Raw genomic sequence first — 224090 nt, forward strand, 5'->3', positions numbered from 1 at the left:
TAAACATTATCTTGGAGATTTTCTTTATTTATAATGTTTTAAATTAAAAATTACCATAAGAAAGGGACAATGAAAAGATAGGAGGTGTCCCTGAGTAAGCCGATTCCAGTGGAAATCAGACATTAACGTCACAAGGATACCATTCAACCTAGGAGGAGAGGTCAAGGCAGACTTTCCCGGGAAGGCGATGCTGATTTTGAAAATCTTCAGAGCAGGAGTTACCAAGCAAGGATCTTCCAGAAGGAACAAGGCATGTGAAGGTGGAGGCCTGCAAGCAAGTCCCTTTTATGGACACAAAAACAGTTCACACAGGTGGACAGTCAGGTAGCAGCAAGGGAGAGAAGAGGTGAGGTAGGCGACCCTAGTGGGAGGCTGGGGCGGAAACAGGTGCAGGGTTGAGGATGAGAGAGGTACAGAGTGGTCCAAAGGTCCCATCCTGCAAGCACGTCGCGGGGCGGGTGAGTGTGTGTCTGGTTCCTAGTTCCAGCGCCTGGGAGCCAGGGCTGGGGCCACCATCAGAAGGGGTGCAGGTTAGGCACGAGGATGGCCTGGGGCGATCAGCCACGCTGCGCCCTCCTGCGTGGTTTCGTTGATAGCTTGTGGGCAGCTAATCTTAAGCTCCTGGGGTGCGCAGAGCTGGGGGGACCCTGGCCCCACCCAGCACTGTGGTGGGAATCTGGGGGATTGTTGAATGACTGTTTTGCTGTTCTATTGCCGAAGGAGCCAGTGTTCTGTTCAAGGCACTGGGCTGTCTGGCGTGTCCCCGAGGCCCTGGGCCTGGTGCTATATACTCAGCCCGGGTCCGCGGTCGCCAGGTCAGTTCTGGGGCCCCGGGGTGGATCTCAGGGCGGGGCGCTGCCAGCGCACTGAGCTCCGCAGCCGAGGCCCAGGGGCGGGGGTGGCGAGATGCGGAAGTGCCGGACGGCTGGCGGACCGGCGGGAGGCGCAGCTCCGAGAGAGCGCAGCTTGGCCTCGCAGCCCGGCCCGAGCTCCCGGGCGCAGCCACGCGGGCGCTCCGCCGACAGGTAGGTCTCGGCCTCCGCGCGCTCCTCTGTGGGGGACTGTGCCCGGGTACTGCCAATCCTCCTCCCGGACCTAGACCCTGGCGTGCGCCCGCGGGGCACCTGCTGATGGCTGACAGGAGACTGGAGTTAGGGCGGGGTCCGTGTCCAGCTCCGCCAGGCATTTGAGCTTGAGGATGGGGAGCGACCGCGGAGTCTGGTTTGGGCCACCCAGAGGCGAGGCCCCATCCCTGCCTTCGGTGTGCTCTCGCCCCCTCTTCCCCAGCCACCCTCACTCTTTCAGGTAAGAAGAGGTTTAAAGCGTTCATCCTCCCGGGATCTCACGGCCAATGGCAGGAATTAGTGGGAAGATGGTGTCAGGCAGGATCTCCGCTTTGACGTAGGCACCGCACAGAATCCTACACGAAGGCCTTCCTAGCAGTGCCTAATTGGGTCGCAAAACTCCTCGGGCTAGTTTCTTTAGGTCCTGCCCCCGAACTTAAGAATGAAACAATAAAGAGTGAAAAAGTGGAGGAAAAGTGATTTTAGTGTGGCCTCGACGCGGAGGAGGAGACAGCAGCGAGCACCCGCGCAGCTTGCGGTGGGGTTGTCTCCAGGACCCCGAGGCGGGGGACGGAGTGGGGAACTTTCCTGGTCTCAGCTGCCACAATGGGCACAGCAGAGCGGAGCAGGGGGGCCGCCACAAGGGAGGAGCAAGACCGGAGGCAGACCCTGAGCCAGAGCCAAGGGGTGGCAACGCGGCTCCCCCAGGAGGCAGGGGCCTGAACCAGGGGCGAGCCGGCGGGAGGGGCCACGCGGGCTAGCCCAGAGCAGGGATCAGTGACCAGGACCAGAAAGGACGCGGGCGGGGCCGAAGGAGGAAACTGGCTGCCCTCAGGAGGGGCTGGGCCAGAGGCAGAGTTCGGCCCTCCCCTTGGCTTAAGGGCCTGGGCATTGGGGCGCAGGGGCTCCTGGCCAGAGTTAGGGAGCGTTGGAAAGCACCTCCCTAACCTAAAGGCCCTACTTTGGGGATTTCCCCCTGCACCCCTGGCCTTCCCCTACCTTGCACCTGGGAGGAAGGCCAGAGGCTTCTTGCTGCCACACCTGCTCAGAGCCTCAGCCTGTCTGGACCAGGAGGGAGCAGGGCACAGGGTGTGATCAACCCCCCGCAGGGGACAGATTTAGGGTCACCTGGTGCAGGAAACCCCTTGCCCTCTCCCTGAGCTGGTGTGGGGCATTCAGGGAGATGATGTGAACCAGAGGAACCTGGAGGTGCTCAGCCCCTGCTTCTAGGACTGCTGTGGGGCTTCCTCCCCTAGTAGCTCCCCAGGGCCACAGGGTTGTGGCTTCTCAGGGAACTGTCTCCTGGGTACTGTCTCCTCCCCCAACGCCAGCAGGGGGTCCAGGACTGTGCTTCTGGCTGCCTCCTTGCTGGACAGCTTGTGGCAACTTCCTTAAGTCCTCAGCAGCCCACATCTCTTTTGACTCTCAGGGGAAATTGTTGGAGGACTTGTTGGGTTTTCCCACTTTCCAGAGCTACATTACACCCCAATCCCTTAGACCTCCAAGAAGGCAGACCTGTTGAGACACTGAAATTCAGAACTCCTTGGCATTGGGATGGTCTGAATCAGATCTAAGCCATTTTCTGGGCAGAAGGAAACTTCTAGGGAGATGGATGCTTTTTTAAGGTAGGGCCCTAATGGAACTGGCTGTAGTCAAAACCCCTTGAGGCAGAGACCCTTTGGTGGCCTGGTGGACATCTGTTCAACAAGCCTGGCTGGGCTTGTTGTGGAAGCCTCTTCTCCATACCCCTCCCTAATAGATCGGGGCTTCAGTGAGTTGTGATTATACCACTGCACTCCAGCCTGGGCAACAGAGTGAGACTCTGTAAATAAATAAATAAATAAACAAACAAATAAATATATAAATATCAAAACAAATACTTGCTCTGTATTAAACAGCAGTCTTGGGCCAGATGGTGGGACTCTCCCACCTCCTCCTTGTCCCAGGCAGCAGAGGGTAGAGGGCCTTTCTGATCTCCCCTCTGTACCACCCCAGCCCAGCTGCAGCCCCACCATGTGTATGTAGGTCATCAGGAAAGCTCACCCTCAGCCCTTCATGGACAGAGCTTCCTCCTGTCTGGTACTGGTGACCAGCACCTCTCTATTCGAAGACAGGCCTCTCAGAGGGCTATAAACACAAACACAGGTGGGCGAGGCTACCCAATGCTGCCAACCACACTGAAAGCACGGTGACTGCCAGCTGGCTCAGGGCTTGGGATTGGTGATTGGCAGGAGATTCAGAATTTGGTCTTGGGGTACCCACTTATGAATTTTCTCTATCTCCTCTCCCTTACTCACTCCCAGTGAGTCAGGTTTCTGAGTTGTCCTGGTCTGCCACTTTCATTTCCCCTAGGGCTGGGTGGAGGCTAAGTTAGAAAGAGGAACTGAGCCCCCAGGCTTCCGAGGTTGAGGCCAGGGGCAAGGCTGAAGCTTTCCACCTCTCCTGTCCCAGCCTCTGGGCCAGGCAGGGCTGGCCTCACTCTTCCTGGGCCCAGACCACTGAGGTGGGCAAGGCTGAGAGTGGCCTGCAGAGGAAGACTCTAGCAATGCAGAGGTGGCTCTAGACAGTTGCAACCCAAACAGGTACTGGGCAGGGAATTTCAGGGGAAACTGAGGCTCCCTGCTGTAAGGCCCAAGCAAGCCTGGAAAGACAGAAACATTCAGCTCAACCCTTTGTACTTTACTTGCTGAGTGACAAATTTCCCCGTGAGGCCTGTGCACTGTGATGGCTTAGTCCTTTCCGTCGCTGACCCTGGACTCTTCAAGGGCCATAGGCTTGAGCAAGGGGAGGGAAGAGAGAGGGACTCTGGGGAGGTTTTAGTTCTGGGATGGCAAATGGGTTTGGCAGATGGAGGGGTAGAGGCAGGGACTCCAAGGCAGACTGACTCCAGTGAGGCAGCCCTTGTGTCCTGGAGGAGGTGTGGGTAGTGGTTAGACGCAGACTCTGTATTTCCTGCGGCTGTGTGCAGTATAGGCCCTGGCAGATATTAAGGCCCTTCAAGAGCTTCATGAATGTGCGTCCAGTGGGAGAAGAAAGGGTAGGACCAGAACCTAGGAAATGATGGCCCTAAAGGGGTAACATCTAAGTTTGGTGGGCTCTGTCCTTGCTGGATGTAGGTTGGGAAGATGTCGAGGCTGGCCGAAGCTTTCTCCCTGGAGGAAAGTGAGGAAGACAGGAAGCTCTGAGAACTCACGTAGAAACCCACCTCCTTTCACTTGCTCTGTTTTGTCTAAGGCCAGGTTTCCTGGATGCCTAAGATTGTTGTTAAAGGCATTTCTGGAGGATCTCTTAGTGGATGGATGTGAGAAAATCAGGACAGAGAAAACAAAATCCAGATGCGGACTCACTGGAGGCCGGCTATAGCCTGTCTCACGGAGCATACGGTACACCTGGTTGCCTGCCAGGCAAAAGAGCCAGGTTTTGTCCCCAGCTGTCAGGCAGGTACTGGCTGTGGGCTGCCACCCCAACACATATTGAGGGAGCCGCTGAGGGCAGTTCTCCGGTACTCAGTGCTGTTAGCCATGGAGAATGGATGCTCCTGCCTGGGAGGTGGGCAGTGGCCACTGTGGCATAACTCAGCGCTTTCCCTTCCTCTCAAATACAAGATTCAGTCACCCCAAGGCCCGCGTTGGAAAAGAGAATCAGCCTTGAACACCTGGACGGAATAGAGAGACTGTCCCTCAGGGTCTGAACTTGGCCCTCTGGGGCCACACAGCCACTGAGACTCTCTTGCTTTTTCCCTGCAGACCCCCTTGCCATGAACCAGCCCACTCCCGGGGCTCCTGCCCCGCCCCGCCGTGTGCGGCTTAAGCCCTGGCTGGTGGCCCAGGTGAACAGCGGCCAGTACCCAGGGCTTCAGTGGGTAAACGGGGAAAAGAAATTCTTCTACATCCCCTGGAGGCATGCCACCAGGCACGGTCCCAGCCAGGACGGGGACAACACCATCTTCAAGGTAAGCCCAGGGCAGGGAACTGGCTGGACCACCATGACACCCAATCCCCAGGACAGGAGAACACACACGCACACACATGCACCACTCCTGCACACACACACCCCACTCATGTACACACATACACCAGTCATACACACACACACCACACAGGTACACACACATACCAGTCATACACACACTCAGACACACACAACACTCAGAGACACACAAACCTCTCATACACACCACTCAGACACACATGTAACACATACACACCCCACTCACACACACATATCTCGAGGCTGGCCACTCTCCCAGCTATCTTGCTGCAGATGATACTAGGCCTGAACAAAGGGGATGCAGATGTAGCCACAGGATACCCCTTTCCTAACCTGTCCCCCAGAGCAAGGTGGACTGAGGGTCCTCTCTACACCTCCTCCTACAAACTGCTTGTTCTTGTCTCACCCCATCACATATGAGGACATGTTCAGTGTATACATATGGTAAGAAAGCCAACAATTCACCCATAATTTTTTTAATTTTAGTTTTTAAATTGACATAATAATTGTATATATTTATGGGGTACCTAATGATGTTTTGAGGTTTTGTTTTTGTTTTTATTTTATTTATTTCATTTATTTATTTATTTTTTGAGATAGAGTTTCACTATGTCTCCCTCGATGGAGTACTATGGCATCACAGCTCACAGCAACCTCAAACTCTTGGGCTTAAGTGATTCTCTTGCCTCAGCCTCCCAAGCAGCTGGGACTACAGGCACCCACCACAACACCTGGCTATTTTTTTGTTGTAGTTGTCATTGTTGTTTGGCAGGCCCAAGCTGGGTTTGAACCCTCTAGCCTCCGTGTATGTGGCTGGCACCCTAGCCACTGAGCTATGGGCACCGAGCCTTGTTTTTCTTTTTAGAGATGGGGTCTCACTATGTTGCCCAGGCTGGACTTGGCCCAAGCAGTCCTCCTGACTTGGCTTCCTCGGTAGCTAGGATTACAGGCAAGAATCACTGTGCCCTCACCTATAATCTTAATGCTAGGAAGTACCTACATAATAGGTTTTGCTTTATATTTTCAGTTTTCTATGTGTGTGTATGAAATGAAAAATTTGAATCAAGCCATATATTGTTTTATAACCTACATTTTTTCACCCAATGTCAGAATCAGCTTCACTTTGCTGACTGCGGAGCACTCCGCTACAGGGTTAGCACACATATGCTCACTCGGTCTAGGTTTTTGGACACTTCAGGTTGCTTTTAAAACCTGAAGTTAAAAACCACATTGCCACATAGACTCTCTTAACTCTTATCCTTTATTCTTCTTAAATTATTCCTTCGGGGTCATTTTCTAGAGTTAAAAATTGCTGGGTCAAAGACATGCTTAAAATTTTGGATGCATGTTTTCTTAGGCTTTGACCTTGATCTTTAGCTTTTCAAAGTTCTTTTCTTACTCCATCTCTTATTTTTGTAAAGGTAATTCAGTTATACAATTCAAAATCACAAAGGCATAAAATGGTTTACAGCAAAAACTCCCCCTTCCATCCCTGTGCCCAGCCTCCTCCCCAGAGACAGTAGGGTTACCATTTTCTTATTCAGCCTTTCAGAGAGATTTTTGTGCATATGCAAATATCCTGTCCCTTGCTTTCCATAACAATGGTAGATGTATATATGCTCTTCTGCACTCAAGACTGCTACATGTCAGTATTTATACAGAGAGTTTCCTTCATTTGGGGGGGATGTTGCTGAGCAGTGTTCCACTGTATGGGTTGGCCATTTAACCAGCCCCTCACTGAGGGACACTGCATTGGATATTTTGGGTCATTTTGCTTTTATAAATAGTGCTGCTGTGAATAACCTTGTATGTATAAAATTTTCTGTGGGTGCTCCTATAATTTGTAGGATACATTACTAGAAGTAGAATCACTGGGTTAAAGTAGAGACATTGGTAACCCTGACCTCACCAAGTTGCCATCCAAAATAATACCAACGGGGCTCAGAGCCCGAAGCACAGTGGTTAGGGCGCTGACCACATACACTGAGGCAGGGGGGTTCGAACCCAGCCCAGGCCTGCTAAACAACAATGACAAATACAACAACAATAACAAAATAGCCAGGCATTGTGGCTGGAGCCTGTAGCTACTTGGGAGGCTGAGGCAAGAGAATCACTTAAGCCCAAGAGTTTGAGGTTGCTGTGAGCTGTGATGCCACCAGCACTCTATCGAGGGCGACATAGTGAGACTCTGTCTCAAAAAAAAAAAAAAATAGTAATAATAATAATACCAGTAGCTGGAGCAGATGGCGCTGTCTGATGTGCCGGCACTTCTCTGAGCGTTACGCGTGCATTAATGCCTTGCATCTCCCCTGCCACACCTGTGAAGTGGGCAGTGTGAGGAGGAGACCCAGGTGAAGTGACATGGCCAGGCACACGGCTGGTGGGGGGCACATTCCAGATTCAAACCCAGAGTCACACTAACATGCTTCCGTAGAGATAGCACCAGTTTACCTTCCCAAGAACGGGGAACATGGATGCATCTCAAAGCACCTACACGTCTAGGAACTTGTTGGCACCCTGATTGCTGGGGCAGGACCACGCCGCAGACAAGGCCCTTGGCTCAACTCAACCCAACCTATGGCTGAAGTTCTCCTCATGCAGCAGGGGCTCCTGGAGGACAGGAGGTGGCAGGGGCTGGGGTAAGAGAGAGGTTTCCTGGGGCGAGCTGACCTCTCTTCCTGCCCCAGGCCTGGGCCACGGAGACGGGGAAGTACACCGAAGGGGTGGACGAGGCCGACCCAGCCAAATGGAAAGCCAACCTGCGCTGTGCCCTTAACAAGAGCCGTGACTTCTGCCTCATCTATGATGGCCCCCGGGACATGCCGCCCCAGCCCTACAAGATCTACGAGGTCTGCTCCAATGGCTCTGCTCCTACAGGTATCAGGCCTGGCCCCATGTGCGCCACCCAGAAGGCCGTGAGAGGTCCTAGCCCCCAGCCTTGACCTCTCAGCACAGGCAGGCTTAGGTCCCCTCCACAGCCTGGGCCATTGGTGGGTCCCAAACATCTTGGCATGGGAGCCAGGGCCTTCCTCCTCACCACCGTCTCCTGGTGGCCGTGCCCTTCACCTTGTCCTGGGTTTGGGCAGTTTTGGAGAGAGCAGAAGCTGCAGCAGGAGTCTGGTAGGCTTGCTTCGCCTCTGCCCTTGACTCCTTTCCTGTCCTGCTCTTCTTTCCTTTGTTGTGCAGAGTCCCAGCCTGTTGGAGCAGCAGGAGAAGAGGAGGAGGAGGAAGAGGAAGAGGTGAATGTGGGGCAGGGAAGTGGGGAGGAGGTGTTCTTCCAGCAGCCATCTGCACCATGCTGGCTCTGGGCAGGGGCTCTCTGCAGCCATTCTGCTGGAGGGTTCTGCTGCCCACTCCCCTGGGGCCCACAGCTGCCCTCCACCCAGCTCTCAGATTCTGAGGGGTTAGGAACAGAGTCCCCACCTATACCTCCCTGGGACTGTTTTGTTACCCAGCATTCTCACTTGCAGCCTGACTGACCCTCACAGGAGTGCTGCCTGCAGAGGGCAAATGAGGAAATCGAAGCTCTGAGAGCTTTTATCACCTGCCCGAGATGGCAGAGCTGGGACAGAGGCAGGGTCTGGCCTTGGCTAAGCCAAAGGCTGGGAAAATTGTCTTGTGGTTCTTGTACGTTATTTCTCCAGCATCATATCAAATTAATCACCAGGCAAGGTGGCTTATGCCTGTAATCTCAGCACTTTGGGAGGCTGAGGTAGAAAGATCACTTGAGGCCAGATCAAGACCAGTCTGGGGAACACAATAAGCTTCCATCGCTAAACAAATTTAAAATAAATTACCCAGGCTTCATGGCATATACCTGTAGCCCTATCTACGGTGAGGAGGGTGGGGTTGAGGCAGGAGGATCACTCAAACCCAGAAATTTGAGGCTGCAGTGAGCTATGATGATACCACCACAGACCAGCCTTAGCAGGAGTGAGACCCCGTCTCTACTAAAAATAAAAAGAATGAGGCAGGCATTCTGGTGGGCACCTGTAGTCCCAGTTACTCAGGAGGCTGAGGAAAGAGGATCACTTGAGCCCAATAGTTTGAGGTTGTTGTGAGCTGTGACGCCATAGCAAAATTTAATAACCTGTCATCAGTTCTCCCTCTCTGATCTCTTCCCCTCTTCTCTGCCTGTGTCTTCTCTTCAGCTCCAGAGGATGTTACCAGGTCTAACCATCACAGGTGGGGCTGGACGTAATGTGGTTGGGTCTGCTATATGAGAAGCTTCAGGTACCATAGGTACCTGGAAATGGGATACAGGGAGGCTGGGGGGAGGCCCAGGGCTGGGAGTTGGTGGGCCTGGGAGGCAGTTCCTAGGAGGCAGCATCAACAGCTGTGCACCCCTCCACCCTCTGCAGAAGCAGTGCCACCTGGCCGCCCCATGGTCCCCTTTTCTTTACCCAAAGAAGATGTCAAGTGGCCACCCACCCTGCAGCCACATGTGGTGCTGGGACCCCGTGCTCCAGACCCCAATCTCCTGGCCCCACCCCCTGGTGCTCCCTCTAGCTTCGGGGAGATTGTCTCTGAGGTCCTGCCAAGCCTGGAGCCTGGGCCCCTAGGTGCCAGCCTGCCCCCTGCAGGACAGCTCCTGCCCGACCTGCTGATCAGCCCCCACATGCTGCCGCGTAAGGACCCAAAGGCTGGGCAGGGATTTAGGGGAGGATCTGCAAGAAGGGTGGAAGACATTAGGCCCCCTCAGCAGAGGGTTGGGGCCGGGACAGCTGCTGGGGCTGGGGGCCTGGCTGCTTGCTGGGCTGCAGGATGAGGCTTGTACACCTGCTGCCCCACAGTGACGGACCTGGAGATCAAGTTCCAGTACCGGGGACGGCCACCCCAGGCTCTCACCATCAGCAACCCAAATGGCTGCCGACTCTTCTACAGCCAGCTGGAGGCCACTCAGGAGCAGGTGGAACTTTTTGGCCCTGTGAGCCTGGAGCAAGTGCGCTTCCCCAGTCCTGAGGACATCCCCAGCGACAAGCAGCGCTTCTACACAAACCAGCTGCTGGATGTCCTGGACCGCGGTCTCATCCTCCAGCTGCAGGGCCAGGACCTGTATGCCATCCGCCTGTGCCAGTGCAAGGTGTTCTGGAGCGGGCCCTGCGCCTCAGCCAATGGCTCGTGCCCCAACCCCATCCAGCGGGAGGTCAAGACCAAGCTCTTCAGCCTGGAGCATTTTCTCAATGGTGAGGGCCCCACACTGTGATTGGGGCCTCTTCTCGCCCAGGGGCACAGTTCTAGTCTCTGATTAGGGATCTTGATCTTGGTGCAGAGCTCATCTTGTTCCAGAAGGGTCAGACCAATACCCCACCACCCTTTGAGATCTTCTTCTGCTTTGGGGAGGAGTGGCCTGACCCCAAACCTCGAGAGAAGAAGCTCATTACTGTACAGGTACCCCTCTCACCCCCTACCCCCACTCCACCTTGGCTTGACTATGGGGAATCCCAGGGCCCTTGTCCCAGGGCAGAGGCTCAGGGCTAGAGAATGCAGTCTACACTTGGTGGGTACCCCATGCGCAACTGCAGACAGCAGCCTGCCATGGGTCTCACTGCCTGGTCTCTCCTTTGCCTCCCAGGTGGTGCCTGTAGCAGCTCGGTTGCTGCTGGAGATGTTCTCAGGGGAGCTCTCTTGGTCAGCTGATAGTATCCGGCTACAGATCTCAAACCCAGACCTCAAAGATCGCATGGTGGAGCAATTCAAGGAGCTCCATCATATCTGGCATACCCAGCAGCGGTTGCAGCCTATGGCCCAGGCCCCTCCTGTGGCAGGCCTTGGGGCTGGCCAAGGGCCCTGGCCTATGCACCCCGTCAGCATGCAATAACATGTCTGCAGGTGGTGACTGGCCCAGGTTTCCTGGGTGGACATGGCTGCAGGATGCTACCTCCGGATTTCCTTGGGCTGAGGAGAGGAAGGAGAAGCCCAAGACCCACGTTCTCCCTCAAATCAAAGCTTGGAGGGCTCTGCCTACTAGGGCCTGCCTCTCCTTGTCTGGTGTGCCCAGCTCTGGAGAAAGCAGCCCCAGGGAACATGGAACCCCGGGGCCTAGTTGTACAGGAGAAATTACCCCAGGGTGGCCCACTCTTGTGGTTGCCTCATTTGGCAAAAAGAGCCAAGGAGTGTTGTGGGATAGGTCTTCCCAGCAGGGCCTCTCAGGGCATGACCTTGGTCTGAGCCTGGCTTCCTCATCTTCCTCCTTCCTGATATGATAGATATGAACATGTAGGTATCACATCAGATACTTAAGGCTGGCAGCTGCCCCACATCTTGAGAGTCCAAGAACCTGGGATAGAAAGAATTTTATGTATTTTTTGATTAATAAATGATTTTAAAAAACAGATTTATAGCTGTTTCTTTACCTTTTTCAGTACCAGTTGTTTCCATGCTGTTCTTCCAGACCTTATTTCAGATGCCAGGTGGCCCCCCAACTTGGGCCACTGACATGGGGAAGGCCTGTCTCCAGGCTGATGAGTCAGTTGGGCCTTTATAAACCTCACCTGGCCAGCTTTGCTTTCCAGGAGGAAGCCAGCAGAATGTTAAATGTGTACGGTCTAGAAACCTGTCAAAATCAATTTTCCCAGCTGGGCGTAGTGGTTCACACCTGTAATCCTAGCACTCTGGGAAGCCAAGGTGGGTGCATCACTTGAGTTCAGGAGATCGAGACCAGCCTGAGTAAGAGACCCTGTCTCTACTAAAACTAGAAAAACTAGCTTGACGTTGTGGTGGGCACCTGTAGTGCCTGCTACTCAGGAGGCATAGGCAAGAGAATCACTTGAGCCCAAGAGTTTGAGGTTGCTGTGAGCTATGATGCCATAGCACTCAACCACAGGGCAACTGAGTGAGACTGTCTCAAAAAAAAAAAAAAATACAATCAATTTCCCATAAACAATAAGAAAAGGAAGGCTAGAGTGGTGCTTGTGACTCAAAGGAGTAGGGTACCGGAGGTGGGGGGTTCAAACCCAGCTCCAACCAAAAACAGCAAAGAAAAAAAAAAAAAAGGAAAGGCTAGTATTGCAGTTAGGTTTGGGACTATTACAATATACAACTCACGTATATTCAATGTGATCTTAACTATATCAGGACAATGCCTCTTTTGAATCTGGTTCATAGATGTAATTTTCTGGCTTGAACAATTTATCTTTTTATTATGGATGATTTGAAACATTTGTGAGAATAGGGAGACTGCTATGAAATATGTAGCAACTTCAGTGATTATCAATTTGTAGTCAATCTTTCTCATCAAAACTCTATCTATACCCCTCCCTGAGATTACTGTAACCCAAATCCTGGACAGAACATTTTGTGTATATATTCATCATGTATCTCTAAAGGACAAGGACAATCGAAAAAATAAAGCCAAAAGTCATTATTATACCTAATGTGAAGTAATTAATTTTCTATCAAATATTCAGTGATTAAAAATTTAAGACAATTGGTAAAATTTTTTTCCCTTGCAATTTAACTGAAAAACAAAAAAGGGCAGTTTCCAAATGCCTCTCTGTTGTATTAACATATTTTCTCTCCTGTATGTTACTTAAATCTAGATTCTGGATTCTAGAGGCATGAATGGAAGTTTTGATTACCTATTAATGAGTATTTGAGTTGTGTTTATCATTAGTGATTATGTGAATAAATAGGCTGTATGTACTTTTTTATTTAGAGACAGGTCTGTCTTCCAGGCTGGAGTGAAGTGGTCCAATCATAAAGTCACTGAAATCTTGAATTCCTTGGACTTGGGCCTACTTTTGTCTTTTCATATTTTTGCCAGTGTATCTTTGAGATAGATCCCTAGAAATGAGACTTTGGGGCCAAGTTTGGGTAAATATGTAATTCTGTTAGATATTGGACACTTGCTGTGGTTTGACCGCCTCCAAAACTCATGTTGAAATTTGATCCCCAATGTGGGAGGTAGGGCCTAATGAGAAGTGTTTTATCATAGAGATAGATCCCTCATAAATAAATTAGTGCCCTCCCTTAAGGGTACATTCTCACTGTTAGTTCCCTAGAGAGCTGGCTATTAAAAAGCCTGGCGCCTCCCTCCTCTGTTTCCTCTCTCACGATGTGATCTCAGCACATTCCAGCTCCCCTTCTGCCTTCTGCAGTGAGTAGAATCAGCTGACTCCCTCATCAGATGCCAGTTGCTTAATCAACTTTCCGGCCAACACAATTTTGAGCCAAATAAACCTCTTTTCTTTACAAATTATCCAGCTTCAGGTAACAATTTATAGCAATGATGAACAGACTAACACAACCCACAGAAATGTACGAGAGTGTCTGCTCCCACAGCCTTGCCAACAGAGTATACGGCCACTGTTTGGATTTTTGCTGACTTGGCAGGTGAGAAATAGTATCTTAGTTACCATTTCTCATTATGAGCAAAGCTGAGTATCTTTTCATATGTTAAGTGACTTGTGTGGATTTAAAATAATAATAATTTTAGAATAGTTCTGTTCCAGGATTCCCTCTAAGATGTCACATTCCATTCATTCGTCCTGTCTCCTTAGCCTCTCTGCTCTATAATAGTTACACTGAACTTTTCTTGTTTTTGATGATCTTGATGGTTTTCAGTACTGGTCCAGAGTTTTTTAGAATGTCTCTCAACTTGGGTTTATCTGAAGTATTTCTCATGGCTTTTATATGGAAGACCAAGCTGGAAGAGTCATTCTCAGCATGTAACAAGGGTATATACTGTGGACATGATTCATCACTGTCAATGGTGACCTTGACTTTGGTGAGCTTGATTACTTGGCTGAGGTAGTGTTGGATAGGCTCTTCCACCCCACTTTTCCATATCATACATATGTACAGTTCCAGAATTAACCTGTATCCCTTTAAGAAACTTTACCTACTACAGTGGATACTTCCAGCTCCTTTCGTCTTCAGTTGACAATCATTTACAAAGGTTAGTACCTTTTCTCCCCAAAAGGCAACTCTATTTCCTCTCAACACTAAAATTAATTGTCAACACTTTAAGATTAGAGATATCACATATCTGATTTCTAGCTTCTCTCAAAAAATTGGCATGTATGAAAACATTGTCACACACCTAATGGCAATAATCAGCTGAAACTTTAGATGGATATTTTCCCAGTTCAATATGGTCTTCTTCCAGCCTGCTACCCTCCTTTCAGGGCTCGAACCCTTGTCGCTACAACTCTGCAACCTCTGATGAATGGTGTGCAGAAAACTGAGAGGAGGTGAATTATGTAAGCTTGTGAGCCTTGTGTACTATGCCACCACTAGTGGACTGACTTCCCCAGTACTGCTGATGGTTCGGTCGCAGCCAAAAATACTCCCTGGGTTTCTCTTCATTGATTTCTTTACAATGAAACAAAATGGAAACCTGGCTGTCACTCCTTAAATCTCTGTACTGTAGCAGGCAGTTGTGGATGAACACTATTCAAAACAGACAAATTCCAGAGGAACAGGCAGGGCAAGTGTGTGCAGCAATTCACTGCTCCCTAGCCATGATAGGTTCCACAGAGTAGCCTTTGCTTGCTCTAGTGACCTGTGCTGAAGGCTAAGATCATGGCCACGGGTTGAACGCATCCCTCCAGGACCCAGCACAGTTTTCTTTCTGTCCCTTCTTCCAAGCTTCTTCTCCCCCCTTATTTATTTATTTTGGCCGGGGCTGGGTTTGAACCCGCCACCTCCGGTATATGGGACCAGCGCCCTACTCCTTGAGCCACAGGCGCCACCGAACCCCCCTAAGTTTATTTGCATCCAAATAAACATCTTCTTTTGACTCCTTCCTTTTATTCAGCTTTTCTTTAACTTAAAGAACCCATCCCTTCTTTTCCCATTTTTGCTGAAGGAGCATTCTTGGAAGGCAACTTTCCCATTTACTGGTATCTATCCTCCCTCCCACCTCCCAAACCAGGCACATCTTGTTGCATAATCTCAGATTTTTAAGAGCTCTAGATTTTGGCTTTCATCTTATAAAATAATTCACTTAACCCAGGGCCACACAATGTGAATGTTTAAATTCATGAAGTCTTGATGCTATTCAAAAGCATAAGCTCCTTTATGTCTTATGTGTACAATTAGGTCATTAAATATGAACTGTTCGATCTCCTTAAGCACTAAGTTTGACAATTGATATCTCTGATATTTCTTTTGACACTTTTATTGTTAAGGTACATCTTCATTCTTACACACACACATTTTGGCTTGTGATTACCTTTCAAAAAATTTTAGAGCAATTTTTGTGAAACCATGAATAAGCCAAAAATTTGTGTTGTTTTTGAATATGAGTTCTTTCTGTCATGGAGCTAATGTAGCACAGATTGCTAATACTATCAACACAGTTGTTTGGGAAGGATGTGGCTAATGAACTCAGTACATTGATAGTTTGAGGAATTCCCTTTTGGTGATTAATCCTGAAAATGAGCCACGTGGGCAACCTGAAACCAAAGTGGATACTGATGGAAGGAATTGGAATATGGAAGGTTTGACATTACCATTCCAACAATATTGGACCATTTGAAACAAATCAGTAAGTTAAAAAAGCTGGATAGATGGGTTCCACATAAACTAAATGAGCATCAGAAGAGAAATTGAAAGCTCGCTTTTCTTTGCTGCCACTACATAAAGGCAAACCATTTCTACACCATATTGTATTGCTACATGTGTATGAAAAATGGATACTTGTTAACAATTGTAAGCATTCAGCACAACCATTGGATAAAGATGAAGGGCCAAAATATAGCTTAAAACCATTCATTCCTCAAAAAACCCTATATGGTGTCTGTTTAGTGGTCCAGCGCTGGTATTATCCACTATAGCTTCATGAAACTTGGTAAGTCGATTATAGGGGATGAAATGATGAGGATGCTTGTGATTAAGTACTAAGAGTGGTCAATAAAAACAGGCTAATCCTCTTGAAAGACAACGCTGTTGCACAAACAATGCTGCTCAAACTAAAGAAGCTGGACCTGGACACTCTGTCATCCACCATTTTCTTTTCTCTTTTTTTTTTTTTTTGAGACAGAGCCTCAAGCTGTCGCCCTGGGTAGAGTGCCATAGTATCACAGCTCACAGCAACCTCCCAACTCCTGGGCTCAAGCGATTCTCTTGCCTCTGCCTCCCAAGTAGCTGGGACTCCAGGTGCCCGCCACAACACCCGGCTATTTTTTGGTTGCAGCCATCATTGTTGTTTGGCAGGCCCAAGCTGGATTTGAACCCTCCAGCTCAGGTGTATGTGGCTGGCGCTTTAGCTGTTTGAGTCACAGGCGCCGAGCCTCATCCACCATTTTCACCAGACCTTGCATCAACTCATACTGCTTCTTCCAGGCTGTGTACCATTTCTTGCAAAGAAAAATACTCACTTCTCAACAAGCTATGGAAAATACCTTTTACAATTTTGTTGCGCTCATTCTCCACGCTTCTTCACTGCTGGCATACACAAGTTCCTGTTAAGATGGCAAAACTATGTTGCTGGTTTAGGCACATACATTGATTGATTGTATTGTTTGAGATAAACTTTTGATTTGAAATTGGACATTTCAGATTTAATAATACATTCTGTTACGTATGATCTTTATGATAATTCTGTCAAACAGGCATATAAAAATTGCAAATTGATTTTTTTTTTTTTTGGGACAGTGTCTTTGTCACCCCAGGCAGAGTGCCATGGTGTCATAGCTCACAGCAACCTCAAACCCTTGGGCTCAAGTGATCCTCTTGCATCGGCTTCCTGAGTAGCTGGGACTATACCACATTGCCTGGCTAGTTTTTAAAGACAGGGACTCCATCTTGCTAAGGCTGGTCTCAAACTCCTGAGCTCAAGCAATCCACCCACCTAGGCCTCCCAGAGTGCTAGGATTATAGGTGTGAGCCACTGTGCCCAGCTCTTAATTCTTTTTAGTATAGTCTTGTTGGCCCCAATGGGTGATTTGTACTCCACGTGACTCCAAGCTCTTAGCTAATCCAATCAGCAAACAGACAATTCTATGGAGAAACGACTTAGATAAGTTCAGGTGCAGTTAATTCACCTGTACACATGAACTGAAGTCACTCATTATACTCCTACTAGACAATGCCATGCAGTATCTACATTAGGGGACTTGATCCCAAACAGTTCCTTTTTCAATTAAAATTTGGGTGGGTATCCTTGCTTGCCAAAAGCCAACATAAGACCAAAGTAACCATTTCAAATGATCCACAGGGTTTACAGTAAGCAGTGAGGCTCTGACACCATTAATGACATAGGATGTAGTTTTCAAAGCTGTAGCTCAAAACCATATTGACATTAACTAAGATAATGCATTCCAGAAGCTTCTTTTCAGTGGCAAGGGAGAGTCTTATTAAGCCTTCTATGCATTTTTTTCAGTCCCAGACACAATTTCCTATAAAAAAAAATCCTAATTCCTTAAATAGAGCAAAATTAACTGATTATTGCAAGAGCTTGTGGCTGGACATAGTGATGAAACTGTTTAACCAGAACATGTGAGAGAAGGAAGGGTAATGTGCTGACCCCTGGAATCTGATAATCTCATTCTAAACACTCAAGTTCTTTTTTCTTCTTCTATAATGCCTCTGTAGAGAGTAAAACTGAGTCCTACTGATGTTCCTCTGTAAGGCTTATTTCTCACCAATTCCAAATATCGTTTGATAGCATGAAGATTCAAGCTCAGTAGTGAAAATATTAACATGCCATGGCAAAGAAAAGGCAGTTGTTTTCAACAACACAGCCAGATGTAACACATTAGGACGCAGCTCTGCAGTTAAGGTTACAAGCTCAAAGCCCAATTACCATGACATACTGTATGACCCTGTTTACATAAAACTTAAGAAAATTTCAAACTTATCTGCAGTGACAGAAAGCAGGCCAGTGGTTACATGGGGAAGGGAGAGGGGTTACACAAGGGCTGGAGAAAACTTTCAGTAGTAAAGAGTTGGTTCACAGGGGGCGGCGCCTGTGGCTCAGTCCGTAGGGCGCCGGCCCCATATGCCGAGGGTGGCGGGTTCAAGCCCGGCCCCGGCCAAACTGCAACCAAAAAATAGCCGGGCGTTGTGGCGGGCGCCTGTAGTCCCAGCTACTCGGGAGGCTGAGGCAAGAGAATCGCTTAAGCCCAGGAGTTGGAGGTAGCTGTGAGCTGTGTGAGGCCACGGCACTCTACCGAGGGCCATAAAGTGAGACTCTGTCTCTACAAAAAAAAAAAAAAAGAGTTGGTTCACAGGCGTTGCCTGTGGCTCAGTGAGTAGGGTGCTGGCCCCATATACTGAGGGTGGTAGGTTTGCCCAGCACTGGTCAAACTGCAATAAAAAAATAGCCAGGCGTTGTGGCAGGTGCTTGTGGTCCCAGCTGCTCGGGAGGCTGAGGCAAGAGAATTGCCTAAGCCCAGGAGTTGGAGGTTGCTGTGAGCTATGATGCCACAGCACTCTACCGAGGGGGATAAAGTGAGACTCTTGTCTCAAAAAAAAATTGGTTCACTGTCTTGACTGTGGTAATGGTTTTGCAGTGTAGCATATGTGAAAGTTTATCAAACTGTACACCTTACATATGTGTAGTTTATTGTATGGCAATTACACTTCAATAAAGTATTTATTTTGGGGGGCAGGGTCTTGCTCTGCCACCCCAGCTAGCGTGCATTGGTACCATAATAGCTTACTGCAGAGGCGTTCAACTCCTGGGCTGAAGTGAACTTCCTGTTTCAGCCTCCATGGCAGCTGGGACACAGGTGTGTGGTATCATGCTAATTACCAGGCTAATTTTTCTATTTTTGTAGAGACAAGGTCTTGCTATGTCACTCAGGCTGAAAGCTAACAAAAAAAAAAAAAAAGACAAATAACTCTGTAGATTAGGGAACAGTCTGTCTACTTGGGTGGCCATGGTGGAAAAAATCATACCACACCTCTGGTTTAACATGAAGGAATGACCCACTATCTTTCCCACTGAAGCTACATGAAAGGGTAACACACAGCGTGAGTTTTAGGATGAACTGGAAGAATAAGAGATGAATGAGCCAGTTCCCTGAAATATGAAGGATCTGTGGCATTAGGGCACGCCTTTTAAGCTCTGTATCAGAAGTCTATTAGGTAACAATTAAGGGTGCTTACTTAGCTAGTCTAGCTGTACCATTTCAGAGCTATGAGGCAGTAAATGAAAGAAAAAAGAAACACTGATTAAATTTTAAAAAATTTATTGTTTTTTCTTTTTTGTTCTTGTTGCTGTTGATTTGTTCTTGAGATGGCTACAACACCAGACAGAACAGTGCCCTCATATCTAATGGCTGTGCAGGGCTACATCCTTCAAAACATTAAGCTTTGTTGGGCTTCCCTCTTTAGCCTCACCCCTCATGAAGTCAAATAATTTCCATACTTTTTAGTAAAATACAGTTAGCCCTGTAAACATTATTTTCTCCATACCCCCCATGTCTGTGGGTAAATAATTCACTAAGGGGGAAAAAAAACTTAGAAAAACTAAAACAAATTATACATTTATATCCTAACCCACCCATCCCATTTTGGCTCTTCTCTCCAAGGCTGACAACAACCCAATGTGCATCGGAAGTAGATTTAGAGACTGAACAAGGTCAGGGGCAGATAAACACAGATTTGACCTTCCTGGGTTCTGAGTATCACCAACTCGACCATGATAGAAAGCAGAATAGGCTCCGTGCCTACTCCTCCTCTGAGTAACTCTAAATAAAGGAAGAAACAGCTGGCGGGGGTGGAAGAAATTTCTACTCACTTGCATTAAAGAGAATGGGGAGAGGGAAAGAAGGGGGAGGAAAGAGAGGACAGAACAACAAACCCTTAGAAGATGATCTTGAACCTTTTCTTCCAATTGTAGCTATTTAATTCATTTGAATTTCCACATTTTCCCTAAGTAAACATTTTATTGTTTCACAGAAAGTTTGTACTTCTTTTCTGCGTGTGCGCACATGCGCAGTACTGTGTGCACGTGTTCTTTGCTATCACACGAATGTTTCAGTTCTGCTTTCGGTTTAGTTTTTTTTTCTTTTTTATTTTCTTAAAATTATTTTTCCTTTTAGAAACAAGTTCACCAGGAAACCACCTTCCCTCCCACTACGCCGGACAGGCCACAGCCATCTTTTAAAAACCACGCTGATTTTCCCTCACACCCCAAAACAGGAACTCCTCAGGATGGCCTCGGAAGGCTGGAGTCTCTCCCTGTCTGGAGGGACACCCTGCTGGCGGTGAAGGCCCCTCTGCCACAACGGAGGTTTCTGATTGTGGGACACAGTCTGGTTTTTGTTTCCTTCCTGTCTTCTAATTAAAAAAGACATTCCTGACAAAAGAGATAAGATAGTCAATAATTGTGCTCCAGAAGACAGTGAGCATTTTATAAAATCAGTCAAGGGAAATGTTTCTATACTTCCTTGGGCACTTTATTCTGGACTCTGCCGTAAGAATTCAGTTAAAAAAAAAAAAGTTGGATTTTTTTTTTTTTACTTGTAGGTTCAAGGGAGCTACTACTTCAATGAGATTCCATCTGCAGTGAGTTTCCAACACTGAGTGTACTGTGGAGATAGTAAGCCAGCAGTTCCAACCCTTTCCTTCCAAAACAACTAGAAAAGGTCCTCTTCAGTCTGTTAAATATTTGGGCTTCTTGTAAGATTTTAACTCATAAGAAGGCTTTGCCTACTAACAAAAGTTTCAAAACCACTGACATCACTCATACAGACTACCCAGAGAGTATTACATAATAAAGGTACTAAGTAGAGTGGGTCAAATGAGGACTCTGGTGCCAGAACATCTACACTTGAATTGTGGCTCCAATTACTGGCTATGACTTCACGTAAATTTAGACATCTTTGAACCTCTATTTCCTCATTTGAAAAATGGGAATAAGAGCAACTGACCCAGATTAACTGTATATGAGGGTAGTTTCATTGCCATATACATCTGACGCATAGTAAACATTAGCTATGAACATCTGCATCAGTCCACAAACAACCCTATGCGGTGCATAAACATTAGCTATCACAGACACTACGCATAAAGCTAATGACCCAATCATTAGAAATAATTTAGCTGCCTTTCTTCTCTCAGTCAAGAAACTGGCACCCAAATTCCACTACCCAGTCCTTTCTTTCCAGCTAAACTTCCTGCTTTGCTTCAGAATTGGGAGCAGGCAGGACGTAGAGAAAGCTGATCAGGAGCAGGCCAAAGATGCTACTCCTTTCCTATACTGGTTGAACTCCCCTAATCTGCATATCTAAAATCAGAAATTTTTTGAGTGCCAACATGACACTCAAAGGAAATGCTCATTGGAGGATTTTGAATTTTCAGAGTAGGGATGATCAGCTCATATGTATTCTGCAAATATTCCAAAATCTGAAATCCAGAACACTTCTGGTTCCAAGCATTTTAGATAAGGGATTTTTTAAACCTATACTTCCTGCCCTGGTCAAAACGTGGCATTTCAGCATTCAAATCACATAATATAAGCTCTCTGCTCATTATATCTGCAAGTTCAGTTTTAAGACACTGCTGCCACGTGCCACAGTCAACTTTAGGTAAGCACTGTTTTCACAAAATAGCCAGGTTAAAAATTTTATTACCAGGTACACTGACCATCATAGAAGTGTACTTCAAGGGAAGGAACCGTAGTTCTGGGAAGGAACTTTTTTGATACATTCTGCAACAGTTACTTTTTTTTTTTTTTGTAGAGACAAGAGTTTCACTTTATTGCCCTCGGTAGAGTGCCATGGCCTCACACAGCTCACAGCAACCTCCAACTCCTGGGCTTAGGCGATTCTCCTGCCTCAGCCTCCCGAGTAGCTGGGACTACAGGCGCCCGCCACAACGCCCGGCTATTTTTTGATTGCAGTTTAGCCGGGGCCGGGTTTGAACCCGCCACCCTCGGTATATGGGGCCGGCGCCCTACTCACTGAGCCACAGGCGCCGCCTACTTTCTTTTTTTTTTTTTGTAGAGACAGAGTCTCACTTTACTACCCTCGGTAGAGTGCCGTGGAGTCACACGGCTCACAGCAACCTCCAACTCCTGGGCTTAGGCGATTCTCTTGCCTCAGCCTCCCGAGCAGCTGGGACTATAGGCGCCCGCCACAACGCCCGGCTAAACAGTTACTTTCTTATGGAAGTGAAAATGACATCCCAAAGCCAATAATTATCCTGGCTACGCTGCACTCCCAGCCCTAAATCAGTGCCCTGTATAACATAACTACTGAGCACAGTTACACTTTTAGTCCTTTCGGGACTCTAGCTACAGGACTAGTCCCATGATGAGCACCATAATTTTCCCTTCCCCAAGCACAATGACAGCTTAAGGAAAAGCAAGGAGATAAATGCCACTCACCTGGATGACAGGCACAGTGTAGGAGTGTGAGCTATCGAAACAATCTGGTGAGTTACACTTTTAGTCCTTTCGGGACTCTAGCTACAGGACTAGTCCCATGATGAGCACCATAATTTTCCCTTCCCCAAGCACAATGACAGCTTAAGGAAAAGCAAGGAGATAAATGCCACTCACCTGGATGACAGGCACAGTGCAGGAGTGTGAGCTATCGAAACAATCTGGTGAAGTCTCGCAAGGCCCAGCAAACTTGCTTACATTCCTCAGCACTAGAAAAGAAAAGGCAGATTGGTCCTTGATTGAGGAGAAAGATATGCCAAAACAAATAAACAAACAAATAAAAAACCCTGCAACAGACCAAGAATTGTCCCAACTGTGCTAGAAGCTCTCTCCACTGTCTTCTGACCCTGCTTCAGATGTTTCGTAACTCAGGGTAAAAATTAACTATTACATCTGAGAACAATGATAAACTTAGTGGCCCTACAAGAGTGGACTCAGGAGACAAACTGCCTGGGTTTGAATCTTGGCTCCACTATGTCCTTGGGCAAGTTATCAGTCTTTGCCTCAGTTTTCTCATTTATTATGTGGTTACTACAAAAGTTTTCAGACATTGTTTATGATCCATTATTTCACTTCCAAGAAACACAGTCAATCAACAGCATCCTTTCTGATTCACTCGTTCAAATTTCAACTTGCTCGGCTTATCCGTGTTGCTGGGGGGCTTCACTCCTTGCTGTCTGCACAGATTTTATGTTTCTTGATTTTTGTATATCTCAAAACTTTTGTAATGACCCACATATCTACTTCATAACGTTGTTGTGAGGATTAGATTTGTCCATATATGGAAAGTGTCTATGATAACAAAGCAGTATACAAAACAGTATTCAATAAATTTGGGCTACTACCATAATGCTTAGTAGAAGCCCCTGATACAAATACAAAAATACAAAAAAAAGCCAGAATCCTTAAAGAAAAAAAGCAACCTAAGGCTCTAATGATTTTTAATTTTATAAGCTGAGCTAACTTCGGTAACCTGGTTTCCTCATTCTCTTCCAAAGGCAAGTTTTGTTTACAAGGCCCAGTCCAGCAACTAAATCTCTATCAGTCACTGATTTTCTAGTTGAACAGGCTACTCAGGATTTCCTTCTGTCGGAGGAGGGAGAAAGGAAAGGGTTAAGGCATGTAGACAGAGAGGGGGAGGAAGGAGAACCTCATCCTCAAACACTGAGATGCCCCAGGTGGTATGAGTAACACAACATTCATCTGACCTTGTTTTTTCAAAAGGCTCCCACTTTGTCCAAAACTGTCACCAAGAAACCAGATGATGCCAGCTTCATTCTTTTGTATCTGTCTTCATAATAGTTTTGCTAAATAAGCATGAGACTAAGCTAAAGCAGTGGAAAAGGAAGCACTTAATATGCTCATCCTTATGTAACCCTCTCCATGGGTCAGAAAACTTGGGGACCAGTGCATCTGGCCTAGGATCAATGTAGAAAAAAACATGCTTTTCATCTAAGACAAGAGTCTCACTATGTCACTCTTGGTAGAATGCTGTGACGTCGCAGCTCACAGCAACCTCTAACTCTTGGGCTCAAGCAATTCTCTTGTTTCAGCCTCTCGAGTAGCTGGGACAATAGGTGCCCACCACAACGCCTGGCTATTTTTTGGTTGCAGTTGTTGTTGTTTAGTAGGCCCGCGCAGGGCTTAAACCTGCCAGCCTTGGTGTATGTGGCTGGTGCTCTACTCACTTGAGTTATGGGCTCCAAGCCTTGCTTTTCATCTTGTAATGGTTAAATACCAGGGGAAGGAAATACTATGATCCAACAAAAACAGACCCGAGCTAGCCCCATTAGGTGCTTACATCCTGATTTCCCCACCAACTATTAATGTCTCTAAGAACTCTGATTTATAGACCCCATGACCTCATTAAACAGAACATTTCAGAAACTTTCTTCTAGTCTCTCTCCATCCTAAAAAATGTAATGAAAATGAAGAAAGTCCTCTGGTTTTATTAGTGTTAACTTAGGAAAGTGTTAGAGACTCAAAGATTCTTTTGTTATCTTAATGTTGTCCAAGTTGTAAATTTTTTTACCTTTCTTCAACTACATACCCTGGTTTCATTTTGAAAAGAAATGATAATTGAAGAAAACATATTGAAACCAAAAGGCAAGCAGAGAAGAACTGTAGCAAAACAAGATGAAATGAGGAATGGGCCACAGTACCAAGAATCAGCTCAGCTTCTGCTTCCAACCCTATTAGCAACTGCTCTGGTGTCAGGACCTTCAGCCAAATGTTTAGCTGAAGTGTCCCTAGTGAGTAAGACCAAAGAAATTGATCACAAAGTTCCCAATGCTAGAAGTCATATGCCGCATGACGTCTGGCCAACAATGGACTGCATATATGCCAGTGATCCCCTAAGATTATAATGGAGCTGAAAAATTTCTGTGGCTTAGTGACGCTATAACCATTGTAACACTATAGTGTGACGTATTATTCACGTGTTTGTGGTGCTGATGGTGTAAACAAACCTATAATGCAGAGTTTTATATGTTTATTATTCTATACTTTTCATCATTATTTTAGCGTGTATTCCTATATTCACACACACAAAAAAAGTAACAGTAAAACATGCTCAGATCCTTCAAGAGGTATTCCAGAAGAAGTCCTTGTTATCACAAGAAACGACAGCTCCATGCATGTTAATGCCCCTGAAGACCTTCCGGTGGGACAAGATGTGGAGGTGGAACAGTGGTACTGATGACCTGACCCTGTGTAGGCTTAAAGGCTATGCTATTGTGTGTGTTTGTATCTTTTAAAAAGTGTAAAAACTTAAAAAAAGAGGAGAGAATTTAAGAATAGAGAAAAGCTTACAGAACAAGGATATAAAGACAAAAATTTTTTTTTTTTTTTTTTGTGGTTTTTGGCCGGGGCTGGGTTTGAACCCGCCACCTCCGGCATATGGGACTGGCACCCTACTCACTGAGCCACAGGCGCCGCCCAAGACAAAATTTTTTATAAATGGTACAATTTGTGTTTTAAGCTAGATGCTAATGTAGAAGAATCCTTAAGTTAAAAAAATTTTGTTATATATATTTAGCATAGCCTATTGTACAGTGTTTATAAAGTACACAGTGGTATACAGTAATGTCCTAGGACTTCACATTCACTCACCACTCCCTCACGGACTCATCCACAGCAACTTCCAGTCCTGCAAGCTCCATTCTGTGTGTCTTTTACAGTGTACCATATTTTATCTTTTATACCAGTTTTACTGTACATTTTCTATATTTACATACACACTTACCATTGTGTTATAACTGCCTACAGTATTAGTTCAGTAACCTGCTATACAGGTTTGTAGTCCAAGAGCAACAGGTAACACCATATAGCCTAGGCCTGCAGCAGGCTATCTAGGTTTGCATAAATACATTCTGTGATGTTCACACAACAAAAACACCCAAGGTCGCATTTCTCCGAACATATCTCTGTTATAAAGTGATCCATTATTTTATATTCTACCTCAGTCCTTCTGATATTCAGTATTTCCTATTTCTTTTCTTTTTTTTTATTAAATCATAGCCATGTACATTAATGCAATCATGGGGTACAATGTGCTGGTTTTATATACAATTTGAAATATTTTCATGAAACAAGTTAACATAGCCTTCACGGCATTTTCTTAGTTATTAAGACATTTATGTTCTACATTTAATAAATTTCACATGTACCCTTGTAAGATGCACCATAGGTGTGGTCCCACCAATTTCCCTCCCTCCACACATTCTAGTATTTCCTATTTCATTTATTTATTTATTCAACTGCCATTATTTTTCTAAGTTCTATTTTTGGGTTTCTAGTCTCACAATTCAACCCTTCTACCTTAATTCTGAATTTTATGGTCACTATTTCTTTTCTTTCTTTTTTTTTTTTTTTTTGAGACACTCTCACTTTCACCCTCAGTAGAGTGCTGTGGCATCGTAGCTCACAGCAACCTCCAACTCTTGGGTTTAAGCGATTCTCTTGCCTCAGCCTCCCAAGTAACTGGGACTACAGGTGCCCGCCACAGTGCCCAGCTATTTTTTGTTGTTGTTGTTGTTGTTGTTGCAGTTGTCATTGTTGTTTAACTGGCCCGGGCTGGGTTTGAACCCGCCAGCCTTGGTGTATAATCAAACTCTTTTTTTTTTTTTTTTTTGGCCGGGGCTGGGCTTGAACCCGCCACCTCCGGCATATGGGACCGGCGCCCTACCCGTTGAGCCACAGGCGCCGCCCTATAATCAAACTCTTAACTGATGACTTGACCAGGGAAACAATCCCACACTGGCCTCAAATTCCATTGCCAGTGGAATTCCCATGTCCAGTATCTTTTAGTTCTGAAGGTCCTCATGCAAATGACAAGTAGTCAGAGAATAAACATCAAGAAAAGAAAACAAAAATAAGAAAGATTAAACACCCAGATAGAGAAATGAGAAACAATGGCAGAGTTTCTTGTAGTCCTAATTTATCTTAGTTAATGACAGGCTCATTTGGTGTTTGGAAAGCAAGAGTGGTATTTTAGAATGAAAAGTCCCAGCTTTCTTCAAGCTGACCAACTGAAAAAGCCAGTCAACTAATTACCAGTACCATTTAAAAGCAGGCTTGGACTTGCTGAAATGAAACTGAACCAGTTCACCCTCCTTGCTGGAATGGGACACAAAGCAGCAGGTTGAGGCAGGAGTTACAGGACCTTAAAACCATAAGGGAGACTGAGTCATCATGCATAGGACAGAAGATTCAAGGGCAATAGGTGTATTAGAGAAAGAGAAGTACTAAGAGGAGATGAGCAATATCAAACCTTTTCTCTAATATCATCTCTTCCTTCTGTTCATTCCCCACCATTATGTCACAGCCTGCTTCTAGGTGCAGCAGCAAAACTTGTTTAGCAATGAAACATCAAGCGGATCAGGTTGGTAATGTGCCTTATTTTTCCATATCACAAGGCAAAGATCACAAATATTTTTGTTTAAGCATCACATACATCCCTTTTCCTTGCGTCGCGATTTTCCTTAAATTTCAGACTTACTCTATCATAATACCTGTCATATATTAGTTCTGTCCACAGAATGCAGGCTTGGTGGAGACTTATTCCAGAATGTGTGGGTGGTTGCCTTACAGTCGGCAGCAGATGTGCCCCAGCTAGTTTTACAAGTACAGAATGGCATTCTAGCAGTTTCTTTTCCAAGAAGAAAGCAGTTAGCATTCACCGATTACCTACTATGTGCAATATCTACTTTAGATTTACATTTGGTCTATTATAATAACTCTACAAGACTGGTAATACTAACCCCATTTTAAAGATGAATAAACTAAAGCTTAAAGTAACAAGGGTATGTGGCAAGATTCAAACCAACATACTTTAAACCTAGTTGGTTTCTTTTTTTTTTTTTTTTTTGAGTCAGACTCTCACTGTGGCACCCAGGCAAGAGCAGGGGCATCATCATAGCTCATTGCAGCATCAAATTCCTGGGCCCAAGCAATCCTCCTGCCTCAGCCTCCCAAGCAGCTATGACTATAGGCATGTGCCATCATGCCTAGCTAATTTTTCTATTTTTTGTAGAGACGGGGTGTTGCTCTTGCTCCAGCTGGTCTTGAATTCCTGACCTCAAGTGATCCTCTTGCGCTAGGATTACAAGTGTGATTCACTGTGCCTGGGCTAAACCCAGTCTTACTTGCCCTAAGGAAATTAGAGCTCATATGATCCTGACCATATAATGATAGAATAAAACAGAAGCAGAGAGAAGCAACTGTTATTCTTCTTCCCCCTGAGATAGCTTGTAAGTAGAATACTATTTCTACTAGGAAGGTTTGTATAAAAAGAAAGCAGATAATTTTGCAAGGTCATCCCAGTCATATATGCCTATTCAAGGGGGGGAATTCCCATTTCTGGCAAAATGTGTCACAAAGGTGGGTCACATGCTATTTTTCAGTCATGCATGTCACTTGATCTATGGCTAAAAGTGAGTGGCTTCTGAGGCATGAAGTTAAGCCATTGAGTAAGCTACAAAATAATAGTACTTAATGGTTTGGGATCTTAACATTAAGAAAATGGTTGGAGACATTCAGGGGACAAGAAAACAAATCATTTTGAAAAGTGACTTTAAGAAATCAATACTGGGCTCGGTGCCTGTAGCTCAAGTGGCTAAGGTGCCAGCCACATACACCAGAGCTGGTGGGTTTGAATCCTGCGAGCCTGCCAAACACCAGTGACAACTACAACCAAAAAATAGGCATTGTGGTGGGCGCCTTAAGTCTCAGCTACTTGGAAGGCTGAGGCAAGAGAATTGCTTAAGTCCAGGAGTTGGAGGTTGCTGTGAGCTGTGATGCTACAGCACTCTACCCAGGGAGAAAGCTTGAGGTTCTGTCTCAAAAAAAAAAAAAAAAAAGAAAAGAAAAGAAATCAATACTGAATCACAAAAATGAAAAAATATCCAATGTACTCCATACTAATATGAAATCAATATATAAACAATTATACCCTCATAAGAACAATACAGTCTAGTTTGGGGAATGGATGGAGGAGGAGGACTGGCAGAAGACAGGAGGGCATGAGGCAGGATCTCACCTAATGTGCATATTGTAAGGGTATATAACACACTCCTGGGTAAAGGGCTCTTCTACAAATGGAACTTTACCCTGGAAGTGAGAACAATGTAACCAAAAAGTTTGTACCTTCATATTAATTTGAAATAAAATATAAGTTAAAAAAAATTTAAAAAATCAATACTAGGCCAGGCATGGTGGCTCACACCTATAATGCTAGCACTCTGGGAGGCCGACGTGGGTGGACTGCCTGAGCTCACAGGTTCGAGAGCAGCCTGATCCAGAGCAAGACCTCGTCTCTAAAAATAGCCGGGCATTGTGACGGGTGCCTATAGTCTCAGCTACTTGGGAGGCTGAAGCAAGAAAATTGCTTAAGCCCAAGTTTGAGGCTGCTGTGGGCTATGATGCCATGGCACTCTACTAAGGGTAACAAAGTGAGACTGTTATTAAAAAGAAAAAAATCAATACTGAGAAAAGATAATGTCTAAAATTTATATTATCTTCTTTCCCTTCTAAAAACTAGGTCTTGTTTTACCTATAAAAATGTAATATACACTCATGAAGTAAACGCAAATAGTACAAAAGTTAGGAAATGAAAAAAGTCTCTCTCCTCTCCTGATCCAACTTGTATTCCTTTCCAGAAATTTACTATGCATAAAGTAGCTTGCTTTATGCATTAGAAAATGCATAATAATACAGCTTTTCAAAGTACAAGTTGTTGCATTTATAATAGCATAAAAATATGCAAGAAAAAAATCAAGGTAAGAGACAAATACTGAAAACTATAAAATGTTACTAAAACAAATTAAAGATATCAATAAATGGTAAGATATCATATCTATGTTCAAGGATTAGAAGACTTAATATTTCAGTACTACCCAAAGCAATCTACAGACTCAATATAATCCTACTGACCCTTCTTATAGAAGAGAACAATCTATCCTAAAATTCTTATGGAATCACAAGGGGGGGATGGCGCCTGTGGCTCAAAGGAGTAGGGCACCGGCCCCATATGCCGGAGGTGGTGGGTTCAAACCCAGCCCTGGCCAAAAACTGCAAAAAAAAAAAAAAAAGGCAAAAGCTATCTTGCAAAAGAAAACTAGGTGCTCAAAAGATTGGATTCCTGATTCCAAAACCACAATAATCAAAACAGTGTAGTACTGGCATAAAGGCTGACATATAAGTGAATATGACAGAACAGAGAGTTCAGAAATAAACCCTCATGCATATCATCAAATTATTCTTTCTTTCTTTTTTTTTTTGTAAAGACAGAGTCTCACTTTATCGCCCTGGGTAGAATGTCGTGGTGTCACACAGCTCACAGCAACCTCTAACTCCTGGGCTTAGGCGATTCTGTAGCTGGGACTACAGGCGCCCGCTTCAACACCTGGCTATTTTTTGGTTACAGTTTGGCCAGGGCTGGGTTTGAACCCACCACCCTCGGTATATGGGGCCAGTGCCCTACCCACTGAGCAACAGGCACCACCCAATCAAATTATTCTTGACAAAGAGTACAAAAAATATTCAATGGGGACAGTCTTTTTAACAAATGGTATGGGAAGACTGATATCCACATCCAAAAGAAAGAAGTTGGATCCTTACCTAACACCATATATATTAAACCAAAATGGATCCAAGATCTAGCATAAGACCTATAACTATAGCACTCTTAGAAGAAAACCCAGGGACAAAAAACTGTTATGACATTAAATTTGGCAATGATTTCCTGAATATGACCCCAAAAGCACAGGCAACCAAACTAAAAACAGATAAACTAGGCTACATCAAAATTTAAAACTTCTATCCATCAAAGTACACAACCAATATGATAAAAAGGCAACCTACAGAGTAGGAGAAGAAGTTTGCAAATCATGTATCTGATGAGGAGTTAACATCCCAAACATATAAGGAATTCTTACAATTCAAAACCAAAGGACATTCAATTAAAAAATGAGCAAAGGATTTGAACAGACATTTCTCCAAAGAAGATACATAAATGGCTGATAAGCAAATGAAAAGATGCTTAGCATCACTAATCATTAGGAAAACGCACACCAAAACCACAATGAGATACTGCCTCACACTGGGCATGAGGTGCTAAGATGGCCACTATCAAAGAACCAGAAAATAATAAGTGTTGGTGAGGATGTAGAAAAACTGGAACCTATGCACAGTGGCGGTGGTACCTATAAAATAGTGAGGCTGCTAATGAAATCAGTATGGTGGTTCAAGAAAAAATTTAAAGTACAATCAGCTTATAGATTTAGCAGCTTCACTTCTAGGTAATCTAAAAGAATTAAAAGCAGAGTCCTGAAAATAACATTTATATACCTGTGCTAGCAGCATTATTCGTAATAGCCAAATGGTGGAAGCAACACAAATGACTATGAATGAATAAATAAAATGTGGTATATACATACAATGGAATATTATTTGGCCTCACAAAGGAAGAACATATGCTACATATGTTACAACATGGATGAACTCTGAGGACATTACGTAAGCTCAGAGAAATAAAAAGGTCACAAAAAGACACAAATACTATGTGATTTCACATATATGAAAGGATCTGGAAAAGTCAAATGCAAAGGAGCCCAAAGTAAGATCCTGGCTGCCAGACTATGGGGAGGGGAGAAGGGGGAATTAATTGTCACTTAATGCATATAGTTTCAGTTTTACAAGATAAAAAGGTCTTGAGATTGGTTGACAATGATATGAATATATTTAACACTGATGAACTGTATACTTAAAAATGATTAAGGAGGTACATTTTATGTTATTTGTATTTTATCACAATTAAAAAATTGAAAAATCATTTTAAAAGCTAGAGTCAGTGGTCAGGTGCAGCTGTTTATGGCTATAATCCTAGCACTTTGGGAGGTTGAAACCAGTCTGGCCAAGAAAGCAAGAAGCCTTCTCTACAAAATTTAAAAATCAGCTGGGTGCAGTGACGTGTGCCTGTAGTCCTAGCTACTCCAAGGCAGAAAAATTGCCTGAGCCCAGGAAGTTGAGGTTGCAGTGAGTTACGTCACATCACTGCACTTCAGCCAGGCAACAAAGCAAGACTCTGTCCCTAAAAATAAATAAAATAAAAGCTCAAGTTGTGTTATGTAATACTATTATTTTTCCCTTTACAATATATCTTGTGTATTTTTCTGTATTATCACATGTATTTCTTCCTTATTCTTTTTTGGTGACTATTTACTGGTATAGACATACCATTAATTAGTTAAGTATGGTCCACTAACGAGCAATTAGAATACTGTCAGTTTTTTTCACTATTTACCAACCTCACTGTAACACTCATTCTTTGACATACATTTATTTCCACAATTGTATGAGTATAAGCCATTGCCTAAAATTTAATTAAGACCCCAAGGACTCTAGAAATTTTTAAAAGGACTATCAGGCTGAGGGAACACAGAGCTACAAAATCCAATTTAAGTTGCTGTCATTAATATTATATAAAGGACCACAAAAGTCTCACAACCTTTGATTCAGTAATTACATTTTAAGAAAAAAAATTCAAAAAGAAAAGGCTCTACTTTTGATATCAGCTGTAATACTGAAACATTGAAAAAAATTGAAATGTGTACTAACGAAGGCATCATAAAGAAATCTAGTAATACCTTTATGACTATAAAATGGTAATTTAGAAAACTATGTAACTATATTAGAAATGTTTATATACTCATAGTAAAAAAACATTCATATACATTTTACTAACCTGTAATCCAAAGATTGTGAGTACATGGTGCATAGGCCTAATGTATGCCAAAGAGATGTTTTGTTTGAACTGCATGATTTCTTTGAAATTAGAATTTAAATATCTTTAGATATGGAGAAAATCCTCAAATTCACTGTAGTCTACATCACCCTGCAGCATTTTACAACCAATGCTTTGCCTTTTCAGGTACCTGTACTCTCAACCCTAAATATGGATAAGAACGAAGGGCTCAGAAAGATAAAGACCAATCTCCTAAAGGGGGAGGAAACAGTGCCTCCATTTACCCTTTACCATCTTATACCAGGCAGTACACACGTACAATGGAAGTGATGTGCATACATTTAACATGGTGATGTTTTTCCCTCAGATTATCTTTTGATGTCAATTTGTGCAATTCAAGGCTAAACAGACTCTCAAACTATGAATTTCCAAAGGCACATAAAAACAGTTACGTTTTTCCCACATGCCCCAGCTGCTAGTTCTACATATATTCCTTTCAAGAACTGCCAGAATCACTTACCTAGTGACCTGTTTGTGGAAATCTGTAAGTTGTTTGTGTGTCACTGTGACGGCTCCCACGGTTGTCTCCTTTGGCAAACCTTTCAAGGAATTTTCTAACCATCGACAAAAAGTCTATATAGGAGAGAAGAGATGAGAGTTTTAAAAGGAGGCAGGGCTTACTCACCAGGGACCCTACAAATACTACCCCCCCCAATAGGTTTTTTTTTTTTTTTTTGTAGAGACAGAGTCTCACTTTAAGGCCCTCGGTAGAGTGCCGTGGCCTCACACAGCTCACAGCAACCTCCAACTCCTGGGCTTAAGTGATTCTCTTGCCTCAGCCTCCCGAGTAGCTGGGACTACAGGCGCCCGCCACAACGCCCGGCTATTTTTTTTTTTGTTGCAGTTTGGCCGGGGCTGGGTTTGAACCCGCCACCCTCGGCATATGGGGCCGGCGCCCTATTCACTGAGCCACAGGCACTGCCCCCCAATAGGTTTTCATTTTTAGCATTTGCTCCCCTAGACTTGGAAGTAAAGGAATCAATAAAAGTACTATCTTTAGCCCTTAAAACCCTCTGGGTTGATGCAGTCTGCAAATGTATGCCTGGACTTCCTTTTCAAGGGGCAGTAAGCATCATCTCAGACAAAAGCCTTCGACACCTTTAAAGTAAAATCTCTTCTAGATGAAGTTATTGTTCTGTTTCTGTCATAAACTTACATAATATTATAAAAATTCAGACAGATGCCACAAAAACTCTTGAACATAAAGATCAAAAGCAATCCAAAGTAAAGATCCAGTTACCAAGCAGAGCAGGAACAACAATATACCAAGCAATCCTGTCAGAAAGTATACGTAGGCTTGGCATCTATAGCTCAAACGGCTAAGGCACTAGCCACAAACACCAGAGCTGGTGGGTTTGAATCCAGCAGGGGCCTGCCAAACAACAACAACTACAACCAAAAAATAGCCGGGCATTGTGGTGGGCACCTGTAGTCCCAGCTACTTGAGAAGCTGAAGCAAGAGAATTGCCTCAGGAGTTGGAGGTTGCTGTGAGCTGTGATGCCACGACACTCTACCCAGAGCGGCAGCTTGAGGCTCTGTCTCAATTAAAAAAAAAAAAGTATACATAAAATATAAACCTAGAGGGCGGCACCTGTGGCTCAAAGGAGCAAGGCGCCAGCCCCATATGCCAGAGGTGGTGGGTTCAAACGCAGCCCCGGCCAAAAACCGCACCAAAAAAAAAAAAAAAAGAACCTAGAACCTTAAGGATTTTAAGGCCATCTCTCTCAGCAGAAGGCATATCCATTCAGTTCCTTTGTGATATCTGCCTGCTACTTTGGGTCAGAAAATCTCACTCTTACTGCTATTTTAAATAATGTGTTTGGTCAGGTACAATGGCTCACACCTGTAGTTCTAATACTTTGGGAGGCTAAGGTAGGAGAATCGCTTGAGACCAGGAGTTTGTGTGACCAGCCTGAGCAACATAATGAAGACCCTGTCTCTATAAAAAAATATAAAAATTAGCTCAGTGTTTTGGGATGCACCTGAGGGCTCAGCTACTTGGGATGCTGGGCAGGAGGATCACTTGAGCCCAGGAGTTTGAGGTTATAGTGAGCTATGATCTTGCCAATGTACTCTAGACAGGTCAACAGAGCAAATAAAATTAAAAAATAATGTGTTTTTATCTAAGTATAGTATCTTTATACTTTCCATAGTCTCTTTATACTTTTCATATGCATAGAAACCGTCCCCATCCTCTTTACTTTTTCTCTAAACTAAAAATCAAAAAACAAGGAACACCCTCATATTCTTATTTTCAGTTTAATCATTCTCCTTTGAGTCAGCTCTAATTTTTTTCATCCCTTTTTTATGTTAGTTGTATACTTTGGCTATAGGTCTGGGCTATAAAATTACTTTTTTATAGCTTTTTAAAAAATATTATATATTTTTTCCATTATGTTCATTTATGATTGTAACAGGCCAGAGCAAAGGTAAATGTTACAATATAAAAGGTTAAGTACTGCACAATTCTCTAAATGTTGCTCTCAGGGGAGACAACACTCAGAAAAAAAACAAAAGGGACAAAAGATTCAGGAAAGAACCCTTAAATCAGAGGTTCTCAACCTGTGGGTCGCGACCCCTTTGGGGGTTGAACGACCCTTTCACAGGGGTCGCCTAGGACCATCCTGCATATCAGATATTTACATTACAATTCATAGCAGTAGCAAAATTACAGTTATGAAGTAGCAATGAAAATAATTTTATGGTTGGGGGGTCACAACATGAGGAACTGTATTAAAGGGTCACAGCATTAGGAAGGTTGAGAACCACTGCCTTAAATGATAAAGTTTTGAAATCCAAAAACTGCTCATGAGTTAACAGTATCCTCTCAAAACATAAACAAAAACCAAAATAAAAAGCAAATCTAATTAGCTAGCACATAATGGTCTTTATCAACTTCTCATGAAGGAACCTCAAAAATCTTGTTGAAAATAGTAAATAAATTTGCCACAGATGGGTATCTACCAAAGAAGGTAACACAAGGGTTTCAGTAGTTTATTCAAGTCAAGAAAGCAAGCTGATATGCTATCTTTCATTAAAGAATTTGAATTGAACTTTAAAAATGATTTGATTAAGAAAGTACTCAAGAATGTGAACTTTCTTTGGACTTGTGTCTTTAGTTACAATATCAATCAGTTTACAGTGCATAGACAACCCAAATTTACTTAAGTGTTTCCTATACAAACACTCAGTTCTAAGTTGATGTTTATAACAATCATTTTAAATTACTTAACAGTTGAGTGGGTATCTGGAGAGTGAACTCTTTAAGAGCACATGGTACCTGGTTTCTATTCCTGTTGAAACTTAACTGTTCCCATTTTTTCCTTCTTCTGCTAGCACTTAACTATATGTTTAGAAATCTAGAATGTTCTTATATAGTTAGATTTAAATAGTTGAGTCTTCTGTTATCTAGGAACCAAGTGTATTTACAAAAACTTTTAAGCAGAGTATGGAGATTTTATTTCTCAAGTTAATAACTTCTGGAATTAAATTTGTTGAGCCCTAGGGGCTTAAAGAATATTTTCTTTAGGAAAACACAAAAATGCTACTTCATTAGATTAAAATGAAATGTATATCAAACAGCTGTCAATGGAAATTACAGGTGCTATCCATTACAAATTATTTATCTATTATATATTCTGCGGTTCTGGAAGACAGCTCACTTTAACCACAACTAATTGTGCCATTTCCTGAACTGCTTCTATATTAAAAATTTTGAACCCTGTTTAAAACAGTTTACAGGCTATGTCAGTATTATTCATTCTGCTCAACTTTCACTCAGTATATACAATCAACAGATTCATCCAGTATAGAAATTACTTGGACATTACTGGATTGACTAAAAAAAAAAAATACATGCTCAGGTGATAAGCAAATAATGCAAAGGTAAAATACATTATGGGTTAGACACTTACATGCCTCCAATTGCTCTGGCTAGATTTATCACCAAGGAACAATACATGCTATATAATCTGCAATTCTATATAACTGATATACAGGCATCTCTCATGAGTGAACAAATTTTGTATTGTCCAGCCACACAGCTCTGTTCAATGTTTACTGCTTATTTCTGGTAATATATAAACATTATGACAGTGACACACAATCATGCTTTCAGGTACTCGGTAATGGAAGGCTATGTGAGGCCACAGATGGGGTCTCTATTCTGCAGGATGAGAGTAAAACTCATTACTATGCTCAGAAATGTTTGATGACACAGGATAAGAACAACACACCCAAATACATGATAGTTAATGTAACTAATAGAGACATCATTTGTCAGATTGCTTATGCCCATATGGAAGGCAGTATGATAGTCTGCACAGCTTATGCACATGAACTACCAAAATATGGTGTGCAGGTTGGCCTGACAAACTATGCTGCAGCATATTGTACTGGTCTGCTGCTGGCCTACAGGCTTCTCAACGGGTTTGGCCTGGACAAGATCTATGAAGGCCAAGTGGAGGTGACTGGTGATGAATACAATGTGGAAAGCATAGATGGCCAGCCTGGTGCTTTTGCATGCTGTTTGGATGGAGGCCTTGCCAGAACTACCACTGGCAATAAAGTTTTTAGGGCCCTGAAGGGAACTGTGAATGGGGGCTTGACTATCCCTCACAGTACCAAAAGATTCCCTGTTTATGATTCTGAAAGCAAGGAATTTAATGCTGAAGTACATTGGAAGCATAGCATAGGACAGAATGCTGCAGATTATATGTATTATCTAATGGAAAAAGATGAAGATGCTTACAAGAAACAGTTCTGTCAATACATAAAGAACAAGGTTATTCCAGACACAATGGAGGAGATATAAAGAAAGCTCATGCTGCTATACGAGATAATCTAGTCTATGAGAAGAAGCCCAAGGAAGATGTTTAAAAGAACAGATGGAACCATCCCAAGATGTCCCTTGCCCAGAAAAAAGATCAGGTAGCTCAAAAGAAGGCAACCTTTCTCAGAGCTCAGGAGTGGGCTGCTGAAAGCTACACCAAACAGCAATTTTATACAAGGTTTTCAGATAAAGACAATAAACTTATTCATTTTTTGCAAAAGCAAAAAAAAGAAGAAAACCTCATTAATGAATTATTAGCCTTCAATGGATTCCTTCATCTATCAACTAAACTTATCAATATCCCTAAATCTGATTACATGGACATACAATAAGGCTGGTTTCAAAGTTAGGGTGAGCCTTAAGGAACCAAAGTCTAATAGGTTTAGGAACTATGAGATAGATTCCTTATGGAAACAATCTTACCGGCCTGTCAACCTGCATGATCTCCCAAAGCACTTCAGCCACATCTGGTAGGGTATAGGGGGGGAGACAAAAGCAGCATGTGTGGAGCAGTTGGCTTACAAGTTGTTGTCCAAGCTGGTTCATCACTTGTCCTATAAGTTCTTTCCGTAATTCAAAGTCTTCTTCATGCTGTAAGAAAGCATGAGCATCAGAAAAGTTCTAGTTTCAACTTTCCAAAGATCAAGAACTTTTTCTCAATCTCATGAGTTTGAAACCAGCCTGAGCCAGAGCGAGACCCCATCTCTAAAAAACAGCCAGGCATTGTGCCGGGTGCCTCCTTTAATCCATCAAATTCTCCTTGTGAAGGAAGAAAGTGTGTGTAAATACATGTGCATGTGTGTACACATATACAATGGCTGGATTTATAAAGTGGACAAAATGTTTTGTCATCAAGAACAAAATGTAGTTTAGTAACCAGCCAGGAATGGTGGCTCAAAACACCTATAATCCTAGCACCATGAAAGGTCAAGGCAGGTGGATTGCTTGAGCTCAGGAATTTGAGACCAGCCTGAGCAAGAGCAAGACTCTCCATCTCTAAAAATAGCCAGGCATTGTGGTGGGCATCTGTAATCCCAGCTGCTCAGGAGGCTGAGGCAAAAGGATTGCTTGAGCCCAAGAGCTTGAAGTTGCTCTGAGCTAAGATACTACAGCACTCTACACATGGCAACAAAGTGAGACACTGTCTCAAAAAAAGGAGTTTAGTAACAAGGCAAGGGGCATGGGCATCAGATGACATCAATTTTAATGCATAGATTTTTCATGATTAGAAAGCAGGAAAGAAATAATGATTAAGCTTGGCAATCAATCTTTTTTTCCTTTGAAAAACAACTTTTGTTGGGTGGCACCTGGGGCTCAAAGGGGTAGGGCGCCAGCCCCATATGCCGGAGGGGGCGAGTTCAAAGCCAGCCATGGCCAAAAAAACTGCAAAAAAAAAAAAAAAAAAGAAAGAAAGAAAAATAACTTGTGTCTTCATTTGTTTGTAAAAAAAAAAAAACCAACTGCAATAAATAAAGATGTCTATCTGATATCTTTTTTACCAAAAAATCTTGATTATTTTCTTCCTTCTCTTTATAGTCTTTATACTATGTCTAATATCTTGAGAAAAGTATTTTCTTAAACTGCCTTTCGCTTCATAGTTACATTATTCTTTTTCTTACCTTTTAATATCAGACTTCTTAAATAGTTAGCCTAAACAGAATTGCAGAAGTGAATATATACTTCACTGCTCTCCCTTACCTTCAATTCTACTCTGTATCTAACCAAACCTACCTTTGAAAATCTCATAAACCCCTTTATTACTCCTATCAAAAAGGTCTCTTAATTATCTATTAACACTTAGTGCTATCCTGATTTCCTCTGATCTTGGTTTATATGCAAATTAGACTACCTCCTCTAATTCATCCAAATTCTGCTTCCATCTTATCTGTCCATTGAAGTCTCTCATTTCTAGAAAGTTATTCCAACCCACTTCTGTTCAGAGCTTTCTATCCTCAATCATGACTTTTATCACTCATGTAATAATCAAATACTGGCCTCTTGTTATAATTTAATTCCTTATACTTGTTTATCTCTTTATTTTTTTTTCTTTGGCCGGGGCCAGGTTTGAACCCACCACCTCCAGATATGGGGCTGGCACCCTACTCCTTTGAGCCACAGGCACTGCTCTTGTTTATCTCTTTAATCAGACACCAAATGGTTTCAGAGTAGTGAGAACATCAGATTGCTTCGAACATCCTACAGCACTCAGTGCAGGTATCTCAGATCTAATAGTTGATATTCTGGCTAGTGAATGATCCACTATGGTATATGTCTACTAATACAAATCAAATAAAGAAATACTGGGATACTGGTTTTCCCCTAAGGCTGTGGTTCCCAACTCCCGGGCTGTAGACTGGTACCAGTCTGTGGCATGTTAGGTATCAGGTAGCATAGCAGGAAAAGAGCAGCAGGGCAAGCGAAGCTTCATTTGTATTTATAGCCACTCTCCATTACTTGTATCACTGCTTGAGCACCACCTCCTGTCAGCTCAGTGGTGGCATTAGATTCTTATAGGAGTGAAAACACATGCAAGGGATCTAGGTCACGTGCTACTCGTGAGAATCTAAATGCTTGATGATCTGAAGTGGCACTGAGATGGTGATGCTACTCCTGGCACTGTCTAGTTGCAGGAAAACAAACTCAGGGCTCCCACTGATTCTGCATAATGTTGAGCTGTATGGTTATTTCAGTATATATTACAATGTAATAATAATACAAACAAAGCATACAATAAATGTAGTGCACTTGATCATCCCAAAACCAATCTCCCCTACTCTACCCTACCCCTAGGTTTGTGGGAAAACTGGCTTCCATAAAACTGGTCGTTAGTGCCAAAAAGACTGGGGACTGCTACTATGAGAAATGAGGAAGAGACAGAAGATAATAAGCTGTGAAGTAGAAGAGAAACAATGTTAACACTTACATCATTGGCTACCCCAGTATGGATGAGGTCTCGTAGGAACCTCATGACACTACAATTGGCATCGCGGTGATCCAAGGTAGTAGAAGCAATGGCCCACTGTAAGATAGGGATGACTACTTGGCTCCTCAGCAAGGTGACAGGGCTACGCTGAATGAACCTGGTGTGGAAAGAAGATCAGGTATAAATGACAGGATTAGATTGCAAAAGCAGCCAGGATAAAAGACAGTAAAAGGACCAGTCGTTGCTAAGAATTAGGGGGAAGGAAGAGATAAACAGATAGAGCACAGAGGATTTTTAGGGCATTCAGAGTATTCTACATTATACTACCTATAATGGTGGGTACATGTCATTCATTATACATTTGTCAAAACCCACAGAACACAACATCAAAAGTGAATCCTAACATAAACTTTGGGTGATAACGATGTGTTAATACAGGTTGATTGATTGCTACAAATGGATCACTCTTAGTGAGGATACTGATAATAGGGAAGGCTATGTGTTTGGATGGATAGGAGGAATATGGGAACTGTCTATACTTTTCATTCACTTTTATGGTGAACCTAAAGCTGCTCTTTAAAACAATTAAAAAAAATGTTTAAAAAAATGCCAGGGCAAGGAAGGGACCATATCTCAGATTAGCATATAAAAAGTCATGTCCACAAACTCAATTTCCAACTGTATTTTCCAACTATAAATCAAGGCAGGTAGTTTCAAGGAAAATCTGTCAAAAGAGTTTAAAAATAAAAGTCTCCTAGGTTAGGCTCAGCACCTATAGCTCAGCAGGTAGAGCGCCAGCCACATACACTGGAGCTAGCGGTTTAGAACCTGTCTCGGGCCTGCCAAACAACAATGATAACTACAACCAAAAAAAAAAAAAAAAAAGGTAGCCAGGCGTGTGGCGAGCACCTGTAGTCCCAGGTACTTGGGAGGCTGAGGCAAGAGAATCGCTTAAGTCTGAGAGTTGGAAGTTGCAGTGAGCTGTGACGCCACAGTACTCTTGGAGAGTGACATAGTGAGACTGTCTCCAAAAAAAAAAAAAAGGCTCCTAGGTTAAAAGGCCAAATCTTAGAAACTCTTGAACAGCATTTCCCAAACCATAATATATTTACAGAATGCCAGTTTCCCAGGATATCAATAGGAATTCACAAAGAAAGATTGTGTATTCAAGTAAGTTTGGGAAATTTTGTATTTTACAAGATGTTCTGCTTCTCTGTTTTTTTGTTTTAAACTACTACACAGTTTCTCAGATCTTTTAATGTACTGGGAGAATCTCTTAAGAAAAAGATAAAGTAGGGGGCAAGACACGATTGCAAGAGGGACTTTGCCTAACAAATGCAATCCATGCAATCTTGTTTATTGTACCCTCAATGAATCCCCAACAATAATAAAAAAAACAAGATAAAGTATTTTCCAAACTTATTTCATCATTTGTGCAAAGAGCGTCCCTAGAAATTAGTTTTCCAAGGAATATACCCTGGGAAAAGAGGCTGACAGTCCATCCAACAACCCTCTCTTATCCACTCCAGAGAAAAGTTTTTCTAACTTGTCTAACTAACAAAAAAACGTTCAATATTCCATCCTGAGAAGAAATAATCAAGTTAATATTATTTCACATTTGTAAATAATATAATAGTTGGTTCCAAGCAGAAGTTTAGCAACCACACTGTTAGGGCTACCAGTAAAAGGAAATTAAGCAGTTAAGTGGGATGACAAGCTAGGGATAAAGTTAAGAAGTGCAGTACCAGAAAACTTCTAGGGTACCTTAAAACCCTAAGAATTCTTTATTCTGAGATATGGTTATATTTAAAGGATGTTAAGCTTCTCAAGGAAAAAGTGAAGGTGAAGCATGAAATCACAGCAGCATAAAAAGTTAAAACTGAGCTGGGTGCAGTGGCTCATGCCTACAGGCTCAACTGAAGCCAGGAGTTCAAGACCAGCCTGGGTAATATTGTGAGACCCCATCTACAAAAAATGAAAAAAAAATAAATTAGCAGGCACAGTGGCACACACTTGTAGTCCCAGCTACTTGAAAAGCTTAAATGGGAACAGTGCTTCCAAGAGTTCCAGGTTGCAGTGAACTATGATTGAGTCACTGTGCTACTACACTCCAGTGTGGGCAGAGTAAAAAAAAAAAAAGTTAAAACTATAGAGGATTGTATAGAGTATCTAGTCAAGTGTTTTTACCAAGCACGCTTACTGTGAACTTAGCTACTTTACCTCTTGCTCCCAGCCCAACACCTTCACCTTGAGTTATGAATCACTAATCTACCTACCCCAGTGACCTTATTTTAGGAGAAGAAAAGAGCCAAGTGTCAGATGGCAATGATGGAATAAGCAATTAAATGAAGGGGAGGGGGCTTGGTCTTCAGATAGATTTACCTGGTGGCTAGCCTGAACAGGTCATCTACAGTGTCAGGGTGATTCTGGAGACCATTCTGCTGTTCTAGGAGTTGAAAGGTGGGGATGCACAGTGCCTAAAAAAAAAAAAAAAAAAAAACAGAGGTTTTAAAAACAAAAGTGATTTTAAAAGAAATGTTTATGTAGAAATGCCACTGCATTCAGACTTGCCAATTATCACAATAAATACAAAGGAAACAAGGAAGGGAAGCATAGGTGGGAAAAGAAAATGACAGTGATGAGAATCAGATCAGGAAAAGGACTGAAATCATTCCCACATAAACAACTGTCATACATGCAGTCCACACTTCAGAAAGGGTTAAGGGTATTGATTTTTAGTTCATAAACTAGATAGATGTTATATCAAAGTTTAGAAATTGTTGAAAACAAAGATTCCATTTATGTACTAGATATGGTCTCACCCACTAAGGGAATTTTCATTATAAATATAAAATCTCAATTTTTTTTTTTAAAGAGACAAAGTCTCACTTTATCACCCTTGATAGAGTGCCGTGGCTTCACAGCTAACAGCAACCTCCAACTCCTGGGCTTAGGCGATTTCAGGGGTCCTCAAACTTTTTAAATAGGGGGCCAGTACAATTTCAGGGGTCTTCAAACTTAAACAGGGGGCCAGTTCACTGTCCCTCAGACTGTTGGAGGGCCGGACTATAGTTTAAAAAAAGAACTATGAACAAATTCCTATGCACACTGCACATATCTTATTTTGAAGCAAAAAAACAAAACAGGAACAAATACAATCACACCGCCTCATGTGGCCCGCTGGCCATAGTTTGAGGACCCCTGTGCATCTTGCCTCAACCTCCCGAGTAGCTGGGACTACAGGCACCCACCATAATGCCTGGCTATTTTTTGTTGCAGTTTGGTCGGGGCCGAGTTTGAACCCGCCACCCTCAGTATATGGGGCTGGCACCCTTACCCACTGAGCCACAGGCGCCACCCTAAAATCTAAATTTTAAATGGAATAACATCCGGGGAAAAGGAAAAGCATACTTTTATAATCTATTCCCTCCCTGTGATTAGGACGGAGATAAAAAGAGGTTTATTGAGAGCTTTTTCCAGTATCTGCTACCAACCCTTAAACCCTCTTTGCTGCTAAGTAAACTTGTTCATTGGCAATTCTGGGCAAGAAGTTTAAATAAAATACAATTATGCTTGAGCTTAAGAGATTCAATTTGCTCACCTACCCCACAAAAGCACGAGGCTTTTGGTGAGCATAAACCAGGCTGTAATATCTGTAATGATCATTATGCTAAAGTGGTTAGTGTCAGTCTCTCCCCACCTGCCCCCACCCCCTTTCTCTCAAACAGGCCTGTCCATAGAACAGCTAGGAAGTTTTTACTTCCCTGTTATTAGGAAATTATCATGCTGGGGGAAAACATAAAGAAACAACAGAATAAAGATATGGTGAAGAACACACTGCCAGGCCTATAAACCCTCCTCAGGCCTGATGCATCCATTCTCTCCAACCTGGAGCATGTCCAGTAGTCCCTGCCGACAGCCTTCTTCCATGCCATACTCATCCACAAGGATACTGCCAAGGTACAGGAAACAGGAATGCTGATGTACGTGGTACACGTTCACCATCTGCCAAGAAAAAAAAACAAAAAATTAGTCTACATCTTCACCCTTTAATAAGTATCTACTTATAATTGCTCCATGAAGCAATTCAGAGATAGTCTCTTCTCTTTAAAGCAACATAGTAAAGCTTGTTTGCAACATTTCCAGGAACACAGTATTCAATTTCTCAATAATTTTCAAGTTTTCTATTTAGAGTTCTGACACTGACTATCTGTCTTCCCAAGATAATGCAGTGTGACAGCTAATACTTCAAGTTGGAAGCTACTAGAGAACGTGCGTAAAATACATACATAAATTAAACCCTAGCATGGTATACTTCATTTCCAACACCTACAGGTTGCTCACATTTGTATTATATTATAGGTATGTCTTTTTTTTTTTTTTTTTGAGACAGAGTCTCATTATGTTGCCCTCTGTAGAATGCCATGGCATCACAGCTCACAGCAACCTCAAACTCTTAGACTTAAGCGATTCTCTTGCCAAGCAGCTGGGACTACAGGCGCCTACCACAACGCCTGGCTATTTTTGGATTGTAGTTGTCACTGTTAGTTTGGCAGGCCCAGGCTGGGTTCGAACCTGCCAGCTCTGGTGTATGTGGCTGGCACCCTAGCTGCTGAGCTACAGGTGCAAGCCAGGTATGTCATTTTTAAAATAAGATGTATAGACACACTTGAAATAAAATCATCAAATGCCCTGAGAAGACAGTAAACACATTGTTTAAATTTATGTTTCCCTTAAACCTATGTATCTTTTAAGTAAAAAAAAAAAAGAGGCGTTTCCAATCAAGACATCTAGATCTCAACAGAATAAAATTTTTAATATATGGCTCAGCACCTGTAGTTCAAGCGGCTAAGGCGCCAGCCACATACACAGGAGCTGGAGGGTTTGAATCCAGCCCGGGCCTGCCAAACAACAATGACAACTACTACCAAAAAATAGCCAGGCATTGTGGTGGGCGACTGTAGTCCCAGCTACTAGGGAGGCTAAGGCAAGAGAATCGCTTAAGCCCACGAATTTGAGGTTGCTGTGAATTGTGACACCACAGCACTCTACCCAGGGCAACAGCTTTGAGGCTCTGTCTTAAAAATAAAACCCCCCAACAACTTTTAATATAATACGCATATTTAAATTAAATTATTTATCTGGGATTTTTACTCCACTATCCTCTAAAAATTAAGTGGTAACTATACAATCATTTATTTAAAATGCCATCAATCACAGCACACATGTATTGGTCTTATTACATGAATTCACCTCATGCCATAGAATGAGCATGAGATGGTAGATATGAATCTGTGCTATGTTGCATACTCAAAGGAATAAGTTAAGTCAGGGCTTGACAGCCCAGAATGAAGAATTCAAGGAGGCACTCAGTCAGAGGATCGAGACCTCCTTAAAATCTGTGCCATAGGTGACCCGCCCAGGTAGAAATGGGTCATTTCAGATAGACTATGGTTCTAGTCTGGAGCCCTACAGTAGTTTTCCCCACAATATGGGTGCAAAATTTCAGAAGGTACTTTCTCAGAATCACAGATATAAGATTGGCAGCTTCCCTTAATTCTGTGCCCTAGTTCTTTTTCTTACTCTATTGCCCAGGCTACAGTATAGTAGCACCATCACAGCTCACTGCAGCCTCCAACTTCTGTGCTCGAGTGATCCTCCTACATGAGTCTCTTCAGTAGCTGCAGGCATGCACCACCATAGCTGGCTAATTTTTCTTATTTTTTTTTTTTTTTGTAGAGACAGAGTCTCACTTTATGGCCCTCGGTAGAGTGCCGTGGCCTCACACAGCTCACAGCAACCTCCAATTCCTGGGCTTAAGCGATTCTCTTGCCTCAGCCTCCCGAGTAGCTGGGACTACAGGTGCCCGCCACAACGCCCGGCTATTTTTTGGTTGCAGTTTGGCCAGGGCCGGGTTTGAACCGCCACCCTCGGTATATGGGGCCGGCGCCTTACCGACTGAGCCACAGGCGCCGCCCTTTTGTAGAGATGGTGGTCTCACTATGTTACCCAGGATGGTGTTGTACTCCCAGAAGGAATCTTTCCACCATGGCCTCCCAAAGTGCTAGAATTACAGGCGTGAGCCACTGGGCCTGGCCTATGCCCTTGATTTACCCTAGTCTTGGCTCCTGCTGTAAGGTTAAATATCAACACAAATAACTGAATGACCTAAGCACAATCTTCTCATATAGAGTAATTCTATATGTTAATATGATCTTAACTTCATCAGTGGTCACACCATACATCAATCTTAATGATTTAAAGAATCAAATTTATTTTTGACAAGAGACTTATGTGAACCACCTGAGGTTAAGATGAACGAAAATCTCTTCAGGCCAGGAAATAACAAAGCTCTTGGCACATTTTCCTCCAAAGAAATCAATATAAAACATGTACATTGTACAATGTACCCATACATTCTATAGCAATAGTTCTGAAGAAGATGAAAGTCATTCTCTTCACATAATTTCACACAGGAATGTGTTGCTACTTAGACTACCACTATAGAGAAGAGATCATAAACTATTTTCTTTATAGACAACGTAACCTCCACAGGTACTGCTCTTTCAAAGATTTTTTAGTTTTTTATTTAATAAAAACAAAAGCAATGAGTTTCATCAAAGATTTCGTCCTAAAGGGTCCCATTATTTCACATTTTTCTTTCTCTTGAAGAACTTACCTGTGTGACTAGTGGCTGCAGCAGGGCTGCAGATCCTTTGCCTACACAGCGAACAGCAAAGCGCAGACATCTGCAACACCGTTCTACAATCCGATTGTCAGCCCGGTGCTTATTTAGAGTCTCAGATAAAACTGGCCATATCTAAATCAAAAGTAAAAGAGCACAAGAAAGAAAATAATCAGCAATCAATGGCTGAAAATACACTCCTGGTTGGTAACATTTAATCTGATTTTAAATAACTAATTCTGGATTTAAGTAATTCAGATGAAACATTCTTTATAGGAACACACATCATCTGATTCTGGCTGGTATGCACAGGTTCAATACCCCACCCACCAAAAAACAATACTACTTATTAAGAAAAACACACCGACTCTTTAAAACAGGAAGAAAAGCACATCTAACTTTGCTAAAAGACAGAGAGAGATACACATTTTCCTAAACTTCAGACTTCCTGAGAGACAGTGAAAAGAATGAGTATGAGTTATAGAGGAAGATATGTTTAAAGGTAGTTCCAAGAAGGCCAAAACCCTTGAACAAAAAGGATTAGAGTTTAGGAAATGGCATCAGTTGGTAACATTGAACACTTTAGAATATGTGGTATTTATGCAGTAACTCCCCTGAAGTCTGAAAGCACTTCTCAAACCATGACTCTTTACCTTAACATCCTCACATTACCATCAGTGAAAACAAGTAGAGGGGAAATATGTATTGATAAGAAGTGACATCACTAGCTTTGTCAACAATATTGTGCTAAGGGGGGCGGAGACGAGATGGCTGACTGAAGCCAGCGTTCCACAGAGGCTCCCATCCAGAAGGAGAGTTAAAGGACAGAAATTTAGCAAGTAACCAGGTGGATATGAGCTGCACCAAGAGAGAAGGTTGAAGAATGCACATCAACCCCACTGAGGCGAGCTGCGACCCCAAGGATACAAACGAAAAGTACAAAATCCATCACCAAGCGGATGGGAGTCCCCTCCCCCATGAGAACGGCTCGGAGTGTCCCACAAACAAACGAGCAAAGTTCAAAGGTCCTCCCACTACACTCCACAGGAGAGACCCTCTAAAAACTGGACCTACCTCCCCTACTAGGGTGCCACGGCGTTCTCCTGCCAGGCATAAAACTGTATATATTCTCTACCTGCAACTCTGAGCTCCCAGCACTCCCCTCCACTCTCACTCTGAGGTCTGGAGGCCTATCCCCCAGGAGTCCAGATTCTTGGGTGATTTCTCGAGGGGTGTGGACAGAGCCTAAATTGCAGCTGGTCAGTGCTGACTCTGGACCACAGGAGTGGTCGGCTGAGAGGGAACCACACCGGAGATGCAGTGCCTCGAGGCGCAGAGCAGCAGCCGTCTTTCAGCAACAATAAGGCTCACTCCCGGATATTCTGAAGCCACATCCCCTGTCTCCCTGGGCAACCAGAGGAGGCCAGGCATCTACTCAGGTGGCAACTACCACGGAACAGATCTAGGACAGAAACACAGGCCCTCTGAGACTTCAACCCAGAGTAACTGTTTCACTAGGGTCAAACAGAGACCAATTGAAAACAAGACAGAACCACTCAGCCCCAACACACCTAACAGATCCCCAGTTTCTCAGGCCATAGCACTGTACGGGTCCTCAAAGCGCCAGGGGAAAAATCAAATGGTGTAAAACAATCATGGGGCGGAATCAGCGGGAAAACTCTGGTAACATGAATAACCAGAATAGATCAACCCCCCAAAGGAAAGATATGACAGGTGTAACTGAAGATCCCATTCATAAACAGCTGGCCGAGATGTCAGAAATCAAATTCAGAATTTGGACTGCAAACAAGATTAATGGAGGAAAATTTGGAATTAGAAATTCAAGCAGCAATTCAAAAGTTGGAATTAGAAATTCGAGGAGAAATTCAAAAGTCGTCTCAAGAATTTAACGAATTTAAAGACAAAACCACCAAAGATTTTGATGCACTGAAGCAAGAATTTGCAGCCCTCAAAGATCTGAAAAATACAGTAGAATCCCTCAGTAACAGAATGGAGCAAGTAGAAGAAAGGATTTCTGGCATTGAAGACAAAGCCTTTCAACACTCCCAAACTCTCAAAGAGGAAGAGAAATGGGGAGCAAAAACAGATCATTCTCTCAGAAAGCTCTGGGATAATTCAAAGAAGGCTAATATCCGCCTCATTGGAATCCCTGAAAGTGATGAAGTGGCCTTGCTAGGCACAGAGGCCATTCTCCATGAAATTATGAAAGAGAATTTTCCAGACATGCCAAGAGATTCTGAAATTCAGACAGCAGACAGTTTCAGAACCCCAGCACGACTCAATCTGAATAAGACATCCCCCAGACATATCATAATTAACTTCACTGAAGTTAATATGAAGGAGAAAATTCTGAAAGCAGCCAGACGTAAGAAATCCATTACCTACAAAGGGAAGAATATTACAATGACTGCAGATCTCTCTACTGAAACTTTTCAAGCTAGAAGAGGGTGGTCATCGACTTTTAATCTCCTAAAGTAAAATAACTTTCAACCCTGGATCCTGTATCCAGCTAAACTGAGTTTCATTTACGATGGAGAAATTAAATACTTTAATGACATTCAGATGTTGAAGAAATTTGCCATAACCAAACCAGCTCTTCAGGATATTCTCAGACCTATCCTCCATAATGACCAGCCCAATCCTCTACCATAAAAGTAAACTCACTCAGATACTTTTGATCAAACTCCAACTTCCACAGTGGTGAAAGGATGAAAAATGTCCACTGGACTTTCGAAAAACTCTATACCCCAAATTTTACCAGACTTATCAATATGCTCCATTAATGTGAATGGCTTAAACTGTCCTCTAAAGAGGCACAGGTTAGCTGACTGGATACAAAACTCAGGCCAGATATTTGCTGCATACAAGAGTCACATCTTACCTTGAAAGACAAATATAGACTCAGGGTGAAAGGATGGTCATCCATATTTCAGGCAAATGGTAACCAGAAAAAAGCAGGTGTTGCCATTTTATTTGTAGATACAATAGACTTTAAACCAACAAAAGTAACAAAGGATAAGAATGGTCACTTCATATTTGTTAAGGGTATTACTCAATATGATGAGATTTCAATTATTAATATCTATGCACCCAACCAGAATGCACCTCAATTTATAAGAGAAACTCTAACTGACATGAGCAACTTGATTTCCTCCAGGTCCATAATAGTTGGAGATTTCAACACTCCTTTGGCAGTGTTGGATTGATCCTCCAATAAGAAGCTGAGCAAAGAAATTTTAGATTTAAATCTAACCATCCAACATTTGGATTTAGCAGACATTTACAGAACATTTCATCCCAACAAAACTGAATACACATACTTCTCATCAGCCCACAGAACATACTCCAAAATCAATCACAAGTCTAACCTCAGCAAATTTAAAGGAATAGAAATTATTCCTTGCATCATCTCGGACCACCATGGAATAAAAGTTGAGCTCAGTAGCAACAGGAATCTGCATACTCATACAAAAACATGGAAGTTAAATAACCTTATGCTGAATGATAGCTGGGTCAGAGATGAGATTAAGAAGGAAACTGCCAAATTTTTGGAACAAAACGACAATGAAGACAAGAATGAAGACACGCATTATCAGAACATCTGGGATACCGCAAAGGCAGTCCTAAGAGGGAAATTTATAGTACTGCAAGCCTTCCTCAAGAGAACGGAAAGAGAGGAAGTTAACAACTTAATGGGACATCTCAAGCAACTGGAAAAGGAAGAACATTCCAACCCCAAACACACTAGAAGAAAAGAAATAACCAAAATTAGAGCAGAATTAAATGAAATTGAAAACAAAAGAATTATACAACAGATCAATAAATCAAAAAGTTGGTTTTCTGAAAAGGTCAATTAGATAGATAAACCTTTGGCTAACCTAATCAGGAAAAAAAAAGAGTAAAATCTCTAATCTCATCAATCAGAAATGACGAAATAACAACAGACTCCTCAGAAATTCAAAAAACCCTTAATGAATATTACAAGAAACTTTATTCTCAGAAATGTGAAAATCTGAAGGAAACTGACCAATACTTGGAAGCACGTCACCTTCCAAGACTTAGCCAGAATCAAGTGGAAATGTTGAACAGGCTCATATCAAGTTCGGAAATAGCATCAACCATACAAAACCTCCCTAAAAAGAAAAGCCTGGGACCAGATGGTTTCACATCAGAATTCTACCAAACCTTTAAAGTGGAATTAGTACCTATATTACTCAGCCTGTTCCAAAAGGTAGAAAAAGAAGGAAGACTACCCAACACGTTCTATGAAGCAAACATCACCCTGATCCCCAAACCAGCAAAGACCCAACAAGAAAAGAAAATTATAGACTCTCAACTGATGCAAGAAAAAGCTTCTGATAATATCCAGCATCCCTTCATGATCAGAACACTCAAGAAAACTGGTATAGAAGGGACATTTCTTAAACCAATAGAGGCCATCTACAGCAAACCCATAGCCAATATCGTCTTGAATGGAGTTAAATTGAAATCATTTCCACTCAGATCAGGAACCAGACAAGGCTCCCCATTGTCTCCACTGCTCTTTAACATTGTAATGGAAGTTTTAGCCACTGCAACTAGGGAAGAAAAGGTGATCAAGGGTATCCATATAGGGTCAGAAGAGATCAAACTTTCGCTCTTCACAGATTTTATGATTATATATCTGGAAAACACCAGGGATTCTACTACAAAACTTTTAGAAGTGATCAAGGAATACAGCAGTGTCTCAGGTTACAAAATCAACATTCATAAATTGGTAGCTTTTATATATACCAATAATAGGCTGAAAAAACAGTTAAGGACTCTATTCCATTCACAGTAGTGCCAAAGAAGATGAAATATTTGGGAGTTTATCTAACAAAGGACGTGAAAGATCTCTATAAAGAGAACTATGAAACTCTAAGAAAAGAAATAGCTGAAAATGTTAACAAATGGAAAAACATACCATGCTCGTGGCTGGGAAGATCAACATTGTTAAAATGTCCATACTACCCAAACCAATATACAATTTTAATGCAATCCCTATTAAAGCTCCACTGTCATACTTCAAAGATCTTGAAAAAATACGTTTTATATGGAATCAGAAAAAACCTTGAATAGCCAAGACATTACTCAGAAATAAAAACAAAGCAGGAGGAATCACGCTACCAGACCTCAGACTATACTACAAATCAACAGTGATCAAAACAGCATGATACTGGCACAAAAACAGAGAAGTAGATGTCTGGAACAGAATAGAGAACCAAGAGATGAACCCAGCTACTTACCGTTATTTGATCTTTGACAAGCCAATTAAAAACATTCAGTGGGGAAAAGATTCCCTATTTAACAAATGGTGCTGGGTGAACTGGCTGGCAACCTGTAGAAGACTGAAACTGGACCCACACCTTTCACCATTAACTAAGATAGACTCGCACTGGATTAAACATTTAAACTTAAGACATGAAACCATAAAAATACTAGAAGAGAGTGCAGGGAAAACCCTTGAAGAAATTGGTCTCAGCGAGTATTTTTTTTCTTTTTTTTATTGTTAAATCATAGCTGTGTACATTAGTGCAATCGCCTGTACCCATTCTAAGATGCACCATAGATGTGGCCCCACCCATTACCCTCCCTCCACCAAAACCTCCCCCCTCCCTTCCCCTTCCTTGGCCCTTTCCCCATAGTCTTGTGCTATAATTGGGTTATAGTCTTCATGTGAAAGCTATAATTTAGCTTCATTGTAGGGCTGAGTACATTGGATACTTTTTCTTCCATTCCTGAGATATTTTGCTAAGAAGAATATGTTCCAGCTCCATCCACGTAAACATGAAAGAGGTAAAGTCTCCATCTTTCTTTAAGGCTCCATAGTATTCCATGGTATACATGTACCACAATTTGCTAGTCCATTTGTGGGTCAATGGACACTTGGGCTTCTTCCATGACTTAGCTATTATGAATTGGGCTGCAATAAACATTCTGGTACAGATGTCTTTGTTATATTGTGACTTTTGGTCTTCTGGGTATAAACCCAGTAAAGGAATTATAGGATCGAATGGCAGATCTATTTTTAGGTCTCTAAGTGTTCTCCAAACATCCTTCCAGAAGGAATGTATTAGTGGGCATTCCCACCAGCAGTGTAGAAGTGTGCCCTTTCCTCCACATCCACGCCAACATCTCTGGTTTGGGGATTTTGTTATGTGGGCTACTCTTACGGGGGTCAGGTGATATCTCAGAGTAGTTTTGATTTGCATTTCTCTGATGATTAAGGATGATGAGCTTTTTTTCATGTGTTTGTAGATCTTGCATCGGTCTTCTTTAGAGAAGTTTCTCTTCAAGTCCCTTGCCCACCCTGAGATGGGGTCACATGTTCTTTTCTCGTTAATACGTTTGAGTTCTCTGTGGATTCTGGTTATTAGACCTTTATCGGAGGTATAAACTGCAAATATTTTCTCCCATTCTGAGGGCTGTCTGCTTGCTTTACTCACTATATTCTTGGCTGTGCAGAAGCTTTTTAGTTTGATCAGGTCCCAGTAGTGTATTTTTGATACTGCTTCAATTGCCTGGGGAGACCTCCTCATAAAATATTCACCGGGGCCGAATCCTTCAAGAGTTTTCCCTGCACTTTCTTCAAGTATTTTTATAGTTTCATGTCTTAAGTTTAAATCTTTTATCCAGTGAGAGTCTATCTTAGTTTATGGTGAAAGGTGTGGGTCCAGTTTCAATCTTCTACAGGTTGCCAGCCAGTTTACTCAGCACCATTTGTTAAATTAGGGAATCTTTTCCCCACTGAATGTTTTTAATTGGCTTGTCAAAGATCAAATAAGGGTAAGTAGCTGGATCCATCTCTTGGTTCTCTTTTCTGTTCCAGACATCTACTTCTCTGTTTTTGTGCCAGTACCATGCTGTTTTGATCACTATGGATTTATAGTACAGTCTCAGGTCTGATAGCGTGATTCCTCCTGCTTTGTTTTTATTGCTCAGTAATGTTTTGGCTATTCGAGGTTTTTTCAGATTCCATATAAAACGAAGTATTATTTTTTCAAGATCTTTAAAGTATGACAATGGAGCTTTAATAGGAATTGCATTAAAATTATATATTGCTTTGGGCAGTATGGACATTTTAACAATGTTGATTCTTCCCAGCCATGAGCATGGTATGTTTTTCCATCTGTTAACATCTTCGGCTATTTCTTTTCTTAGAGTTTCATAGTTCTCCTTGTAGAGATCTTTCACGTCCTTTGTTAGGTATACTCCCAAATATTTCATCTGCTTTGGCATTACTGTGAAAGGAATAGTGTCCTTGACTGTTTGTTCGGCTTGCTTATTGTTGGTATATATAAAGGCTACAGATTTATGGGTGTTGATTTTGTAGCCTGAGACATTGCTATATTCCTTGATCACTTCTAAAAGTTTTGTAGTAGAATCCCTATTGTTTTCCAGATATACAATCATATCATCTGCAAAGAGTGAAAGTTTGATCTCTTCTGACCCTATGTGGATACCCTGGATCGTCTTTTCTTCCCTAATTGCACTGGCTAAAACTTCCATTACAATGTTAAAGAGCAATGGAGACAATGGGCAACCTTGCCTGGTTCCTGATCTAAGTGGAAATGATTTCAATTTAACTCCATTCAATACGATATTGGCTGTGGGTTTGCTGTAGATGGCCTCTATTAGTTTAAGAAATGTCCCTTCTATACCAATTTTCTTAAGTGCTCTGATCATGAAGGGATGCTGGATATTATCAAAAGCTTTTTCTGCATCGATTAAAAGAATCATATGGTCTTTATTTTTAAGTTTATGTGTTGAATTACATTTATAGATTTACACATATTGAACCAGCCTAGAGGCCCTGGGATACACCCGACTTGGTCATGGTGTACAATTTTTTTGATGTGTTGTTGGATTCTGTTTGTTAGGATCTTATTGAGTATTTTACCATCTATATTCACTAGTGATATTGGTCTATAATTTTCTTTTCTTGTTGAGTCTTTCCCTGGTTTGGGGATCCTGGTTGAGTATTTTATGAGGAGAACACCCCCCCCCCACCCGGGGCAATTGAAGCAGTATCAAAAATACACTACCAGGACCTGATCAAACTAAAACGCTTCTGCACAGCCAAGCACACAGTAAGTAAAGCAAGCAAACAGCCATCAGAATGGGAGAAGATATTTGCAGGTTATGTTTCCGACAAAAGTTTAATAACCAGAATTCAGAGAACTCAAAACGTGTAAGCAAGAAAAGAACAAGTGATCCCATCACAGGCTGGGCAAGGGACTTGAAGAGAAACTTCTCTGAAGAAGACAGGCACATGGCCTACAGACATGTGAAAAAATGCTCATCATCTTTAATCATCAGAGAAATGCAAATCAAACTACTTTGAGATACCATCTAACTCCAGTAAGATTAACCCATATCACAATATCCCAAGACCAGAGATGTTGGCATGGATGTGGAGAAAAGGGAACACTTCTACACTGCATTAATACATTCCTTTTGGAAAGATGTTTAGAGAACATTTAGAGATCTAAAAATAGATCTGCCATTCAATCCTATAATTCCTCTACTAGGAATATACCCAGAAGACCAAAAATCACATCATAACAAAGATATTTGTACCAGAATGTTTATTGCAGCCCAATTCATAGTTGCTAAGTCATGGAAGAAGCCCAAGTGCCCATCGATCCATGAATGGATTAATAAATTGTGGTATATGTACACCATGGAATATTATGCAGCCTTAAAGAAAGATGGAGACTTTACCTCTTTCATGTTTACATGGATGGAGCTGGAACATATTGTTCTTAGTAAAGTATCTCAAGAATGGAAGAAAAAGTATCCAATGTACTCAGCCCTACTATGAAACTGATTTATGGCTTTCACATGAAACTATAAGCCAGCTATAACCTTAGAACAGGGGGAAGGGGGAAAGGGAGAGGAGGGAGGGGGGAGGTGGGAGAAGGGAGGGTGATTGGTGGGATTACGCCTGCGGTGCATCTTACAAGGGTATATGTGAAACTTAGTAAATGTAGAATGTAAATGTCTTAAAATAACTAAGAAAATGCCAGGAAGGCTATGTTAACCAGTGTGATGAAAATGTGTCAAACAGTCTATAAAACCAGTGTTATGGTGCCCCCACGATCGCATTAATGTACACAGCTATGATTTAATAAAAGAAAAAAATACAATATTGTGCTAATATTGATCAGGCCTCCTAGGAACTCTAGGAATCACACAGTTAATCTTTTTCTGCTTCTTCGGGCCTTTCCGTCTATTTCCCCATGGCTTATTTCGTTATCAAATATAAAATAATAAATATTCGGATAGTTCTGTCCCTCATTCCACTGAAATTGAAACCATATCAACAAAATGAATCTCCCCATGAAACTGGAAGACAGTACCTTCTTCATTGAGTTACCCAAAGACTTGTAAGGAAAAAAGAAGAAAGCCTTGATTCCACAGGCATCCATTAGCACTTACTTCCTGTATGACTTTTTGGCACGGATGAGTCTGTCCATTTTCCACAATGGGATTGGTGTGTCTGGAAAAAGACAACAGCCAGAAATAGTAAAAGAAGAACAATTTCACTGTGCACCCAGAATCCTGATCCCTACTTGCTTATTTAGTATCATTCCCATCACATAAAGAAAACCAGATGGTAAAGCCATTTACTTACATCAATACCTTTTTTGTCTACTCCATTCAAATAAACACAACCACATATTTTAAATCATCCTACCATTTTTTTGCCACATCTAAGTCACTTCTATTCGAACATGCAAATTCAATCTAACTCTGGGTATATGACCTGAAGGGTACTCCCAAGTCTCTTCCATTATTTCCCCTTATAAACCTGAATGTGTAGTTCCTTCCAAATTAGAGAAACCAAGTATTGCACCACTCCCAGCATTAAAAGAGAAAAAACTGTAGGAATAGTACTCCACCAAAGATGTTTCTGACAGTTCTTGTCCAAACCAAATAAAACAATACGGACCCAACCACAATGGGTCAAAACCACTCCTCAGTCTAGTTCTAGAGCCCAATAATTGGGAAAAAAGCAAGGGGGAGCAGGGAACCTCGCATCATTAACTATCAACCTCTTTAAAAGAAAGCCACTCTTTAATTTTAAAAAGCTCAATAGCAACTTCATAAAAATCTAACTTTAATTCAGGCATTTATATCTACTGCAGATTTTCTTTCATTTATTGTGAAATAAAGGTTATCTTTAATGGGTTCTTAGAATGGCATGTAACAAGACTCTCCCAATCATGTGAGGAAAGCATTGCACCAACTCAGAGAATAGATCCCTGTTGACAGTAATTAAATCAGTGCAAACAATGCCTTTAACTTATCCCAGATAAGGCTTCTACAATATTATTAATAGTTCTAGCTATAACAGTATGTATAGCTACTTATTTATATACTTTAATAGTATTATTAATACCAGAATTAATTAATAACCAGAATTCAGAGAACTCAAAACATGTAAGCAAGAAAAGAAAAAGTGATCCCATCGCAGGCTGGGCAAGGGACTTGAAGAGAAACTTCTCTGAAGAAGACAGGCGCACGGCCTACAGACATGTGAAAAAATGCTCATCATCTTTAATCATCAGAGAAATGCAAATCAAACTACTTTGAGATATCATCTAACTCCAGTAAGATTAACCCATATCACAAAATCCTAAGACCAGAGATGTTTATAAGGTTTATAGTTAAAGCTATATCCAAAGGTCTGACAAATTATAAATTAAATAATTCAGTAAGACTCACCCTTTGAACACTGTCATTCAAATGCCTTTTTAAACATTAGGCTTGGCTGAGCGCCTGTAGTTCAGTGGTTAGGGCACCAGCCACATGCACAGGGGCTGGTGGGTTCAAACCCAGCTGGGGCCAGCTAAACAACGACAGCAACAACAACAAAAATAGCCGGGCATAGCTCCGCGCCTGTGGCTCAAGTGGCTAAGACGCCAGCCACATACACTTGAGCTAATAGGTTCAAATCCAGCCCGGGCTCACCAAACAACAATGATGGCTGCAACCAAAAAATAGCCGGACATTGTGGCAGGTGCCTGTAGTCCCAGCTACTTGGGAGGAAGAAGCAGGAGAATCGCTTGAGCCCAGGAGTTGGAGGTTGCTGTGAGCTGTGATGTCACAGCACCCTCCCCAGGGCGACAGCTTGAGGCTCTGTCTCATAAAAAAAAAAAAAAAAAAAAAAAGGCCAGGTATCTTAGTGGACACCTGCAGTCCCAGCTACTAGGAAGGCTGAGGAAAGAGAATTGCTTGAGCCCAAGAGTTTGAGGTTGCTGTGAACTGTGACACCACAGCATTCTACTGAAGGCAACGTAGTGAGACTCCATCTCAAAACAAACCAACAAAAACATTAGGCTCCCCTCCACTTCAAAGGATTAATTTCACCTGATCACTGACTACACTTTATTTCTTTGTAGCCATAGATTAAATAGCAATAGTTCTGAAAGTGTGGTCACTGGAATAGTAAACAGACTCATCAGCACCATCTGGTAACTTTAATAGAAATGCAAATTTGGGGATCCTATCTAAGATCCAATGAATCAGACACTTGTAGGATGAGACTTATTGATCTGTGTTTTGATAAGCCCAGGTGATACTGGGGCATTTTAAAGTTTGAGAATCACAGAACTAGATAATCAATTTTTTTTTTTTTTAAGAGACAAGAGTCTCACTTTGTCGCCCTCGGTAGAGTACCATGGCGTCACAGTTCACAGCAACCTCCAGCTCTTGGGCTTAGGTGATTCTCTTGCCTCAACCTCCAAAGTAGCTGGACTACAGGTACCTGCCACAACTCCCAGCTATTTTTTTGTTGTTGCAGTTTGGCCAGGGTTGGGTTCGAACCCACCACCCTCAGCATATGGGGCCGGTGCCCTACTCACTGACCCACAGGCACCACCATATTTCATTTTTAAAGGGTTGTTTTTTTTTTAAATTTTGACTTTTTAGAAACAGAGTCTTGCTCTGCTGACTAGGCTGGGGTGCACTGGTGTAATCATAGCTCACTATAGCCTCAAACACCTGGGTTCAAAGAATCCTCTTGCCTTAGCTTCCCAAGTAGCTAGGACTACAGGTGTGTGCCATCACACTCAACTAATTTTTATTTTAAATCTTTTTTTGAGGGGTCAGGCACAGTGTCTCACACCTGTAATTCTAGCACTCTGGGAGGCCAACGCAGGAGGATCCCTTGAGCTCAGGAGTTTGTGACCAGCATGAGCAAGAGTGAGATCCAGTCTCTACTAAAAATAGAAAAATTATCCAGGCATTGTGGCAGATACCTATAATCCCAAGCTACTCAGGAGGCTGAGGCAGGAGGATCACTTAAGCTTAGGAATTTGAGGTTGCTGTGATCAAGGCTGATGCCATGGCACTCTAGCCTGGGCAAGAGAGTGAGATTATCTTTAAAAAAAAAAAAAATTCTTTTAGTGGGTAGAGACAGGGTCTCACTATGTTGCCCAGGCTGGTCTTGGCCTCAAACAATCCTTCTGCCTTAGGCTCTCAAAGTGCTAGGATTATAAGCATGCGCCTCCAATTCCAGCCTTCAACGGCCTTTTAACAGATCTACCAAGTATAAATTCTTAGAATCTGCCTTTGCCCCAAAACTTTAGGTAGCAGGCTTAGTTAGCCTCTGGATACGAGGGGATTTATAGAAAGAACTTGGAAGTATGAGGGGGAAAAAAAAATTGCTTACTTAAACATATAATGGCTTCGTTTAAACTTTTAACCCAAGAAAGGCATCAAAAGTCTTCTTTCTTACCTAAATATCACTGCAAGGCGATCTAAGAACACAGTGGGATCTGAGGATATGCCATTACTAGGTTCCTGAGACAACAGCTGAAGAGACAAAGACATTAACATTCAGTCATCCCATGTATAAACCTACAGTAAACACTGCAACATACACCCTTATACACCAACCTTTGTCTCAATCTCTGCTTATTTCTTTATAATGGACTCCCTAAAAGTTACTCAAATGGTACAACTTTAATTTATATTGTCAAATTATTTTCCTCCATCTTATTCCATATGCTGGTCAAGACTGCATACTACATTTGACTATCTGACCACTGTGAGAAACAGTTATCATTTGATTTTTTTCCAACAACTTTCATTATAATTAAATTATATAAAATAGATTGCATATATACTTAATATTTAAAAGATAATATAATCAACTTTATATTTGACTTTGTATTATGAAGCTTTAGTGTTACACTTTTATATATTTTAAACAAGTTGCCTTTCATTTCCTAAAATTTCTTAGACATTCCAATGTATCATTAGAGATGAACTTTAGAATCATTATGTCAAATTCTAAAAATTCTACCAGTATGTCTATTTCACTATTAACACAATTAGAAAAGAGATGACATCTTTATAATTCTTCAGGGACAAATGGTTAGGTTATGATTTTGATCAATAACTGGTTATTAGTAATACAGTGAGTATCTATTGATTTTGAAGTACTTAATCCTTGTATATAGCTACTTTGACTCACATTAATTTGAATAAATTCTCAGTTCATTCTCTCAGCTTTTTTAGGGGGAAAAAAGATCATCTGTAAATAAACAATTCTAATACTTGTTTCGTACTTTGCTTAATTGGACTCACCTTTTTCAATGCCATAACCTGAACAGAACATAATTCACTAAGACATTCAGTAATCTTATCCAAAGGTAATCGGGCTAGGACAAGTGCTGTTCCTGAAAAACAAAGGAAGATACAAATGAAGAACATAAAAGCTAAACTGAAGTAACTCAATTAATTGGTCTACATCATACAGAATAACAGAACAGGATAACTGGTTCCATTCTTTGAAAAAGATCAGCACTATTTTAAAAATTATAACATTGTTATTTATGGTTGTTTTTTCTTTATTTGGCTTAGATTCTGTAAGACCTTCACACTGATATTTACAACTAAAGATAACATTAACTTATTTTTCTTTTCTTTTTTTGAGACAGAGTCTCATTATGTCACCCTCGGTAGAGTGCAGTGGCGCCACAGCTCACAGCAACCTCAAACTCTTGGGCTTAAGGATTCTCTTGCCTCAGCCTCCCAAGTAGCAGGGACTCACAGGTGCCCGCCACAATGCCCAGCTATTTTGTTGTTGTTGTTGTTGCAGTTGTCATTGTTGTTTAGCTGACCTGGGCTAGGTTCGAACCCATCAGCCTCAGTGTATGTGGCCAGTACCCTACCCACTGAGCTATGGGGGCCACCGACATATTTTTCCCCAGCAGCCTATTGGTTTAAAGATGTTTAAATATGTGTGCCCCCTCCAATTCATTAAAGACTTTTAAAATCTCTTCATAAAGTCAATAGCAAAACTATTTTTTTTTTTTTTTTTTTGGTGAGACAGAGCCTCAAGCTGTCGCCCTGGGTAGAGTGCCGTGACATCACAGCTCACAGCAACCTCCAATTCCTGGGCTCAAGTGATTCTCCTACCTCTGCCTCCCAAGTAGCTGGGACTACAGGTGCCCACCACAAAGCCCAGCTATTTTTGGTTGTAGCCGTCATCGTTGTTTGGCGGGCCTGGGCTGGATTTGAACCCACCAGCTCAGGTGTATGTGGCTGGCGCCTTAGCCACTTGAGCCACATGTGCTGAGCCTTTTTTTTTTTTTTTTTTTTTGCAGTTTTTGGCCAGGGCCAGGTTTGAACCCACTACCTATGGTATGTTATATGGGGCCAGCACCCTACTCCTTGAGCCACAGGTGCCGCCTGAGCAAAGTTCTTTTTAAATGTAAACCATAGTACAATGTTTCTCTAAACACCCAGAGATTCTGATTTAGCAAGTCAAAGAGAGTCTTTATCTGTGATAACCACCACAAGCAATTCTTATAAGAGAAATACTGACACAATCCATTCAGAAGAATGGGGCAATGGAATGAAATTAAGAATTTCACTCTCATTCTACCACAACACACTCTGTGAGCTTATGTGAGATCTGGGAATCCACTTCTTCATCTGTGAAACATGTAATCTGAACAGCAAAGTAAGAGTTAAGTTTGCCCTTTTTTGTTTCCTTAAAAAAAAAAAAAAAAAAATTACAGGCTGGGGGCTAGGGCGCCAGCCACCAGAACTGGCAGTTTTGAATCCAGCCCAAGCCTGCCAAATGACAATGACAACTACAACCAAAAAATAACCAGGTGTTGTGGCGGGCGCCTGTAGTCCCAGCTGCTTGGGAGGCTAAAGCAAGAGAATCGCTTAAGCACAAGAGTTTGAGGTTGCCGCGAGCTGTAATGGCACAGCACTCTACCCAGGGCGACATAATGAGACTGTCTCAAAAAAAAAAAAAGACAACAGAAATAGTTCATATGTAAGGCCATCCACTTTTGCTCAGGCTAAATGTTTAACAGAGAGACAGGCTTAGAAGAAGCTGTACAAGTCATTTTACCCACTCCTTTATCTGACATATCCCAATCCTTTCTAATTTACTAGCTATAAGGATTTCATTACCTCATGGAACACCCCTATCTGTTTTCAGAAGTTTAGTTAGAAAGTGTAATCTTTCTAGGAAGCAATATGTGCTTCCCTATAAATGGCTGACAATTGATAACATGATCCCTTTTTTATAAGATAATCTTTTAAATATTTAAAAGTAGCCATCATATTTAAAGTCTTATTCCTAGCGTTAGTATCTCTTATTCTTCTGTTAAGTCTGAGCCTCATCAGCACTCTGGCTGTGTACATCTGGGCAGCCAATCACTCCGGAAAGCTGATCAGTAATGGTTAAAGACTACTAAGAGACCAGGATCCCTGACTTCTATACCCTAATCCATGCACTCTACCTTTCAACATCCACTTACCTCTTTGGTATAACAAAGCTTATTTGGTCTCCCTTTTTAGTCTTTCAACTTAAAAAGCAATTATGTTCAGTACAGATGTGTTGTCTCCACCCAAGTCTAAGTATGTGCTATATACTACAAGTACTATGAATTAATTATATAGCCTTCAAATATTCTAAGAAAAGAATACATGTACACATGGTCAACACTCTCCTATAGTGGAAAAGCCAGAACTTGAAAAACTAGAATATGACTATTGTAAGATAACTGCAATGAGTGGCTCTGAGGAGACTGTTACTAGTTAACGCAGTAAATACCTTTTAGCAAGCCCACAGCAGCTTCTGGAGACAACATGAAGGAATCAAGGGAACGGGCAATCTCCAGGAGTCCATTAAAGTGCTGAGCCATGTGATCTCGGCAGACAGAGCAAATGTTATGAATGGCTTTGGCTGCAGCAGAAGCCAGGGGCTTTTCACATAGGCCTTTCATCAAATAGCCCAACACAGGGTCTGAGGAGAAAAGTCAAGTGATTATATACCTGAAATGTAACAACAATTTCTAGATTGTTAGAACAGAAGTCTGCATACCTTCGAAGGCAAAAGAACTCTTTAAAAAAAATGAAATGTGTTCAGAACCACAATATATAAAACATAAAAATGGAGCTGATCTCACTGACACAGTGTCAGGAGGCCCAAAGTTCAATTTTACCTTCCATTTTTTCTCTCGTGGCAGTCAACTATTCCTTGTAACCCTAGGGATTTGCAAAGTACAGTCTGAAAACCACCCAAGTATATGGCAGTAGAGGACATGGCAGTGTAAAAAAGAATACAAAGCTTAGAGTTAGAATTATACCCAGAGACGCGTTACTTGGTAAAAGAGCCTACATGTATCAGGACATGATAGTTGTCTGAAGCTTTTATACGTGTTTCTTTCTAGTTTCAAAAATCCTTAAAAACACATGCATCTTTAGTTCTAGATCAATTAATTCACTATGCTTTAATTTTACCAAACATAAGAGTTCCAAGAAAGTTGGGGATATTTCTGTTTTTAAGAGAGATGATCTTACCATATTCATTGCCCAGGCTGAAATTTAACACCTGTGGTCAGGCAATCCTCCTATACCTCATCTCCTGAGTAGCTGGGTACTTATAAGTACCAGCCCCTGTGCCAGGCATTAGAAAGTTGATTATAAAGATGAATTGCTATAGAGCAAATTCTACTCTTCTTCTTTACCTTGAGAGTGTTTTTCTATGGAAAAACTATAAGAAAAGCTATGCACTGTTAAAGAGGATTCTGAGTACTTTAGAGTAACCCTGTAGCAAACTATGGAAAAAAAATGGAAGCAAACGAATGTCCTAAAGCCCATTTAAAACTGCTATCTCCATCTCTAAAGACCAAAACAATGCATAATCTGACCTCTTATCACCAAAAGCAAACACCTCAAACCTGTTCAGCCTAGGAAATCAGAAGACTTGGAATCTAGAACCTAGTCTAAGCCACCTCTAACACTGTAGGCTTTTGTGATTTTCAAATTGATCATTTGTTGTTTTGATGTCTAAAGTATGAACACAGCAATTTGTCTACTGGTAAAGACACAAATCTAAGTTAGATACTGTAAGATGGTACTGAATTAAGTCTTAATAAGCATTTGTAGCTCAATCTAGCTTTGCTGGTTACTAGAGATGAACTGAAGATATTAAAACAAATAGGCCAGGTGGAGTGGCTCACAACTGTAGTCCTAGCACTCTGTAAGTCCAAGGAGGGAGGACTGCTTGAACTCAGGCGTTTGAGACTAACCTAAGCAATTAGGGCAGTGCCTGTGGCTCAAGGAGTAGGGCGCCAACCCCATATACCAGAGGTGGCAGGTTCAAACACAGCCCTGGTCAAAAACTGAAAAAAAAAAAAAAAAAAAAAAAAAATACAAAAATCGGACGGCATCTTGGCACATGCCTGTAGTCCTAGCTACTCCAGAGGATGGGACATAAGGACTGTTTGAGCCCAGGAATTTGAGATGGCAGTGAGCTGGGATAATGCCACTGCCCTCTACCCAGAGCAACACAGACTCTGTCTCAGAACAAACAAACAAACAACAACAACAAAAAAAAAAGAAAGAAAAGGAAGAGAAGAAAAAGAAAAGCATTTGCAAATAACTTTAAAATGGTAGGCTGAACTTGAAAAGTGGATCAGTTGTGATGTGACTGTGGCTATCATATGTGCTATACACAGAAACAAGAAAAAAGAAAATAATCACTCTTTTAGCAAGTGAAAGGCCATTAAAAACATCATATATAAAATAAAATTAAATTAAAAGATGATAAAAGTATACCAAGGAAACATATCAAACAATGATAAAATAGTATTCTCAAATTTGGGCATTTTTAAAATTCTCGGAATGTGTTCTTAAATATCAGGGGCTTGATATACATTTCCCTGGATAAATTTAGTCTCTCTTAGGACTTTATTTTCTTATTTGCAAAATGAAGGGGTTAGAATAAATGATTTCTAACTTTTAGGAAAGTTGTTATTTACACATCATTATTTTTTCAAGTCAATAAGGACAGCTAGAAGATAACTCAACACTCTTCATCTTAGCTGTCAGTTTCAAATGATAATTCTTAGTTTTTAAATAGAGCATGTATTTAACACTGAAAAACTTTCTCCTTTTCTTTAGCCTATTTGAAGCTTTTAGGTTAGAATTAAATGAAAGTCTGATTACCTCAAGCATATGCCAAAGACTAAATAAGAAGGAAATGTTCATGTTTACACAGAGTACTGGAAGCAAACTGTTTCTCTCTCTAGAGAGCTAATCTTCCAAAGGTCCTACCCCCAGATCAGACTATAAATGTTGTATCAACTAGGTAATTTATAATAAATTTTTTATTCCCAATGACTATAAACTTTCTACTTGGTAAAAAATAGAAAGCAAGAAAACAAATGCAAAACTAAGAGATGAGAAAAATCAGAAGTTAGCAGCAAAGGAGAAGAGTTCACACCTACCAAGGAACTGAGGATTTCGATCAACCACTTCGCTCATCTCTCCAACTAACTCAATGCTGGTATATCGCACAGCTGTATGTACAGTCTCTGGGAGACGGACAATTCCTTCTAGGACCTCCACAAGTGTTGGATTGTTCTCCCTGAGTAGAGAAGGCAAGTACTCACAGTTACTGACTTCAGAGGTTCTATTCCAGCCAAATAACAGGCTGTGGTGACACAAAGCATGCTAACGGGCTTCCTTCTAAATAACCATTCAGATAAAAATGCTTTAGGTTAAGTGTATAAGGTTTTCAGATCCTCAAAAAAGGGGAAAAGACAGAAATAAAAGATGTCATTGTTTTAGAAGCATATTGCTCCTTTATCTTCAGAATGCTCGTAAAGTGTCTAAAGATACATCATACTATCAGATAAAGGCTCATTAAATTGGAGGCAGACATTTACTGTAGATGAATGTCTTCTTTTAAAGGATCTGTTTTATTTATTCCTACATCTGCAGTACCTAGAACAGTGCCTGGCACATAGTGGGCACTCAATTAATATTGCTGAATGGCTAAATAAATGAGTAACTCTTATAGACTACTTTCTATTAGTTGTTATTCTCCAAAAGACTGTATAGCTGGATATTGGAAATTTTAATAACAAAGTATGGGCAGCCAGTTCACTAACTGAAAAAACAAGAAACAAGCTGCAGGAGTAAGTTAAGGTTGCTCCAATTTAGAACATAAAAGAAAATTAAAGTTAACCAAACACTTCCCTCCCATCACCTTCCATGAATTTCCTTTTCCCCCTCCTACCCCTCAGGTATACTGGATAAAGTTCTTTTCAGCAGAATGGAGGATGCCCCCCAAATGGCAGAATTTAATCTAGAAAGGAAAGTTGTTTAAAATATAAATAATATACTGGATTAGAGCAATAGCACCCCCTGTCGACAAACTAGGTCTATTAAGTCCTTTATACGAACTAAAAAATATATAGTTGGCTTGAAATGCAGACAAACAAAAAATATATAAAATGTCTTATTTATGCTTTATGCTTCCTAGAGATACTAAGCCAATTATTAAAGACATCTACCATCATTTTTCGAACCAAAAGATATCAGAATATTAATGATTTTAGTAATTTTTAAACTGTCATGGATGATTCCAAAAGACACTAATGAGTTTAAGAGGAAATAGTATAGCATGTAATTAAGAACCAGAACTTCTTAACAGAGAAAAATAAACCTACTCTATTTCCTTGAATATATACTGGATTAGAAACAATGTCAGATTCCCTTGATTAGGACCTAAAAGGCAGCTAAGAAAGAAGCACTGTATTTTTTATAAATATCTGTCTTAACCATCTCTCCACTCAAGGCCCTGAATAGAGAGCTCATTGCAGATATCAAATCACAATTCAAGGTAATGTGGCAGATATTAACATCAATTTATAAACTCATGACAGAAGGTAAATTCTGTCTTTACGTATTCATGTCTTAAGTAAAACTTCTATGCTACACAATTAGAAGTCAAATAATTTAAAATTTTTCAATGGCAATAAAGAGAATGATTGCTTTTTAGATTTGTTACTCTTTTAGGTGAAACAGTGCCTACAGATTGCCTCTCTGAAAACCACAAATGATTTTCTAAGACAGAAACGATGAAAACAGTGTAATCAAATATTCATGAGGATAACTTACCCAAGGTCACAAAAGCCGGAGACTCAAATTAGTGCCTATTCCATTGTTTTTAATAAATACCAACAATTTAAAACAGGCTAACAAATTCCTGATCATATCAACTTTTACAAAGGAGCCTCAGATAAAAAAATAAGCACTCTATTCCAAACATCAAGATTAAAATTTTAACTCTAGGAAATATGATTAGCATCAACAATTGAGGCTATGGTGGATTAGACTCTAGAAGTCAGAAGACTGGACAGCACTAGAGAAGTAAGAAGTACTAAGAGGTTCCAAGCATATACCACATAAGAGAAAAACAATGTCATTTTCCTGCCTTTTGATATTTAGAGTTCCCAGCAAAAGACTTATTAGACACTCACGGGTCAACACTCTTTGCTATAGCAGCCATGATAAAGAGAACGGCTTCTGTCACCTCCCAGGGTGGGTTGCCTTCTTTCAGAGTAGAATATAACTAGAGAAGAAGAGGTGGATTATGGATCCATTAAAAGAAAATAGAATCAAATAAACCTAAAAATCCTGTTAGTTAAAATAAATCCAGCCCCTTCTAATTACCTTTTATAGACAGGCAAGAATATGATTTTCATTTTCACTAAATAGAACTACTATTTTAATATGTGCATATTTGAAATAAACCCATTAAGACGCCCAACAGTTTTTCAAGATTATCCCCTGCCCCCAGAAAATTAGTACTATGGGAAAAATAAAGCATAGTCTAAGAGTGTCTTTTCCTAGTCCAGATAATAACTGATAAATACACAAACATACTTAAAGATACAATGTAAATCCTCTTTTCACATATATGCTATATATTTCTATTGTTTTTAACTATTTGTCTGCATCAACACTGGTAATAGAAATTCATAAAAAAAAAAAAAGGTAGTTATTTTGAAACACCTATCACAATACCATCTCCAAGCAGAATTTTTTTTAAAAAAAGAGGAGTCTAGCATAAATGTTCTGTTTCAGAATTTTCCACATTATATCTATCTATGGTATGTGACTGTGTATTAGTCTAAATAAGATTTCTGGGGTCAAACAACAGACACTGCTAGTGAAGGCAAAATCATACAACTCTTTTGTTACATGATTTCACAGAGCCTTTAATATACTATTTAAACCATTTCCCAATTTTAATTAATGATAGAATTTTTTCTTTTGCCAAATAAAACACCTCATGGGGCTGGTGTTCCATAGACTACATCTTTGACAACATCGATAATTTACATAAATTTGTAAACTTAAGTTTGGAGAAGATAAAGGGACTTGCTCAACACCATGATCCCAGAAAGAGAAGAATTGAAATTACAGCACGGGTGATCTGCTTATGATCCAGAGAGCTCAATGAAATTACTTTCTAAGAATCCCTAACCCTTCACAGATGGATCAATAAACATGTTTTGCTTATACAATGAAAATATTATAATTTTATTAATATTTTCTAGATCAGATTATGCCCAGATACACACAAAATGGCTGATTTACCCCCCAAAAAAGTTTAGGTTAGCTCAGTATTGCTGTGATAAAGCATTCAAACTAGTATTTCAGAGCTCATTAGAGTACATACAATCCAGCAATATGAAAACCACCTAAAATTATGCTGATATTAAGTGATATATAATGATGAGGATTACAGCCTTATGAGGTACAATGTTATTGTCAGAAAGACCACAGGATTATGAATCTTCTCCTCTACTATAGTCACCTCTGAGATTAAAGTACACAGGAATCTAACCATAAGTGTGGGCAAAGGAAATGCCAAATAACTAACAGAATTGTCAGGAGCTGGTATGTAACTATTCAGACAGAAAAACTTGCCTATTTTTCCTGGCTAGGTCTGAATTCCCTGTTAGTATCCTGGAGGCTTTAATGCTTATCTGTGATCTCCCATTCCAGCTGCAGATGTGGAATAGCCCTCATTAGCAAGAGTAATAGAGTGAATCATAATTGAATCATCCAGACTACAATTCACTCGCAAGATGCTAAACACAACTACTATATGCCAGGCAGTGTGCTAGACACCTGCATACCTATTATCCCATTTAATCCATTTAAACACAGCTACTATATGCCAGGCACTGTGCTAGACACCTGCATATCTATTATCCCATTGAAGTAATAAGATGGAACATTTTCAGAAGACACAGAAGTTAAGTAAATACAGTTAAAGTGATCAGTACAAGTGGCAAGAATCTCCCAAAAGGCTTACCTGAGCAAAACATTCCATAGACCCAATCAAGAAAATCAAGTCCTTCACCAAGTCTGATACTCTCATCCGAAACTCCCCAAAGTCATCAGTCTCCTCGGGAACCCCCTCCTAAAATTTCAAGTCAGATAATATTTGTTTCAAACTCACTGAGGTTTTCAATGAGCTCTATAAAATTCAGAATAAAAAAGAAAAAACATTAAGCAGTCAAATCTTAATGAGTAAACGTTAATCTAAATCACCAGGGTATTTTACCAGAGATAGTCTCCCAAACCATGAGGTATGTCAAGTCAATATAATCCATCCTCTACCTTTTATCAGAAACTTTCTTGGAGGGTGTGTGTGTGTAAGATGTATTTCTAAGCTACATCTTATTTTGTTGTTGAAAAAAATGCAGCATGGTAGTGTGAGAAGTGACCTAGAAGAAATAGTTTAAATTATAAGCCTATCTAGATAAGGTTAGCTCTTTAGTACTGAATAAGCCTGTGAAGGTTTATGGTTGAAGATATACCAAAATCAACCACTATCACAATAACTTCACACAGAAAATAGAATTTTTATTTTTAACTTAAAGAAAAAACACACAGGCCAGGCGCAGTGGCTCACGTCTATAATCCGAGCACTCTGGGAGGCTGGAGCAGGTAGACTGCCTGAGCTCAGGAGTTCGAGATCAGCCTCAGCAAGAGTGAGACCCGGTCTCTAAAAAAAAATAGCCCAGGGGATTGTGACAGGCTCCTGTAATCCCAGCTACTTGGAAGGCAGAGGCAAGAGAATCGCTGAAGCCCAAGAGTTTGAGGTTGCTGTGAGCTATGATGCCGTGGCACTCTACCCAGGGCAACAAAGTGAGACTCTGTCTCAAAAAAAAAAAAAAGAAACTCCAACAAACTCCATTTAGGTAAAATAAACTTAGTAAAATATGAATGGCAGAATTTAAGTGATAAGGATACAGATATTCACTATAAAATTGTTTCACTGTTACTGTATGTACAACATCTTTCTTTTAGACATCATTCACATTCCATACTTTCCTATTCTAGCACACTTCTGTAAATAAACAAAGGGTTACCAACTGTGAGATGTTAGAGGCATGTCTAAGAATTCTGGACCCAAATACCTGGAAAAAGCCTTTAATATTATTGAAAACTGCTGATCTAGTTCAACCTTCTTACTTTAAGATGAAGAATTAAAGGTTGAGTAATGAGGAGGAAATGATGGCTACCTCAGACAAAATAATGGATAAAGTTATAAGGAAATACCTGCAAGGGAAATGGTGCCATAGAACTAGCAAAGGGAAGGAGATCAAGCATAAAGCCATTTAAACCAGAGCAGCTCTCCTCTTATTTATTACAAATCAGTTCTGAATGGCACTTGGCAGAGATAAAAAGAAAAAAAAAAAATATTAGAATACAAATCAGACTTCCAAGTAAGATGTAGTTGATAGGATTCCTCAGTTAAAAAAAAAAAAGTCCGAAAACCAGAGACTGTATCATTATTAAGGTGCTGTGGAGACACAAAATACCATGACTCAAATACCACATTAACATTAAGAGACTAGCATTCTGTAAGCAACTGAACTTACTCCAGGTCCTAGATATAAAGAGTTAGGATTAAAACAACCAAACAGCAAAAAGAATCAAACAAATTTGGCAAAATTTGAAGAAACTAAGCAAAGCATGGGGGATGAAGGGTTCTCCAATGGACTGTTTTATAATATTTTTAGTATGTTTTCTTCTAAGCAGACTTCCATATTTTCTTTTAAACTTAAAATTAGTATAAAAAATATAAATAAAAATGTGTAAGTATGGGGGGGAGTCATGTAATTTTCAAAATCCTCACACAAATATTTCACTTTTGTATTATCTAACCACATACTTTATACTATTAAGAAATAGTATAAAATTTTACCTTCTAGTTTCTTTCACTTAGCATATCATTACTTTAACAGTCATTACTTTTAATTGCTCCATAATGGTCCATCAAGCTGCTATATCATAATTTATATAACTCTTCTTATACTGCTGTACATGAGTTTATCAATTTTTACTTTTACAGATAATGCTTTGCACACAAAATAGTTGTTCTTCTGCAGAATTATTTACCACAAATTCCTAGGAAAAGAATTACTGGTTTAGCTGGAATCAATTTTTTCCTACATAAGGCCTAATACTCTTCATTATACTGGGACTGCTTCTCCATTGGAAGCTACAGAGTGACAAAACCTGCAGACTCCATTAGCTTTATTCTTTTATCTTTTCAGTTCCTTTTCAAATTAGCACTGACAAAAGGAGGAAAGTCAGATTTGAAGAAACAGAGAAGGGCACTCACATGGTCTGGTTCCAGCTGGCAGTGCCGAGCCAAGGCATGAAGTAGCCTCTGAATGTAAGCTTTGAAGATGCCATGAATAACCTCATCATTAGTTTTGTATAAATGCTCCCCTAGTCGGTACCAAAAGTTAAAGGAAATTTCTACTACCTATTAGATTAAAAGAGAAAAAACAATTTATTTGAATGAGAAAGGAATGGAAGAAACAATTTGATCACTAGAGAGGATATACTCTTTTCTTTCTTTTTTTTTTTTTTTTTAAAGAGATCAGGGCTTGCTGTCATCCAAGCTGGAATGCAGCGGCATGATCATAGCTCACTGTAGCCTCAAACTCCTGGACTCAAACAATCATCCTGCCTCTGCCTCCCAAGTAGGTGAGATTACAGGCACAAGTCATTGTGTCCAGAAAAAAATATGCTTTTAAATAATATTATCAGAGGCTCATAATCATAGCACTTTGGGAGGCCAAGGTGGGATGATCACTTAAGCCTAGAAGTTCAAGGACACAGTGAGCTATGACCATGTCACTGCAATCCAGCCTAGGTGACAAAGTGAGATCTTGTCTCAGAAAAATTAATTAATTAAATAAAAAGTATGAGTGGAACCAGAAGAAGTCATCTTTTCTATAGTAGATTTATTATTACCCCTCCAAATTATCTTCCCACATTAGGCCCAAAATCCTCTTTAGTCCCTTGTTAGGCCTGATACAACTTCTCCAAATGTTATACTAGATTCTTAATTTAGAGAAAAAGATACAGAAATGGATGTCTCTTTTAATGTATTTTTAATTCTGAAATCATTTCATTAGATGTTTGAAATTAGAACATTTCTTACCCGGCTAACCATCTGTAATTCCCTGAACATAACTGAATCAGCCCCATATCACTTTTTTATTCATCTGCTTTCTTGAGTGGGAGAGAAAGGGAGAAAAAGCCTGGGATTTTACTCACAGCCTACCTTCCAGATGGCACTGTTTCAAGGAATGATAATTACTGTGTGGCATTATACTTCCCCCCAAAATGGTTTCAGTTTTACCCAAGTCAAGATATCCTCACAGGATAATGTAAAACAAATCAACACTATCTTGTATGTGATAACAGAAAAAGAATCACAGGACTACTAAGCCAACAGGTAGGCATAGTAAGAGAGTCTTTGCCATCCTTTTCCCACCAGGATCCAAAATGGAGCTACTGAAAACAATACCCAACTTGGGAGTACTTCTTTCTTACTTCTAATACTATAAAGAGGTAAAATTTACCAAATAAGTGATATACTTAAAAATTTAGCAAACTTAAAAAGAGGCAGGGTATCTTAAAAATTTTTGAATAATGGAGACCCTTAAGTCTTTTTGATCCCGTTTCTCATTGTCAAAGCTCATTTGAAGAAAAATGTGAGGTGTAAAGACTTGTGGAGGTACAGTTAGGAGTTGGTGTTTTTTAGCTGTAAAGTGAACAAGTGAAACTAGAAAAGGGGCTCAGTAGAAAGAACTGGGCTTTGTTTCTAATGGGTTCCTTGAGATGCCTACAATAGTTAGCCCAGCTAACTAATAAGGATTCAAAGCAGAAACTCAAATATGATTTTTAAAAATTCTAGTACAAAAAAAATTCTAGTACAAAAAACCCCCACTTCACTTAAATTAAAAACAAGACTATAATTTCTTAAGAATAAAAAGACAGGCATGAAGCAGTGGAATATAGATAACAACATGCAACATACAACTTGGAGAATGATGGTCTTAGAATAATATAAACACTACCTCATATTGAGGATGCCCTGCACAGATAAGAAGCAGTTCCAGAGTTCGCAGGTCCCCAAGCCCTTGGCCTGGAGTACAAACAATTTTTTCAAGAAAAGTTTCACATAGTTCAGTAAAAATACGGCAGTAATTCAGAACTCTGCAGAAGAAGAGGAATGAGAGCACTATGTCAGAAATTTGGATTTTATATGTACCAATTCACAGTCACAGTGAATCAAATAAAAGATCTTTCAACCTAAGGAACATCTAGTCATTACTACTAGGCTGTTATCACAATCTCTATGCAGACACCTTTACTTAACACCATATATTTCTACACATATAAACAAATGACTTGTCAGTTCAAATTCTCAATTACTAAAATATGTGAATAAAAATTCCCATCAAATCACACTTGGTATTTTGAAGTTTGTCCCTAATTCCTAAAGCCTTACCCTTTGTAAGTGCAAAAACTTACGATTTTCCACGATTGGTAAATCTACAACCTCTCCTTCTACATCCAATTTGCCACTCTACGATCAAATGAGAATAACAGAGCATCTTTAGGATGCACTGTTTTTATATTTACAGAGTCACTGAAAATCACAAATGATAAATGAATAATAAAAAGTGACTTTAAAAAACACATGCTGTAGGCAAACCCAGGGATCCAGGCTTAGATAATTACTCACTTGTCTAAATCTTCACGTGCCACAGCCATATGATAGGCAGTCTCCAATGTGAGGACTCCCTGAAATAGTTGCATGGCTAATGGCAAATTAGTCTCCACATTCTCAATGGCATAGAGAGCTGAGCACACACAGTCTGAAGCAGCTTCATGTAGGTTAGAAGAGGTCTTATCCTGTTGCTGGGAGGTAACAGGAATAGGGAAGCAAGAAGTATGATCACTAAGGTGTGTAAGCCAAGCACAGTTGGCCTTCCACATCCATGGGCTGAATAAACCATGGGTAGAAAATATTTAAAAAAAATCAAAAATAATACAATAAAAATACAAATTTTACACTGTATTGTGTACTATATGTAATCTAAAGATGACTTAAAGTATACAGAAAGATGTGTGTAGTTTTATGCAAATATTATACCATTTTATATAAAGGAATTCAATATCCTCAGATTTGGGTATTCAATAGGAAGGGGTACAGTCCTGAAACCAATTCCCCCAGTTTGAGGGACTATAACAATAATAGCCTTGTTCTGAACATGTACTTTAAACATATTGCAGCCTGGGCCTGGCTGCCTAAGAGTCAACATCCATCAATCTTCCCAATCCTATTTCTCACTATTTCCCTATATGCCAAGCAAATCAGCTTTTCTGTACATCAACCACATCGTATGATTTCTAATCTCCATGTTTTTGTTTACAAAGCCCTTCCAAGGCATGTGTTCCCTGCCTTATTTTAAGTCTATGAAAATCTTTTCCATCCTTTTTCTGATATTCCATCACTACCTAAAATGAAAGGGCTCAAGAAGTACCAAAGACACATACCTAAACACATCACTGTGAAATATCAGAATACAAAAAGGCTAAACAAAGGTTCTCAAAGCTTCTGGGGTAAAGAAAAGGAGGTAACAGAAAGGAACAAAAATCAGAGTTCTCAAATTTCTCATTAATAATGATAACATGCTAGTAAAGGAGAGCAAGGCCTCTGAAATTCTAAAAGAAAATAATATTGAATCTAGAACTCTACACCTAGCCAAACCACCAATCAAGACTAAAAGCAAAATAAAAACATTTCTTAGGCACATAAGAATTCCAAGTTTGTTTTCCATGTATGTATCTTTTCTGAGGAGTTTCGAAAAAACTTAATCCAACTCACAAAGCACAGTAAAGGATAAGTCCTAAAATGACAGCTGGCAAATTAGATTAAAAGAACAATTCATGCAAATTAGAGTAGATCAGAAGGTTCAAGGAAAGAAGACTCCAGGGCTTCCATTTAAGACAGTACAGTGGAGGGCAGCGCCTTTGGCTCAGTGAGTAGGGTGCCAGACCCACATACTGAGGGTGGCGGGTTCAAACCTGGCCCCGGCCAAACTGCAACAAAAAATAGCCAGGCATTGTGGCGGGCACCTGTGGTCCCAGCTAGTTGGGAGGCTGAGGCAAGAGAATCACCTAAGCCCAAGAGCAGGAGGCTGCTGTGAGCTGTGACACCACAGTACTCTATCAAGGGCGACAAAGTGAGACTCTGTCTCTTAAAAAAAAAAAGAAAGAAAGAAAATAAGAAAAAGAGTACAGTAGAAAGGTAGAGTAAGTTTACTGAGGGAAAATTAACCTACTTTTTTTGGAAACAGACTCTCATTATGTCAACCTTGATAGAATGCTGTGGTATTACAGCTCGCAGAAACCTCAAACTCTTGGGCTTAAGTGATTCTCTTGCCTTAGCCTCCCAAGTAGCTGGGACTACAGGCACTAGCCACAATGCCCATCTTTTTTTTTTTTTTGCAGTTGTCGTTTTTTTTGGCTGGCCTGGGCTGGGTTTGAACCCAACAGCCTCGTTGCATGCGGTCAGCACCATAACCACTGTGCTATAAGCGCCGAGCCTAGCCTATCTTCAATAATAAAATACAAGAACATTTAGAAACTCCAGTGGGTGAAAAAGTTACATAAGCAGGTTTGGGAGAACACACAGACACAAACTATTCATTAGATTATTCTTAGATTGAATGATAGGCTTAAAAACGTCATTATATTATAATGTTATGAAAATTAGGTAAATGTTCAAATTTCTTATTCTGTCTACATCACATTTTTTATTTTTTTAAAAAAACAGCTATGGGGGAAAAGTTGCACAAGAAAGACATGATCCAAACATAAAGCAAAACGTGGCATGATTTTGAACCAATAAATGAATGTAAAAATGAGAAAATATTTGACCCTCACTCTAAATAAATACTCTTCTTACAAGAGGGGTTGTGATACTGCATCAGTAAAGAAGAATATAATCCTGGCATACTACTTAGCTTCTTCTTTATTCCAATTCCAATTCCTAGAAGTCACCACTGTTAAGTGTGAAGTGTATACTGAACTACCTGCCATTCCTATGTAATCATATGATAAACTTTTGAAAACAAAAGTGGGACTTACAATGACTATTCTTCACATAATTTGGTGAGATAAGAATCAAAAGCACATTATTAAGGCAGGCATCAAGAGACATGGAAGCAAAGATAATGACATAATTATCCACATCTTAATTTTCCTAAGGCTTAGTTAGCTTCTAATATAAGAATGACAGTAGGAATACACTAACAATAAAATGTCAATTGTCTCCTTGAGGAAAGTGCTTTCCTTTTCTTTAATTCACAGTTAACATCAACCTAGCATCATCATATATCCAGTATACAAAGAGCTTCCATACTAATACATCTTCATTAAAGGAAATCTTCTAGGAGAAAGAGACAAAGACCTCTTCCATATTTTTGCTTCGGACAATGCCATGTTTCTTGTTCTAAAATGTAGTCTTATTCTAAGCACTCACTGACCCAAAGTTATTAAGAATTACCAACCATTCAGAATAAAAAAAAAATTATCAACCATTACTACTTTCAAAGCTTAGAGAAGAAATGCACAGATAGGGCGGCGCCTGTGGCTCAGTCGGTAGGGCGCCGGCACCATATGCCGAGGGTGACGGGTTCAAACCCGGCCCCGGCCAAACTGCGACCAAAAAATAGCCGGGCGTTGTGGCGGGCGCCTATAGTCCCAGCTACTCGGGAGGCTGAGGCAAGAGAATCGCTTAAGCCCAGGAGTTGGAGGTTGCTGTGAGCTGTGTGAGGCCATGGCACTCTACCGAGGGCCATAAAGTGAGACTCTGTCTCTACAAAAAAAAAAAAAAAAAAAGAAATGCACAGATATATAAAGAAACATTACCACTTATTCTACTAATCTCAAAACCCCCAAATCCATTCTGTACATACACTGCTGTTTAACTATCTCAACTACAAAGATAATATTCTAATCTATAATTGTCTCCAGATGCAATAAAAATAATTTTTAATTCCACCTATTCTGTATTTTCTAAATTTATGATTAACATTTAATTAGATCACGGTAATGTCTAAGATTCAATGACTATTACTAAGAACACCTCATTTTATATATATAATTTGCCCTCACTGAAATAAGGAAAAAGATGTCAATGGTTATTATTTGGATTTTAATATGTAAATCATTTACTGCCATGTAAGACTGCTTTCCTCTTAAATATTATAGAACTGTATTCCATTATGAGTATTAAAACTAACGCCTTTAATTTTTACCTGGTAGCAAGGAAGGGACACCGCTGTTTTCTTACTATACGTTTTCCAGCCACTGTGCAATAAACTGAAAACACTGTTATGTCCCAGCAGGTCATAAAAAAGTTACAAAAAGTAAGTATGTCAGAAACACTCTGATAAATAAAGTCATTACTTACCAAAACCTCAAAAAGGAGTGCTAATAACTTATTATTAGCCATGAAGTTACTGTCCAAAACTCCCAAGTTAAACCAACTTCCCAAACAGCGAAAGACCTTCATAAACATTTTCTCATCTGTTCCTGCTTTTTCTGCACAGGTCATCTGAACAGAAGAAAAAAGTAAAATAGTGTAAATTTTTATACATAAATCATTATTACAATCATCTTACAAGTAATGAGAAGGAAGACCTTAATAACAGCTATTTTTTTTTTTTAAGAACCATTTTTTAAAAACCAACCTTTTCTTATAAGGACATAACAAAAGAGACAAAGGAAGTACTAGTAGCATATGAATGGCCCTGGCTCCTATTTTTCTCATCTTTTCCTGCCATTACGTTTTAGGCAGACCAAGAAAAGCATATAACTAAAAATAAGCGGACCTGTCATCAACACATTTACTGAGCATTTACTACATGCCAGGCACTATTTTAAGAGCTTTACATGAATTATGTGTATCAATTCATTAAATCCCCACAGTATAAACAGATACTATTAAACAGATGAGAAAATTGAGGCAGATGGGTCAAATAACTTGACCCAATGTGACACAGCTAGTAAATACCATTGCAAGGACTAAGAAGCCTGGCTTCAAAGTCTATGATCTTAACCACTACACCATAGCTACCTCTTAAGGGCTTGTTTATACAAATATCCTATTATCAAGAACTTCTTATATTTCAAAAATCTCTAAAGGGAAGTAGCAATAATCTTATGAATGTTATAAATAATCATTATTACAGTGTAACTATCTATACACTAATACATTGAAGTGCTCAGGAAATATTCAGAGCATAGGGGAAATCACCTGTCACATATTAACCAATTACAGGGTTGATGTAAAAAGTAACTGTGGTGAGGTTTTTACATTGTTGAAAATTTCCATTTGATACTGGAAAACATTCTTAAATAAATGTGGTTATGTTATACATTATTTTATTGTGCATTTCTTGCCTTTTTTTTGCTAATGACATATTACTTACTGTTTATATTTATCTTGGACTATAGAAATGATGTTAGACAAAAATCAAATTCCAACAATTTTCTTATTCAAGTTCAAAACAGGTCATAAAGCAGCGAAGACAACTTGCAACATCAACACATTCGGCCCAGGAACTGCTAAGAAACATACAGTGCAATAGAGGTTTGGCAGCGCCTGTAGCTCAGTGAGTAGGGCGCCGGCCCCATATGCTGAGGGTGGCGGGTTCAAGCCCAGCCCCGGCCAAACTGCAACATAAAAAAAAAAATACCCGGGTGTTGTGGCGGGCACCTGTAGTCCCAGCTGCTCGGGAGGCTGAGGCAAGAGAATCCCGTAAGCCCAAGAGTTGGAGGTTGCTGTGAGCCGTGTGACGCCACGGCACTCTACCCGAGGGCGGTACAGTGAGACTCTGTCTCTACAAAAAAAAAAAAAAAAAGAAGTGGGCGCGGTGGCTCATGCCTATAACTGTAGCTTTCTGGGAGGTCAAGGCAGGTGGATTGCCTGAGCTCACAGGTTTAAGACAGCCTGAGTAACAGCAAGACCCCATCTCTAAAAATAGCTGGGTACTGTGGTGGGCACCTGTAGTCCCAGCTACTTGAGAGGCTGAGGCAAGAGGATCACTTAAACCGAGGAGTTTGAGGTTGCTGTGAGCTATGATACCACAGCACTCTACCAAGAGTGACAAAGTGAGACTCTGTCTCCAAAAAAAAAAAAAATTTTGCAGAGGAGATGGAAATCTTCAAGATGAGGAACACAGAAAGTTGACAACAACCGAGAGCAATCATGGAAGCTGATCCTCTGACAACTAGATGACATGTTGACAAAGACCAATGTCTACGATTCTAGGGTCTTTGTTCAGCATTTCAAGCAAATTGGAAAGGTAAAAAAGCTCGACAAGTGGGTGCCTCATGAGCTGACTGAAAATCAGAGCAATTGTCCTTTTCAACTGCCACCTTCTTTTATTCTACACAACAACTGACCATTTCCTGAACAGACTGTGACATGTACAAAATGTATATTTCATAGGACACCAGCAACAACCAGCTCAGTGGTTAGAATGACAGGAATCTGCAAAGCCCTTTCCAAAGTCAAATTTGTGCCAAAAAAAGGTCAGAGTCACTGTTTGGTGGTCTGCTGTCCATCTGATTCACAAGTGCTCTCTGAACCCAGCGAAGGCTATCACATCTGAGAAGCATGCTCAGAAAATTGATGACAGGCACCAAAAACTACAACTCCTGCAGCCGGCACTGGTCAACAGAAAGGGTCCAATAAGTCGTCCCCATGACAATGCCCACATGTTGCACCACCAAATGCTTCAAAAATTCACGAATTGGGCTACAAAGTTTTGCCTCATCTGCCATATTCACTTGACCTCTCCCTAACTGACTACCATTTCTTCAAGCATCTTGAAAACTTTTTGCAGGGAAAATGCTTCCGCAATCAGCAGGATGCAGAAAATGCTTTCCAGGGGCTGGTCAAATCTAGAAGCATGGATTTTTATCCTACAGGAAGAAACAAATTTATTTCTCACTGGCAACAATGTGTGATTGTGTGGTTTCTCTTTTGATTAGTAAAGATGTGTTTAAGTCTAGTTATAATGATTTAAAATTAATGGTCTGAAACTGCAATTACTTTTGCACCAACCTAATATTTTACTAGTTGTAAGCATGTTAGTTTATAGTCAAATGTTCTACCACTGAGCTAAACCTCCATGCTAATACTAACTGAATACTAATTTGTAAGTAATAATAATCAGAACCTGACTACTCATATTTTTTATTACTGCTTTTTTGGTGGGGGCGAGGGGGTAGGGTCTTGCTCTATCACCTGGACTAAAGCACAGCGGTGCAATCATACCTCACAGCAACCTCCAACTCCTGGGCTCAGCTCAGCCTCCCAAATGGCTGGGACTACAGGCACATGCCACCACGCCCAGCTAATTTTTAAAAATTTTTTATAGAGGCTGGTCCAATGACAGTGAGTTATCTCACTTGACTGTTCAGTCAGTTACAAATTGAACTTGTTCTACTCTTCTCCCCCTACTCTTTAAAAACATGTTTTGTTTTTTTTTGTTGTTGAAATGAAATCTCACTATAATGTCTAGGGTAGTCTTGAACTCCTGGGCTTAAGTGATCCTCCCACCGAGGCTTCCAAAGTGCTGGGATCACAGTGAGCCACCACACCCAGCTTCACAACTTATTTTAAAAACCTACATTAACATAGATTCACTTCAACTCATTTCCACTTATTTTGTATGCTCTGCATTATAATGGTAGTAGGGAAAAAGTGGAGTTACACAGCTAACCTGCAGGGAAATTATCCACATAACCACAGGTATACCCATGAGTATATCTGGATATGAATGTCACTGTCTAAAACCACAACTGCTAGTAAATGGTAAACACTCAATTATTTATAGAAGGAAGGATGGCAGAGAAGAAGAGTTCCTGCTTTAGAAGGGAAGACGTGCGCTGGATTCTTCTGAGTGGTTACAAAAAGAAAATGACAACCTCAGGTATATTAACTTTCAGCTTAAGTCATAGTCTGAGAACCAGACAGCTTCCAGGACAGCTCTAAAAGCAACTCTTATTTTTTTGTAGCTATAGAGCTGGTGTTGCTGAAACTCATACAAAAAACTTAGCAAACTTGTGTGGTTTATTGAATTACAAACAAGTTAAATTCACAGTCTCAGGAATGGAATTATGAATCTTGGAGTGGTGGTATTCTGATTGGACCCAAATGAAAATGATAATCTTAAACTCACAAGTCACTCTGAACTTCCCTTTTCAGTGGAAGTAGCCTGCCCTCCAGTACCTGAAGAGATTAGCCTTTCTCAGTTTGAAGTCCTGTGATAACTTCACCTGAGAGTGCCCTAAAAGTAGATACCCATTCTCTTCAAGACTGACTACAACCACACCCTGTTGTCACTAGACTCATAAGCAGGGTCAATCCTCAGCATGTTTTAGGTCTACAAGTACCACAGAAGGAAATAAGTTGTACGTCAAAAGAATGAATGCATGTGAAGAAACCAAGGGAAGGGGTATAGAAATAGATTTTCAGGTATTAGACAAAAAGAAGACAGAATATATAACACTTGATTGAGCCAAATTAATTGATACAAGCATACTTCTAGAGATTTTGGACTTAATGTGTGGTAAAGTACCTCTGGTGAGACATCTGAACAGTTTTATTGGACTTCCTAAAAAGCAGATTTTCAGCAAATTTGAGATTTCCAGCAACATTCAGCACTATAGTGAATTCTCTGTAATCCAGTAAGCCATGGCTATGCCCTCGCCAATAGGATCTGCATCTCAGCCTTGGCAAGAAGGTGAACTCTTCCTTCCTTAGAAGATCTATCTCAACCCTAGGGTGTTAATGATTGCTCCTTCTACTTATTTTATTTCTGTATTCTTTTTTTTTCCTCTGAAACAGAGTTTTGTACTGTTGCCTGGCTAGAATGCATTGGTGTCATTGTTATAACTCTTCTGTCTTCTTTAGAATTCTCTTCATTTCTCCTTAGACAATCCCGCATTACTATAACCACCTGTTATAGTTAATAATTCTTTACACTCTCATTCAAAATACTGTGTGGTTTCTTTCTCCTGATCTAACTCAGACTGATACTATTAATAAAAGGAACTATGATTCCATGTCTGAGGTAAGGATGTTATGAGTCATCTTTTTATAATGGGAAGCAAAGTAATGTTCCAGTGACCAAAGTTATGACATTTTGACCATCAAAAGAATGATTTTAGTGGGGTTTCTAAACAAATGAAAATCCACAAGTTCACAATACCTCAAAAAGAGAAAGCCTGAAAAAAAAAAATAATAACATTTAGGCAACTTTAAAAAAATTCCTTATTTTGAAAATAGGAAATTAAAATATAATTAAGATTTGTCCTAGCTGTTCCTGGTAGGAACTCAGAAGAATACCAATTAAAATGAGTTAATAATGGCTAACTAAAAGGAATAACAAAATTAGTAAAATATCCTTTTGAAAACCATAATTAAATTTTTAAAGTAAGAATTATCTACTGGAGTTTCAAACAATTAGATAAAAGGTTGACAGAGAATTGAACATTTGTAAAATGACAAGCTACCATTGCACAAATTACATTGTATTACAAGGAGGAAAATAAACTTCATAAATGGAAGGATCAAACTGTCATCATCCTAATTCAGTGATCAATCCCAGCATGACTAGTGGAAGAGAAACCAAAGAGTGTATGCCTGATAAGATGCAGCATCAAGTACCAATGACGTAGTCTAGTCAAACATGTTTAGCTTTGGGAATCCAATCCATCAAGCCTCTCACTTTTTCTCAACCAAGGTTCTAGGAAAGAATTAAGCCCACATATAACGGTCTGAGTGACTATTTTCTCAGTTATCCTAAGGACAGCATAGAGCCATTATTAATGGTATGCAGCTAATTTTACAATGGATTATATAAGATGTTAATGCTTAATTCTCGAGGAGCTCCTACTAAGAAGGGCTGCTTTATATGTTTCAATTAGAGAGCAACTAAATGAAACAAAGAGGCGGCAATCAGAAAAGATAACATAAACAACTGGTACAATTTCCTCAACAAGTCATGCCATTCTGAAAAAAAGGAAGAGGAGGAATTGTGATTTTTTAAACCTTATATATTCCAGTCACAGTGGCTCCTGTCTGTAATCTCAGTCGTTTAGGAGACTGAGGCAGGAAATCACTTGAGGCTGAGGCACAAGATCACTTAACGCCAGGAGTTTGATATCAGCCTAGGCAACAGGGTGAGACTCTTATCTCTACAAAAAATTAAAAAAAAAAAAAATAGCCAAGCATGGTTGCACAGGCTTGTGACACTCAGGAGGCTGGGCAGAAGGATCACTTGAGCCCAGGAATTTGAAGCTGCAGTGAGCTAGGATCACACTATTGTACAGAGAGAGAACCTGTTTCAAAACAAAACCCCCCAAACTGATACAGGTATGGTTCTAGAATGGATATTAATTTGGAAAAATTCTGTAAAGGGTATTTTAGGGCCAACTGAGAAAATGGAATATGATCTGGGTATTTATTATATAAAAATACACTGAAATGGAAAAATGATGTGGACAACTGAAAATGCAAGGTACAAAAGAACAGGCAGAGCATGATCTCATCTGAGCTAAAATAATGTCCATAGAGACAATGTCCATTGAGACATTTGAGAAATACGTATTCATTTGAGAAATATGTGATAAAGGATTAAAAATATGATCTCCAGATGGTATATATATAATGTGCTTGTCTATCTTTTCTAATTTCCTACAACGCTTTATTTAAAATAGGACTGGGTGCAGTGGCTAATGCCTATAATCCCAATACTTTAGGAGGCCAAAGCTGGAAGACTGCTTGAGGCCAGGAGTTCAAAAACCAGTCTAAGCAAAAGTGAGATTCCCGCCTCTACAGAAAATAGAAATAATTAGCCAGGCATTGTGGCAATGCAGTTGTAGTCTGAGCTACTTGGGAGGCTAAGGCAGGAAAATTGCTAAAGCCCCAGAAGTTTGAGGTTGCAGTGAGCTGTGATATCACCACTGCACTGTAGTCTGGGCAACAGAATGAGTCCCTATCTCAAAAAAAAAAAAAAAAAAATCAGCCAGTTGTGGTGACTCACACCTATATCCCTAGCCCTTTGGGGGGCCACAGCAGGAGGATCTCTTGAGAGCAGGAGTTCAAGACTAGCTTGAGCATAAGCCAGACTCCATCTCAACAAAAAATAAAAAAATTATACACTGGTGTGGTGGTGTGCACCAAATATGTGTAGTCCCAGCTACTCAGGAGGCTGAGGCAGGAGGATCCCCTGAACCCAGGAGTATGAGGTTGCAGTGAGCTACCACAATGCCACTATACTCTATGCCAGGTAACAGTGAGACCGAGGGGAGGGGAAAGGAGGGGAGTGGAGAGGGGAAGGAAGGAAAGAGAGAAAAAGGAAAAAGGCTAAGGGAAAGGTTAAACATACATTTAACTTAAAAGGATAAATTTCCAATGAATTTCTAATACCAAACTGAACATAATTTTTAAAATAAATTGTTTTTTTCAAAGAAAAATATGTACAATATTATAGAAGTACTGAAACAAAACTCTGAAAAATAACGTGTTACAGGTTGAAAAATCTCTAATCCATATCTAAAATGCAGCTTGGTGCCTGTAGCTCAGAGGCTAGGGCACCAACCACATATACCCAGGCTGGCGGGTTCAAACCCAGCCCTGGCCTGTCAAACAACAATGACAACTATGACCAAAAAAAAAAAAAAAAAAATTTTGCTGGGCTTTGTGGCAGATGCCTGTGGTCCCAGCTACTTGGGAGGCTGAGGCAAGAAAACTGCTTAAGCCTAAAAGTTTGAGGTTGCTGTGAGCTGTGATGCCATGCACTCTACAAAGGGTGACGTAGTGAGACTTTGTCTCAAAAAAACCCACAAATATCTAAAATGCTCCAAAATCCTAAACTTTTGAGGACCAACGTGATGCTCATTAGAGCATTTCAGATTAGGAATGCTGAACTATTAAGCATAATGCAAATATTAAAAAAAAAAAATCTATAATCCTAAACAATTCTGGTCCTAAGCATTTCAGATAAGGGATACCCAGCCTGTATAACCACATTATACAAATGAACAGGACTATAAAGAAAATTAAGCTGGAGTGGAAGTGCCCTTCCTTCCTTTCTGCTGTAGGTCCTGATGGTTGCCGTTGAAATGGACACGTTCATGAAACCCAGGAAAGTGGTGCTGGTGCTGGTCCTGGCTTGATACTGGGTGGGATGCAAAGCCATCATCATGAAGAACATAAATGATGGCACCTCAGACTGTCCCTACTCCCATGCTCTGGTAGGTGAGACTGATGATTATCACTGGGAAGTGACAGTTGCTGTGGGCAAAAATAAGACAGCCAAGCAATCAAAGATCAAGTTTTTTATGAGTATTTCTAACTACAATCACCTCATGTCTACAAGGTTGTCAACAAGGATGTCTTCAGAGATGCTACAAGGCCTATTGGGAGGCCAAGGTCAAGTCTCAAGAGGGGTACAAGATGAGCAAGAATGAGTGGTTCTTCCAGAAGCTGAAGTTTTAGGTGTTTTTTGTTTCAGTCATTAATAATATTCAAAAGAAAAAAAATCAAACTGGACTATAAAGACCTAAAAATGAGATATGGGCTAGATAATTTAATATGATAGTTCAGGAGTCAATAAGCATTTTCTATAAAGGGTCAGGTAAATATTCTAGCCTTTGAAGGCCATATGGTCTCTGGGAAAAATACTCAATTCTGCTGAGTAGTCCAAAACAATGGACATAGACAATATAAAACCAAATGTGTGTAGCTGTGCTCCAATCAAACTTCATTTGCAAAAACAGGCAGCCAGCCCGCAGACCATAAATTTACCCACCCCTGGCCTAGAGTATTAAAAATTCCAACTAAATGAAAAGGATTTAATTCCACCTAAATCTGCAAATGAGGTTAAATTAACTAATCTATAATTATGAAATCACTCAAAAGTCAAGTAAAGTCTTCCGCTGCCTCACTATCAAAATTTCAATTCATCTTTAAAAGAGAATCCTTTCCTCTCTCACCATATACAACAATCAAATAAAAATGGATTAAAGACTTAAATATAAGACATGAAACCATTAAATTTCTAAAAGAAAATATTGGGGAAATGCTTCAGGACATTGATTTGGGCAAAGATTTCTTGAGTAAGACCTCCAAAACACAGGCAACCAAAGTAAAAATTGATAAATAGGATATATCATACTAAAAAGCTTCTCCACAGCAAGGAAAACAATTAACAAAGTGAAGAGACAAGCTACAGAATGGGAGAAAATATTTGCAACTACCTATCTGACCAGATTAGTAACCAGAATATATAAGGAACCTGAACAACTTGGTAGCAAAATATCCAAAAAATCCAATTTAAAAATGAGCAAAAGATCTGAAAATGTACATATTTGTCAAAGGATGATATACAAATGACCAACAGGTTCTTGAAAAAAATGCTCAACATTATCAATTACCAGAGAAATCAAAACAACAAGATATTGCCTTATACCAGTTAAAAAGGCTATTGCCAAAAAAACAGAAAATAACAAATGTTAGCAAGGATGTAGATAAAGGGGAACATTTGTACACTGTTGGTGGATATGCAAATTAGTACAGCCACTATAGAAAACAGTGTGGAGGTTCCTTGAAAAACTAAAGTTAGAATTACCATATAATCCAGCAATCCCACTACTGGGTATATATCCAAAAGAAAGAAAATCAGTATATGAAAGAAACAACTGTACTTCCATGTTTATTGCAGCACTATTTACAACAGCGGAGACATAGAATCAATCCATGTCCGTCAAAAGATGAATAGATAAAGAAAAGATAGCATACACACACAACAGAATATTATCCAGTCATAAAAAAAAGAATAAAATCCTGTCATTTGTAGCAACATGAACAGAACTAGAGGACATTATGCTAAATGAAGTAAGCCAGACACAGAAAGACAAATATCATATGTTCTCACTCATATAGAACAAAATATTGATCTCATGGATATAATGAATAGAATGGTGGTTACTGGAGGCTGGGAAGAGTAGAAGGGAGAAGGGGATAAGGTGGGGTTGGTTAACAAGTACAAAAATACAGTTGTGGCTCAGTGCCTGTAGATCAGTGGCTAGGGTGCCAGCCACATACACTGGGGCTGGCGGTTCCAACTCGGCCCGGGCCTGCCAAAACAACGACAAAAATAGCCAGGCATCGTGGCGGGTGCCTGTAGTCCCAGCTACTTGGGAGGCTCAGGCAAGAAAATCAGTTAAGCCCAACAGTAGGAGGTTGCAGTGAGCTGTGACGCCACAGCACTCTACCAAGGGCAACATAGTCAGACTCTATCACCAAAAAAAAAAAGAAATACAGTTGTATAGAAAGAGTAAGTTCCAGTGTTCAACAGCACAACAGAGTGACTATAATTAACAATAATTTATCATATACTTCAAAATAACTAGAAGATTTAGAATGTTCCCAACTCAAAGAAATGATTAAGTGTTTGAGGTGACAGACATCCAAATACCCTGATTTGATCATTACACACTGTATACTTGTATAAAAATATCACATATACCCTATTAATTACCACATTAATAACCAGAATATATAAGAATCCAAACAACTTGGTAGCAAATGCATGGTTATTATATATCAATTAAAAAGGATCCTTTCCTTAGTTAAGTAAGTTTATATGTATTTTCCTCAGCATACGCCTTCACTAAGAGCTGACAGTTTGTGGGATAAAGTAGGAGGGCACAGGATATAAAACCAGAAGGTTCAAAACCTGAGTTCAAATTCTGAATTAATAGTCATGTAACTCTAAAGCCTGTTTCTCATTCATAAAACAGGGATAACATCGTGTTTTTAGGGTTACACAGAAGTTTGTAAAGTATAGGTTCTGAAAGTATTTTGTAATTGTAAAGTGTTACATAAATCATCATAGCTGAATTTTGCAAAGAAAGCATTTCATAATAATTCAACTGGATTAAAAAATAACCACCATGGCTTTCTGCCGCTGGGCAGCAACTTAGTATTTCAAACTAACTCACCAATAGAGACACTACTGTACTAGAGTAGAAGGCCAAATCTTCTATAATTTCGGTGCGCCGATTTGCTCCAATTCGTAAGGAACGACTATGTACTTCTTCAGGTAACACTGTAAGGATTTCCAGCAAAAAAGGCAGAGAAGTTACATCATTGCTATATCTACAAAAGAAAAAGGAAGAGATATAAGTTATTTAGAAACAAAAAATATACAAGTACATGCATCAGAATAACCTATGACAACAAAAGAGGCATTCTCACTATTGTTAAGGGGGAGAAAAGAGACATTATCTTTAATACATAGAGATAGTCTTTTGGAAAAGGATCTGGAAAGATCACCCAATCAAAATTTCAAACTGCATAATCTTTGACCAAGCTGTTTGATTTCCAGCAATTTCTCTTTCCAAAAAAACTTATACATACAGGCAAAGATAAACACACGTGTACTGTAGTGTTTTTTTACATATATGTAAAGCTGAAAGAATGCTGTATTTTTAGAACAACAAAAACAATGGGAAAACATAAATGTTCTCCATAATTAAATAGGATAAAAAAGGTTATAGTCATACAATGGAACATATGAGGGCTGTCTGGAAAGCATCCATCTGCGCACTATGAAAAAAGGAGATATAATACACATCTGGACACTTTTGACACCCCTCCTACATAGCTATTATAATGAAAGTGTTGTCTGTATGTCATCACATGAAAAAAATGGTCACAATGTAGTAAGTTAAAAAAGCATATGAAACATATTAAATATAAGTGAACAAATATATAGGTATACTAAAATACATAGACATTAAAATATATACGCACAATATGAAGATAAACACATATTGTATTATCTTTAGTAGGATAATAAAATACACTTTCATACATAGCACACTCTCATAAAATGCATAAAGGAAAAGTCTGTATTACCATATAGCCAATTGTTAATAGTGGTTACTTACAAAATACAGGGATAAGGAGAATGGTGTTCATACTGTACTCTGAAAGCTTCATACTGTTAGAATTTTTTCAAGGATCATGTACTAACTTTTCAATCAAAATTTGCTTAAAAAACTAAGCTCCATATAAAGGCTTTAATGGCAGACTATACTTGAAAGTATAAAAAGATACTCACTTTTGTTAAAAATAATTTCCCAATGAAATGCCAAAATGCAAGTAAATATCAACATTATCTTCCCAAGGACCATGAGGAAATGCTTTATTTAAAATAGTGGGCTACATGTATCTCAAAAGAATATTGTCTCTCTGATAGATACAAAACAAACCGGTCAATAAGAACATATATTCATAACAACGTTCAATTAAATATAATCTTAACGACTATAATAACATTTTTACGAAATCACTATTACACCAGTTAGTGGGCATGATCCACAAGGCAATAAAACACTTTGCTGTAGTAAATTCAAATGTGTGTACATGTGTATAAATTACAAGGGTACATCCCACATGATATATTTCTGTAGTATTAAAATTTTATTTTATTTTTTTTTTATTTATTTATTTTTTTAAAAACACTCATCTTTATTTTTGCAGTTTTTGGTCGGGGCTGGGTTTGAACCCACCACCTCCGGCATATGGTGCTGGTGCCCTACCCCTTTGAGCCACAGGCGCCGCCCTTGTAGTATTTAAATTTTAGATGAGTTTTAATTTGACAAGAGTTAATAACATAATTCTGTATTAAGAGTTCAGGGAAACTGTCCAGCTACTGCTAACAAATTTCTGTGTAAGTTGATGATAATATCAAATGCTAGTATACAGTCAATACAAATTACTTACTTTTCGACCAATGTTTGTACACATCCCTTCCAGGAAGGCATCTGTAGGGCAAGGTCTGCTATTGCTAAAGCCAGCTGAATAAGAAGAGAGATTAAATGAATGAATAGAACTGATGAACAGAAATAGGGTTACCATCAACATTAATCAGAAAGCAAAGAAACTAAATTTCTTTCAAACGATATGACAACTGAGATTGACCCCTTCCCCCATTTTTCCTAATGCCTACATATACATACATACATACACACACGTACACACACACACATATATATCTTGTGTAAGCTCTCCTGGATTAGCTACAAATTGCTGGGATTTAAAAGTTAACCTTTAAAACTCAAAACAAAACCAAAAATGTAAAAAGTCTACAGAATTTCTGCAAAATATATCAATACTTACATTTAATCGGCAATATCATAGAACTTCATGGACAGATAAATTATACTTTGGCAAAAGGCCAAAGCTACTGACAAAATAAGACCTTTGACTCAGTCCTCAAGTAATGGATTGCCATTTCCCTTCTCTTTCCATTTCTCATGTTGAAGCCTTACACAAATCCTTCTCTTCAAGGGCACTTCTATGCCAGGCAGAGAACACATGTGAGTATGAATTCACCCAAGCTTCCAATTTTCCTTTCTAACTCACATATTTCCCTAAGAGGGAAAGGCCAGATGCTCTGGTTCACTGAGTTTCATTTACAATGAGACCTTTACTAGCCAATAAGGCCAGAAAAACACCATATAGTACAGTTTGGGTTGTACATACAGTTTTTTTGTTTTTTGTTTGAGACAGAGTCTTGCTCTATTGCCCAGGCTGGAGTAGAGTGGTCCACTCAATGCTCACTGTAATCTCAAACTAAAGCATTCCTCCTGCCTCATCCTCCCAAGTAACTAGACTATGGTATATGCCACCATGCACAGCTAATTCTTTTATTTTTATTTTTTTAGAGAGAGTCTTTCTACATTGCCCAGGTTGGTCTCAAACTCCTGGCCTCAAGCAATCCTCTTGCCTCAGTGCTGGGATTATAGAAATAAGCACCACACCAAGCCCATAATATATTTTATCTTGTAATTTTAACAGCAGAGGGCATATGCATACCTGTGAAAACATACACTCAGCTTTGCCAATTCTGGTATTTAAGTTTTATTTAAACAAACTGAACTCTAAGATTAATACAAAAGATTAAAACTGTCATTTTCTATTCATTTGTAAGAATATAACAATGCATCTCTAATAAAGTTGTTAACATTACCTCACATGGTCTAGCAAAGTCAATTAAAATAAACTTTGTAAATACAAATGGCCCTACAAATTTCCCTAACAAGAAGCACAGGATTTACCTGCGTTACAATGACAGGTGACAAGTCTTTCAAGTTCTGGATATGGGTTAGCAATGAGTCCCGTAAAGAGGCATGAGAGTCTGTGGGGAGCTCATAAAATGAGGTCTGAATCTTCATTTTCATGGTTTGTGCAGCAAAATAGCATGATTCCACATCCTGTCGGATCTGTAACAACTGGTCGGAAATTTCCCACGCATGAACCTGAAAGCAGATTAGACAAAGATGTCTTAAAGAAAACTGCTTCTCTAAATAATTTTAATGCCATACAATCTCAAAACTTGTATAAACACATAAACATTATTTAGACCAAAGAATAATGGAAGAAAAATATGACAAGCTAAATTACCCATTAATTCAGCCAATAGTTCAAACTACATTGTTGGAGGCCTTACTCAACAAAAGTATTTCCTAAGATCTCTCTGACTCATTCTAGAAAAAAAATAAGAGCTATCAATTGAATAAATAGATATAATCCTGCTGATTAGAATCAATTGTGTGGGGGGTAGAGTATGAAGGAAAAATGTCCCCAAAGTTTCTTTGAAACTAAAATGTTACTGTGTAACTTCCAACCATAACCTACAGCTTGAGGATTTCTTCCCTTTTCCCACTTAAATAAACTTTGTTTACTCTGAGAATTAAGCCCAAAAGCTCTCATATCTATAAATAGGAGAATGTACTGGTCTCAGTGGGTCTACATTTAGATCTTTAGTTCCTAATAAAACAATAGAAAAACTATCTTGGCCCAACGTCATATTTTACATACTTCAATTATTTTCTGATGTATTTATATTTGGCAAAGTGCTACACATTCTACTAAAAGCTTTTTATTTTTATGTTATTTATTTATTTATTTATTTTTGAGACAGTCTCACTTTGCTGCCCTCAATAGAGCACTGTCACATCATAGCTCACAGCAACCTCAAACTCTTAGGGTCAGGTAATTCTCTTGCCTCAGCTTCCCAAGTAGCTGGGACTACAGGCACCAGCTACCAGGCCCGGCTAATTCTAGCAATGGGGTCTCAGGCTGATCCTGAGCTCAAACAATCCACCCACTTCAGCCTCCAAAGTGCTAGGATTACAGGCGCAAGCCACTGCACCTAGCCTAGTAAAATCTTTTTAATGGAAGAAAACCTATAGGTAACTATAGAAATAACACAAGAACAAAAGTATAAAATTTTGTCTCTAATAGCTAATTACCTTTATAAAAGGAAGTCCCATTTTATATTTTTTCATAAAGTCCTATTTTAAAGATAAATAAAATTGTGTCTACACAGTAGATAACTAATTAATGACTCAAATTCTAATCCAATTCTACACTAAACTGCCTCTTCATGGTAGAAGGGTTAAATGAACTAACAATAAAATTTTCAATATTAATTCAGGTATAGAGTCAACTGTGAAGAGCAGAGATCAATTTTTTATGAACATAGAACACTTTATAAGTAATACATAATTATCCTAAAGATAGGCCAGGTACAGTGGCTCATCATGCCTCAGTACTTTGGGAGGCCAAGGCAGAAAGATCACTTAAGGTGTGGCATTCAAGACCAGCTGATCAACAAGCAGAGATCTTGTCTCTACAAAAAAATTTTTTCTAATTATCCAGGTGTGGTAGCATGTGCCTACAATCCCAGAGACTCAGGAGGAGCATATGAACCTAAGCAATTGGAAGTTATAGTGAACTGTGATGGCATCACTGCTCTCCAAGCCTGGGCAACTGAGCAACCCTGTCACTTAAAAAAAAAAAAAAAAAAGTCTTTCCAAATAAAGATAAGCATCAAGACAAGACACAGAAACTGTGAGAATCTAAATAGCCTGTACAAGGTCCTAAAGTAAATGGAAAGTAGAGACTCTGAATTTCATAATCATAGATTTAGTCATAAAATTTAGTTTTCAGTCAAAGAAGTTGGTGAAAAGTAAGCGTAAAGCATTATCTTCCTTCCAGATATAGTACCTTTTATTAATTTTGTTGTGCTTTTTAACACCAAGCATGGTGTCTCCCACAATACTCAATAAATGTTTATTGATAGCCAAGCATGGTGGCTCAGGTCTAAGCACTTTGGGAGGCAGAAGCAAGAGGATTATTTGAGGTCAGCAGTTCAAAACCAGCCTAGGCAACATAATGAGACCCTCATCTCTACAAAATATAGGAAAATTACCTGGGCATGGTGGATGGTAGTATACGAATATAGTCCCAGTTACTCAGGAGGCTGAGGCAGGAGGATTCCTTGATTGCAAGGTACTATTAACACCAATTTTCCTCCCTCAAGTAAAAAATCTTCTAGTCACAAAGTTTCTAATCATTCATTGTCTAATAAATAACCCAAGCACATCTACAAGTTGATATGCCACCAGAACATCTTTATTTTGTACAAATTGATTTGGAATCTCCACAAATACTCTCATAAAAACAAAGCATTAGACAGCAAAACCAAAACACTAATGGGAATTTACTACATAACTAGGTGTTACCTAGCTAACTCTAAGGGATGGAGACAAACCAATGACATCTATTAAGACCTATGGGGTTTCAGCTTCAGTACACACAAAAACAAAGGTAAACAATAGGGTGTCTAATAGATCTAAGAACAGAGGATCACCAAAAGAGCCAATAGGTATTTCACCGGAAAGTACAGGCAGTAAATTTAAGGACTGAAGATGAAAATGAAAGAGGTGTTGTCCAATCCAATAGCAGGTAAGTAAAAGAGTTCGGACAGCTATGGAACAGGTCAGCCTCCACAAAACCTTAAAACTGAAGACTGAGAAGAAACTGCTGTGAACAGAATCAAAATTATACAGGACCCCTATAATAGAGACAAAGGAATAAAAGCAGAGGGGTACAAAACTAGGAAATCTCAAAAATCAAACCATCACATTTGCAAATACTGTCTGAAAACAACAGAAAAAAAGCTCTATTAAAAAGTTGGAGGCTTGGCGCTTATAGCTCCAGCTGAAGGGTTCAAATCCAGCCCGGGCCTGCCAAACAACAACAACTACAACCAAAAAAAAACAGCGGGGCGTTGTGGCGGGTGCCTATAGTCCCAGCTACTTGAGAGGCTGGGGCAAAAGAATAACTTACGCCCAAGAGTTTCCGGGTACTGTGAGCTGTGATGCCATGGCACTCTACCTAGGGTGACACAGTGAGACTGTGTCTCAAAAAAAAAAGTTGGAAATGTTACTCTTTTTTTTTTTTTTTTTTTTTTTGTTTTTTTGGCCGGGGCTGGGTTTGGAACCTGCCACCTCCGGCATATGGGACCATACTCTTAACCAAGCCATCTTCTAAAAAGTTCAGAAGAACTAATTTTGCAAAAATAAGCAATTGAGGGCAGCACCTGTGGCTCAAGGAGTGGGGCGCCGGCCCCTTATACTGGAGGTGGTGGGTTCAAACCCGGCCCTGGCCAAAAACTGCAAAAAATAAATAAATAAGTAATTGAAGTCAAAAGTCATACATAGCTCTAAGGATAAAAAGAAAATGAGCAGAATAACACACCTACAAAAAATGACCACCAGAAAAACATGTTTTAAAAACTAAAACATGAGCTCAAACAAGATGCCAGATACAGAAGAGCAGAACTAAAATTTTCAGAAATTAGGTAAAAGAATTCAGGAAAAATTAGAAATTAAAGGAAAAAAATCACATCAGTAATGAAGACTAGGAGGTATTTTACATGTCACTAAACTTTGCAACCCACGAACAATAGATCTAAGCACTGAACAACAACTGCTGATTACATCACCAAAAAAGGGGGAGAATGGGTGGTTTAAAGTTAGCTGCAAATGCAGTGCTAACCCTACACTAAAGTATAAAATCTACTCCATTCTCCCTGAACATGGTTTGGCCTTAGTAACTTGCTTAAATGATAGAGCACGGCAGAAGTGACATTCTGGGATTTCCAAGATTAAGTCTAAAGAAGCTTTGGAGCTTCTGTCTTGGTATCCTGAACAACACTCAGAGGAAAGCCAACTGCCATGTAAGAACTCAAGACTACTCTACTGGAGAGAGTATGGGAAGGCCTAGAGACTACAAAGAAAGCTAAAGGGCCCGGCTGAGTCTAGCCTTCCATCCATTCTTACCAGAATGGTAGGCATGTAACTGGAGATATCTGAAAATTCCCAGATGACTCTAACTACCAAATTGGATGTCACCAAGCCCTGCTGAATTCCTGACCTACAAAGTTGTAAGATACCATAAAACAGCTTTTATTGTAAGTCAATAAGTTCTGGGATAATCTGTTTCACAGTAGTAAACAACAAAAACAGAGAGACAACCAGATATTATACACCTTACTGATGACAGAACAAGATATCATAATGACAAGGGGATCAACTCTGTGTTTCATCAAACCTCCAGATCCAGCTACCAATATGCAGGAAATAGAGAGGAAAGGAGAACTGCATCAGAACAAAATAATCAGAAATATCCCCTGTGGAAAATTCTACAAGTCAAATGGCCCAGATTCCTCAACAGATAAATAAACTACAGAGAATGAGAACCTGCGAATTAAAAGACACTCAAAAAATACTTTATTTATTTATTTAGGGTAGCTGGTACTACAGGCACCCATCACAACACCCAGCTATTTTTTTTTTTTTTTAAAGAGATGAGGTTTCACTCTTGCTCAGGTTGCTCTTGAACTTGTGAGCTCAAGTAATCCACCTACCTCAGCCTTCCAGAGTGGTAGGATTATAGGCATGAGCTATGACCACGCTAGGCCTAAAAATATTTTATAAGAAACAAAAAAGTAAAATAACTACAAATTGTGGGACTGCCCAGGCCAGGTGCGGTGGTTCACACCTCTAATTCCAGCACTCTGGGAGGCCAAGGTAAGAGATCACTTGAGCTCAGGAGTTTGAGACTAGCCTGAACAAAGCAAGACCTATCTCTACTAAAACTAGAAAAAAATCAGCCAGGCGTTGTGAGGCCCACCTATAGTTGCAGCTAGTTGGGAAGATGAAAAGCAAGAGGATCAATTGAGCCCAAGAGTTGGAAGTTTCTGTGAGCTAGGCTGATGCCATGGCACTTTAGCCTGTGGCAACAGAATGAGACTCTGTCTCCAAACAGAAAATAACAATTTTAAAAATTAAAATGTCCTTTGGAATTGCCCTTAAAAAATGAGAATGTGTATTTCTAATATGTAAAGATCTCCAAGATATACAATTTTCATCATTAAAAAATGATACAGACCTTATAAGACTCTATATAAAAATTTTTTTGAAAGGTAGCTAATCTTTTTAACACACAAGAATTACGGATTCCTGGGGATGTCTTAGGCGATGCAGGACACTGTTGGTGTGTGGACTACCCCTGGAGTAACAAGATCTCCTTCCTGGAATTTCCAGTCTATCAGAGAAGACAAGAACATAGATGGCAGTGACACAGTGATTGCCTGCGGTCCTGAGAGTCCGAAGGACAATATCGCTGTATCCCAAGTAGAAAGGAAGGCCCGCCCTGACCAGGAACTGCGGGAGCCACGCAACCCCTTGTCCTCCCTCCTGTACCCTCCCGGCCTCTACACCGGCCCACATGTCTGGCCAGGGACTCTGGTAGCTGCGTGCCCTCCGGAGCCCTCCGTGCCTCTGCGCATAGCCCTTTTTCTGGCCAGGGACTGCTGGAGCCGTGGGCCCTCTGTGCCCAAGTCACTGGGCACCAGGCACTCACAGATCAGTGTGCACCACCCCAAGCCCTGTTGCTGGATCTAGGTGTGTCACACTCCGGGAGTTGCTCCCACAACCAGAACTCCCTGGCTGGGGCAGCCCCAGAGGAGCTACACAGGCTCACTCCTACAAAGATTCAGCAACAATAGAGTGATCCCGCTGGGGTCTAATCTAGGAGAGACACCTCCCCAACTCTGAGGATGGCCAGAGGCAACGGTGAAAAACAATTATGAGGCGAAATCAACAGAAAAATTCTGGCAATATGAATAATCAGAGTAGATCAACTCCCCCAAGGATCAATTGGGCAGACACAGCACAAGATCCCATGCACAAACAAATAGCTGAGACGTCAGAAATCGAATTCAGAATCTGGATAGCAAATAAGATCGAATTAGAATTCCAAGCAGTAACCCAAAAGATAGCTCAAGAATTCAATGAATTCAAAGACCAAATGACCAAAGATTTTGACACATTGAGACAAGAAGTTGCATCCCTCAAAGATCTGAGAAACACAGTAGAAGCCCTCAGTAACAGAATGGAGCAAGCAGAAGAAAGGATTTCTGACATTAAAGACAAAGCTTTCGAATGCTCCCAAACTCTCAAAGAGGAAGAAAAATGGAGGGCAAAAACAGATCACTCTCTCAGAGAGCTCCAGGATAATTCGAAGAAAACCAATATTCGTCTTATGGGGATCCCCAAAAGCGACGAAGTGGCTTCACAAGGCACAGAGTCTCTTCTCCATGAGATTATGAAGGAGAACTTTCCAGACATGCCAAGAGATTCTGAAACTCAGATAGCAGACAGTTTCAGAACTCCAGCATGACTCAACCCAAATGAGACATCCCCCAGACACATCATAATCAATTTCACTAAAGTTAATATGAAGGAGAAAATTCTGAAAGCAGCCAGACGAAAGAAAACCATTACCTACAAGGGAAAGAATGTCAGAATAACTGCAGATCTCTCTGCTGAAACCTTTCAAGCTAGAAGAGGATGGTCATCGACTTTTAATCTCCTAAAACAAAATAACTTTCAACCCAGGATCCTGTACCCGGCTAAACTGAGTTTCATTTATGACGGAGAAATTACATACTTCAATGACATTTACATGTTGAATAAATTTGCCATAACTAAACCAGCTCTCCAGGATATTCTCAGACCTATCATCCATAAAGACCAGCATAATCCTCCACCACAAAAGTAAACCCACCCAGAAAATTTTGATCAAATTCCAACTTCCAAAGTTGCAAAAGGATTAAAAATGTCCACCGGACTCTCAAAAGGCTTATCAATATTCTCAATTAATGTGAATGGTTTAAATTGTCCTCTAAAAAGGCACGGGTTGGCGGACTGGATACAAAAACTCAAGCCAGATATCTGCTGCATATAAGAATCTCATCTCACATTAAAAGACAAATATAGACTCAAGGTGAAAGGATGGTCATCTATACTCCAGGCAAATAGAAAGCAGAAAAAAGCAGGTGTTCAATCCTATTCACAAATGCAATAGGCTTTAAACCAACCAAAATAAGGAAGGATAAGAATGGACACTTCATATTTGTTAAAGGTAATACTCAATATGATGAGATTTCAATTACTAACATTTATGCACCCAACCAGAATACACCTCAATTTATAAAAGAAACTCTAACACAGACATGAGCAACTTGATTTCCTCCAGTTCCATAATAGTTGGAGATTTTAACGCCCCTTTAGCAGTGCTGGATAGATCCTCCAAAAAGAAGCTAAGCAAAGAATTTTTTGATTTAAACTTAACCATTCAACATCTGGACTTAACAGACATCTACAGAACATTTCATCCCAAAAAAACTGAATACATATTCTTCTCATCAGTCCACGGAACATACTCCAAAATCGACCACATCCTAGGCCACAAATCTAACCTCAGCAAATTTTAAAATGTAGAAATTATTCCTTGCATCTTCTCAGACCATCATGAAATAAAAGTGGAACTCAATAACAACAGGAATCTGCATACCCATACAAAACATGGAAGCTTAACAACCTTATGCTAAAGGATAGATGGGTTATAGACAAGATTAAGAAGGAAATCACCAAATTCTTAGAACAAAACAACAATTAAGACACGAATAATCAGAACCTCTGGGATACTGCAAAGGCAGTCCTAAGAGGGAAATTTATAGCACTGCAAGCCTTCCTCAAGAAAACGGAAACAGAGGACTTAATGGGACATCTCAAGCAATTGGAGAAAGAAGAACACTCCAACCCCAAACCCAGCAGAAGAAAAGAAATAACCAAAATCAAAGCAGAATTAAATGAAATTGAAAACAAAAGAATTATACAACAGATCAATAAATCCAAAAGATCAATAAAGGTAAACCTTTGGCCAACCTAACCAGGAGAAAAAGAGTAAAATCCCTAATTTCATCAATCAGAATTGGTAAGGATGAAATAACAACAGACCCCGCAGATATTCAAAAAATCCTTAACGAATATTACAAGAAACTCTACTCTCAGAAATATGAAAATCTGAAAGAAATAGACCAATACCTGGAAGTACACCACCTACCAAGACTGAGCCAGAATGAAGTGGAAATGTTGAACAGGCCTATATCAAATTCTGAAATAGCATCAACTATACATAATCTCCCTAAAAAGGAAAGCCCAGGACCAGATGGCTTTACATCAGAATTCTACCACACCTTTAAAGAAGAACTAGTACCTATATTACTAAACCTCTTCCAAAATATAGAAAAAGGAATATTACCCAACACATTCTACGAAGCAAACATCACCTTGATCCCCAAACCAGGGAAAGACCCAACACAAAAAGAAAATTATAGACCAATATCACTAATGAATATTGATGCAAAAATACTCAATAAGATCCTAACAAACAGAATCCAACAATACATCAAAAAATTGTACACCATGACCAAGTCGGATTTATCCCAGGACCTCAAGGCTGGTTCAATATACGTAAATCTATAAATGCAATGCAGCACATAAACAAACTAAAAAATAAAGACTGTATGATTCTCTCAATTGACGCAGAAAAAGCTTTTGATAATATCCAGCATCCCTTCATGATCAGAACACCTCAAAAAATTGGTATAGAAGGGACATTTCTTAAACTAATAGAGGCCATCTACAGTAAACCCACAGTCAATATAGAATAGAGTTAAATTGAAATCATTTCCACTTAGATCAGGAACCAGGCAAGGTTGCCCATTGTCTCCATTGCTCTTTAACATTGTAATGGAAGTTTTAGCCATTGCAATTAGGGAAGAAAAGGTGATCAAGGGTATCCACATAGGGTCAAAAGAGAAACTTTCACTCTTCGCAGATGATATGATCGTATATCTGGAAAACACTAGGGATTGTACTAAAAAACTTTTAGAAGTGATCGAGGAATACGGCAAAGTCTCAGGCTACAAAATCAACACCCATAAATCTGTAGCCTTTATATATACCAACAACAACCAAGCCGAAAAAACAATCAAGGATTCTATTCCTTTCACAGTAGTGCCAAAGAAGATAGGCATATACCTAACAAAGGATATGAAAGATCTCTACAAAGAGAACTATGAAACTTTAAGAAAAGAAGTAGCTGAAGATGTTAACAAATGGAAAAACATACCATGCTCATGGCTGAGAAGAATCGACGTTGTTAAAATGTCCATACTACCCAAAGCAATATATAATTTTAATGCAATTCCTATTAAAGCTCTATGGTCATATTTTAAAGATCTTGAAAAAAATACTTTGTTTTATATGGAATCAGAAAAAACCTCGAATAGCCAAGACATTACTCAGAAATAAAAACAAAGCAGGAGCAATCACGCTACCAGACCTCAGACTATACTATAAATCGACAGTGATCAAAACAGCATGGTACTGGCACAAAAACAGAGAGGTAGATGTATGGAACAGAATAGAGAATCAAGAGATGAATCCAGCTACTTACCGTTATTTGATCTTTGACAAGCCAATTAAAAATATTCAGTGGGGAAAAGAATCCCTATTTAACAAATGGTGCTGGGTGAACTGGCTGGTGATCTGTAAAAGACTGAAACTGGACCCACACCTTTCACCATTAACTAAGATAGACTCTCACTTGATAAAAGATTTAAACTTAAGACATGAAACTATAAAAACACTTGAAGAAAGTGCAGGGAAAACTCTTGAAGGAATCAGCCTGGGTGAATATTTTATGAGGACGCCCCAAGCAATTGAAGCAGCACCAAAAACACATTACTGGGACCTGATCAAACTAAAAAGCTTCTGCACAGCCAAGAACATAGTAAGTAAAGCAAGCAGACAGTCCTCAGAGCGGAAGAAAATATTTCCAGGTTATACCTCCGATAAGGGTCTAATAACCAGAATCCACAGAGAACTCAAATGTATTAACAAGAAAAGAACATGTGATCCCATCTCAGGGTAGGAAAGGGACTTGAAGAGAAACTTCTCTAAAGAAGACCGACGCACAATCTACAAACACATGAAAAAAAGCTCTTCATCCTTAATCATCAGAGAAATGCAAATCAAAACTACTTTGAGATATCACCTGACCCCAGTAAGAGTAGCCCACATAACAAAATCCCAAAACCAGAGATGTTGGCGTGGATGCGGAGAAAAGGGCACACTTCTACACTGCTGGTGGGCATGCACACCAATACATTCCTTCTGGAAGGATGTTTGGAGAACACTTAGAGACCTAAAAATAGACCTGCCATTCGATCCTATAATTCCTTTACTGGGTTTATACCCAGAAGACCAAAAATCACAATATAACAAAGACATCTGTACCAGAATGTTTATTGCAACCCAATTCATAATTGCTATGTCATGGAAGAAGCCCAAGTGTCCATCGACCCACGAATGGACTAGCAAATTGTGGTACATGTATACCATGGAATATTATGCAGCCTTAAAGAAAGATGGAGACTTTACCTCTTTCATGTTTACATGGATGGAGCTGGAACAGAATTCTTCTTAGCAAAGTATCTCAGGAATGGAAGAAAAAGTATCCAATGTACCCAGCCCTACTATGAAGCTAATTTATAGCTTTCACATGAAGGCTATAACCCAACTATAGCACAAGAATATGGGGAAAGGGCCAAGGAACGAGAAGGGAGGAGGGAGGGTAATGGGTGGGGCCACACCTATGGTGCATCTTAGAATGGGTACAGGTGAAACTTACTAAAGGCAGAATACAAATGTCTACATACAATAACTAAGAAAATGCCACGAAGGCTACGTTGAACAGTTTGATGAGAATATTTCAGATTGTATATGAAACCAGCACATTGTACCCCTTGACTGCACTAATGTATTTAAAAAAAAATAATAATTACAACCTAGGCTCAAGGCGCCCATGGCACAGTAGTCACAGTGGTCAGTGCCAGCCACATACACCAAGGCTGGCAGGTTGGAACCTGGCCCGAGTCAGCTAAACAACAATGACAACTGCAACAAAAAACGGCTGGGCGTTGTGGCAGGTGCCTGTAGTCCCAGCTACTTGGGAGGCTGAGGCAAAAGAATTGCTTAAGCCCAAGAGTTTGGGGTTGCTGTGAGTTGTGATACCACAGCACTCTACCAGGTCAACAAAGTGAGACTCTGTCTCTCAAAGAAAAAAAAAAAAAATTAGAACCTATAGCTCTATCTTGCTCATAGTGTTTATAAGTTATTTCAACTTTGGTTATAACAGAACATCATGCATTATATTAGTTCTCTAGCCAAAACTATCAGAAAAACACCCCAAAGAGAACCTTTTGATGACACTAAGTCTATCAAGACAAACAAACAGACAAGCCAAGATCCCAGAGAGAAGGGAATGGAAGCACAGAGAGCCCAGTTCACTATTTGGCTTCAAAGTACGCCTCACAGCATTTGCCAATTTGAAAGTGAAGACAGGAGGCTGAGAAACTGATACACTTTGGGCATCTCAAAAGATTGGGAAAAAAATCAAAACTTGAAATCCAGAGCCCACCAACAAAGAAGAGTAAATACTCCAAACTTTCTATTGGAACCCAATAAAGAAAACAGTAAATACCCAACTAAATTTTAGTCCTTAAAAAGACTAAAATTTGGCCAGGCCAAATCCTAGCACTCTGGGAGGCCAACGCAAGTGGATGCCCTGAGCTCACAGGTTCGAGTCCAGCCTGAGCCAGTGAGAGACCTCATCTCTAAAAATAGCTGAGCATTGTGGTGTGTGCCTATAGTCCCAGCTACTAGGGAGGCTGAGACAAGTTGCTGTGAGCTGTGACACCAATGGCACTCTACTAAGGGCATCCAAGGGAGACTCTCTCAAAAAAAAAAAAAAAAAATCCTTCTCAAACGCTCTCCAAACATTGTGGAGGACGGAACACTTCCTAATTCATTCTATGAAATCAGCATTACCCTGAACCAAGGCCAAAGATACTATAAGAAAACTTATCTGTCAATTTGAAAATATCAAATTCAATTTAGAAAAAAGAAATCAACAGGGCCAGGCATGGTGATTCATGCCTATAATTCTAGCTCTCTAGTAAGGCCAAGGCAAGTGGATTGCCTGAGCTCACAGGTTTGAGACCAGCCTTAGTGAGCCAAAGCAAGATCCTATCTCTAAAAATAGTACAGCGTTGTGGCAGGCACCTGTAGTCCCAGCTACCTGGGAAGCTGAGGCAAGGGAATGGCTTGAGCCCAAGAAGGTTGAGGTGGCTACAAGCTGTGACTCCAAGGCACTCTACTGAGGACAAAGTGAAAAAAAAAAAAAGAGAGAGAGAGAGAGAGAAAGAGAGAAATACAGGCCAATAATATCCCTTATGAGTGAATATTGATGGAAAAGCCCTCAAAAAAATACTAGCAAAGCAAATTCAATCCATTATTAAAGGAATTATAAACCAAGACTACATGGAATTTATTGCTGGAATAATGCAAGGGTGGTTCAACATAAGAATATCACTATAATACACATGGGAAAAAACACTGTGAGCTATGATGGCACATGATTCTACTGAGGGCAACAAAGTAAAACTGTTTCAAAAAAAACAAAAATAAAAAAACGCTCTTAAGATCAGGAATAGGACTAAGATGTCTACTTTTGTTAATACTATTTAACATGGTATTAGAAGTTCCAGCCAGAGTAATTAGGCAAGAAAAATAAAAGGCATCCCAAATGACAAAGAAGCAGCAAAATGATCTTTTCACAAAGTATGATCTTACACGTAGAAAACCCAAAAATCTGACCAAAAAACTCTTAGACCTAATAAACAAATTCAGCAAAGTTTCAGGATACAAAAGCAAAACATAAAAATAAGTTGTTACTGAACACTATTAATGAATCATCTCAAAAGTAAGAAAATGATTTCATGGAATCTATCGCTGGAAAAGAAGCCATACTCTATAAAATAATTTAAAGAGGTTTATTCTGAGGCTCAGCGCCATAGCACAGTGGTTACGGCACCAGCCACATGCACCAAAGCTGGTGGATTCAAACCCAGCCCAGGCCATCTAAACAATGACAACTGCAACAACAAAATAGCCAGGTGTTGTGGCAGGCGTCTGTAGTCCCAGCTACTTGGAAGGCTGAGGCAAGAGAATCTCTTAAGCCCAAGAATTTGACGTTGCTGTGAGCTGTGATGTCACAGCACTCTAACATGGGTGACACAGTGAGACTCTGGCTCAAAAAAAGAAAGAGGTTCATTCTGAGCTAAATATGAGGACCATGACCCTGAGCCACACCCAAGAAGCCCTGAGCAAGTGCTCATTGTGGGGGGGTTGCAGTTGATTTTATACATTTCAGGGAGACAGGAATAACAGGTAAAGTCATAAATCAATACATGGAGGGCATACATTGATTTGGCCAAAAAGGTGAGACATTTCAAAGCAAAGGCCCACAAGTTAGAGATGGGTTTAAGGATTCTTTAGCTGACAATTGGCTTAAAGAGTTAGGCTCTAATAAACCAGGAGTCCATGAAAAGGAATTTTGAGTTAAGATAAAAATCTGTTAATCAGAGACAAACTGCAGGACACATGCCCAGACTCAAGTAGTTTGTTGTGTATGCTGAGGGGACCTGAAGGTATGTCTTACATAACATTAGGCCTCTAAATGAGTCACAGAAGACATATCTAAACAGGCAAGGGGACATGATGAGGCATGTCTGATCTCTTTTCTCAAAGCTAGCAATTCAATTTTAGGGGATCCCTTTGACCAAGGGAGAAAGTCAGCCACTGGTGGAAGGGAGCCTTAAGATTTTTAGTTCACAAATGAAAAAGAATAAAGTACTCAAGAATAAACTTAACCAAGGAGGCAAAAGACTTGTATACTGAAAATTACAAAACATAACTGAAAGAAATTAAAGACATCAATAAAGAGAAAACATGTCAATTCCCATGTTTATGGATTGAAAGACAATATTAAAATTTCAATACTACCCAAAGCAATCTACAGATCAAATATGATCCTTATCAAAATCCCAATGATACTTTCTGTAAAAAAAAAAAAAGGGAAATCAACCCTAAAATTCATGTGGAATCTCAAGAAACCCCAAATCACCAAAACAATCTTAAAAAGGAACAAAATTGGAAGTCTTACACTTCTGATTTCAACACTTACTACAAAGCCACAATAATCAAAAACAGTTCAGTACTAGCATAAAGACAGACATATGGACCAATATAACAGAAAGTCCAAAAATAAACCCACATGTCTATTGTTCAAATACCTTCAACAAAGGTACCAAAACTATATACACAAACTATACACAATGGGGAAAGGATAGCTACTTCAATAAATGGTGCTGGATAAAATGAACAAACACACGAAAAGGAACAAAGTTCTGTATCTTAAAACATACAAAACAATTAACACAAAAATGGATTAAAGATCCAAATGTGAGACCTGAAACCATACAACTCTTAGAAGAAAACCTAAGGAAAAAGCTTTCATAACATTAGACTTGTTTTTTTTTTTTTTTGGAGACAGAGTCTCATTTTGTCACCCTTGGTAGAGTGCCGTGACGTCGCAGCTCACAGAAACCTCAAACTCTTAGGCTCAAGTAATCCTCTTGCCTCAGCCTCCCAAGTAGCTGGGACTACAGGTGCCTGCCATAACACCCAGCTATTCTTAGAGATGAAGTCTCCCTCTTGCTCAGGCTGGTCTCGAACTCACGAATTCAGGCAATCCACCCACCTCGGCCTCCCAGAGTGCTAGGATTATAGGCGTGAGCCACCACACCCGGCCGACTGATTTCTTTTTTCTTTTTCCCCTGAGTTTGTTGGGGTTATCTTATGTTAATTTGTTTCATTAGATTGTAGCGGATTTTATTTTTTTCTTTAAAAAATTTAGGCATTTTGGGTGGCGCCTGTGGCTCAGTGAGTAGGGCGCTGGCCCCATATACCGAGGGTATATGGCCAGCCCTGGCCAAGCTGCAACAAAAAAAATAGCCAGGCGTTGTGGCAGTCACCTGTAGTCCCAGCTACTCAGGAAGCTAAGGCAAGAGAATCACCTAAGCCCAAGAGCTAGAGGTTGCTGTGAGCTGTGATGCCACAGCACTCTACTAAGGGTGACAAAGTGAGACTGTCTCTAAAAAAAAAATAAAAATAAAAATAAATAAAAAATGTAGGCATTTTCACTTGTCACTCAACTGATTTCTTAAATGACATTCCTTGAATAGACATTTCTCCAAAGCTAACAAGAATATGAAAAGATGTGCAACGGAAAATAAAAATCAAAACTACAATAAGATACCACCTTACAACAAAGCAAAAAAGAAACACAACCCAGAAAATATTAAGTGTTAGCAAGGATGTGGAAAAGTTGAACTTTTCCCACTGCTGGTGGGAAGACAAGTGGTACAGCCACTATGGAAAATGGTATGGCAGTTCCTCAAAAAACTAAAATTAGAACTATCATATAATCCAGAAATCCCACTTCTGGGTATATATCTGTTTTTTCAATATGGATGCTTGCATATCCCTATTAAAATGCAGAATGAAAAATAACTAAGAGATGGAAGGGACCAAAATGTCCATCTACAGATAAATGGATAAACAAACACAGTATATACACACAACAGAATATTATTCAGCCTTCAAAAGGAAAGAAATTCTGATGTACATTACAAAGTGGATTAACCTTGAGGACGTTATATTGAGTGAAATAAGCTGATCACTAGAAGTTAAAAACTGCAAAATTTTAACTTACATGAAGTATCTAAAGTAGTCAAACTCAGAGACAGAAAGTAGAATGGGAGTTACCCAGGGGCTGTGTAAGGGAGAAATGGGCTGTTTAATAAATGGGTTTAATGGGTTCAGAGTTCCAGTTTGGAAAATATTCTGCAGATGGACAGTGCTGATGGTTGCACAACAATGAGAATATCCTCAATACCAATGAACTACAAACTTAAAATACTTTTAAACTAAACAAACACTAACTTTTAGGATGTAGCATATTTTACAGTATTAAAATTTCAATACTACCCAAAGCAATCTATAGATCAAATGTGATCCTCATCAAAAAAAATAAAAAAACAAAAACTGAAACACATCTTAGAATTTGTGTGGGGCGGCGCCTGTGGCTCAGTGAGCAGGGCACCGGCCCCATATACTGAGGGTGGCGGGTTCAAACGCAGCCCCGGCCAAACTACAACAAAAAAATAGCCGGGCGTTGTGGCGGGCGCCTGTAGTCCCAGCTACTCGGGAGGCTGAGGCAGGAGAATTGCCTAAGCCCAGGAGTTGGAGGTTGCTGTGAGCTGTGTGACGCCACGGCACTCTACCGAGGGCAATAAAGTGAAACTCTGTCTCCACAAAAAAAAAAAAAAAAAAAAAAAGGATTTGATCTCTTCTTGAAATAAAGGGATCTGTCCCTATCACGAAGACTTGCCAGGTGCAAAAGAAAATCATCCCTGGAAGAAAACATCATTTATAATTTCTTCAACTCTCACAAACAACACATCTAACATCTATTTTAAAAAAAAGCAAAACTAAACAACTAGAAAAACACCAACTAGGAAAACTATAACTAGGAAAAAGCAAATAATAGTAAATAACTATCTAGATACTATAATTAACAAAGATTTAAAATAACTGACATCTTGATGGAGTTAACCACATTCTTCTTAGTAAAATGCCACAAGAATGAAAAAACAAGTATTCAATGTACTCAATAATAATATGAAGGCAGCAGATGAACTAATGCATGCCTACACAAGAGAAAAACTCAATTCAATTCAAGCTGGGAGGCTAAGGAGATTGGTGTGCATCCACCTAAACGGCACAATGTAAGGGAACGTGGCACACCTCCTGGGCTCAGGACACAACTGCAACAGGGCTTTTACCTAAGAAATGCAAACATCGTAACCTAATCGTTTGCATTCTCATTTTAATCTAAAATTTAAAAAAAAAAAATCTTAACCAAAGTGATAAAATTTACTACTTATGGGACTTCTGATGTGGTTCACTAAAAACAACAAATTATCATCCCTGTAGTATTCTTGCAGAAAATGTTTAACCTGAATGCCATGTGAGAAAAAAAAGAAAAACAGAAAAATCCAAAAAGTGGGGCCTATTAAAAACTAAGACAAAACAGCCCCAGATTTATGTGACTGGGGAAGAGGGGTGTCACTATGTTACCTAAGCTGGCCTCAAACTCCTAGTCTCAAATCATCCCCCTGCTGCAACCTCCTGAGTAGCTAGGGCTATAGGCATGCACCACCCCACCAGCTTGGATTTGTATTTTAATGTCACTCTCATAAAAAGGAAAAAGGCCAAGCACAGTGGCTCATGCCTATAATCCTAGCACTTTGGGAAGATGAAGCAGGAGGATAGCTTGAGATCAGGATCAGCTTGACCAACACAGCAAGACTCCCTCTCTACAAAAAAATAGAAAAAAATTAGCCAAAGGTGGTGGTGCAGACCTGTAGTCCCAGCAACTCAGAAGGCTAAAGCAGGAGGATTGCTTGAGCCAAGAGTCTGATGCTGCAGTGAGTTACGATGACACAACTGCACTCTAGCCTGAGCAAGTGAGAGACTATCAAGAAAAAAGTCAAATTTGAAAAAAAAACACAGTTGGGAAAAAAATTGAACAGCTGATCAACACAGTCAAAGAATTAGAAGACAAATTGGAGAATTTCCATTACAAAATGAAATCTGTAAAAAGAATCAAAAAGAAATTCTAGCACTAAAAAAATACAGTTACTGACTGGGCGGCGCCTATGGCTAAGTGGGTAGGGCACTGGTCCCATATGCTGAGGGTAGCGGGTTTGAACCAGGCCCCAGCCAAACTGCAACAAAAAAATAGCCAGGCGTTATGGCAGGCGCCTGTAGTCCCAGCCTTGGGAGGCTGAAGCAAGAGAATCTCCTAAGCTCAGGAGTTGGAGGTTGCTGTGAGCTGTGAGCACTCTATCGAGGGTGATAAATGAGACTCTGTCTCTACAAAAAAAAATACAGACAGCTCGGCCCCTATGCCTCAAGCAGCTAAGGCTGGTTCGAATCCAGCCCGGCCCGCCAAACAACAATGATGGTTGCAACCAAAAAATAGCCGGGCGTTGTGGCGGGAGCCTAGAGTTCCAGCTACTTGGGAGGTGGAGGCAGGAGAATTGCTTGAGCCCAGGAGTTGGAGGTTGCTGTAAGCTGTGATGCCACAGCAACATCATGGCTTGAGGATCTGTCTCAAAAAAAAAAAAAAAAAAAAAAAATACAGTTACTGTAACTGAAAGAAAAAGAAAAACTAAGAACTAAGTAGAAGAGCCAAATAGCGTATCACACAACTGATTACTACACTGGATAGATAATAGGTCAATAAAAACCAGGAAGATTAAAGCACAAGAATCAAATAATATGAAGGACATAATGAAAAGGGTAGATATACAACTGGAACACCAGAAGGAAAAGAGAAAATGAGTCACTAAAGATAATGGCTGTGGGCTTGGCGCCTGTAGCTCGGTGGTTAGGGTGCTGGCCACATATACTGGGACTGGTGAGTTGGAACCTGCCCCGGGCCTGCTAAACAACAAGAACAACAACAACAATAGCAAAAAAAAAAAAAAACAATAGCCGGGCATTGTGGCAGGCACCTGTAGTCCCAGCTACTTGGGAGGCTGAGGCAAGAGAATGGCTTAAGCCCAAGAGCTTGAGGTTGCTGTGAGCTGTGATACCACAGCACCTACTGAGGGTTACACAGTGAGACTTTGTCTCCAAAAAAAAAGATAATGGCTGGGAAATTTCAGAACTGACAAAAGATACCGAAGCACAAATTTAAGAAGCACTGCAAAACTCTTAGGGACAGAAAATTAGAGACCTAAGGCACACTCCACTGCTTAAAAACCAAAGACAGAGGCAGCGCCTGTGGCTCAAAGGAGTAGGGCGCTGGCCCCATATGCCAGAGCTGGTAGGTTCATACCCGGCCCCAGGCAAAAACTGCAAAAAAAAAAAAAAAAACAAAGACAGAGGAAGATCATAAAAGCCAGATGAAAAAGGATGGGCTGGGGTGCCACCTGTCCTGTATCACTATTACATTGAAAGGACAATTAGACTGATAACTGACTTCTTAACAGTCACAAGGGGAATTAAAAATCTTGTCTTGGGTGGCGCCTGAGGCTCAGTAGGCAGGGTGTCGGCCACATACACCAAGGGTGGTGGGTTCAAACCTGGCCTCAGCAGGCTAAAATAACGACAACTGCAACAACAACAAAAAAAATAGTTGGGCATTGTGGTGGGTGCCTGTAATCCCAGCTACCTGGGAGGCTGAGGCAAGACTTGCTTAAGCCCAAAGGTTTGAAGTTGCTGTGAGCTATGATTCCACAGCACTCTACTGAGGGTGACAAAGTGAGACTCTACCTCAATAAAAAAAAAAAAAATCTTATCTTGAAAGTATTGAAAGAAAATAATTTATAATGGCTATTTCACATTCCTTGAAGATACCCTTCCAAAATTAAACAAAAACAGACATTTTAACCACCCCCCTCCAAAAAGAGAAGTTCATCACCAATAGACTCACAAAGAAAATAATAAGGGGTGCACAAAAAGGAAAATATTAAAGGATGTTTTTCAGGAAAATGATCCTGGATGGAAGCACTGAAATCGAGAACAAAGAGCAATGAAAAAGCTAAGAACGCAGGTAAATCCCTAAGTATTCATTGGGTAAATCCAGTATCATATAAAGCAGTAACATTTGGTGTGATTTAAAATTATGAAGAATAAAAATCCACCTAAGATGTAGAAAGATGGAAACAACATTACTTTCTACAAGTTACAATAAACAAAAGCAAATGAACTACAAGATAACTCTTCCTAACTGCATCAGAAAGCTGAGGTCCCAGGACAACCTTGTAGACTGAAATCTAAGGATGGATTTTTCCAAAGTGACAAGAGGCAAATCCTGGCTCATCTATGGAAGAATACAGGAACAAATGGCACCAGATCATCAGCTAATAAAAATTCAGCTAAAATTTTTAACAAATTAGTAAAAGCTACATGTGGGCTAGCATGAGTATACAGAACCACTGGTGTTCACAGACACGAAAGAACACCCCTCAGCTGCAGGATCTCCACAGAACTCCACTGGATACCCAAGAGAGGAGGCTGGGGATACAGCAGACTACCTCCTTTGGTGGTTCAGCGCTGGGGGAGAGGAATGCAAAAAGCTCCCACAGAACCCTTTTCCCTCATGTACTAAAAGCTTTAGTCTATAGAGGAGAGCCAATAAACCGTGTCACCCCCTCAAGGCCCAGGTTAAGACCCACAAAGACTACACTAGGAGTAAAAGAAAAAACCTCTATCCTTACGGAATAGGCCTAAACAGTCTTAAGCTTATAACACCACCAATAACACTGGAGGTCTCCTACCACTGAGAGATGGGCAAAAGAAATGTAGTTTGCACAATACCTGCCAGATGCACGGCAGAGCACACAATGTCACAGGATAGGCGAAGATCACTGAGAAAGCCCTACCAACGAGAACAGGGGACAACAGAAATCCTGAAGACTAGGGTCAATCAGGGCAACAGAGAATTTTCCTGCTCACCACTTGCTCCGAACAAGCAAATGAACAAATACTAAATACATCATACTCAAACTCTAGAAAGCCAGAGAAAAGAAGAAAATATTGAAGGCAAGCAGCAAAAAACGACACAAAGGTAAAAAGTTACTTGTTAGAAATGAGGATCCCGAAAGACATGGATATACCTAAATATAACCCCAAAAAAGAAGAAAAAAGAAAGTTAAACAAGAATCATATACCTAATGTAAATTATAAAACGAGTATGACATCCCAATTCAAAAATGAACGCGAGGACTTAAATAGACTTTTCTCTAAAGATAACAGAATGACTTTCTCTAAAGATAACAAAATAAGCATATGAAAAGATACTCAAAACACAATTAGCCATCAGGAAATGCAAATCAGAACTACAAAGAGGCCAGGGCTGGTGGCTCATACGTGTAGTCCCAACACTTTGGGAGGCCAAGGTAGGACCAGAGTTCAAGATCCATTTAGGGCAACATAAGTTAGCCACCCACACCAAAAAACGTTTTCTTAAATTAGCTGGATGTGGAGGCCCGTGTCTGTACCCCTAGCTACTCAGAAGGCTGAAGTGGGAGGATCACTTGAGCCCAGGAGTTCCAGGCTACCATAACCTATCACAGGGCTATTGCACTTCAGCCTGGGTTAAAGAAAACACCACATGACATCATACTCACCAGGATGGCTATAACTGAAAAGACATACAAGTGCTGGTGACGATGCAGAAAAACAGGAATGCTAATACATTACAGATAGAAGTGTAAAATGGTGCATGGTACAAACCTGGAAAACAGGATGCCATTCCTTGAAAGATTAAAAATAGAATTATGCTATAACCTCAAAATTTCAAACACTTGTACATGAAGCCAAAAAGTGAAAACATCCCCAGTGTCCACTGAGAAATGTATGGAAAAGATGAGGCATACATATAGAAATATTCTTCAGTCAAAAAAAAAAAAAAAAAGAAATATTCTTCAGTCACAGAAATGAATGCAGTGATGATATACACCGCAGCATGGATAAACCCTGAACACATACTACCCTGTTTCCCCGAAAATAAGACAGTGTCTTATTTTAAGGTGTGCTCCCAAAGATGCGCTAGGTCTTATTTTCAGGGGACGTCTTATCTTTCCTGTAAGTAGGTCTTATTTTTGGAGGATGTCTTATTTTCGGGGGAACGGGGTATATGGAAGAACTCAGTCACCAAGTACCGCAAACTGTTTGATTCCATTTATACAAAATGTCCAGAACAGGTAATGAGTGGCTGCCTAGGGATGAGACTCTGGGTGGAGGGAGGAAACAGGCCAAAGAGTAAGGTTTCTTTTTGGCCTGATAAAAATGTTCTAACCTTGATTTTGGTAATGGATGCACAAATCTATAAATATGCTAAAACCGCCATTGAAGTATATACTTTAAATGAGTAAATTGTAGTTGTGTGAATAATATTTCACAAAAACTCTTTTTTAAAAAACAGGCAAAACTAATCCATGGTGAAATAAGTCAGAATACTGGTTGTGTGGGAAGAGGGGATAATTTACTGGAAGAGGCATTTCAGTTTTCAGTAATCTATAGGAGTAATAAAATGTTCTATGTGCTTTGATGTTATTATTGATTACTTAAACGTAGAAAGCGAAAAGCCACTAGCTGTACACTTAAGATGGTATACTTTACCATACAGTATGTAAGAAAATTACTTTCAATAAAAAAGTTTAGAGTAGGCTGGGTGAGGTGGCTCACGCCTATAATCCTATCATTTTAGGAGGCCAAGGCAGGTGAATTGCTTGAGCTCAAGAGTGCGAGACCAGCCTGAGTAAGAGCAAGACCCCCATCTCTACTAAAAATAGAAAAAAACTAACTGGACATTGTGGTGGGTACCTGTAGTCCCAGCTACTAGGGAGGCTGAGGCAAGAGACCGCTTGAGACCAAGAATATGAGGCTGCTATGAGCTATGATGCCACAGCACTCTACCAAGGGTGATACAGTGAGACTGTCTCAAAAAAAAAAAAAGTTTAGAATCATTACTATGGGAACTGCTACCATTACAAAAAAATAAATAAGAAAAATATGTTTAAAAAAAAATGTCTGGGACCGGGTGAAGGCCATGTAATCTTAGCATTCTGGGAAGCTTAGGCAGGTAGATCCCTGGAACTCAGGACGGCCTGAGCAAGAACAAGAACTCATTTCTACTAAAAACAGAAAACTAGCCAGGCGTTGTGGCAGGCATCTGTAGTCCCAGCTACTCAGGAGGCTAAGGCAAGAGAATCTCTTGAGCCCAAGAGTATGAGGTTGCTGTGAGCTACGATCCCCTGGCACCCTACCCAGGGCAACAGAGTGAGATTCTGCCTCCACATACATACATACACACATACATGTCTATTAGCAGAAAATTGGTAAGACTACAGATCACAACTTCTACATTGCTGAACAGTTCTCATGGCGATATGTACATACTACAAAAGTCCTAAGATTCTTTTCCACAGGTTAATTTAAAATGCTGACATGGAATATACCAATAACTATATAACTTATGCAAGAAAAAAGCTGGCAAACACAGAATCACAATTATTCTTATTTTACAGTACAAAACAATTTTAGTCTGAATTGTTCTGTAATGAAATAAACTTAACCAACATAGAAAAGATGTCTCCAGCAAGGATAAAATAAATCCTTACTACCACAGTACCCTTGACTCTTTATGGGTCAACTGTAGAACTTTATACTTTAACTGAGCCTTTGTTCATCTTTTCCAACAAAGGGTAAGCTTCTCTTGTTCAAAAGTAAAACACAACCTTAATTATCTCTGCATCTCCCCAAATCCATAGATAAATACTTTGGCTGTAACAGGTACATATTATACTGTTAAGTATGAAGCAAATGACAAGATACCATCCTCTCATGAGTTGAATACATCTCTTTGTTCACCCAAACATGAAGCCCATTCTTTTTCGAGACAGTCTCACTATGTCACTGTCAGTAGAATGCCATGGTGTCACAGCTCATAGCAACTTCAAACTCTTGGACTTAAGCGATTCTCTTGCCTCAGTCTCCCAAGTAGCTGGGACTACAAGCGCCCGCCACAACACACAGCTTAGTTTTTGGTTGTAGCTGTCACTGTTGTTTGGCAAGCCCAGGCTGGATTCAAAACTGCTAGCTCTGGTGCATATGGCTGGCGCCCTAGCTGCTGAGATACAGGCGCCAAGCCATGAAGCTTATTCCTTTACTAAACAGCTAAGATACTTACTGGTTTGGAGACCCCTATCAGGACAAAATCAAAATGTTTAGAAAGGTCAACAAAAAACTAACAAATCAGTTCTTTAAGTTACACACAATGGTTCTGAGAAGATGAGACATTTTTCTTTGAGTTCTCACATTTGCAGAACTTCACTGGCCTTGCCAGGATGGAACCTTTGTTTATGCAGGGGTCCTCAAACTTTTTAAACAGGGGGTCAGTTCACTGTCCCTCAGACCTTTGGAGGGCCAGACTATAGTTTAAAAAAAAAAAAAAAAACTATGAACAAATTCCTATGCACACTGCACATATCTTATTTTGAAGTAAAAAAACAAAACAGGAACAAATACAATCACACCGTCTCATGTGGCCTGCAGGCCGCAGTTTGAGGACCCCTGGTTTAAAGAATGTATTTTTTTACATATTTTAGTGATAAAAAGAAGATCAACATTTTGTAAAATCTGAAGATTTAAAAACTTCCGAAAATTTTCAGTGACAGGAACCCCAAAATTTAAACAAAAAAAAAAAAGGAGTCTCTTCTGGAATGTACTTACTTTAAAATGTTATCAGTATTTCTGAAATAGGAAAAAAGAAGAATGATGATATTTGGATCTAAATAAATATAAAATTTGCATCTTCTAATGCTCTTTATTATCTAGTTCTTAGTGTGTGTGTGTGGTTTTTTAAACAAAAATATAGATAGCAGCTATATGTATTTCCCAAGATAGTTCTATGGGGAATTGGTCTTAGAAAAATTCCTGAATTATTCTTGTGCAAATGTACCGAGTAGAAGCAAAAAGAAAGGAGTTATCTTCTAATTTCAAGTAATTTTATTTATCTTGATAGTGCCTTACCTACAAGTCAAATGGGCCTCTCCTTTGAGATACTGTGTTTCTGTTTTGGAATAAGAAATAAATATTAAAGTTACCTTTAAAAAAAAAAAAAAAACCTGAGCAAACTTGAGAAGTAAAGCTACTAAGTTGCCAATGAAAAAAATCACCTGAGGAGATACTTGCCACTACTAAAATGTTAAGGATCATAATTTATCACTTTATATTTTTAATTGTAGGAGGGTTTAAGAATTTGACATCCAAAAAGTAGCAAATAATCTTGCTCTGGTCACTAAGTCAGAAAATAACAACCAAATCCTGATACTACAGTACATTGCTTACTGTTCTTCCCATCCATTAAGGGACAGAAAGAAGGAAGAGAATCAAGGAAAAGAGACTCTTTACAAGGAGAGAATAAAGCACTTACACTTCATAGGACTTCCTAGCCAGAGATGCCAGGTGCTACCCACTGAAATCCAGGCTTGAACTAAGCTTCACATTTCTGAAAGGACCATCTCAATCGAAGCCTGGGGCTCAGAGTCAGCAGGAGGAAGCTGCAGCTCCCACTAGCAGCACATTTCAAAGAGGCTGCAACAAGAGAACATTTTCCATTTAAGAATCTAATTTCAATCTTCCATTTCACAAAGCAGTAGCAGAACAGGCTTTTATATCAGTCTTTTCAAAAGATATTTCCATAACTATGTGAAGAATATGAGGCAGACTATGGCCCAGCAATCCTTTCACTAACATGCTTTAAAGTCCTTCATTATAGTTCACAGCAGAGCCTGAAAGTACTTTCCCCCTTTCTTCTTTAATGGTGCACTGTTGCTCCAAGACTCACTTCTACAGCAACATTTCTAAAATTGCCAAATCACTGAGCAGGGCCTCAACAATACAAGCACACACTCAGATAGGAGCCTGAGGCTTCATTAGCTGCCAAGAATTAGAAGCAGATTAGGGCTGCTAGCTAATCCTACACAAAAACTCCTTGAAATAAGCAGAATTACTTAAAATACTTCACTAAGTATCAAAAAGGTCTGGCAAATAGAAAATGAGTTTCTGGAAATACAGATAATTCCATGAGACTTGAAAAGTAACATAAAAGTGTCAGGTTGCACATTTGTTTCAAGCATTTCAATCAGTGACTAAACTATACCTGTATTTGTTAAATGAAGACTCTGGAAAAGATTTATAGTATACCAGGTGGAGTTATTCAGGAAGGGAAGACTAAATAAGAACGCAGAGTAAAAAGAACTCTAAAAAGAAAACTATAAACCAGCCAAAACAACATTTTAGACACATGGCCTGAGATAGTACAGAGCTAGAAAAACTAGGACTTCCCAAATCAAGAAAAATCATTTTCAACAAACAAGAACAAACTAATTTTTTAAGTCATCAATTATCTTAAATTCTCATTCTAATCCTTTATAAGAATTTTAAAAATATATGACAAATTGCTAGACTTGCCATAACCAATTACTTTCTGATGGTTTTCTTGCATAGTGGGAAGAGAAGACAGTTTGAGAGGGTATTATTTAAGAAAAATATAAGCTGAAGGGCACAGATAATCATCACTATCTAAAAATATTTTTCAATATAGCTTCTTCCGCAAGATGGCCTGAAATACAGAAACCATGATGGAAGGAAACTTAGCCAGTATCTTCATCACAGCAGTAATGAATAAAGGACTCCCACTCTTCAAAACAAGTTGTAAAAGAAAAATAATCATAAAGTCCCTAGCAAACTCTCAGAACCACAAAAAAAAACCCTTGTATGCATAAAAAACTTTTCTAGAAACAAAAAAGCTCATTTATAGAAATAAGTTCAGCCAACTTAAATTTTCACAACCATCTCTATAATAGGTAATCAAAAGGAAAAAAATCATTTCCATATGAAAAGGAAGATATGCTTAGCTAAATACAATTATTTAAAACATAAGTCCATCAGACTCCAAGAGAAATAACTCAAAAACTTTCCAAATCAATTTCAGGAGACCATAGTGCCCACGTGCACTGTTCTACCTTAATGTCAAAGGAATGAACCAATAAGGCCACATAACAGCACTGCACACAGTAGTCTCCCCAGTTACTGCTGAAATCTCAGGGCTTCTACCAAGTGTTTTCAAAGAATCCTATTTCATAAAGACCTCTGTAGTTGAATTCTGGCTCAACTTTGTAGCTGTCAGTCATACATGCCAAAAGGTAAAATATTTGTTTCCTAATACTTTCATTTTAGAAACTCTACTAGAAAAGGAAAATTAAGCCAATACTTTTAAGAGGTTCTACATGCCAAACACTACAAAATTATCCCCGTTAGCAATACTGTGAACTTCCAAGAAAAAGAAATAAGGTTCTCTCTAGGGCTTCATCTGTAGAGCCTTAAAACACTCTGGTAATTACAGTTATCATGGTACAAGGCAAAATACAGAACAGGTAGTCTGAGTTATCTCAACTTCATATAAATATAATTTGTTTTTATGTTCTACAGAACTAAAAATTCCATAAAATGTGGAGAAAGTATGGTGGTTCCTCAAAAAAATAAATAAATAAGTAAACAAACATAAAATTACTATCTGATCCAGCAATTACACTTCTGGGGAAATTACATATACAAAAAAATTGAAAGCAGGAACTTCCACAGATAATCATATAGCAATGTCCACAGCAGCAATATTCATAAAGGTGGAAGCATGCTTCCACTGATGGATAAAGAAACATGTAGTAAATACACACAATGGAATATTATTCAGCTTTATAAAGGAAGGAAATTCTGCTACATGCTACAACATGACTAAACCCTGAGGATATTATGCTAAGAGAAAAGTCTGCCAGAACAGGCTAAATGAGGTATGTAGAATAGACAAAATCATAGACACAGAAAGTAGAATGGTGCTTGCTAGGGTGTGTTTAACAGGTATAGTTTCAGTTTGACAAAATGACAAAGTTCTCAAAATGGATGGTGGTGATGGCGCCACAAAAATGTAAATGTACTTACTCCCACTGAACTGCATACTTTAAAAATGATTAAAATGGGGCAGCTCCTGTGGATCAGCACCGGCCCCATATGCCGAGGGTGGCGGGTTCAAACCCAGCCCCGGCCAAACTGCAACAAAAAAATAGCCAGGCATTGTGGCGGGTGCCTGTAGTCCCAGCTACTCTGGAGGCTGAGGGAAGAGAATCGCCTAAGCCCAAGAGTGGCAGGTTGCTATGATGCCATGGTACTCTACCAAGGGTGATAAAGTGAGACTGTCAAAAAAAATGATTAAAATGGTAAACTTTATATCCTGAATATTTTGCCACAATAAAAAAATTCCACAGTTCAGCGCCTGTGGCTCAAGCAGCTAAGGCGCCAGCCACATACACCTGAGTTGGCCGGTTCGAATCCAGCCCAGGCCCGCCAAACAACAATGATAATGACAGCTACAACCAAAAAATACCTGGGCATTGTGGCGGGTACCTGTAGTCCCAGCTACTTGGGAGGCAGAGGCAGGAGAATTGCTTGAGCCCAGGAGTTGGAGGTTGCTGTGAGCTGTGATGCTACAGCACTCACCCAGGGTGACAGCTTGAGGCTCTGTCTCAAAAAAAAAAAAAAAAAAAAAATTCCACAAAACCTACTTTCCGTTTCCCCCATAAGCATCAGTGTAATCACCATGACAAAATGCTGAAGAAATATCTGAAAAGCTTTGGAAAAACTGTTATAATTAGAAAACATAGCAGTGCCTGGCTTATTATACCCTCAATGAATCCCCAACAATAAAAATAAAGAAAGAAAGAAAGAAAACATAGCAGTGCCCTGATAATTTTATATCCTGAATCAAACTATCAACTCTGGTCCAAGGCCTGACAAGAAATAAATTAATCCAAATATGGAGAAATGCCACCAGATAATAGACTACTATGCCAACAGAAATACCATCACAAATTCACACACACTAACTCAAATACTCCAAAAACATGAAATGCTCCGAATTTATACTGCCCAATACTTGGAATGTGGACAGTAGAAATAAGAAACCAATTTTAACTTTTATTTAATTTTAATTAAAGTAGTCACATACAGCTAGTAATTATCATATTGGATGATTGGTCAACTCTTTGGGAGAAAGGCCTTTGGTTTTTTATTATTTACTTACATATTCCCAGTTTCCATCAGTGCAAGGCATACTATAAGCCAATCCACAGAAATTATGTACAAACATTTCTATTTTCTAGGCTTTCCTTCAAAAGCCTTATTTTTTTTATATAACAAAGAAATTTTATTCAAGAACAAAGAGAAAGCTTAGAGCACTTCCAGAGAGAGTTGGAAGTGGGTCCCTCTCGTGAATGAGAAGAGGTGAGAGAGACCTTGTGAGGGTGATAAAGTGAGAAGAATCTGTCTCAATGAAAAGAAAATAAATACAATTTGCAGATGAAGACAAATTCTGAGTTATCCAATATTTGAGGTACCTTTAGAGGTACCTACATGCAGATAGTCTATCAATAAACATTTTCAAAAGCCTGTGGGTAGCAGCTTGATTTTTCTTTTTTTTTTTCTTTTGAGACAGTCTCCTTTCTTGCCCCTGGTAGAGTGCTGCTGGCATCATAGCTCAAAGCAACCTCAAACTCTTGGACTCAAGTGATCCTCTTGCCTCAGCCTCCCTAGTAACTGGGACTACAAGCACCTGCCACAACCCCCGGCTATATTTTTAGAGATGGTGTCTCAAGCTGATCCGCAACTCATTAGCTCAAAGGATCTACCCACTTCAATCACTCAGAGTGCTGGGATTACAGACATGAGCCACCATGCCTGGCCCTTTGATTTTTTTTTCTTAATAATCATAGTTTACTCCTTCAACCATGGGTATTAAACTATATAAGGAAATGTGACAAGTATTTAGTGGGGGTGCAAAACAAATTTTCAAAAAGGTTTAAAAAAAATTGGCAAATGCAATAAAATAAAGGGACCTGGGCATTCAGTGGGAAAGAAATGACTTTTAGCTGAAAAACATCAGTTCAGACTTTAAAGTAGAATTTAGGTTGTGCTTTGAAAAGGTGGGTTAGTTTCTTCAGGTTTGGAAAGACAGGGTTGGGAAAGAGTAAAAAAGCACAGAAGAAAGAAATCAAATAACAAAGGTGTGCAAAGGTAATGTCCCTTGCCCCTAACGCATTTACTTACTGTAAGAAATATTACAGCAGAAGGTTGTATTACTATCTGAAGGTTGATGGAAAGGACTGAGTAAAGGAGTCCGGGCACCAAGACCTCCACCTCTAATCCGAGCAGTCTGGGAAGAAGAGGTAGGAAGATTAACTTGAGGAATTCAAGACTACTCTGGGCAACATACCAAGACCCTACTTCTACAAAAAATTAGTCAGGTATGGTGTGTATACCTATAATCCCAGCTACTGGGGAAGGTTGGGATGGGAGGATCCCTTGGGGCCGGGAATTCCAGGATGTAGTGAGTTATGATGGTGCCACCCCTCTCCAGTCTGGATGAAACCAAGACCCCATCTCTACCAAAACAAAACAAAACAAAAAACAACCATACAGGCGGCACCTCTGGCTCAAAGGAGTAGGGCACTGGCCCCATGTGCCAGAGGTGATGGGTTCAAATCCAGCCCCAGCCATAACCTGGAAAAAAAAAAAAAAAACATACAAGTAGTCTGAAAATGCAGATCAGACATGGGCTGAACCAAACATCAAAACATCAAGATCCCAGAAATTTCAGAAGAGATGCTGAGCTAGATCTCACAGGAAGAAAAGCAGCTGGATATACCCATGCTGAAGTTTTGCCATATCAGAGGGAAAGAGTGACAGTACATTCAATAGAGTAGAATTATGGCTCTTGGAACCCAAATTTGATAAGGACAGAGATAAAGACAGGAAGACCTGATAAAGAAAAAGTACCCTATAATCAACAGACTGGGGTTTCAGTGAAATTCAAGAACTAATGCACATACTTCTGCTTAAGATGACTGAACTGCATGCAGCACTTGGGAGGCTGAGGCGGGTGAACTGCCTGAGCTCACGAGTTTAAGACCAGCCTGAGCCAGAGAGAGACTCCTCTAAAAAAAATAGCCGGGTGTTGTGGCAGGCACCTGTACTCTCAGCTACTCAGGAGGCTGAGGCAAGAGGATCACTTGAACCCAAGAGTTTGAGGTTGATGTGAACTAAGACAACACGGCACTCTACCAAGGGTGAACAAGTGAGACTCTGCTTCAAAAAAAAGAAAAAAGATTGAACTGATCGAGCACATCTATTTGCTTTTAGGTCCCTTCCAAAAATCCGCTAATATTTAGATTAGTAAAGAGATTTATAAATAAATAAGCAAAAACTCACAAGGAAAGAATGGAAACAGATGAGAGATAACAACAAAACTGAAGTCGGAGAGCTACTGGATAAATGTAGCAGATGTGGGATGGCTCTAATGTGTCTGGAGGTGGGAAGAGAAGATGAGACAAGAATAGGGAAGACAGGGGGCAAACTGCTTCACGTTGCAAAAGCCCAGGAAAGCTGGAAATTAAAAGCACCAGGTACATCTGAAAGACGAGGCATAGGTGGAACAAATAAATAAAGGGGTGGGTTCAAAATCTGTACAAGCAACAGTTAGACTCCCAAAATGTTCTCCCTGACTCCAAGCAGCCAGGCTACTACTCTCCCATTAGAACCAAAGACTTGAGGTTTATCGTGGAAAGAATGAAGTAGAGGGACTGTAAACTCTTGGACAACAGACTCAGCTAAAGACAGAAGTATCATACTAAAAACAGATTAATTTAAAGTGTACTTAACAGTGAGATCTATCCCCTGGCCTCATGCCATCTGGCTTCAGAACTCCTAACCCTCAGGCAGAAGACTAGAAGACTCCTCTCAAGATAAAAGCAGCAGTCCTTGGAAAAAAAAGAACAACACAAAGACAAAGAAAGAAGGGGGTGAAAGTTCCCTTCTCAATTATATCCATCAAATGAGTGATCCAAGAATAGATCATGGAATCTAGGAATCAGTGGATCCAACTCAACAACCACCAAGTGAAGAGAATTCCCCAAGGTAGTGTCAAAACAGGGATCCCAAGACAATAATTATGCAACAGACTTAGAGACTCGGATCACAATGGAGCAGGGGGATGGAAAACTCTCAAGATTGATGTTTCCTTCAGCCAAAAAAGAAAACAGATTACCAGTTTGAACAAAGACCGGTATATTTATATTACTGACAGAGATTTTCTGATGAATCAGCGTAGATTTATAGAAAACAAAGCAAATGTAAGAAATTTTAAAAAAGAAAAGAAAAAGGTATTGATAACCACCAGGAAAAAAAAGTTGCACAAAACTTCTGTTTTAAAAATAAAATTCTAAAGATTGGGCAGGGGAGCTTCTGCCTATAATCCTGTCATTCTCGGAGGCCAAGGCAGGTAGGTTGCCTGAGCGTACAGTTTGAGACCAGCAAGAGGGAGACCCCTGTCTCTAAACAGCTGGGCATTGTGGCAGGCACCTGTAGTCGCAGTTACTCAGGAGGCTGAGGTAAAAGAATCGCTTGAGCCCAAGAGTTAGAGGTTGCTGTGAGCTATGACACCATTTTACTCTACAGAGGAAGACAAAGTAAAACTCTGTCTCAAAATAAATAAATAAATGAATAAATAAAGTAAAATATTGTAGTGCTGGGCACAATGGCTTCCACCTGTAATCCTAGCACTCTGGTAGGCTGAGGCTGCCTGAGCTCACAAATTGGAGACCAGCCTGAGCAAAGAGTACAATCCTGTCTCAAAAAACATAGCTGGGCATGTGGTGAGCACCTGTAGTCCCAGCTACTTGGGAGGCTGAGGCAGAAAAATCACTTTAGCCCAAGAGTTTGAGATTGCTATAAGCTATGATGCCACGGCACTCTACCAAGGGTAACAAAGGGAGACTCCTGTCATAAAATAATGAAGTGAAATAAAATTCTAGGGCTGGGCCCAGTTAACTCTCACACCTGTAATCCTTTGGGAGGCAAAGACAGAGGAGGATTGCTTGAGAGCAGCCTGAGCAATATATTAAGACCCTTACTCTACAGAAAATAGAATTAGCTGGGAATAGTGGCTGACCCTGTAGTCAAGAAGTTGAGGCAGGTGGATTACTTGAATCCAGGAGTTTGAGGTTGCAGTGAGCCATGACACTTTACTGCACTTTAGCCCAGGCAACAAAGTAAGACTCTTGTCTCAAAAAATAAATAAAAATAAAATTTTAAAATTGTGCTAAAAATTAAAATTATTTAAAATTTAAAAAAATAACTACATGAGGTTGAGATTCTTGAGTTGGCAAACTGGTTTTGTGGGTTGTGATCAGAGCAAAATGTCTGAATTAGTGATTTGGGGGAATTGGTGACATTTTAGTACTGAAAAGACTCCGGATATGACTGTGTAAGCAGATAGGTAAAGAAAATGAAAGAATCGGCTAGGCATATTGGCTCTCTCCTATAATCCTAGCACTCTGGGAGACCAATGCAGGTGTATTGCTTGAGCTCAGGAGTTTGAGACCAGCCTGAGCAAGAGCGAGACCCCATCTCTACTAAAAAACATAGAAAAACTAGCCAGGCATGATGGCCCACACCTATAGTCCCAACTACTTAGGAAGCTGAGGCAAGAGGAACTCTTGAGCCCAAGAGATTGAGGTTGCTGTGAGCTATGATGATGCTACAGCACTCTACCCAGGGCAACAGAGTGAGACTGTCTCAAAATAAAAAAAAGAAAAAGAAAGAAAATGAATGAATCAAGAGGCCACAGCATTGGCTAAATTGTCAACCCACATGCTGAAGATGCCTAAAAGTGATGTGTGTGTGCTAGCTATTTTTCAGTTCCACTTTTCCACCCTTCTGTACCATGTTTCCTACTCTAATAGACTGACCTGTGTAGACTTTACCATCAGGTTATGGTGTACCTTCCTGGTTGGGTTTGCAGGAGATTAGGAAAATAAAGTTAGGATATTCATCTCTCCAGCTCCACCCAGGTAAGGGCACCTTAAGCTAACTGAGTGCCTTCATCAGATAGTCACCACTCCTCTCAAAGGAGCCAATTCTGTAATTCTCTTCCCAGTTCAATCAACTACTCCCTCACTCATCACTTCTGGCCTAGGAAGTAAACAGACTTACTACAGCTTCTGGTAGCATTAAACTGCATCTTACACAAATACCTTTATAAAGTCTCCTCTAATTATCCTGTGAAGTGTGCCATATGTTCCTGTTAGAACCCTGTAATAGTAGTGATGACTAAATAAGGTTGCAGCAGAGTACAGTGGAAGGAAAGAAAAGTGACCAACACTTTAAAAATTGCTAACATAGGCTCGGCGCCCGTAGCACAGTGGTTACAGCACCAGCCATATACACCAGAGCTAGCGGGTTCAGACCCGTCCCACGCCAGCTAAACAATGACAACTGCTACAAAATATAGCCGGGCGCTGTGGCAGGTGCCTGTAGTCCCAGCTACTTGGGAGGCTGAGGCAAGAGAATCGCTTAAGTCCAAGATTTTGAGGTTGCTGTGAGCTGTGACGTCACGGCACTCTACCCAGGGTGACATAGTTGAGACTCCAAAAAAAAAAAAAATTGCTAATGTATTTTAAGCTCTATGATCCCTAATTTTCTAAGCTCTTTGTAGATTCAATCACTGAATCATCAGGGCTAGCACCTGGTAGGCAAATATTGGTTTAAAATACACACAACAGGCTCTCACCTGTATCCTAGCATTCTGGGAGGCTGAGACAGGCAGATCACTTCAGCACACAAGTTCGAGACCAGCCTGAGCAAGAGAGACACCTTGTCTCTAAAAATAGCCAGCATTGTAGCAGGCACCTACAGTCCCAGGTCCTTGGGAGGGTGAGGCAAGAGAATCACTTGCGCCTAAGAGTTTGAGGTTGCTGTGAGCTATGATGCCACAGCACTCTACTGAGGGCCACAAAGTAAGACTGTCTTAAAAAAATAAATAAATAAAAATAACATAAAATACACACAACAATAAGCAGGTTTAGTTAGGAAGAGGGGACTTCTGTGCATAGAGGTAGCATGCATTTCTTCTATTTATACCTTGAAAATTTTAAAGATCAGGAAATTGCATCTCCCCTGGATCACAGAAATTAAACACTAAATGAGATCATATGTGAATGATTTTCTTGTGTAACTTAAAGCGAGTCTTGCTCTTTTATCTTCCAAGGAGATAAACCAGGACTTGGATCCCAGTTTTTTCAATGTGCAATTTTCAAAGTCAAGGTTGCAAATTTTTAAAAATATATACTTGCAACCTAGGGGCAGATTTATAGGACAGCGCACCTTTAAAAATCAGTCATGAGTTAAAATAAATTGATAAAAAGGAAAGGCACCAAAAAAAAAAATATATGCCTTTGAGTAAAAATGCAAAAATAAAGGTAAAGGTGAGTATTTTGTCACTCTGCATAAACCTCTTTTGTTTTCAAAGTATTTCACAATTTGTAAAGTAAATCTTACATTTAGGAGGAAAGTCAGCAAGATCACCAACTACACACATTCACACATAGATAAAGCACAGCAAAAGTAAGTGTGGAAGTTAGGGGATGAATCATAAAACGTGAATCAAAGAATATGAAAATACAATAAATGTTAATAAGTGCAATTAAACACCTCATTGGATGTTCACAGTTACGTGGAATTTAGCAAGGTGGATATAATATCCATCTTGTATCCAAGGGATAGGATCTAAAATTCAGTGAAATGATAGACAATACGAAGCAAAATGAGAATTACAAGGAGTTTCTAAAAGCAAAATTGTTTTCTTCATAGTGTTGCAGTGCAAAACAAGGAGAATTCACATGTACGCGAATCTAGAAACCTGAGAAGTTTCGAGAAGAAAGGACTCGAACTGGAGAGAAAATAGGCAAGAACAGTGAGACATGAGTAAGGCTACGACTAGGAAGAAATTACCAGATGCAACACTTGGACACGGAGGGGAAAGACGGATAAAGCATCCTTAAGTGGAAGGTGGATAAACACAGGGTGGGTTTAGCAGAAAGACGACAAAACGTAAAAGCACGGCCTAAGAGGCAACAGCAAGGGCAGAACTTAAAGAAGATTGGATTAATGCCTCAACCGAGGAGTACAGGACCTACAAATCAGATCGTGGTGTGGGGAAAGGGCCAGTGCACGACCCATCAGCTGCAACTAGCGTCCAAAAAGCGGCACAGCTGAAGCTTCGCAGCCCCACCCCACGGCAGCAGCTCCTCCCCAAGAAGGACCTCACGAGGCCAACCGCCGGGCTCAGGCTCTCCCCTCGAGCATAGGTCCCACCCGCCCCGGCCCCGCGGCGCAGACCCGCCGCTCTGGGCCCCTCACCGAACGCTGCAGTTCTCCGAGCCAAAACGAGGCGCGCTCCTTTCCGCTGGGATCTGGGTCGTGGTAAAGCGCCTGCACTGCCTGGTACACTAGCTGCAATGTCGGCTTTGCGCCTTCCATGGTGGTGGCGGCAGTGGCAGCAGCGAGCCTCTAATTCTTCTCCCGAGGTTTCCTGGGTTGCTCCCCCTTAGCGCTTCCTCACTGTCTCGGCCACGACCGCTCCCCGACTGGCGCCATCTCCTCCTCTTTGGCCGTTACTAGGGTAGAGGGGTTCCCGGTGGAAGTTGCCCCCTCGGAAACACCAGCAAAGTCGTATTCAGGTTCCTGGCCTTACAGCTGTTTCTCCTAGACTTCAGACTTCTGAGACTCCAGTGCTCGCCTCTTCACTCAGTGATTTGCCCTCAGAACCTTATCCTCGCACGACACAAACCACGCTGTGTACCTAAGCCGCGTTTACCCGGACCGGAAGCGGCGGCACCAATACCTTTGCCACATTTCCGCCTGGTGCACTACAAACGGCCTCCTTCCCGACCCGCCTCCCCTTGTCTCCCCGCCCCCTCCCGGAAGTGACTCCATCGGGCCGGGAGCCAGAAAGAAGCTGTACCACACCGTTCTCTCGGTTTTTCGCTTACAGCTGAAGCTTTGCGACTGACACGTGCTCCATACCAGAGATGCTTTCCTCGCCTTGGAAATGTATCCAGGTCATTCTTCCCCTTCCGACTTCCTCATCCCTCTTCGAAGAATCCTTTCTGTTCCCAGTGGTCAGGGCGCATCTATTCAACTATCGATAGCGACCACTGTAATGAAGATCCAAAAATGTCTTAAGACACTGTTCCTATGCTGTCTCTGCTGGAGGAGACAGTCATGTAGCCAAGGAACTATTTTACAGACCTGAGATGTGTACCACATTGAAATAAACCGAAAATGCCTAGAATTTGTTCAGCTCCCCTTTCAATAAAGTTCTGTGCCCAAAAAGGGTCCTTGGATCTACTGTTCTAAACTCCAGTGCACTTTGCACACATCTTTAGGGTTATTCTTAACATTGAATTGTATTTTTGTGCATGCCTTTTTTTCTAAATCAAAAATCCGTGGTCTCACAATTCACAAAATAGAAATCTTCCAGTCTGCGCTTGGAGAAATTTAGGACAGTTTAGTAGACCCAGGTACTCAGGAGTCTGAGACAAGAGGATTGCTTGAGCCCAAGAGTTTGAGGTTGCTGTGAGCTATGATGCTACGGAACTCTACACAGGGTGACTAAGAAAAGAAAAATTAGATTCTATCATGAGGATGAGACTCTAGCTATATTAAAACAAAACACCAGATGTATTAGAATTTTAAAGTAAGAGAATAATTTTTCCCTCATTGCTTTACTCCATTGTATGATACATACTGAAAATATTTGTGTTTAGTTTTCTGAAGCAGACTTCAAGAGTCTACAGATGTTAAAATTTGTGGGTACATATGTACAAATGCTACAGAATATTCATTACCACTTCATGAAATGGCTGAAAAAAGAGATAATAAAGCTATTGATCTTGTGTTCTTTACCAATGTTATTTGGACTTACCAAAAAGTTCTATAAAGATTTCCTATTATTAGGCCAGGTGCAGTAGCTCATGCCTGTAATCTTAGCACTCTGGGAGGCCGAGGCAGGTGGGATTGCCTGAGTTCACAGGTTCTACACCAGGTTTGCTTCTGAGCCAGAGTGAGACCCCATCTAAAAATAGCTGGCATTGTGGCAGGCACCTGTAGTCCCAGCTACTCTGGAGACTGAGGCATGAGGATCACTTGACCCCAAGAATTTGAAGTTGCTATGAGCTGTGACTCAAAGCACTCTACAAAAGATGACAACATCAGACTCAAAAAGAAAAAAGGCTGCTTGGTGGCTCACACCTGTAATTCTAGTATTCTGGTGGCCAAGGTGGGTGGATTGCTTGAACTCAGGAGTTCGAGACCAGCCTGAGCAAAAGCAAGATTTCATCTCTAAAAATAGCCAGGTGGGCTGGGGCCTATAGCTCAAGTGGCTACGGTGCCAGCCACATACAATGGAGCTGGCGTGTTCGAACCTGGCCGGGGCCTGCCAAACAACAATGACAACTACAACAAAAAAATAGCTGGGCGTTGCGGTGGGCGCCTATAGTCCTGGCTACTTGGGAGACTGAGGCAAGAGAATTGCTTAAGCCCAAGAGTTTGAGGTTGCTGTGAGCTATGATGCTATGGCACTCTAACAAAGTGAGACTCTGCCTTTAAAAAAAAAAAGAAGAAGATTTAGTGTGTGGACTGGGTTTGGAGACAATGCAATAAATAATATGAACTGTCTTATCAATAATTTTTTCCATTGATTATGTAATGGTATGAGTATAGTGGGTAAAATTTTTAATTTTAACTTTTATATTCTAAAAGCAGCTGCTAGAAAATCTGAAATTATATATGTGGCTCACATTGTATTTCTATTGGGTGGTACTGAAGTAACTAAAATATCTTTCATTCTTTTAGAGCCCTGCTCTTAAATATGAATAAATGGGATGGCGCCTGTGGCTCAATCAGTAAGGCGCCAGCCCCATATACTGAGGGTGGCGGGTTCAAACCCGGCCTGGGCTGAACTGCAACCAAAAAAATAGCCGGGCATTGTGGCGGGCGCCTGTAGTCCCAGCTGCTCGGGAGGCTGAGGCAAGAGAATCGCTTAAGCCCAGGAGTTGGAGGTTGCTGTGAGCTGTGTGAGGCCACGGCACTCTACCCGAGGGCGGTACAGTGAGACTCTGTCTCTACAAAAAATTTAAAAAATATATATATGAATAAATGATCAAAGATCACTAGAAGTTTCAGAAAAGCCTCTATCGTGAAAGAGAGGAAAAAACAGGTAAAAATGACTCAAAGGAAACAGGTAATGCATAGAGCAGAATAACACTGAAAGACACTATAATATAGCATCTTCAGAGAAAAAAAAATTCACTCATGAAACAAGAAAAGGAACAATCAGAGAATCTGAAAATGTACCCGGAAGGAAATAAAACATTCAAACCATGTAATGTTTAAATACTACATGGGCAGTGGATCATGCCTGTAATCCCAGCACTTTGGGAGGCTAAAGCAGGAAGATAACTTGAGGCCAAGAGTTCAAGATCAGCCTGGGCAATATAGTGAGATTTTATCTCTACAAAATAGAAAAATTAGCCAAGCACACACCTGTAGTCCCAGCTACTTGGGAGGCTGAAGCAGGAGGGTTGCTGGAGTCTAGAAGTTTGAGGTGGCTTTAAACTGTGATGACACTGCTGCACTCAGCCCATTCAACAGAGAAAAAAAAAGGCATGGAAAGAACTACCAAGGAATCTACTTCTCTCCCTAGACAGCAATTATATTAGCAGAAAGTTTCTAAAGTGATTGTTTTGAGATACATGGATTTATTTGAATACTTGTAGCTTCCAGGGAAAATCTTGACTGGTAAATTGCAATGTATGTTGGTGGAGTTCAGCCTTCAGCAAAGTAGCTACTACTTATCCCCCATCCACCATCTCCATGGCAAGCAGCTGTAGGCATAGAACCCACACTTCTAGTTCAGCATGCTGGAGCCAGAGTGGACAATAAAGACAATGTCTTCCAAATATCAGGGTTCTGAGTTCAGATTGCAGGTATCTATTTCTGATCATGGGGCGTGAGTAACACAGACAAGCTCACGTTCTCCAGACTTCCAGGGGTAAATACGCAGTTTAAAGAAGGAAAAAATGGGTAATATAATTTGCCAATGTTACCCAGTTCTTAAATGAAAATTTGGGTTGGAATAAAGATCAATTTCACTCCAAAACCTGTTAAATCATATAATCCTTCTCATCCTGTGTATTAGCTTGCTTCCAAATTGTCATTGTCAAGGAGTTTTCAACTGGCAACATCATGATGAAAACAGTTGCTTCATAGCATTGAAATAATGTTAGAGAAAACAAAACTAATGTTTTAATTACCTAATTCATTCATTCATTTGAGAAAGATTTAGTAAGACCACTCTTGACTTTGCCCTCATGAATTTTACAATCTAATTGCAAAGAAAGAGCAGCAATTCAGTACAGTGTAAACGGTTATGTGAATATCTGCTAGCAAAAGAATAATGTTGGACTCCCTACCTTCCACCATGTTTTGAAAAAAATGAAGCATAGAACCTAAATTTAAGAGCTAAAACTATAAAACTCTTGGAAGAAAACAGGAGTATATCTTCCTAACAGTAGATTGGGAAATGGTTTCTTAGGTATGGCACCAAAAGCACAATCAACGAAAGGATAAGTAAATAAATTGGCCTTCAGCAAAATTAAAAATTTTTGCCAGGGGCAGTGGGTCATGCCTGTAATCCTAGCACTGTAGGAGACCAAGGCGGTGGATTGCCTGAGCTCATAGTTTCAAGACTAGCCTGAGCCTCAGTGCCTGTAGCTCAAGCAGCTAAGGCGCCAGACACATATACCAGAGCTGGCAGGCTCAAATCCAGCCCAGGCCTGCCAAACAACAATGACAACTACCGAAAAATACCCGGGCATTGTGGCAGGCACCTGTAGTCCCAGCTACTTGGGAGGCTGAGGCAAGAGAATCCCTTAAGCCCATTAGTTGGAGGTTGCTGTGAGCTGTGATGCCACAGCACTCTACCCAGGGCAACAGCTTAAGGCTCTGTCTCAAAAAAAAAAAAAAAAGGCCAGGCTGAGCCAGAGCGAGACCCCATCTCTAAAAATATCAGGGCATTGTGCCAGGTGCCTGTAGTCCCAGCTACTAGGGAGGCTGAGGCAAGAGAATTGCTTGAGCCCAAGAGTTTGAGGTTGCTATGAGCTGTAACACCCATGGCACTCTACCGAGGGCAAAAAAAATAAAAACTGTTGTATGTCATAGGACATTATCAAGAAAGTGAAATGACAGTTCACCAAACAGAAAAACAACTTTGCAAACCATATATCTGATAAGCAATTAGTAGCCAGAATATATAAAGAACTTTTACAGTTCAACAATGAGAAAACAAAGAACTTTGTTTTTTAAATGGGCAACGGATTTGAGAAGATATTTATCCAATGAGGATATACAAATGCACATGAAAAGATGCTCAATGTCATTAGTCATCAGGGGAGGGCAAATCAAAACTATAATGAGATTCAGCTTCATACCCACTAGGATACCTGAAATAAAAAAGACAGGTGATAAGTGCTGGTGAGACTGTGGAGAAATCACAACTCTCAAACACTGCTGATGGGATTATATAATGGTGCAGCCATCTTGAAACATAGTTTGGCAGTTTCTCAGAAAAGCTAAACATGAGCTGAGCATGGTGGCTCATGCCTATAATCCTAGTACTCTGGGAGGATGAAGTGGAAAGATTGCTTGAGGTCAGGAGTTGAAGACCAGCCTGAGTGAGAGCAAGACCCTGTCTCTAAAAAAATAGGTGGTATGCACCTAAAGTCCCAGCTACTCAGGAGGCTGAGGCAGGAGGACTGCTTGAGTTCAGGAGTTCAAGATTACAGTGAAGTATAGTCACATCATTGCACTCCAGTCTGGGCAACAGAGTGAGACCTTGTCACTGGAAAAAGAATAAAAACGTTAATCCTAAGGATAGCACTATGAATCAGTCTCAAAAATCATCAAACATGAAGAAGCTGTGAACCTCTGCAGCCTGTTGGGCAAAAGTACAAGTGGCCTGGAGACTGCCTGAAGTGAGGCTAACATCTGAAGAAAGGATTTCTTTTAAACCTGTGGAGTCTGAAACTAACTCTCGGTAAATAGTGTCAAAATTGAACTGCAGTTCACCCAGTTGGGGTGGAAACAATAGGTGATATAACTGGCACAAAAATAGAGACACAGATCTATGGGATAGGATAGAGAATCTAGAGATGAACCCAGCCACATACTGTCACTTACTCTTTGTTAAGCCTAACAAAAACGTGCAGTGGCAACAAGAATCCTTATTTAACAAATGGAGCTGAGAGAACTGGTTATCCACATGCAGAAGACTGAAACTGGACCTACACTGCTAACCATTGACAAAAATTGATTCTCACTGGATAAAAGATTTTGAACTTAAGGCACGAAACAATCAAAATTCTAGAAGAAAGTATGGGAAAAACACTTGAAGATATTGGCCTGGGAAAAAAAATACTTTAGGAGGAAGATCCCCTATCAATTGCAGCAACACCAAAAATAAATAACTGGGACTTGATCAAGCTAAAAAGCTTTTGCACAGCTAAGAGTACCACAGACCAAACAGAATGGGAGAAGATTTTTACATGTTACGAATAGCATGTTACGAAGATTTTTGCATGTTATGAAAGGCCTGATAGCTAGAATCTACAGAGAACTCAAATCAAACAATAAGAAAAGTGCAAACAACCCTCTCTATAAGTGTACAAGAGATTTGAACAGAAACTTCTCTGAGGATGACAGACAATGGCCCAGAAACACATGAAAAAATGCTCATCATCTTTCATTATCAGAGAAATGCAAATCAAAACTACTCTAAGATATTACCTAACCCCAGCAAGATTAGCCTACATCACAGTGTCCCAAAACACCAGATGCTGGCGTGGCTGTGGAGAGAAGGGAACACTTCTACACTGCTGGTGGAATTGCAAACTAATACAGCCCTTTTACTTTGGAGACAAGTATAGAGAATCCTCAAAGATCTAAAAGTAGACTTCCATTTGACCCTGTAGTCCCATTGCTAGATATCTACCCAGAAGAACAAAGATCATTTTACCACAAAGATATTTGCACTAGAATGTTTATTGTGGCTCAATTCATAATTGTGCAAGTCGTGGAAACAACCTAAGTGTCCATCAACCCATAAATGGATCAACAAACTGTGGTATATGTATACCATGGAATATTATTCAGCCATTAAAAAAGATGGAGACTTTACATATTTCTTTCTTTTTTTTTCTTGAGACAGTCTCACTATGTTACCCTCGGTAGAGTGCCAACAGTTCACAGCAATCCTCCAGCTCTTGGGCTTAAGTGATTCTCTTGCCTCAGCCTCCCAAGTAGCTGGGACTACAGGTGCCCACCACAACACCGGCTATTTTTTGGTTGTAGTTGTCATTGTTGTTTGGCAGGCCTGGGCTGGATTCGAACCTGCCAGCTCCAGTGTATATGGCTGGTGCCCATAGAAGACTTTACATCTTTTACATTGACCTGGATGTAGTTGAAATACATTCTTCTTAGTAAGGTATTGCAAGAATGGAAAAATAAATATCCAAAGTACTCCATACTAATACGAAATTAATATGTAAACAATTACATGTTCCTAAGAACAATAAAACACTATTATGGTCCAGTTCAGGGGTGGAGGGAAGCGGGAGGGGGAAGGACGTTTGGCAGAAGGAGGGAGGGCAGGAGGTGGGATCTCACCTATGTGCACGCTGTGAGGATGAATAACACGCCCCCTGGAGAGGGGCTCTTCTACAAATGGAACTTTACCCTGGAAGTGAGAACAATGTAACCTAAATATTGTATCCTCATATTAATTTGACTAAAGTTTTAAAAAAAGAAAAAATAGGTGATATGTTTATAATGTCTGTAGTTTAGTTGAATAAATATAATCCAAAAAAATCAAATAAATAAAACAAGTATAGCAAAATATTAAAAGTTGTTTTATAGGCTGGCTCGGCGCCTGTGGCTCAAGTGGCTAAGGCGCCAGCCACATACACCTGAGCTGGCGGGTTCGAATCCAGCCTGGGACCACCAAACAACAATGACAGCTGCAACCAAAAATAATAGCCAGGCATTGTGGTGGGCGCCTGTAGTCCCAGCTACTTGAGAGGCGGAGGCAGGAGAATGGCTTGAGCCCAGGAGTTGGAGGTTGCTGTGAGCTGTGATGCCACAGCACTCTACCCAGGGGGACAGCTTGAGGCTCTGTCTCAAAAAAAAAAAAAGTTGTTTTGTAGGGAATAAGTAAATTTACTATGCCATTCTACTTTTCTGTATGTTTGAAATTTTCCAGGTTAAAAAAAAAACTAAGGTGGAAACAAAATCATGTCAATTTTTATTTATTGATATGATAAGATGTCTGAAAAATATTATTAGACAAAGAAACAGGTTGTGAATCACCCTGTAAAACTAATCATTGAGGCTCGGCGCCTGTGGCTCAAGCGGCTAAGGCCCCAGCCACGTACACCTGAGCTGGTGGGTTCGAATCCAGCCCGGGACCGCCAAACAACAATGACAGCTGCAACCAAAAAATAGCCAGGTGCTGTGGTGGGTGCCTGTAGTCCCAGCTACTTGGGAGGTGGAGGCAGGAGACTAGCTTGAGCCCAGGAGTTGGAGGTTGCTGTGAACTGTGATGCCACAGCACTCAGCCTAAGGCGACAGTTTGAGGCTCTGTCTCAAAAACAAAAAAAACTAGTCATTGATATGAAAATATATATTTGTATGTAGACAAAGAGATATCTGCAATAATACTAAACAAAATGGTAAAGATGGCTATCTCTGCTGATGGGATTTTGAGTAGTTTATACCTTCTTTTCTGTGTTTTTCTTTACAGCACTTATCACCACTTGACACATTCCATATTTTCGTAGTTTTGCTCCCTCTAGTGAAGTGTAAGCTCTCTGCAGACAGAGAGCTTGTGTTGGTCATTACCTCATCACCACTGCTTTGAACGGTGCCTGAAACAAAAATAGAGATTTGTTGAATGCATTAATAAGGTTTATGATTTGAATTTTTCATTATAATGATTAATTTACATTTGATAAAGCATATGTTATCAAAATCAAGACACCTGGGTTGTGGGTTTTTTCCCCCCCAAACAATGACACTATAAATTTGAAGTTTAACTGTCAGGACCCAGTGTTAACTAAATCTTGGTGGCTGTTTGCCAAGAAAAAGCTGCACAGCAGCAACCTCTCTGGCCCAACTTCTCCTGACTAACCCTCAGGGCACATCTAGACCAAATTTTTCCAGCTGCGTAACCTGAGACAGCCCATAAACCCAACACTGCACAAATTTCTTTCCTCAGTTAAACCCAATTTGAGCCTGCGTGCTGAGGACAGCATCTGCCTTTGTCTGGCTCTCCAGCTCAGAGCTGCCCTGAGTCATAGCCAGCTTTTCACCAGATTTCACTTGCAAAGCAAATTCAAACTGGTGGGAGGGGCTGGAAGTGGAGGACAGTGAACAGAAACCATGAGTTTCTGTGGAATAATGACAGCAAAACTTAATGGTCTACAGGCAAAAAGAGCCTTGTTCAAAGATTTTCTGAGGAATAGTTGTGAAGCACTGGGGTGGGAAAACACTGACCAGGTTTGAATTTTTCTGAACATTAAAAAAGTGAGATTCATTTTAGAAAAAGAAATATGGGCCCACTTGCCCTCCGCTCTGTCCTGCAGCCACCCACTGCCCTCTTGCCTCCCACCATGGCTCTGCTGTACGCCGGCCGCGTTCTCTCCGGGATCACCAACGCCTTCCACCCAGTCATAGCCGCCGCAGCCTCTGCCAGAGCCAGCTCCTGGTGGGCCCATGTGGAGATGGGACCCCTGGATCCCATCCGGGGAGTCACTGAAGCCTTTAAGAGAGACACCAATAGCAAAAAGATGAATCTGGGAGTTGGTGCCTACTGGGATGATAATGGAAAGCCTTACGTGCTCCCTAGTGTCCGTAAGGCAGAGGCCCAGATTGCTGCAAAAAATCTGGATAAAGAATACCTGCCCATTGGGGGACTGGCTGAATTTTGCAAGGCATCTGCAGAACTAGCCCTGGGTGAGAATAGCGAAGTATTGAAAAGTGGCCAGTTCGTCACAGTGCAGACCATTTCTGGAACCGGGGCTTTACGGATCAGAGCCAGTTTTCTGCAAAGATTTTTTAAGTTCAGCCGAGATGTTTTTCTGCCTAAACCATCCTGGGGAAATCACACACCTATCTTCAGAGATGCTGGCATGCAGCTCCAAGGTTATCGATACTATGACCCCAAGACTTGCGGCTTTGACTTTACAGGTGCTATGGAGGACATTTCGAAAATACCAGAGCAAAGTGTTCTTCTCTTGCATGCCTGTGCCCATAATCCCACAGGAGTGGACCCTCGTCCAGAGCAGTGGAAGGAAATTGCAACAGTGGTGAAGAAAAAGAATCTCTTTGCATTCTTTGACATGGCTTACCAAGGCTTTGCCAGTGGTGATGGAAACAAGGATGCCTGGGCTGTGCGCCACTTCATTGAACAGGGCATTAATGTTTGTCTCTGCCAATCTTACACCAAAAACATGGGCTTATATGGTGAGCGTGTGGGAGCTTTCACTGTAATCTGCAAAGACGCAGAGAAAGCCAAAAGGGTGGAGTCACAGTTGAAGATCTTGATCCATCCCTTGTACTCCAATCCTCCTCTCAATGGAGCCCGCATTGCTTCTACCATTTTGACTACCCCGGATTTGCGAAAACAATGGTTGCAAGAAGTAAAAGGCATGGCCGACCGCATCATTGGCATGCAAACTCAACTGGTCTCTAACCTCAAGAAGGAGGGCTCCTCCCACAACTGGCAACACATCACTGACCAGATTGGCATGTTTTGTTTCACAGGGCTAAAGCCTGAACAGGTGGAGAGGCTGACCAAGGAATTTTCCATCTACATGACAAAGGATGGCCGCATCTCTGTGGCCAGGGTCACCTCCAGCAACGTTGGCTACCTTGCCCATGCCATTCACCAGGTCACTAAGTAATTTCCCTGGTGTGAAGGAACAGAGACAACCTTTCCGTCTTCAACCTCTGCTGTTGTGAGCTTCACATGGAGTGAGAGGGAGGGTGGATGGTGGTGTGTGTATCATTTCTGTCAACCACAGCGCATAATACTCAGCAACTGAATGTGTTTCTCAGAAAAGAACATGTAGCAACATAGGGCAGAGGCATTCGTGGCTGGCATCTGGAACTTTGTGGCTCTAAACCAAACTCTCCCTCACCCTTTTATCTCCAACTTTGCTGAAAGAGTTTACATGTGCAAGAAAGTCAAAGCACCAAAAAAACCTGTCAATCATGCCGTTGCAATATTTCAGAAGCTTTAACTGAAGCGTCTTGTTTCAAGGGTTCCTCGTGAGAAATAACACATATTAGCAACTTTGAGAGAAGACCTAGTTTTGTCATTAACGGTTAACCTCATGTTTGTCTTCTCATGATGGAGCAACCTTATCAACAGACCATATTGCAGAAATTGTGTTTTACCCATGAGTCTGCTGCCAATGCAGCAAGGAAAATAAAAGATACTTTTTCTTTCCTTAAAAAAAAAAAAAGAAATATGGTACAGAGAACACAGAGGAAGGAGAAGAGAAAAACCATAGGCCTGCAAAAATACCACCCAACTACCATTGTGCACTTGCGTTATGACTCTCAAAGTCTCCCCGCCCGAGTTGAGCTTTCCTGTCTCGAAGCCAGATGTATAAGAGGGGGAAAGTAGCTTTCCCCCCAAAATATTAATTTTTGTAACTCATAGTTAATTCAGTTCACCAACACCTGTAGCTGTTGTACTTCAGGGTAGTAAGCGACGCATCACTACTAATGTATTCTGGGCCAAACTGTAGTGCAAGGGGGCTGATAAATGAAAGCTCTTCTCCAATTGCAAAAAGTTCCACTGGCTATGGGGAAGGAATGGAAGTTGGGGAAATAACACTCACAGATTGGTAGAAAGAGGGCTGGCCTTGGCTGGGTATGGTGGCTCACGCCTATAATCCTAGCACTCTGAGAAACTGAGGCAGGTAGATCCCTTGAGCTCAGAGTTCAAGACCACCAAGAGCAGGACTCCGTCTCTACTAAAAATAGAAAAATTAACTAGGTGTTGTGGCAGGTGCCTATGGTCCCAGCTGCTCAGAAAGCTGAGGCAAGATGATCACTGAAGCCCAAGAGTTTGGGGTTTCTATGAGCTATGACGATGCCATGGCACTCTACCAGGGTGACATATTAAGAGTCTGTCTAAGAAAAAAAAAAAAAAAGGAGGGGGAGGGCTGTCCTAAAATCAGACCCCCTAGTGCCTGTCCCAAGACTATTTCTTTCTAGCCTGGTGATTCTAGCCAAGTAACTACCTTCCTGAGCTAGACTCCCCTGCAAAAAGGGGTCGTAACACCTACCCATCCTACAAGCAAGAGGAACCAGATAACATGAGAGCGCCTTGGAACTGGTTCAGTAGAAAGTAATTAAACACAATTTTAGACATATGTGGAGTCAAACAGTCACTTCTGGTCCTACTGAGATATCTAGAAATAATTCACAGATTTGGAAAAAAACCAACAACCTTTTGAAATACTGGAGGTACAGTATGTATCTAATGAGGTGCCAAGGCAGGAAACAAACCAAAGGCTTGGGTATCCCATCAGCCAAACATTTGAGACCAATGTCACACTTATCACACTGCCTTGTCTCCCTGCTTCCCAGAGTCAAAGTGCTTGCCAGCCAGCTCTTTCTCCCTGAAGAATTTAGATCTTTCAATCCACACATGACTCACCCCTTCCCTGCCACTCTGCTCCATGGACGCTGAGGACATACCACTGAGTATGTACCTGCTCTGATTCCACACTGCTGGGTCTAGGCCCCAGAGCCTCTTTCTCTGAATAAACCCAAAGCCCTCACTGTTGTACTCCAGCCTTCTAGATCTCTCTACAGCCTCTCACATTCCAATTTCCCTCTTCCCCCAATGCCCAAATACTTCACCTTCTAGGATTTCAACTTCTGTGATTCTGTGACTCTGTGTTTGTCACTCTGATTCTTAAATATGTCTGTTGACCCAGTTACACATTAAAATCATTTTGATAAGGAGGACTTTTAAAAAAAATACCAATGCCAGGGTGGCACCTGTGTCTCAAAGGAGTAGGGTGCTGGCCCCATATGCCAGAGGTGGCAGATTCAAACCCTGCCCAGGTCAAAAACTGCAAAAAAACAAAGAAACAAACAAACAAAAAAAAACAGGTATGGTAGCAACAAAAAAATACATCAGATGTGTTCATGTGTCTCCAGTTGAAAATCCCATCAACTCTTTTTCCTTTCTGCACCCCCCAAGAGTGAGAGTACATACTCCTCCATGGCCTTCGGTTCTTAAGTGACCAATTGTCATTTGCTCATGACTGAGGGGTTTTCCAGGACTTGGGACTTTCAGGGCCAAACCCTGGAAAGTCCCAGGAAAACTGAGATGGTTACTCAACCTAGATTTTCTTCTATTGCCTCCCCTAAGAGACATATATTGTTTTTTCTGCCTCCCTCACTCCTTTCCTGGGAACAGGCCCTTCCCAGCTCAACTTTCCTCCATTCAGGGTTATACTGGGAATGGCTTTGAGGGGAGTGCTGACACAACCTGGATCACCTGAATTCCTTCCCTGAAATTTGCCATTGGAAGTGGGTATTAGTCTCAATTTGGCTAGTGTTCCAAAAGAGATTTCAATTTGGGAATTTTTGGTGGCCATTTTCTACCATGCAGACTTTTTGTGGGGGTATGGGGGAGAATGGGCCATACAGACAGCCTGTCTGGAACAACAGTGAAAACTCACACCCACGAAGAACAGAGAGGAGATGAAAACATGCCCACTTTCCTGCAGGGATCTAAGCCAACAATTCTCAAACTTGAGCATATGTCACTAGCACCTAGAGGACTGGAGCTGGGACTCACAGATTGCTGAGTCCCAGCCATGGACTTTCTATCCTATTCATTAAGCCTTTGCCTTCATGACTTAATCACCTCCAAAAGTCCTTCCTAATAAGATCACATTGGTGATGAGGGTTTAGCATATGAATTTTGGGGAGACCCAAATGGTATGAAAGTAACACAGTCAGATAGCCTGAGAAGATGCTCAAAAAGGGGTATCGTCTGAGGTGCCTACAGGCTACCACCACTCAATAGTGCAAGGAAGCAGTTTCCCTCCCTCAGATGTGTTAGACTGGCCACTGATTTTACCTCTAATCCAAATTCATATTAAAATATTTCCCTTTCAGGCTCGGCGTCCATAGCACAGTGGTTACGGTGCCAGCCACATAACACCGAGGGTGGCAGGTTGGAACCTGGCCCGGGCCAGCTAACAATGACAACTAAAACCAAAAAATAGCTGGGCGTTGTGGTGGGCACCTGTTGTCCCACCTACTTGGGAGGCTGAGGCAAGAGAATCACTTAAGCCCAAGGGTTTGAGGTTGCTGTGAGCTGTGACACCATGGCACTCTACCAAGGATGACATAGTGAGACTCTGTCTCAAAAAAAAAAAAAGTCTCACTCTGTGACCCTGGGTAGAGTTTCATGGCATCATCTTAGCTCACAGCAATCTCAGTGGGTTCAAATGATCCTTTTGCCTCAGCCTCCCGAGTAGCTGGGACTACAGATGCATACCACCATGTCCAGCTAGATTTTTTTTTTTCTATTTTTAGCAGAGATGGGGTATTGTTCTTGCTCAGACTGGTCTTGAACTCCTGAGCTCAAGGGATCCTCCTGTCTTCCAGAGTGCTAGGATTACAGGCATGAGCCACAATGCCCAGACTAAAATACAGCTAATGTTAACACTATTTTCAACATATTCTAGAAACCAGTTGAGAGCAGATGGAGGTATCACCTATGGGAAATTGTTTGAAGCTACCAAGACTCATTTGGGGCAACCACCGCTTTCCAGGATCAGACTCTCTTTTCAGTGTGAAGGACCAAAGGCCTGCCCTTGGCAATACCCAACAAGAACCAAACTGTGAGGACAGACTCATCTCAGAAAAAGGGCATGGAGACTGAGGGGACACCAGACTGCCAATTCACTCATTGACAAAGAGAATTTGGATGTTACGGGGTCAGCTATTACTCTTCTACGAGTCTTTCTCTGTGGCACATTCTCTCTTAGGCAGGTCACCATGAAAATGAGGTTGGCTGCCAAGCAGTGATGGAAAGCACTGGGGAGTTAAATGAAACCCCCTGGTAACAAGCTAAGCTAAGAGAAAGGTGATCTTACTAGAAGAAATACTCCTGGTCCCACATCTACATTAGCAGTAAGTTCCTCAGGTTTAAAGGCTCCCATTTCCTGCCTCCTGGACAATATCTGGATGGGCATTGCCTATGTTCCTCTCTCAAAAGTAGTCTTTTCCAAGAATTCCATGCTAACCAATACCCCTTCTGACAAATAGATCTTTTTCTTTAGATCTTTTAATGTAATCAGCCAATTCCTAAGGCTCCCTTTTTTGTTATGCACCAATTATGTCTTGATCTTATTGTTACTTTTCTATGACTATGTGGTTGAGATTGTTCATTACTCCCTGATGTAATGCCCTCCTTCTCACATGGCAGCAGAATTGCTAGCAGATGCATGACTTAGAATGAAGATCACATTTCCCAGCCTCCATTTCCCAGCTGTTAGTTGTGGTGATCCAGACCACAACGAACATGGGGTTCTACCCATGGGGATGTAAAGTTTCTGCAGCAGCTTCCAGAAGCCTTCTTTATTTATTTATTATTATTTTTTTTTTTTTGTAGAGACAGAGTCTCACTTTATTGCCCTCGGTAGAGTGTCATGGTATCACACAGCTCACAGCAACCTCTAACTCCTGGGCTTAGGCAATTCTCTTGCCTCAGCCTCCCGAGTAGCTGGGACTATAGGTGCCCACCACAACACCTGGCTATTTTTTTGTTGCAGTTTGGCCGGGGCCAGGTTTGAATTCTCACCACCCTCGGTATATGGGGCCAGTGTTCTACCCAATGAGCCACAGGCGCCGTCCCAGAAGCCTTCTTTAACAGATAGCTGACACATGGTCCCCTTTCCCATCTTCATCCTTTCCTCAGTCTTACTCCTTGGAAAGGAAATGTGAAGGGTACCATCCCAGCAATTCAGAAGGCTGAGGCAGGAGGATTGCTTGAGCCAGGAGTTTGAGGTTGCAGTGAGCTATGATGACACTATTGCACTCTAGCCTAGGTAATACAGCAAGCCCCGTCTCAAAAAAAAAAACCATTAAACATAGAGGTACCAGTTGATCCAATAATTTCATTCCTAGGTCTATGCACAAAAGAAATGAAAGTGTGTACCCACAGAAAAGCTAGTTAATGAATGTTCATAGCAGCATTATTTATAATAGCCAATATGTGGGAAGAACACCAAAGTTCATCAATTGAGGAATGAATAAACCAAGTTTAGCTTATCCATACAGTAGAATATTGTTCATCCATTAAAAGGAATGAAAGGCCAGGCACAGTGGCTCACACCTGTAATCCTAGCACTTTGGAAGGCTGAGGCAGAAGGATCTCTTGAGGCCCGGAGTTGGAGACCATCCGGGGCAATTAGTGAGACCCTGTCCCTACCAGCTGGGTGTGGTGATGGGGTACTCAGAAGGCCGAGGCTGAAGGATCACCAGATCACTTAAGACTAGGAGTAGAGTGAATTCCGATGATGCCACTGCACTCTAGCCAGGGCAGTAGAACAAGACTCGGTCTCAAACAAACAAACCAAAAAAAAAAAAAAAAAAAACCCAGAAAAAAAGAACAAAGTACTGTAGATGAACCTTCAAAACATTTGGCTAAGTGAAAGAAGCCAGACACAAAAATCCCCTACATTTTATATGATTCCTGAATAAAATGTTCATAATGCTCAAACAGAGAGAAAGTAGATTAGTGGTTGGTCGTCTAGGGCTGAGGTGGGGGTACCTGGGGGTAATGGAGAGACTGCCAAAGGATACAGAGTTTCTTTAAGGGGTTATGAAAATAATCCCAACTTAACTGTGGTGATGGTTGCACAACTCTGTGGATATACTGTTATAAAAACCACTGAATGTACATGTAAATTGCTAAATTTTAAGTATGTGAGCATCCCCATGAAGCTGCTAGCAAAAAACTGTTCTTGTTACTGAGTAGTATTCCATCATACTCCAGCTTGTTAACCATTCACCTAGGTTTTTTTTAGTTTGTTTTGTTTTTAAGAGACAAACCTTTTTTTTTTTTTAATTGAGACAGAGTCTCACTATGTCACTCTCGGTAGAGTGCTGTGTCATTGCAGCTCACAGCAACCTCAAACTCCTGGGTTCAAGCAATTCTCTTGCCTCAGCCTCTCTAGTAGCTGGGACTACAGGTGCCTACCACAATGCGTGGCTATTTTTTTGTTTTAGCAGGACTGGGCTGGGCTCGAACCCACCGGCCCTGGTGCATGTGGCCGGCACCCTACCCACTGAGCTACGGGTGCTACCCTTAAGAGACAAACCCTTTCTCTGTTGGCCAGGTTAGAATGCAGTGCCACAACCATAGCTCACTGTAACCTTACATCTCAGTCTCTGCAGTAACTAAGACGATGGGCACATCGATAGCCACCACACGTGGCTAATCTTTTCATATTTTGTAGAGACAAGGTTTTACTATGTTGCTTAAGCTGGTCTCAAACTCCTGACCTCAAGCGATGCCCCACCTCAGCCTCCCAAAGTGCTGGGATTACAGAGGTGAGCCACTGCTCCGGGCTTCCATTCATGAACATTGGATTGTTCATAGATTTTGGCTAGTAAAAATAAACTTGCTGTCAATTATACCTCAATAAAGCTGAAGAAATAATAATGCGGCTATAAATGTGTGTGTTCAAGTCTCTGTTTAGACATACACTTTCTTTTCCCTTGGGTAAATGCAGAGATAGAATGGCTAGATCATACAGTAGGTGAGTTTTACTTTGTAAGAAACTATGAAACTTTTCCAAATCGTTTTTATCATTTTGCAATCATTTTACCAATAGTGGGAATTGATTTTTGAAAAAGATCCAAAGGCAATTAAAAAAGATAGCTCCTAAGGAATAGTTTTAATGAGTAGGACCAGAACAATTGGATAGCCATATGCAAAGGGAAAAAAAACAACTTCATTCCTTACCTTACACCACATATAAAAATCGTCAAAATCATTGGGCATAGTAGCTCACACCTGTCATCTAGCACCCTGGGAGGCCAAGGCAGGCAGATCGTTTGAGCTCAGGAGTTTGACACCAGCCTGAACAAGAGTGAGACCCCATCTCTAAAAATAACTGGGTGTTGTGGCAGGCGCCTGTAATCCCAGCTCCTCGGGAGGCTGAGGCAAGAGGATCTCTTCAGCCCTAGAGTTTGAGGTTGCTGAGAGCTAAAACACTACGGCACTCTACCAAGGGTGGCAAAGTAAGACTCAGTCTCAAAAAAAAGGAAAAAAAATCAAGATCCATCGTAAGCCTAAGTGTAAAATCTAAAACTAGAAAACTTATGGAAGGAAACATAGGAGAAAAACTTTACGACTTTGGATTAAACAAGTTTCTTAGATATGACATCAAAAGTGCAATTGAGAGAAAAATATAATAAACTGGACTTCATTAAAATTCAAACTTTTATTCTTGAAAAGACACTGAGAAGAACAAAAAGACAAACCACAGATTGTGTGTGTATGAGCATCTGAACTGTCTATTCAGTTCCACTGATCCGTTATCTTGATATTAATAGCATGTTATCAAAATGACTATTGTTTTAAAGTCAGGTAGGGTTAGCCCTTCAACTTTGTTATTCTCTTTCAAAGTTGTTTTGGCTAATCTAGGTCTTTTGTACTTTCATGTGAATTTTTAGACAGCTTGTCAATATCTATAATCTTTCTTGCTATAAAGCAGAGACAGAAATATAGTTCATTAATAATAATTTTAAAAAATCTCAGACTTGGCGCTCATAGCACAGTGGTTACGGTGCCAGTCACATACACCGAAGTTGGTGGATTCAAACCTGGCCTGGGCCAGCTAAAACAACAATGACAACTGCAACAAAAAATAGCTGGGTGTTGTGGCAGGTGCCTGTAGTCCCAGCTACTTTGAAGGCTGAGGCAAGAGAATCACTTAAGCTCAAGAGTCGGAGGTTGCTGTGAGCTGTGATGCAACAGCACTCTACCAAGTGTGACAAAGTAAGACTTTGACTCAAAGAAAAAAAAAAATATCTCAGAACTCTGAGGTCAGTCTGCCTAGGCTCAAGTCCCAGCCTTACTTCCTCATAACTGTTTGACTTGGGCAAGTTACCTCACTTCTCTGCAACTCTATTTCTCACTTATAAAGCTGAGATAATAACATTACCAATCTCATGGGGTTGTGATGGTGCTTAAGTGAAGTAATGCATATAACACCAAGAGACCGAACGTGCAGACAGACAACGGCCAGATCATATATGACAATACAACTTTGAGCTACAACCTTTGCAACAACCAGTCCAGGAAGCCAAACCACAAACTGTGCAGCAATCTGCAGTCTTGGTCAGGACTTGACTGAAAGCTAACTTCCCTAATTTTTGCCTCCACTTCTAACTCAGGACCAAGCAAAGAAAGCCAAATGGGTTTCCCAAACCAATCACATAGGATACTCTATTTCTAATCAGCCCACCTCCAACTTTCTTATGCCAACAACTTCCAGTCAGGGTGTACCTGAAGGCTTCCACTTTTTCATTAGAGCTTTCCACGTCCCTGCCTGTCTTTGAATCTCTGCCAAATACAAAAAATGGTGGCCCAAATCCACGGCTAAAGCAAGCACTAATAAACAGCTTCTGTTTCTTCTCATTTGGGTGGTCTTTGTTTATTTCCACAATTCTTAATATTGTTTTCTCAGAGCTTGATGATTGCACAATAAATTTTATATAGAGCAGTAGTATTGTCCCATCAAATGAAATTTTACATAGAATTCCAACATAAAAAACAGATAAAGGTGGTGTTTCAATCTTTGTTTGTTTGAGAGTCTCACTTTGTTGCCCTGGGTAGAGCGCTATGGTGTCATCATAGCTTACAGCAACCTGAAACTCTTGGGCTCAAGAGATCCTCACAGCTCATCCTCCCAAGTAGCTAGGACTACAAGCATCCATCACAATGCCCAACTAATTTTTCTATTTTTGTAGAGGCGGGGTCTCACTCTTGCTCAAGCTGATCTCAAACTCATGTGCTTAAACAATCCCCCCACCTCGTCCTCCCAGAGTGCTAGGATTACAGGCATAAGCCACTGCACCGGGCCAGTAGTTCATTTTATTTAAGTCAGTCAGTACTGAAGGTGAAGATGATAATCGTAGACACAATATTTTTTAAAATCCTGATTCACATCATAAGAAATTACATATGCTAACAGTTTCTTTCTTCCTTTTAAAAAGTCACCTTGTAATCAAATATTTACAGAACCTCCAAAGCACCTCTTCAAAACTCTAGGACTCTCAGAAACATGGAGTAAAAATGTACTGGTGTGAGGTCAGGGTTCAGAGTCTTGCTTTAAATCCTAGAGATGCTGCTGCCAGTCAAGGTAACCTTGAGCAAGACACCTGATCTCTGAGTTTTGTTTCTTCCTCTGCAAATACAGGAGGCTGAACTAAACAAGAACTCAAAAATGTAGTGTTGTCAGTAACCACATGTGTCTAGTGGAGGGAGAGTGTGCCTGTTTAAAAACACAGATTTCTGGGTCACTCAGTGGTAAGTCTGTGGCAGGCCCTGGAATCTGCATTTTTTGACAAGCACAGCTGATTCTAATGTTGGTGACACGTGGGCATAATTGGAGAAGCACAGGCGCAAATGGTCTTTTAGGTCCCTCTGGGTCTGGGGTGTGTCATTCAGGTAGGGTTGATGGAGGCGCAGCAGGATTACAGGGAGAGGACAAGTGGAGGAGAAAATCGCTCAGCAGAGGGTGAGTACCGATGGGGAGTCTTTTAAGAAGCCTGTTATGTCATTATTCCCCTTTGGAAAGCCCTCATGACCCTGGTCCAAAAAAACTTAGATTCCTGGTGCTGGTGTCCAAGCCTTTCGAAAAGGAAATGCACATTTTATTCCCCATGAGCCCACAGAAAAAAGCACCTCCAAATTTCCTAACCTTGTGACCTAGACTTCAATATTCCAGAAATGAAAGGCAACACTTTCATGCCTCCGTGCCTTCCTGCGCCACAGTTTCTCCATGGCTGGGCTAGGAGTAGGAGGGGACAAATGACCAGTTTGAGGGTCAGGCCCTCAAAGCTAGGTTAAACCCAGGGCACCCTTCAGGCACTCTGACTTCTTTCAAAGCTGCAGCTATGGTCCCGCTCAGTGTGGCCACATCGCCCTCTTGAGGCGGAGAGGAGGACTAGACTGGGCTAGAGGAACAAAACTCAAGGCCGAGGCAGAGAGCGAAGATCCGAAGTCTTCTGAGATCCAAGGCGCAAGAGAGGAGAAAAAAGATGTCAGCAGCCCACACTCTTCTTGCATCTTTTTTTATTACCTTTTTTCTCACGTGGTCCATTCTGACTCCTTTTTCACATCACCTCTTTTCCAAAATGAGAAGGATAAAAGTGGAAAAATAAAATAAAAACTGAAAAAAATTCTCAAATGACTTTCTAGCATTGTGCATGGGTACGCCTGACCATACCCTTATTTTAGGTTCCTGGACCAGTTACCTTGGAAGAGATCATGTCCTTGGTCCCCGTAGAGACCCATTAGCTTTGCTCTGCTCTGGCATCAAATAGAGCTCTCACCTATATAATCCTGCACTTGGAGAGGTGGGAGCAGGAGGATCCATTGAGCTCAAGAGTTGGGAGACCAGTCTGAGCAAGAGCAAGACCCCATCTCTACTAAAAGTAGAAAAATTAGCAGTGCATTATGGCAGATGGCTGTAGTTCCAGCTACTTGGGAGGCTGAGGCAGGAGGATCGCTTGAGCCCAGGAGTTTGAAGTTGCTTTGAGCTAGTCTGACACTAAGGCATTCTAGCCTGGGCAATAGAGACTCTAAACAAACAAACAAACAAGTAGAGCCTTAAACTCACTGGGGCTTTATCACAAGAAGAGAGAGCAAAGCAGCATGAACCTGCCAAACAATTATTTTTTGTTTCATCTGGTTTTTTTTTTTTTGAGACAGGGTCTCACTATGTTGCCCTCAATAGAGTGCTGTTTCATCACAGCTCACTGAAACCTCAAACTCTTGGGCTTAAGTGATTCTCTTGCCTCAGCGTCCCATGTGGCTGGGACTACAGGCGCCCAGAACAACGCTTGGCTATTTTTTGTTATAGTTGTCATTGTTGTTTGGCAGACCCGAGGTGGTTTGAACCCGCCAGCCTCAGGGTATGTGGCCGGCACCCTAGCTACAGGCACTAAGCAAAAAAATCACTGCTTTAGACAAAGCTTCATTTCTTTAACCAATTACAAATCAAAGAGTCTTTAAGCACACTTTATTTATTTATTTAGTTTGTAGAGACAGAGTCTCACTTTATGGCCCTCAGTAGAGTGCCATGGCATCACACAGCTCACAGCAACCTCCAACTCCTGGGCCTAAGCGATTCTCTTGTCTCAGCCTCCCGAATAGCTGGGACTATAGGCGCCCGCCACAATGCCCAGCTATTTTTGTTTGTTTGTTTCAGCCGGGGCCGGGCTTGAACCCGCCACCCTCTGCATATGGGGCCGGTGCCTTACTGACTGAGCCACAGGCACCACCCCACTTTATTTTTTTTTAAGACAAGGTCTTACTATGTTGTCCTCAGTAGAGTGCAATGGCGTCACAGCTCACAGCACCCTCAAATTTTTGGGCTTAAGCGATTCTCTTGCCTCAGCCTCCCAAGTAGCTGTGCCCGCCACAACGCCGGCTATTTTTCTGTTGCAGTTGTCACTGTTGCTTAGCTGGCCTGGGCTGGGTTCGAACCTGCCAGCCTCAGTGTATGTGGCTGACACTGTAAACACTTGTGCTATAGGCACAGAGCCTGTTTCGTCTTTTTAAAAATTAATATTATAAGTAAAATTTTAAATGTTCAAATCATAAATGTACCATTCAGGTAATTTTTACAAAGTGAGTGTACCTACTTTTACAAAGTAACCAGCATCCAGATCAAGAAACAGTACATGACTAGCATTCCCCAATACCGCCTTCCTGTCTTCTCTCAGACACAACTCACTCCCAAGATAAGTGCTGTTCTTAACATCATAGATTAATGAGATTAATGATTAATTCTGTCTGCTGTTTTTTTTTAAAGAGACAGGGTCTTGGGCGGCGCCTGTGGCTCAGTGAGTAGGGTGCCAGCCCCATGTGCCGAGGGTGGCGGGTTCAAACCCAGCCCCAGCCAAATTGCAACAAAAAAATAGCCGGGCGTTGTGGCGGGCGCCTGTAGTCCCAGCTGCTCGGGAGGCTGAGGCAAGAGAATCGCGTAAGCCCAAGAGTTAGAGGTTGCTGTGAGCTGTGTGATGCCACGGCACTCTACCTGAGGGCAGTATGTGAGACTCTGTCTCTACAAAAAAAAAAAAAAAGAGACAGGGTCTTGTTCTGTCACCCAGGCCGGAGTGCAGGGGAATGATCATAGGTCACTGCAGCCTTGAACTCCTGCCCTCAAGTGATCCTCCCATCTTAGCCTCCCTAAGTACTGGGATTACTGGTATAGTGAGCCACCATGCCTTGACTAATTTTGTTTGCTTTTGAATTTCTTTTTTTCTTTCTTTTTTTGAGAAAGAGTCTCACTTTGTTGCCCTTGATAGAGTGCTGTGGCATCATAGCTCACAGCAACCTCAAACTCTTGAGCTTAAGAGATCCTCTTGCCTCAGCCTCCCTAGTACCTGGGGCAACAGGTGCCCAGCACAATGCCTGGCTATTTTTTTTTAAATAGATAAGGGGTGTCATTCTTGCTCAGGCTGGTCTTAAACTCCACCCTCCTAAGCCTCCCAGAGCTCTGGGATTACGGGCATGAGCCACCCTGCCTGGCCTGCTTTTGAATTTCATATAGAAGGAATCAGCCAGTATATATTCATGTATATGACTTTTGCTGAACATTGTGAAATTAATCTGTTGTTTGTCAATGGAAAAGAGTTCAAACTCTGGGCTAGACGCCTGTTGCTCAATGGTTAGAGCGCCTGGTCCTGTGCACCAGGGTTGGCAGGTTTGAACCCAGCCAGGGCCTGGTAAACAAACAAACAAAAAAAAAAAAAGGTTCAAACTCTGAAAAATAATTTAAAGAGGCTTATTATAAGCCAAGTAGTGACCGTGGCCTACAGCCACACCCAAGAAGCCTGAAGTAAATGGTTTCTGTGTGGTTGGGTTATAATTTGGCTTCATACATTTCAGGGAGACAGGGATTACACATAAAGTCATAAATCGACACATTGGTTTAACTAAAAAAGGTGGAACATCTTAAGGGGAGGATGGATTATAAATTATAGGTGGGATTCTTTGATTTGTAATTGGTTGGAGAAATGAAGCTTTGTCTAAAGCAGTGTTTTTCAACATTCTTTATCTGACAGTACACTTAAATTATGTTGAGCCAAAAAAACAGTAAAAAATAAAGAATATAGGCTCAAAGGACTAGGGTGCCAGCCCCATATACCGGAGGTGGCAGGTTCAAACCTGGCCCTGGCCAAAAAAAGAAAAAAAAAAACTGAAAAACAAAAAAGAATATATTTACTATATTTTTGAATTTTTGAAAATAATGTAATTAATAAACTAAAAATTTTTGCAGCACACCTAAGATCGTCTCAAGGCACACCAGTGTGCTGTAGTGCACAGGTTGAAAATCACTGGTCTAGGATGGCACCTGTGGCTCAGTGGAGTAGGGCACTGGCCCCATATGCCAGAGGTAGAGGGTTCAAACCCAGCCCCAGCCAAAACCTGCAGAAAAAAAAAAAAAAAAGAAAAAATCACTGGTCTAAAAACTTGTTATGCGGGCTGCGCCTGTGGCTCAGTGAGTAGGGTGCCGGCCCCATATACCGAGGGTGATGGGTTCAAACCCAGCCCTGGCCAAACTGCAACAAAAAAAACAACCGGGTGTTGTGGCAGGTGCCTGTAGTCCCAGCTGCTCGGGAGGCTGAGGCAAGAGAATCACATAAGCCCAAGAGCTGGAAGTTGCTGTGAGCCATGTGATGCCACAGCACTCTACCAAAGGCAGTAAAGTGAGACTCTGTCTCTACAAAAAAAAAAAAAAAAAACTTGTTATGCTTTAATATAAGGAAATCTCCTAATGAGAGACAACTCACCCAACTTAGACTTACCAGATCTAGTGGGTAAACTGCAGGTGTGGCTTAAGCTTTGCCTGGCATATCCTCAGGCCTGTTAATGACTTACAAACTGTATCTCCAGGAAGAGAAATGGGCTTGAGGAGGCATATCTGACCTCCCTTCTGATGCCCAGAAACTCGGGTTTAGGGTATTCCTGGGGTCCCCTCAGCTAGAAGGGGCTCCATTCAGTTGGCTGTGGGGGAGGGAGCAAGCTTAAGATTTTATTTTACTCACAGTTGCATATGCCTTTTCTACAATTGTAGAAATACACCACAATTTATCCATTTTATTGTTGTGGTCCCAGTTTCGAGCTATTATAAGAGTGCTTATTTGAACATTCTTGTATTTAGCTGTTGGGAAAATTGTGGGGGAAAATATATACACATTTCTGTTGGCTTTATAACTAGGAGTGAAATTGCTGGGTCGTAGAACTGCTTTAATTGATTCTGCAAACTTTCCAAAGTGTTGCACTAATTTACATTCTCATCAGCGATGTGAGAGAGTTTTCATTGTTTCGTGTTCCTGACAACAATCAATATGGTATTTTTTATTCGCATCATTATAGTATATGAGTAATAGTATTACTTAGTAGTTTTAATTTGCATTTCCCTAATGACTAAAGCACCTTTTCATGAGCTTATCAGCCATTTTGCTTAGATATCTTTTTTTGTCAACTGCCTTTTCAAGGCTTTTAGGCAAACAATTTAAAACCTAAATTTACCCACTATGAATGATAAGAATTCAATTTAATCCCCAAATAAGCAAGTTCTATTCATGGGCTACATGAAAGTCTTTAAATCTGTACAGTATTTGGCTAATGCAACATGTACTCTGAAAAGTAAAAGGCAGAGGTTATGCTTGTTTTACAGAGGGGGAGGCAGTCTTAGGAAGGTTGTGAGATGCTCAAAATTAGTGGCAGAACCACGATTCTCATTCAAGGTTTTGCAACTTCCTGACCAGATGCTTATTATTCTACCTTGGTGGTTTTCAACTTCATTTAATCCCATCTCCTTTATAACAATATTTTGTATTAATTTCCTTTACTACAATAAAATTAAATTTGTAATTTTATAGAAAAAATTTTATTTAAAAAGAGAATCAATCCAGGAATGGTGGCATGCACCCCTATAGCCTGGGAGGCTCAGGTGGGAGGATCACTTGAGCCCAGGATTTCAAGTTGTACCTGTGAATAGTCACTGCACTCCAGCCTGGGCAACACAGAGAAATCTCATTTCTATAAAAAAAAAAGATAATCAATATATTGCCTCTATGGCATAATAATGAAATCAAAGGATAATAATTTAGAAGAAGTAATTACTATAATTACAAATTAATAGTGAATAACAATATAAGTATAAATAAAATAATAATAAGTGATGAACACAACTATACTGGAACATATAATGGACTATTAGATACTTAGTCCTTAAAACAGACGTACTGTAAATTCAAACAGCCACAGACCACGTCCTTGTACTGATAACTCTAATCTCACATGGGATTGTCCCTGACATGATTTTCTATTTTATTTATTTTTATTTTTTATTTTTATTTTATTTATTTATTTATTTTAGAGACAGAGTCTCACTCTGTCGCCCTTGGTAGAGTGCTGTGGCATCACAGCTCACAGCAACCTCCAGCTCTTGGGCTTAGGCGATTCTCTTTCCCCAGCCTCCTGAGTAGCTGGGACTATAGATGCCTGCCACAATGCCCGGCTATTTTTTTGTTGTTGCATCTTGGCCGGGGCTGGGTTCGAACCCGCCACCCTCAGTATATGGGGTTGGTGCCCTACTCACTGAGCCATAGGGGCTGCACCAGCTAACATGATTTTCTAATTGATGAGCAACTCTGGGTAAAATTGTGAACAAAACGAAGTACAATCATCTTTTAACTTACACAGTAGATGTATTCTAGAGAAATTAACTGTGTTTTTAAAATATGTAAAGAATGTTCTGTGCTTATGCACAGAAAGAGTTAGGTTTTAGGCCCAGATAATTATGGTCATTTTTCACCTCCATGAATATCTGAAATATGGAATGAGACCCAGAAGCTGGGCTTTGGACTGGGGAAGCTGTTGTTTGGCACTCAGCCATTCATCCTCTATGAGACACTAAGCAAGCCACTTAACATCTCTGTGCCTTAGTGACCCCAGCTATGAAGCTGGCCTCTGTATGCTGTAGCAGCAGCAGCTACTGTGTCTCACTGCACCTGTGGCAGCTGTATGGTATAAGCCTCTGTCGCTCACATAGTCCATACCCCTGTTTCTGTACACATTTGATCTTCCCATCTCCAGTTGATAAATATGTTCAGCAGTAGATAACATGGACGATGTTAGTATGAGCTATCAGAAATGTCAAAATGCACATCTGTTGCCTCAGTAGAAAGTACTCCCAAGCTGGGCATGATGGCTCACACCTGTAATCCTAGCACTTTGGGAGGCTTAAGTGGGTGGATTGTTTGAGCCGTCAAATTCAAAATCAGCCTGAGTGAGAGCAAGACTCCATCTCTAAAAACTAGATAGGCATTGTGACAGGTGCCTATAGTCCTAGCTACTTGGGAGGCTGAGGCAAGAGAATGGCTTGAGCCTAAGAGTTTGAGGTTGCTGTGAGCTATGATGCCACATCACTCTATCCAGGTGACAGAGGGGACTCTGTAAAAAAAAAAAAAGAAAGAAAGAAAGAAAGGGAGGGAGGGAGGGAAGGAGGAAGGAAGCAAGAGGGAGGAAGCAAGGAAGGAAGGAAGGGAGGGAAGGAAGGAAGGGACTCCTTAAGGCCTAAGCTTAAATTATACCATTTGACAATTTCCCAAGTCTGAATGCCAGTAGCTCATCATGACCAAAATCTTGGTAAATATAGTACCTTCCCACTGGGACCCAAACTTGCAACCCTTGCTAGCACATGCCTTTTTAAAATTTGTGATAATTAGCTGCTTGAAAAATAGAAAGCAAATTAGCAAGTAATGTCACAGTGGATTCAAAAGTATGACTAGAGTTTTAACTTAAAGGCACAAGGGGTACAAAAATATGAGCATTTCATTGTTAAAGTATAGTTTTTTTAAAGTTATAAAAAACATGAAATTATGCAAATATAAAATTAATGCACGTCAAAGATTTTATTCAATTCATTAATTAATGAAAAAAAATCCATGCTGTTAAAACAAATTCAAATGAGAATTTGACTTAGAGAGATTTATGGTCCTCTAAAATACTTAGAGGAAGTATTTTAAAGTTCCATAAACAGAAATCATTTGCATTACTATGAACAAGAAGTGTTTGTATTGCTCTCAGTAACAATTTAACTTTTCACCTACAGGTTATAAAACAATTTGTTATTAATTTTCTATTGTTGCTATAAAATATTATCACAAACTCAGTATCTTAAAACAATACAAATTTATTATCTTACAATTAGAGGTTAGAAGTCCTAAATGGGTTTACTCAGCTAAAATCAAGGCAGGGTTGTGTTCCTTCCAGAAGCTTTAAGGGAAAATCCATTGCCTTGCTTTTTTCACTTTCTAGAGGGCACCCACATTCCTTGGTTCATGGTCCCATTCTTCCACTTCCAAAGCCAGTAAAGGTTGATTGAGTTCTTGTCACCCAACAGCATCTCAGGTGCTCTGCCTCCATCATCACATCTCCTCTGACTCTGACTCTCCCACCCCCCTCTGTTACTTGCAAGGACCTCCACGATTACATTGGGCCCACCTGGATGATCCAGCATAATCTCCCCATCTCAAGATCAATCCGCAGTGCAACTCCTATAGAGCCAGATAATTCCTGCAGAATCTGCGAGACTACACCCTGCAAGCTGCTGAAAGAACATCCTATAACCTCTCTTGCCCGTTTCCCTATCTTGGATAATTTTTCCTGACAGTGCCAAGGCTCATAGCAAGGGTGATTTTGCATAACACAAGATCAAGTAGCCGTGGGCCCCTGGTCTCCTGAACAGCCATCTAGCTGAGCAGGGAGGCAGCTGCCCCTTTAATCAGGACCTGGTCACTTTGTCCCTCTCCAGCCAACTTGGCTTGTTTCCTTTGGCCTCTGCAAGCATTTGTGTTTTTCACCACTGGTTACTGATTGATCAAATTCTCTTTCCTCCATCCTGAAGGGATGGGAACAGAAGAGAAACGTTTAGCCCACAAACTGGGAAACGGTCAGAAAGAGACAAAGAGGGAAAAGAGGCACACCAATAGGACACAGACAAAGCCAAACTTTAACCACTTTACAGTTTTGTGTAGATCTGGCATTGTTCCAGGGCTGGGACAGGAAGAAGAGGCAATAGGGAGCAAAGTGGAGACGACTCTCAGCACTGCCCTTTTTCTCAAGCCCATTTGGCTCTTGTAGAATAAGGGGGAGCCAGGAGCTCCCAATTGCAAGTACAAGATGGCTTCATGCTATTAATTAAACAGCCACAGTGAAACAGGATGTTGCTGGCCACTCTTGATCATGCCGATGATTTTCAAACTACTCCTGCCCAAAGCCCCATTTTACACTGAATGTTCTCACTGGTTAGTCGGTTACTCATCTTATTTCTCCTGAGAAAATCCTCCTAAACAAATGATAATTAATGGCCTTTTTGTCTCTTTGTCTACTTGCCCTGACAATGTCTTGTTCACTGTCTATGGTGAACACATCTTGCTCTGTAAGCCTATATCTTATTCTTACTCTATAAATCTACCTTTCTCTTTCTCAATAAACTTTGTTCTGTGCATGTCTTAAAAACAAACAAACAAACAAAAAAATGGTAATTAACCAAGACATAATAAGAAGATGCCTAGTAGAAGCCAGAAAGTCACTTCAGTCCAAAGGCAAAGTAATGCATTCTTTCCCTGAGCAAACCCTGAGCCTCTGCTGGCTGCCAGGCACCAGTGCAGCTATGCGGGAAACACAGATAAGTCCACAATCCTGCCTTCCAGGAGCTCCTAGTCCAGGAGGTGGAAAAGTAAGGGTGAAGTTGCATGTCCAATAGCAGAGAGAGGGAAAAGAGAATTCCAGAGTGAAGGGACAGAAATAGAAAAGACAGCAAGTTGGGGAACACAGAGGATGTGTCTTGGCTGGGAACATCAGGTAGAAGGAAGTGGTGAGAGCTGAGCACGCATGGGAGGTAAGACTACGAAAAAGGAGGTGACCAGATTAACATATATGTGCCTTCAGTTTGGGGTTAATTGAGTCCTTCCCTGGCTTAGTATTGAGTACTTCCTATGTACACAATACTGAGTCAAGCACTGCTCCCACAAGTACAACTGAATAAGAAAGGACCCTACCCTCAGTAAGCCACAGCCTACCAGGGTAAAGAGTTATGCAAACAAATAGAGCAAGGTAAGTGCAAAAAAAGACACATGCTTAAATGCCAAGCATGAGACCCACAAAATCTACACACAGGAACAAGGAGAGAAAGGCAGGCTCCTTGGGAGGTTTTGCAGAGGCGCCATATAATTAGTAACATACTTTCCTGGCATGTTAGAAGTAGAAGACAAGAGGAGTTAGGGAATGACAATTTATAGTCTACTGCAAGGGTCTGTGAGTATAGATACTCTGTGGGCACAGAATTGGGGAGGGCTGATTCAAAGCCTACACAAATGCATTTCTTCCCTTCTGCTCCACGCACTTCCCTTCTGCTCCATTACATGCCTTGGACCGGTTTCTCCCTGCCCTGTGGCTCTGCGGTTTAGCCCAGGATCTGGTTTCTCTTCGATTTTGACCTTGGACTCACTGTCTGGCTGCAGCTCTTTAAATTGCTGATTCTGTGAAAGTTCTGAGGGTCACTCAACTGCCTCTACCAGTTACTCAGTAACAAACTCACAAACTCTGAGGTTCCCAGTGAGGGGAGAAGGAAGAGCATTTATGGGCGCTCTGTGTTCGCTCCACTTGACTAACTTGGCATTGTAAAGAGAGTTTCGTCTTCTACAGGTGCATTCTGGCTTTTACAGTGGAAGGAGCCAATGATTCTGAGCCTGTAAGGACCATTCCCATCCTCCCTCAGTGCTGGCCAAGTAACGGTGTCTTCTTTCTCCTCCTCACACTGCACCAAAGACTGCAGTTTCGTGATATCCTGCTTTGGCTGCATGCTTTTCTTTTTCTTTCTTTTCTTTTCTTTTTTTTTTTTTTTTTTTGAGACAGAGTCTTGCTCGGTGGCCCAAACTAGAGTGCAGTGGCATCGTCATAGCTCACTGCAACCTCAAACTCTTGGGCTGAAGCGTTCCTTCTGCCTCCCGATTAGAGGGAACGACAGGCATATGCCATCATGCCCAGATAATTTTTCTATTTTTTTTTTTTTTGTAGAGATGGGGTATTGCTCTTGCTCAGGCTAGTCTCTAACTCCTGAGCTCAAGCGAGCCTCCTGTCTTAGCCTCCCAGAGTGCTAGGATTATAGGTATGAGCTACTGGACCCAGCCTGCCTGCATATTTTTTTGGCTCTCCAAACCCCATATTCTGGGAAGGATAAGAAAAATCATAAAACAATTTGTTTTCTTGCCCTACTGGGAAACTTCAAAATGGTTTGTGACCCTCAAATAACCAGAAAGACCCTGCAGAGAATCCATTCTCCTCAATTTATTTTTTAAATTTATTGTTGGGGATTCATTGAGGGTACAAGAAACCAGGTTACTCTGAATACACTGATTGCATTTGTTAGGTAAAGACCCTCTTACAATTGTGTCTTGCCCCCAAAAGGTGTGGCACACACCAAGACCCTACCCTCTCACTCCTTCCCTCTCTCTGCTCTTCCTTTCCCCACCCCTCCCTCCTTCTTTCTCTCTCTGCTCTCCCCTTCCCCCACCCCCACCATGTCATTAATTGTCATTAATTGTCCTCATATCAAAATTGAGTACATAGGATTCATTCTTCTCCATTCTTGTGATGCTTTACTAAGAATAATGTGTTCCACTTCCATCTCTCCTCAATTTCTTATCAGACCATTTGGAATAAGAAGGACCCTGGCATGCATTGGCCACTTGCCATTTCAGCTAAGGAAGGGGTTAGTGAGCCCCTCTTTCATGGCATTCTGCTTCCTGGCTTTAAATTTGACTTGTGTGCAGATTTCCAGGAAGAACTGAGCATAATGATGCCGTAAACCAGCTCAGGTATCCAAGGAAATGACCTTACAAAAATGGTAGCCCCATAGTGTAGCAAAAAAAGTAGATTAGCTACCTGTGAACTAGTCTGGCCAAGTCCTGAACCTGCCTGGGGCGTGTCCATAGCATGGAGGCCCACTCGCCATGTGTGTATGATTGTAGAGATAAGGTGATGGTTATGCTGTAGGATGGGGCTTGCTGCAGGCCTCGCCTAAAAAGCTGCCAAGTCTGATCCTGTTTGTACTCTCCTCTTTTTCTTCATGCCTATTTTTCTGCAAGAATGTATCCACAGCCAAGCCATAACAATTTCTAGAGCATTGAGTCACCTTACCAACCCAGGTCAGTCCAGTAGGCCCAGACACCAAAACACACCCAGACTTCTGGTTTGGGTGAGTGTCAGTATCAGACACACTCTAGTGGTGCTGAAAGGTGGACAGGGACTTGTTCCACATGAGACCCAGGACAGCTGGCCATGGAACTTGTGAAGCCATTGATGTTTTTATTATCGACTTGTTACAATAATATTCAGACTTCCTGGTTTCAAGGTCCCAAGGTAGTGCTTTGGAACCTCAGGTGGCAGCACCCTCCTCAGCCACCTGCCACTCATCAGCACCATTTATAGGCCTCAAAGCCCATGCATGACCACCGGCACCCTCCCAGTCACACCTCGCTTTCTGACCCCAGCCTCTGTGTGGGTACAGTCCAGGCCATGGGCCAGGCACATGTGTTTTGGGGATAAATAACTCCTTGTGAGTGGCTGTCTTCCGTCAAGTTCATGCCTTCTACTGCTTGTATTTACACGCAATTACTGGGTAAAGTACTGAGTAGGCTTTTTATTCATAATATTGATGTTTATTTTCATTATGCTATATCAGACGTCCTCAAACTGCAGCCCGCGGGCCACATGAAGCGGTGTGAATTGAATTTGTTCCCGTTTTGTTTTTTACTTCAAAATAAGATATGTGCAGTGTGCATAGGAATTTGTTCATGGTTCTTTTTTAAACTATAGTCCGGCCCTCCAATGGTCTGAGGGACAGTGAATTGGCCCCCTGTTGAAAAAGTTTGAGGATGCCTGTGCTATATGATGCTCCCTAAATACATAGTTTTTAAGTTCAGAACCATCTTTCTCAACCAATCAACCAGTTGTCAGCCAGACATTCCTACCTTAATAATGTCTTGCCATGACCTCAAATTCAACATAATTAAAACGGAACTCATTCCTTCCAAATTGGGCTTTTCCTTCTAGCTTTTCTATTTCTATTACCAATTTCTCAGTCTTTAGGACTAAAAAGCCTGACAGTCTTCCCTCTAAATCATCTCTCATATATTTTTTCTTTTTGTTTTAGAGACAGGGTCTAACTCTGTCCCCCAGGCTGACGTGCAGTGGCGTGATTGTAGCTCACTTTAACCTCCAACTCCTGGGCTCACTTGACCCTCCTGCCCCAGCCTCCCGAGTAGCTGGTACACAGCAGGTGCATGCCACTGTGCCCGGCCTGTCACATGTAATTAGTTCCCTGATACTTCAGACTCTTTTTGAATGATTCCCTAACAGGGTGTTCTCAACCCTAGTTGTACCTCAGAATTATTAGAGGAACCTGGGATCACTTCCTCATACCGTTGTGCAAATTATTCAGTACACAAGGATAAGTGAGCAGTTGGTCCAGCTCACACTGGCACAGAGCTACATTTGATGGGAGTAAGGTGGGGGGTTGCTTTTGAATCCACACAAAGGCACTGTATGAAATAAAAAAGCCCCGGCCATGCCTCTGAAATTCCAATTTGGTATTTATATTTTAAATAGTTACAGTGAGATATATTAACTCTACTCTTAAACAGCTGTGTTTCTTTCTCTCTCTTTTTTTTTATTTTGAGACAGAGTCTCAAGCTGTCGCCCTGGGTAGAGTACCGTGGTGTCACAGCAACCTCAAACTCTTGGGCTTAAGCGATTCTCTTGCCTCAGCCTCCCAAGTAGCTGGGACTACAGGCACCCGCCACAACGCCCGGCTATTTTTTGGTTGTAGTTGTCATTGTTGTTTGGCAGGCCCGGGCTGGGTTTGAACTCGCCAGCTCAGGTATATGTGGCTGGCACCCTGCCAACTGAGCTACAGGCACGGAGCCCCCTTCTCCGTTTTTTTTCGTATTGTTGTTACACGTGTTATTTCTTTGTATGTTATAAATCCAACAATACAGTGCTATATTTATTACTTCTAAAGAATCTCAGAGAAGGAGAGCAAGTATGTATTTATAGTTCGTCACCGTAACCTTTTTATTTACCCTTCCTGTTCCTCTTTATTTCTTCCTGTGGAGTTGAGTTACCATCTGGTGTCATTTCCTTACTCCAATATAGCTTTGCTCCTTGTGCTGTTATTTGCCAAACATATCACATTTTCATATGGTATGGGCCCCAAATATAATTCTAAACATATTATTTTATACAGTTACTTTTTAAATGAACTACAACTCAAATATCACAAAATTCATCCTTCAGTGACTACTGAGGACTAACAGTGAGCATCTTTTCATGTGTATATTGGTCATTTGTCACTCTTCCTTGGAGACATGTCTATTCAGATCCTTTCCCTATTTTTAAATTGGGTGGTCTTCTTGTTTTTGATAATTGTAAGAGTTTTGTTTTGTTTTGTTTTGTTTTGTTTTGCAGTTTTTGGCCAGGGCCGGTTTGAACCTGCCACCTCCGGTTTATGGGGCTGGTGCCCTACTCCTTGAGACACAGGTACGGCACTGTAAGAGTTATTTTTAACATATATATATATATTTTTTTTTTTTTTTGAGACAGAGTCTCAGTCACTCTGGGTTTGAGTGCAGTCATATCCTAGCTCACAGCAACCTCATACTCCTGGGCTCAGGTGACCCTCTTGCCTCAGCCTCTGAATAGCTGAGACTATAGGCACCTGCCACAAGGCCCAGCTAGTTTTTTCTATTTTTAGTACAGACAGAGTCTCTCTTTGCTCAGGTTGGTCTCGAACTCCTGAGCTCAAGCAACCCACCCACCTCGGCCTCCCAGGGCCTAGGCATGAGCCACCCCACCAGCCTAATATATTCTTGACACACGTCATTATCAGATAAATGATTTACAAATATTTTCTTCCATTCTGTGGGTTGTCTTTCACTTTCTTGACAGGTCCTTAAAGTACACACACACACACACAATTTTTTTTTCAAAATATTAAGGGGGGTACAAATGTTTTTGGTCACATGAATAGCTTTTGTAATGCTTGAGTCATGGCTATAAGTGTCACCCAAATAATATCCATTGTACCTCTCTCCTTCTCCTCCCCTCTTTGATTTCCACTTGGTTTTACTATAAAATTTTTTTTTGTTTGTTTTTGGTTTTTGGTTTTGTAGAGACAGAGTTTCACTTTATTGCCCTCGGTAGAGTGCCGTGGCATCACACAGCTCATGCAACCTCCAACTCCTGGGCTTAGGCGATTCTCCTGCCTCAGCCTCCCGAGTAGCTGGGACTACAGGCGCCCGCCACAACACCCGGCTATTTTTTTGTTGCAGTTTGGCCGGGGCTGGGTTTGAACCCGCCACCCTCGGCATATGGGGCCCGCACCCTGTTCACTTATAGTAGGGTGCCACCTACTATAGTAGGTGCCACCCTACTATAAAATTTTTTAATTTAAAAAAAGCTTCTGGCTCGGTGCCTGTGGCTCAAGCGGCTAAGGTGCCAGCCACATACACCTGAGCTGGCAGTTTCAAATACAGCCCAGGCCCACCAAACAACAATGGTGGCTGCAACCAAAAAATAGCCGGGCGTTGTGGCGGGCACTTGTAGTCCCAGCTGCGTGGGAGGCTAAGGCAGGAGAATCACTTGAGCCCAGGAATTTGAGGTTGCTGTGAGCTGTGATGTCACTCTGTGATGGCCACTCTACCCAGGGCGACAGCTTGAGACTCTATCTCAAAAAAAAAAAAAAAAAAGCTTTTACTTTTGGTTATTCCTACTTACCTATTTTTTCTTTTGTAGCTTTTGCTTTTGGTATCATATTTAAGAAACCATTGTCTAATCCAACATCATGAAGATTTACCTCTGTTTTATCATTTAAGTCTTTGATCCATTTTGAGTTAATTTTTGCATGTGATGTGAGGTGGGGCATCAGTTTCATTCTTCTGCATGTGGACATCCGGTTGTATCACCACCATTTGTTGAAAAGACTATTCTTGCCCTGTTGAATGGTGTTGGCACTGTTTCATTTCCTAGGGCTGCTATAACAAATGACCACAAACTGTGTGGCTTAAAATAACAGAATTTTTAAAATCTCACAGTTCAGGAGGGTAGAAGTCCAAATCAAGATGTCATCAGGGTTGGTTCCTTCTGATGGCTCTAAAAGAGAAAGCATCCCTGCCTCTCTCCTGGCTTCTGATAGCTGCTGGCAATTTTTGGCATTTGTTGGCTTATAGATACATCACTTTGATCTCCACCATCATTGTCACATGGCATTCTCCCTGTGTATCTGTTCAGTGGTTTCCATCTCCTTAATGAAGCCTTCCTTAGCATGCACAGCCCATGACAGTAAGCCTAAACTCAGTAGCATTTATTATGTGCTACTTTGCCCAAGTATTTATAGTTACCTTCTATGGATAGGTGCTGCCTCCTTGGGTGGGCCATAAAGTGCTCTTCTGCTTTTTTATATTCCCAGCATATTTGATGCTCAGTAAATATTTGTTAAATGATATGAAACTTAGAGAAGTATTAATAACAGAGAATATGACTGAACATGATGACTCACACCTGTAATCCCAGCACTTTGAGAGGCCAGGGTGGAAGGATTGCTTGAGACCGGGAGTTCAAGACTAGTCTGAGCAACATACCAAGACCCTGTTTCTACAAAAAATAAAAATAGTAGTGGGACACAATGGCACACACCTGTAGTCCCAGCTACTTGGGAGGCTGAAGTGGGAAAATCCCTTTAGCCCAAGAATTCAGTGTTGCAATGAGCTATGATCACGTCACTGTCCTCCAGCCTGGGTATTCCAGAAGTCTCCATGCATGGGACATACACATAAAAAATTAACTCCCATAACAACACATATCTTGGAACATGTTTGTCATGAGTGGGAGAGAAGACTTCGTGTGTGTATGTGTGTGAAGACTCTTGTGTGTGTGTGTAGAAAAAGGTGGCCAATAGAGAATAGTCTGTAAATATTTTGTAAAATTTTGTAAATAAAGGTAGATTTAGCTACAATTTCCCAGTTTCCCTATGTGTGGCAAATTTGGGGCACACTGTAATCCCACTGATACATCCACTCAATAAGCTATTCTTTTTTTTTTTTTTTTGAGACAGAGCCTCAAGCTGTTGCCCTGGGTAGAGTGCTGTGGCATCACAGCTCACAGCAACCTCCAACTCCTGGGCTCAAGCGATTCTCCTGCCTCCGCCTCCCAAGTATCTGGGACTACAGGCACCCACCACAACGCCCAGCTATTTTTTGGTTGCGGCCATCATTGTTGTTTGGTGGGCCTGAGATGGATTTGAAGTTGCCCGCTCAGGCGTATGTGGCTAGAGCCTTAGCCGCTTGAGCCACAGTTGCTGAGCCAGCTATTCTTTTTTTTGAGACAGAGTCTCACTTTGTTGCCCTCAGTAGAGTGCCATGGCCTCATACCTCACAGCAATCTCCAACTCTTGGCTTCAAGAGATTCTCTTGCTCAGCCTCCCAAGTAGCTGGGACTACAGGTGCCTGCCACAATGCCCAGCTATTTTTTTTTTTTTTTTGTAGAGACAGAGTCTCACTTTATCGCCCTCGGTAGATTGCCATGATGTCACAGGACTCACAGCAACCTCCAGCTCTTGGGCTTCCTCGATTCTCCTGCCTCGGCCTCCAGAGCAGCTGGGACTACACGTGCCCGCCACAACGCCCAGCTATTTTTTGGTTGCAGTTCAGCTGGGGCTGGTATTTTTAGAGACTGAGTCTCGCTCTGGCTCAGGCTGGTCTCAAACCTGGTTGTTCCGGAAATCCACCCACCTTGGCTTCCCAGACTGTAAGAATTACAGGCATGAGCCACTGCGCCCAGCCTAAGCTATTCTTTTTTTAAAAACAGTTTTATTGAGATATCATTCATGTACCATATAATTAACCCATTTAAACTGTTCAAATCGGTGGTTTAGCATATATCACCATTTTCATCACCTCCACTAGCAGTTATTTCCCATTTTCCCCAGGATTCCCATCCATAGGCAAATCTTTCTGTCTCTATGGATTTGCATATTCTAGACATTTCATACAAAGGGAATCACAAAACACATGGTCCTTAGGGCTTCTTTCTTAGCATCATGTATTCAAGGCTCATCCAAGTTGTAGCATGTTTCAAGACTTCATTTCCTTTTGTTGCTGAGTCATATTTCATCTAATAGATATAGATATCATATGCATATATAGATTTATACGTTGAATAATAATTCATCTTATAGATATATTACATTTTGTTTATCTATTCATCAGTTGATGGACTTTTGAGTTGTTTCCACTTTTTTGACTGATACGAATATTCAAAATATGCTATGAACATTTGTGTTTATGCAGACGTGTTTTCATTTCTCTTGAAGATATACATAGGAGTGGAATTGATGGCTCATTTGGTAACTCTATGTTTAATCTTTTGGAATAATGTCAAGACTGTTAAAAAAAACTACACTGTTTTACTGTCCCTCCAGCAGCACACGAGAGTTCAATTTCACTACATCCTCACTGACACTTGTTACTTGTCTTTTTGATATCGCCATCCGAGTGGACAGGAAACAGTAGTTCACAGTAGTTTTGATCTGGATTTCCCTGGTAGCTAATGATGTGCAGCTTCTTTTCATATGCTTATTGGACATTTGTATATCTTCTTTGGAGAAATGTCTATTCAAATTGTTTTCCCATTTTTTAATTGAGCTATTTGTCTTTTTATCGCTTAGAGTACTTAATATACTCTAGATATAAGTCCCTTATCAGATATATGATCTGAAAATTTCTCACATTCTGTGAGTTAATAGTTCACCTTTTTTTTTTTTCAGACAGAAGTTCACTTTAGAGTGCCTTGGTATCATCCTAGCTCACGGCAAACCCCAACTCCTGGTTCAAGGGATCTTCTTGCCTCAGCCTCCTGTAGCTGGGACTACAGATGCCTGCCGTGACGCCTGGCTAAGCTTTTCCCTTTCTTGATGGTGTTCTCTGAAGCATGGAACTTTTTGGCTTGGATGATGTCCAAGTTTTCCAATATTTTTTTGTTTCTTGTTGCTATTCTTTATCCTTAAAAATTTTGGACGTGGCTTGGCGCCTGTAGCTCAATGGCTAGGGTGCCAGCCACATACACCGGAGCTGGCAGGTTCGAACCCAGCCTGGGCCTGCGAAACAACAATGACAACTACAACAACAACCAAAAAATAGCTGGGCGTTGTGGCGGGCGCCTGTAGTCCCAGCTACTTGGGAGCTGAGGCAAGAGAATCGCTTAAGTCCAAGAGTTTGAGGTTGCTGTGAGCTGTAACACCACAGTGCTCTACCAAGGGTGATATAATGAGACTCTGTCTCAAAAAAATAAACGAATTTTGGACGTGAAGATTGTATAGAGACAGAAAACAGCTCATGTTGAATCTGCTCATTTGTTGAAACATAATATATATCTATTCAAATAAATTTTAGCAGAAAGAGAAATTATTGGTTGTGACTTCTGAGAAAGTTTTAACAATTAACCCAAGGTGATCCAGAGATGATTATGTATTTGTTGCTTATTTCTTTTCTTTTTTGCATTCCAAAAGCATCTCTGGAGAGTTTCTTTAGCTTTTCTACGGCTCTGTTTTAAAAGAATTATCCTTGAGGCTGGGTCAAGTGGCTCATGCCTGTAATCCTAGCAACTCTGGGAGGCTGATGCCTATGGATTGCCTGAGCTCACAAGTTCAAGACCAGCCTGAGCCAGAGCAAGACCTCGTCTCTAAAAATAGCTGGGCGTTGTGACGGGCACCTGTAGTCCTAGCTACTTGGGAGGCTGAGGCAAGAGAATCTCTTGAGCCCAAGAGTTGGAGGTTGCTGTGAGCTGTGACGCCATGGCACTCTACTGAGGGCAACAAAGTGAAACTGTCTCAAAAAAAGGGTGGTGCCTGTGGCTCAAGGAGTAGGGCGCCGGCCCCATATATACTGGAGGTGGTGGGTTCAAACCCGGCCCCGACCAAAAACAGCCAAAAAAATAAAAAATAAATAAATAAAAATAAATTCCTTAAAAAAAGGAAAAAGAATTATCCTTGATATGAAATCATATAATCACTTTACCAAAATTTTTAGATAAAATCTTGAGAAAAGAAAACAATCATGCAGAACTCATCATCTTTATACATCTGTCGTCACTCCCTGGAAAGAGCTAGATTCACAATCTCTAATAGCATCAGAGATCGCTCTCCAGCTTTTTCCTCTCTTGTTTTAGCTACATGGCCAGAAATGCCATCCCTGGCAGCTCCAAGTTTTACATCTTGCAATTGTGACACTAGGGGGGGCTTCTCATGTCGTTCATGCATCCACAGGCCAAACAAAGCAGATCTGCTACCTGCCTCTTCCCCCCACAGTGCATGCCATCCCCCAGCCCCAGCCACACACCTTATATGAAAAGCTCTTTTTTGGGGCAGCGCCTGTGGCTCAAGGAGTAGGGTGCTGGTCCCATATGCCGGAGGTGGCGGGTTCAAACCCAGCCCCGGCCAAAAACCACCAAAAAAAAAAAAAAGAAAAGCTCTTTTTTGTTAAGATATACAAGAGTGAATAGTGGTCATTGGGGATTTGTTTTGAGACAGGGTTTTGCTCTGTCACCTGAGCTAGAGTGCAGTAGCATCATCATAGGGCACTGCAACCTCAAACTCCTGGGCTCAAGGGATCCTCCTCCCCAGCGTCCCAAAGTGCTAGGACTACAGGTGTGAGCCACTGTGCCCAGCCACTTCATACTTTTTATTATGTGCATGAATTACTTCCTAAAAAGTTTAAAAGTAGGGCAGTGCCTGTGGCTCAAAGGAGTAGGGCGCTGGCCCCATATGCTGGGGGTGGTGGATTCAAACCCAGCTTGGCCAAAAACTGCAAAAAAAAAAAAGTTTAAAAGTAAACTTTTAGCTGGTGGGAATGCAAACTAATACGTTCCTTTTGGAAAGATGTTTGGAAATCACTTAGAGATCTAAAAATAGACCTGCCATTCAATCCTACAATTCCTCTACTAGGTATATATCCAGAAGACCAAAAATCACATTATAACAAAGATATTTGTACCAGAATATTTATTGCAGTCCAATTCATAATTGCTAAATCATGGAAGAAGCCCAAGTGCCCACTGACCCATGAATGGATCAATAAGTTGTGGTATATGTACACCACGGAATATTATGGAGCCTTCAAGAAAAATGGAGACTTTACCTCTTTCATGTTTACATGGATGGAGCTGGAACATATTCTTCTTAGTAAAGTATCTCAAGAATGGAGGAAAAAGTATCCAATGTACTCAGCCCTACTATGAAACTAATTTATAGCTTTCATATGAAAGTTATAACCCAATTATAACCTAAGAATATGGGGAAAGGGGAAATGGAGGGGAGAGGGAGAGGATGGGTGGAGGGAGGGTAATTGGTGGGACTACACCTACGTTGCATCTTACAAGGGTACATGTGAAACTTACTAAATGTAGAATATAAATGTCTTAACACACAATAACTAAGAAAATGCCAGGAAGGCTATGTTAACCAGTGTGATAAAAATATGTCAAATTGTATATAAAACCAGTGTAAGGTGCCCCATGATTGCATTAATGTACACAGCTATGATTTAATTAAAAATAAAAATAAAAAGAAGAAAAAGGCTTGGCACCATGGCTCAAGCAGCTAAGGCACCAGCCACATACACCTGAGCTGGTGGGATCGAATCCAGCTCGGGGCCCGCCAAACAACAATGATGGCTGCAACCAAAAAATAGCTGGCGTTGGGCGGCGCCTGTGGCTCAGGGGGTAGGGTGCTGGCTCCATATGCCAGAGGTGCCGGGTTCAAACCCAGCCCTGGCCAAAAACTGCAAAAAAAAAAAAGAAAAATGAAAATAGCCGGCATTGTGGCAGGCTCCTGTAGTCCCAGATACTTGGGAGGCCAAGCTGTGATGCCACAGCACCCTACCCAGGGGTACAGCTTGAGGCTCTGTCTCCAACAAAAAAGTGAACTTTTAATTTTTATTTTTTGAGACAGAGTCCTGCTCTGTCACCCTGGGTAGAGTGCTGTGTCATCACAGCTCACAGTAACCTCAAACTCTTGGGCTCAAGTGATTCTCTTGTCTCAGCCTCCCAAGTAGCTGAGACTACAGGCGCCCGCCACAGTGCCTGGCTATTTTTCAGAGATGGGGTCTTGCTCTTGTTCAGACTGGTCTTGAACCCGTGAGCTCAGACAATCCACCCACCTCAGCCTCCCAAGTGCTGGGATTACAGGCATGAGCCAACACGCCCTGCCTATTTTTGTCTTTCTGATAATAGCCATTCTAATAGGGATAAAATGATACCTCATTGTGGTTTTAATTTGCATTTCCCTGCTGATTATTGATATTGAGCATTTTTTGTTTTTGTTTTGCCATTTGTCTTCTTTTGAGAAATGGCAAAACAAAAGATCATTTGCCCATTTTTAAATTGGATTTTTTTTTCAGATCATTTGCCCATTTTTAAATTGGATTTTTTTTTCTGTTCTGTTTAGATATTTGAGTTCCTTATATATTCTAGATAGTTCCTCTGTAAGATGAATAGTTTGCAATGTTTTCTACCATTCTGTAGGTTGTTTTCTCACACTGTTGATTGTTTCTTTTTCTGTGCAGAAGCTTTTTAGTTTGATGTAATTCTATTTGTTTATTTTGCTTCTGAGGTCTTATTCATAAAATAATCTCTCATACCAATGTCCTGAAGCATTTCTCCTATGTTTTGTCTCAATAATTTTATAATTTTTGGTCTTACATTTAGGTCTTTGATCTATTTTGAGTTGGTTCTGTATAGGGTGAGAAGTAGAGGTCTAATTTTATTCTTCTGCATATGAACATCCAGTTTTCCCAGCACCGTTTATTGAAGAGACTATTCTTTTCTCAATGAGTGTTCTTAGTAACTTTGTCAAACATCAGTTGGCTGTAAATATGTGAATTAATTTCTGAGTTCTCTATTCTGTTCCAGTGGTCTTTGTATCATTTTTATGCCAGTACCATGCTGTTTTGTTCACTATAGTTTTATAGTCTATTTCAAAGTCTGATAGTTAATCCTTCCAGCTTTATTCTTTTGCTCAGGATTGCTTTCATATTTGGGGTCTTTTGTGGTTCCGTATAAATTTTAAGATTTTTCTATTTCTGTGAAGAATGTCATTGATTTTGATAGGGGTTGCATTGAATCTGTAGTTTGCTTTGTGTAGTAAGATTTTGTTCCAGATGCTTAAACTGTGACTATGAATAGGATGGCTCTGCTGGCTCAGGGAACGGTATGATTGACCAAGCTGGTCACCAATCATTCTGACCTCACCAGCACCCAGGCTCCCTCCAGTAACATAAGGAATGAAGATGAAAGTATCTCATATCAAAGATATAATGCTGGACTCTGAAACAAATTTGTTCCTTTAATGGGATTGTTTTTGACAAATTGGACCCTGGTTTTGACAATTTTGACAATTTTCCCCTGTTAAAATACAAATCCATGTTCAGAGTGGTGGCAGGCCACATGAACAAGTAATGAGCTTGGGCAGCCACCAGAACTTGAGTATGAATTAGTTTAGGAAGAACAAAAAACTTCTTAAGAAAACATGATACCTAATGAGATGGTTGGGGGTTTTGTTGTTAGTGATTGAGGAAATTAGATATTTTAATATCTTGTATGAATGTTGAGGGGAAGAGACTGAAGGAGGGTCCAGAGTCAAAGCAATGCTGAGTGCCGGGGGGCAATCTGACAGCTCATAGTCCTGCTCTCACAAATTCAGGCTAGGTGCAGGGGCTCACACCTGAAATCTTAGCACTCTGGGAGACCGAGGCAGGTGGACTGCTTGAGTTCAGGAGTTTGAGACCAACCTGAGCAAGAATGAGACCCTGTCTCTACTAAAAAGGGAAAAACTAGCTGGCTTAGTGGTGCACGCCTAGAGTTCCAGCGCTACTCTGAAGGCTGAGGCAAGAGGATTACTCAAACCCAACAGTTTGAGGTTGCTGTGAGCCATGACACCACGGCACGACTCTACCCAGGGCGACAGAGTGAGAATATGTCTCAAAAAAAAAAAAAACACATACATAATTCAGGCCGAAGCAAGATACTAACTTCCTAGTTTCTTGAAGTAATCACTGGAAATGGAAGGAAAAGCCAGGATATGCTGGAGAATGTAGGCACACGAAACCGGCTCTAGGGGGCGGGCATCCTCCCACCTCCCCGTTGGGCAGAAGTGCTCGCTGGAAGAAGTGGTTGTAAAGAGAAGGTTGAAGGTGGCACGAAAAATGTCTTGGGCCAGTCTCTGTACTGCTAAGTAGGGCCTACCACCTTGGCCCACCAAGCCCTGTGCAGGCCATGTCTGCACCAAAATGCCAGGGTTTGACTTACCTTCTGTTCTAAGAACCAGTCTGACAACTGCTTGTGCCCTCCTCATCCCACAGATGGTAGAGTTTTCTGATCTATCAAGAAGAGGCCAGCACTTTGTAAGTGGTCAGGCACTCGCCCTTCATTCAACCAGCCAGCCTCCACCAACCTCCCACCGCCATCAGAAGCAGGCTCATGGAGGGCCCAAGGAGGGCCCTGGGGTCTCTAGGGAAAAGGCAATGCTCAGTCTGGTCCCACTATGCTCTGGCTCCTGACACCCTGGACAGGGGCTCTTCCCTGCACACACCAAAGAGTGACCAGGCTTATAAACATGCCAACTTGCTTGTAAATCAATCTTTTCAGAGTCTACAATTTCCCAAGTCATAAAACCTCAGAGCTTTAGCGATCTTCAGAAAATATTAAGGCCACCATTCCAGGAAGACTCAATGTTGCTATTTGTCAAAGGAAAAAACTGAAGTGCAGAGAGATCAAGGGGTTTGTCCAAGTCTTACAGCTACTTAGTGGCAGACTTGGAACTAGAAAGGTTTCAACTCCCACTCAATGTTCTTTCCTCTAGAATCTAGCCTCTGTCCCCTTCTTATTTTTGGCATGAGAGAGAAGGATTATATTTGTGTTTCTAGAAAAGCATTGCTCTTGGATTGAATTCCGATTTTCTCTTTTCAAGGCTCATTGAAAGCCACATAAAAACATTTCTCTGCTGGATTTGAGTTTTAAAAAACTGAATTTGAATTTAAAAAATAGCAAATCTGGTACCCTAATGAGATAATGAATGCACAAGTACTTTGAAAAAGGTACAGCACTTCAGTGCTTTTCAGATATAAGCTGCTATTATGCTCTTGAAAAGAAATGCATAGGTATCACTGACGTGGGGGCTGGGGCTGGGGGCCTGGCAAAGATGGTGAATCACAGACTAAGGGACAGGGGGTTTCTACAGAAGGCTGACTCATTTCTTGGTTGTCCCAAGCTTAGTGAGCGGATTTCTTGGGGTTTTTCCCACCTTAGTAAAGAACTGATTAGTGGGTTCTTTCTGGGGTTAAGCACTGCAGGAAGAGCTGCCCACAGTGTGGGAGTGGATCACCTGTATCCAGACTGCCCAGGCCACTGTGGTTACTGCAGTTAGTGATGGTTAGCTGTCCACATAACCAAGTCTCTGGACCCACCTGTAAAGGAGCCCCATTGTGCTTCCCCTTGCTGGAGCTGCTGAAAGGAGGTCATAGGCAAAGGTAAAGAAAAAGTCAGTAGTTATGCTGTAAAAACAAGTATCCTAGAACAGGCTACATCAGGGTGATCTGGTATGTAGGATGGATTCCTAAGAAAAGTTGAACCTGCTTAATGTTCACAGCAAACAATTTGGTGGAAGGGTGCACCAGTTGGTAGTTTTCAGTTGTAAAGGTGAGTGAAAAACCATCTTATTTTTTTTTTTTTTTTTGCAGTTTTTGGCTGGGGCTGGGTTTGAACCCACCACCTCCAGCATTTGGGGCTGGCGCCCTAATCCTTTGAGCCATAGGCGCCGCCCTTTTCTTTCTTTTTTTTTTTGGTGTGGGGGGGGACATCTCACTCTGTCACCCTGGCTAGAGTGCCATGGCATCATAGCTCCCAGCAACCTCAAACTCTCAGGCTCAAGAAATCTTCCTGCCTCAATCTCCCTTCTGAGCAGCTGGGACTACAGGCACCTACCATCACGCCTGGCTTTTTTTTTTTTTCTTAGTAGAGATGGGGACTCACTCTTGCTCAGGCTAGTCTTGAACTCCTCAGCTCAAGCAGTCCACCTGCCTTGGCCTCCCAGAGTGCTAGGCAAAAATTAATCTTTGCCAGATTTGGGCAAAACAAAACAAAACACCAAACCCACAAACAAAAAACACATAATTTTATTGATTCATATAACTGAAAAGTTAAGGCTTGTTTTGGAAACTATTGGATCTTTTGGCTCAAATGACACCACTAGAACTGAGTTTAACCCCATCTCTCAGCCCTGCCTCTCCTCAGTGTTATCTTCTCTCTCAGGATCCTTCTGGTGGCCCCCCGTGGTAGCATGTCATCTGTAATGCTAGGGGTCCCAGCAAAAAAGAGAGGGAATCTCTTTCAGGAATGCTCCCCTCTCCCGCCAAATTCTAGTTTTATTCTGATTGGACCAACTGGATCATATATCATGCCTGGGCTCTGATTGGCCAGAACAAAGTCCAGGGCTCCTACTCTGGGACCTAGAGACCCTGAGATAGAAGGTGGGGTCGTCCCTCCCACCCTGCACACCAAAAATAAATCTAGCATGCTGGTGTCAGAAGGATGAAGAAGTGCTGGGTTTGGAAAAGTAACACACAAGGATTCAGTGCTACCCATTTAAGTGTTTGAAACAATTTCAACCCCAAATCAGAGGGGCTGAATTTCAAACACATGAGATTCTCTCTGAGCTCTGGCTTGAATGGAGAGTATAAAATAAATGTCTTGATGTTTAACTTCTAAGGTATGAAGGGCAGATACTGAAATATTTGCATTTTCTTTTCTTTTTTAACATTTGCATTTTAAAAAGCAATTCCATGCCTTAATCCAACAATGATGGGGATTTGAGAATGGCAGGAATTTCAGGCAAACTGGTAAGGGTAAGAAGTAGAAGGGAAGTCTTGTGGAGCTCCTCAAATGACACAAAAGTAGACAGTGGCCTCCTCCAGCATGGATGGGAAACTGCTCCTGAAGGAAATGTCCCCAAGCCTCTTGTTTGCAGTCCATGCCTCCAGTCCCACTTCATTGAATCATTCTGCTTTCCCTGAGGTTATGACTGGATTGACCAGTTTCCTATCTGAGCAGACTTGAAGCAACAAAGGCCAACCTCCCTCTCTCTCATTCCCCTGGATGCCTCCTCCCCTTTGCCTTTACAGCTGCTCTTCTGACCTCTAGCTTATATTCCAGTTCCAGATACCGCACAGCCAGAACATCTCCAAGGCCCTCCAGGGCCCCAGATAACAGAACCTTATTTGTTCCCCATGTCACACAATCTGAACTCTTCTGCCTGCCTTCTGAAACTCTTTGCAATTAGCCCCAAACTTGTTTCTTGTTCCTCCTCAATACAATTTGTTCTAGTTGGCATATAGGTTCTCATCTCCTCACCTTTGCACATGAGGCAGCTCCCTGCTGCCTCAACTCAAGTCTGTGTGGTGAGTCTCCTTTATCCACTGTGATCTAGAACAATGCCATTGTCAATGAAGGCTGAATACAACTAGAATTTTTCTCTGTATTCTAACAGGCCTCACTGCTTTTGACTTCATGAGTGAGCTCAAAAGAGCCAAAAACTTCACTCATTTACTTATCTGTAGATCTTTCAAAATCTCCCCAGGCCTTTTGCCAATTCACATGTTTAGTGAGATTATCTTTTCACCATTCCTAAGACATGTTAAGATTGTTTTAGACTCCTCTGCAACATGTCCTATAAACTTTACCTGTCCCTAATCCCATCCCCTATAACAATGTGTCTCTAATTACTTTGAACCATTCTTTTTGTTGTTGTTTTTGTTGCATTTGTCATTGTTGTTTTAGCTGGCCCAGGCAGGTTCAAACCCGCCAGCCCCAGTGTATGTGGCCGGCACCCTATCCTCTGAGCTACGGGCGCCGCCACTTCGAACCATTCTTCACTGGCTGCTCACTAGTTCTATCAATCTAGCTGCATGAAGGATCTCTATCTCCTTTTATGCATCTTGTTCTTCTTAAGAATATAGGAATCGGGCGGCGCCTGTGGCTCAGTGAGTAGGGCGCCGGCCCTATATGCCGAGGGTGGTGGGTTCAAAACCAGCCCCGGCCAAACTGCAACAAAAAAATAGCCGGGTGCTGTGGCGGGCACCTGTAGTCCTAGCTACTCGGGAGGCTGAGGCAAGAGAATCACTTAAGCCCAGGAGCTGGAGGTTGCTGTGAGCTGTGTGATGCCACGGCACTCTACCAAGGGGCATAAAGTGAGACTCTGTCTCTACAAAAAAAAAAAAGAATAGGGCAGCGCCTATGGCTCAACGGGGTAAGGCGCTGGCCCCATATGCTGGAGGTGGTGGGTTCAAACCCAGCCCCAGCCAAAAAAAAAAAAAAAAAAACTGCAAACAAAAAAATAAAAATAAATAAATAAATAGAATAAATTTATTAAAAAAAAAAAAGAATATAGGAATCATTTTTCACACTGAGTTAAGTGTCTGTTAGGGCTAGAAAGGTAACTAGGAGTGCTGAAGATGATACCTAATTGGAAAGTGCAAACTCAATCTAAACACATTCAAATTAAAAAGTGTTAAGACACTGTGGAACAAAGAAAACTCAGTTGTCCAACCCAATAATCTAATGTGCTACAAGTCTGCAACCACTCTTTAGGCTTGTCTTGAACTTTTTCTGTTTTGTAGGACTCTTGTGGGAAAGACTCCCTATTCAATAAATGGTGTTAGGAGAACTGGATATCCACAGGTAAAAGTCAATGTTGAAAAGGATTAGTTGAATTAACATTTAACATATAATAGAGTATGTGACAAGTTGAGGAACGCAGGATAAACTTGTTTTTACACAGTACATTAGGCTGAGCTTGGTGGCTCACACTTATCCTCCTATAAGCATAGCTTCATTCTGGAGGCAAAGATCCAAATTCTTTTCACAGATTACTTAGGCTGAGCCTATTATTATAGGATTTCAGCCATGATAACTGCCCACAAAATGTACTACAGAGAATAGTATCCTATTACGATTATATCACCTTGAAAAAATGAGTCACAACTCCCCTATAATCAAGGTGACAAGAAAATCCAAGACTAATTATGGTGAAAATTGCCAGTGGTATTTTCTACCCCCAGAAAATGCTATCATTTCATATATATAAACATATAAATACATATATAAACATATAAATTTCTTTTTTTTTTTTTGAGACAGAGCCTCAAGCTGTCACCCTGGGTAGAGTGCTGTGGCGTCATAAGTCACAGCAACCTCCAACTCCTGGGCTCAAGCGATTCTCCTGCCTCCACCTCCCAAGTAGCTGGGACTACAGGTACCTGCCACAATGCCTGACTATTTTTTGGTTGCAGCTGTCATTGTTGTTTGGCGGCCCGGCTGGATTCAAACCCGCCAGCTCATGTGTATGTGGCTGGTGCCTTAGCCGCTTGAGCCACAGGCTCCAAGCCTAAATTTCTTAATAGAGTTAATGTAGTCTATGAAACCCAATTTATGTCCAATCTCTCTCAAAAAGAGAAAATTCCATTCTATTTTTATTTGATGAAATCATATGTGTAGGACTGATCATACTTGAAATGTAAAATTCAATTATACTTCAATATTTCTATTTTTTTACATGCCGTTCCATTAAGAATTTGTGATAGATTCTTCTTGTCTGAAGAACCCATAATGGTTTTCCCCTGAAGTAGATGTTTTGCAAGGAGCTGCAGGTCCTCTTAAGGACCCATCCCTACCATTTCTCATTGCTCCTAGACCTCTAAGATTCAAGTTACAGCAGGCCTTACAGAATGAAGCACCAATGAAGTATAATCTGTGAAGAACTGCATTATTTTGCCAATTTATATCAGTCAGTTCCTAGGCTGGAGCAACTTCATAGATGTAGAACCCCTTGAATGAATTTACCAATTTATTTAAACAATTTATAACAACTAACTTATATCAACCTGGGAATATTGTGAGAATAGGTCCTAAGAGTATAGGAGTAGGGAGAAAAAAATATAATTTGGACCAGGCCAAGTTTATTGCTAATGAGCTCAATAGGCAGAGATTCTGGATTTTGTATGTTAGCTCAAGTTGCTAGAAATGGCTGTGGTAGTTTGACTAAAATCTGGCCCCAAATGTTTCCTAGAGTGAGTGAAGTTTCCTTGCTATACTATAGAGCAGAGTTTCTCTCTATTTTGGCACAGTTAACTGGGAAAGTTGTCAGAATCCACGTGGAGTCACTTGTGCTAAAAACTCTACAAATAGGCCACGACAAGAGGGTTCTTCCATACAAATGCCTAATAATAAGAATTATCACAGGTTTGGAACGGTGGCTTATGCTTGTAATCCTAGCACTCTGGGAGGCTGAAGAGAGTGAATTGCCTGAGCTCGGAGTTCAAGACCAGCCTGAGTAAGAACAAGACTCTGTCTCTTGGGGTGTAGTACCACATGCTTATAGTCCCAGCTACTGGGGAGGCCTAGGCAAGAGGATTGCTGAAGCCCAAGAGTTTGAGGTTGCTATGAGCTATGATGTCACGGCACTCTACCCAAGGCAGCAGAGTGAGACTGTCTCAAAACAACAACAAAAAGAATTATCACGAAAGCCTGCAAAACCCATAATCTTGCACAAAGTCCATCACAACCTACATACAAAAATACTTCTATAAGGACATCTGCCCAGCAACTGCCTGTCCAATGTAGGATGATTATCTCAAAACAATAACGTAATCCTCCTCATTTTTTCCCTTGAAAATCTTTGTCTTCCTAAGGCAGGGCATGGAGGCTCATGCCTGTAATCCTATCACTCTAGGAGACTGAGGGGGGTGGACTTCCTGAGCTCACAGGTTTGGAGACCAGCCTGAGCTAGAGCAAGACCTTGTCTCTAAAAATAGCTGGGAGTTGTGTCAGGCACCTGTAGTCCCAGCGACTTGGGAGGCTGAGGCAAGAGAATCACTTGAGCCTAAGCATTTGAGGCTGTGAGCTATGATGCCATAGGACTCAACAGAGGGCAACAGTGAGACTCTGTCTCAAAAAACATACAAACAAACAAACAAACAAAAATTTGTCTTCCTTTCCTTCCCTGTATACACACATAATTCACTGTGGCACACATACTCCCGTTGCAATACTCTCTGTGTTTGTTAGGCAAGAGGACGTACGTAATGCTTTTGTACTATACTGTGCACTGTGAATGCTTAGCAGCAGGGCTGACACTAGAGTGAGTTGAGTGAGCCGTCTAATTTTGTGCCCCTGAGTGCCTCAGTCACCTCATCCTAGTCCTGGCCCCATTTAGCAGTACCCCTGGCCTGTACCCACCTCTCTATGACAACCCAAAATATCTCCAGACATTGCCAAATGTCTCTGGGGGCAAAGTCACCTTCAGTAGAGAACCACTGCCAAAAAGGAAAGTTTCCGAAGGCTTAAGGATATGGGAATGCAAGAGGAGATTTATCATAGAAGACATGCTCACCCACCCTTCACTATGTCCCCAAGAGGGTCCCCAAGGCAGTGAAAATTACATTTGTTAGGAAAGTTCTAGCTTTCTTTTTTTCTTTCTTTCTTTTTTTTGTCTATCTCAGTCCAATGCTGAAATTGTTTTTTTTTTTCTTTCTTCAGTTAGCCTAATTTTTTTTTATTTTGGGTCAGTATGAGGGTATATACAATTATTACATTATTAGTGTTTGTAAGGTAAAGTTCAAAGTCCGAGTTGCAGTTGAGTCCTTCACCCAGGAAGTATGTATACCCCTTCATTGTACCTGCTAGGTGGCAACTAACCAAGCCCCTTTCCTTCCTCTCTGCTTCTTGAATTGAATTGTGTTTTTCTCTTACGTGGGCCCTATTCAAACATGGATGGTTGCAGCACTACAGCTCACTCCAAGGGGGCCCCAAGGATAATATGAAGGGAGGAGGAACTTCACAGTGTGCCTAATGAACAGAGGTATACATTTAGTCGGCTCCTGGATACAGCCTAATAATTTGGCTGCATGGGGAGAAACATGGAAATAACATGACTAGAAAACTGGTGACAAGGATGTCCAGGGAAGCAGTTTGCGGTCAGAGGCATGTAAATGTTGACAGAGCATGAAGACGTGTAAATGCTTATTAAGAGAAGGCTTAGTAGAAGAGGCCATTAAGAATCCGGTGGGAAAGAAGACCCGACCTGTGAATATTAGTCAGCCTCTCTCCAGCCATCCCTGTTCTTGCCCAATGAGCTCATGAACAAAGGCTATCACAGCAAGGAAGAAAATTATGCATGGGCTCAGGGACATGGACTCTTCACCAAGGTCCATTTGACAGAGCTATTGCCCAGTGCCTACCCAGCAATAGCAGAGACCAACACTGAGTCCCTGACGTGGCACCATTCCTGGGGGGTGGAGGAGAGGAAACCAGACAGGTTTCCATTGCATGATTGCCCCCACTGGGAAAGGAGCACTGGAATCAACCTTATGAAAGACAAACAGTTCTTCCCTGCCCACAGTGCTCTGTCTAAACCATGGACCCATAGAATGCTTTATCCACCACTTCTTCTGACCAAGGAACTGACTTTATAGCAGATGAGGTACAGCCACAGGCAGTGTTCCTAGCACTCACTAGTCCTGCTATGTTCCCCATCATCCTGAAGCAGCTGGCCAGATAGTATGGTGGAGACTCAGTCATGGCACTAGCTTGGTGATAATGTCCATCAGGATGCAATATATTCTTTAAATCAATGACTAATGTGTGGTGTTATTTCTCCCATAGCTCTGATTCATAGGTCTGAGAAGCAAGGGATGAACCTAGGAGTGACTCTTATCGTTACTCCTAGAAACCCAGTAAACCATATCTCTTGGTTGATATGGAAGTCTTTCTTTTTTTTTTTTTTTTTCTGAGACAGAGCCTCAAGCTGTTGCCCTGGGTAGAGTGCTATGACATCATGGCTCACAGCAACCTCAACCTCCTGGGTTCAAGCGATTCTCCTGCCTCCGCCTCCCAAGTAGCTGGGACTACAGGCGTCCGCCACAACGCCTGGCTGTTTTTTTTGTTTGTTTGTTTGGTTGGTTGGTTGGTTGCAGCTGTCATTGTTGTTTGGTGGGCCCAGGCTGGATTCAAACCCATCAGCTCAGGTGTATGTGGCTGGCGCCTTAGCTGCTTGAGCCACAGGCACGGAGCCTATATGGAAGTCTTTCAAAGGAAGAATGCTTCCATTAGCAGACATATGATTGATTCCACTAAATTGGACCTTGAGACAGCTTCCTGGCCACTTTGAGCTCCTGATGCTAATGAATCAATAGGCAAAGAGAAAGGTTACTGCACTGGCTATGGGGATGATCCTGACTAACAGGAGGAAACTGAGATGCTATTAACACCATATGGGTAAGGAGGTGCTGTGTCCCACTAAAACTCATGTTGAAAACCTAATCACCAACATTAGGAAATGAGGCCTTTGGGAGATGATTAGATTGTGAGGGTAGAGCCCCCATGAATGGGATTAGTGTTCTTCCAAAAGAGGCTCCAGAGTGCTCTCTTGTCCCTTCCATCATACGAGGACATAGCAAGAAGGCACTGTCTATGAACAGAAAGCTGGCCCTCATGACACTGAATCTGACAGCTCCTTGATTATGGACTTTGCGGCTCCTAAACTGTATGGAATAAATGTTGGTTGTTTATCAACTACACAGCCTAAGGTATTTTGTTATAGCACCCAAACAGACTAAGACAGGAGAAGTATGTCTATAATGCAGGTTATTTCCTGGATGTCTCTTAGATACACCTGGAATCACAGATTACCATGTGATTATTAATAATAATAACTGATAAATGGTGAACAATTACCATAACCCATGTAATAAGGATTGTTAAAGAGCCAGAATATTTGAAACTCTCCATGAGATCACAACTCACTGAGTAATGTGCTGAGGGCAGAAGGAACGCAGTAGGGCAGCGCTCATAGCTCAGTGGCTAGGGCACCAGCCACATACACCGAGGCTGACAGGTTTGAACCTGGCCTGGGCCAGTTAAAACAACAATGACAACTGCAACAACAACAACAAATAGCCAGACGTGTGGCAGGTGCCTGTAGTCCCAGCTACTTGGGAGGCTGAGGCAAGAGAATCACTTAAGCCCAAGAGTTTGAGGTTGCTGTGAGCTGTGATGCCATGGTACTCTACCCAGGGCAACAGCTTGAGACTCTGTCTCAAAGGAAAAAAAAAAAGGAATGCAGTAGTGGACAAAGTGGCCACAAATACCAACTGCAACCATGTGACCACTTGCAGAAACAAAGTGCAATAGTTAGGAGTACTTTTCTTATTTCAATACGAATATATTATTTGTGTATACAAGGTAAAGTTCATGAACTCATCCTGGAAAACGTGCTACATACCTCACTGCTGAATATCACTATAGTCACTAAGAAAGTATTCCCCTTGGAAAGTTATGCACCAACACCAGTGCCTAGTCTACCCTTCAAAGCAATTTTGCAACTCTTTTTCTGGAATGGCCATCACAGCTGTCCTCGTATGAGGTCTGACAATTAAGTTTGTGAACTTGCCACTATGTGCTTACTTTGGCAGCACTGTGGAAACAATGTTTCAGTAAGGTTTCCCTGTGTCTCACAGCTGTGTTCTAGTCCACATGTGGTGGTGTCTTGCTGAGTCGCACTTATTATTGTTGTTGCCTGTTTTTCTGTGACTTACCATGACAGCTCCAATAGTCGTTCCAAAAAAAAGTTCCAAAATTGAAAAATATGACAACTTGCAGTGTAAGAAAAACACCTGAAATCCTGCCTAGATGTGAAGTTAAGAATGTAATAATGACGGCTAATAAATACATCACTCAAAAATATCTTCATTTTTGCAATAGTGCGATGCCATGGATGTACTTCACAATAATCCAGTGGCAGGGGCATCAAGTGGGAGTGGTGATGAAATGAGAATGACCACAAACTGGTGATTTCTATAGCAGGGTGTTGGATTCATGGGAATTCATTCATTATTCTCGTTCACTTTATATGTATATACACACACACACATATATATACTTTATACTGTGTTATAAAGTTTTTAAAAATCATCTTTCTTTTCCTACTGTAATCTGTTCTTTTGCTTAAATTATTACTACTTTTTTTCTTTTTTGAAACAGAGTGTCACTTTGTCACTCTGGGTAGAGTGCTGTGGCATCATAGCTCATAGCAACCTCAAACTCTTGGGCTACCTCAGCCTACCGAGTAGGTGGGAGTACAGGTGCCCACCACAATGCCCCGCTAGTATTAGAGACAGGGTCTCACTCTTGCTCAGGCTGGTCTCGAACTCCTGAGCTCAATCAATCCATATGCCTCAGTCTCCCAGAGTGCTAGGATTAAAGGCATGAGCCAACGCACCCGGCCTATTATTACTTTTTTTTTTTTTTTTAGAGACAGAGTCTCACCTTATGGCCCTTGGTAGAGTGCCATGGCATCACACAGCTCACAGCAACCTCCAGCTCCTGGGCTTAAGCGATTCTCTTGCCTCAGCCTCCCGAGCTATTATTACTTTTTTAAGACAGGGTCTTGCTCTGTCACCTAGGCTAGAGTGCAATGATGTCATCACAGCTCACAGAAACCTTAAACTCTTGGGCTCAAGTGATCCTCTTGCCTCAGCCTCCCAAGTAGCTGGGACTACAGGCACCCGCCATAACGCCCTGCTAGTTTTTAGAGATGGGGTCTTGCTCTTGCTCAGGTTGGTCTTGAACCCTGGCCTCAAGCTATCTTCCCACCTTGCCCCTCCCTCCCCGCCCAAAGCACTAGGAACACAGGCGTGAGCCAATGTGCCACAGCCTGCTTAAATTGTTTAATTCGATTATGTCAATTTACTTCTGTCATTATTTCAAGTTGGCCTAATCTTTTTTTTTTTTTTTTTTCAGTTTTTGGCCAGGGCTGGGTTTGAACCCACCACCTCCAGCATATAGAGGCGGCGTCCTGCTCCTTTGAGCCACAGGCACTGCCCTGGCTTGATCTTTTATTTTGTGTCTTTTTAGCATGAATTTTGCTATACAGCATATTTAAACATGTGTAACCATGATGACAAGAATAGATGAGCTTATCTTCCCTCCCAGCAGCCCTATTACCTGCCACTCCTTTCACATACCCTGTACTTTGGATTCTTGGTCACCTCTGGATCATGAGGCGTTCTTTTCTTTGTTTGGCAAAATCTCATTCCTCTAGGCTCAGCTCAAATGCCACTGCTCTCTCTTCTAACTTCCCTTTCATTCTACCTCACTTCCCTTCTGGAAATGTCAGGTTTTCTTTTCCTCTTGTGCCAACAGAACTTTGTTATATTTCCATTATAATATTTATTGCGCAACATAGTTTGCTGTTGCATTAATGAGGAGTTTTTGGTTGAAAGAAAGGGAAACTTAAACTAGCTGAACAGGAAATCTATTAAAAGAATAACAAGGAACTCCTGAGAGTAGCCAACCGAGCCTGAAGGACTAATCCAGGAAGTTGACAGACTCTTCTTTTCAACCATCTTTCTTCCCTGACCTTCTCTGGGCTACTGGTTCATTCTCCTGCTGAAAATCAACTGTTTTTGCGTTCTAGTCCCCTTGCCAAAATAATGTGGGTGTCCCTCAGTTACCAAGTTTATCTTACCACACCAGGAGTGTCTATCTTTATTTTGAGAGTGTAGCAATTGATTGGCCAAGTTTAAGCCAGGACTTATCTGGGGTGGGATGGGTGGTGGATGGGCAGGATCATGTTATACATAGCCACCACCTCTATGGGTGGGGATGGAGCAGTTAAGAGTAACTGGAGACATTGTAGATGGTTGAAAGTTTCCATTAGAGTTACACATGTGTCTGATTCCCCAGGTAGGCTGTGAGATCCTCAAGGGCATTGACAGTAACTCATTCATCTTTATATGCCTTTGCCAAGAAACAAATATTTATTGAATGAATTTATGACCAATTTTGTGGCCCTTAACTCACGTTAGGCTCACACAAACATCTGAATTAATACATATAGATATATTTTGATAGCCCCTCTGACACATGATAAACATTGTGTGACAGTTGTTCTAGTTTTCTGCGATATTCTTTTTTTTTTTTCTGCCGATATTCTTGTCCACCATCTTTCTTAGCAGAACCTCAACTTTTTTTCCTTGAAGAAGTAGTACATTTAGTTAGCAATATTTATTACTTTCCCAGAGGTGGTGAGGTGACTCAGTTCTGGCCATTAAGATATTAGCCCAAGTTACTGGCAAACATTTGTGAATACTTTGTAAAAAGGATGAATGCATCTGGCTTGTACCTTTTGCTTCCCTCTTCCCCTTCCTGGAATGTGGATATGATGTTTGGATGTGCAGCAGCCATCTGGTGACCATGAGCATAAAGGTTGCTCCTTAATGAAATAGGGTAGCAGAAAAACAGAAGGAGCCCAGCTCTTTGAGTACGTTGTTAAATCTCTGAGTACAAAGGATCAGCCCTAAATAGTAAGTCCCCAGAGTTCTTATTGCCTGAGACAAAAAGCATATAAAACAAAACATATAAACCACTGTTGGTTGTATTTTCTGTTATTTGCAGCTGAATAGCCCTAACAAACTTAAAACAATAACAACTATTTTAGCCAAACATGGTGGTGTGTGCCTGTAGTTCCAACTACTTGGGAAGGCTGAGGCAGGAGGATTGCTTAAGCCCAGGAGTTTGAGACCAGCCTAGGCAACATAGCAAGACCTTGTCTAAAAATAATTTTTTTTAACTAGTACTCATTTTTTAATGGTGTAAGTCATATTCTTACTTAGGGAACAAATACAAGATCCTTCTAGACACTTTAGAGAAGTTTTTCAAAGTATTGTCCATGGATGATCTGCATCAGAATTACACACCCGGCGCCTGTGTGTCCAACCTCATCTCCCAATAGGGAGTCAGAATCACTGGGGCTAGGGCTTGGATATCTGCTTTTTAAACAAATTTCCCAGTTGATCTCCATTCTCAGAAAATCATAAGAACCAGCAACAAATAATCCAAACAAGTTTGAATCATTTGCTGGGCAGAAAGGTAAATGTAGCTAGTTTTTCTTTTCTTCAGTTCAGCACCAAGCTCCACAGGGATGGCTCTTAATCGAATATAATCAAGGAGGGTCCACCCTCCCTTTGGAGGGGAGATGACTGTCAAGCTTCAGTGAGAGCACACAATTTCCTATGTGGTTTCTGCAAATGTTTTGCTTTCTTTGTTAAGTTTATTTTAACCAAATTTTGCTGAGCTTCCTCTAAATGTGTCATAATATCCTACCCCCTTCCTTTTTCGTGCACTGCCAATCATATTCCCATTTCATATGTGCAATACTCAGCATCAAATGCTAATTGTCTAATACATTCAAAATGAACACAATCCAATATAATTCTGATTTAAAATTCCCTTATTTTAGGCTCTCTTGGGTTATTAATTCTTTTTAGACTCAGAATAATCTTACCCAATTTTGTCTTTCTTATTGGACTAAAAGTTATTCTTATATGAAAAATTATAGGTAGGTAGACACAATTTTTAAAACCCCAAATCCTGAATCTAAGTATGATCAGAGGTGTTTTTTTTTTTTTTTTGCAGTTTTTTTTTTTTTTTGCAGTTTTTGGCCAGGCCAGGTTTGAACCCACTACCTCCGTTATATGGGGCTGGCGCCCTACACAATGAGCCACAGGCACTGTCCTAGAGGTCTTTTATTAAGTAACATCAGAGACCATTGATCACTATTAGACTTGTTGCTACGGGTGTCCAACCATGGCCCACCCGCCGCTGGCTACGAATGCTTATCTAAGTGTTGTCTTGGGTCTGTGAAAAGGTCTGTGAATAATTTACATGATATCCATCACCACAGGTGAGCATGTATAGGCAGCTGCCAGCCGTGTTTGGACACCCCTGCCAGCTAGAATATCCTGACCCTAAATTTTGGGATTTCATTTCTCGAAACACCCTGAAATGCACTCTCCTCACCCATCACTACACTATCACCACTTATTCCTGACTCCTCCTCTTTGCTATTGCCCCATGTAGAGTAGGCACCCCCACCTCCTCTATGAAGATTTCTTCAGTTACTCCCACCCATTCAGCTAGCTGTCTTCTGTAAATTCTTATTCTACTCACCAACACTAGCACCTCGTTTTTAATTTTATTTATTTATTTATTTATTTATTTATTTATTTATTTATTTATTTTTAAGAGATGAGGTCTTGCTATATTGTCCAGGCTGGCCTTGAACTCCTGAGCCCAAGAGATCATCCTGTCTCAGCCTTTTGAGTAGCTGAGACTTAAAGGCAGATGCCGCTGTGTTTAGAAAACTGCCTGATTTTTTAAATCTTCCCACAGGATATTTTGGCATGTCAGTTTCCAACTAAAAATCCTTCAGTAGTACTATGATTTCAACACAGAATAGAACCTGAGCATCTGATCCTCTGCTAGGTGCCAGGGGTGCACAGATGAATAAAACACAGCCACCGTCCTATAGATTAGCATTCCATAATGCTGGATTATTCCTAACAGGCATGTGCTAGAATTCTCAAGTTATCTGCAGAATGAGCTGGCAACAACTTCACGGCCCTCCATGATCTGTCTCCAATTTATTTTGCTAATTTTATCTCCCCCCTCACTTACCTTTGATCCAAATTATGTTAGGCTCCTTGCTGCTAGCCAAACACACCTGCTCCTGTTTGCTTAATTTGCTCACTTTGATCTCTGCTCCTGAAGTGACCTCCTCACTTCTCTACCCATGTCTCTGACATATCCTTGAAAACCCAGATATCAAATTCTACCTTCATGAAACATTATAATTGCTCATGAAGTTCCAATTAAATCAAGTTTCTCAAAACAAACTGCACATAACACCAAATGCAATAGCTAGTTTTAATTAGATCCTGGTTTAGACAAACCAATTGTAAGAGATTTTGAGGGGCTGATTAGGGAAATACGAGTATGAACTAGGGATAGAATGATATTAGGGAATTATTGTCAAATTTAGGAATTATAATGTTATTGTAGATATGTGAAAAAGTCATTATTTTTAGATGTGAAAACTGAATTAATTAGGGTAAAATGTTGTAACAGCTCAAAAATGGATGAAGGAAACCTAGCAAAATGAAAATTTGGTAATGCCAATGCTATAGATGTTTGGGATTATTCTATTTCTTTGTGCATTTGAACATATTTCTAATCGAAAGTGAGAACAATCATTTCAAACTTTTTGCCAGGCTCGGCACCCATAGCACAGTGGTTATGGCACCAGCCAGGCTGGCGGGTTCGAACCCAGCCCAGGCCAACTAAACAACAATAACAACAATAACAACTGCAACTGTGGTGGGCGCCTGTAGTCCCAGCTACTTGGGAGGCTGAGGCAAGAGAATCTCTTAAGCCCAAGAGTTTGAGGTTGCTGTGAACTGTGACACCATGGCACTCTACTGAGGGTCACATAGTAAGACTCTGTCTCAAAAAAATAAAAGAAAATAACTTTTTGCCAGTAAAAGTGAAACATATTCACTAAAGAAAATCTGGGGACGAAGAAAAGTAACACAAATAAAAAGCAATCATTATCTACCACACAGACGTAATCATTATTTATATTATGATGCATTTCCTTCTATAAGCTCGTGGACCTAATTATTTTATTTTTATTGACAAAAATTACATATATTTATGGTGTACAACATGGTGTTTTAAAATACACAATTCATTTTATTTTACAAAGTTGTGATTACTTTGGACATATAGTTTTGTACTGATCTTGGATTTTAAAAGGACATATAAAATAAGTTAAAAGTAGAGCACATAAATAAAAGGGTCCAAGCCAGGTGGCTCATGCCTGTAATCCTAGCACTTTGGGAGGTGGAGGCAGGAGGATTTCTTGAGGCCAGGAGTTCAAGAACAGGCTGAGTAAGGGCAAGACCCCATCTCTACAAATCATAGAAAATTAGCCAGGCGTGGTGGCCCACAACTTTAGTCCCAGATACTAGGGAGGCTGAGGCAGGAGGATCACTTGAGCCCAGGAGTTTGAGGTTGCAGAGAGTTATGATGACATCATTGTACTCCAGCTGGGGAGACAGAGCAAAACCATCTCAAAAAAAAAAAAAAAAAAGAGAGAGAGAGAGAGAGCGCTACAATTTCTAACTATGTTAAGTGTTAATAAAAAGTTAAAATAAAAAAAAGAAGAAAGAAAATTTACTAAACAGAGGAAATAACAGAAACCTTCTAATCTTCTAAGACTCACATACCAGCAATTAGTTCTCCTACAATCCTAGATCACACCTAGATCAATGATGCATTTCAAATCATCCCAGAATCATTTGTCTCTTTGTAGATCCCACCGTTTGTAGTTCTCATTGCAGGCTCTCCAGGCTATTATGTGATTATTATTATTTTTAAAGATAGTCTCACTCTGTCTCCCTGGCTTAGCTAGAGTGCAGTGATAGCTCACAGCAATTTCAAACTCAAGTGATCCTCCTGCTTCAGCCTCTCAAGTAGCTGGGACTACAGAAGCCTGCTACCATGCCTAAGTTTTCTATTTTTCATAGAGACAGGGTCTTGCTCTTACTCAGGCTAGACTTGAATTCCTGAGCTCAAGCAATCCACCCACCTTGGCCTCCCAGAGTGCTAGGATTACAAGCATGAGCTACTGTGCCTGGCCTGCTGTGTGCTTTTTAAAGGAAATCACTTGTCTGGCTAACTTGGATCACTGCAGTCATCAGCCACTCCAGCTGGGCCACCACTGCTGCTGCCCCATTTGGCCTTGGGTCTCTTGCCTGCTCTACCTAGTACTCCTTCCTGAGGCTCCCAGTCTACACCTTGCCACTGCTCTTTTCTTCACATGCCTTGTTGCCGATGTTAGCTCCAGCAACATGACTCACTTTTTTCTCAACAGAAATTATTATTAAAATCTTTTAATTCTTTTTATAATTGTGTATAATAATATTCAATATATATATATATATTTTTTTTTTTTTTTTGTAGAGACAGAGTCTCACCCTCGGTAGAGTGCCATGACATCACAGCTCACAGCAACCTCCAACTCCTGGGCTTAAGCGATTCTCTTGCCTCAGCCTCCCAAGCAGCTGGGACTACAGGAGCCCGCCACGACACCCAGCTATTTTTTGGTTGCAGTTCAGCCGGGGCCGGGTTTGAACCCACCACCCTTGGTATATGGTGCCGGCGCCTTACCAACTGAGCCACAGGTGCCGCCCTATATTCAATATATTTTTAAAATTATAAATTGCTACACATCCCACCACACCAATGCAACTGATTTTACTTTTACCCACATTTCTTTTTCTTTTTTTTCTCTTTGAGACAGAATCTCACTCTGTTGCCTAGCTAGAGTGCCATGGTGTCAGCCTAGCTCACAGCAACCTCCAACTCCTGGGTTCAAGCTATCCTCCTGCCTCAGTCTCCCAATTAGCTGGGACTACAGGTGCCCACCACAAAGCCCAGATAACTATTTTCTATTTTTAGTAGAGACAGGGGCTTTGCTTTTGCTTAGACTAGTCATAAACTCCTGAGTTCAAGGGATCCTCCTACCTTGGCCTCCCAGAGTTCTAAGATTACAGGCATGAGCCACCACTCTTGTCCTACTTTTACACATATTTCTTTACTGTGAATATGCTTATATTGTTGACATTTTATATGTGTTACATAATCTTTTGAGTTCCATTTCAAATGGCCACATTTTATATTCCAAAGAATTGAAATACCTTTCAATGACCTGAAATAAGTTGGAACCATTCCTTGGTTATCAGATACTTTACGTAGTTTATTCTACAACCTGGTTTTTGCGCTTCTGGTATCATGGGCTTTTTCCCAAGCTTGTACATGTATTTTCTACCTTATGATGCTATTGCATTCCATAATAAGGATGCAATGTTCTTCAGTATTTAAATTGTTTTCAATTTTCCAATTTGTGTAATGTTTTCATTTTTGAATAGTTAATACATTCCATGCTGCAAAATCAGAAAAAATAAAATGATATACAATGAAAAGTCACTCTCCTCTCTTAGTTCTCATTAAAATAAGCATTTTAATAAATAGTGTGTAACCAACCCAGTATGTAACTTTTTTTCTTAGTGTCTCAAATTTCCTTCCAGAGTTTATTTAAGTAGATACAAGTAAATATAAGTGTCATTCCTTATTTTTGTCTTTCCCTCTCTCTTCTTAATTAGAATGTAATATATATACTGCCCTTCATTCTGCTTTTTTGCACTTAATATCTTATCTCTCCAACTCAGTGCTTAGAGAGTTTCCTCATTCCTTGTTCGGCAGATGCCTGGCTTCCTGCAGTATGGATGCCATCCTTAACTTCCACATTGTAGTCACTGTGGTCATCACTTTGACTCCAGATCACATTTCTACCCATTAATTCCAAAACCTTATTCCATCCATTTTCCACCTCAATCCCTTTTAACTGACTTACATTGTTTCTCCCTACAAACATGTTAGGTCTCTAAAAGAGAACTTTTCCTTCACTTCGAGGTTCCTTAAGGCTCTGTAACCTTCAAACCTCATCCAGGTAGAAGTGTCCATAGTCTTCCATCTTTCCTTGTCACTTTGTGATCTGTCTTCCTCTTTCTTTCTCTATCAAAACTGATTTCAGGAAGGCCATCTAGTAGAAATGTTCAGCAGGTATTTCTCTTTCCTCATCCTCTCTAACATCTGAAAATGGAAGCCTGTTCCTTCACTCCTTAATCTCCTATAAAATATTTTCTGTCCATTCTTCCCCCTTCATACTAAACTGATGATCTCCAAGTGACCATCTAACCTGTTAATGGACAATCTCCCCGTAACCTGGCTACGGCTCACTTCTTAGGCTCCACTTCGGATTCTTCTGTAACACCTACTCCCCACCATAGCCTCGCCCTAGAGATTCCATCTTCCCAATGTCTTCTTTTTTTTTTTTTTTTGTAGAGACAGAGTCTCACTGTACTGCCCTTGGTAGAGTGCCGTGGCGTCACACGGCTCACAGCAACCTCTAGCTCTTGGGTTTACGTGATTCTCTTGCCTCAGCCTCCCGAGCAGCTGGGACTACAGGCGCCCACCACAACGTCTGGCTATTTTTTTGTTGCAGTTTGGCCGGGGCTGGGTTTGAACCCGCCACCCTCGGCATATGGGGCCGGCGCCCTACTCACTGAGCCACAGGCGCCGCCCCCCAATGTCTTCTTTACTCCTCTCCTCTCCTATCAATCTATTGTTGTCTATTACTCCTAAATCAAATCCTAATTTCTGATCATCCACACTGTTAATTGTGGGCTCCTAACAAGTCTTTCTCTCTCTAGCTTCCTTCTGAAAACAGCAGGGTCACATCATTCCCTCTTCACTACTCTTATTTCTAAATCAATGAAGCACTAACTCTCCAATCTGATATTCAAGTACTACACAATTTAAACACAATTTGATCTGTATTGGCATCAGTTAGCATTATCTTCTCCTGCTGTAGTAAGCGTACCCTATGCTCTGGCCAAAGCCATGTGTTATTCATGAAATACACGGTGTGCTTTTGCACCTCCCAGCTTTGGCTCACTCATTTGTAATCCACTTGGATTGTGCTGCCCCTCCATCTCTGCTATTCTAAATCTCATCCTCCCCTAATGTCACTTGCCATGATGGCTTTTTTTTTTTTTAAGACATAGTTTTGCTCTGTCACCCTGGCACTAGAATGCAGTGACCTCACCCTAGCTCACAACAACCTCAAATTCCTGGGTTCAGGTGAACCTCTTGTCTCAGCCTCCCTAGTAGTTAGGACTATAGGTGCTCATCACAAGGCCTGGGTAATTTTTCTATTTTTAGTAGACATAGGGTCTCACTCTTGTTCAGGCTTATCTTGAACTCCTGAGCACAAGGGATCCTCCTGCCTTGGCTTCCCAGAATGCTGAGATTACAGGCATGAACTACTGTGCCTGGCTCATGATAACCTCACCAACTTCCCATCAATGTATAGTTATTTGTGCAGTTATCATATTTCCATGCTGGATTCTAAAGTAAGTAATAAGAAAGTGAACCTGGGGGTGGATCTGATTCCACCATCGTAAGTGCATGATAGCTACAAGCTACTTAATCTCCTGAATCTCAGTTTGTTTAACATTAAATGGGAGAGTCCTGGTCTAATGATGTTGATATGGAGATTAAATGAGATAATACAAGCAGATCATTTTGCACATGACTGGCGCACAGAAGGGCTCACTAAATGCAGCAAGGTACCAGTCTTTTCTTTTCCTTTTAAAAAAAAAAGTTTTTTTTTTGAGACAGAGTCTTACTCTGTTGCCCAAGCTGGAGTGCTGTGACCTCAGTCTAGCTCACAACAACCTCAAACTTCTGGATTCAAGTGATCCTCTTGCTTCAGCCTCCTAATTAGCTGGGACTACAGGAGCCACTCACAATGCCTTTGCCTTTTTTTTTTTTTTTTAAACAGAATCTCATTCTGTCACCTTGGGCAGAGTCCATGGTATCAGTCTAGTTCATAGCAACTTCAATTTCTTGGGCTCATGCAATCTTCTTGCTTCAGTCTCCCAATTAGCTGGGGCTGCAGGTGCCTGCCACAATGCCCAACTAGTTTTTTCTATTTTTAGTAGAGACAGGGGTCTCACTCTTGCTCAGGCTGGTTTTGAACTCCTGAGCCCAAGCAATCCATCGGGCCTCCCAGAGTTCTAGGATTATAGGCATGAGCCACTGAGCCCAGCCCCAGGTACTTTATTTTAACAGAATTTGTTTATTTATTTATTTTGAGACAGAGTCTCACTTTGTCGCCCCTGGTAGAATGCTGTGGCATCATAAGTCACAGCAGCCTCAGACTCCTGGGCCGAAGTGATTCTCTTGCCTCAGTCGTCCAAGTAGCTGGGATTACAGGTGCTGGCCACAACGCCTGGCTATTTTTAGAGGTGGGATCTCACTCTAGCTTAGGTTTGTTTTGAACTGGTGAGCTCAGGCCATCTGCCCACCTCAGCCTCCCAGAGTGCTAGGATTACAGGCATGAGCCACCATACCCAGCCTCTATTTTAACAGAATTTAGAATCCAGCATGGAAATATGATAGCTGCACAAATAACTATACATTGGTGGGAAGTTAGTGAGTTTATCATGAGCCAGGCGCAGTAGTTAGACAGCACAGAACCCTCCACCTACACTGCACTCAACCTGTGTGTCAGATCAGCTTTATGAAAACGGGGTCTACCTGTAGGTAAACCAAGTGCTTAAGGAGCTGAAGGAGGAAGGGATTTAGACAGTGATGAATTAGGAAGGCAAGATTGTCAATGTTTCCAAAACTCCACTATTGAGTTATATATCTTTTGCAATGAGCATTGTACTATCTAGTCACTAAGCAGGACTGCATCTACTCTTTGATAGCGTAATTGTTATGTGTAGGTTGGTTTTGTCTTACTGATTCTGTTGCCATCTCCCGGGGATTCTCTCTATTCTCTATATCCCCCACGGTTTTCAGCGCATTGCTTACACGGTGTGCGTACTTGTTGATTGTAACGTTTGTGTGTTGCATATGTGCTCAGCAACTGAACAGAGGACGTGAGTGTGGGATGCGGTGTGCATTTTCCTCATTCTTGTTCCTTTGAGCAGCTGCAGCCTGGATGGTTTCCCTCTCCGGGAGAGGACAGGGGGCAGGCAGAACCGCTGACCCTTTAACAAGTTGTCCCTCACAGAACAGGTGTCTCCCCCGACTCTCAGCGGAGAGGGAAGGCTGGATACTTAGTGACATCAGCCACGGACCAATGAGAAGTCAGGCTTCAGCAGCCGCGCCAATGGGCGACAGGGGGCGGGCCGGGTTTCCTGGGAGCCCGGCTGGCCGCTCTGGTCCTGCGGCCACCGCAGAGTCTCAGCGGCTCCCGCCGCCCGCCAGGCTCCAGCGACTCCTGGGGGCTCCGCTGGCGGCGCGGTTCCCCTGCCCGCGCTGCTCCCGGACCCATAGCTCGCGCGCCTCCCGCCGCGGCACAGCTCCCCGCTGCTCAGGTTCCCGCGGCAGCGAGGCTCATGCCCCCGAGCGCGGGGCGCGCAGGCCGGCCGGCCGCCGCTGGGAAATAGGCCCCCGGGGGCGGCGGCGGCGGGACCATGGCGCGGAGACCCGGGGCGCCGGCCGCCTACGGGGAGGAGTTCTCCTTTGTCAGCCCGCTGGTCAAATACCTGCTCTTCTTCTTCAACATGCTCTTCTGGGTGAGTATTGGGTCGAGGTGGTGCCTGGGCTGCGGGGGTGCCCCCGGAGAGTGGAGTGGGCTGTCCGCGGCAGATCAGGGGCGGTCGGATGCCCGGTGCAAGGCAAGTGTGGTGAACGGCACTGCCTAGTTTTCTGGGCCAGTGGCACTTTGGGGGAATTTATCCTGGGGAGGGACACCACAGTGGCGCTATGTCTGCAGGGGGTGTTGGAAAGAGGGAGAATTCAGTAAAGTCATGGCATGTACTGGGTGTCGGGTGAGGGTCTGTCAGGCCATCAGGGTGGGTTCAGGGGAGGAGCAGGTTTTCCTGTTGGCTCAAGGCAGACCCATGGTCACGTTCATGATTGGGACTTTCAGTCCTGAGCGTTGGGAGGCCGGGCTGGCAAAGGAAGAAGAGGAAGGGAAGGAAAAATCCAAGCCTCCCTTCCCCCTTGCCTCAGAAAGGATGAGTTAAGGGCTTCATGTCTTCCTTTTGCAGGCCTCTGGTGGCCCCTCGCCCCAAAGGCTGAGAAGAATGGCCTCCAGATGTAGATGTCTTTCCTGTCTTTCCCATGGCAACACTGTCCCCACTTTGCCCACTCCTCTTCCTCAGGACCAAACTACCCTCCTGGGATCTGACAATCTTCAGCTTCTTTAAGTAGAACCCCCTGTTGTGCTGGAAGCCCAGGGGGTTCTTTTTCTTGGGGATGGAAAAGTGAAAAAAGTATTGGACTGGGGCTCCAGACACTTGGGTGTATTCTTATCCCCACTCTGCCATTAATTGTTGACTTGACTGACCTAGGCAAATATGTTCACATCTGCAGGCCTCAGTTCCCTCTGCCATAAAACCAAACCCAGTATGACCAGGAGTGGCAGAAATACTCTGTTGGAGCTGAGGATTCAGCTGGACTACATCATGAAAAGTTACCTCAATCCTGTTTTGTGGCTAGAGAGTCCCTGGCCCCTTGGGATTTGAGAACATCCTTCCCCCATTCCTGGGTTTCTCTTCCAGCTCCTTCCATATCAGAGCTGCTGCTCTGGGAACCCATCATCCTTGCCCACCTCAGCCAGAGGTCTAAAGTCCAGACTTACAGGAGGAAAAAATCTTGAGTCTAAAATATGTTTCCTAGAAGAGGGACAGACCAGTGCTGGAAAGGTTTCACCGGGGCCATGGGGTGAAGTGCAGACACAAAGTCCATAAGTGCTGGCCTGTTGGGACAGATGGGAGAAATCCCAGAGGGTGGTGCTGACAGTTTACTCTCAGCCATTGTATTCCTGGGAAAAGTAAAATTGGGGCTTCTATCAAATTCTCAGTTTTAGAACTAGAAAAAAATTTAGAAGACATTTTGTAGTTGAAACATAGAGATGTTAAATGTTTTGTCCAAAGTCCAACAGCTGGTTAGCAGGGTTGTTCTGGTGATTTTTCTACTGGACCACAGTGCCTCCAGGGGAAGTCCTTGACCCAGGTGGCTGCTACTATAGCTGGGGTATTGGCAGTATTAGTAGTTAACCAGTCAACCCGAGTTGCCATGGTCTAGGTTCTGCTTCAGCTGGGGGTTAGGGAAAGACAGAAGAAAATCCCCCACTACTCCTCTGGGGGCTGTACTAAGGGGAACTCCCCACCTATAAGCAAGTATCAGTGAAGCCTCTTACAAACTGAGTGTGCCAGGCCAGTGACATGCCATCCTCAGAGCCAGCACTAGCATCCCAGAGACCCCAGGTCCTCATTCTGACTTTTTCTGTCAGCCAACACCGTCTCCTTTGGAGCCATTGGCACCTCACCCTTGTCTGTGCTCCCAGTGACAACAGCTGGGTGCATCTGTTACACTTGTGTTCCTGGTCTTTTCTTTTTCTTTTTCTTTTTTTTAACTTCACTACCCGCCTTTTATGAGACAAATGACTTTGGGAGGTTGCAGCCAGGAGAGAGTTTGGCTCCATGGAACCATTTATCTTGGTAAAAATGCTTCATTCAGGGTCAGAGGACTTGGCTAGTCAAGCTAGCAGCACCCCAAATTAGAGTAGAGCCCCTTCTTGACCCTCCTGTAGACTCATAAAAAAAGTTGGAGGCTCTAGGAAAAAGCACACTGCAGGACAAGAGCCCCAGCTTCTTTCTGGCACCAACTTACTGGTGACCCTAAGCCAACGTATCTGTCTCTTTGCCCTTAATCTTTCTCCTCTAAGGGAGAAAATTTTTCTGTCTTGGTGAACTATTTAAAGATGAGTAAATGGCTTTGGGAACTGTTTTCATTCTTCAAGACCGAGGACTAGATCTAAGGACGAATCTCTCTGTGTCTTGGTCTCCTGGGACATTGCCTTTCCTAAGGGACTGCACTTTTCAGGCAATACTGAATGTCACTTCTCCTCCATGCCCAGAAGTGCAGAGTGACATTCCACATGCAGTTCCAGGCCAGCTGGAATAAAGGGCTGCTTCCCCAGAGCAGGGGTTACCTTTCTTCTCTTTGCCTCTTTAGGACTGGATACGTGTTTTCTCTTTTGCTGAATGCCACCATCCAAATTCTCCTCATCTGCTCAGGAAGCACCCATGGATGGGACCATCAGTTCACACCCTTTGCAGACAAAGTGCACATTCTGGCCAGCTTCTTGGGTTGCTGTGTAGGGGTGGTTTGTGTCTGTGCCTGGAACACATTAGGAAAGTGGCCAGCATCTCCTGGGCACACACTTGGTGGTGGCGGTGGCAGTGACTACCTCTGCTGCCGTTCTAGGAGCTTCGCCTCTGGGGGCATTTGGAGTCTGACTCAGAAAGCTGCTGGCTCCTTTGCGTGTTCATGTTTCAAATCTCACTTCCCCTTTGGCTTAGAAGTTCTAATTTTCTTCCTACCCAGGTTGCTGGGTTACTGATTGTTGAGATCCCATGGCCTAGAATAATTGCTCTAAGATCCTAGAAGTTGTGTTTAAATATTTCAGTTAGGAAGTAGCTGCCTTTCCTCATGTCCCTTTGTTGGATAGCCCTGCACAGAGATAAGACATTGGGGTGGTACGAGCCTTATAAGCCTTGGGCATATGCTGTCAGGAATATTATCAGTGCTGCCACCTCCTTCCTTGCTGGTCCTGTTTCCCACCCAGGGGGAAACAGGCTTTTGAGTCAGGCAGAGCCCAGAAGCTCAGTCCTTCAGTCCCTTTGTCTCAGCCAGGCATGCTTGGTGGCTATGCTTCAAGGCTCCCTTGGCACCTTATATATATTTTAGCAGTCACATTGCTTACCTGTGCTGCAATTGTGTGTATGGACACACTACAGCATGTATGGACCCTCATTCAGGTTCTCCGCAGTGGGTGAGGCATCTTCCTCAAGAAGTCCACTCTCTCATCCAGGACCACTGTATGGGAAGTGCTCAAAATCACTCCAGACCACCTGCAGCACCATCTTGTCACCTGGTCTAGAAACCATTAGGAAGTAACGAGGCATCAAGCCTAAACCCCCTTCTAAGGAGCCACTCATGCTCCCCCTGTGCTCCCCCACAATTCCAAATACACCAGGGGCAGAGCTCACCTCCTCACTCTTCCTTCCTACCTTCCCCGTACACCAGACTGACTTCAATAAATGAAGAAGCCAGATTCTTTTCATAAAAACCACAAAATAGCCAGGCATTGTGGTAGGCGCCTGTAGTCCCAGCTACTTGGGAGGCTGAGGCAAGAGAATCGCTTAAGCCCAGGAGTTTGAGGTTGCTGTGAGCTGTGACCCCCATTGCACTCTACCAAGGGTGACAAAGTGAGTCTGTCTCAAAAAGAAAAAAAAAAAAAAACACTTGCACACATACACACACACAAATGCAAAGCACTGAAAATGAAGATAAGAGCCATACCCTTTGCTATGCAGGTCACACACATACCTTCTTAACTCCCCTCTTAGCTCCATTTGCCTTGTAACAATTAGGAAATCATAAACTTCAAGCAGCCTTTACAAAGAATAGAAGAAAACCTGGAGTGCCTCTCAGAGTCTAGGCAGTAGGTTGTGTGTCAGACTGGTCACTCCAAGGCAGAGGGTTTGAATGTATATACTGCTGTGAGCCCTCGGGGACTTCCTTTCCTCATTCATAACCTTAGAAAACCAAAACCAGCCATGGTCTGAGGAAGATGGACAGTACCATCCAACCCGGAGGCTGAGAGTCAGTTTCCCACGGACAGCTGCCTCTTCAGAAATCCAGGAAGAGCAATGCCAGGGTGACCCCAGAAGGACCAGCATGTGCAGATCCTGGCTAGGGAGAGAGAGCACCCTGCTTTGCGTCTAGCAGGCTGTGACTTTATGACTTCATACAGAAATAAGGACAGAAAGGCCTGAGAAACCGGAGGTGGAGGCAACTCCCTCTGAGTAGGGACAGCGTCTGATTCTCACATAGGGAACCACTCTACCCTCAGCTATCCCCCACTATCATCTTCAAAATAAGAAGGAAAGCGATTTGGGGAAGTGGGGGGCCTCTGAGCCAGTTCCCCTGCTTCTTGTAGCCTGGACTTTGGAATGTGGAAGACAGACAAGACCAGGGCTTTCCCTCCAAGGCCGCTCAGACTGGCAGGCCCTGTGTGCTGTGCTGTGTCTTCCCTTTTCAGGGTGCTGTTTGAGGGACTTCCCTCTAAGCTACATGCCAGGCCCCACCACTACATTATCACCCCCACCTCCCACCAGTGCTATCTTCCTTCCCCTGCTTGAACCCACCCTGTTTGGAGATTACCAGCTGCTCCCCAAGAGAACTTCAGGCAGCTGCTTCTTCCCGTGCAGCTTCTTCAGGCAGCTGCTTCCCCCTTCTTCAGGCATCACTTCCTGTGATGGCAGAGGTGAATGCGCTATATCCTGGGGTTGCTGTGAGGCAGAGACCAGAAGGCAGGCATATGGCTGAGGTCATAAGGCTCGGGGACATCTGGACCTAGGTTCCAGTCCCACTTCAGCCACTAACTGAGTGAACTGTGGAAAGTTGCTTGAATTTTCTGAACATAAGTTCTATGAAATGGAGATACTGGTGCCTTCTTGGGGTTGTGGTCAGACTTAAGGGAGATAGCATATTACATATATAAAGCATTTACCAGTGCCTGGCACTTAGCGCTCAACAGAAAGTAGCTACCACTGTTGTTGTTGAAAATAGATCCTAGAGGTCACCTGTTGGGGGTGAACTTGGAGGGCTAGGCTGATCACTCTTCCAGGGAGGACAAAAGAGAGCAGATGAGGATTGAGTCTAGGTAAAGGCTGGGCATGTCTTGTGCCTATAATCCCAGCACTTTGTGAGGCCAGAGTGAGAGGAGTCCAAGTCTAGGTAAGGGCTAGCCTTTGCTGAACGTGCTTTGCTCACATTCCCACCATTAGCTTGAGGGAGCTGATAACTAATGATGTCTTTATATTTTCTAGTTTACAGAGAAATTTCGTATATATTGTAGGAACAGAGCCCCACAATTGTCTCTGAAGGCCTCCTCTAGATCCTCTCCTCAGGGCTTGTCATACCACATTGGTTTTAAGGTATAATCCAGTGGAAATGGACTCTAAGAGCTGATTTGCCTGTAATTATTGACATTTGGGTTTGACAGCCAGGAGAACAACTCTTGTTTGGGACCTGCAACCATTCCTTTCTTAGTGCTGATGACCCTGAAGTAGTGTCTTCGGGACTAAAGTGACAGGTTTTTCTTTCGCAAACACTAAATCATGACTACATTTTCCCACTATGCAAGAAAAAAGTTAAGATAACTGAGAGCATTTTCTCCATCTTCTGTGTTTCCCTATGAACACTGGCAGCTGCAGCTGCTAATCTACCAGCCAGTGCTAGCAAAAGGCAAAGGGAAGAGGGCAAGGAGCAAAAGAATATTACAGAAAACTAGGAAACAGTTTATTTAGAGTACTGCCAGTATTGTCTTATGAGACTCAGAGACATATGTGTAACAGCCACATTTCTGTTAGTAAAATTATTTCTTATTTCCATGACAAAAAGTAATATGTTGTATTTCTTCACATGATACATTAAGAAGGTTATAACAGTGTCTGCGTAATATTTCTATCACAAACGTGTACTCTCAATCGAATGGTGAGAAAACAACCAGACAAAGCCAAATTGGAGGACATAGTGCAAGATAATTGGCTGGGACTTAAATGTCAATGTCCAAAAAATTATCTATTTAGAACCCTTAGACATTGCTAGTGAGGATATAAAGTGGTGCAGTCATTGTGGGAAACAGTTTGGCAGGTCCTTAAAAAATTAAACATGGAATTACCATATGACCCAGCAATTCTACTCCTCGGTATATACCTGAATAAATTGAAAACAGGTATTCAAACAAAAACTTGTACACAGATCTTCACAGCAGTGCTAATCACAACAGCCAAAAGATGGAAACAACTCAAATGTCCATGGAAGGATAAATGGATACACAAAGCAGGCTGTAGTCACACAATGGAATATAATTTCAGCCCTAAAATGAACTTGTGATACACGTTATAACATGGATGAACCTTCAAAACATTATGCTAAGTGAAAGAAGCCAGCCAGAAAGGGCCACATATTGTGTGATTGTATTTATGGGAAATGTCTGCAACAGACAAATACATAGAGGCAGAAAGCAGATTTGTGGCTACCAGGGGCTGGGGGAAGGTGAGAGGGAGGAGGAAATGTGGAGTGACTGTTTAATGAAGACAGGGTTGTCATCTGCTCGAGGACCTGATAGCAGTGATGGTTGCACAGCAATTTACTGTGTACTGAAGGCTCCTTCACTGTATACTTTAAAATGTTTATACTGGTACATGTTGTATTATATGTATTTTACCACAGATTTTAAAACCACTGTCTTGAAAAACCAGAAACAAAGGAGGAAAGTTAAAGAGAAAGAACAAAAGCCTAGAGAGAGTGTTCCACTCTCCATATGAGATTAAAGGAGATTTAATCACTAAATGCGTGATCTTTGATCAGATCCCGGTCAGAAAAAAATAAATAAATAAAACAGTTACAAAGGACAATGTGGGGATAACTGAGGAAAGTTAGATATTGGCTATAAGTTAGGTAGCAGTAATAATATATTTTTTAAATATATTTTTTAAATATAGTTTTTAAAGAGAATGTTGTAAGGCAAAATCTATCCACCAATAGAGCGCTGTGGCTTCCCAGTGCTCCGCCGTTTGAACAATTTTAAGATCCACTTCCTTAAGCTTTGGTGTGATTAAGGGAAAATCACCCTAATTAAATTTAGTGAAATGGTGTGCAAGTGAACTCCAGTTTAAGAAAATCTAATATTTAAAAATGTAGCTTTAGGGCGGCGCCTGTGGCTCAAAGGGGTAGGGTGCCGGCCCCATATGCCCGAGGTGGCAGGTTCAAACCCAGCCCCGGCCCAAAACTGCAAAATAAATAAATTAAAAAAAAAAAAATGTAGCTTTAAGGGCTCAGCGCCTATAGCTCAGTGGTTAGGGCACCAGCCACATACGAGGCTTGCGGGTTCGAACCCAGCCTGGGCCAGCTAAAAAATGACAACTGCAACAACAACAAAAACAAAAATAGCCAGTGTTGTGGCAGGTGCCTGTAGTCCCAGCTACTTGGGAGGCTGAAGCAAGAGAACCGCTTAAGCCCCAGAGTTTGAAGTTGCTGTGAGCTGTGATGCCACAGCATTCCACCGAGGACAACATAGTGAGACTCTGTCTAAAAAAAAAGAATGTAGATTTAAGGCCTGGCCTGGTGGCTCACATGAGTATTGAGGCCAGGCATTCCAGACTAGCCTGAGCAAGAGCAAGACCCTGTCTGTACAAAAAAATAGAAAAATTAGCTGGGCATGTTTGTACGCATGCCTATAGTCTCAGCTACTTGGAAGGCTAAGACAGAAAGATCACTTGAGCCCAGATTTGAGGTTGTGGTGAGCTATGGTGGTGCCATGGCATTCTAGTCTGGACAACAGAGTAAGACTCTGTCTAAAAAAAAAAGACCATCAATGAATATGTAAAGAAAATTGGCATATATGCATAATGGAATGCTATACAGCCATAAAAAAGAGTGAAACTCTGTCATCTGCAGCACCGTGATGGAACTGATCACTTTAAATGAAATAAGCCAGATACAAAAAGACAAATACCACATGTTGGGAGCTAAAAAAGTGGGTTTCATGGAGATAGAGAGTAGAGCAGTAGTTCTCAACCTTCCTAATGCTGCCACCCTTTAATACAGTTCCTGTGGGTCGCGACCCACAGGTTGAGAACCACTGGAGTAGAGTGATAGTTTACAAAGGCTAAGAAGTGTGGGGGTTTGGGGGATCAAGAGAGGTTAGCTTATGGGTACAAACACACAGTAAGATAGAAGGCATAAATTCTAGTGTTCAATAGCACACTGTGGGAGGGACTATAGTTAATAACAGTATATTGTATATTTCAAAATAGCTAAAAGAAAAGATTCAAGATGTTTCTAATGAAAATAAATGATCAGCTGAGTGCAGTGGCTCTGTAATTCTATCACTCTGGGAGGCTGAGACAGAAGCTTAAGCTTAGGAGTTCCAGACCAGCCGAGCAAAAGTGAGATCTTGTGGTAGGTGCCTGTAGTCCCAGCTACTTGGGAGGCTGAGGCAAGAGGATTTCTTGAGCCCAAGAGATTGAGCTGTGACACTGCAGCACTTTACCCAGGGAACAAAGTTAGATTCTGTCTCAAAAATAAAAAAAAAAGAAAGTGATGGATATTCTAAATACCCTTATTTGATCATTTCACATTGTATCAAAATATCACATGTTGATAAATATGTCTAATTTATATGTGTTAAGAAAAATTTTTTAAAAATTTTCAAAGATAGTATAGACAGTTCCTCTATTTTCAATATTCAGTTTTTCCTGTTGTTAACGTATTATGATACATTTGTTACAGTTAATGGCATTATCATTCTGATCCTTACTTTATTCCTATTCACTTAGTTTTTTATTTTGTTATTGTTGGGGTTTCTTTGAAACAGGATCTAACTCTGCTGTCTAGGCTAGGGTACAGTGGTAAAATCATAGCTCACTGCAACTTCAGACTTTTAGGCTCAAGTGATCCTCCTGCCTCAGCCTTCCAAGTAGCTGGGACTACAGGCATCCCACCAACACACCCAGATAACTTTTCTAATTTTTGTAGAGATAGGGTCTCACCATGTTGCTCAGGCTGATGTTAAATGACCCTCCTGCCTCAGCCTCCCAAAGTGCTAGTGTAAACCACTGCAACCAGCATATGTCTTTAGTTTTGTTTTGTTTTGTTTTGTTTTGAGACAGTCTCACTGTCTCGCCTGGTAGAGTGCCGTGGCGTCACAGCTCACAGCAACCTCAAACTTTTGGGCTTAAGCAATTCTCTTGCCTCAGCCTCTCAAGTAGCTGTGACTACATGTGCCCGCCACAATGCCTGGCTATTTTTTTTTTTTTTTTTGCAGTTTTTGGCCAGGGCCTGGGTTTGAATCCACTGCCTCCGGCATATGGGGCCGGCACCCTACTCCTTGAGCCACAGGTGCTGCCCCGCCCAGCTATTTTTTGTTGCAGTTGTCATTGTTTAGCTGGCCTGGGCCAGATTTGAACCTGCCAGCCTGGGTATATGTGGCCGGCGCCCTACACACTGAGCTACGGGTGCCACCCATTTCCTTAGTTTTTATTTAACGTTCTTCTTTTGTTTCAGGATTCTATCCAGGATAATGCATTACATTTAGTTGTCATGTCTCCTTAGCTTCCTGTTTTCTGTGACAGTTTGTCAGATTTTCCTTGTTTTTGATGGCCTTGACAATTTGGGGTAGGTGTTTTATATAATGTCTCTGTACTGAAACCTGTCCGATGTTTTTTTCATGATTTTACTGGAGTTATAAGTTTTGGGGAGAAAGACTGCTGAGGTAAGGTTCGATTTTTGTTACATCATATCACATCATACCAATGATTCATCCACATCATCAATGTTGATGTTGACCTTGATCACCTGGCTTGACGTAGTGTCAGGTTTCTTCTCCATGGTATAGTCTTCCCCTCACATACATCTTTCCCATACTGTGCTTTTTGGAAAAAGTCACTCTACACTTTAGGAGTAAGGAATTATGCTCCATCTCACTGAGGAGAGCATTATCATTTAGAATCTACATAAATCATTTAGAATTCTTCTGCATGAAAGATTTGTCTTTTATTCCCTACTTACTGGGTATTTATTCAGTAAGTCATTTATTTATATCAGCATGGACTCACATACATGTATTTTATACTTGGGGTAATTCAATACTTCTTTATTTATATTGATGCTCAATTATTCCAATCTTGGGCCTTGGGAGCTCTTTCAATTGGCTCATATTCGGCATGCTCACATTGATGTGGGGGCTTTGTTTTTGAGCATCTCCTTATTTTATGGGACTATAAGATGCTCCAGGATCATCCTGTGTATTTTTGTATTTCTGGGATGCCCCAGTCCCAGAACCAGCCATTTCTCCAAGGAGTCAGTGGATAGCTATTTTTACTACAGGGTGATTACTCTCCTTACATAAGGATAAAAGTACTGGTGCATGCAAATTACTTTATGTAATTTGATTGACAACTTATCAGGAACATATATTACACTAAAAGCTAGACTTAGACATTTAAAAAATTATATCCTTTTAAAAGTTTCTAGCCATGCTTCATTCTAGCAAGAAGGTGAAAAGCCATCCTAAGAAGTATCTTCATCTCCATCCTCATTGTGAAAGGAGGTCATTGGTGATATTGTGGGGTGTTCTAAGGATTTTGCAGCAAATCTGATATATTCTGATATAATAGAAAGGGTACCAGAATGAGATTGAAAAATTGGATTTAGTTCACATATTGCTACTGCACATATATGCATGTGGTCAAGTCTCACTCTAAAGAGAGGTGAGGCACCAGCCCCATTTTAAAAGTTCTGTTCACCTCTAAAATGTGATGGTAGCCAGGCATTGTAGCTCACACCTGTAATCTCAGAGCTTTGGGAGGCAGAGGTGGGAGGATTGCTTGAGGGTAGAAGTTCAAGGCCATCTTAAGCAACAGCTCTACAAAAAATAGAAAAATTAGCCAGGTGTGGTCGTGTACTCAGCCATTTAAAAAATTATATCCTTTTAAAAGTTTCTAGCCAAGCTTCATTGTAGCCAGAAAGTGAAAAGCCATCCTAAGAAAAGAAGCAGACAATCAGGAGGCTGAGTGAGGAGAATCACTTGAGACCAGGAGTGTGAGGCTGAAGTGAACTATGACTGCACCACTACACTGCAGCCTGGAAAACAGAGCCAAAAGCAAGGAAGGAAGGAGAGGGGAAAGGGGGGACAAAGGAAGGAATGGAAGGAGGGAGGAAGAAAGGAAGGAAACAGGGAGAGAGGGAGGAAGAGGACGTTCTGTTAACAGCAGCAGCACTAACTTTGGCATGCCAGTAGCTGTTAGGAACCCAGAGCGGGAAGAGCAGCAATGGAAGTATGCAAGGTCCACCTGTGAAGTGCAGCATTTGAGAGCTCAGGGGAGGGAGAGGCATCATTAATGATCATATTAAATATTAACAATAATATTAAATTCTTAATCTTGATTTTAATGTAGCCTGCCTCTTCTGCTGTAGATCCCCAGCTAATTTTGCTTTAGGCTTATAGGTTTTCAAATTTGGCTGCACATTGGAATCACCTGGAACTCATTCAGAAATACTGTTGCCTGAGTCCCAGTGCTAAAGATTCTGATCTCCTTGCTCTGGGGTACAACCTAGACATTGGGAGTGTTTTAAGTTTCCCCGCTACACTCCCAAACCCCCAGATGATTCTAATGGCAGCTGAGGTTGAGAACCACTGCTTTAGGCTATAAATGCTATTGTCCCTTCACCATCTAGCACCTAGTTTGAAGGTTCTCACAGTTGTACACAGTAGCTGATGAACTGGATTTGGACAGTGTGTTAGTTTCTATTGGTGCTGTAACAAATTACCACAATCTTATTGGCTTAAAACAACACGGATTTATTTTCTTATACTTCTAGAGGTCAGATGTCCAAAACAGATCTCACAGGGCTAAAGTCAAGGTCTCGGGCGGCATCTGTGGCTCAGTGAGTAGGGCGCTGGCCCTATATACCAAGGATGGCGGGTTCGAACCCAGCCCCGACCAAACTACACCAAAAAATAGCCGGGTGTCACAGCAGGTGCTTGTGGTCCCAGCTACTCAGGAGGCTGAGGCAAGAGAATCGCCTAAGCCCTAAAGCTGGAGGTTGCTGTGAGCTATGACGCCACAGCACTCTACCAAGGGCGACAGAGTGAGACTCTGTCTCTAAATAAATAAATAAATAAAAGAAAATAAAGTTCTCAGCAGTGCCGCATTCCTTCTGAAGGTCCTAGGGACAAATCACCTCCTTGCCAACCCCAGCTTTTAGAGGCGACACACATTCTGTGATTCTCAGCCCCACATCACTCTCACCTCTGCTTCCATTGCCGTGTCTCCTTCTCTGACTGTGACCCTCTTGCCTCTTTCTTATAAGGTTTTCCATGATTATATTGGCCCCTTGTGGATAATCTCCCCATCTTAATCCTTAATCACATTTGCAAAGTCCCTTTGGCCATTGTAAGGTAACATATCCACAGGTTCCAGGAATTAGGACATAGACATTTTGGGGGGGAAATTATCCAACCTACCACAGATAGAGACAGAGAAACTGCTGTGATTACAACATAAGCAGAATTCAGTTACCCTGCAATGTGTGGTTTATCTTTCCTTTGCCTTTTTTGTCTTAGCTGCATTAGGGTTTAACTAGAGACCATCTCTGTAGAAAGTTACCCTGTTGAAAATTTAACCTGTGAGGGCGGCACCTGTGGCTCAGTCAGTAAGGCGCCGGCCCCATATGCCGAGGGTGGCGGGTTCAAACCCAGCCCCGGCCAAACTGCAACCAAAAAATAGCCGGGCGTTGTGGCGGGCGCCTGTAGTCCCAGCTACTCGGGAGGCTGAGGCAAGAGAATCGCTTAAGCCCAGGAGTTGGAGGTTGCTGTGAGCTGTGTGAGGCCACGGCACTCTACCGAGGGCCATAAAGTGAGACTCTGTCTCTACAAAAAAAAAAAAAATACATGAAAATTTAACCTGTGAAAACATAGTAAAGATCCTGGGAGCAACAGAAATGAAAAGCAGATACATAATTTTAAATGGTTCAGTAAAATGGCATTCAGAACTGTAATTGGCAGTGGTGAGTTTTAAAGGGCAAAGATGCTCACTCACGCTGGCAGAGGGCTGGCCTCCAGGCCTGGGAGATGACTGGCATCTCTGTTGTGTGGTTTCCCTGCCTCCCCGATGTTCCTTGGGCCTGGTCGTGCTGTGGGACCAGAAGCCAGCTGGCACCTCCAGCCCCACACACAGCTCTACTAACAGCTCCCTCTCTTGGACCAAGAGTATGAGAGCTGGTGGGTAAAACATTGGGCCCTGGGTTAGAGGCGGGGTCAAATGATGGGGGTTGAGGAAGGGGGAGCTCTACCTATAGGCAGAGAAGTCCTAAAAGATGTGGTTTTAGGTGAGGGTTTGCCATTTACTGCTGAATGCACCTGCCCTTCCCTGCCAGATGGCAGAGGACCTTCATAAAGGAAGCCTACAAGGAAAAACATCTTTCTACTGAGGCATTAGTTTGACCTGTTCTAAGGGCCCAGCTCCCTTCTCCCACCAAATCTCAAAGTGGCTCTTTCCAGCTGGCTTCTGTCTTTCAGGACAGTAGAATCTAGCCAGCCACTTGCTTCCCCACTGAGTTTGTCAAGTCCCTGCTGCTGAGAACTCTCTCCTGCCAGCTTGGCCCTATCTATCACCATGGCAACAGCCAGCTGCTGCTTAGCACCAGCCTGGAGGTTGGGCACAGAGAAAGGCTAGCCAAGGGAGGTGCACACTGAGGTGTCCTCACTCCTGGAGGCCTGGAGGGATACAGAAGGCTTATTTGGGGATTCCAAGTAGTCTGTGATGGGTTTGTTTTCTCAGGGAGAAGCCACAACATTTGAAAGGCTTGACGTCCTCTTATTCTTCCACACTGTATGGATAAAGTTCCTTTGCCACAGTAGCTCCAGTACTGAGGCCCATTCTTTCACATTTGAATGCACTTTGCTCTTGTACTTGACACCATAATGACTTCCAAGGTTACAGAGTTGGGAGTATACCTCTGCTTGGGCCTGCTTTAGATAGAAGACCTGCCCTTTGATGTAGATGGATTAGCTTCACCATTTCTCTGTAACCTCGGACAAGTTAACTCTTAGGAATGACAGGTAATATGTACTGTCAGGCATCGTGTCATATGCTTTCCATGCATTATATTATTTGATTCTCATAGTAATCTTGTTAGATGTAGTTGTTTGTACTTAATTCTCATTCTTCAGATACAGAAACACGCTCAGAAAATTTGCCCCACATAAGCCCAAATTTGACTCACTCTGAAGCCCATGTTCTTTTTTTTTTTTTGAGACAGAGTCTCACTCTGTTACCCCAGGCTAGAGTGCCATAGCATCATAGCTCACAGCAACCTCAAACTCATGGGCTCAAGTGATCCTCTTGCCTCAGCTTCCCAAGTAGCTGGGACTACAGGCGGACACCACCATGCCTGGCTAATTTTTCTATTTTTAGTAGAGATGGGATCTCGCTCTTGCTCAAGCTGGTCTTGAACTCCGAAGCTCAAGGGATCCTCCCACCTCGGCCTCCCAGAGTGCTAGGATTATAGGCATGAATCACCAGACCCAGCCTGAAGCCCATGTTCTTAATCACTGTTCTATACTAACCTTATATTGATTTAATCTCTTCATCTGTAAAATTGGGGAAATATCAACCTCCCAAGATAATTGTGTTGTGAAGATTGAATGAAATAATTTGGTAAAAGTATCCCATGGAGGTAAAGCTCTAGCAGATACTGTCAGCTATGTCACTGGGGAGGAGAAAGATGCTTGCACCTCTGGGTCCTGGGGAAGTTATCTCTCTCCTGCTCTCCTAAAAGGTTACTCATGGCATTCAGAGCTCTCTGGTTTCCAAAATCTTAGAGCCTGGTTCATTCCCTGTCTTCACAGGTGATTTCCATGGTGATGGTGGCTGTGGGAGTGTACGCGAGGCTCATGAAGCATGCAGGTGAGCGTGGGTCTCCCTCTCCCTCCCAGGACTCTGGCCACGCCCTTTCTCCTCTTCCTCCTTCAGCCCTGGCCCTCTTGCATGCCCTCTTGCATAAGCTGTGGTGCTCAAGAAGGCGGCCTCCTTGAAGCCAAATCTTAGTGGTCTACTTATGTGTCAGACCTCCCATACCAGTTCATCTGGATTTCCCTGAGCCCCCATGAGTCTTAGGGGCGCGTTAGGCTTAGGAGCGTCTGAGAAAGAAGGGAGGCCTCTGGAAACAGAGTAATCAAGGACTTTAGCTCCTCCCTAATTCTGTCCTGGAGAAACTCAACCTCCATTCCTGCACAGTCTCCCGGAAACAGAATCTGCAAAGCTGATGAGCCTAATGCCATTTTAATTCTTTTCTGGAGTGAAAGCAGCCCCTCCTCTCTTAAGCCCAGGAATAAAGGCTCTTACATTGTTAGTTCCTCAAATTAAATGCCACAACCCCATCTGGGCCCTTTTTCTCCCCGGGGGAGGTAGGTACTGCCTCTCTATAACCTTCACCTGACATACTGGAGATTCCCCAGCCAAGGGAAGGAGAACAGTTTGGGGGCACCCTCCCACCCCATCCGTGAGTGCCTCTCCATGGGCACCAGGCTCAGACCACAGGATGGCTCCTCCCCCAGAAGCAGCCTTGGCCTGCCTGGCGGTGGATCCTGCCATCCTGCTCATCGTGGTGGGTGTCCTCATGTTCCTGCTCACCTTCTGTGGCTATATCGGATCCCTCCGTGAGAACATCTGCCTCCTGCAGACGGTGAGTGGTCAACAGCCCCCCACCAGAAAGGCCTCCAGATGCCAATCCTATAGCTTTGCATTTCCTCTGTCCCACCTTCCCCAAGGTCTGTGCTGTCCACTTCCTCCCCGTAGAGCTCAGCTGTAGGTGACCCAGCACTGGGTGACCATCCCAGGACAATGTCCCAGAGGCAGCTGCCTTTCCCATGTGGGGGGCATCTGGGAGATGTGCCCAGTGACTGCCCAGGGAGGGGCTGCTGCCCAGAGTGGTAACAGGAGTCTCCTCTTCCTGCCTGCTCCCCACAGTTCTCCCTCTGCCTCACCGCCGTGTTCCTGCTACAGCTGGCTGCTGGGATCCTGGGCTTCGTTTTCTCAGACAAGGTAACACTGGAAGCCCAGAGTTACCTCCTCAGGTGTGACCTGCCCATGTTTAGCCTGGTTAATTAACCACAGCACTCTTTCCCTTGAGAAACATCAGGCTGTGAAAGGTTCTCATTAGGAATGAATGAATGGCCCTTAAGCTCACCATATTTGAAGAGAATTTCAAGGTTTTAAGGTGTTTCCCTCTGACAGTCTGGGAGGCCTACAGGGAAGCAAATTCTGTGAACACAAAGTGAAAATAATTTACATAACTTTAATAGCAAATGACTAAGTAAAAACTCAGGGACCAAGTGGGCCACAGACAACATGAGGAGCCTCTTATTTCTTTTAAAAATCTTTTATTGAGATAAACAGAGGCAAAGAAGAGAGAAAAGAAAACAAGATTTTGAACAGTGCTTACTGTATCTGGAAGTGATCTGCCATTCAGTGACTGTCCTTCTCCTTAAGAACCAGAATTCCTTTCCCAAAGGCCAGTGACTGGGGGCATAGTATAGGACTATGAAAGGAAACTTTGAGAAAAGCAATGAAGCAGGGGGGAGGTGGGCGGATGGAGGGTGATTGGTGGGATTACACCTGCGGTGCATCTTACAAGGGTATATGTGAAACTTATTAAATGTAGAATGTAAATGTCTTAACACAATAACTAAGAAAATGCCAGGAAGGCTAAGTTAACCAGTGTGATGAAAATGTGTCAAACGGTCTATAAAACCAGTGTATGGTGCCCCATGATCGCATTATTGTACACAGCTATGATTTAATAAAAAAAAAAAGCAATGAAGCAGGAAGGGAGAGACCATGGTAGAAAATTATAAAATTAAGAGCCATTGAGTTAATTCAGAATTTCCCAGTGTTCTGGTTTAGTAAGATCCTGAAATGATAAAAGTGTGTTTTAAGTCTAAAGAGATGCAATTCTCTAATGTCCACTAGAGGTCAGTGCCTCAGCTCAGTAAGCCTCTTCTGCTGATTAAAAAGAAAATTAGTTTCTCCACTTTGCATCAATCAGCAAGTATTTTGTGGTAGTAGTAGTAGTCAGAGGTAGATAAACATTGAATTGTCTTTTTGCTTTTGTTGTTGTTTTGAGACAGGCTCTCCTTCTGTCAACCTGGGTAGAGTGCCGTGGCATCACTGTAGCTCACAGCAACCTCAAACTCTTGGGCTTGAGCATCAATCCTCTTGCCTCAGTCTCAGTTCCTGTAGCTGGAACTACAGGTGCCCACAACAATGCCTGGGCATTTTTTTTTTTTTCTATTTCTAGTAGAGATGGGGTCTCACTGTTGCTCAGTCTGGTCTTGAACTCCAGAGCTCAAGCGATCCATCCAGTAGGCCTCCCAGAACTCTGGGATTATAGGTGTGAGCCACCATGCCCAGCCCATTGGATTGTCTTGAAACATGGCTCCGAGAATCTCTGACAACAGGTCCAGCATTTCTCTTGCCTACTGGTACTTGAGGGCCCAGGGACATATAGGCTTTGGAATTGGCTCTCTTCCATCTTAGGACTCAGTTCTGATTTCAAGGTTGACTCAGATGAAGAAGGATGATCCCTGTCTACTGTTTTTTTCTGCAGGAAGACACAAGTTAGGGATTAGTTCTAGGTCCTGATTCCCCACCCATGTCTCTGGCAGGCTCGAGGGAAAGTGAGTGAGATCATCAACAATGCCATTGTGCACTACCGGGATGATCTGGATCTGCAGAACCTCATTGATTTTGGCCAGAAGAAGGTATGGGCTAAGCACGGTGGGGTCAGCTAAAGGTTGGGGGGTGGGGAAGGTAAAAGTTAACTTCATCCCAAGAGATACTTCATCCTCTAGGCCTGTGGGCCTCTTCATTACCTGCCAGATAACAGATTCTGGGAAGGGATTTCACAAAAAATCATACATAGAGTACTTTAAAAGTAGTTTTAACAGGCCAGGTGCTGTGGCTCACTCCTATAATCCTAGCACTCTGGGAGGCCGAGGTGGGTGGATGGCTTGAACTCACAGGTTTGAGACCAGCCTGAGCAAAAGCAAGACCCCGTCTCTAAAAATAGCCAGGCACTGTGGCAGGTGCCTGTAGTCCCACCTACTCAGAAGGCTGAGGCAAGAGAATTGCTTGAGCCTAAGAGTTTGAGGTTGCTGTGAGCTAAAGCACCATGGCACTCTACTCAGGGCAACAACTTGAGACTCTGTCTTAAAAAAAAAAAAAAGATCAATGTTGGGTTCCCCTTCCCCTGGTGCAACAGTCCTTGACTTTAATATCCAGTTTGCTTTCATGGAGTAAATATGGATTCACAATGTTGAAGATTCCCCCTGCTGTGTGTTCTCTATCTGAAGACAAGATTTTTCAGCACTGATCCTTTAATTATTACTACTAGTATTTTTGAACATCTCCTTTTGCCAGACTCTATGCTATGCAGGACTACAAAGCTGAAAATTTCTCTCAAGAAACTTATAGGTGAATGTGTAAAACAAAATATATACACATTTGTAATACCAACAAGCACTTGGTAAGTTATATCAAGATATATAAAGTAATAAAAAATATTTAGGTGAAGGCATCTAGGAAGTTTGAACTCAAGGTTCAAGGTGGTGTTTAAACTTTAAGCATAACCTGAAATAACAAAGAGAAGCTTACCTAGACTTCTGGCCACTCTGAGAATTCCCCTGGTGACCTCTGCGTTAAAGGTAGGTGATCCTTAACCTTTGGTGGGGCTTTGTCTCAGTTCAGCTGCTGTGGAGGGATTTCCTACAAGGACTGGTCCCAGAACATGTACTTCAACTGCTCAGAAGACAACCCCAGCCGGGAACGCTGCTCTGTGCCTTATTCCTGTTGCTTGCCTATCCCTGACCAGGTGAGCAAACTTGCCATCTCATTTTCCCTTGGGCATTGATCTGAGTTACTTTTTTTTTTGCAGTTTTTGGCCGGGGCTAGATTTGAACCCCACACCTCCGATATATAGGGCCAGCACCCTACTCCTTTGAGCCACAGGCACCGCCCCAAGTTACTTTTCGATTAGGGTAACTGATATCTAGGATCTCCATTCCCTAGCGTTGAGTGGTTCCTGTGGCTCAAAGGAGTAGGGCGCCAGCCCCATATGCTGGAGGTGGCGAGTTCAAACCCAGCCCCGGCCAAAAACTGCAAAAAATAAATAAATAAATAAAAACAACTCCATTCCCTAGCATTACCAACCAATTTTGTAGGTCAGCTGTCAGGTGTTTTTCTTCATCCCAATCTGATGATTCTGTTAACCTTTCACTCCTTCGCCCACATGGGGCTTCAGAAGGGGAAGATTTAAAGCAAGAGACCTAGAGTTAGACCTCTCTACATTTAGTAAATTACAACCCAGCATGCTCCACATATATTCTCTAACAATTTAGGAGTTTAGGAAGGGTGGGAAGCCCCAAACAAAAAGTTATTGGAATGGGAGTCCCACTTGGCTTTTCAACTCTTTTCCCCAGGCAGTGATCAACACTATGTGTGGCCAAGGTATGCAGGCCATGGACTACTTGGAAGCCAGCAAAGTCATCTACACCAATGGCTGTATTGACAAGTTGGTCAACTGGATACACAGTAACCTATTCTTACTTGGAGGTGTGGCACTAGGCCTGGCCATCCCCCAGGTAACTTACCCTGTGAGAAGTTTGGGTCCCACAAACTCTGCAAAGACTCTTTTGTTTGGGGGAGGACACCTGGGGGCCAGCTAGGGTGTCAAGCACTGACATTGCTGAGGGGTAGCATACTTCCACACTAGGAAGACCGAGTCAGGGAAAACAAGGGCATCACTCATTGCTGAAGGCCCAATTCCTTCTTGCCTCTCCCAGCTGGTGGGAATCCTGCTATCCCAGATCCTTGTGAATCAGATCAAAGATCAGATCAAGCTACAGCTCTACAACCAGCAGCACCGGGCTGACCCATGGTACTGAGAATCCATCCGGCACCTCCTCACCATGGCAACAGGCAAGTCTCATGGACCAAGAGCTGCGAGTGCTGAGAATGGCACCAAAGGCACCAAATGGAGATTTGGATTCCAGCCCCCCCAGTGACAGCCTATGAGAAGAAGCAAACTCCAGAGGGGCAGCAGGCAGGGTGCATAGGTGGCTCAAGTCTCAGAAGATGTGCCTGCTCTCCCCCATCCTAGCCCTTGGCATTGTTAGAGTGTTACAATGTTAAGCATTTGGGTTTGTGTTTTAAGTTTTGTTTGGGCAGAGTTTGGGAAACTGCAATTGCACAGAGTTGCCGTGGGGCTGCCTTTGCCCAGAGGCACCACAACCAACAGCTCTGTTAGGGCTGTTACCGAGCTTGGTGGACATAGTCAGATTATAACTGTTGCCAGCAAGACCTGGCTGTGGAGAGTAGACACCAGCAGCCCTGCCTGGAGTCCATTTGGCATGACAGCAGCTCCAGAAGGGAAGGGAGTGGAGTAGGCAGAGGGGAGTTGAATGTGAGGGTCGGATGGGGACAGCTGGATGTGTTAGGTAGGAGTGGAAGGAGATATGTTTACCAAATGCCTACCCTGCCATCCTCCCAGGTAGTAAGAGTGAGCTACATCCTGCCCCTCCTTCGTTTCCATGGAAACGAGCAAGGGCAAGGGTTACAACAGCTGCCAAATCCAATGCCACCCCACCCGCTTCGGAACCATAGTTTGGAACTATAGTCCCTACGCTTTGCAGTGGAAGAGGGACTGAGCCATACATGCCCTTGAATTCCTCCCTGTCTGAAGCTACCTCTCCAGCAAGTGGAGTTTTCTTTAACTTGGCAATCCGCAGGAGAATGGTAACATCCCCCAACACCCCTTCCACCCCCTGCACCCCGCACCGGAGCTCAATATTGCTACAACTAAGAAGCAGGAATCTTACTGGGGCTGGGGGAGCCAGAAGAGACAATAAATGTTTGTTGACCTGGGCTGAGCTGGACTCCATGAATTTTCCATTCTGGCATCTAGAAAGGGAGAGATAGAAGGGCCTATCCTGTGGGCCCTGCCTCCAGGAGGGCACTGGAGACTCCCCTAAACGCCACCGTACCTCCCTAGTGTGGCCTCACTGTAAGGATCCATCTCCCTCAACCGGATGCACTGCCACCCTCCCACAACCTCGCCCTCTGTGGTCCAAAATAGGTCGAAAGATGACCAGTTTTGATCTGGGAACAGCGTAATTTTATTCCCAAACCCGACGTTATTTTTTTCTGAATGAAAGCGGATTAAAATGAATTTGCCATACAAAATTTAGGATGGGGGTAGGGAAGGAAATGAGGAGGAAGGCCAAGTTTTCACCCCCAGTCTGGGCCCCCCAGCCCACTTCTCCATCGTTATCCGAAAGTGCGGGGTACCGCAGCCCAGCCTGCGTTAGCAAGGACTCAGATAAATCTCAGAGCGGTGCGCGGGGAGAGGAGCGTGCCAGGGTGCGCGGCTGAGGGGAGGGGTGGGCGGGCCGCTGAGCGCGGTGGGTGGTCCCGGCCCCACCCCGTCCCCTGCCCCGGAGCAGCGCGGGAGCTGAGCTGGCCTGCTGATCCCAGGGTGTCCCGAGAGTCTCCTCCACGCTTTGCTGTCGGGGGGTTCAGGCCAGGGCCAGAAAAAGCCTCGAGAGAATCCACGGCTAGGGAGAGACCAAGAATATCGAGATCGCTCCCCGCCCCCAGCGACTCTTAAGTGAGTTGTCTGCTTCTGGGAGGGCCCCTTTCCGGCAGCTGCCTGGAGCCTCGGCCAATGTTTAGCTCCCAGCTAGTAACAGAACGGAAAGAAAAAATAAAATCATGTGGAATAGAAAATAAAAAGTAAAGGCATTTTATTCTGGGAGAGAGAAGTAAAAAAGCGCGCTTTCTTGGTGCATGCCTTTCTTGCTTATGGCCCAAGAAGTACTTTTTTTTTTTTTTTTTTGCAGTTTTTGACCAGGGCTGGGTTTGAACCCACCACATCGGGCATATGGGGCCGGCGCCCTACTCCTTTGAGCCACAGGCGCCGCCCCAAGTACATTTTATATACTTTTCCTTATTTTAGTGACACAGACCCAGAGTCAGTGTTGGGTTAAGGGTTGGGGTGATGCACCCTGCCGGTTCAGAGGCTTCTAGGAGCTCACCTGGCTCTGGAAGGAAATACCAGACTGGGAAGGGTGGTCCTCAGACCCAGTATTCAAATCCCAATTTTTTTCTTTTAAACTCCAAACAACGTTTTTACCACAGTTTCCACTGTCTCTCCATATCTAGCCTTCTGGACCTAGACTAAGACTTTAAAACGCTTTGAACAAATGTTTAGAAACTTGCAGTGCAGGTGAGTGTTCCTAGAAAGATTCCGGGTTATCAGTGTCTCCGGCTCGCCAACTCTCTCTAGCTTTTTTCCTACTGCTGATGGAGAAAATGACCCAATTTTTAAAAGTTTTCTCATTGTTATTTCATTTTTCAATTGAATTTGAAAATGAAATTCTTGAATTTCTACCTATTTCTGGTAACCCTAGTCTCAATCATGTGGGATTAACACCCATACCTTAGACCGCTGTCCAACCTAGGCCCCAAATGTGGTTGAATGGAGAGAGTTTTGGGGGAACAGCAGAAAACAGGCGGAGTAGGCAGAGGTGTAGGGAAGACCTGAAGGATAATGAAAACCTGTCTGGGTAGCAGGGTCAGAAAGGCATGATGAGGTTCTGTGGGCTTCAGTCTCTATAGTTAAATAAGGACTTGTGTTTGGGAGAGCAAATTTTGCAGAATGTTCAATGAAATTCTGATTCCTTCTTTATTATTTTTCTATTGTTATTGTCTCCAAATTACCACAAGTTTAGTGGCTTAAAACAACACAAATTTGTTATTTTACCATTCTGGAAGTCGGAAATCCAAAATGGGACTCACTGAACTAAAATCAAGGTGTGAGCAAGGCTGTATTCCTTCTGGAGGCTCTACAGGAAAATTAGTTTTCCAGCTTGTAGAGGCCACCTTACATTCTTTGATGTGGTCCCTTTCTCCATTTTCAGTCCTTTTTTCCCTTTGAGACAAAGTCTCACTCTGCTGCCCAGTCTAGAGTGCTGTGGCATCATTGCTCACAAACAACCTGAAAGTCCTGGGTTCAGGTGATCCTCCTGTCTCAGCCTCCCAAGTAACAGAGACTACAGGCATCTGCTACCACACCCAGCTTATTTTTCTGCCTTTTAACAGAGATAGGGTCTCATTCTTGCTCTAGCTGGTCTCAAACTCATGAGCTCAAGCAATCTCTCATTTCAGCCTCCCACAGTGCTAGGATTACAGGTGTGAGCCACTGTGCCCCGACATCCTTTCTCCATTTTCAGAGCACATCACTCCAACTTCTGTCATCACATCTCCTTTTTCTCTGACTCTCCCCCCACTCTCTTTTTTTCTTTTTTTTTTGTAGAGACAGAGTCTCACTTTATGGCCCTCGGGTAGAGTGCCATGGCATCACACAGCTCACAGCAACCTCCAATTCCTGGGCTTAAGCGATTCTCTTGCCTCAGCCTCCCGAGTAGCTGGGACTACAGGCGCCCGCCACAACGCCCAGCTATTTTTTGGTTGCAGTTCAGCCGGGGCCGGGTTTGAACCCACCACCCTCGGTATATGGGGCCGGCGCCTTACCAACTGAGCCACAGGCACCGCCCGTCTCCCCCTACTCTCTTATAGGACCTTTATGATCATATTGGGCTCACTCCCCTTATGCAGGCTCCTCCTCCCCTTTTAAGATCCTTATTTTAACTACATCTACAAAGAGCCTTTACTATGTAAGGAAAGATATGCAGACTTCCAGGCATTAGGACGTGGACATTTTTTTTGGTGGCATTATTTAGACTATCACATCCCCCTTCCCAGCATCATGTACAGCTTTAGGTGGGGGACACATAGGAATGAATTAATGCTGGTTACTGACATGAATTTGAGGAAGGTGTTCTCTGGCCTTCATTCTAATAATTACCTAACATCTGCTGAGTATTTATTGCGTGCCAAGCACATATTTATTATGAAGTTTGATATGCAGGCTTTGCTATTTTCTGATTTATCGTCATTCTATGTTAAGAGGGTCAGGGGCCAGTTCAAAAGGGGAGCAGCACAGCTTCTTCCATCAGAAGAATCCTCTTGGTCCATCACTCTAAAAAGATTAGGAGTGTTGGGCAGTGCCTGTGGCTCAAAGGAGTAGGGCGCCGGCCCCATATACTGGAGGCAGCAGGTTCAAACCCAGCCCCAGCCAAAAACTGCAAAAAAGAAAAAAAAAAAAAAAAAGATTAGGAATGTTTTAGAAACACCCCCTACCCTCCAGAAAATAAGAATAATTAAATATTCCAAATCACCATAGATAAAGCATTCAGAAGAGGTAATAAAGTAAGTGGTAACTATAGTGTAGAACTTGGGTTGGAAATTAAGCCTCCAGAGTCTTTTCCCTACCACACCAGGAACCTGGAAAATCAATCAGATGAACAGAATAGCGTAGAGATTCTGGAAATACTTTCAAACATCAATGGTCACTGTCGAATAAACAAGAAGCAACAGTGATGAGAGGAGGGGGGAAATCATTAACAAATATTATTAGACAAATGGATTACAGTATGAAAAATAAGTAACATTGATATCTCGCATTATACACTACAATGCATTTTGGAAGAGTAAAGGATCTAAATGTTTTAAAGTAAACAACAACAACAACAAAAAGAAAATCAGAATATCATATTTGTCCTAGCCCTAGGGAGCTAGAGTGAACAGCTTTTCAGTGTATACGCAGCTCACAATGATTCTTCCTTCTTTTAAAATTAGTCTCCTGCCCCAAGCCACATGGGTGAGCCTGAGGAGCCCCATTTATGCTATGAAACCTGGTCCCCTAGGCATAGCTGATTGGATCAGGCTTGGACACTGTATCAGTTCCTAGGGCTGCCATAACAAAGTACAACAAATGGGCTGGGCTGGGTGCAGTGGCTCAAGCCTATAATCCTAGCACTCAGGGAGGCTGAGACAAGTGGATTACTTGAGCTCAGGAGTTCAGGACCAGCCCAAGCAAGAGCAAGAACCTATCTCGACTAAGAACAGAAAAAAGTAGCTGGGTATTGTAGTAGGCACCTGTAGTCCTAGCTACTGGGGAGGCTGAGGCAAGAGGATACTTGAGCCCAAGAGTTTGAGGTTGCTTGCTGTGATCTATGACACTACGGCACTCAACCCCAGGGTAACAGAATGAGACTCTGTCTCAAAAAACCACCACAATAAAGTACCACAAACTGGGTAGCTTAATACATCAGAAATTTATTGTTTCCCAGTTTGGGAGGCCAGAAGCCTGAAATCAAGACGTTAGCATGGCCATATTCCCTCCAAATCATCTAGGGGAGGAACCTTCCTTGTTTTCCAGCTTCTGGTAGCTGGGCATTCCTTGGCTTGTAGAGAAGAAACATTGCTTTTACTTAGGCTGATCTTGAACTCCTGAGCTCAGGCAATCTACTGGCCTCTGCCTCCCAGAGTGCTAGGATCATGCTGCACACTGCTCTGCACCCGGCACATTTGTGTTCTTTTAAGCACTCTTTGTCGTGAGTTTCAAACTCTATCACCATCTTCTAGTGGCCATCTTCCTTCTGTGTCTGTGTCCCAGTTTCCCTCATCTTATAAGGACACCTGTCATATTGGATAAAGGAACTCACCTTAGATAATTATATTGGCAACAATTCTATCTCCAAAGAAGGTACTTGGGGGTTAGGTCTTCAACATTTCTTTTTCAGGACACAATTCAACTTATCACAGTCATTTAACTCACATTGGGCCAAGCAGAGTTCTTCTCTGGGACTTTGGAATTGAAATTGAGATTCTAGTCACAGCCTAGGTTGATCTCATGATGACCGAGAAGGCAAAGTGGAGCTGAGGCTCAGTCCTTCTGACTCCATGGCCTTGCAGAGAATGCCTATTTACAGAAAAAGGAGAATAAGGCTCAGTGCCTGTAGCACAGTGGTTAGGGCGCCAGTCACATACACCTGGGCTGGCTGGTTTGAACCTGGCCAGGCTTGCTAAACAATGATAACAACTACAACAAAAAAATAGCTGGGCGTCATGGAGGGCACCTGTAGTCCCAGCTACTCACAGGGCTGAGGCAAGAGAATCGCTTAAGCCCAAGAGTTGGAGGTTGCTGTGAGCTGTGACGCCACGGCACGCTACCGAGGGCGACATAGTGAGACTCTGTCTCAATAAAAAGGAGAATAAAAGAGTAGATATGGGGTGGAGCAGCATAGATGAAGGGGGCAGAAGAAGGGTCCTCCATGGGCAATTTCCTCCTGGCGACCTCAGAACCTTTCTGCAGCTCTATTGCTTTCTTGCCGTGGGTTCCCCAAGACACCCTGTATACTAACAGTAGGCCTGTTTTGTTTGCTTATGGAAGTTCAACTTGGTTTCTCTTACTTACAAGCAAAGATAACAGAAAGGATAGAATCAGAATAAGATGCTGTATTCGTTTTCTTTTGCTCCTGTAACAACTCACCACAAAGAGTGCTTAAAACAACACAAATCAGCAGGATGCAGTGCAGTGTGCAGTGTGCAGTGTGATCCTAGCACTCTGGGAGGCCGAGGCAGGTAGATTGCCTGAGTTCAGGAGTTCAAGATCAGCCTGAGTAAAAGCAATTGCTCATCTCTACTAAAAATAGAAAAGTTTCTGTGAGTTATGACAACACAGCACTCTACCAAGGGCAACAAAGTGCTCTGTCTCAAAACATAAATTACAAGCACTCGGGGAGGCCAACGCAGGTGGATTACCTGAGCTCACAGGTTCGAGACTAGCCTGAGCAAGAGGCAGACCCCCATCTCTAAAAATAGCCAGGCATTGTGGGACACCTGTATTCCCAGTTACTTGGGAGACTGAGGCAAGAGAATAGCTTGAGCCCAAGAGTTTGAGGTTGCTGTGAGCTGTGACGCTACAGCACTTTACCCAGGGCAACAAAGTGAGACTGTCTCAAAAATAATTAATTAATTAAATTAAATAATAAAAAATAAAACAACACAAATGTATTTCTTTACAGTTCTGTAGGTCAGAAGTCTGCTTTGCATCTCACTGGGCTGAAATTAAGGTGCCAGCACTTTCCTCTCGGAATGTTCCAGGGGGAATCTGTTTCTTTGCCTTTTCCACCTTCTGGAGGCCTCCTGCATTCCTTGTTTGGTGGGCCCCTTCTTCCATTTTCAAAGTTAGGCATGGCAGATCAGGTCCTTCTCATCCTACTACCTCTCCGGTTCTCTGCAACTAGGAAAATTCTTCCCCTTGTGTGCTTAGATTGGGTCTGTCTGTGTAATCCAGGATACTCTCCCCATCTCAAGGTTTTTAACCTTAATTACATCCATTTGCAAAGTCCCTTTGGCCATGTGAGTTCATATATTCACAGGTTCTGGTAATTAGGACATAGACATCTTAGGGCCTATTATTTTGCTAATCACTGGTGCATAATAAGATATATTTGACCATCCCACTGTAAGTGCCTATACTCTGTATCCTATTAATAAACTAAAATAAAGAGAAGAAACTTCTGGTGGCTAAAAAAAAAAAAGATATATTTGGCCATCTAAAGTTAGATAGATGACCAAGAGTTTAATGGTCTTTGTACTGTTTCTTACAAAATTGCTTCATTTCATTTGAGCAACTCAGTGTGAGCTCTTTTTTGAGGAACATAGGGACAACTCTGTCAGATTCAAGGATCTTCAGTTATCTGCCTTCTCGTAGCTTAAGTTTTACATCTTCCAGAAAGGCGTTAAGTAAGAACATGTTTCCAAAAGGCCTCCCTGGAGCCAGAGTGCAATGGACAGAATGGGACAAAATGTATATTCCCCACTAAAGAATTGCATTTGTTAAAATGTAATTACTGGGAAAAGGCCATTTAAAAAAATTTGAAGTCTTCTCTGAGAATCTGGAATGGCCTTGGTAAAGTTCTTGTTTCTGGCAGAAGGCTATAACATCTAATTTATGTATAGACACAATAAGCAAAAATGGACGCCTACGATAAGCCAGGTAAACCTCTGTATTTACTCAACAAATACAGTGTGCTAAAGCCATTCTAGCACTGGGGATCTGTGCCTGTCATCATAAATCTACGTTCTACTGGAGGCAACAGACTTCTATAAATATATGTTATATCTTACACATTACATATACTATAAAATCAGGCCCAGATATAGGATAGGAAGAAAAATGAAGGGAGCTAAGAAAATAGAGAGTGATGGGAGGGGTATTTTGAACAAGTGATCCTCCCATGTCAGCCTTCTGAGTTGCTGGGACTACATGTGCACACCATAGTGCCTGGCCTGGATAAGGCGCTTTTTTTTTTTTTTTTTTTTGAGACAGAGTCTCACTCTGTCACCCCAGGGAGCAACCTCAAACCCCTGGGCTCAAGTGATCCTCCTGCCTCGGCCTCTGGAGCAGCTGGAACTACAGGTGTTTGCCAAGATACCCAGCTAATATTTCTATTTTTTATAGAGACAGGTCTTGCTCTCTCTCAGGCTGGTCTCAAATGCCTGAGTTCAAGCAATCAGTCCTCCTGCCTCAGCCTCCCAGAGTTCTAGCCACTAATGAGGCATTCTTTAAAAAAATGCTTTAATTTTTTAAGACAAAATTTTTATTTTGAAATAATCATAGACTTTTAGGAAGTTGCAAAGACATGTGCAGAGAAATCCTGTACGCTTTTCCCCAACCTCCCCAATGTTAACATCTTATACAATTATAGTACAGCACATTAT

The 224090-nt window shown here is 41.8% G+C and overlaps 4 protein-coding genes and 1 pseudogene across 11 annotated transcripts; 4 read left to right on the top strand and 1 right to left on the bottom strand.

The window, feature by feature from the left end:
• Window positions 1-392: 392 nt before the first annotated feature.
• Window positions 393-12423, top strand: IRF5 (interferon regulatory factor 5). Of its 3 annotated transcripts, none has more exons than XM_053553516.1 (9): window positions 393-1025; window positions 4811-5016; window positions 7742-7931; window positions 8241-8293; window positions 9206-9239; window positions 9416-9682; window positions 9848-10240; window positions 10327-10445; window positions 10630-12423. In XM_053553516.1, exons 1-9 carry the CDS (start codon window positions 692-694, stop codon window positions 10873-10875), a joined length of 1842 nt encoding a protein of 613 aa, XP_053409491.1. In that variant the 5' UTR covers window positions 393-691; the 3' UTR covers window positions 10876-12423. The 3 variants fall into 3 exon arrangements, with proteins under 3 accessions (XP_053409491.1, XP_053409492.1, XP_053409493.1); XM_053553517.1 differs by having other exon boundaries at window positions 928-1305; XM_053553518.1 differs by lacking the exon at window positions 393-1025 and adding an exon at window positions 1347-3646.
• Window positions 12424-20023: 7600 nt separating this feature from the next.
• TNPO3 (transportin 3) lies at window positions 20024-128846 on the bottom strand. Of its 3 annotated transcripts, none has more exons than XM_053608892.1 (23): window positions 128061-128846; window positions 92061-92261; window positions 90724-90797; window positions 88935-89091; window positions 78322-78465; window positions 74584-74759; window positions 73913-74051; window positions 72160-72306; window positions 69838-69945; window positions 67991-68082; window positions 65951-66090; window positions 63271-63462; window positions 60780-60871; window positions 59926-60002; window positions 56622-56682; window positions 47133-47273; window positions 44342-44458; window positions 42836-42930; window positions 40454-40610; window positions 38053-38121; window positions 33159-33271; window positions 22513-22604; window positions 20024-20307 (listed from the first exon to the last, which is right to left on the bottom strand). In XM_053608892.1, exons 1-22 carry the CDS (start codon window positions 128178-128180, stop codon window positions 22544-22546), a joined length of 2673 nt encoding a protein of 890 aa, XP_053464867.1. In that variant the 5' UTR covers window positions 128181-128846; the 3' UTR covers window positions 20024-20307; window positions 22513-22543. The 3 variants fall into 3 exon arrangements, with proteins under 3 accessions (XP_053464867.1, XP_053464866.1, XP_053464868.1); XM_053608891.1 differs by having other exon boundaries at window positions 37954-38121; window positions 128061-128587; XM_053608893.1 differs by lacking the exon at window positions 128061-128846 and adding an exon at window positions 117187-117327 and having other exon boundaries at window positions 37954-38121.
• On the top strand, window positions 33525-37936 carry LOC128598476 (60S ribosomal protein L5-like; annotated as a pseudogene).
• An 8524-nt stretch (window positions 128847-137370) lies between the features above and the next one.
• On the top strand, window positions 137371-139249 carry LOC128560252 (aspartate aminotransferase, mitochondrial-like). Its single transcript, XM_053553818.1, has one exon. It carries the CDS (start codon window positions 137426-137428, stop codon window positions 138716-138718), a length of 1293 nt encoding a protein of 430 aa, XP_053409793.1. The 5' UTR covers window positions 137371-137425; the 3' UTR covers window positions 138719-139249.
• An 18502-nt stretch (window positions 139250-157751) lies between these two features.
• On the top strand, window positions 157752-216323 carry TSPAN33 (tetraspanin 33). 4 transcript variants are annotated; one of them, XM_053553798.1, is made up of 8 exons: window positions 157752-157799; window positions 210246-210308; window positions 210959-211086; window positions 211371-211445; window positions 213068-213163; window positions 214144-214272; window positions 214880-215041; window positions 215243-216323. In XM_053553798.1, exons 1-8 carry the CDS (start codon window positions 157790-157792, stop codon window positions 215342-215344), a joined length of 765 nt encoding a protein of 254 aa, XP_053409773.1. In that variant the 5' UTR covers window positions 157752-157789; the 3' UTR covers window positions 215345-216323. The 4 variants fall into 4 exon arrangements, with proteins under 4 accessions (XP_053409773.1, XP_053409771.1, XP_053409772.1 ...); XM_053553796.1 differs by lacking the exon at window positions 157752-157799 and adding an exon at window positions 194952-195329 and having other exon boundaries at window positions 210251-210308; XM_053553797.1 differs by lacking the exon at window positions 157752-157799 and adding an exon at window positions 194952-195329 and having other exon boundaries at window positions 210251-210308; window positions 210962-211086.
• The last annotated feature ends 7767 nt before the right edge of the window (window positions 216324-224090 follow it).

This window comes from Nycticebus coucang, chromosome 11 (assembly GCF_027406575.1).
Source record: "Nycticebus coucang isolate mNycCou1 chromosome 11, mNycCou1.pri, whole genome shotgun sequence".
NCBI lineage: Eukaryota > Metazoa > Chordata > Mammalia > Primates > Lorisidae > Nycticebus > Nycticebus coucang.

Excerpts from the sequence above, each read along its gene's own strand:
- IRF5 (XM_053553516.1), top strand. The coding sequence starts at position 692 with ATGACTGTTTTGCTGTTCTATTGCCGAAGGAGCCAGTGTTCTGTTCAA. Across the intron at positions 5,017-7,741 it reads GGGACAACACCATCTTCAAG|GCCTGGGCCACGGAGACGGG; the intron begins GTAAGCCCAGGG and ends TTCCTGCCCCAG. Across the intron at positions 9,240-9,415 it reads ACCAGGTCTAACCATCACAG|AAGCAGTGCCACCTGGCCGC; the intron begins GTGGGGCTGGAC and ends CACCCTCTGCAG.
- TNPO3 (XM_053608891.1), bottom strand. The coding sequence starts at position 128,180 with ATGGAAGGCGCAAAGCCGACATTGCAGCTAGTGTACCAGGCAGTGCAG. Across the intron at positions 56,683-59,925 it reads CGCCTTGCAGTGATATTTAG|ACACACCAATCCCATTGTGG; the intron begins GTAAGAAAGAAG and ends GTCTTTTTCCAG. Across the intron at positions 47,274-56,621 it reads GCCAAAAAGTCATACAGGAA|ATATGGCCAGTTTTATCTGA; the intron begins GTAAGTGCTAAT and ends CTTTTGATTTAG.
- LOC128560252 (XM_053553818.1), top strand. The coding sequence starts at position 137,426 with ATGGCTCTGCTGTACGCCGGCCGCGTTCTCTCCGGGATCACCAACGCC.
- TSPAN33 (XM_053553796.1), top strand. The coding sequence starts at position 195,228 with ATGGCGCGGAGACCCGGGGCGCCGGCCGCCTACGGGGAGGAGTTCTCC. Across the intron at positions 214,273-214,879 it reads GCTTGCCTATCCCTGACCAG|GCAGTGATCAACACTATGTG; the intron begins GTGAGCAAACTT and ends TCTTTTCCCCAG. Across the intron at positions 215,042-215,242 it reads TAGGCCTGGCCATCCCCCAG|CTGGTGGGAATCCTGCTATC; the intron begins GTAACTTACCCT and ends TGCCTCTCCCAG.